Genomic DNA, 288358 nt, shown 5'->3' with positions numbered 1-288358 from the left:
ATACACCCATTTTGAGTTTATCAGGCCTGTGTACCCCTGTGTGCAGAAGAATATCTGGCCCAAATAATTTTAAGTTGAGATGTAGTCTGCTTTATATACCCATTTGGAGTTTATCAGGTCTGTGTACCCCTGTGTGGAGAAGAATATCTGGCCCAAACAATTTTAAGCTGAGATGTAGTCTGCTTTATTATACCCATTTGGAGTCTATCAGGTCTGTGTACCCCTGTGTGGAGAAGAATATCTGGCCCAAACAATTTTAAATTGAGATGTAGTCTGATTTATATACCCATTTTGAGTTTATCAGGTCTGTGTAGCCCCGTGTGGAGAAGAATAACTGGCCCAAACAATTTTAAGTTAAGATGTAGTCTGCTTTATATACCCATTTTGAGTTTATCAGGGTTATGTACCCCTGTGTGGAGAAGAATATCGGCATCAAACAATTTTAAATTGAGATGTAGTCTGCTTTATATACCAATTTTGAGTTTATCAGGTCTGTGTAGCCCTGTGTGGAGAAGAATATCTGCCCCAAACAATTTTAGGCTGAGATCTAGCCTGCTTTATATACCTATTTTGAGTTTATCAGGTCTGTGTAGCCCTATGTGGTGAAGAATATCTGCACCAAAAAATTAATTTCACTAGAGTATAACTATTGTAAAGGAGACCAAAACCTCTTCCACTACAGCCAACCCAGCACATGGAGACCCAATCAGGAGTGTGCACATTTACCTAAATTAGGGCCTAACACCACCGAAGTGCCATCAATTTCACTACAGTAGAAATAGTATAATTAGGACTGACACTTCTTCCCCTACAGCCAACCCAGTAGATGGAGACCAAATCAGGATTCCCCACATTTCCAAAAATTAATGGCAGACGCCAAAAAAGTGGCATCAATTTCAGTACAGTAGAAATTGTAGAATTAGAAACGACACCTCTTCCCCTACAGCCAACCCAGTAGATGGAGACCCAATCAGGAGTGTTCCCATTTGAAAACATTTGGACCTAAAACCACCAAAGTGGCATCGATGTCACTAGAGTATAAGTGGTATAATGGGGACCGATACCTCTTCCACTCCAGCCAACCCAATATATAGTGAACCAATCAGGATTCCCCACATTTCCAAAAATTAGTGGCAGACAAAGTGGCATCAATTTCAGTACAGTATAAATTGTAGAATTAGAAACTACACCTCTTCCACTACAGCCAACCCAATGGATTGAGAGACCAAATCTGTATTCTACACATTTCAAAAAATTAGGACCTAAAACCAGCAGCAGCAGCAAAAGCAGGCACACAAGCCATATCACAGACTGCAATTCCACAAGATCAATGCAGCACACTAAAAACGACAACATTGCCTAGTCTGTACAGTCTGCAATTGGGGTGCAAAAGTCCTTTGAGATCCATGACTTGTTCATTTTTCATGGGATAGCCGGCTGCGCTTATCCATCAGGACACAACCAGCAGTGCTAAAGACATGTTCTGAGAGAATGCTGGCTGCCAGGCATGATAAAACCTCCAAGGTGTGACAGGCAAGCTCAGGCCATTCATCCATTTTTGAAGACCAAAATGTAAAAGGGTCTAAATCTTCCCTGATGGTATTCATATTGAGCTCTAGATTCTCCTCCACCATCCCCTTCAGTCGTTCACCACGTGTCAGACTTGTACTCTGATGTGCTGGTGCACGAGCTGGTCTAAAAAATGTGTGAAAGGACTCACAGAAATTGCTTCTGCCACTTACTCTGCTGCTGCTGCTAATGTTTTGGCGTTGATGAACTGATGTGCCGGAGGTTGAAAGACTACAGCTGCGATGCACACAGTTTCCATACTTTCTGAAGCAGCTCATCCATGCCGGGATAGTGGCAGAGAAATCGGTGTATCACCAGGGTGAGGGCATGAGCCATGCAAGGCACGTATGTGACTTCACTTCAGCGTAGGGTCACCAACAGTTTCGCACCGTTATTGCACACCACCTTCCAGGTTCAGTGGAGATAGCCATTGCTCAAACTGAGCGTGTAGAGCTGTCCACAACTTTTCCGCTGTATGACTGCGATCTCCAAGGCATATTAATTTGATGACTGCCTGATTGCGGTGAGCCCTGGCTGCGCAGTATGGAGGTGGTGTGGATTTGCTCTGCACTGTTGGAATGTGTGTCTCATTAAGGCAGAGGTTGATTGTGCAGGTGGAGGCCCTAGAGGAGGTGGAGATTCAGAAACAGTGGAGGAAGTGTGAAATACAGAGGTTTGTTCTGCAAGCCTTGGGGATTCCAAGATTTGTGATTTGTGGAGCAGCCCCTTCCCCGCCTATCCCCACAGCCACCAGAGTCACTCAGTGCCAAGTCAGCGAGATTTAACGCCCTTGGCCATGCTTACTCATCCAGGTGTCTGTGGTGAAATGCAACCTGGCAGATATAGATTTAGTCAAGGAACCCTCTGTATCTACCAGGGGGAAAGGCCAACAGATTGGAGATTGTGGAGCTCAACCTCTTAGCTTTGTCATGTGTAGGATGAAACAATCTTTTACGTGACCACAACTGCAGGACCGAGGGTTGGCTGCATTGCTGAGAGAGGGTGGAGTTCGGTGAAATGGACAAACTGCTGGACAGTGAGTGAGGTGCAGATGGAGATGTTATGGTGGCTTGAGAAACATGTGGTGTGCTAGGTGAAACAAACACAGCAGGCATATCCACTTCCATTACAGCTGACGGGCTCTAGTTTTGGGAGACCTGCGTGCCAATACTTGGCACAGTAACAGAGGAGGAGGAAGAAGCAGTGGATGTGATTGATGGGGCAGCTGATGGTTGTTGAGGTCGACTTGTCCGCATTTCAGCGTGGTGAGATTCCCAGCGTAATGCATGTTGTTTGAGCATGTGAACATTCATGCATGTAGTAGTCAAATTAGGGCAGATTTTTCCTCTACTGAGTTTTTCAACGCAAAGTTTGCAGACATGAGTTGACTCATCCTTTGTGGTGACAAAAAAAGGCCCAGGCTAGGCAACCCTTGCCACCCCTGCGAGCTGCAAATCCACAACCGCTGCTGGCCACAGCCACAGTTGTGGCTAAGGATGCAGTGCTCCTCGTGCTTGCATCACTCCGTGTCTGCGCCGTGGGGTGAAAGTTAACCTCCTCGTCTTCCTTCTCCACCTCCTCAGATCAGCTACTCGGCTGCGTGACTCTGGATTCACACCAAGTAGGATCTTCAACCTCGTCATCATCTAATGTGTTATCTCATTCCTCGCTCCCAGAGTGACCCTTCTCCTCTTGTTGCCCTGACAGCACAATACAGTCCGCATGAGCCTCAGGTATCTGAGTCTCATCAGAATCACCTCCCTCAACGGTGGTTAACGTCTGATGATGAGGGTCAGGAATCTGCTTGGACCCTACTCCGTCCTGCCCCGAATCCAACCTAAAAAAAATTTTGGGCATCAGTGCAGATGCTTTCCTGCTCTTCTTGACTATGTGAATATTTGAAGTACACTTCTGATGCCCATGGTATAAAATGGGTGAACAGTTCTACAGACTCACCCATCTGTGGTTCGCTACACTTAGTTGGGCACTTGGATATATATAGTCTATAGTTTATATAGAGAGGACATGTGATTTCAGCAGCCAATTGCAGAAGCCCTCGTGTCTGGACAGTGTGGATGCTTCCTGCGCTCTGATTGGCTAGCCGTGCTTTCCTAACTTAAAGTTACCGCCTACAAGAAGAAAAGCAAATTACAAGTCCGCCGCTGATCTGACCTGTTCTAAACTATCACCAGCCCCCACACTCATCTACCGTATCCCCCGTTCATCAAACACAAGCACTATGCTAACAAAACAGTTAAACACGCTTTAGTTGCCCCACAATCACGTTCCCGCATTTATTCGCCGAACGTTGCAGATTTTTCCCAATTTTAAGAAATTTTGCTCGCATTTCCAGTTATGAGTCCGAAAGTGCCATATTCGTGTCGAATTTAAGTTGTAAGATTGGATTTCAAACAAATTCGCTCATCACTACTCCTGACGTTGGCCCTGGATACTGAGAGATTTGAGATAATTAGCTAGGTGGTTGCTAGTAAGTCAGATAGTTTAGATAGAATCCTGTGTGGCTGTGAAATAGACCTTCTAGCGGATCAATTGTTTTTGCTATTAGTGTGGTTCAGACAGAGACAGCAGGCCACATTTTAGCATAGAACTCTGTTGTCCACTGCTGATATTGTGCTCCATGCAGGAGTACATCTTTGAAACTCTAATTTTTTCTGTTATTACCATGCTACATACAGCAGTCCACATCTCAGCTTGTATTTTTTTAGGTGAAATTCAGCTGTATCCAGAGCTCGTCCTCAGTAAAAAAAAATCTAATTTTTTTCTGTTACTAACGTGATACAGCAGGCCACATCTCAGCTTGTAATTTTCTGGCAGTGAATTTCAGCTGTATTCAGATTTCATCCACAGTAAAAATATCTAATTTCTTCTGTTACTAACGTGATACAGCAGGTCACATCTCAGCTTGTAATTTTCTGGCTGTGACATTCAGCTGTATCCATAGCTTGTCCACAGTAAAAATATCTAATTTAATCTGTTACTAACGTGATACATACAGCAGGCCACATCTCAGCTTGAAATTTTTTGGCGCATATATTCTACTGTGTACAGGCCTCGTCCACAGTAAAAAATCTAATTTCTTCTGGTACTAATGTGATACAGCAGGCCACATCTCAGCTTCAAATTTTTTGGCACATATATTCTGGTGTATACAGGCCTCATCCACAGTAAAAAAAATCTAATTTTTTGGTGCTAAAAGCATGCTCCAATCACACTATCTGAACATGAGTGGGAAAAAGCAAGGTCGTGGTGGAAGGGGGAATAGGCTTGGTGTTCACGGTGTACGTGGAGAAGGTGGTAACACCGGACTGGGACAAAAAAGCAGTCCTGCCACACAAACCCCACCAGCCCACATATTATAACACTCCCCCCGATCAGTGAATTTTCCTATACTTTCTTGTGCCCCTTATCACTCTCTTAAAGTTGTTATTGGAAGAGCCACATGTTAATTGCATAGCAGTAGTGCATGATCCACCACAGCTCCATTTACATGGTGCTCTTCAGAGCTCCGGTTATCAAGATCAGGTTATCGAGATCATGGGGGTCACCGCGGTCGGACCCGCAGTGATTAGGAAAGTTCTTGGGATAGAGGATTACTTGAAATAATCTGTTTAAACGGGTTTTCCAATATTTATTTTTATTTTCCCATAGGAATATTGAAAATAATAAACCAATATTGACCATCCCAAAGTCTACTGTTGCCTCTCCAACAACAGGGCAGGAGAAGTGGTACTGGGCAGTGTATATACACATGACAGTAGAAATGGTACTGCGCAGTGTATATGTACACGACAGGAGAAGTGGTACTGTGCAGTGTATATATACAGGACAGGAGAAGTGGTACTGTGCAGTGTATATATACAGGACAGGAGAAGTGGTACTGTGCAGTGTATGTATACAGGACAGGAGAAGTGGTACTGTGCAGTGTATATATAGAGGACAGGATAAGTAGTACTGTGAAGCGTATTTATACAGGACAGGAGAAGTGGTAGTGTGCAGTGTATATATACAGGGCAGAAGAAGTGGTACTGTGCAGTGTGTATACACATTTGCACCGACAGGAGGCAAAAGTGGTACTGTGCAGTGTGTATATACATTTGCACTAACAGGCAGTATATATATATATATATATATATATATATATATATATATATGTATATATATATACACACATATATATATATATATATATATATGTGTATATATATTGTGGTAGAGCGGCTTGCTCGGCTGTACACGGAGATAGACACAGAACACTGTCTCTTTAAGGAGAGGATTGATTTATTAAAATGTAATAAACCAACTTAAAGTTCATAAAGTAAACACAGGCCATTCAGCATAATGGCAAAGCAAAAATAAAAGATACAGCACAGTCCGTGTGTCGGCCGGGGTCCGGCCACGAAGGGTACACAATATCCCAAGGGCTGTGTATACATTATATAGGTGATACTGCAGCTATACACATCAGTGCAGTATCACTTATATAATGTATATACAGCACTCTATATAGATTATATAGGGGATACTGTTGCATATACGTTACATCGGTGATACTGCAGCTATACACATCAATGTACTATCACTTATATAATGTATATACAGCTATATATATACATTATATAGGTGATACTGTGACTGCTGTATATACATTATATAGGTGATACTGCAATTATACACAGCAAACACAGTATCACATACATAATGTATACACAGCAGTCGCAGTATCACCTATATATTGCATATCGAGCAGTCGAAGTACCACCTACTGTATACAATGTATATAGACTGCTGTATATACATTATGTATGTTATACTGTGACTGCTGTATATGATCACAATATCATCACCTTCGTAATATATGTATATACAGCAGTTGCAGTATCATCTGTATAATGTATATAGACTACTGTATATACAATGTATAGGTGATACTGTGATTACATACAACAGTTGCAGTATCACCTACCTAATGTATATACAGAAGTCACAGTATCACCTATATATTTTAAATACAGCAGTCTATATACATTATACAGATGATACTGCAACTACTGTATATACATAACAATAGTTTCCATCTTGGGACTCCTCCTGATCCCTGAGATAGGGGGAGGATGAAGAGCGGCAGCAGGTCCAGTGTCAGATGTGCGGAGGAGCGGAATCGGATCCCTGGGATTAGTGAGTAGAGCTCCATGTTCTAAGAACCCTGTGCGCTATCACACTTGCATGCTCTGACAAGGGCCGCAGCCACACGCACGTGCTGACTAGGGAAATCAGAAAAATTAAAGCAACTAAATACAAAAAATAGAGACATAATTTGACTATTCAAGAACATTGCCGCGGCCCTTGTCAGCATGTGCAAGAAAGAGAGCACACACATACACAGGGTCTTCACTGAGAAGTTTTAAAGGGCCGTCGGCCCACTTTATAGTTTAGAGCTGTCGGCCCACCAGGCATCTGCCCGCCTTGACAGATTACCAGTCTGGGCCTGGATGGTCATGTTAGTGAATGCTTTACCGAGCCAACATCGTCACGTCTGATCCAAAGACAACTGACAATTTCTGTTACTGGATGGGCTACTTAACTTCTTTTTGGCAGCTGCACAGGGGTATGCCTTGTAGATGTGCTCCAGTGGATGGCAAGTGCTGCATCAAGTGGCCTCTCCTCCTCTTCCTCCACCTCAACATCACACGCAGTACAGTCCTCAGAGGTGGCACCCCAATTACTCTTGTTTCCCCCAGTGTCACAACTGTCTAACTGCCCAACTGACTGTAGGGAACCACAGATGGGCCTGCAGAGCTATAAACACATTCTATGCCATGGGCATCAGAAGTCTGCTCCAAAGATTCACAGACTCAAGAGGAGGAAATCATCTGCACCGATGCCCAAAATGTTTTTATGTTGGATCTGGGGGCAGGAAAAAATAGGGTCCGAGCAGAATCCTGACCCTCTCCACCAGATGTTAACCTCCGTGGAGGGAGTTGATCCTGATGAGACTCAGATACCTCAGGCGCATGCAGACTGTACTGTGCTGTCAGGACAGGAAGAGGAGGAGGGTGACTTTCAGGGTGAGGAATGGGAGAACAGAGAGGATAATGATGAGGTTGTAGATCCCACTTGGTGTGAACCCAAAGGCATGCAGCTGAGTAGCTCATATGAGGAGGTGGAGGAGGAGTAAGATGAGGAGGTTACGTTGCGGACTACTGCACGGACATGGAGTGATGCAACCACACCGAGCACTGCAACTGTGGCCAGCAGCAGTCACGGGTCTGCAGCTCCCAGCGGCAGCAAGGGTTTCCTAGCCTGGGCCATTTTTGAGACCGCAAAGGATGAGCCAGCTCACGTTATCTGCCAACTTTGTAAAAAAAAGTCTCAGTGGGAAAAATTGCAGTAATTTGACTACTACGCGCATGAACCATCACAAGCGGGATAAAACGAGGACCACCGGGCTTCAGCAACCATCGGCCGCCCAATCACCCGCATCTGCTGCTTCTTCCTCTGTGCCACTGTGTCACTGTGCCAAGTGTTGTCACACAGGTCTTCGGCCGCAGAACCTCCACTTGTTTACCCGCTCCAGTCAGGCTGAGAGCCTGTCAGCTGTAATGGAAGTGGATATGCCTGCTGTTTTTGCTTCACCGAGCACACCACATCTTTCTCAATCCACCGTAACATATCCCCCTGCAGCTCACTCACGGTCCAGCAGTTTGTCATGTTCACCCTACTCCACCCTCTCTCAGCACATCAGCTAGCCCTCGGTCCTGCATTTGCGGTCACGTAAAAGATTGTTTCATCCTACACATGACAAAGTTAAGAGGTTGAACTCCACCATCTTCAATCTCTTGGCCACAGAAATGCTGCCTTTCCACCTGGTGGATATGTGGCACCCCAAGGGTCTGGTTGCCACAGTGGTATTGCTTCCCTCAAAAGAGGTAATGCCATGTCTGGAAGCAAGCAGGGGTTTCCTGGTCAGGAACACTATACATGCAACACTTTCCTGGCTCCAGGCCAGCAAGGGGAGGACCCTCCCCTTGGCAACTGGATCTGGGGGCGGGGTTAGTTTAGTTCAGTGCAAGGAGTCGAGTTTAGGACATCGAAGAGAGAGGAGCTAGGAACTGGAGCTGAAGATAGCTCATCCTAGCTGTAACTACACAAGGAACCGGACACCGGAGTCCGAGGCTGTGGGACCCTTCAGGCCCAGCAGCAGATACCGCAGGGCAGGAGATTGCAGGTCTCCTGGCCCCCATCAGACGCCCGGAGGCTCAGCAGCACCGAGGGACCAGTACCGCCAAGGAGGAGCGAGGCATCCACAAGGCCCGAGCTGCCAGCCATACGGGTGAGCACAGCACGTTACACTTAGGGACGTGGGCTACAACACAGCTAAAACCAGAATAGCCAAAGAGAATAGTGAGCACGGCAGGCCTACAACTCCACCTGGCCAGGAGGACTCTATGCTTGCTCCCAGACGGACTCTTATCTCTAGCCAGTACTCCAGTCCAGACCTGTCTAATTGCCACCAGTAAAGACCCTGGGACTGCACCATACGGACTCTGTGGTTATTTCTGCACCACGACACCCTGCACAACCACCATCATCCACACACATTGCCCTGAAGCTACATTCTTCCTGTGGGGAGTTATACCACCCTTGCTGCCAACCCATCAGCTTCAGAGGACAGTTCCGCAGCGGCGGCCTCATTAGCCACACTCCACAGGTGGCATAGTCGGACATTATAAACCTATACATAAACTACCCTTGGATTGACCACCTGGGTCACGGACCGGGTAACCGCCACTGTGACTACAACCCCCAGCATCTACCGGCCCGGCTCCGAGTACCCCACGGCCCAGGGGGCGCGTCAACTTTGGCGTAGTCGGCAGGATTACGTGCCCGTTACCACCGGGTACTGTGCGCCTTCACGAACTGTGTCGCATACCGTGGTGAAGTTTTCCCGCCAATTACCGCTGTTTCCCGCCAATGGTAGCCATTTCCCCATCGCCGCGCGGGAAGAAGAGGGACGTAACCGCTGGAAGCGCGTGAAGTCCAAGCCCCACCTCATGCACTGACGCAGCGCCAGGTCCTGGAAGGAGCCTCAGCAAGCGCTGACGTCAGAATCAAGCGACGCCAGGTCCTCAAAGGAGACAATCGCCTGCGGAACTGCGGCCTACGGAAGCATGGTGAAAGAAGGTAGGCCACGGTCCACTAGGGGGGAGGAAGACGCCCAATATGGAGGGAACTTCAGCCGCAGGCGTGGCCGCTGCTGCAGTAATGCCATTCTCCATGCCATATATACCGGGGACGGCGTGGTTGCCCCAGTACTCAGGAGAGTCACACACCCTGAGTGACTTTAAAGAAAGACTGAGCAGCTTCTTCAAAGTGTATCCCCTGTCCGAGGAGCAGAAAGTGAGCATCCTCATAGGCCAGTTGATTGGTGCAGCCCAGAGAGAAGTGAAGTCCTGGTCAGCCAGAGACAAAGGGACTGTGAAAGAGATACTGGCCCACCTAAAGGACACTTTTGACACCCGTACTACAGCAGAGATTAAAATTAAGTTTTATGGGTGCAAACAACGGGCGCAGGACAGTGTACGGGACTATGCTTTAAACCTGCAGGAGGTGCTGAGGGCCATCAAACAGGTAGACCCCGACAGTGTGCATGATGAGAACAGACTGTTAACTGAGCAGTTTATTGAGGGGCTCCTGTCCAGCGCTCACTGGACACAGCTGCGCATAATGGCTTTGCAAAACCCTGATTTGGACTTTGCACAATTTAAAGACAGAGCCATCCAGGTGCTGCGGGAGTCAACACCAGGTGGCGCTACATCTCACCGGTGCCCAGCTATCACCTACCACCAGGAGGTGGCTCCCCAGAGCCTGTGGGAGCTGATTCACAGACTCTGGACAATGATCTGTCTACAGACCTGCACCTTCAGGTCCAAGAGCTGACTAAAAGTGTAGCTGCACTAACCAAAACTGTGCAGTCCTTGCAGGTGTCACCGACAGGGAAGATCCAGCTGGCTTCCATTCCGGAGAACGTCCCGTGGCAACAACAGGGGAGGATTCCACGAACCAGAGGGAGGAACAGTGACCGCTACGACCAGGACGGACAACCCATCTGCCGCCGCTGTCAAAAGCCAGGATATTATGCAAGGTACTGTAATTTAAACGAGCAAAACCTGGGGCAGAGGGCCAACCCCCAGGCGTAAGACCATCAGGCCCATGCAACTGGCGAGACAAGTATGTGGGGGGACGACCGGTCCTACCTGTCGTGCTTGACGGCATCTCGATGAGCGCGTTACTGGACACTGGATCCCAGGTGACCACTATCCCCTACATTCTCTACCAACGCTACTGGACTGATTCAGACATTACGTGCCGTCCAGATAAACATTTAAGCATTTATGTCAGCAATGGTCAGCCTGTACCTCAAGTAGGGTATAAAGAAGTGACCATAAAGGTTGGCAAAGTGGAATTGCCGGCGCAAGGAATGATAATTGTTGACATTGATCACCGAGAAAGTCATCCCATGATAACCTTAGGCACTAATGTCATTGAAAATTGTCTTGCAGAAATTATTGTCTTGTTACAGCAGGTTGCGGAGACCACCAGTTCCAGTCTGCAGAGAGAAATCAGAGCCCTGATGAGAAGACAACAGGTAGAACTGTCTGGTGGTGAAATTGGCAGTTTTAGGATGAGTGACCCATTCCCCATTGCCATGCCCCCAAGAAGTGAAATGTTGATATGTTGCTGGGCAGCAATCGGTCTCAGGGGTAGAGATTACCAGGCCCTGGTAGAGCCCGTATACTCTGACAATAGGCCCACTATCTTGACAGCCAGGGGGGTGGTTGATGTCCACCATGGGAGAGTGCCAGTCCGCATCCTAAATATTGGGGAGAAAGAAGTCCATTTGTCCCGGTATGCTACCCTTGCCAAATTATTCACCGTCAGCAACAATTCTATAAAAACAGTGGAACCCTTACCTCCATCCAAACCAGCGGAGGATAATGGCTCCAAGGGACAGATGGAGGACTGGTGTCAGAAGCTACATGTGGGCACTGAGTCCACGCCTCAGCACCAAAAACATGGAGTATACCAGGTGGTCCAGGAGTATGAAAGGGTCTTCAGCAAACACCCGCTCGACTTCGGGCAGGTGAAAGGGGTTCAACACCATATCCCCACGGGAGACCACCCATTAAAGAAAGGTACCGGCCTGTACCACCAGCACACTACCAAAATGCCAAAGGGATGTTACGAGAGATGAAGGAGGCTGGGGTGATAAGAGACAGTTGTAGCCCCTGGGCAGCTCCATTAGTTCTCATAAGGAAAAAAGATGGCACGATGAGAATGTGTGTAGACTACAGGCAAATCAACCGCTTTACACATAAAGATGCATACCCTTTACCCAGGATTGAGGAGTCACTAGCTGCATTAAGATCTGCTAATTATTTCTTTACTTTGGATCTCACTAGTGGGTATTGGCAGTTTCCTGTAGAGGAGTTGGATAAAGAAAAGACCGCATTCACAACCCCGATGGGCCTCAGCGAGTTCAACTGCATGCCATTCAGACTCTGCAACGCCCAAGGAACCTTCCAGCAGTTGATGGAGTGCTGTCTAGGACATAAGAACTTCGAGTCAGTCCTGCTGTACCTAGATGGCGTCATAGTATACTCCAAGTCCTATGAAGATCACCTGAAGCACCTGGCAGAGGTGTTTGAAGCCCTAGCTGGTTTTGGCCTAAAGGTGAAGCCGTCAAAATGCCACCTGTTGAAGCCCAAGGTACAGTACCTAGGTCATGTGGTAAAGGCTGAAGGTGTAGCACCAGACCCTGACAAGGTCACAGTAACCAAGGACTGGCCAAGACCCTCCACTATCAAGGAAGTGCGGCAGTTCCTCGGGTTGGTCGGCTACTACCGGAGATTTATCCAAGGCTTCACCAAGATGGCGGCACCCATGCAGGACCTCCTAGTAGGCCTGTCCAGGAAGGCCAAAAACCCGAAGCCTCCATTCAAATGGAATAAGCCAGAGGACGAATCCTTCAGCAAGCTGAAGATGGCTCTCACAGGAGACGAGATTCTGGCCTACCCTGACTATGGCCAACCCTTCATACTCCATACAGACCCAAGTAACGTGGGGCTAGGAGCGGTGCTGTCCGAGATACAGCAAGGCAGAGAAAGAGTGATTGCCTATGCAAGCAGGAAGCTCCGGCCCACAGAAAGGAACCCTGAAAACTACAGTTCCTTCAAGTTGGAGTTCCTCGCCATAGTCTGGGCTGTGACAGAACGCTTCAAGCATTATTTCACCTCCTTCAAATTCATCGTCTTCACGGATAATAACCCGCTGACGCACCTGGACACTGCGAAACTTGGTGCCCTGGAACAAAGATGGATGGCACCGGCTGTCTAATTATGAGTTCACCATCAAGTACCGGCCTGGGCGCAAGAATGCAAATGCCGATGCACTCTCCAGGATGCCTAACTTGCCAGATGGGGGAGAAGACCCGGAAGAGCTGGAGGAGATAGAGATCCCCGCTTTCCACCGTCATGGAGTAACCCAGTGCTCCCATTGTGTGAAGAACAGGTGCTCCGCCAACAGAGAGGCCACGTTCAATCCATTGCCCCACCATGGATGGGCAGAGACACAAGATAGTGACCCGGCTGTCCGCCTAGTCAAGGAGTTGCTGACACGAGCTGACTCGTACCCTGATCCAGATGCTCCAGAGGAGACCAAACAGCTGTGGAAAGAAAAGAGCAAGCTGTTCATCTATGAAGGGAAGCTGTGTCGAAGAACTGTCAACTCCCGGACACATGAGCTGGTCTGGCAGGTGGTAGTCCCGAGGGGTGCGTCAATGGTCTTGGAAGCGTACCACGATGGAGCGGGACACTTTGGCTGGAAGAAGTTGGAAGTCCTGCTACGTGAACGGTTCTACTGGGCTGGCATGAGGAAAGCAATTGAGAGGTGGTGTCGAGAATGCGGACCATGCAACCTGAGAAGAAAAGACCGTGACAGTCACAGGGCTCCCCTGCAGCCCATCATCACCAAACAGCCACTTGAACTGGTAGCCTTGGACCACGTGAAGCTAGCCCCAAGCAGGTCAGGCTATGTCTACGCTCTCACCATCGTAGACCACTACTCCCGGTTCCTGGTAGTAGTGCCAGTAAAGGACCAAATGGCTCAGACAGCAGCCAAAGCATTCCAACAGCACTTCTGTCGCCCGCACGGTTACCCAGAACGTGTGCTTACTGACCAAGGTCCAGCCTTTGAAGCGGAGGTGTTCCAGGAATTCTGCAACCTGTACGGCTGCAAGAAAATCAGGACAGCGCCTTATTACTCCCAGACGAATGGGTTGTGTGAGAAGATGAACCAGGTTGTGATAGACCTGCTGAAGACGTTGCCCCTGGAAGAACGCAGCCTGTGGCCAGAAAAGCTACCAGATCTGGTGGACCTATACAACCATATCCCAGTAAACTCTACCAACTGCACACCTGCTTACCTGATGAGAGCAAGACCTGGTAAGCTGCCCATCGACCTGGACATGGGATTCCTAACACCAGAGACAGCCTCACCAGATGCAGATTGGGACACTGAGCGGCAACAACAACACCGCAAAGTGCAAGAGAGTGTTGAAAGAAGTCTGTCCCAAGCAAGACAAAGATAAGAGAAGACTTACAATCAACACGCACCTGTTGTTCCATTGTCACCTGGAGAACAAGTCCTTAAGAGAAAGAGGCAACTCCATAAATTGGATGACCAGTGGGAGGAAGAGCCGTACACCATCCTACCCTCGAGTCATGATAACACCAAAGTGAGCCTCTTTAGTAAGGCTGGAGGAGAAACATCAGCAACAGTTTCAAGAGACCACTTGAAGAGATGTCCCGAGCAAAACAACACCCTAAAGAAGACCAATATAGCCCTCAACCCACAGAGGAAGTGGAAGAAATGGTCAAAACAGTATTCGGAGAATTTCCCCGGTCATGGACACAAGTAAACAATGCAATTGTTGTGCCAGTCCTTACCTTTCTCCAACCAGCCCCTCAGGAAGCTGCACAAGTCCCAGAAGAGTTGGAAGAACAATTAGCCCTGGAGGCAGAAGTTTCATCGACAGCAGACCAGGAGAATCTACCCTCTGCTAATAGTGAACCTGTCGTACCCACGGTGAGCCAAAGAATCCTTAGGAAGTTGCCCAACCTACCAGTGTCACCTCAAAATACTAGTAGTGCAGTTCACACTGAACCCACCACACCAGGGGTAGACACAAGGGACCAGGGTAGAGCACTGACAGATAGTGTACTCCGTAGATCTACCAGAATTACAAAAGGTCAGCCCCCTGCCCATTGGAGAATTTAAAATTCAAAATTTAAAGTATAAACGTATTTAAATGTTTTATATGTGTGCATTTAACCTGTTTATCCAGTTGCCCAAAAGGGGTACAAATACTTTTAGGTTATGGACAGTGAATAACCAAGAACTTTCACTTGTAAATAGTTGCACTTAGTAAAGTGCCCCCTTGTGACAGACCACTGAAGAAAAACCCGTTAGAGGTGGCCGAAGACGTGGTCCAACACCTGGATCATCTATGCCGTGCAGCCACCCCAGGGCCTCCGTGGAGGGTTTAGGACGGGTCCCTCAAATTACATCTTGCTCAGTGGAATGGACACCTGGTTGCAGATCATACTGTAACCTGTAAAAGACTATAATGCTTGTAAATATTCTAATGTACCTTGTTATTGCTATTGTTATTGTTACCTGTTATTTTGCAAAAATATGTTCAGTTCCGGGGTACTGAAATTAACTAGGGGGGAATGTGGCACCCCAAGGGTCTGGTTGCCACAGTGGCATTGCTTTCCTCTAAAGAAGTAATGCCATGTCTGGAAGCAAGCAAGGGTTTCTTGGTCAGGAACGCTATACATGCAACACTTTCCTGGCTCCAGGCCAGCAAGGGGAGGACCCTCCCCTTGGCAACTGGATCAGGGGGCGGGGTTAGTTTAGTTCAGTGCAAGGAGTCGAGTTTAGGACATCGAAGAGAGAGGAGCTAGAGACTGGAGCTGGAGATAGCTCGTCCTAGCTGGACTACACAAGGAACCGGACACCGGAGTCCGAAGCTGTGGAACCCTTCAGGCCCAGCAGCAGATACCTTAGGGCCAGAGATTGCAGGTCTCCTGGCCCCCATCAGACCCCCGGAGGCTCAGCAGCACCGAGGTACCAGTACCGCCAAGGAGGAGCGAGGCATCCACAATGCCCCAGCTGCCAGCCATACGAGTGAACACAGCACGTTACACTCAGGGACGTGGGCTACAACACAGCTAAAAGCAGAATAGCCAAATAGAATTGTGAGCACGGCAGGCCTACAACTCCACCTGGCCAGGAGGACTCTAGGCTTGCTCCCAGACTTACCGGACTCTTATCTCTAGCCAGTACTCCAGTCCAGACCTGTCTAATTGCCACCAGTAAAGACCCTGGGACTGCACCATATGGACTCTGTGGTTATTTCTGCACCGCGACACCCTGCACAACCACCATCATCCACACACATTGCCCTGAAGCTACACTCTTCCTGTGGGGAGTTATACCACCCTTGCTGCCAACCCATCAGCTTCAGAGGACTGTTCTGCAGCGGCGGCCTCATTAGCCGCACTCCACAGGTGGCGTAGTCGGACATTATAAACCTATACATAAACTACCCTTGGATTGACCACCTGGGTCACGGACCGGGTCACCGCCACTCTGAGTACAACCCCCAGCATCTACCGGCCCGGCTCCGGGTACCTCACGGCCCAGGGGGCGCGTCAGATACAGACGGTTTCCGAAAACTGACGGCCATTGCAGTCCCCCAGTACCAGTTGCCCAGTCGCCATTACTTGTCTAAGAAAGCTGTGCCTGCGCTACACCAACATGTCGCAGACAACATCACCTTGACTAAATCTATGTCTGCCAGGGTGCATTTCACCACAGACACCTGGACAAGCAAGCATGGCCAGGGGCATCACATTTCACTGACTGGGTGACTCTGGTGGCTGTGGGGGCAGGCAGGGAATGGGCTGCTCCACAAGTCTTGGAATTCCCAAGGCTTGCAGGACAAACCTCTGTATCGAACACTTCCTCCACTGCTTCTGCCTCCTCCACCTTCTCTAGGGCCTCCACTTGCACCCTTAACCTCTGCCTTAATGAGACATGGCTTCCAAGAGTGGAAAGCAGATCACCACCACCTCCGTACTGCGCAGCCAGGGCTCACCGCAATCAGGCAGTGTTTAAATGAATATGTCTTGGAGATGGCAGTCACACATGTCTTGTGGACAGCTATCCAGTCTGAGTATCAGAAATGGCTGTCTCCACTGAACCTGGAGCCAGGGAAGGCCGTATGCGATAACGATGGCAGCCCTACGCTGGGGCAGCCTCACACACGTGCCTTGCATGGCTCATGTCCACAACCTGGTGGTACAGCAATTTCTCCGCCATTATCCCGGCCTGGTTGCGCTGCTGCAGAAGGCACGGTTGCTGTGTGCGCACTTCTGCTGATTGCACCCCGCTGATCATCGACTTGCATCGTTACAAGTGTCTTTCTTCCTACTAGTTTACCGGTTGATATGCAATGTGCCAACACGGTGGAATTTTCCTCTGCACATGTTTCAGTGATTGTGGCAACAGCGATGAGCCCTGATGCAGTATCTCATATTGTATAGCCTGGGCTAATGCAGTACGGACGTGATGCAAATAACGTTTGCGGAGTGGGTACAGATTAAAGACCTCTGCACCCTTTTGCACAGTTTTGAAATGGCTACTAAGATGGTTAGCACTGATGAAGACATCATCAGCATCACTATTCCGGTCATCTACATCCTAGAGCAGACTTTGAATAGCCTGCGGGAGGAAGTGGTGGTCCCAGAGGAAGAGGAGAAAGCAGAGGAGGATATATAAGGAATAACAATGTCTCTAAGTTCCACAATGTCGTCACAAATACGGATGCCATAGGAGGGTAGATTACAGTGATCGAGGGGGCTCGTGTTTACCAGACAAACTCTTAGTGAAAGTGCAGGAGCCAAGGAACAAATGGAGGAGGATGAGGAAGAAGAGGTGATGGGAAAGCAACGGTCAGGAAATGAAGAGAATAATCATCCCCTTTCTGTTGTCCGTGGTTGGCGGGAGGGGACGGAGGAAACAAGCATCAGTGTTACCCAGCCACCAACACAATGTAGGCTTGGACCTCATGGAAGAGCCCGACACATGAATGCTTTCTTGCTGCACTATATGCAACATGATCCCTATATTGTTAGGATTCGAAATAGTGCTGACTAGTGATGAGCAAGCATGCTCTCCGAAAGGGTTAACAGAACATACTTGCTCATCACTAGTGCTGACTACTGGGTTGCCACTCTGTTAGATACATGGTACAAGAGTCAATTTTGCCAGATGCTTCCCGCCATGGAAAGAGACTCGCGGATGCTGGAGTATTGAAACACGCTTTTAGGCAACCTTAAGAGAGGTTTTCCTCAAGACAGCAGTGAGGCACACAGTGTGAATCACAGCTCTAGATTTCCAACCTCAGGAATGACAACTCAAAAACATTAGCAGCAGCAGCAGTGTAAGTGGCAGAGGCAATTTCTCTGAGTCGTTTCACACATTTTTTAGACATGCTCCATCAGCACAACAGAGTAGCAGTCTGACACGTGGTGAACGACTGGAGAGGATGGTGCAGAAGTATCTCAAGCTGAATAGGGAAGGTTTGGACCCTTTTACATTTTGGTCTTCAAAAATGGAAGAGTGGCCTGAGCTCGCCTGTCACGCCTTCGAGGTCTTGTCATGCTTGGCAGCCAGCGTTCTCTCAGGATGTGTCTTCAGTGCTGCTGGTGGTGTCCTGATGAATAAGCGCATCCAGCAGTCCCCTGAAAGTGTAGGCCGCCTAACTTTCATCAAGATGAACAAGCACCTTTTTCTCATGGCTCTCCAAGGACTTTTGCACCCTAATCGCAGACTTTGCAGACTAGACGATGGTGTTGTTTTTAGTGTGCTGCATTGATCTCAAATTATTGCAGTCTGTGATATATTTGTTGTGGCTTCTGTGCCTGCTGTTGCTGCTGATGTTAACACTATTTATTTGAAATAATTGGGTCTCCTGATTGGGTCTCCATCTGCTGGGTTGGCTGTAGTGGAAGGGGAGTCAGTGGCCCATTATACTAGTTCTGCTCTAGTATAATTGATGCCACTTTGGTGGTGTCTGGCCCTAATTTTTGGAAATGTGGCAAATCCCGATTGGGTCTCTATCTGCTAGGTTGGCTGCTGTGGAAGGGGTGTCAGTCCCCATTTTAAGATTTCAACTTTAGTGAAATTGATACTATTTTGGTGGTGTCTCGCTCTAATTTTTAGAAATGTGGAGACTCCTGATTTGGTCTCCTTCATGTGTGTTGCCTGTAGCAGTAGGTCTCCCAGACTGGCAGTCCTGCACTTACTTTCAGTCAACTACCTGTGTGACTATCCTTAAATTTCTAGCAATAGTAGTCTACAAAGCTGATATTTATGTCATCTGAGTGTGGCTGAGTAGAAAATCAGCTTGAGCTGTTTCATGTGGTATCAGGGCTCCCAGCACAGTACACCTACACTGATCCCTTACCCACCTTGTCTTAATTTGAAGTTAAATTCAAAGCTATAAATGCTGGCCCAGACCCTGATAGCTCATGCATGGCCCATGGCTAACTGCTGCTGTCCCATTATGAAATATTTGCACTGTGGGTCAATTTATGCCACTTTTCCTGGTGTCTGCCCCTAATTTGAGCTGTTTTGGCGTTGCTTTGAAGGTTTCGTGCATGCGTTTGTTTTTTTTATTTTCACTGCTCAACATTATAAACTTCTGTGAAGCACTTTGGATTTCAAGGTGCTCACCACACATCTAGATAAGTTCCTTGAGGGGTCTAGTTTCTAAAATAGGGTGACATGTGGGGGTTTCCACTGTTTAGGCAAATCAGGGGCTCTCCAAACGCGACATGTCGTACTTTAATTATTCCAGCAAATTTTGGCGCTCATTCCCTTCCAAAACTTGCCGTGCGCCCAATCAGTATTTTTCCTCCACATATTGGGTATCAGCGTACTCAGGAGAAATTGAAAAACAAACTCTATGGTGCACTTTCTCCTGTTACCCTTGTAAAAATAAATTGGTGCTAAAGGAGCATTTTTGTGTGAAAAATGGGATTTTTTTTATTTTCACAGCCCAACGTTATAAAATTCTGTGAAGCACCTGGGGTTTCAAAATACTCACCACATGCTCACCTCACAGGTAGATAAGTTCATTGAGAGGTGAATACAATTGAAACGAACTCTATGGTAAATCTTGAACACCATATTGTATGTTTAGGGTACTCCTACTTGAATGCATGACCTATAAGAATATGGAGTATAACCCCCATAAGGAAGTGTAAAGCAATTCTAGCTTGTATTAAAATAGAAAATTTTTATTGAATACAAATATTAAAATCAAAATACTATTGAAAATTAACAGGTCACTAGGGGTGAAAAACACAAAATCAGGGCGGCAATTAAATATAGAGATACACATGGGGTCCTCTGGCAACACTAAACAAAAGGTTACGCTATAGTGTGTGTATGACTAACCCCATAAAAGGGAAATGCATAAATAGTATATCAAAGTGGGAATATAAATAGTCAGTAAGACACAGATAGCAAAAAACCTACAAGTATACAAGTACAATAAAAATTCCAAACGTTCTGACAAGTATACAAAACAATCATGAATAGTATCTCCATGCAGTCGAATGGCTCACCCATGTGTCTTCTAAACCCTTATGCCGCGCTGAAGCCCCGATGCGCATTTCGCGTACTGCTTCCTCGGGGGGCTTTGGTTAAACACGTGGACCGCCATCATTATATACCCTACTCCACTGAAATACAGGTGTAAACGCCGATATACGAGGCGCATGCGCGATGACCTCCGTCCCCTCCGCTGCGTCATTTCCGGCTGGTTCCCAACGGAAGTGTGGGCGGGAACAATGCGTTCCATTGACGTCAATAGTCCGCAACTCCGCTGTACGGAAGCCTTATGGGACGCGGTCGGATGAGGACCGTCTCGTGCATGCGCCACACTGCGGCAGCCATATTTGATGAGGGACAGAGAAGGGGCAACCACTCGCAGAGACAAAATATGGAACAGGTAATATCGCAAAAAAGACAACAAGGAGAAAATCAGTTATAACACATTGCACGGATAGCAGCAGAATTTACAAATCACATATTTCATCACAATAGATTGAAAAGTAATTCCTTAGACAAGTGTTGCAGTTATAACTATGCAAATGAGGATATTTAAGAGGTCTTGCGATGTATATGAAGTTCACGGATATATACGAGGAAAAACTTGTCCCATACAGAATACGGAAGGGCTTGTCCAAAATAGGTCCAAGGGTCCTAGATGTACTCCGAGTATGTAACACAATGATGGCATAATACTAAAAAAGAACAATAAATTAAAATCCACATAATAAAAACAGAGGGAGAAGGACGTATGAATCTAGAGGTAGGAGGCAAAGCTGTTTTGTTCATTTAGACCCCTAGGGGTCATCGTGTCCAGTGTGGCTATCCAGCGACACTCCAGCTGCGCCAAAAACCGCTTGTGATTACCACCCCTAGTACAAAGATGTACTCTGTCAATGCCTCTAAATTTGAGGCATGAGGGGTCACAATTATGGCACAGTCTGAAGTGCCTCGGGATCGTCTTAAGTGACATTACATCAGAGACCTCTCGAGCCGCCTGCACATCTCTAATGTGTTCCCTGATCCGAATCCGAAACTCTCTCGATGTAAGTCCCACATAGCTAAAATTGCACGAACACGTGGCCATGTACACAATATATGTGGAGCTACAAGAAATATAGTGCGTAATTTTAAAGTTTTTTAACCCATCCGCAGAAGTGAATGATGTAGTACGAATTATATTCCTGCAGGCCAAGCACGACCCACAGGGATAACATCCCTATCTTTGTTTCCCAACCCCAAATAGGGTGGGAGTGGGGGCGACATATTGGCTTCTGACCAGTGAGTCCTTTAAACTTTTACCCCTCCTAGCCGTCATCAAGGGTTAGTCAGGTAAGATTTTATTTAGTGTAGGTTCGGTTTTGAGGATAGACCAATGTTTAGAGAGAATCTCTCGTATTTCACGCCAACGGCTATTGTAAGTTGATATAAATCTAATAGGGGGATCTCTCTCAGATTGTTTAGTGATGTTGGTTAAAAGAAGATCCCGTGGAGTTTTCTTTGCACGTTTATAGCCCCTTTTAATATTACGTGTACTATACCCACGCTCCCGGAACCTCTGTCCAAGGTCCCGGGCCTGAGCCTCAAAGACTGCGTCAGAAGAACAGATGCGTTTCATTCTCAGGTACTGTCCAACAGGAATGGCCCGAATTGTTGAAGGTGTATGAGCTGATGTTGCATGTAACAATGAATTAACCGATGTCTCCTTGCGAAAAACATCGGTCTCTACCATGCCATTCTGTTGGACAGTAATCCTAATGTCCAAAAAGTCAATCTGATGGCGATCAAATTTATAGGTGAGCCTAATTTTCCGATCGTTAGAATTTAGGGAAACAATAAACTCATGAAGATCAGACTCGGGACCCTGCCAGATGATGAAGACATCATCTATATATCTGTACCAGCACTGCGCATGGGAAGCGGCGCCCTCTCCATCCCCGAAAATCTCTCTCTCTCAGAAACCGAGAAAGAGATTAGCGTAGGACGGTGCGCACGCTGCGCCCATCGCAGTGCCGCGTTTTTGAAGAAAAAATATGTCTTTGAATGTGAAGAAGTTGTGGGTAAGTACAAATTGCAATAATTCCAAAATCAGTGTGTGAAGTGAGGCGTCTAAATCACTAGCTTCAAGAAAGAACTCCATGGCTTGTAGCCCATCCTCATGCCCTATACTCGTATAGATTGACTCCACATCAACCACCACCAAAATCATATCCGTGTCAAGATATAGACCATCAATCTTCCTAAGGACGTCCCCAGTGTCCCTGACATAGGAGGGCAGTGTTTCAACCAACGGATGGAGGTAATATTCGATAAATTTATAAATTGGATCGCACAGCCCTCCAATGCCAGAGACAATGGGACGTCCCGGGGGCTCTATGGGGTTCTTATGAATTTTGGGCAGCAGATAAAAAGTAGGAACTACTGGGCACTTGGTGAAAAGACCATCAAAGATTTTTTTGGGAATAATTCCCTGCTCATGTGCCCGCTCCAAGATGTCAAATAGTTCAACCGAAAAAGCTGCCAGAGGGTTACTGGATAAAGAAGTATAAGATGTCCGGTCCCGGAGCTGCCTGAAAGCCTCTCTCTCATATTTCATAACCGGCCAGACCACAACATTCCCTCCCTTGTCCACAGGTTTAAAAACCACATCTCTAATGGATTGTAGTTCCCTAAGTGCCTTTCGCTGTCCCGGGGTGAGGTTATCGTTCCTAGACCTCCCAGTTAAAGTCCTAAGACCTTGGACAGAGGTTCCGGGAGCGTGGGTATAGTACACGTAATATTAAAAGGGGCTATAAACGTGCAAAGAAAACTCCACGGGATCTTCTTTTAACCAACTTCACTAAACAATCTGAGAGAGATCCCCCTATTAGATTTATATCAACTTACAATAGCCGTTGGCGTGAAATACGAGAGATTCTCTCTAAACATTGGTCTATCCTCAAAACCGAACCTACACTAAATAAAATCTTACCTGACAAACCCTTGATGACGGCTAGGAGGGGTAAAAATTTAAAGGACTCACTGGTCAGAAGCCACTATGTCGCCCCCACCCCCACCTTATTTGGGGTTGGGAAATGAAGATGGGGATGTTATCCCTGTGGGTCGTGCTTGGCCTGCAGGAATATAATTTGTACTACATCATTCACTTCTGCAGATGGGTTAAAAAGCTTTAAAATTACGCACTATATTTCTTGTAGCTTCACATATATTGTGTACATGGCCACGTGTTCGTGCAATTTTAGCTATGTGGGACTTACATCGAGAGAGTTTCGGATTCGGGTCAGGGAACACATTAGAGATGTGCAGGCGGCTCGAGAGGTCTCTGATGTAATGTCACTTAAGACGATCCCGCGGCACTTCAGACTGTACCATAATTGTGACCCTTCATGCCTCAAATTTAGAGGCATTGACCGAGTACATCTTGGTACTAGGGGTGGTAATCACAAGCGGTTTTTGGCGCAGCTGGAGTGTCGCTGGATAGCCACACTGGACACGATGACCCCTAGGGGTCTAAATGAACAAAACAGCTTTGCCTCCTACCTCTAGATTCATACGTCCTTCTTCCTCTGTTTTTATTATGTGGATTTTAATTTATTGTTCTTTTTTAGTATTATGCCATCATTGTGTTACGTACTTGGAGTACATCTAGGACCCTTGGACCTATTTTGGACAAGCCCTTCCGTATTCTGTATGGGACAAGTTTTTCCGCGTATATATCCGTGAACATCATATACATCGCAAGACCTCTTAAATATCCTCATGTGCATAGTTATAACTGCAACACTTGTCTAAGGAATTACTTTTCTGTCTATTGTGATGAAATATGTGATTTGTAGATTCTGCTGCTATCCGTGCAATGTGTTATAACTGATTTTCTCCTTGTTGTCTTTTTTGCGATATTACCTGTTCCATATTTTGTCTCTGCGAGTGGTTGCCCATTCTCTGTCCCTCATCAAATATGACTGCCGCCGTGTGGCGCAGGCGCGAGACAGTCCTCATCCGACCGCGTCCCATAAGGCTTCCGTACAGAGGAGGTGCGGGCTATTGACGTCAATGGAGCGCATTGTTCCCGCCCACACTTCCATTGGGATCCAGCCGGAAATAACGCAGCGGAGGGGACAGAGGTCATCGCGCATGCGCCGCGTATATCGACGTTTACACCTGTATTTCAGTGGAGTAGGGTATATAATGATGGCAGTCCACGTGTTTAGCCACAGCCCCCCGAGGAAGCAGTATGCGAAAAGCGCGTCGGGCCTTCAGCGCGGCATAAGGGTTTACAAGACACATGGGTGAGCCATTTGACTGCATGGAGATACTATTCATGATTGCTGTAATGCACACACCCGGGCTGAGTGGTGTGTGCGTGTGTATGTAGTGATTCCACTGTGCCATGAATCGGAGAGTGCCTGGAGGGGCGTAACTAAGTATCTGTCCGATCCGACCAAGGTCGCACGACGGCATAAGACGCCAGTGCACCAGGGAGGAACCGGGCAGAGGGACCAGGTGCTACTCCAGGTCAGACCCCGGACACGGCTGTTGACCCACACAGGGGAATACTGGAACAGGCAGGTTAGGCTGGCACACCGACTGGTGAGTATAGGCAGACACGTGGAATACAGACAGGTGGATGCTGGTAAGCACGACTGGTATGCAGGCAGGGAGGTACTGGCAGGTACGACAGGTTGGAGCACCGAGTGGATAGGACCCAGTACAGACTGGGACTCAGGAACAGAACCGCAGACGCAGTGGACAAACAGCAGAGTGAGACCACCCAGAGCGGCGAGCAAGAGCACAACAAGACGAGACCGCCTGGAGCGGTGAGTGAGAGAAGAGCAGGACAAGGCTGCTTGGAGCGGTGAGCGAGAGAGGAGCAGGACGAGACTGCCGAAGCAGCGAGCAAAGGGTCGGAGCAGAGCGAGACTGCCAGAGCAGCGAGCAAAGGGTCAGAGAAGAGCGAGACTGCCGGAGCAGCGAGCAAAGGGTCAGAGCAGAGCGAGACTGCTGGAGCAGCGAGCAAAGGGTCAGAGCAGAGCGAGACTGCCGAAGCAGCGAGCAAAGGGTCAGAGCAGAGCGAGACTGCCGGAGCAGTGAGCAAAGGGACAGAGCGGAGCGAGACCGCCGGAGCAGCGAGCAAAGGGCCAGAGCAGAGCGAGACTGCCGGAGCAGCGAGCTAAGGGTCAGAGCGGAGCGAGACTGCCGGAGCAGTGAGCAAAGGGACAGAGCGGAGCGAGACCGCCGGAGCAGCGAGCAAAGGGCCAGAGCAGAGCGAGACTGCCGGAGCAGCGAGCTAAGGGTCAGAGCGGAGCGAGACTGCCGGAGCAGTGAGCAAAGGGTCAGAGCGGAGCGAGAGTGCCGGAGCAGTGAGCAAAGGGTCAGAGCGGAGCGAGACTGCCGAAGCAGCGAGCAAAGGGTCAGAGCAGAGCGAGACTGCCGGAGCGGTGAGCAAGGCAGAGCAGGGGGGACAGGGCTCTGTTCACACGGAACAGACAGGAAGGGAAAGGCAGAACCAGATACCCACAGGGTACTTGCAGTGAAGTAGCGAGTGGACCACAAACTCACAAACGGAAGTACAGTGAGAACGAGCAGGAGTTAGGTACGAGTTCAGACTCTGCAGAAAAAGGGAAGGTACGGACATAGAGAAAAACAGGAAACAGGCTAGGAGAGTATTCAGACAAGAACAGACACAGCAGCAAGATACAGGAGCTGGTCTAGGTATGCGGCCCCTAGAAGGCGGAACGAACAGGCTAGGAGCGTGTTCAGACAGGAACAGGCAAGATACAGGAACGGGTCTAGGTATGCGGCCCCTAGAAGGCGGAAAGAACAGGCTAGGAGTGTGTTCACACAGGCCTGGAAATACAGCCTCCAGGATAGGCAGAAGACAACAGGCTAGAAGATAATACAGACAGGACACAGTTCAGACACGGGAACTGATACCGAAGGCAGGAAACATAAACGGGACCTGGCATATCAGTGACCAGAAGCCAACTGACAGAACACAATGCTCAGGCAGGGTTTCCTGGGAGGAGCTGAGTTAAATACCAGGTGACAGACAGCAATAGGCTGAGGACACACAAGGGGTGTGCCCGCAGCAGGTACAAGAAACAGGAAGTGATCGGGCGCCGCCCTTAAGCAGAAGAAACAGAGGCAAGCAAACAGCATGGAGGGAAGCCAGGCTAGCAGACTGGACTGGAGATCAAGTGCGCGCTCTTGCACAGTGGGAGATGGACCACTATGCAAGGACGCCGCCAGGTATGTTACAATTGTTTTGTATACTTGTCAGAACGTTTGGAATTTTTATTGTACTTGTATACTTGTAGGTTTTTTGCTATCTGTGTCTTACTGACTATTTATATTCCCACTTTGATATACTATTTATGCATTCCCCTTTTATGGGGTTAGTCATACACACACTATAGCGTAACCTTTTGTTTAGTGTTGCCAGAGGACCCCATGTGTATCTCTATATTTAATTGCCACCCTTTTGTGTTTTTCACCCCTAGTGACCTGTTAATTTTCAATAGTATTTTGATTTTAATATTTGTATTCTATAAAAATTTTCTATTTTAATACAAGATAATGTTGCTTTACACTTCCTTATAGGGGTTAAGTTCCTTGAGAGGTCTAGTTTCCAAAATAGTGTCACTTGCAGGGGTTTCCAATGTTTAGGCACATCAGGGGCTCTCCAAACGTGACATAGCATCCACTAAATATTCCAGAAAATTTTGCATTTAAAAAGTCAAATAATGCTCGTTCTCTTCTGAGCCATGCTGCCAAATAGTAGTTTTCCTCCACATAAGGGGTATCGGCGTACTCAGGAGAAATTGCACAGCACATTGTATTTTCTCCTGTTACCCTTGTGCATAAATAGCTTTTATTGTGTAGAAGCGGCAAAACATGAAAAAAATTATATAAATGTGGTATTGCTGTAATCGTACTGACCTGAAGAATAAAGCTGTCTTATCACTTTTACCACATGGTGAACGATACAAAAAAAATGTAAAAATGTTATGTGTAGAGATGAGCGTTGTTCGACTCGAACTGTTCGCCAATCTCAAATTCGAGCTGTTTTGGGCGGTGTTCGAGCCGTTCGGCGAACACGAACGATTTGAGAAAAATTCGGCTGTTCGAGGTTATGTTCGATAACTGTTCATGCACCAAAATCATAACTGGATTTTTTCTCAGTAATGATGAAAATTAATGTTAATACGCAGTTTGAGTGTACAGCGGGGCGGGGGGAGGGGCAGGGGATGGATCTCTGCAGGAATAATGAAGATCTCCATTTTTTTTTCTCTTTCCCGCATTTACAGTGGGGAGGTGCAATCTGTCAGCCTATCAGCAGTGCACACACGGAGCTAAGTGCTTTTTTTCACACAAGCAAGGGCATGTGTCATTGGCAGTGTATGTCACATGTCCTTGCCCCATAAGACCAAGCCATTTTCCCCGTCGCCACCATTTTCTCACTGCTGCAGCTGCGTGTTAGACGGCACCGCTGTTGCTGTGTGCGCTATACCTTGTTAATTTCAAGCCAATTTTTCGCACAAATCTACAGATAGCTTGGGAGTAGGGAATAGTTGTGATTGCAGTCCTTTTAAGGACTAGGTTACAGCATTTCCTATGACTTTTATCAGGCAGGTCTGTGCTCTTAAATAGATAGGTTGTGGGAGTAAAGACTAATTGTAATTACAGTCCTTTTCAGGACTAGGTTACATCAGTTCCTATCAGTTTTTGCCAGGCAGGTCTGTGCCAGTGCTGTGCAAGTTTTTTTCACAGCATTTGGCTGAATCTAGCAAAGCTAATCCTTTTTGGCCTATTGCAGAGTGTGTTAGTCAGTGGAGTAGCCTATCTGTGTTGCAAGATATACCACCTGTGTATAGAATACCAATTTTTTTACTGCACCTAGTGAAGTAAAATCTTTTGGGCATAGCATCATTCTATTAATCAATCTATACTGACCTCCATCTGGTTGCAAACTGAATATAATTTTTTTCTGCATCTAACTCTGAAAAAATATTTGGGCTTCTAGCAGTGTGTGGGACTTGTTCTATTAGTCCATCTATACTGACCTCCATCAGGTTGCAAATTGAATATAATTTTTTTCTGCATCTAGCTCTGAAAAAATATTTGGCCTTCTAGCAGTGTGTGGGACTTGTTCTATTAGTCCATCTATACTGACCTCCATCACGTTGCAAATTCAAAATAATTTTTTGTCTGCATCTAGCTCTGAAAAAATATTTGGCCTTCTAGCAGTGTGTGGGACTTTCTCTATTAGTCCATCTATACTGACCTCCATCAGGTTGCAAACTGAATATATTTTTTTTCTGCATCTACCTCTGAAAAAATATTTGGGCTTCCAGCTGTGTGTGGGACTTGTTCTATTAGTCCATCTATACTGACCTCCATCAGGTTGCAAACTGAATATAATTTTTTTCTGCATCTACCTCTGAAAAAATATTTGGGCTTCTAGCTGTGTGTGGGACTTGTTCTATTAGTCCATCTATACTGACCTCCATCAGGTTGCAAACTGAATATATTTTTTTTCTGCATCTACCTCTGAAAAAATATTTGGGCTTCTAGCTGTGTGTGGGACTTGTTCTATTAGTCCACCTATACTGACCTCCATCAGGTTGCAAATTCAAAATATTTTTTTGTCTGCATCTAGCTCTGAAGAAATATTTGGCCTTCTAGCAGTGTGTGGGACTTTCTCTATTAGTCCATCTATACTGACCTCCATCAGGTTGCAAACCGAATATAATTTTTTTCTGCATCTACCTCTGAAAAAATATTTGGGCTTCTAGCAGTGTGTGGGACTTGTTCTATTAGTCCATCTTTACTGACCTCCATCAGGTTGCAAACTGAATATATTTTTTTTCTGCATCTATCTCTGAAAAAATATTTGGCCTTCTAGCAGTGTGTGGGACTTTTTCTATTAGTCCATCTATACTGACCTCCATCACGTTGCAAATTCAAAATAATTTTTTGTCTGCATCTAGCTCTGAAAAAATATTTGGCCTTATAGCAGTGTGTGGGACTTTCTCTATTAGTCCATCTATACTGACCTCCATCAGGTTGCAAATTAAAAATAATTTTTATCTGCATCTACCTCTGAAAAAATATTTGGGCTTCTAGCTGTGTGTGGGACTTGTTCTATTAGTTCATCTATACTGACCTCCATCAGGTTGCAAACTGAATATAATTTTTTTCTGCATCTAGCTGTGAAAACATATTTGGCCTTCTAGCAGTGTGTGGGACTTTCTCTATTAGTCCATCTATACTGACCTCCATCAGGTTGCAAATTAAAAATAATTTTTATCTGCATCTAGCTCTGAAAAAATATTTGGCCTTCTAGCAGTGTGTGGGACTTTCTCTATTAGTCCATCTATACTGACCTCCATCAGGTTGCAAATTAAAAATAATTTTTTGTCTGCATCTAGCTCTGAAAAAATATTTGGCCTTCTAGCAGTGTGTAGGACTTTCTCTATTAGTCCATCTATACTGACCTCCATCAGGTTGCAAACTGAATATATTTTTTTTCTGCATCTACCTCTGAAAAAATATTTGGGCTTCTAGCTGTGTGTGGGACTTGTTCTATTAGTCCATCTATACTGACCTCCATCAGGTTGCAAATTGAATATAATTTTTCTCTGCATCTAACCCAGCCAATAGTTTTGGCCTAATACCACAGTTTGGCCACTCAGCTCTGCTCGGTTCCCATCCATTGTTTTTTTGTGCAAACAACTCCAGAGTTGTGAATTAGTTAACCACCAAAATGAGTGGAAAAAGGCCTGCTGCTGGTGGAAAGGGGAATAGGCGTGTTGGGAAGGGGAAAAAAGGTTGTGTCCGTGGGGTAGGTGTTAAAGCAACAGTAACATCTGCAGAAGAAAGACCATCTTCCAGCCAAACTAAAATGTCTACTTCTTTTAGCGGACAATGTGATAAGATCCCTTTCTTAAGGCCACGCCAATCGCTACAAATTCCAAATGAGGCACAAAAACAGCAGGTGCTTCAACGGATATCAAGTGTTCCTTTAAGTGGGATCTCCTCCACATCAACTTCAACATCACAAATACTCCAGTCATCAAAGGTGTCACCCCAATCGCACTTGCTTCCTCACAGCTCCCAAATCTCCAGCTGCCCGTCCGAGGATTAGTAATTTAGAACAGATGGTTGAGTCTGCAGAGCTGTTTACTCATACTATAGCCTGGGAATCAGAGGTCGACTCCAGCGCTTCTGTGAATCCAGACGAGGAAATGATCTGCACTGATGCCCAGAATCTTTATGAGTCGAATCCAGGACCAGATGCAGAAGGTTCTGACCATAATGTAGACCCTCATTCCCAAACTGTAACTCCTGTTGGTGGAGACAATGAGGAAGACGATGATGAGACTCAAATACCTGATTGGAGCGACAACTTTAGTTTTTTGTCAGGGCAGGAACAGGTTGGCTCTGAGGACGATGGGTGTTATAACGCACAGGGTGATGATGATGAGGTTGGAGATCCCACTTACTGTCAACCCACAGTCAGCCAAGAGATGAGGTCAGCAGAGGAGGTGGAGGAGGATGCTAGTGACGACGAGGTCAGGTTGCGCCTTCCTGGACAGAGACGTAGTAGTGGAAGCACGTCAACAACTGCATCCTCAAACACAACACTGCCTCTCACCACAAGTCGTGGTGGCTCTTCAGGTCGCATGGGTGCTAAGCCTTGCATAGCCTGGGCACTTTTTCAGATCGATAAAGATGACCCAACTCGTGTTATCTGTAACATTTGTCAGCAAAAGCTAAGTAGAGGCCAAAAAATACATAGTTTGAGTACTTCATGCATGAACCGGCACATGGACATGAAGCAAAAGTTGCAGTGGGAAGCTCACTGTGCTACAATGCGGCCTAGCCGGCCGGGCCAACCACCATCTGCCATATCTTGTGCATCCGTGGCCTCTTCATCCTCTGTGACTGGGGGGACAGCAGTCACACCTGTTTTGGGGTGCAGACCTGCCACCTCTTTACCCGCAACAGCCAGCGTGATTGGCAGGTCATCATTTTCTTTGGAGGTGGTAACACCAGCTGGTGTTGAGCGCTGTCCGACATCAATAGCACCACCTTTGGATCAAGGCAACCTAACATGTCCGCCTGCATCTTCCTCACAGACCGGCAGTTTGCCGGGGACACCCTTATCAACCCCGTCTAAGCACAATAGCCAGCCCTCGGTCCCTCAGATGTGGACAAGTAAAAGACCATTTCCTCCTAGCCATGAGAAAGCTAAGAGGTTGAATTTCACCATCTGCAAGCTCTTGGCTACAGAAATGCTGCCTTTCCACCTGGTGGACACAGAGGATTTTCGAGACCTTATGTCCGTCGCAGTGCCCCAGTACCAGATGCCCAGTCGGCACTACTTCTCAAAGAAAGGTGTGCCTGCGCTCCACCAGCATGTCGCACACAACATCACCGCTTCTTTGAGAAACTCTGTGTGTGACAGGGTGCATTTCACCACAGACACTTGGATGAGTAGGCATGGACAGGGGCGTTACATGTCGCTGACTGGGCACTGGATAACTATGGTGACAGCAGGACAAGGGGCTGCTGTCCAAGTCTTGCCGTCCCCACGAGTTGTGCGTCAATCCTCTTTATCTCAAAGTTCCTCCACTGCTTCTGCCTCCTCAACCTCCTCTCGGTCCTCCACCTGCACCCAAAGCCTGTCTGGTCATGCAACAAGCTTTCTAACTGCGCAGAAGGGATCCTGCACACCTCCTTACTATGCTGGCAGTAGGGCTCAACGTCATCAGGCGGTTTTTACTTTGAAATGTCTGGGAAATGTGAGTCACACAGCTGAGGAGTTGTGGTCAGCTCTGGAGAACCAATTTCATGAATGGTTGTCTCCACTGGACCTGAAACCAGGGAAGGCCGTGTGCGACAATGCTGCAAACCTGGGGGCGGCCCTTCGCTGGGGCAATGTCACACACGTGCCTTGTATGGCTCACGTGTTGAACCTGGCTGTCCAGCAATTTTTAGCCCACTATCCCGGACTAGATGGCCTTCTGCAGAGGGCACGGTCGCTGTGTGCTCACTTCCGCCGTTCGCATCCCGCAGCTCAGCGACTTACATCTCTACAGAAGTCGTTGGGCCTGCCACTTCACCGGCTAAAATGCGATGTGCCTACCCAGTGGAATTCAACTCTGCACATGTTGCAGCGACTGTGGCAGCACCGACAAGCCCTGGTGCAATACGTTCTGACGTATAGCCTGGGCCAACGAGATCCAGAGGTGGGGCAAATCACACTGGAGGAGTGGTCTCAGATCAGGGACCTATGCACCCTTCTGCACAGTTTTGAAATGAGGACGAAGATGTTTAGTGCTGACGATGCCATTATCAGCATGACTATTCCGGTGATTTACATGCTGGAGCACATGTTAAACAGATTTCGGAGTCAGGTGGAGGCACAAGAGGAGATGGAGGAAGTAGAGGAGGAGGAGTTGTATGCGGAAAGGCTAACATCTGCAAGGTCCAGACGGTCGGCAGCACCAAGGCGGCAGGCATGTGAGGGTGGGGGAGATGGATTTACCAGGGCGCATGGTAGCAGCCAAACTAGTGAGGAAGGTGCAGGAGCCCAGGAAGAAGTGGAGGACGAACTGATGGAAGACTCATCAGATGAGGGAGACCTTGATCAAATTTTGTTGTGCGAGGTTGGGGGGAGAGGACAGAGGAAGGAAGCATGATTGTTACCTCGCCACCAACACAACAGGGCCTTGGTGCTCCTGGATGCGCAACACACATGGGTGCCTTCTTGCTGCACTACCTGCAACATGACCCTCGAATTGTGAGAATTAGAAATAATCCTGACTACTGGGTTGCCACACTGTTAGATCCCCGGTACAAAAGTAAATTTGCAGAAATTATTACTGCCATAGAAAGGGATGCACGCATGCTGGAGTATCAGCAGAGACTGTTGCAGAATCTTACATGTGCTTTTCCACAAAACACCAGTGGTGCACGTAGTGAATCTCACAGTTCCAACTTGCCAACCGTGGGACCATCGAGTGTTCAGCACTCAAACCGTAACAGAACCACAGTATCTGCTGGTAACATCAATTTTGCGGAATCATTTCACCACTTTTTTAGCCCATCCTTTGCAACCTTTGTCAACGCCTAGAGACGATGGTACAGGAGTATCTCCAAGAAAACATTGAAGCCATGACTGTGTCACTGGACCCTTGCTCTTTTTGCGCTTCCAATCTGGATAAATGGCCGGAGCTAGTCACTTACACCTTGGAGATCTTGTCATGCCCCGCAGCCAGCGTTCTGTCTGAACGTGTGTTCAGCGCTGCTGGTGGTGTGCTGACAGATAAGCGCACGCGGCTCTCCACTGATAATGTAGACAGACTCACGTTCATAAAGATGAACAAATCATGGATCCGAAACGACTTTTCTACCCCTGTGTCATCCTGGGGAGAGTAAAAGCTTGATGATTGGTTAAAATCACCTCACCAACCGTTTTAAGCTTTCAAATTACTAATCATGTTTATCTGTATCTTAACTGGAAAATAATTTGGGGTTTGTAGCAGTGTGCAGTACTGATTCTATTAGGCCATCTATACTAAGCTCCACCAGATTTAAAATTACTAATCATGTTTATCTGTACCTTGGCTGGAAAATAATTTGGGCTTTGTAGCAGTGTGCAGCACTGATTCTATTAGGCCATCTATACTAAGCTCCACCAGATTTAAAATTAATAATAATTTTTAGCTGCATCTAGCCCGGAAAATAATTTTGGGGCTCCGAGATGCGCAAGACACATAAGTGCCTTCTTGCTGCACTACCTGCAACATGACCCTCATATTGTCAGAATTCGAAGTAATCCTGACTACTGGGTTGCCACACTCTTAGATCCCCCAAACTTTTCGATCAACCTTTTCATTTTAATAAAGACCAAAAAAATGGTCATTTTTGAAATTATAAGCATTAGCAGGTTGTTAGAAACTGAAATCAAACAGTTTTCAACTCAAAACTTTATTCTAGGTGATGTTACATTTTCACATAGGACCCCTTGTTCGAAAGGAGCTTCTGAACTCTCTCGTCCATTGAATTTGTCAGGTTTTGGATGGTTTCTGCTTCAATTGTTTTGCATGAGGACAGAATACCCTCCCAGAGCTGTTGCTTTGATGTGAACTGCCTCCCGCCATCATAGACACTCCTTTTAATGATGCTCCAGAGGTTCTGAATGTTAGAACCTTGCTCTTAGGTTTTTTCCTTTGCTGGTCACATGACCTTGTTGGCCTATTTAATCCTGCTCCGCCCTTCTGGCTTTGCTGGACTTCATTGTATAACTACTTTCTAGCTAGCCTGTGCTCTGTATTTAACTCTGTTAGTTTGCTTGGTCTACGGACCTCTATGTTCTATATATTTTGTTTGTTCGTCTGTCTGCTACTATTTCTGTTAGGAGGTGTCCCGTTTTCCTCCCAGTCCTTAGTACTTGTAGGGATTCCTTCCCCACATCTATAGGTCTCCGTACAGACTAGCTTAGGACTTTAGCAGGTCTGATCGCAGGATCAGGTTCCCTGTTACATCGTAGGGATTCAGCTGAGTTCTATCGTAGGGACAGATCTCCTCTCTTTCCTTAGCTCTGGTAGCAGAACATAACACTGAATGGGGTAGAGGTCAGGGGAGCATGGGGGTCACACCATAAGTTTGTCCCCTTTTATGCCCATATCAGCCAGAGATGCAGATGTTTTATGTGCAGCATGAGATGGTGCATTATCATGCATAAAAATGATCTTGCTGTGGAATACACGGTTCTTCTTCTTGAACCATGGCAGGAAGTGCTGTTTGAGAAACTCCACATACATTATGGAGTTCATCTTTACCCCTTCAGGGATCCTAAAGGTGCCAACAATCTCTCTCCCCATGATTCCAGCCCAAAACATTACTCCACCTCCTCCTTGTTGGCGCTGTAGCCGTGTTTGCGTGGGATGTCCTTCAACCAGCCATCCTCCACTCCATCCATCTGGACCATCGAGCGTTGCACGGCACTCATCCGTGAACAAAACAGTTTTGAAATCAGTCTTCATGTAATGTTTGGCCCACTGGAGCCGTTTCTGCTTGTGTGAAGTGGATAGAGGAGGTCGACAGGATGGCGTATGCACAGCTGCAAACCTCTGAAGGACCCTGCATCTTGTTGTTCGGGGGACGTTGGAGGCACCAGCAGCTTCAAAAACTTGTTTGCTGCTATGACAAGGCTTTTTTGCCACTGCTCTTTTAACCTGACGTAATTGCCTGTAGGAAAGAGTCCTCAATTTGCCCTTATCAGCACGCACACGTGTGTACTGTGAATCAGCTACATACTTCTTGATTGCCAAGACACTTCATCCTGATCATCGCACAATGTTGATTGTAGTCATGCCTTGACCTAAACACTCCACAATTTGTTGCTTCTCAGCAGCCGACACATCCTTTTTCTTTCCCATTTTGGCAGAAAATGTAGGCTGCTTAATAATGTGGGACAGCCTTCTTAAGTAGTCTTGCCTTTCATTGGACACACCTGCCAAACTAATTAGCACAGGTGTCTGCAATTGCTTACAGTGATATAAAGAGCCCTGACACACATCACCATCAATGAGTTTAACTGACAAACAAAAAAATTCTTCCCTTATCACTCCCAAACACTTTTTGCATAATAATTTGGAACACAGTGTACATGTGCTTTTCCACAAAACACCAGTGGTTCACGTAGTGAATCTTACAGTTCTAACTTGCCAACCGTGGTCTGTATGGAGTTGTTCAATAAAGGGCCCAAAATTAAGATAACATAGATGGGAGAGGTCTCTATGAATAGGAATTCCTAAGTATTTGATACCCTGTGAGGGCCCGGCAAAGGGAAAGTTGGACTGGATGGAATCCTGTATGGATTTGGGGAGGGAGACATCGAGGGCCTCAGACTTCGCTGCATTGATTTTAAAATTTGACCATGTAACAAAGTGATCTATTTCAGCCATAACAGCATGGATGGATATATGTGATTGAGTGATATATACTAGGACATCATCAGCAAATAGAGAGCACTTGTACTCGGTGCCTCCCACCTCAATCCACCTAATATTGGGGTTATGGCGAATTGATGAGAGCTGGTGCTCCGTCACTAGGATGTATAAGAGAGGGGACAGAGGACATCCCTGCCTTGTCCCATTGGTGATTGTGAAAGGTGATGAAAATGTTCTGATGCACCCCCTGGGCCTTGGGACACCCGGAGCCGGACCCTTTTTGGTGGATGCTGGTGGTTGTAGTCTCCGTGGCGGCGACCCGGTTCCGTGGCTCAGGGCGGTCAAACCAGTGGCGGAACTATTTATGTGGTTTTGATGTTTAAATGTTTGACTACGCCACCCGTGGATTGCGGTCAGAGTGATCCGCCGCTGCAGGGCAGACTGCTGAGGCTGGTGTTGTGGGTGCAGCAGAGCGTAGCATAACTCCCCACGGGAAGAGTATAGCCTCAGGGCAGTGTATGCGGAGGATGGGGGTGATGGTGCAGGGCAGCAGCAGTAACGACACAGAGTCAGTGATGCAGTCCAGGGCCTTTACTCACAGTTCTTATTATCCAGACCACGTCCGCAAGTAACGGCTGCCCACGTCGTACTGTGCTCACCAGGTGAGGGGCTCAGACAACTCCCAGATAACTTTGCAGCGCTTCACAGGACCCCCTTTGTGTGTCCTTTGTCTGGCCTTTCTTACCAACCCTTCTGTCCGGCTGCCTCGGGCCTCCTCTTGGTAAACTTGGCGCCAGTTTCCCTGACCCCATGTGGTGCCTTCCTAGCGGGTGTAGCGAGGGGCTGCGGCACATAAAATGTCACAGCCTCCGGTTTCTAGCTGAGGGTCGTTTCCTGCCTCCACTAGTTTCGGGGACCCGTCTCCCCCTTTGGCCTGACCCCTCCACGCAGGTGGATTCGGGCGTGCGGTGGCGACTCGCCCATCCGCACCCCTGGGATCCCTTCATTCCTCGCTCCTGGAGCCTTCTCCGCTCCTCTTCCTTCCTTCTCCCTCTTCCAGGCCTGGGCCTCTGTTACTAGGCCCGCCTCCGGAGCAGAGCTCATGCAGAGCCCCTGCTCCCTGTCACTTCTGCTCAGACTTCTCTGCACTGAACTAAGATGGTGCCCACCTTTTATACTCCCTTCTCAATGCACCCAGGAACTGCTTCCTCCCTGCTCCTGCACTACAGGGTTCCCCTTCGTCAGTGTTCCCTCCCCCCACTCCAGCCAGGGACAGGGACTGTCGTGCCCATCTCAGGGGCATATTGGTCGCCCTGCCCCACGGCAATGTGGTGTAATGCATGCAGGTGTCGGGTCCTGATCCACACTCCATCCTTACCTGAGAGTGAGATATCACACCTCTGGGTGAGGTGCAATACCTCTGTAGCAACTGAGCCCTCAGGGTGCTACAGTTCCATTTATCTTCAGCCTAGGTGACGTATTGCGATACAGGGCCGTGATTTTGGCTATAAAAGGGTCCCCAAGACCCCTACCCCAAACTTTTTAAGAGAATCATATATGGCGTGCCAGGAGACTCTATGGAATGCTTTCTCAGCATCCAACGAGAGTATCTAATTACAAATTTTTAACTGCATCTAGCCCAGGAAATACTTTGTGCCTAGCAGCAGTGTCTGCTAGTCAGTGGATTATCCCGGCTGTTAAGCAAGCTACACCACCTGTAGTTTGGACACTTAATTTTTTCAAAGGAAATGCTTTGGGACCACGGGATACTCAGTGAAGAGCATTAGGAGGCACCCCAAGGCATAGGGGCTGGGACTGGCAGTAGGATGCCTTGTGGTGGACAGCCGAGCTCGATCCTTATATAAGCTTTTTAACTGCAGCAGCTTTAGTGGACGCTACTGGAGCTGGAATTACGCGGGTGCTGGCATGAGACTTGCCCTCCAATAGATCCTTGTAAATGGATTTAAAGTGTATTCATTCAAATTAGAGAGACAATTTAAATTAAAAAGCTTAGAGCTGCCTCCACCACAGGGGGTGCTCGCTCGACCCACCAGCGGACAGGCACCAGTATTGGGAGAGGGGGGCTGGCCGTCAGGGTTCACCGCGGCTCTGGCACAAACCCGGCGACACGCAGGTGGCACGAGCAGGAGCGGACTGGCCGTGTCGGCTTCGCACTTTTTGGATTTTAGAAGGGCATGACATGCCTATATCTGTGTCTCCCCCTCCTTTTACTCCTCCACCTCTTTTCTTTTCGCATGACTATATGTACTTGTCACTTTTCCATGTGTTAGTTGTGTCTTCTGAGCAGTTTGTCAGCTTTTGGACACCTTTGAAGGTGTTTTCTATGTGTTTCTATGTGTTTTTGTTTGCCTGCCATTGGTTTTAACGGTGTTCGAAGGTGTTCGACGAACAGTTCGGCGAACACACGGGTGTTCGATGAACCGAACCGAACTCGAACACTACGGGGGTGGCTCAACACTAGTTATGTGTCTGAAAATGGTACCAAGAAAAATGTCAACTCGTCAAGCCAAAATAACATGACAACATGACTTTGTTGACAGTAATATAGAAAAATTCTACCTCTCAAAATATAGCAATGCAAAAACTTTGTTTTGTAAAAAAAAAAAAGTTCTTTAGTGTGTGAAAATAGCAAAACCTAAAAAAAATTATATAAATCTGGTATTGCGTAATCACACCGACCCAAAGAATAAAGTTGTCTTATCATTTATACCACATGGTGAATCGAGTAACGAAAAAAAAATACAATTATCAACCTGCTGTTGAATTATTCATTCTGCCTCCCAAAAAATCGATGTTAGGTTATGTGTGCACGTTCAGTATTTGATTGCAAGGAAATTTCTGCAAGGTTTCAGCAGCTCTTGGCAGCAAAAACGCTGAGGAAAAAATGTGTGTTTTGCTGCGATTTGGTGCATTTTTTGATGCATTTTTTGAGTAAAAAGGTACTTGGAAGCCTGGGTGACCTCCTCGATAATCACCCAGTCTTAGGCATTTCCCGACTGCTTGTTGGCTTGAGGGCGAATCGAGCAGTCCTTGAGATAATGTCCAGTGCGACCACAGTAAAAAAAGAGTCCAAGATCGCGCTGACATTTCCTCTCCACGATCTGAGAGCTGGCTGCTCCAACCTCCCTAGGTTCTCTCTCAAGAAAAGGAACAGACTCAGGAAGAATGACAGAAAGAAACCCCTTGTCGCTCATCACGTCTCTCCCGAATTCTATGGTCCATATGAATGGCCTGAGTCATGGCATCCCCCAAAGAACAGGGTGGAGAATGCAAAGCCAGAGCATCCTTAAGAGTACCCGTAAGGCCACGGTGAAAGTGACACCTGAGAGCAGCATTTTTCCACAAAACCTCAGAGGACAATTGCCGTAACTATAATCCTCACTGGTGCGGCCTCCCTGCGACAGGTTCATGATCTTACCCTCTGCGATCTGGACCCTGTCAGGTTCATCATACATCATCAACAGAAGACAATTCCGGGGCTAGTGGGGACAAAGAGAATGCCCAAGTCTGAGGACCCCCACGCAATAGGGACATGACTATACCAAGAGAAAGTGTACCAAAGCCAAAGGATTAAACAAAGGGATAGTCAGAACGCGGTCCAAAGGGTCAGGCAGCAGAAGATCAGAACTCAGAACAACAGAATCAGGCTAACACTTTCCAGGAAGCACAAACTACGTCTGGCAGGGATCAGGGGCAGACAGCTCAGTTAAATTGCTTGGGAAATCTCCAGAACACAGAACACCTGAAGAAAATCCCGCACCTCCCAGACAGATTGGACAGCCGAGCTGTCAATCAAAGCACCGGCATCTCAGAATGCCCATCACAGAATTGGATTGCCAAGCTGTTAGTTGAAATACTGACAATTCAGAATGACCCAGTTTCCATAAGACAGAATAGCAATCACTCATTGAGCAGAGAAATCATGACACCCCCATGTTGTTATTGTACCTCAGTACACAGTGTGGTTTGCGGACATGTGTAGAGGTACCTCACACAGTGCTGGGGGTGCTGACATCCCCATATATGGTGGTCAAGAAAAAGACATCCCTCTTGTCCTTGTATTTGACCACTAGCAGGTTGTTGCTACATTGGGCTCTGCTCTCGCCCTTTCTGAGCAGCTGCCCAATAAGCCTCCTAGGGAGGCCTCTCTGATTCTTGCAGACAGTACAGACCAAAACATACTGAGTACTTCCAAGGTCAGGAAGGGGTTAAAAATATGTCGTTGAGATGTGTGAAGACAGGTGTGTCTTCTATAAAGGGGAAGTCTTTCCATGTCTTTCCATACCTGGACCTGTTGAAGCTTCAGTTACATGCGAAACGGCCGTTGTCAATGTGACTTGCTTCCCTGTGTCCATGTTTTAATGTGTTCAAATAAAGACATTTTAATGAGACAGAGTGCCTTTCATCCTTCTTGCAATTTTGTTAATGTGAAGTGTGATTTGCCAATAAAATAAGGACTTCAGATATCCACCATGCTACGGTCTACAGATGTGCTTTCCTCCTTGTAATGAAATTGCCAGAAACACTAGAAAAGGAATTTGCATTCCTAGATTTCCAAGAGTACAAAGGACGCAAATTCTATTTTCTCTTTTCTTGAAAATAAAAATGTGCAATGTTGGATGTACAGAGAAGAGAATTTTACATTTTTTTTCCTCATTGAAAAGAAAATGGAATGTTGAACAAACAAAGAACTTAAAGAAAATATTAATAAATAAAAGTGAGATGTGATTGAAAAATGTCTTTAAAGTTTTAAAATAGTTCAATTAACTCTAGTAATATACAGTGAATAAACTGTGTGAAGTAAACATAGCTACATATTTTACATACTAAACTTTTAGTATTTAATTAATTTTAGAAGTTAATTAGAATATACCAAATTCAGCACCTTTTTCTCAAGAATTTGATTTGCGGAAATTTTATTCACTGTGAATCACAGGTACTGCATTCAACCCCATATATATACAGGGTGGTCCAAAAGTAGGTGGCCAGAAAATAATAACATTTATTTTGATTTATATATAAAATTATATTTACTAACACAAGCATAACATTGACAATTAAATTTTATTCTGAACAATAATACAAAAGCCCTTAAATTTTATCAATGCAGCTGCTCAAACTATTTTCCATTACAATTTGCACAGCTTTGAAGTCTGCCTCTTACGCTTCGACAAACTTTTTTGCACAAGTCTCTTTGAGTATAAATTTCTTTAAATGCATCTCTTATGTAATTTTTCATATCACTGACACTTTTTGGTTTTCGACTATAAACTTTGTCCTTGAGTACTCCCCAAAAGAAAAAATCCATTGGGGTCAAGTCTGGTGAACGTGGCGGCCAATCAAGTGGGCCTCTTCGGCCAATCCATTTATTAGGAAATGTTTCATCAAGATACTCGCAGACTACTCTTGAATAATGTGGAGGGGCCCCATCTGGTTGCAAATAAAGGTCATTTGAACTAGGCTGCTGCTGTAACTGGGGAACAACTTAATTCATTAGAATTTCAAGATACTGTTCTCCTGTCACTGTTCCATCAAAAAATATTGGTCCTAAAACACCAAAACTTGAAATACCACCCCAAACATTGACACCAGGCTCATTTAGTTGTTGCTCTAATGTTAAATTCATGTTCTCATTATACCAGTAAATACAATTATGTCTGTTAATATGGCCGGATAATTTGAAAGAAACTTCATCACTCCACATAATGTTATCTAAAATTACTGGATTTTCTTCAATTTCGTTAAGCATAATCTCACTAAATTGCAGCCGCCTGTCTGGATCATCCTCCAATAAACCATGAATTAGACGTGGACGATAAGCTTTCCACCCAATAGATTTCAGGATTCGCATGATAGAAGCTCGTGAAATTCCCAATTCCAAAGAGGCTCTTCTGGTAGACTTTTTTGGACTCTGAACAAATGTTTCAGCAACAAGTTGTTTATTATCTTCTGTACAGACTGTTTTGGGTCAACCAGTTCTGGAGCATTAAGGATTGAGCCAGTGGCATTGAATTTGTCATGAATGCGGTAAATGGCTTGTCTCTTTGGGGCTTGAGTACCAAATGTTTCAACCCAATTTGCTCTAACGGTTCCAGCATTTTGAGATTTCCAATACTCTGTTAAAATCCATTTTCTTTGATCTGTATTTAAATTATTTGCCATTATGTGTTATCTGAATTATCTGAAAAGAAAACAGATTTGGGGGAGACCTATCTGTGAAAACTAGATCTGTGAAACTGGCTCAGTTGCGCTTAGCAACCAATCAGATTCCACCTTTCCAAACAGTCTCTGAGGAATGAAAAGTGGAATCTGATTGGTTGCTAAGGGCAACTGAGCCAGTTTCACTTTACACCATGTTTGATAAATCTCCCCATTCATAACCTTATTACACTTTCTGTCCACCTACTTTTGGACCACCCTGTATATACACTGCTCAAAAAAATAAAGGGAACACTCAAATAACACATCCTAGATCTGAATGAATGAAATATTCTCATTGAATACTTTGTTCTGTACAAAGTTGAATGTGCTGACAACAAAATCACACAAAAATACAAAAATCATCAATGGAAATCAAATTTATTAACCAATGGATGCCTGGATTTGGAGTCACCCCAAAACTTAAAGTGGAAAGACACACTACAGGCTGATCCAATTTTGATGTAATGTCCTTAAAACAAGTCAAATTGAGGCTTAGTATTGTGTGGCCTCCACGTGCCTGTATGACCTCCCTACAATGCCTGGGCATGCTCCTGATGAGGTTGCGGATGGTCTCCTGTGGGATCTCCTGCCAGACCAGGACTAAAGCATCTGCCAACTCCTGGACAGTCTGTGGTGCAACGTGACGTTGGTGGATGGAGCGAGACATGATGTCCCAGATGTGCTCAATCGGATTCAGGTCTGGGGAATGGGCGGGCCAGTCCATAGCTTCAATTCCTTCATCTTGCTGGAACTGCTGACACACTCCAGCCACATGAGGTCTGGCATTGTCCTGCATTAGGAGGAACCCAGGGCCAACCACACCAGCATATGGTCTCACAAGGGGTCTGAGGATCTCATCCCGGTACCTAATGGCAGTCAGGCTACCTCTGGTGAGCACATGGAGGGCTGTGCGGCCCTCCAAAGAAATGTCACCCCACACCATTACTGACCCACTGCCAAACAGGTCATGCTGAAGGATGTTGCAGGCAGCAGATAGCTCTCCATGGCATCTCCAGACTCTGTCACATCTGTCACATGTGCTCAGTGTGAACCTGCTTTCATCTGTGAAGAGCAGATGGCGCCAGTGGCGACTTTGCCAATCCTGGTGTTCTGTGGCAAATGCCAAGCGTCCTGCATGGTGTTGGGATGTGAGCACAACCCCCATCTGTGGACGTTGGGCCCTCATACCACCCTCATGGAGTCGGTTTCTAACCGTTTGTGCAGACACATGCACATTTGTGGCCTGCTGGAGGTCATTTTGCAGTGCTCTGACAGTGCTACTCCTGTTCCTCCTTGCACAAAGGTGGAGGTAGCGGTACTGCTTCTGGATTGTTGCCCTCCTACAGCCCCATCCACGTCTCCTGGTGCACTGGCCTGTCTACTGGTAACGCCTCCAGCCTCTGGACACTACGCTGACAGACACAGCAAACCTTCTTGCCACAGCTCACATTGATGTGCCATCCTGGATGAGCTGCACTACCTGAGCAACTTCTGTGGGTTGTAGAGTCCGTCACATGCTACCACGAGAGTGAAAGCACAACCAACATTCAAAAGTGACCAAAACATCAGCCGGAAAGCATTGGTACGGAGATGTGGTCTGTGGTCCCCACCTGCAGAACTACTCCTTTATTGAGTGTGTCTTGACAATTGCCAATAATTTCCATCTATTGTCTATTCCATTTGCACAACAGCATGTGAAATTGATTGGCAATCAGTGTTACTTCCTAAGTGGACAGTTTGATTTTCATAGAAGTTTGATCCACTTGGAGTTATATTCTGTTGTTTAAGTGTTCCCTTTATTTTTTTGAGCAGTGTATATATTTATATATATATATATATATATACACAGTATATATATATATATGCATATATATACAGTACAGACCAAAAGTTTGGACACACGTCATTTAAAGATTTTTCTGTATTTTCATGACTATGAAAATTGTACATTCACACTGAAGGCATCAAAACTATGAATTAACACATGTGGAATTATATACTTAACAAAAAAAGTGTGAAACAACTGAAAATATGTCTTATATTCTAGGTTCTTCAAAGTAGCCACCTTTTGCTTTGATGACTGCTTTGCACACTCTTGGCATTCTCTTGATGAGCTTCAAGAGGTAGACACCGGAAATGGTCTTCCAACAATCTTGAAGGAGTTCCCAGAGATGCTTAGCACTTGTTGGATCTTTTGGCTTCACTATGCGGTCCAGCTCACCCCAAACCATCTCGATTGGGTTCAGGTGTGGTGACTGTGGAAGCCAGGTCATCTGGCGTAGCACCCCATCACTCTCCCTCTTGGTCAAATAGCCCTTACGCAGCCTGGAGGTGTGTTTGGGGTCATTGTCCTGTTGAAAAATAAATGATGGTCCAACTAAACGCAAACCGGATGGAATAGCATGCCGCTGCAAGATGATGTGGTAGCCATGCTGGTTCAGTATGCCTTCAATTCTGAATAAATCCCGAACAGTGTCACCAGCAAAGCACCCCCACACCATCACAGCTCCTCCTCCATGCTTCACGGTGGGAACCAGGCATGTAGAGTCCATCCGTTCACCTTTTCTGCATCGCACAAAGACACGGTGGTTGGAACCAAAGATCTCAAATTTGGACTCACAGACCAAAGCGCAGATTTTCACTGGTCTAATGTCCATTCCTTGTGTTCTTTAGCCCAAACAAGTCTCTTCTGCTTGTTACCTGTCCTTAGCAGTGGTTTCCCAGCAGCTATTTTACCATGAAGGCCTGCTGCACAAAGTCTCCTCTTAACAGTTGTTGTAGAGGTGTGTCTGCTGCTAGAACTCTGTGTGGCATTGACCTGGTCTCTAATCTGAGCTGCTGTTAACCTGCAATTTCTGAGGCTGGTGACTCAGATAAACTTATCCTCAGAAGCAGAGGTGACTCTTGGTCTTCCTTTCCTGGGGCAGTCCTCATGTGAGCCAGTTTCTTTGTAGCGCTTGATGTCTTTTGCAACTGCACTTGGGGACACATTCAAAGTTTGCCCAATTTTTCGGACTGATTGACCTTCAATTCTTAAATTAATGATGGCCACTCGTTTTTCTTTACTTAGCTGCTTTTTTCTTGCCATAATACAAATTCTAACAGTCTATTCAGTAGGACTATCAGCTGTGTATCCACCAGACTTCTGCACAACACAACAGATGGTCCCAGCCCTATTTATAAAGCAAGAAATCCCACTTATTAAAGCTGACAGGGCACACCTGTGAAGTGAAAACCATTTCCGGTGACTACCTCTTGAAGCTCATCAAGAGAATGCCAAGAGTATGCAAAGCAGTCATCAAAGCAAAAGGTGGCTACTTTGAAGAACCTAGAATATAAGACATATTTTCAGTTGTTTCACACTTTTTTGTTAAGTATATAATTCCACATGTGCTAATTCATAGTTTTGATGCCTTCAGTGTGAATATACAATTTTCAAAGTCATGAAAATACAGAAAAATCTTTAAATGACAAGGTGTGTCCAAACTTTTGGTCTGTACTGTATATATATATATATATATATATATATTTATATATATATATGCAGTGGGTATGGAAAGTTTTCTGACTCCTTTAAATTTTTGACTCTTTGTTTCATTGCAGCCATTTGGTAAATTCTAAAAAGTTCATTTTTTTCCTCATAAAGTACACTCTGCACCCCATCTTGACTAAAAAAAACAGAAATGTAGAAATGGTTTCAAATTTATTAAAAAAGAAAAACTTAAATATCACATGGTCATAAGTATTCAGACTGTGTTTCTTTCTTTTGTGATTTTATGTGCAGACTGCTTGGTGTTTTTTACCTTTGTACAAAGAATTCAACAATAAATCTATGGATTTTATTCTAAGCCCTTCTGCTGGTCAAAATTTTTTGGACTTACTTATGCTGGCTTCTGAACCGTGCAGTAAAACACTTGAGCTGAAACACAAGCTCTTTCTGCATAAGTATTCAGACCCTTTGCTCAGTATTGAGTAGAAGCACCCTTTTCAGCTAGTACAGCCATGAGTCTTCTTAGGAATAATGCAACAAGTTTTTCACACCTGGATTTGGGGATCCTCTGCCATTCTTCCTTGAAGATCCTCTCTAGTTCCGTCAGGTTGGATGGTGAACGTTGGTGGACAGCCATTTTCAGGTCTCTCCAGAGATGCTCAATTGGGTTTAGGTCAGGGCTCTGGCTGGGCCAGTCAAGAATGGTCACAGAGTTGTTCTAAAGTCATTCTTTTGTTATTTTAGCTGTGTGCTTAGGGTCATTGTCTTGTTGGAAGGTGAACCTTCGGCCAAGTCTGAGATCCAGAGCACTCTGGAAGAGGATTTTATCCAGGATATCTCTGTACTTGGCCATATTCATGTTTCCTTCAATTGCAATCAGTCGTTCTGTCCCTGCAGCTGAAAAACACCCCCATAGCATGATGCTGCCACCACTATGCTTCACTGTTGGGATTGTATTGGGTAGGTGATGAGCAGTGCCTGGTTTTCTTCATACATACCACTTAGAATTATCACCAAAAATTTCTATCTTCGTCTCATCAGACCAGAGAATCAAATTTTTCATAGTCTGGGAGTCCTTCATGTGTTTTTGATCAAACTCTATGCCGGCTTTCATATCTCTTGCACTGAGGTGAGGCTTCCGTCTGGCCACTCTGCCATTAAGGCCCAACAGGTGGAGGGCTGCAGTGATAGTTGACTTTGTGGAACTTTCTCCCATCTCCCTACTTCATCTCTGGAGCTCAGCCGCAGTGATCTTTGGGTTCTTCTTTATCTCTCTCAACAAGGCTCTTCTCCCACGATTGCTCAGTTTGGCTGGACGGCCAGGTTAGGAAGACTTCTGGTGGTCCCAAACTTCTTCCATTTAAGGATTATGGAGGCCACTGTGCTCTTAGGAACCTTGAGTAATGCAGAAATTCTTTTGTATGCTTGGCCAGTTGTGTGCCTTGCCACAATTCTGTCTCTGAACTCCTTGGGCAGTTCCTTTGAGCTCATGATTCTCGTTTGGTCTGACATGCACTGTGAGCAGTGAGGTCTTATATAGACAGGTGTGTGCCTTTCCCAATCAAGTCCTATTAGTTTAATTAAACACAGCTGGACTCCAATGAAGGAGTAGAACCATCTCAAGGAGGATCACAAGGAAATGGACAGCATGTGACTTAAATATGAGTGTCTGAGCAAAGGGTCTGAATACTTATGACCTAGTGATATGTCAGTTTTTCTTTTTTAATAAATTTGCAAAAATGTCTATATTTCTGTTTTTTTCAGTCAAGATGGGGTGCAGAGTGTACTTTAATGAGAAAAAAATGAACTTTTTAGAATTTACCAAATGGCTGCAATGAAACAAAGAGTGAAACATTTAAAGGGGTCTGAATACTTTCCGTACCCATTGTATATATATATGCCAGTGATGCACTACTCTGCCGTAGGTCACACACATGTTGTGTGCGGGTATTACCACTTCACTAAGACAGGAATAAAAGTAAATGAAAATTTAGTTTGTGACGCCAGGGTGCACTGTACTAACTTCTGCTTCCTGGTGTGATGTTATGTTGTGCACCCGATAGTCCAGAAAAACAGAGCGGTCAATAGGCTATTGTTAAACTTTACTTGTTGCATACCAACACAGGTAAATCCAGACAAACAATGATTCAGCAGTGTTTCAGTTCCAATGCAGCAAGCACAGTTACTTTCCAGTATAGTAATGCAGATATATAAATGGTGCAGTGATTCCTAGGTACTATCTTCTGCTTATGTACACAGTCTTTATCATACAACTGTCTGCAGTTGAGGCTGTGGTATTCTCATACATAGGAGATCTGAGTCCCTTACCTGCTCCTTCCGCTTATCACTGGCAAGACCAGACACTATACACTAATGGCTCTGTCTCTCTCTCTCTTTGAGTACTAAGCTCAGTACCATGTGACCTTATTGCCATATATGGAAATCAGGACTAATTCATTAACTCTTAATGTCCTGATAGTAGAACATAATAAGTACATCACTTTATGCATATAGAAACCATTCTGTACATTATCTGCAAAGGGAATATGAACATAATGCAAACATAATGAGGTTGCTGCTGACTCTGCTACATCTTAAAGGTACATACACATACAACTTTGGGGCATTACATATATATATATATATATATATATATATATACAACGTGGCATGTAAAAGCTTGGGCACCTTTTGAGGTAGTCTATTGTGGATTTTGACTTGTGTTTAGGATCATTATCCATTTGTAGAAACCATCCTTTTTTCATCTTCAGCTTTTTTACAGATGGTGTTATGTTCGCATCAAGAATTTGTTGAAAATTCATTGAATCCATTCTTCCCTCTACCCGTGAAATGTTCCCTGTGCCGTTGGCTGCAACACAACCCCAAAGCATGATTGATCCACCTTCATGCTTATTGGTTGGTGAAATGTTCTTTTCCTGAAATTCTGTGCCCTTTTTTCTCCACACATACCTTTGATCATTGTAGCCAAAGAGTTCTATTTTAACTTCATCAGTCCACAGGACTTCTTTCCAAAGTGCATCAAGCTTGTTTAGATGTTCTTTTGCACACTTGTGATGCTGAATTTTATGGTAAGGATGCAGGAGAGGTTTTCTTTTGATGACTCTTCAATGTAGACCATATTTGTGCAGTTGTCTCTGTACAGTAGAACAATGTATCACAACTCCAGAGTCTGCTAAATATTTCTGAAGGTCTTTTGCAGTCAAGCAGGGGTTATCATTTGCCTCTCTAGCAATCCTACGAGCAGCTCTTACTGAAATTTTGTTTGATCTTCCAGACCTTATCTTGATCTCCACTGTTCCTGTTAACTGCCATATCTTAATTACATTTCGAACTGAGGAAATGTCAACTTGAAAACACTTTGCTATATTCTTATAGCCTTCTCCTGCTTTGTAGACCTCCATAATTTTCATTTTCAGAATGCTAGGCAGCTGCTTAGAAGAACCCATGGCTGCTCTTTTTTGGCACAAGGATAGAGGAGGCTGGGTTTTTATAAAGCTGGGAAGTTTACATCACCTTGCTTTTCCTACTGATGATTGTGAACAAGCTATGACTCTAACAGGCTAATTAAGGTCTGAAACCTTGGTCAAAGTTATCTGAGCACACAAGGGTGCCCAAACTTTTGCATCGACTCATTTTCCTTTTTGTCATTTTTAAAATGTAAAAAATGAAAATATATATATTTTTTCCTAAAATACAAAGGAAATGTGTCATTTTTAACTTTAGCCTTTTCAGAGATCATTTCATCTTCAACTTGCTTAACTGTTCACAATAACAGTAATTTTGACCAGGGGTGCCCAAACTTTTACATGCCACTGTATATACATTTATATTAAACATGAAATCTTGTCAAATTAAAAATTTTACTTTAATAGTTTTTGATCTCCATTTAAATATATTCACTTTTTTGGATTTCTTTAGACCACAAAAAAGGAAGTGAGAGAGAAAGAGAGAATGTAGGGAAATGTGAGTAATACATGGAAATTGATCTATCAAAGGCCAGGTGGGATCATCTACATTTTCACGTTTCATTTGACAACTTATCAACATTTGACTCAACCTCATTCAGGTGTCAGGTGCTTTTCTTTCTTTTTAATGTACTGTATAATTTGTTGCATTAGAATCTAGTATATCTTTAGTAATATTAACTGAAGAGCTAATGCAAAAAGGCACATTACATTTTAAATAAATTTAAATTGGCTTTGTAGAATGTTGCAAATGCTAATCATTAGAAAGGATTTTTTTAATCTATTTGTGGCTTGCTGTTTAGGAATGTTTAACCCTTTCACAGAGTAGGGCATAATGATACATTGTGTGTCATGTCCCCATGCATGCAGTGGGCTCAGGAACTAAGCTGGAACCATACCTGGCAGATGACCACTGTTTCATGCAGGTAGCATTTGCCTTTAACAGCATATTTGGTATTGCAGTGTTAAAAATCTGATCTATTAAAATATTAAACTAATTAACCTGTATGGTAAATGGCACAAAGGTAAAAAGTGGAATGCAAATTGAGATTTTTGGATCTCCACAGCGCCTTAAAAAATGATATAACAACGAGTGATCAAAATGTTTTATGCTCTGCCGACTTTTAAATATAAACTATACGGGTCTCCAAAAATGGTTAAAAAAAGCTAATTTTATTTTTTCTTTTTGCAAATTTCCAAGTTTAGGAGTTTTATTAATAATAACTAGAAAAGTTTAGCATCGCAATAAAAATAATGACCTAGAAAAATATTTTTTACAATTTCACTGAATTTGGGGTAAAGGGATTGGTGCCATTCAAAACTACAACTCTTCATGCAAAAAAACAAGCCTAGAAAGTTGTCAATGGAAAACTTTTGGAAGAAGGGGAGTAAAAAAACAAAAGTGCAATAACAAAAAATTACCATAACAAAAAGGGAAAGGGTTAAAAGTGATATAAACTAATCTTAAAGAAGCACTCCCATCAACATTTTTATCCTCTTAATATATTGCAGTCATTATATTGTATAGCACTGTGTGCTTACAATTGTTCATTTTGCCCTTCTATCCAGTGTATTCTTCTCTTTTCCATTAGGTCTATGACATCATGTGATTAAAAACTGACTAGCTGAATCCTTCTAAGCTCTATGTAGAAATGGGAAATCCATTTCCCGCTATGAGTTATGAGTCACTGTAAAAGTCACTGGCAGATTGAAGGAGGAAGCACCTGGGTCAGGAGTTGAAAAGGTGAATGATAAATACAGTAAAAAAAGACTTCCTCTTTTTACATAGAGCAAAGAGAATAATTAGCTTGGTAGAAGGGCAATATGAGCAAACGTAAGTAAGCAGTGCCACATAATGTGATGATTGCAATATATTAAGAGGGTTCTTCAACTCCTGACCCCGCTGATTTGCCCCTCCCCCCTGCCATTGGCTTTTGCAGTGACCTATGAGTCATACAGGGAAAATGACTTTCTGTTTCTATACAGAACTTAGAAGGATTTAGTTAGTCAGTTTTTAAATATGTGATGCCATAGACCTAATGGAAAGGAGAAGAATTAACTATGTGGCGAGCATATATTGCAGAGGGGAGTGGCCAACACTGAACAGCTGAGGCAATCCAGGATGGAGAACTCCAGGTGATCAACTGAACTGATTAACCTTTATTTGTAGGGTATTTATGTAGAAATATGCACTTTTAAGCCTGACCTATCTTTGTGTAGGATAATAGAATATAGAGATTAAGGATGAGCGAACTCGAACTGTAAAGTTCGGGGTTCGTACCGGACACCTAGTGAACGCTGAACACAGACTTTTTGTCGGAAGGACGGTTTACTGTTTGGGTTCGGTGCAGAATAAAGTTTGTTGAAAGGCTGTAGTGCAGTGAATCAACAAGCTTTTAGACTGTGGGTACTTCTGGAGCCAAGTATTGCTATGGCAGTGATTTTTCTACTCTACCCGTGTCCGTGGGAGTAGTGTGCCTTTAAGTTACTGTTTTTTTACTCTTCACCCGTGTGTTGGAGTACTGTGCTCAAAAACAAATTTTCCTGCTCTGCACTCGTGTCTGTGGGAGAGGTGTGCCTAAAAATGATTTTTCTACTCTGCACTCGTATCTATGGGAGTATTGTGCATAAAAAGAAATTGTTCGACTCTGCACCCATGTCTGGGGGAGTAGAGTGTGTAAAACACATTTTTCTACTTTTCACCCTTGTCTATGGGAGTACTGTGCATAAAAACACATTTTTCTTTTCCACACCCGTGTCTGTGGGAGTACTGTGTGTAGAAACACATTTTTCTACTTTGCACCCGTGCCTGTGGGAGTACTGTGCTTAAAAATTAATTTTTCCACTCTGCACCCATATCTGTGGGAGTAGTGTGCCTTTAAGACACATATTTTTATTCTCTACCAGTGTCTGTTGGAGTAGTGTGCTTTAAAGCCACTTTATTTTAACTCTGCACCCATGTCTGGGGCAAAAGTTTGCGTAAAAACAAATTTTTATACTCTGCACTCGTGTATGAGTATAAAGAGTAATATGCAGATGCATATTGGGCTCCTTTTCCATTCTGTTGCAGTGTGTTGGTCAAGCTATTCACACTAGGTGTCTGTGAAGATAAGTATTAGTAAATTACAGGCCTGCTATTTAAAACCGTGGTTCTCTGTCAGATATAACACCTATAAGAGTGTTCCAAAATCAGCCATTTCTTCCATTTTCATTCCGTTGCAGTTTGTCGGTCAAGCTATTCACACTAGGTGTCTGTAAAGGATAGTATTAGCAAATTACAGGCCTGCTATTTAAAACCGTGGTTCTCTGTCAGACATAACACCTATAAGAGTGTTCCAAAATCAGCCATTTCTCGTGAAGGTGGAAAATGTTTTCCTCCATTAAAAATGGGCAAGGTGCGTGGCAAGGGACGGGGAAGTGGACGTGATGGTGCATGCAGAGGCTGAGGACATGGCCGTGGGCAAGCTGAAATTGTGCCACAACAAACACCCACATCTTGACGCTAGACCTTCCTGTCCAAATTACTAGGGGACCGCAGAACACCACTATTGAACCCATAGCAGTGTCAAAAGCTTGTTGATTGGATAGCAGATAATGCTTCCAGTCACTTTGCCACCAACACCACCACCCTGTCTTCCACACGGTCAAGTCTCAGTAGCTGTGAGTCTGGACCGCATATTCCTCACCCTGATCCTCCTTCCTCCCACCATGCCGAGTGCCCAGAGACAACTGATCCCACACTTAGAAACTCAGAAGAGCTGTTTACTTTTCCATTTTTAGATTCAGGCCTCTCGCCCGGCAAGCTTCAAGCAAATCAAGAAGAGAAAGCGTGTAGCGATGCCCAAACATTGGAGCAGCCACGGTTACACAAAGGCGACGGTGGGAAAGTGCAATTACTGTCGCAAGAGGTGGATGATGATGATGATGAGATACAGTTGCCAGAATGTCAAGCAAAAGACCAGCATGCGGAAGTGGAAGACGAGGTGGTGGATGATATAGTAACTGACCCAACCTGGCAGGGGGACATACACAGCTAGGACAGCACACCAGCACACAGGGGGAGGGAATCGTAGCACTACAAAGGGCAGGAAGAAGCAGTATGGTGGCCGCAGACACAAGGCAGGAAAGGGTTCCTCGTAATGCCAACACGATGGAAGTTGCCAGTACAACTGTTAGGTCTTCCCGAGTCTGGTTATTTTTTAAAGACTCTGCAGATAACCCCAAAAAAGGCCATTTGCATCACCTGCCAGGCCATCATCAGCAGGGGTAGCAAAACTAGCAGCCTGACCACCACCAGCATGAGTACTCGACAAAGTGGGCTGAACCTCAGGGTCCAGCAAAAGTGTCTGCTGGTGACACCACTGCTTGTTCCGCTGTTGTTTGTGCACACCAATCCCCTGTCCATGGCGCATGCCAAGATTTCTCCTGCCTTGCACCTGTTGTTGAACACTCTCAACTAGCACCATCAGCAAGCACGTCTACATCCTTGTCCCAGCACAGCGTTCAGTTGTCCCTACCCCAGTCTTTGGAACGCAAGCGCTAATACGCAGCCAACGCCCCACAGCCCACACTACTAAATTCACACATTTCGCTAATGAAAAAGAAAAGGGAAATCCACCAGCACATCCAACAGGAAATAATTAAAAATTGTTCTATTGAAGAAAAAACTAAAACATGCTAAAATGAAACCTCAGAGACCTGACGCGTTTCTGGTGTATACAACCCCCTTATTCATAGGATGACAATTTTTAATTATTTCCTGTTGGATGTGCCGGAGGATTTCCCTTTTCTTTTTCATTTGCTTGTGATCACCAATGTGTGCGGCACCCTCAGGATGGATTCCGGCTGACATATGGTATTGAAATCAACAACGTGGTAAGCTTTCTACATTTCCCCTCCCCTCCTCCCTTCTACGACATTTTGCTAATGGTTGCGCTCAAAATGTTGCCTTTTAGGCTCGTGGAGATGGAAGCTTTCTGCAACCTGCAACCCTTAGTACTTGGTCCCCAGCTGCCACTATTTCTCCCAGTTAGCCGTCCCCGCATTATACGAGCATGTGTCCCACAACATTAGACGTGCCCTCAACAATGCAGTTACTGGGAAAGTCCACATAACCACGAACACGTAGACAAGTTCTTGTAGGTAGGGACAGTACATCTCGCTGAGGGCATACTGGGTTAATATAGTGGAAGCCGGGACCCAGCCGGATCTTGGTACGGAACACGTCCCCCCGATGCCGAGGATTGCGGGCCCTGGGTCAATCAGGGTTGCCCCCACATTCTACAGCTCCTGCACCTCCTCTTCCTCCTCTCCAGCCTCCATGTCAAAAATTACCACATTAGTCGCAAGCTGGAAGCACTGCAGCGCTGCCTTGGCCAAGCGGCAACAGGCTGTGCTGAAGCTAAGATGCTTAGGTGAAAAACCGCACAACGTTGAAGAGTTGTGGACAGCTCTGAAAGAGCAGGCAGATCGGAGGCTGACACCACTGACCCTACAGCCAGGCGTGGTCGGGTGTGACAATGGCCAGAACCCGGTGGAGTTTCTGAGGCGAGCTCACACATGTACCATGCCTGGCCCATGTGCTTAACCTTGTAATTCAGCGGTTTCTCAAAACCTACCTGGATCTGTCGGACCTGCTTGTCAAAGTAAGCCGCCTGTGTGCCCATTTTAGAAAGTCAGCTACAGCTTCCGCCACCCTTGCCGTGCTTCAGCAGCATTTGCAGCTTCCAGCTCAACGACTGATATGCGATGTCTCCCACGTTGGAACTTTACATTGCAGATGTTTGGAAGGATTTGTGAGCAGAAGAGGGCAGTTGTTGACTACTAGCATCACCAATGCCATCGGTATTCAGTTCAGACTCCACACACAAAATCTCAGGAGTGGACATGGATGTCAGACATATGTACCATCCTCCAAAACTTTGAGGACTCCATCTTTAGCATCACCATCCCACTTCTCTGTCTTCTGAAATGCTCTCTGCTCACAATTAAAGATGATGCATTGAAGGCAGAGCACGATGAGATGGAGCAAGGATGATTCCACAAAGCCCAGCCTCATCTCATCCTGATGTGGATTGGGTGACAATGAGGAAGAGGAGAAGGAAGAACAGGAGATAGTTTCCTGCGGTATAGATGGTACTACCTGTACAACTGTCATACCGTCTGTTCAGTGTGGATGGCCTGAGGACAGGGAGATGGAGGAGGAGGAGGAAGATGAGGAGGAGAGCATGGTCAGTCATCCTCTTGGTGAGGACACGGAAGTCTTGCCTGTTAGCAGTCTGGCACACATGGCTGAGTTTATGTTATGCTGCCTTTCCCGTGACGCTCACGTTGTCCAAATTTTGGGTGACAGTCATTATTGGTTGGTGATACTTCTAGACCCACGCTACAAGGAGAACTTTCTGTCTCTTATTCCCTTGCAGGGCAGGCCTAATAAAATGGTGCAATACAAGAAGGCCCTTGATGCATAATTATTAAAAAAATTCCCATCTGAAAACGCTGGCTGCAGAGGTCACAGTTCATTGGACAACCAAGGAGTACAGGCGAGAGAGACACAATCTATCAAGCAGAGGCAGAGAAACACTGTCTGGGACAGTTTTCTCAGACCCTTCCATCGCACAAGCCCTGATGTGCAGGGTACCCTCCCAAGGAAGGAAAAGTTGCGGAAGATGCTGAGGGAGTACCTTGCCGTCAGCACCAATATCCTCCATAATTCCTCTGTGCCTTATAATTATTGGGTATCCAAGCTGGACACGTGGCATGAACTGGCTCTCTACGCCTTGGAGGTCCTGGCCTGCCCTGCCGCTAGTTTTTTGTCAGAGCGGGTTTTTAGTGCCGCCGGTGGAATTATAACCGATAGGCGCATCCGGCTGTCAACTGAAAATGCTGACAGGCTGACTCTTATAAAAATGAACAAGGGCTGGATTGGGCCCGACTTCTCAACCCCACCGAATGATAGCAGCCTAACATAAACTCAAATACAGTGTCTTTTATTGGGAGGTCAAACTCTATTCCCATGTACCTCTGTCTTCACACTCAGACATGAGTATACGCTTCCTGATTTTGTCTATTTGCTCTTGTCCTCCTCCTTCTCCGCATCCTCATCCTCCACCACCATATCCACACCATATGTACCATATCAACATATCTATGTCTCTTGCAAGGGACATTGGAGTTCCTCCAAATTTTTGGCAGCTGTTGCTTCACTGCATAGGCAAACAGCATGGGAGAACCACTTCCTAATAATGGGAACATTGTTTTCAGGAGGCCCTTCGACCTCTACGTCTCTTGCAAGAGGTATTGGAGTGCCTCCAAATTTTTGAAAGCCATTGCAGTCACTGCATAGGCAAACAGTATGGGAGACCCTCTCCTTTCTAATGGGAATATGTTGTTACAGAGCCCCACCTCTATGTGTCTTTAAATTTCCAGTGGGATTTTTCCTAAATTTTGGCAGCTGTTGGACTCACTGCATACCCTATAACTGAATAGCAGACCCTTTCCTTTCTAAAGGGAACATGTTATTACTGTGGCCCAGCTCTATGTGTCTTTAAATTGTTAGTAGGGTTTTTCCTAAATTTTGGCAGCCGTTGAACTCACTGCATACCCTATAACTGAATAGCAGACCCTCTCCTTTCTAATGGGAACATGTTGTACTCGTTACTGTGGCTCAGCAATTTTGTCTTTAAATAGTTAGTGGAGTTTTTCCTAAATTTTGGCAACCGTTGGCTCACTGCATACCCTATAACTGTATAGCAGACCCTCTCCTTTCTAATGGGATCATGTCATTACTGTGGCCGAATTCTATGTGTCTTTAAATTGTTAGTAAGGTTTTTCCTAAATTTTGGCAGCCTTTGTACTCACTGCATACCCTATAACTGAATAGCCGACCCTCTCCTTTCTAATGGGAACATGTTGTTACTGTGGCCCAGCTCTATGTGTCTTTAAATTGTTAGTGGGGTTTTTCCCAAATTTTGGCAGTCCTTGCAGTCACAGCATGGGCATTACCACTATAGGAGACCGGCTCCTTTATAATGGGAACATTTTTTACTGAGACCCTCCTCTATGTCTTTTCAAAGGGGTATTGGGTTGCGTCCAAATAACAATATAGGAGAGCCACTCGTTAATAATGGTAACAACAAAGAATAGCCAGCTGATGGCTCTCTAACAATAGCGATGGCTGACTGCTGGCCCTTTAAGAATAGTAAGTCTGTAAAAATAGTGTTTGTGACTTTCAAAATCCCTCCTTCATAAATGAAACAGGATGTGTCTCATGATGTTTCACACACCACATGGCCAGTTAAGGTTGTAAAATATTAAAATGATATTTCTTGGTGAATGCATTTGCCTTGGTTGAAAGCAATGCAAAAGTGCAAAAACTCATCAAAAACGCTACGTGTGAACTTATCCCAAGGTGTAGAGGAGCATGTTTGGTTTTGGTTATTTATTTTGCCTTATATACAAGTCATTACCCTGGAAAGGATGTTCCTTAACATATTTCCAAGGAAAATCCATTTTGGTTTCGTTTTTGTGTTAAAAATTTGAAAATTTTATTTTCATGACTCAATGTTATAAACTTCTGTGAAGCATCTGAGGTTTCAAGGTGCTTGCTCACCACACATCAAGATAAGTTCCCTGAGGGGTCTAGTTTCCAAAATGGTGTTACTTGTGGGGGGTTTCCACTGTTTAGGCACATCACTGGCTCTCCAAATGCGACATGGCGTCCGCTAATTATTCCAAAAATTCCTGTGAAGCTCTTGAAGGGTTAATAAACTTCTTGAATGTTGCTTTGAGCACCTTGAGGGGTGCAGTTTTTAGAATGGGTGTCCCTTTTGGGTATTTTCTATCATAAAAGCCCCTCAGAGTCACTTCAAATGTAAAAAATGGTTTTGTAAATTTTGTTGGAAAAATTAGAAATCGCTCGTCAACTTTTAACTCTTATAACTTCCTAACAAAAAAAAAATTGTTTCAAAAATTGTGCTGATGTAAAGTAGACATGTGGGAAATGTTAATTTTTAACTTTTTTTGCGTGACATATCTCTCTGATTTAAGGGCATGAAAGTAACATTTTGAAAATTGATAAAGTTTCAAAATTTTTGCCAAATTTCCGATTTTTTTCACAAATAGATGCCAGTCATATCAAATAAATGCTAACAGTGTCATGAAGTACAATATGTCACCAATTTTTTTTCTCAAAATCAGTGTGATCCTTTGAAGCGTTCCAGAGTTATTACCTCATAAAGTGACACTGGTCAGAATTGTAAAAATTCTCCTGGTTCTAACTTGCAAACAGCCTTCGGGGGGAGAAAGGTTTAAGCTGTTTTTTTACTCTGCACCCGAGTCTGTGGGAGTAGTATGCGTAAAAACAAATATTTCTAATTTGCAGTCGTGTTAGTGGGAGTAGTGTGCTTAAAATCTAATTTTTATACCCTGCACCCGTGTCTGTGGGAGAACTGTGCCTAAAATCAAATTTTTCTAAACTACACCCATGTCTTTGGGAGTATTGTGCATAAAAACACATTTTTCTACTCTTCAACTGTGTTTGTGGGGGTAGTGAGCCTTTAAGTCACTTATTTTTACTCTGTACCCGTGCCTGTGGGAGTAGGGTGCATAAAAACAAATTGTTCTACTCTACAGCCATATCTGTGGGAGTATTGTGCTTAAAAACTAATTTTTCTATTCTGCACCCATGTCTGTGGGAGTACTATGTGAAAAAGCAAACTTTTCTACTCTTTAACAGTGTTTGTGGGAGTAGTGTGAGTAAAACTAAATTTTTCTACTCTGCACCCATGTCTGTGGGAGTAGTGTGCTTTTGAGCCACTATTTTACTCTGCACCCGCTTCTGTGGGAGTAGTGTGCGTAAAAACAATTTTTTCTATTCTGCACTTGTGTCTGTGGAGATAGTATGCTTGAAAAAATTTTTTCTTCTCTCCACCCTTATCTGTGGAAGTAGTGTGTGTAGAAACAAATTGTTCTACTCTGTACCCTGTCTGTGGGAGTATGGTGCATAAAAACACATTATTCTACTCTTTAACCGTGTTTGTAGGAGTAGTGTGAGTAAAAATACATTTTTCTACTCTGCACCAGTGTCTGTGGGAGTAGTGTGCCTTTAAGTCACTTTTTTACTCTGCACTCATGTCTATAGTAGTGTGTGTAAAAACAAATGTTTCTAATCTGCACCCTTGTCTAAGGGAGTAGTGTGCTTAAAAACTAATTTTTCTACTGTACACCCGTGTCAGTGGTAGCTGTGTGCATAAAAATAAAATGTTCTATTCTGAACCCATGTCTGTGGGAGTAGAGTGCCCTAAAGTCACTTTTATTTATTCTGCACCCATGTCTAGGGGAAAAATTTGCGTAAAAACTAATTTTTCTACTCTGCACCTATGTCTGAGGGAGTACTGTGCGTAAAAAGAAATTGCTCTACTCTGCACCTATGTCTGTGGGAGTAGTGTGCCTTAAAGCCACTTTTTTTAATCTGCACCCGTGTCTGTGGGATTACTGTGCGTAAACAAAAATTGTTATACTCTGCACCCATATTTGAGGGAGTAGTGTGCCTTAAAGCCACTTTTTTACTCTGCACATGTGTCTGTGGGAGAACTGTGAATAAAAACAAACTTTTCTACTCTGCAACCGCATCTGTGGGAGTAGTGTGCCTTTAAGCCACTTTTTTTACTCTGCACCCGTGTCTATGGGAGTAGTGTGCATAAAAACAAATTGTTCTACTCTGCACCCTTGTCTGTGGGAGCACTGTGTATAAAAACACACAGGATTTTTAGCAAAGTACTCCAACACACACGGGTGCAGAGTAAAAAAAAATGTTTTATGCACACTACTTCAACAGACATTGGTGCAGAGTAAAAAAAAGTGGCTTAAAGGCACACTACTCCCACAGACATGGGTTCAGAATAGAACAATTTCTTTTTACGCACACTACTACCACTGACACGGGTGCACTTAAGATCGAGCAACTTAAAACTGGCCCTCATTGAACTCCTTCTCACCCTCCTTGAATATGTGCTTAAACATAACATCTTCACTTTCAACAACACGTATTTACAGTTGCAGGGAACAGCGATGGGGGCATCATGTGCCCCCTTATACGCTAATCTCTTTTTGGGAGCATGGAAAAAGGACCTTTTCCAGGAAGATGCGCTATATTGACGACATATGGTTTGTGTGGGAAGGAACGACACAGGATTTAGAAATCCTGATGACAAAATTAAACAATAATCCCTTGAACATTAAATTGACTTATAAATTTGGGAGAGATTTAGATTTTATTGACCTTAAAATAGTGGTCTCTCCAGAAGGTCGGAATACTATGGATATTTATAGGAAGCCGACAGCCACAAATTCGTTCCTACCTGCCACGCCATCGCATCCTCCCTCTACCATCAGAGGAATACCTATGGGCCAGTTTCTGAGAGCTAAAAGAATCTGGAAAATTCCTTTGAAACACAAGCCATGAATCGTACTCATCGGTTTGTGGATATAATCTACAGCCAATTATCCATTAGAAGGGGATACAATATAGTCAGAGGGATTCCTAGGGAAAAATTGGTTTATGGTACCTATGAAAAAAATCGAACACAAACTGATGGCCAGATATGTTTCATCTCTACGTTTAGCAATAGATGGGATGATTTAAAACTAATTCTGGGGAAATATTGGAACGTTCTCCTTATGGATCCTATCCTAGGTAAAATAATTCTCCATCTGTCGTGGCAAGGCAAAGAAAAAACCTTAAAGATCTCCTGGTACATAGTCATTAAGACCCTGTTAAGACGTCTACAAAAATATCACTGAAACAAGGATGTTTTCCATGTGGCCTGTGTAAGGTCTGCCTTAATTTAACGAAGGCTAAAACATTTATGGATCCAAAAATTTTGAGATCAGGAAACATTTAACCTGTTCATCCAAGGGGATCATATACTACGCAAGGTGCCCCTGTTATTTTATCCATGTTGGTCTGACTACTCGTGAGCTGAAGGTAAGGGTTAGGGAACACATTAGAGACATTGAAAAGGCACAGACTATTGAGGATTGGTCTCTACTCAAAACTTTGCCTCGCCATTTTAAACAGCATAATGGCAGTAACCGCACAAGCCTTAAAATTATATGTATTGACCAAGAGGAAATGGGAATTAGAGGTAAGGATTTAGGGAGAACTCTTGTGCAATTTGAAATTAGATAGATTTCCCGCCTGGGCACCCTGACACCACAGGGACATCAATGAAAATTTTGGCTTTGAGTCCTTTTTGTAACTACATTTTTAGGGGTTTAAATAAGGGTTTTTGTTCTTTGTTAATTTCATTGTTTTATATATATTTTTAACCAACTTTATCTCTTTTTCTGATACTTAACATAGACGATCTGTCGTGTTTTCCTATGCTGAGAGTTGGACTCATCTTCTTTGCATGCTGTGTTTATGACTTGATTAAGAGTATGGACCATCATTTTCCCTGTAACCAGAGAGCATTAGCTAATCAACAATCATAAGAATATCTCATACCATTAAAGAGGAACATCCTGAAGTAATTAAGAATTATCTGAATCGGGAATAATATATACAGACTGATGAGACATCATGGGTACTATGGAGGATTTTATCTCCTTTCCCTCTTTTTTCTTATTTTTTACTTTTTTCCTGATTGCACGTAGCACTTTTTCGATATATGGACCCCTGTTTTTTGGCCCTTTCTATTTTTATATTGGATGCTGTATCTATAATTATAGAATCATAGAATCATAGAATCATAGAATGGTAGAGTTGGAAGGGACCTCCTGGGTCATCTGGTCCAACCCCCTGCTCAAAGCAGGATTCACTAGATCATCTCAGACAGATGTCTGTCCAGCCTCTGTTTGAAGACGTCCATTGAAGGGGAACTCACCACCTCTCGTGGCAGCCTGTTCCACTCATTAATCACCCTAACTGTCAAAAAGTTTTTTCTAATATCTAATCTGTGTCTCCTCCCATTTAGTTTCATCCCATTGCTTCTAGTCTTTCCTTGTGCAAATGAGAATAAAGATGATCCTTCTACAATGTGACAGCCCTTGACATATTTGTAGACAGCTATTAAGTCTCCTCTCAGTCTTCTTTTTTGCAAGCTAAACATTCCCAAATCCTGCAACCGTTCCTCATAGGACATGGTTTGCAGACCAGTCACCATTCTGGTCGCTCTTCTCTGAACTTGCTCCAGTTTGTCTATGTCTTTTTTAAAATGTGGTGCCCAAAACTGTACACAGTATTCCAGATGAGGTCTGACCAAAGAGGAGTAAAGACCGATAATGACTTCACGTGATCTAGACTGTATGCTTCTGTTAATACATCCCAGAATTGTATTTGCCTTTTTTGCTGCTGCATCACACTGTTGACTCATGTTCAGTCTATGATCTATTAGTATACCTAAGTCTTTTTCACATGTACTGTTGCTTAGCTCTTTTCCTCCCATTCTGTATATGCTTTTTTCATTTTTATTGCCCAGATGTAGTACTTTGCATTTTTCCCTGTTAAAAACCATTCTGTTGGTTGCTGCCCACTGCTCCAGTTTATTTAGGTCTTTTTGAATCCTCTCTCTCTCTTCTCTAGTATTAGCTATCCCTCCTAGCTTTGTGTCATCAGCAAATTTAATCAGTTTACCCTCAATTCCTTAATCTAAATCATTGATAAAGATGTTGAACAATACAGGTCCCAGGACGGAGCCCTGTGGTACCCCACTTGAGACATTCATCCAGCTGGATGTGAAGCCATTTACAACCACCCTTTGAGTCCGATCACTAAGCCAGTTATGAATCCACCTAACAGTTGCCTGGTCCATTGCATACTTGGTCATTTTTTCAATAAGGATGGTGTGAGATACTTTGTCAAATGCTTTGCTGAAGTCAAGATATACTATATCTACAGCATTTCCCTGATCCACCCAGTCAGTGATTCTGTCATAGAAGGAAATTAAGTTAGTCTGACATGACTTGTTAGTTACAAACCCATGCTGACTCTGGTTAATCACTTCATTCTTATCCATGTACTTACATACATGTTGTTTAATAATTTGTTCAAAGATCTTTCCTGGTATAGAAGTCAGACTCACCGGCCTATAGTTCCTGGGTCCACCTTCTTCCCCTTTTTGAAGATAGGAACAACATTTGCTCTTCTCCAGTCTTCTGGGACTTCTCCTGTTCTCCAAGAATTTTCAAAGATTATGGAGAGTGGTTCTAAAATTTCTTCTACGATCTCCTTCAGTACTCTGGGGTGTAATTCATCTGGACCTGGTGACTTGAACTCATTTATGTTAGCTAAATATTCCCTCACAATCTTTCTGTTTACAGATAACTTGGATTCCTCTATTCCTTTAAAAGGACAGTGAAGATCAGTTGATGTTACATTTTCTTTCTGAGAGAAAACAGATGCAAAATAGGAATTAAAAAGTTCGGCCTTCTCAACATCCTCTCTTACCATTTCTCCATTTTCATCCTGTAAAAATCCTATAGCATCTTTGACTTTTCTTTTACTTTTGACATACCCCCAAAATCCTTTTTTATTGCTTTTGACATCTCTTGCAAGCCTTAATTCATTGTCAGCTTTAGCTAACCTGATACGTGCCCTGCAGGATCTGCAGACTGCATTATAATCTTCTTTAGATATGCCTCCCTCTTTCCATTTAATAAACATTTCTTTCTTTCTTTTTAGCATGTGTTTAAGTTCTGTGTTCATCCATCCTGGTTTCCTTAAATGCTTCCCATTCTTCCTACTTTTCGGGATTGTTAACGATTGTGCTTTGAGAATCTCATTTTTAAAAATTTCCCATCCTTCCTGGACATTTTTGTCCTTAAGGACATCCAGCCATTGGATCCCTCCTATTCTCTTTCTGAGTCTCTTAAAATCTGCCTTTCTAAAATCTAACCTTGAAGTTTGAGTCTTCACATGTCTTCCTCCTCTAGTTATCCAAAATTCTATAATAGCATGATCGCTGCCTCCTAGGGTCCCAGCCACCTTTACCTCCTCAACCATTTCCTCCCTGTTTATAAGGATTAGATCCAAAGTAGCAGATCCCCTTGTTTTCTCCCCTACCTTTTGGAAGATAAAGTTGTCAGCAAGAGAGGATAAGAATTTGCTTGACCTGTTAGTTTTACTTGAGAGAGATTCCCAACAAATGTCTGGATAGTTGAAATCTCCCATGACCACTACGTCATATTTTTTGGAGAACTTGGTCATTTGATACATAAAGAGTTCATCCATATCTTCAGCTTGCCCAGGTGGCCTGTAGTAAATGCCTACAATGGTGTCCTTTCCGTTGTTCTCTCCTTGTATTCTTACCCAAACAGTTTCCACAGAACTCCCAGTCTCTGAAGCTTCCATCTCTGTGCAGATATACGCTTTTCTAACATACAATGCAACACCTCCTCCTCGTTTATCAAGTCTGTTTCTTGCAAATAAGTTGTATCCTTTTAGCCTTTTATTCCAATCATGTGTATCGTCCCACCAAGTTTCAGTGATTCCAATGACATCATATTCTTTTCCTGCATTAGTAGTTCCAATCCTCCTTGTTTGTTGCCCATGCTTTGGGCATTTGTATAAAAACATTTTAGTTTGTGATTGGTTTCTCTTCCTCCCATATTTTTATTATTTAAATTGTTTTGTCTTTGTTCTTCCTTTCCACTTCCAGTAGCAGAGATCTCAATAGTATTTGTCAGCTGTATGGCTTTTTCTGGCCTTTTGCTTCCCTTCCCACATTGTTCTAGTTTAAAGCTCTTCTGATGAGTGTAGCAAGGCGACTTCCAAATACATGTTTTCCAGTCTTCGTAAGGTGCACCCCATCTCTAGCAAGTAGTCCATCGTATAGGTAATTCATTCCGTGATCCAGAAATCCAAATCCTTGTTGACGGCACCATCGACGTAGCCAGTTGTTCACCTGTAGAATCTTATTCCACCTCATTGTTCCATGGCCATCCACTGGGAGGATGGATGAGAAGACCACCTGCGCTCCCAATTCTTTCACTTTCTTGCCTAAGTCTTCAAAGTCACTGCAGATGGTTTCCAGGTCCTTTCTTGCGGTGTCATTTGTCCCCACATGTATTAGCAGGAATGGGTAGTGATCTGTAGGTCTGAAGAGTCTTGATATCCTGTCAGACACATCTTTAATTTTTGCTCCTGGAAGACAGCACATTTCTCTTGAGGTTATGTCTGGTCTGCAGATAGCGGCCTCTGTTCCTCTTAACAGGGAATCCCCCATGACCACCACTCTCCGTTTTTTCTTCACAACATTCTTCTTTCTCCATCCAGGAGGATTCTGAGGGCTTACAAGGTTATTCATTGCTGGCAAAGTCTTATCTTGCTGTATTTCTTCATGGTGCTCCTGCGAGAGAGCCTGGTACTGGTTCCTGAGCAGTATGGGTGCTGACTGCCTCTCGATCCTCCTGCTTCGGTGGGTCACATGCTTCCATTCCTCTGTTTCGTCAGGTGCAGTTCGAATTTCTTCTCTTTCTGAATCATGAAGAGATAATTCTGCTCTGTCTAAGAACTCTTCACCTTCCTTAATGATTTTCAAGGTAGTTAACCTCTCTTCTAGATTTCGCAACTTTTCCTCCAACAGGGACACAAGCTTGCATTTCTGGCATGTGAAGTTTGGCTTTTCCACCGGCAAGTCTGTGAACATGTAGCAGGATATGCAGCTCACCAAATGGCTCCTGGACTCTTCTATGTTCTTATTGTTAATGTTCTGAAAACAGTGAAAAAAGCTTAAAAAAAAAGCTTCAAAATGCGCGCGCCGATGTCCTCTTTTCAGCTCCAACAGCCAAAATCCAGTGTTCTTTGAGCTCGCGGAGACTCTTCACTTACCCCAAAATGCAGTGGGAATATGCAAATTATCTCCTCAGGACTCCTCCCCTGGTATAGTATGCACTTGGCACTTTACGCTATGTACATTGACAACTCTTAATTTCTCCTCAATTAATTTATATGGCTTGCACTTTTTTCCGTTCTTGGTCTAACTCAGAACATAATCTGTCACAGGTTCATGTGATCTTTTTGCACATAATTGGTAAAATAACAGTAGCATGAACAGGGTTTATCACACTATAAAAACTGAGGTGCTTTGGACACTTGTCCACTGACCCATTTGTAATCACTATATATTTAGACATTTTCAACTTATACTTGAGGTATACAATTTGTTTTTTTTTTTGCATGGTTTAGATACACGTCTTTTAACCTTTGTCACCTTCACAGTTTTGCTCCTTTTTTACAAGGACTGGTATAAACACCAACATTATTATTCCTCTACATTACTTACTGGCAAGAATATTGGAGGGGAGATATGTTTCACTGAGGCTGTTAGCTTCAGTGATGTGAAACATGGAAGTCTTTTCCTGCATAGTAGGTACAGAAAGGGTTGATGAGTCAGATTTAAAAGGGCATGTTTTATAGGTGAATGGCCACCGTTCCGGCGGGACGCTATTCACCATATCTCCACCCCAGGGTATGGTCTGGGTTTTAAATAGCCAGCCTTGTGACTCAGGTGGGGTTCAGTATCTGGAGGCCAGCTCCAGAGAGACGAGCTAGTGTTTGTGTGCTAATCTGAACACTGTGGTTTTTGCTAATCCTGAGTGGCCTGACCCTGGCCGGTGGAAGGACTTTGCTGGACATTTTCTTATTTTGTTTTGCTGTTATGCCAGATGGGCTGTATTTATTTAATGAACTCTACATTGGTTTATGCCGTTTAATAAACCAACAAAAAATTTAAAGAGACAGTGTTCCTGTCTACCTCCATGTGCAGCCGAGTAAGTGGATCTACCGCACAATATATAGGTATAAATATGTAAAAGCAAAAATAAAACAAAAAAGTGCAAATATTTGGTATTGCCGCATCTGGAACAACCTGATCTATAGAGCTGTTACGCGATTTAACCCCTTAAGGGAACACTGAAAAAAGAATACATGGCAAAAAACTTTTCATCATACCGCAGGAAAAAAGTAGAATAGAACGTGACCAAAAAGTTGAATGTAAATAAAAATGGTATCCCTGAAAATGATATTGATTACATACAGGCAACATGCTGTGGCACATTAGCGCCACCCCCAGAAGAAGGACACTCCAAAACGTGCATTGGGGCTTTGGGGGTGGCATACTGGGCCATGGGTAAGACTATGAACATAATACTTTAATACTTCACTTCAAATCTGATCTTTCATAATCACCAATACTTACTTGATCTGCAAATTTCTTTCATTATATGTGAGTCCTGGTGTTCAGTCAGGTGACACTGGTCACATGATCAATTGAATCTACATTTATTCATAATTATTTTTCTTTGTGACCCTGACTTCACTTGGTCCCTCGATCAATGTATGTAATGTGATATGACACTGGGCCTTTGGCCTGCTGTGGGACAGATTGTTGTGATTGTATTACATTTCTAATGATATACCTTATGTATTTGGGCTTTGCCTTCCTGAAATGTTTTTCAGCTCATCCTGTTAGCCACAATTTATATATGGAAAGCAATATTTTGTTTGAGCAAATGCTACTTAGTATTGCTTCAGTTTTTATTATTTAATTTTTATTATTGAGAAATTTCTTTGCATTGTGGACATAACAAAAATTCTGGGATTTTTTATACAATTGTTGAGATATTGACTCAATTTCTTGTTTGTGATAGCATATGTTATCTTGGCCTGCAAGAAACAAGCTGCCATGCTGCTTTGTCGGTAGAGAAATAAAATATAGCTCTCAGAATAAAGTGATCTGAAAACAATTCTTCTTTCTATAAAATTGTATTTATTGTGTAAAAGCAGCAAAACATAAAAAATATATAAATGTAGTATCACTGTAATCGTACTGATCCGAAAGATAAAGCTGTCTTACCACATGGTGAACAATATAAAAAAAATCCCAAATTGCTGTTTTTTGTTCATTCTGCCACCCAAAAATCAGAATAGAAAGCAATCAAAAAATATTATGTGCCTGAAAATGGTGCCAATAAAAATGTAAACTCGTCCTGCAAAAAATATGCACTCCCACGATTGTCGGCAGAAATATGGAAAAATTCTAGCTTCTAAGATATGGCGATACAAAAACTTTCTTGTAAAAAAGAAAAACTTTTTTTACTGTGTGATAGTAGCAAAATATAAAAAACGCTATGAATGGGATATAGCTGTAATCACATGACCTGAATAATAAAGCCGTCTAATCACTAATACCACACGGTGAACGGTGAAAAAAATGAATATTTTTGACCTGCTGTTGATTCGTTCAATCTTTGTCACAAACATCGCAGTAAGGCTCAGCGCACATTTAACCTGAGCTCTAAGATGATCGCTTACACCGAGATTAGCGTGTATTTCTCAGAAATACATAATTCAGACAAAACCCTCGGCAGAAGATTCCCTATAATGAGGCATATAGAGACACTGTGGACTCTATCTGGCCTATGATCTGGCAATGTCCGTCTTTTTAAGAGTGCATAAAAGCGTGGTCGTCAACAATTTTGTGCACTTCTGAAAAGATGGAGACCCCAGAACAGAGGCCAGATGGAGTCCAGAGTATCTCTGCTGCCTCATGATAGTGAATGGATCCGTTGAGGGTTTCATCTGAATCGCGTTATTTGGAGATTTAGATGGAAACCCCGATGTAACTTCTCAGCATAGAGCACAGGATAAATGTGCTCCAAAATTTTATGTAAAATTTTCTCAATAAAAGCTTCAACTAAATCCACAAAAAGCAACTCCCCACTAAGGTCCGTCATCTGTCAATGGAAATATAGGGAGCTTCCATGTTACTGATAGAACAAAGGCTCTGGAAAAGCGCTATGCTTTCTTGCCCTCTAAAAAAAAATCCAGCGACTTCTGCACTCCCAAGTCAAAATGTCCCTTTCACTTCTAAGCCTCAGAGTGTGCCTAAACCACATTAAGCATTCACATTTTTGGCATAACTGTGACAATGAGAGCTCACCTAATTTATGGGTGCATGTCTCCAGAAGCACGAGCCGGGCACAATATACAGGCACTACAATTTACAGGCTCTGAGGCTAAAACAACATTTTTATGGTAAAAATTTAATTATTTTTTCTTCATCGCCCAATGGTATAAAATTCTGTAACACACCTGTGGTGTCAATATAATCATTGCACCTTTGGATGAATTTATTAAGAGGTGTAGTTTGTAAAATGGGATCACTTTGGGGGGTTCTACTGTTCTGGCACTTCAAGGGCTCTGCCAATGTGACATGTCACCCACAAACCATAAAAGCAAAATCTGCACTATAATATGGCGCTCCTTCCATTCTAAGCTTTCCACTGTGCCTGAAAATTAGTTTCCATACATGCACTCTCATTATAAAAATTACAAAACTTGGGGCCAAAACAACATTTTAGTGGTATAAGTTTAATTATTTGTTCTTCACCACTTAATGATATAAAATTCTGTGAGGCACATGTGTCAACATGCTGACTGTACCCCTAGATGTGTTCATTGAGGGGTGTAATATGTAGAGTGGGGTAACTCATGGGGGGTTCTGCTTTTCTAGCATGTCAAGGACTCTGCCAATGTGACATGGTCCCCTCAAACCATTCCAGCAAAATCTGCACTCCAATATGGTGCTTTTTCACTTCTGCGCTTTGCACTGTGTTTCAAAAGTAGTTTTTGACTAAAAATGGGGTGTTGGCATTCTTAGAGAAATTGTGTAACAAAGTGTTCTGTTCATTTTCTCCTATTACCCCTTTTGAAAATTACAAACTTGGGTCCAAGCAACATTTTATTGGAAAAATGGTAATTTTCAATTTGCTCAGCCCAATGTTATACAATTCTACGAATTGCCTGAGGGTTAAAAGTGCTCACTACTCCCCTAGATGATTTGTTTGAGAGGTGTAGTTTCAGAAATGGAGTAATTGTGGGGGTTTCTGTTGTTTTGGCATGCCAGGGGCTCTACAAATGTGAAATGGCATCCACAACCTATTCCAGCCAAAATTGCACTCCAAAAGTCAAATGGCGCTCCTTCCCTTCCGAGCTCTACTGTGCACCCAAACAGTAGTTTTCCACCACATATGGGGTATCGGCGTACTCAGGAGAAATTTCACAACAAATGGTAAGGTCCATTTTCTAATGGTATCATTGTGAAAATGAAAAATTTGAAGCTAAAGGTACATTTTTGTGGGAAAAATTAAAATTTTGATTTTTTTCCTTCCACAATACTTTAATTTCTTTAAAACACCTAAAGGGTTAATAAACCTTTTGAATGTGTTTTAAGAACTATGAGGGATACAGTTTTTAACATTGTGTCACTTTTGGCATTTTCTGTTACATGTGCCCCTCAAAGTCACTTCAAATAGGATGTGGTCCCTAAAAAAATTTGTTTTGCAAACTTTGTTACAAAAATGAGAACTTGCTGATAAACTTTTAACCCTTCTACCCTAAAAAATGATGTTTCAAAAATTATGTTGATGTAAATAGACATGTGGTAATTATTATTTATTAACTACTTTGTGTGATATAACTGATTTAAGGACATAAAAATTAAAAGTTTGAAAATTCTGAAATTTTCAATTTTTTTGTCAAATTCAGAATCACTGGGATATGTTGAAATGCCTGTATTTTTGTAATAGGGTTTAATTTTGCACCGTTTGCCTTCTACAGTCTCTATCAAGGATGGTCATGTCATGTCATTGGTGCAACCTGTGCAGCCATACAGGGTCCTAAGAGGTAAATGGGCACACTTCCATCTAAAAAACCAGTGAAATTGTGCATTATGATGAATTATTGGACTGCAAATGGCCCAACTATTATTCTTGCACACAGGTGCACTTTTACGGACTCACAGATTAGATATTAGAAAAAACTTTTTGACAGTTAGGGTGATTAATGAGTGGAACAGGCTGCCACGAGAGGTGGTGAGTTCCCCTTCAATGGACATCTTCAAACAGAGGCTGGACAGACATCTGTCTGAGATGATCTGGTGAATCCTGCTTTGAGCAGGGGGTTGGACCAGATGACCCAGGAGGTCCCTTCCAACTCTACCATTCTATGATTCTATGATTCAACAATAAAACATACAAAAACTAAACCAAAATGGATTTTCCTGGGAAATATGTTAAGGAACATCTTTTCCAGGGTAATGACTTGTATATAAGGTAAAATAAATAACCAAAAACAAAAATACTCCTCCACACCTTGGGCTATGTTCACACGTAGCGTTTTTGCACTTTTGCATTGCTTTCAACCAAGACAAATGCATTCACCGGGAAATGTCATTTTAACATTTTACAACCTTATCTGGCCATATGATGTGTGAGACATGATCAGACACATTCTGTTTCATTTATGAAGGAGGGACTCTGAAAGTCACAAAGTCTATTTTTATAGGGCTATCAGGTGGCCTTTACTATTCTTAAAGAGCCATTAGCCGGCTGTGCTTTGCTGTTCCCATTACTAAAGAGTGGGTCTCCTATACTGTTATTATGAATGCAGTGAGTGGCAGGGCTGCCCAAAATTTGGAAGCACCCCAATACCCCTTTGAAAATTTGGACGCACCCCAATACCCCTTTGAAGAAACTTAGAGGAGGGCCTCCTGAAAACAATGTTCCCATTATTAAGAAGTGGGTCTCCCATACTGTTTGCCTATGCAGTGAATGCAAGGGCTGCCAAAAATTTGGGCCTACTTCAATGCCCCTTGGAAGAGACAAAGAGGAGGCCTCCTGAAAAAAAATGTTCCCATTATTAGGAAGTGGATCCCCCATTGTGTTTGCCTATGCCGTGAATGCAAGGATTGCCAAAAATTTGGAGGCACTCCAATGCCCCTTGGAAGAGACGTGGAGGTCAGAGCTCCTCCTGAAAACAATGTTCCCATTATTAGGAAGTGGGTCTCACATTGTGTTTGCCTATGCAGTGAATGGAAGGGCTGCCAAAAATTTAGAGGCACTCCAATGCCCCTTGGTAGAGACGTGGAGGTCAGAGGGCCTCCTGAAAACAATGTTCCCATTATTAGGAAGTGGGTCTCCCATTGTGTTTGCCTATGCAGTGAATGCAAGGGTTGCCAAAAATTTGCAGGCACTCCAATGCCCCTTGGAAGAGACGTGGAGGTCAGAGGTCCTCCTGAAAACAATGTTCCCATTATTAGGAAGTGGGTCTCCCATTGTGTTTGTCTATGCAGTGAATGGAAGGGCTGCCAAAAATTTGGAGGCACTCCAATGCCCCTTGGTAGAGATGTGAAGGTCAGAGGGCCTCCTGAAAACAATGTTCCCATTATTAGGAAGTGGGTCTCCCATTGTGTTTGCCTCTGTCAATCTGTCACAAAGACCGGGATCGCCGAATGGTGTGCTGCCTCCCTGGCGCTCGAGTCCGGCACATCGCGGATCGGGTTGACAGATTACTGGGTGGGGCTGGCGAAGACCCAGCGGTCATGGTCCACATCGGCACCAATGACAAAGTGAGTGGTAGATGGAGGGTCCTTAAAAATGATTTCAGGGACCTAGGTAGAAAGCTTAGTGCAAGGACCTCCAAGGTAGTTTTCTCAGAAATACTGCCAATCCCGCGAGCCACACAGGAGCGCCAACGGGAAGTTAGGGAGGTGAATAAGTGGCTAAAGAGTTGGTGCAAGGCAGAAGGGTTTGGGTTCATGGAGAACTGGGCCGACTTCGCGGTCGGCTACAGGCTCTACCGTAGGGACGGGCTGCACCTCAATGGGGAGGGTGCAGAGGTGCTGGGGAAGAAGATGGCTAATAGGTTGGAGGAGTTTTTAAACTAGAGACGGGGGGGGTAAACCAAGGAAATAGGTGGGATGTGAGGCAAGCAAGGGGGAAGGGGAGAAGTGAATATAATGAGGGTGGAGAGGGGGGTGGGGATAGTACAGTTAGATCGTTAGAGAAGAATAGGATGCTAAATAACCCCAAAGTTTTATCTTGCATGCTGACCAACGCAAGAAGCCTGACCAATAAGGCGGATGAGCTGCAGGCGCTTATATCGGAGGAGAGGTATGACATCGTAGGTATAACAGAGACTTGGCTAGACGATAGCTACGACTGGGCGGTAAATTTATTAGATTATAGTTTATTTAGAAGGGACCGGAAACAGGGGAAAGGCGGAGGAGTCTGCTTATATGTAAAGTCATGTCTAAAACCCAGACTAAGGGAAGATATAGGAGAGGGAGAAGAGGGGGTCGAGTCCATGTGGGTAGAGATAGAGGGGGCAAAAAATAATAATAAAATATTACTGGGGTCTGCTATAAGCCACCAAATATAACAGAGGAGAATGAGAATCTGCTATTAGGACAAATAGACAAAGTAGCAAAACATAATGAAGTGATTGTAATGGGGGATTTCAACTACCCGGATATTGACTGGGAAACAGAAACCTGTAGATCTCAGAAAGGAAAAAGGTTCTTGACAAATATTAAGGATAATTATCTCTCCCAACTAGTGCAGGAACCAACGAGAGGGAAGGCCGTGTTGGACTTAATATTGACTAATAGGCCTGATAGAATAACTGAGGTACAGATAGGGGGGCACCTAGGTAATAGCGATCATAATATTGTTGACTTCAAAATGCCCTTCAGTAGGGTTATCAATAAGGGAACAACAAAAACATTAAACTTTAGGAGGGCAAAGTTTGATCAGCTGATAGAAAACCTTCAACTTATGGACTGGGACAAAGTACTTAATCAATGGAATACGAATAGTAAATGGGAAACCTTCAAAAGAATTCTGAATACTCAGTGCGAGAGGTATATACCGTATGGGAATAAAAGGGCCAGAAATAAGAGGAAACCAATATGGTTGAACAAGAACGCAAAAGGGGCGTTAAATAGCAAAAAAGAGGCATTCAAGAGATTAAAACAGGAAAACAGTAAGGAGGCACTAATGTGTTACAAGGAAAAAACGAGAACCTGTAAAAAACAAATAAAAATAGCGAAGGAGGAAACAGAGAAACGTATTGCTAGGGAAAGTAGATCAAATTCCAAACTGTTCTTTACGTATATAAATAGTAAAAGGATTAAATCGGATAATATTGGACCGATAAAAAGTGAGGAAGGCAAAATCATAGAGAAAGATGAGGATAAAGCTAATCTATTAAATAATTTTTTTTTCGACAACTTTCACAAAGGAAATAGAACTAACAGGAGAAATAAGAAGTGACAAGCTTAATCCTCCACTAAGTATGACAAATCTAACCCAAGTTGAGGTACAGAAACGCCTCAGTAACATTAAAATAAACAAATCACCAGGACCTGATGGCATACACCCACGGGTACTAAGGGAACTAAGTAATGTGATAGACAGACCGTTATATCTTATATTTAAGGACTCTGTTGAGACTGGGTCTGTGCCATTTGATTGGCGACAGGCGAATGTAGTGCCAATATTCAAAAAGGGAGCGAAAAGTGACGCCGGAAACTATCGGCCGGTGAGTCTGACGTCCGTTGTGGGCAAAATTTTTGAAAGCTTCATTAAAGAGGCAATTACGGAGCATCTTGATGTTAATAATCTTTTAATCCCGAACCAACATGGATTCATGAGGAATCGCTCCTGCCAAACAAACCTGATTGACTTCTATGAGGAGGTTAGCTCTCGAGTAGATCAGGGGGAACCAGTGGATGTCGTGTATCTCGACTTCTCAAAAGCGTTCGATAGCGTGCCACATAATAGGTTGGTATACAAAATGAGAATGATGGGGCTGGGGGAAAATGTCTGCAAGTGGGTAGCTAACTGGCTAAAGGATAGAAGGCAGAGGGTGGTTATAAATGAAATATACTCAGATTGGGTAAGCGTCACTAGTGGGGTACCACAGGGGTCTGTACTAGGCCCAATGTTATTTAACATCTTTATTAACGACATAGTCAACGGGATAAATAGTAAAATATCAATATTTGCAGATGACACAAAGTTATGTAAAACAATTAATACAAAAGAGGACAGTGCAGACCTACAGAGGGATTTGGATAAGCTGGGTAGGTGGAGCATTAAATGGCAAATGAGGTTTAACGAGGAGAAATGTAAGGTCATACATATGGGAAGGAAAAATGGAAGTCACCAGTACTCACTGAATGGGAAATCATTGGGGAATTCAGAGATGGAGAAGGACTTGGGCATCTTGATTGATAGCAAACTAAATTGGAGTGCCCAAAGTCAGGCCGCTGCTGTAAGGGCAAACAGGGTAATGGGATGTATCAGAAGAGGTATAGCTGCAAAGGATGAGAACATTGTTCTTCCACTGTACAAAGCACTGGTCAGACCACACTAGGAATACTGTGCTCAGTTATGGGCCCCAATATATAGAAAGGATATAAATGAGCTTGAAAAGGTACAAAGGAGGGCAACAAAATTAATAAAGGGAATGGAGGGACTGCAATACCCAGAGAGGTTGGCAAAACTAGGACTATTCAGCCTGGAAAAGAGAAGGTTGAGGGGGGACATAATAAATGTGTACAAATATGTTAGGGGACAGTATAGAGATCTTGCCCGGGATTTGTTCAAAAGGAGGGATATTACGGTAACAAGATGGCATTCACTAAGACTGGAAGAGAAAAGGTTTCAGCACCAGCATAGGAAGGGGTTCTTTACGGTAAGAGCAGTGAGAATATGGAATTCACTGAGTGAGGAGATGGTAATGTCAGATTCACTACACCAGTTCAAGCGGGGACTGGATGCATTTCTAGATACCAGGCAGATTTCAGCATATACTTAAAAATAAAATAAAATAGTAGGTTGATGCAGGGATTTATTCTGACTGCTGGTTTCAGAGTCGGGAGGGAATTTTTCCTCATTTGAAGATTGGCTAAATCATTTGGGGTTTTTGCCCTCCTCTGGATCAACTTTAGCAATTACATAACTAACAGGTCGAACTTGATGGACGCAAGTCTTTATTCGGCTTTACAAACTATGTTACTATGCAGTGAATGGAAGGGCTGACAAAAATTTGGAGGCACTCCAATGCCCCTTGGAAGAGACGTAGAGGGCCTCATGAAAAAAATGTTCCCATTATTAGGAAGTGGGTCTCCCATTGTGTTGGCCTATGCAGTGAATGCAAGGGCTGCCAAAAATTGGGAGACACTCCTATGCTCCTTGGAAGAGACGTAGAGGGCCTCATGAAAAAATGTTTCCATTATTAGGAAGTGGGTCTCCCATAGTGTTGGCCTATGTAGTGAATGCAAGGGCTGCCAAAAATTGGGAGGCACTCCAATGCCCCTTGGAAAAGACGTGGAGGAGGGCTTCATAAAACAATGTTCCCATTAGAAAGGAGTGGATCTCCTATACTTGTAATGCCTATGCACTAAATGTATGGGCTGACAAACATTTACCCCTGAGTGGTATGCTTGAATAGTGTTGAGCGAATTTGTTCGGCGAATGTTCGAAAGTTTCAAATTCGGCACGAATGTGGCACATTTGGATATTTGGATTCGTGATCGCAAAGGCGAGCAAATTTTGTTAAAATCTGAAAAGTTTTACAAATTTGCGCGAATACAGGACAACCACGGTGTTTTGAACAGTTTTGTTAGCATAGTGCAAGTGTATGATGAGCGGTGACATGTGCCAGGTGAGTGTGGGGGCTGTGGAGAGCTTAGAACAGGTCAGATCAGCGGCACACTGTTTTTTTTTTCCTGTGGGCGGTAACTTTAACTGAGGAAAGCGCGGCCAGCCAATCATAGCGCAGGAAGCATCTACACTGTCCAGACATAAAGACTTCTGCAATTGGCTGCAGAAATCACATGTTCTCTCAATATAAAAAGCGACCATGTTCCCTCAGCGCCATTATATCCATGTCACTGTTAGAGACAGACGCAGCTCAGTGTTCTCCTGTGTAATGAGAGATATTAGCTAGATAGATGGGCGCTTGTGTGGTAGTCAGATAGTGTAGATATTTCCTGGCCTGTGTACCTCTGCAACCGCTGGTGCAGCATATTTTTGGTGTTCTTGTGCAAGTACTGAGATTCTGACAGAAACAGAGGGCCCATGCCATACAATAGTGCTGTGCATCGCTGGTATAGAGCTCAATGTCTCAGTATACCTTGAATCTTTTTTTGCATTTGCTAATGTGATCAAGCAAGCGTAGTGCACGTTTTCATTTAGTGGGGTTGAAATTGTGCTCTGCAGAGTCTGCAGAGCTTCTTATTGCAGAGCTCAAAATCTGTTTTTTTTCTTTTGCTATTGTGATATTGAAAGCTGTGTGCACTAAAGTTTTTTTTAGTGTCAGATACTATTTTAGCAGAGATGAACTTCAGGTGGTTTCAGAGTTAAAAAAATGCATTTTTTCTCTTGCTACGCCCAGTTCAAAATTTTTTTTTTCCTGTGCCAAAAGTCATACAGTGCTATAAGTCAGCTACTATGTCAGTGGCGGTCAAATTCAGTTTGTACGCACAGTAAAAGCTACTGTATATATATTTTTGGTTATCAGGCAGAGTCCACCAAAGGTTTTTTACTGTGGCAAAGTTGATCCAGTCTGCTAAAAGGCAGATACTATTTTAGTGGTGTTGAACTTGACCTGGTTTCACAGTAAAAAAAAAAAAAAACTTCTCTTACTAGGCCCAGTCCAAAAATTTTTTTTTCCTGTGCCAAAAGTCATACAGTGCTATACAGTGGTGGCCAAAAGTATTGGCACCCCTGCAATTCTGTCAGATAATACTCAGTTTCTTCCTGAAAATGATTGCAATCACAAATTCTTTGGTATTATTATTTTCATTTAATTTGCTTGCAAGGAAAAACACAAAAGAGAATGAAGCAAAAATCAAATCATTGATCATTTCACGCAAAACTCCAAAAATGGGCCAGACAAAAGTAATGGCACCCTCAGCCTAATACTTGGTTGCACAACCTTTAGCCAAAATAACTGCGAACAACCGCTTCTCGTAACCATCAATGAGTTTCTTACAATGCTCTGCTGGAATTGTAGACCATTCTTCTTTGGCAAACTGCTCCAGGTCCATGATATTTGAAGGGTGCCTTCTCCAAACTGCCATTTTGAGATCTCTCCACAGGTGTTCTATGGGATTCAGGTCTGGACTCTCTCTCAAACCATTTTATAGTGCTTTTGGAAGTGTGTTTTGGGTCATTGTCCTGCTGGAAGACCCATGACCTCTGAGGAAGACACAGTTTTCTCACATTGGGCCCTACATTATGCTGCAAAATTTGTTGGTAGTCTTCAGACTTCATAATGCCATGCACACGGTTAAGCAGTCCAGTGCCAGAGGCAGCAAAGCAACCCCAAAACATCAGGGAACCTCTGCCATGTTTGACTGTAGGGACCGTGTTCTTTTCTTTGAATGCCTCTTTTTTTTCCTGTACACTCTATGTTGATGCTTTTTCCCAAAAAGCTCTACTTTTGTCTCATCTGACCAGAGAACATTCTTCCAAAACGTTTTAGGCTTTCTCAGGTAAGTTTTGGCAAACTCCAGCCCGGATTTTTTATGTCTCGGGGTAAGAAGTGGGGTCTTCCTGGGTATCCTACCATACAGTCCCTTTTCATTCAGACGCCGACGGAAAGTACGGGTTGACACTGTTGTACCCTCGGACTGCAGGGCAGCTTGAACTTGTTTGGATGTTAGTCGAGGTGCTTTATCCACCATCCACACAATCTTGCATTGAAATCTCTCGTCAATTTTTCTTTTCCGTCCACATCTAGGGAGGTTAGCCACAGTGCCATGGGCTTTAAACTTCTTGATGACACTGCGCACGGAAGACACAGGAACATTCAAGTCTTTGGAGATGGACTCGTAGCCTTGAGATTGCTCTTGCTTCCTCACAATTTGGTTTCTCAAGTCCTCAGACAATTCTTTGGTCTTCTTTCTTTTCTCCATGGTCAATGTGGTACACACAAGGACACAGGACAGAGGTTGAGTCAACTTTAATCCATGTTAACTGGCTGCAAGTGTGATTTAGTTATTGCCAACACCTGTTAGGTGCCACAGGTAAGTTACAGGTGCTGTTAATTACACGAATTAGAGAATCATCACATGATTTTTCAAACAGTGCCAATACTTTTGTGCACCCCCTTTTATAGGTTTGGTGTGGAATTATATCCAGTTTGGCTTTAGGACAATTCTTTTTGTGTTTTTTTATTGAAGACAAATTAAATGAGGATAATAATACCAAAGAATTTGTGATAGCAATCATTTTCAGGAAGAAACTGAATATTATCTGACAGAATTGCAGGGGTGCCAATACTTTTTGCCACCACTGTAAGGCAGCTACTACGTCAGTGGCGGTCAAAGTCAGCTGGACGCAGAGCTTATGCAGAGTAACCTAAACATATTTTTTGCTCTGAGTAAAGTGATGCAGCTGGCTAGATCTGAGTTTGAAATATTTTGGAGCATATATTCTATGTCATACTGGCCTCATCCACTTTCAAAAAAAAATTTCTTCTGTTCCTAAAGTAATACAGCAGGGGACATCTCAGTTTGAAATTGGAGAATATCTCGTAGGTTTTATCGGCCTCATGCACACTAACAAATTTCTTTTGTCTGTTAGTAACGTTATAAGGCAGGTCATATCTTACCTTGCCATTTAATGTCGCTTAAATTCAGGTGCGTTCTGAGCTATTGCACAGAAAAAACCATATATTTCTTTAGTTAATTGTGTGCTCCTACCACTGTATCTCACCAACATGAGTGGGGGAAAGAGAGGGTGTGGTGGAAGGGGGAATAGGCTTGGTGTTCAAGGTGTACGTGGGGTACGTGGTATTGTTAGTGAAAGCACTAGTGAACCAACACAAACAGGTCCTATCCAAAGACAACTGACAACTTATGTTAGTGGACGGCCTACTGCACTCCCTTCCTTTGGCAGCAGCACAGCGATACGCCTTGTTGATAAGGCCAAGAAAGAGCATGTGCTTCAGTGGATGGCAACCTCTGCTTCCAGTGGCCTCTCCTCTTCTTCCTCCACCTCAACATCACATGCAGTACAGTCCACATAGGAGGCACCCCAATTACCCATGCTTCCCCCCGCGTCACAACTGGCCTACTGACTGTAGCGAACCAGAGATGGGCGAGTCTGTAGAACTCTTCAACCATTCTACACCATGGGCATCAGAAGTGTACTCCAAACAGTCATAGAGTCAAGGGGAGGAAAGCATCTGCACCGATGCCCAAATTTTTTTTAGCTTGGATTCGGGGCAGGACGAAGTAGGGTCCGAACAGGTTCCTGGCCATCGTCACCAGACATTAACCGTAGCGGAGGGAGGTGATCCCGATGAAACTCAGATACCTGAGGCTCATGTAGATGGTACTGTGCTGTCAGGGCAACAAGAGGAGAGGGGTCACTCTGAGGGCGAGGAATGGGATAACACATTGAATGTGTTAGAACCCTCCTGTTAGTTTTTGCTATCTTGTGTTTTGCGGTCACGTGACCATCTGCCTATATATTCCAGCTCCGCACTTCTGGCTTTGCTGGACTTCAGTGCTGTTTGACTGTCTTTCTAGCCAGGTGCTTCGGTGCCTATCTCTGTCAGTTCGCTTGGTCCTCTGGGACCTCTAGTACTTTTTGTCAGTTTGTCTTTTTGTGCTCTGCAACAACTTCTGTTTAGGAGGTGTCCCATTTTTGTCCCAGTCCTTAGTTCATTTAGGGACCCCTCCCTTAATTCTATAGGTCTTCGTTCAGACTAGCCGAGGACTAAGGCGGGTCTGTTCACAAGGAACAGGCAGCTCGCTACATCGTAGGGATTCAGCTTAGTCTTACTGTAGGGACAGCTTTCCCCTATCTTTCTTTAGTTCATGTTGCAGATCATAACAGTAAGTCCAGCCCAAAAAAAACTAAAAGGAAAGAAATTCGGGGATCAGTATGGTTTCCATCCAGGAGTTGGCTCAACGCCTGCAAGGATTGTCTCTGGAGGTGGCCGAGCTTCAGCAACACGTGAGTAGCTGTCCTGGAGCGCATTTTGTCGAACCCAAGGTATGACTGCCTGATGTTTTTTATGGTAAACAGCAAGATTTTTTTTCCTTTAAAAATGCTTGTTTTTTATATTTTCGTTTGAGACCAAGATCCTCTGGGAATTAATCACAGCGCATTGGTTTTATTATGTCATTTTTGTGCAAAGAACCACAGGGGTGGGCCTTTTCTTTCCAACCTAATGATCCGTGTTTAAGTTCTGTTGAAGAATTTTTTTATGCTATGGGGCTATTATATGATGATCCTGATTGAATCTCATCTGCTGAATCAGAACTTAGACGTTTGAATCAGGGGTCAGATGATGTTGAAAACTATTGCACACACTTCAGGAGATGGGCCTCAGAAGTTAAATGGAATGATTCTGCGCTGAGATGTTTATTTTTTGCTGGTCTGAGTGAAAGGGTTTGCTAATTGCAGTTAGCTGTTCGTGTGGACAGGAGACTGAGATCCAGGGTTAATGATGTGAAAACTCCTGTAACTTCAGGTCCTAGTTCCCAGAAAATCTGCTCTGACAGCGGAGAACCAATGGAGGTTGGGGCGATGTCACTCCGCTCTCAGGAAAGAGATCGGAGATTCGCCGAGGGTTTGTGTCTTTATTGTGGTAAAGTATTGATTAAGTATTGTGAGCGTCGTTTAAGTAAAGAAAAAAAAAAGGTCAGTTACGCCCGTATAGCTTGTTTACGCTCTGCAGGAGTGTTTCTTTCTGGGAGTACTACTCTGCAGGGAGATTTGATTGAATTTCAGGTATTTGTGGATTGTGGTTCAACACTTAATGTGATTGATAAAGGGTTATTGGAAAACCTTAAATTGAAATCCAAACCTTTGTCATCACCTATTTCTGTGGTTGCAATTGATAACACTCTTTTGAAATGTATTACTCACAAGACTGCTGCTTTTCCTCTCACTATCAATGGAGGTCACCAAGAAATTTTGGACTTGGTTGTTTTGGATAATTTGCCCTCTCCAGTTGTTCTAGGATTGCCTTGGTTCAGACTGCACAATCCTATATTGGACTGGTCTACTAATGTGATTAAGTCCTGGAGTCCGAAGTGTTATGATAAATGTTGTAATGGTCACATTGCGGCTGTGGAAAAAGGGGAATTACTGGTACCTATTTAAGATTTTTGGAGGGTTTTTTCGGAGGAGGAGTCGCAAGTTTTACCTCCTCATAGGGATTATGATTGCGCCATTGAGTTTGTTCCGGGTGCTACTCTTCCCAAAAGTCCAGGCAATGTGAACTGAGGTCTAAGATGGTAGACATGCAAGAAATAGGAGCATGTTCACACTAGCAAAAAAGAAACAAAACCTACAAAAGACAAAAGACAAAAATATATCTCATACCCTACCATCATTATATATAAATGTAAAGCAAAGTTGCATAATAAATATAGGGTACTTAGTGAACTATTTTTGATCAAAAAAAGTATACAAGCCGTCCCACCAGCGGCAAGGTGACCCTAAATTGGGACGGTACCTATACTGCCTATATTAAAAACCTTACTGTATATCAAAGTTGAAGTAATGCATATAAAAGGGTAGACAAATAGGACCGGGTCCCAACTCCAGACCACCCAGGCCCGTGGTAAGCTACATATATACCAGTCAGCTCAACAAAGGGGATGCCACACCCTTAAATTGCACAGAATGCAAACAAGACAAAAAAACAGGCAATGTGAACTGAGGTCTAAGATGGTAGACATGCAAGAAATAGGAGCATGTTCACACTAGCAAAAAAGAAACAAAACCTACAAAAGACAAAAGACAAAAATATATCTCATACCCTACCATCATTATATATAAATGTAAAGCAAAGTTGCATAATAAATATAGGGTACTTAGTGAACTATTTTTGATCAAAAAAAGTATACAAGCCGTCCCACCAGCGGCAAGGTGACCCTAAATTGGGACGGTACCTATACTGCCTATATTAAAAACCTTACTGTATATCAAAGTTGAAGTAATGCATATAAAAGGGTAGACAAATAGGACCGGGTCCCAACTCCAGACCACCCAGGCCCGTGGTAAGCTACATATATACCAGTCAGCTCAACAAAGGGGATGCCACACCCTTAAATTGCACAGAATGCAAACAAGACAAAAAAACAGGCAATGTGAACTGAGGTCTAAGATGGTAGACATGCAAGAAATAGGAGCATGTTCACACTAGCAAAAAAGAAACAAAACCTACAAAAGACAAAAGACAAAAATATATCTCATACCCTACCATCATTATATATAAATGTAAAGCAAAGTTGCATAATAAATATAGGGTACTTAGTGAACTATTTTTGATCAAAAAAAGTATACAAGCCGTCCCACCAGCGGCAAGGTGACCCTAAATTGGGACGGTACCTATACTGCCTATATTAAAAACCTTACTGTATATCAAAGTTGAAGTAATGCATATAAAAGGGTAGACAAATAGGACCGGGTCCCAACTCCAGACCACCCAGGCCCGTGGTAAGCTACATATATACCAGTCAGCTCAACAAAGGGGATGCCACACCCTTAAATTGCACAGAATGCAAACAAGACAAAAAAACAGGCAATGTGAACTGAGGTCTAAGATGGTAGACATGCAAGAAATAGGAGCATGTTCACACTAGCAAAAAAGAAACAAAACCTACAAAAGACAAAAGACAAAAATATATCTCATACCCTACCATAATTATATATAAATGTAAAGCAAAGTTGCATAATAAATATAGGGTACTTAGTGAACTATTTTTGATCAAAAAAAGTATACAAGCCGTCCCACCAGCGGCAAGGTGACCCTAAATTGGGACGGTACCTATACTGCCTATATTAAAAACCTTACTGTATATCAAAGTTGAAGTAATGCATATAAAAGGGTAGACAAATAGGACCGGGTCCCAACTCCAGACCACCCAGGCCCGTGGTAAGCTACATATATACCAGTCAGCTCAACAAAGGGGATGCCACACCCTTAAATTGCACAGAATGCAAACAAGACAAAAAAACAGGCAATGTGAACTGAGGTCTAAGATGGTAGACATGCAAGAAATAGGAGCATGTTCACACTAGCAAAAAAGAAACAAAACCTACAAAAGACAAAAGACAAAAATATATCTCATACCCTACCATCATTATATATAAATGTAAAGCAAAGTTGCATAATAAATATAGGGTACTTAGTGAACTATTTTTGATCAAAAAAAGTATACAAGCCGTCCCACCAGCGGCAAGGTGACCCTAAATTGGGACGGTACCTATACTGCCTATATTAAAAACCTTACTGTATATCAAAGTTGAAGTAATGCATATAAAAGGGTAGACAAATAGGACCGGGTCCCAACTCCAGACCACCCAGGCCCGTGGTAAGCTACATATATACCAGTCAGCTCAACAAAGGGGATGCCACACCCTTAAATTGCACAGAATGCAAACAAGACAAAAAAACAGGCAATGTGAACTGAGGTCTAAGATGGTAGACATGCAAGAAATAGGAGCATGTTCACACTAGCAAAAAAGAAACAAAACCTACAAAAGACAAAAATATATCTCATACCCTACCATCATTATATATAAATGTAAAGCAAAGTTGCATAATAAATATAGGGTACTTAGTGAACTATTTTTGATCAAAAAAAGTATACAAGCCGTCCCACCAGCGGCAAGGTGACCCTAAATTGGGACGGTACCTATACTGCCTATATTAAAAACCTTAATGTATATCAAAGTTGAAGTAATGCATATAAAAGGGTAGACAAATAGGACCGGGTCCCAACTCCAGACCACCCAGGCCCGTGGTAAGCTACATATATACCAGTCAGCTCAACAAAGGGGATGCCACACCCTTAAATTGCACAGAATGCAAACAAGACAAAAAAACAGGCAATGTGAACTGAGGTCTAAGATGGTAGACATGCAAGAAATAAGAGCATGTTCACACTAGCAAAAAAGAAACAAAACCTACAAAAGACAAAAAAGACGCTAGTGGGACGGCTTGTATACTCTTTTTGATCAAAAATAGTTCACTAAGTACCCTATATTTATTATGCAACTTTGCTTTACATTTATATATAATGATGGTAGGGTATGAGATATATTTTTGTCTTTTGTCTTTTGTAGGTTTTGTTTCTTTTTTGCTAGTGTGAACATGCTCCTATTTCTTGCATGTCTACCATCTTAGACCTCAGTTCACATTGCCTGTTTTTTTGTCTTGTTTGCATTCTGTGCAATTTAAGGGTGTGGCATCCCCTTTGTTGAGCTGACTGGTATATATGTAGCTTACCACGGGCCTGGGTGGTCTGGAGTTGGGACCTGGTCCTATTTGTCTACCCTTTTATATGCATTACTTCAACTTTGATATACAGTAAGGTTTTTAATATAGGCAGTATAGGTACCGTCCCAATTTAGGGTCACCTTGCCGCTGGTGGGACGGCTTGTATACTTTTTTTGATCAAAAATAGTTCACTAAGTACCCTATATTTATTATGCAACTTTGCTTTACATTTATATATAATGATGGTAGGGTATGAGATATATTTTTGTCTTTTGTCTTTTGTAGGTTTTCTTCCCAAAAGTCGCTTGTTTAATCTGACTATCCCTGAAAGAAAGGCCTTGGAGGAGTACATACAGACTAGCCTGGCTGCTGGTCACATTAGACCTTCTAAGTCACCAGTGGCAGTTGGATTCTTATTTGTTAAAAAAAAGGACGGCGGTTTACGTCCATGTCTGGATTTTCGTTAAATTAATAAGATTACCGTACGCAATTCCTACCCATTGCTGTTAATTTCAGACTTGTTTAACCAGTTAGTGGGAGCCAAGTGGTTCTCCAAAATTGATCTCCGGGGGGCATACAATTTGTTACGTGTGAAGGAGGGTGATGAATGGAAAACTGCTTTTAACACTCCGGTAGGTCATTTTGAGAATCTGGTGATGCCTTTTGGTCTTACCAATGCATCTGCATTTTTTCAGAACTTTATTAATGACATCCTGAGACCTTTGCTTGGTAAGAATGTGGTTGTGTATTTGGTTGACATTTTGATTTATTCACCTGATCTCGAGTCCCATTGGCAGAGTGTATGTGAAGTTTTGCAGTTATTGAGTGATAATTAGAGATGAGCGTTGTTCTACTCGAACTGTTCGCCAATCTCAAATTCGAGCTGTTTTGGGCGGTGTTCGAGCCGGTCGGCGAACACGAACAATTTGAGAAAAATTCGGCTGTTCGAGGTTATGTTCGATAACTGTTCGTGCACCAAAATCATAACTGGATTTTTTCTCAGTAATGATGAAAATTAATGTTAATACGCAGTTTGAGTGTACAGCGGGGCGGGGGGAGGGGCAGGGGATGGATCTCTGCAGGAACAATGAAGATCTCCATTTTTTTTTCTCTTTCCCGCATTTGCAGTGGGGAGGTGCAATCTGTCAGCCTATCAGCAGCGCACACACGGAGCGAAGTGCATTTTTTCACACAAGCAAGGGCATGTGTGATTGGCAGTATATGTCACATGTCCTTGCCCTATAAGACCAAGCCATTTTCCCCGTCGCCACCATTTTCTCACTGCTGCAGCTGCGTGTTAGACGGCACCGCTGTTGCTGTGTGTGCTATACCTTGTTAATTTCAAGCCAATTTTCGCACAAATATACAGATAGCTTGGGAGTAGGGAATAGTTGTGATTGCAGTCCTTTTAAGGACTAGGTTACAGCATTTCCTACGACTTTTATCAGGGAAGTCTGTGCTCTTAAATAGATAGGTTGTGGGAGTAAAGACTAATTGTAATTGGAGTCCTTTTCAGGACTAGGTTACATGAGTTCCTATCAGTTTTTGCCAGGCAGGTCTGTGCCAGTGCTGTGCAAGTTTTTTTCACAGCATTTGGCTGAATCTAGCAAAGCTAATCCTTTTTGGCCTATTGCAGAGTGTGTTAGTCAGTGGAGTAGCCTATCTGTGTTGCAAGATATAACACCTGTGTATAGAATACCAATTTTTTTACTGCACCTAGTGAAGTAAAATCTTTTGGGCATAGCATCATTCTATTAGTCCATCTATACTGACCTCCATCAGGTTGCAAACTGAATATAATTTTTTTCTGCATCTAGCTCTGAAAAAATATTTGGGCTTCTAGCGGTGTGTGGGACTTGGTCTATTAGTCCATCTATACTGACCTCCATCAGGTTGCAAATTAAAAATAATTTTTTTCTGCATCTAGCTCTGAAAAAATATTTGGGCTTCTAGCAGTGTGTGGGACTTGGTCTATTAGTCCATCTATACTGACCTACATCAGGTTGCAAATTAAAAATAATTTTTTTCTGCATCTAGCTCTGAAAAAATATTTGGGCTTCTAGCGGTGTGTGGGACTTGGTCTATTAGTCCATCTATACTGACCTCCATCAGGTTGCAAATTAAAAATAATTTTTTTCTGCATCTAGCTCTGAAAAAATATTTGGGCTTCTAGCAGTGTGTGGGACTTGGTCTATTAGTCCATCTATACTGACCTCCATCAGGTTGCAAATTAAAAATAATTTTTTTCTGCATCTAGCTCTGAAAAAATATTTGGGCTTCTAGCAGTGTGTGGGACTTGGTCTATTAGTCCATCTATACTGACCTCCATCAGGTTGCAAATTAAAAATAATTTTTTTCTGCATCTAGCTCTGAAAAAATATTTGGGCTTCTAGCGGTGTGTGGGACTTGGTCTATTAGTCCATCTATACTGACCTCCATCAGGTTGCAAATTAAAAATAATTTTTTTCTGCATCTAGCTCTGAAAAAATATTTGGGCTTCTAGCAGTGTGTGGGACTTGGTCTATTAGTCCATCTGTACTGACCTACATCAGGTTGCAAATTAAAAATAATTTTTTTCTGCATCTAGCTCTGAAAAAATATTTGGGCTTCTAGTGGTGTGTGGGACTTGGTCTATTAGTCCATCTATACTGACCTCCATCAGGTTGCAAATTAAAAATAATTTTTTTCTGCATCTAGCTCTGAAAAAATATTTGGGCTTCTAGCAGTGTGTGGGACTTGGTCTATTAGTCCATCTATACTGACCTCCATCAGGTTGCAAATTAAAAATAATTTTTTTCTGCATCTAGCTCTGAAAAAATATTTGGGCTTCTAGCGGTGTGTGGGACTTGGTCTATTAGTCCATCTATACTGACCTCCATCAGGTTGCAAATTAAAAATAATTTTTTTCTGCATCTAGCTCTGAAAAAATATTTGGGCTTCTAGCAGTGTGTGGGACTTGGTCTATTAGTCCATCTATACTGACCTCCATCAGGTTGCAAATTAAAAATAATTTTTTTCTGCATCTAGCTCTGAAAAAATATTTGGGCTTCTAGCGGTGTGTGGGACTTGGTCTATTAGTCCATCTATACTGACCTCCATCAGGTTGCAAATTAAAAATAATTTTTTTCTGCATCTAGCTCTGAAAAAATATTTGGGCTTCTAGCAGTGTGTGGGACTTGGTCTATTAGTCCATCTATACTGACCTCCATCAGGTTGCAAATTAAAAATAATTTTTTTCTGCATCTAGCTCTGAAAAACTATTTGGGCTTCTAGCAGTGTGTGGGACTTGGTCTATTAGTCCATCTATACTGACCTCCATCAGGTTGCAAATTAAAAATAATTTTTTTCTGCATCTAGCTCTGAAAAAATATTTTGGGCTTCTAGCGGTGTGTGTGACTTGGTCTATTAGTCCATCTATACTGACCTCCATCAGGTTGCAAATTAAAAATAATTTTTTTCTGCATCTAGCTCTGAAAAAATATTTGGGCTTCTAGCAGTGTGTGGGACTTGGTCTATTAGTCCATCTGTACTGACCTACATCAGGTTGCAAATTAAAAATATTTTTTTTCTGCATCTAGCTCTGAAAAAATATTTGGGCTTCTAGTGGTGTGTGGGACTTGGTCTATTAGTCCATCTATACTGACCTCCATCAGGTTGCAAATTAAAAATAATTTTTTTCTGCATCTAGCTCTGAAAAAATATTTGGGCTTCTAGCAGTGTGTGGGACTTGGTCTATTAGTCCATCTATACTGACCTCCATCAGGTTGCAAATTAAAAATAATTTTTTTCTGCATCTAGCTCTGAAAAAATATTTGGGCTTCTAGCGGTGTGTGGGACTTGGTCTATTAGTCCATCTATACTGACCTCCATCAGGTTGCAAATTAAAAATAATTTTTTTCTGCATCTAGCTCTGAAAAAATATTTGGGCTTCTAGCAGTGTGTGGGACTTGGTCTATTAGTCCATCTATACTGACCTCCATCAGGTTGCAAATTAAAAATAATTTTTTTCTGCATCTAGCTCTGAAAAAATATTTGGGCTTCTAGCGGTGTGTGGGACTTGGTCTATTAGTCCATCTATACTGACCTCCATCAGGTTGCAAATTAAAAATAATTTTTTTCTGCATCTAGCTCTGAAAAAATATTTGGGCTTCTAGCAGTGTGTGGGACTTGGTCTATTAGTCCATCTATACTGACCTCCATCAGGTTGCAAATTAAAAATAATTTTTTTCTTCATTTAGCTCTGAAAAAATATTTGGGCTTCTAGCAGTGTGTGGGACTTGTTCTATTAGTCCTTCTATACTGACCTCCAGCAGGTTGCAAATTGAATATAATTTTTTTCTGCATCTAGCTCTGAAAAAATAGTTGGGCTTCTAGCGGTGTGTGGGACTTGGTCTATTAGTCCATCTATACTGACCTCCATCAGGTTGCAAATTAAAAATAATTTTTTTCTGCATCTAGCTCTGAAAAAATATTTGGGCTTCTAGCAGTGTGTGGGACTTGGTCTATTAGTCCATCTATACTGACCTCCATCAGGTTGCAAATTAAAAATAATTTTTTTCTTCATTTATCTCTGAAAAAATATTTGGGCTTCTAGCAGCGTGTGGGACTTGTTCTATTAGTCCATCTATACTGACCTCCATCAGGTTGCAAATTAAAAATAATTTTTTTCTGCATCTAGCTCTGAAAAAATATTTGGGCTTCTATCAGTGTGTGGGACTTGGTCTATTAGTCCATCTATACTGACCTCCATCAGGTTGCAAATTAAAAATAATTTTTTTCTTCATTTATCTCTGAAAAAATATTTGGGCTTCTAGCAGTGTGTGGGACTTGGTCTATTAGTCCATCTATACTGACCTCCATCAGGTTGCAAATTAAAAATAATTTTTTTCTGCATCTAGCTCTGAAAAAATATTTGGGCTTCTAGCGGTGTGTGGGACTTGGTCTATTAGTCCATCTATACTGACCTCCATCAGGTTGCAAATTAAAAATAATTTTTTTCTGCATCTAGCTCTGAAAAAATATTTGGGCTTCTAGCGGTGTGTGGGACTTGGTCTATTAGTCCATCTATACTGACCTCCATCAGGTTGCAAATTAAAAATAATTTTTTTCTGCATCTAACCCAGCCAATAGTTTTGGCCTAATACCACAGTTTGGCCACTCAGCTCTGCTCGGTTACCATCCATTGTTTTTTTGTGCAAACAACTCCAGAGTTGTGAATTAGTTAACCACCAAAATGAGTGGAAAAAGGCCTGCTGCTGGTGGAAAGGGGAATAGGCGTGTTGGGAAGGGGAAAAAAGGTTGTGTCCGTGGGGTAGGTGCAGAAGAAAGACCATCTTCCAGCCAAACTAAAATGTCTACTTCTTTTAGCGGACAATGTGATAAGATCCCTTTCTTACGGCCACGCCAATCGCTACAAATTCCAGATGAGGCACAAAAACAGCAGGTGCTTCAACGGATATCAAGTGCTCCTTTAAGTGGGCTCTCCTCCACATCAACTTCAACATCACAAATACTCCAGTCCTCAAAGGTGTCACCCAAATCGCACTTGCTTCCTCACAGCTCCCAAATCTCCAGCTGCCCGTCTGAGTATGAGGTAGAACAGATGGTTGAGTCTGCAGAGCTGTTTACTCATACTATAGCCTGGGAATCAGAGGTCGACTCCAGCGCTTCTGTGAATCCAGACGAGGAAATGATCTGCACTGATGCCCAGAATCTTTATGAGTCGGATCCAGGACCAGACGCAGAAGGTTCTGACCATAATGTAGACCCTCATTCCCAAACTGTAACTCCTGTTGGTGGAGACAATGAGGAAGACGATGATAAGACTCAAATACCTGATTGGAGCGACAACTTTAGTTTTTTGTCAGGGCAGGAACAGGTTGGCTCTGAGGACGACGGGTGTGATAACGCACAGGGTGATGATGATGAGGTCGGAGATCCCACTTACTGTCAACCCACAGTCAGCCAAGAGATGAGGTCAGCAGAGGAGGTGGAGGAAGATGCTAGTGACGACGAGGTCAGGTTGCGCCTTCCTGGACAGAGACGTAGTATTGGAAGCACGTCAACAACTGCATCCTCAAACACAACTCTGCCTCTCACCACAAGTCGTGGTGGCTCTTCAGGTCGCATGGGTGCTAAGCCTTGCATAGCCTGGGCATTTTTTCAGATCGATAAAGATGACCCAACTCGTGTTATCTGTAACATTTGTCAGCAAAAGCTAAGTAGAGGCCAAAAAATACATAGTTTGAGTACTTCATGCATGAACCGGCACATGGACATGAAGCATAAGTTGCAGTGGGAAGCTCAGTGTGCTACAATGCGGTCTAGCCGGCCGGGCCAACCACCGTCTGCCATATCTTGTGCATCCGCGGCCTCTTCATCCTCTGTGACTGGGGGGACAGCAGTCACACCTGTTTTGGGGCGCAGACCTGCCACCTCTTTACCCTCAACAGCCAGCGTGATTGGCAGGTCATCATTTTCTTTGGAGGTGGTAACACCAGCTGGTCTTGAGCGCTGTCCGACATCGATAGCACCACCTTTGGATCAAGGCAACCTAACATGTCCGCCTGCATCTTCCTCACAGACCGGCAGTTTGCCGGGGACACCCTTATCAACCCCGTCTAAGCACAATAGCCAGCCCTCGGTCCCTCAGATGTGGACAAGTAAAAGACCATTTCCTCCTAGCCATGAGAAAGCTAAGAGGTTGAATTTCACCATCTGCAAGCTCTTGGCTACAGAAATGCTGCCTTTCCGCCTGGTGGACACAGAGGATTTTCGAGACCTTATGTCCGTCGCAGTGCCCCAGTACCAGATGCCCAGTCGGCACTACTTCTCAAAGAAAGGTGTGCCTGCGCTCCACCAGCATGTCGCACACAACATCACCGCTTCTTTGAGAAACTCTGTGTGTGACAGGGTGCATTTCACCACAGACACTTGGACGAGTAGGCATGGACAGGGGCGTTACATGTCGCTGACTGGGCACTGGGTAACTATGGTGACAGCAGGACAAGGGGCTGCTGTCCAAGTCTTGCCGTCCCCACGAGTTGTGCGTCAATCCTCTTTATGTCAAAGTTCCACCACTGCTTCTGCCTCCTCAACCTCCTCTCGGTCTTCCACCTGCACCCAAAGCCTGTCTGGTCATGCCACAAGCTTTCTAACTGCGCAGAAGGGATCCTGCACACCTCCTTACTATGCTGGCAGTAGGGCTCAACGTCATCAGGCGGTTTTTACATTGAAATGTCTGGGAAATGTGAGTCACACAGCTGAGGAGTTGTGGTCAGCTCTGGAGAACCAATTTCATGAATGGTTGTCTCCACTGGACCTGAAACCAGGGAAGGCCGTGTGCGACAATGCTGCAAACCTGGGTGCGGCCCTTCGCCGGGGCAATGTCACACACGTGCCTTGTATGGCTCACGTGTTGAACCTGGTTGTCCAGCAATTTTTAGCCCACTATCCCAGACTAGATGGCCTTCTGCAGAGGGCACGGTCGCTGTGTGCTCACCTCCGCCGTTCGCATCCCGCAGCTCAGCGACTTACATCTCTACAGAAGTCGTTGGGCCTGCCACTTCACCGGCTAAAATGCGATGTGCCTACCCGGTGGAATTCAACTCTGCACATGTTGCAGCGACTGTGGCAGCACCGACAAGCCCTGGTGCAATACGTTCTGACGTATAGCCTGGGCCAACGAGATTCAGAGGTGGGGCAAATCACGCTGGAGGAGTGGTCTCAGATCAGGGACCTATGCACCCTTCTGCACAGTTTTGAAATGGCGACGAAGATGTTTAGTGCTGACGATGCCATTATCAGCATGACTATTCCGGTGATTTACATGCTGGAGCACATGTTAAACAGAATTCGGAGTCAGGTGGTGGCACAAGAGGAGGTGGAGGAAGTAGAGGAGGAGGAGTTGTATGCGGAAGGGCTAACATCTGCAAGGTCCAGACGGTCGGCAGCACCAAGGCGGCAGGCATGTGAGGGTGGGGGAGATGGTTTTACCAGGGCGCATGGTAGCAGCCAAACTAGTGAAGAAGGTGCAGGAGCCCAGGAAGAAGTGGAGGACGAACTGATGGAAGACTCATCAGATGAGGGAGACCTTGATCACATTTCTGTTGTGCGAGGTTGGGGGGAGAGGACAGAGGAAGGAAGCATGATTGTTACCTCGCCACCAACACAACAGGGACTTGGTGCTCCTGGATGCGCAACACACATGAGTGCCTTCTTGCTGCACTACCTGCAACATGACCCTCGAATTGTGAGAATTAGAAATAATCCTGACTACTGGGTTGCCACACTGTTAGATCCCCGGTACAAAAGTAAATTTGCAGAAATTATTCCTGCCATAGAAAGGGATGCACGCATGCAGGAGTATCAGCAGAGACTGTTGCAGAATCTTACATGTGCTTTTCCACAAAATACCAGTGGTGCACGTAGTGAATCTCACAGTTCCAACTTGCCAACCGTGGGACCGTCAAATGTTCAGCACTCAAACCGTGACAGAACCACAGTATCTGCTGGTAACATCAATTTTGCGGAATCATTTCACCACTTTTTTAGCCCATCCTTTGCAAGGCCACAGGAGACAAGAAGTCTGACACATAGTCAACGCCTAGAGACGATGGTACAGGAGTATCTCCAAGTAAACATTGAAGCCACGACTGTGTCACTGGACCCTTGCTCTTTTTGGGCTTCCAATCTGGATAAATGGCCGGAGCTAGCCACTTACGCCTTGGAGATCTTGTCATGCCCCGCAGGCAGCGTTCTGTCTGAACGTGTGTTCAGCGCTGCTGGTGGTGTGCTGACAGATAAGCGCACGCGGCTCTCCACTGATAATGTAGACAGACTCACGTTCATAAAGATGAACAAATCATGGATCCGAAACGACTTTTCTACCCCTGTGTCATCCTGGGGAGAGTAAAAGCTTGATGATTGGTTAAAATCACCCTACCAACCGTTTTAAGCTTTCAAATTACTAATCATGTTTATCTGTATCTTGACTGGAAAATAATTTGGGCTTTGTAGCAGTGTGCAGCACTGATCCTATTAGGCCATCTATACTAAAGCTTCACCAGATTTAAAATTAAAAATAATTTTTAGCTGCATCTAACCCGGAAAATAATTTTGGGGCTCCGAGATGCGCAAGGCACATAAGTGCCTTCTTGCTGCACTACCTGCAGCATGACCCTCATATTGTCAGAATTCGAAGTAATCATGACTACTGGGTTGCCACACTCTTAGATCCCCCAAACTTTTCGATCAACCTTTTCATTTTAATAAAGACCAAAAAAATGGTCATTTTTGAAATTATAAGCATTAGCAGGTTGTTAGAAACTGAAATCAAACAGTTTTCAACTCAAAACTTTATTCTAGGTGATGTTACATTTTCACATAGGACCCCTTGTTCGAAAGGAGCTTCTGAACTCTCTCGTCCATTGAATTTGTCAGGTTTTGGATGGTTTCTGCTTCAATTGTTTTGCATGAGGACAGAATACCCTCCCAGAGCTGTTGCTTAGATGTGAACTGCCTCCCGCCATCATAGACACTCCTTTTAATGATGCTCCAAAGGTTCTGAATGGGGTAGAGGTCAGGGGAGCATGGGGGTCACACCATAAGTTTGTCCCCTTTTATGCCCATATCAGCCAGAGATGCAGATGTTTTATGTGCAGCATGAGATGGTGCATTATCATGCAGAAAAATGATCTTGCTGTGAAATACACGGTTCTTCTTCTTGAACCATGGCAGGAAGTGCTGTTTGAGAAAATCCACATACATTATGGAGTTCATCTTTAGCGCCTTCAGGGATCCTAAAGGGGCCGACAATCTCTCTCCCCATGATTCCAGCCCAAAACATTACTCCACCTCCTCCTTGTTGGCGCTGTAGCCGTGTTTGCGTGGGGTGTCCATCAACCAGCCATCCTCCACTCCATCCATCTGGACCATCGAGCGCTGCACGGCACTCATCCGTGAACAAAACAGTTTTGAAATCAGTCTTCATGTAATGTTTGGCCCACTGGAGCCGTTTCTGCTTGTGTGAAGTGGATAGAGGAGGTCGACAGGATGGCGCATGCACAGCTGCAAACCTCTGAAGGACCCTGCATCTTGTTGTTCGGGCGACGTTGGAGGCACAAGCAGCTTCAAAAACTTGTCTGCTGCTATGACAAGGCTTTTTTGCCGCTGCTCTTTCAACCTGACGTAATTGCCTGTAGGAAAGAGTCCTCAATTTGCCCTTATCAGCACGCACACGTGTGTACTGTGAATCAGCTACATACTTCTTGATTGCCAAGACACTTCATCCTGATCATCGCACAATGTTGATTGTAGTCATGCCTTGACCTAAACACTCCACAATTTGTTGCTTCTCAGCAGCCGACACATCCTTTTTCTTTCCCATTTTGGCAGAAAATGTAGGCTGCTTAATAATGTGAGAGAGCCTTCTTAAGTATTCTTGCCTTTCATTGGACACACCTGCCAAACTAATTAGCACAGGTGTCTGCAATTGCTTACAGTGATATAAAGAGCCCTGACACACATCACCATCAATGAGTTTAACTGACAAACAAACAAATTCTTCCCTTATCACTCCTAAACACTTTTTGTATAATAATTTGGAACGCAGTGTACATGTGCTTTTCCACAAAACACCAGTGGTTCACGTAGTGAATCTTACAGTTCTAACTTGCCAACCGTGGTCTGTATGGAGTTGTTCAATAAAGGGCCCAAAATTAAGATAACATAGATGGGAGAGGTCTCTATGAATAGGAATTCCTAAGTATTTGATACCCTGTGAGGGCCAGGCAAAGGGAAAGTTGGACTGAATGGAATCCTATATGGATTTGGGGAGGGAGACATCGAGGGCCTCAGACTTCGCTGCATTGATTTTAAAATTTTACCATGTAACAAAGTGATCTATTTCAGCCATAACAGCATGGATGGATATATGTGATTGAGTGATATATACTAGGACATCATCAGCAAATAGAGAGCACTTGTACTCGGTGCCTCCCACCTCAATCCACCTAATATTGGGGTTATGGCGAATTGATGAGAGCAGGTGCTCCGTCACTAGGATGTATAAGAGAGGGGACAGAGGACATCACTGCCTTGTCCCATTGGTGATTGTGAAAGGTGATGAAAATGTTCTGACGCACCCCCTGGGCCTTGGGACACCCGGAGCCGGACCCTTTTTGGTGGATGCTGGTGGTTGTAGTCTTCGTGGCGGCGACCCAGTTCCGTGGCTCAGGGCGGTCAAACCAGTGGCGGAACTATTTATGTGGTTTTCATGTTTAAATGTCCGACTACGCCACCCGTGGATTGCGGTCAGAGTGAACCGCCGCTACAGGGCAGACCACTGAGGCTGGTGTTGTGGGTGCAGCAGAGCGTAGCATAACTCCCCACGGGAGGAGTATAGCCTCAGGGCAGTGTATGCGGAGGATGGGGGTGATGGTGCAGGGCAGCAGCAGTAACGACACGGAGTCAGTGATGCAGTTCAGGGCCTTTACTCACAGTTCTTATTATCCAGACCACGTCTGCAGGTAACGGCTGCCCACGTCGTACTGTGCTCACCAGGTGAGGGGCTCAGACAACTCCCAGATAACTTTGGAGCACTTCACAGGACCCCCTTTGTGTGTCCTTTGTCTGGCCTTTCTTACCAACACTTCTGTCCGGCTGCCTCGGGCCTCCTCTTGGTAAACTTGGCGCCAGTTTCCCTGACCCTATGTGGTGCCTTCCTAGCGGGTGTAGCGAGGGGCTGCGCCACATAAAATGTCAGAGCCTCCGGTTTCTAGCTGAGGGTCGTTTCCTGCCTCCACTAGTTCGGGGACCGGTCTCCCCCTTTGGCCTGACCCCTCCACGCAGGTGGATTCGGGCGTGCGGTGGCGACTCGCCCGTCCGCACCCCTGGGATCCCTTCATTCCTCGTTCCTGGAGCCTTCTCCGCTCCTCTTCCTTCCTTCTCCCTCTTCCAGGCCTGGGCCTCTGTTACTAGGCCCGCCTCCGGAGCAGAGCTCATGCAGAGCCCCTGCTCCCTGCCACTTCTGCTCAGACTTCTCTGCACTGAACTAAGATGGTGCCCACCTTTTATACTCCCTTCTCAATGCACCCAGGAACTGCTTCCTCCCTGCTCCTGCACTACAGGGTTCCCCTTCCTCAGTGTTCCCTCCCCCCACTCCAGCCAGGGACAGGGACTGTCGTGCCCATCTCAGGGGCATATTGGTCGCCCTGCCCCATGGCAATGTGGTGTAATGCATGCAGGTGTCGGGTCCTGATCCACACTCCATCCTTACCTGAGAGTGAGATATCACACCTCTGGGTGAGGTGCAATACGTCTTTAGCAACCGAGCCCTCAGGGTGCTACAGTTCCATTTATCTTCAGCCTAGGTGACGTATTGCGATACAGGGCCGTGATTTTGGCTATAAAAGGGTCCCCTAGACCCCTACCCCAAGCTTTTTAAGAGAATCATATATGGCGTGCCAGGAGACTCTATGGAATGCTTTCTCAGCATCCAACGAGAGTATCTAATTACAAATTTTTAACTGCATCTAGCCCAGGAAATACTTTGTGCCTAGTAGCAGTGTCTGCTAGTAAGCGGATTATCCCGGCTGTTAAGCAAGCTGCACCACCTGTAGTTTAGACACTTAATTTTTTCAAAGGAAATGCTTCGGGACCATGGGATACTTAGTGAAGAGCATCAGGAGGCACCCCAAGGCATAGGGGCTGGGACTGGCAGTAGGATGCCTTGCGGTGGACAGCCGAGCTCGATCCTTATAAAAGCTTTTTAACTGCAGCAGCTTTAGTGGACGCTACTGGAGCTGGAATTACCGCGGCTGCTGGCATGAGACTTGCCCTCCAATAGATCCTTGTAAATGGATTTAAAGTGTATTCATTCAAATTAGAGAGACAATTTAAATTAAAAAGCTTAGAGCTGCCTCCACCACAGGGGGGCTCGCTCGACCCACCAGCGGACAGGCACCAGTATTGGGAGAGGGGGGCTGGCCGTCAGGGTTCACCGCGGCTCTGGCACAAACCCGGCGACACGGAGGTGGCACGGGCAGGAGCGGACTGGCCGTGTCGGCTTCTCACTTTTTGGATTTTAGAAGGGCATGACATGCCTATATCTGTGTCTCCCCCTCCTTTTACTCCTCCACCTCTTTTATTTTCGCATGACTATATGTACTTGTCACTTTTCCATGTGTTAGTTATGTCTTCTGAGCAGTTTGTCAGCTTTTGGACACCTTTGAAGGTGTTTTCTATGTGTTTCTATGTGTTTTTGTTTGCCTGCCATTGGTTTTAACGGTGTTCGAAGGTGTTCGACGAACAGTTCGACGAACAGTTCGGCGAACACACGGGTGTTCGACGAACCGAACCGAACTCGAACACTACGGGGGTGGCTCAACACTAGTGATAATTCACTCTTTGCTAAGCTGGAGAAATGTGAGTTCGCTGTGCAGAAAATTAGTTTTTTTTGCTACATTGTCTCCAGCGAGGGCTTTGAGATGGACCATGTGAAGGTTCAGGCTGTGCAGGAATGGCCTAGGCCTATTGGTTTGAAATCTATACAGAGATTTTTGGGTTTTGCCAATTATTACAGGAAATTCATTAAGAATTTTTCTGTAATTGTTAAACCTCTAACCGATCTCACCAGGAAAGATGCAAATACGGCCCAGTGGACTACTGAGGCCATTGAAGCGTTTGAGTATCTCAAAGAGAGGTTCATTACTGCCCCTATCCTTATGCAGCCTGATGAGACCAAGCCTTTTTTGGTCGAGGTCGATGCTTCATCAGTGGGGGTCGGAGCTGTTTTATCTCAAGAGAACAAGGGTGGAGTACATCCTTGTGCCTTCTTTTCAAAAAAATTTTCAGAAACCGAATTGAATTATGATGTTGGAAATCAGGAGTTGCTGGCTATTAAACTTGTGTTTGAACACTGGCATCATTTTTTGGAAGGCGCTAGATTTCCTATTCAGGTTTTCACAGATCATAAGAATTTGATCTGTCTGGATGCAGCCAAGCGCTTGAATGCCCGTCAAGCTAGGTAGGCACTTTTTTTTCTCGGTTTCATTTTTCTGTTACCTATATCCCTGGTACTAAGAGTGTTAAAGCCGATGCTTTATCTCGCAGCTTCTCTCCTACGGTCGGTGCCGAGGAGGAGGAGAGCATTTTGCAGAAAGGAGTTGTGGTGGCGGCTTTGGACTCCGTTTTGGAGAATGGGATTCTGAATGCTCAAGATGATGCTCCATCTAACACTCCCCATGGGAGGTTGTTCGTGCCTAGAGCCTTTAGGAGAGATATCTTTGTGGAGTGTCATGAGTCTCGGTTGGCAAGTCATCCAGCAGTTTCGGAGACTAAGAGACTTTTCAATCGCAGTTTTTGGTGGCCTGGATGGCAGAAGGAAGTCATCAAGTGGGTGCATCAGTGTACTGTGTGTGCTAGGTCAAAGGCTTCACATACTCCTGCTGCGGGGTTGCTTTGCCCTCTGGAGGTTCCTAGTGCGCCTTGGACGCATCTCACTATGGATTTTATTATTGATCTTCCTGTGTACGAGGGTTTTACTGTCATCAGGGTGGTCGTGGACCATTTTAGTAAGATGTGTCATTTGGTTCCATTCATTATGTTGCCCTGCGCCAAGACAGTCGCTAAGGCGTTTGTTAAGGAGATTGTCAAGCTCCATGGCGTTCCCACGGATATTGTTTCTGATAGAGGACCTCAGTTTGTGGCTTGCTTTTGGCGTGCTTTTTGTGACAGGTTGGGAGTCCATTTGTCATTTTCGCCTGGTTATCATCCGGAGTCGAATGGACAGACTGAAAGAAAGAACCAGGATGTTGATCAGCTTTTGCGTTGTTTTGTGGCAGACAATCAAGAGGTGTGGTCTATGTTTCTGCCTCTCGCAGAATTTTCTCTTAACAATCATACATTCTCCACTGCTGGGTGTTCTCCTTTTTTTAGTTGTACTGGGAGACATCCGTCTTTTGGTTCGTTCTCCAAATTGGGGTCGGCGCTGCCGGAGGAGGAGAATTTTTCCGGTGATTTGGAGAGAGTTTGGACTAATGTACGTTGTAACCTGCAAGAGGCTAACAAGAAGTCCAAGAAGTATTTTGACAGGAAACGTAAAGAGGTTTTGTTTATTGTGGGTGACATAGTTAGGTTGTCCTCGAAGAACCTGCGGTTGAGGATTCCCTCTAAAAAACTGGGTCCCAAGTTTGTGGGTCCATTTAAAGTGCTTCAGGTTGTTAACCCGTCTGCTGTTAGGTTGGATGTCCCTACTTCCTGAAAGATTAATCCTGTGTTTCATGTTTCCTTGTTGAAAAAGGCTGACGTATCTAATAGGGACGCCACTGTCACAGTTCCTCCTGTGGTGGAAGACGGCGAATATGAAATTTTTCGTATTTTGAATTCTAGATGGCATAGAGGGAAATTACAGTATCTTGTGTCCTGGAAGGGTTTCGGTCCCGAAGACAACTCCTGGGTAAGGACGGATGATGTCTCTTCTCCTAGGCTTGTTAAAGCTTTCCACAGGAGGTTTCCTGATAGGCCTGGAGGATCCGGAGGATCCTCATAGAAGAGGGGGTACTGTTAGAACCCTCCTGTTAGTTTTTGCTATCTTGTGTTTTGCGGTCACGTGACCATCTGCCTATATATTCCAGCTCCGCGCTTCTGGCTTTGCTGGACTTCAGTGTTGTTTGACTGTCTTTCTAGCCAGGTGCTTCGGTGCCTATCTCTGTCAGTTCGCTTGGTCCTCTGGGACCTCTAGTACATTCAGTTTGTCTTTTTGTGCTCTGCAACAACTTCTGTTTAGGAGGTGTCCCATTTTTGTCCCAGTCCTTAGTTCATTTAGGGACCCCTCCCTTAATTCTATAGGTCTTCGTTCAGACTAGCCGAGGACTAAGGCGGGTCTGTTCACAAGCAACAGGCAGCCCGCTACATCGTAGGGATTCAGCTTAGTCTTACTGTAGGGACAGCTTTCCCCTATATTTCCTTAGTTCATGTTGCACATCATAACAGGATGATGACGAGGTTGAAGATCCTACTTGGTGTGAACCCAGAGTCATGCAGCCGAGTAGCTCATCTGAGGAGGTGGAGGAGGAAGACGAGAAGGTTACATTTCACCTACGGCACAGACACGGAGTGTAGCAAGCATGAGGAGCACTGCATCCTTAGCAACAACAGTGGCTGTGGCCTGCAGCGGTCACGGGTCTGCAGCAAAGGTTGCCTAGCATGGGCCTTTTTTGTCACTGCAAAGGATGAGCCAACTCACCTTATCAGCAAACTTTGTGATAAAAAACTCAGTAGAGGTAAAAACTGCAATAATTTGACTACTACATGCCTGAACGTTCACATGCTCAAACAACATTCTTTACGCTGGGAATCTTACCGCGCTGAAATGCGGACCAGCACACCTCAACAACCATCAGCTGCCCCATCAAAGGCATCTTCCTCCCCCTCTGTTACCATGACAAGTATTGTCACGTAGGTCTCCCATAGCAGAAACTCTGGTTCTTTACCCGCTCCAGTCAGGCTGAGTGACACCCCGTCAGCTGTAATGGAAGCGGACACGCCTGCTGTGTTTGTTTCACCGAGCACACTGCATGTTTCTCAATCCACTGTAACATCTGCACCTCACTGATGCTCCACCATATTTTCCGGTTCACCATACTCTGCCCTCTCTCGGCACCTTAGCCAGCCCTCGGTCCCGCAGCAGTTGTGGTCACGTAAAAGATTGTTTCATCTTACGCAAGACCAAGCTAAGTGGTTGAACTCCACTATCTCCAATCTGTTGGCCATGGAAATGCTGCCTTTCCGCCTAGTAGATACAGACGGTTTCCAAAAACTGATGGCCGTCGCAGTCCCCCAGTACCAGTTGCCCAGTCGCCATTACTTCTCTAAGAAAGCTGTGCCTGCACTATACCAGCATGTCGCAGACAACATCACCCTTTCCTTGTATAAATCTAAGTGTACCAGGGTGCATTTCACCACAGACACCTGGATGAGTAAGCATGGCAAAGGGCTTTACATCTCGCTGACTGGGCACTTGGTGACTCTGGTGGCTGTGGGGGCAGGTGGGGAAGGGGCTGCTCCACAAGTCTTGGAATCTCCAAGGCTTGCAGAAGAAACCTCTGTATTTCCCACTTCCTCCACTGTTTCTGCCTCCTCCACCTCCTCTAGGGCCTCCATCCCCTGCCTTAACGAGACACGCGTTTCAAGGAGCGAATACACACCACCTCCATACTGCGCAGTCAGGGCTCACCCTATTCAGGCAGTGTTCAAATTAATACGCCTTGGAGATCGCAGTCATGCAGGTGAAGAGTTGTTCGCAGCTCTCCAGGCACAGTTTGAGCAATGGCTGTCTCCGCTGAACCTAGAGTCAGGGAAGGCCGTGTGCGATAATGGTGCGAACATGTTAGCGGCCCTAGGCCGAGGCATGCTTGCACACGTGCCTTGCATGGCTCACGTCCTCAACCTGGTGGTACAGTGATTTCTCAGCCACTATCCTGGCCTGGATGAGCTGCTTCACAAAGTACAGAAGCAATGTGCTCACTTCCGCCGTTCGCACCCCGCATGTCGTCGACTGGCATCGATACAGAGGTCTTTGTGCCAGTTAACATTGATCTGCAATGTGCCGACGACGTGGAATTCCACTCTGCACATGTTGCAGCACCTGTGCCAGCAGCAACAAGCTCTGATGCAGTATGTCATGACGTATAGCTTGGGGCAACGCAGTACGGACTTGGGGCATATCACGTTTGCGGAGTGGGAACAGATTAAGGACCTCTGCACCCTTCTGCATGGTTTTGAAATGGCTACTATACTGGTTAGCGCTGACGATGCCGTCATCAGCATCACTATTCTAGTCATATACATGCTGGAGCAAACTTTGAATAACCTGCGGCAGGAGGTAGTGTCCCCAGAAGAAGAGGAGGATGTGGAAGGGATACCAATGTCTCAAATTTCCAGACTGTCATCACACAGGTGGATGCCATGTGACAGTGGATTACAGTGATCGAGGGGGTTTGGTGATACCAGGCAAACTGTTAGTGAAGGTGCAAGAGCCAAGGAACTAATGGAGGCGGAAGAGGTGATGGGCGAGCAGCTGTCAGAGGATGAAGAGGATAATTATCCCCTCTCGTTTGAACGTGGTGGGCAGGAGGGGACAGAGGAAACAAGCATCAGTGTTACGCAACCCACAATACAGCCTGGCTTTGGACCTCCTGGAAGAGCCCGACATATGAGTGCCTTCTTGATGCACTGACTTCTTGATCTGCAACATGATCCCTATATAGCTAGGATTCAAAATAATGCTGACTACTGGGTTGCCACTCTGTTAGATCCACGTTATAAGAGTCAATTTTGCCAGATGCTTCCCTCCCTGGAAAGGGACCCACTTATGTTGGAGTATCGAAACAAGCTTTTAAGCAACCTTAATAACATAGTAACATAGTAACATAGTTTTTAAGGTTGAAGGAAGACTAAGTCCATGTAGTTCAACCCATAGCCTAACATGTTGATCCAGAGAAAGGCAAAAAACCCCATGTGGCAAACACTAAGCTCCACATTGGGGAAAAAAATCCTTCCCGACTCCATACGACAATCAGACTAGTTCCCTGGATCAACGCCCTATCAAGGAATCTAGTATATATAACCTGTAATATTATACTTTTCAAGAAAGGCATCCATGCCCTTCTTAAATTTTAATAGTGAATCACTCATTACAACATAATGCAGCAGAGAGTTCCATAGTCTCACTGCTCTTACAGTAAAGAATCTGCGTCTGTGATTATGATTAAGCCTTCTTTCCTCCAGACGTAGACGATGCCCCCTTGTCCCCGTCTCTGGCCTCAGAGTAAAAAGATCAGTAGAAAGGTCTTTGTACTGTCCCCTCATATACTTGTACATAGTAATAAGATCACCCCTAAGCCTTCTTTTCTCCACAGTAAATAACCCCAAGTGTAATTACCTGTCTTGGTATTGCAGACCCGCCAGTCCTCTAATAACCTTGGTCGCTCTTCTCTGCACCCTCTCTAGTTCAGTTATGTCTTTCTTATACACCGGAGACCAAAACTGTACACAGTATTCTAAGTGTGGTCGCACTAATGACTTGTATAGAGGTAAAATTATGTTCTCCTCATGAGCATCTATGCCTCTTTTAATGCATCCCATTATTTTATTTGCCTTTGCAGCAGCGGCCTGACACTGGCCACTAAACGTGAGCTTGTCATCCACCAATACACCCAGGTCTTTTTCAGTGACAGTTTTGCCCAGTGTTTTACAATTAAGCATATAATTATACATTTTATTTCCTCTGCCCAATTGCATTACCTTACATTTATCCCCATTAAAGCTCATTTGCCATTTATCAGCCAAAGCTTCTAGTTTACATAGATCCTGCTGTAATATAAAATTGTCCTCCTCTGTATTGATTACCCTTCAGAGTTTAGTGTCATCTGCAAATATTGAAATATTACTCTGTATGCCCCCTACAAGGTCATTAATAAATATGTTAAAAAGAAGGGGGCCCAATACTGACCCCTGTGGTACCCCACTGTTAACTGAGAACCAGTCTGAGTGTTTTCCATTAATAACCACCCTTTGTTTCCTTTCACTGAGCCAATTCTTAACCCACATGCATATATTTTCCCCTATCCCCATTGTTCTCATTTTATGTATCAACCTTTTGTGTGGAACCGTATCAAAAGCTTTTGAAAAGTCCATATACACGACATCCACTGCATTTCCTTGGTCCAGTCCAGAACTTGTCTCCTCATAAAAACTGATCAGATTAGTTTGACAGGAAAGGTCCCTCTTAAACCCATGTTAATATTGGGTCATGAGGTTATTTTTCTTCAGATACTCTATTATAGCATCTCTTAGGAAACCCTCCAGGATTTTACCCACAGTAGAGGTTAAGCTTACTGGCCTATAATTTCCAAGTTCAGTTTTTGTCCCCTTTTTGAATATTGACACCACATTTGCTATGCGCCAGTCGTGTGGTACCGACCCTGTTATTATGGAATCTTTAAAGATTAAAAATAATGGTCTATCTATGACGTTACTTAATTCCTGCAGTACTCGCGGGTGTATCTCATCTGGGCCCGGGGATTTGTCAACTTTAGTGATTTTTAGACGCTGCCATACTACCTGCTTGTTTAAACAAGTGACATTTAATGGAGAATTTTTGTTATCACTAATCATGTTTTCGGTCATGCGATTTTCTTGTGTAAATACGGTTGAAAAAAAATCATTTAGCATATTGGCTTTTTCCTCATCCTCATCCACCATTTCACCCAGACTATTTTTAAGGGGGCCAACACTATCATTTTTTAGATTTTTACTATTTATGTAGTTAAAGAATATTTTGGGGTTATTTTTACTTTCTCTGGCAATGATTCTCTCTGTCTCAATCTTTGCCGCCTTGATTTGTTTTTTACATAATTTATTTAATTTTCTATATTTATTTAATGCCTCATCACTACCTACTTGCTTTAGTTCTCTAAATGCTTTCTTTTTGTCGCTTATTGCGCCCCTTACAGCTCTATTTAGCCATAGTGGTTTCCTCCTATTTCTAGCATGTTTATTCCCAAAGGGTATATATTGTGCACAGGTCCTATTCAGGATGTTAATAAATGTCTCCCATTTGCTTTGTGTAGCTTTATGTCTCAGGATATCGTCCCAGTTTATTGCACTAAGATCATCTCTCAACCGTTGGAAATTTGCCTTCCTGAAGTTTATTGTCCTTTTAACCCCTCTACTACACATCTTATTAAAGGATACATGAAAACGTATTATTTTGTGATCACTATTACCCAAGTGACCCCCAACTCGTATATTTGATATGCGGTCTGGCCTATTGGTTAATATTAGGTCTAGCAGTGCCCCCCTTCTTGTTGGGTCCTGAACCAGTTGTGAAAGGTAATTGTCTCTCATAGTTGTCAAAAACCTATTACCTTTGCTTGAACTACATGTTTCTGTCCCCCAATGTATTTCAGGGTAGTTGAAGTCTCCCATAATAATGACTTCTCCTTGAGTCGCTGCTTCATCTATTTGCTTTACGAGGATATTCTCCGCTATTTCCATTATTTTTGGAGACTTATAACAAACCCCTATCAGTAATTTATTATTTTTTCCCCCTCCCCTTATTTCCACCCACAGGGACTCTACATTTTCATTAGATTCACATATATCTCCCCTCAAGATGGGTTTTAAGGATGATTTTACATATAAACACACACCCCCCCTCGCTTGTTTGTACGGTCATTTCTGAACAGACTATAGCCCTGTAAATTAACTGCCCAGTCATGGCTCTCGTCCAGCCACGTCTCAGATATCCCTACCATGTCATAATTATTTTCCAACAAAATTAATTCTAATTCCTCCATTTTGTTGGTGAGGCTTCTGGCATTAGTGTACATGCATTTTATGTATCTCTCTGTACCTCTATTCCTTCCTACTTTATTGACTGTTCTAACCCCACCCCCAATTTCTTTATTTGTGCCCAGGTCACTATCTGCACTATCTTCCCCACTTATAAAATGAATACCCTCCCCCCAATCCCTAGTTTAAACACTCCTCCAACCTTCTAGCCATTTTCTCCCCCAGCACAGCTGCACCCTCCCCATTGAGGTGCAGCCGGTCCCTAGCGTAGAGTCTGTAGCCAACTGAGAAGTCGGCCCAGTTCTCTAGGAACCCAAATCCCTCCTTCCTACACCAGTTTTTGAGCCACTTATTTATCTCCCTAATCTCCCGTTGCCTCTCTGGCGTGGCACGTGGTACTGGTAGTATTTCCGAGAATACCACCTTGGAGGTCCTTGCTTTCTGCTTGCAGCCTAATTCCCTGAAATCATCTTTAAGGACCTTCCACCTACCTCAAACTTTGTCATTTGTGCCAATGTGCACCATGACCGCTGTGTCCTCACCAGCCCCTCCCAGTAATCTGTCAACCCAATCAGCGATGTGCTGGACTCGAGCGCCAGGTAGGCAGCAGACTGTTCGACGATCCCTGTCTTTGTGACAGATTGCCCAATCTGTTCCCCTAATAATTGAGTCCCCCACTACCAGCACCTGCCTGGCCTGCCCTGCTCTCCTATTTCCCTCTTTACTGGAGCTGACACTCCTCCGGCTTTCAGGGGACATGCCTTGCTGCAGCAGTGCTACCACTGTACCGTCACTCCCCTCATCTGCCAACTTTGCAAACTTATTGGGGTGTGCCAGATCAGGACTAGCCTCCCTGGCACTCTTCCCTTTTCCCCAAGATAACAGTGAGGCACACAGTGTGCATCGCAGCTGTAGTCTTTCAACCTCTGGCACGTCGGTTCGTCAACACCAAAACATTAGCTGCAACAGCAGAGTAAGTGGCAGAAGCAATTTCTGGGAGTCCTTTCACACATTTTTTGCACCAGCTCATGCACAAGCATAACAGAGTACAAGTCTAACACGTGGTGAACGACTGGAGAGGATGGTGGAGGAGTATCTAGAGCTTAATATGAAGACCATCAGGGAGGATTTTGACCCTTTTACATTTTGGTCTTCAAAAATGGATGAATGCCCTGAGCTTGCCTCTAACTCCTTGAAGGTTTTATCATGCCCGGCAGCCAGGTTTCTCTCTGAACGTGGCTTCAGCGCTGCTGGTAGTGTCTTGGCTAGTGTTGAGCGAGCACTAAAATGCTCGGTTGCTCGAAGCTCGGGCCGAGCTCACTGTGATACTCGGGTGCTCGACCCGAGCAGCGAGCCCAATGTTAGTCTATGGGAGACCCGAGCATTTTTGTGGCGGTACCCCCGGCAGTATTTTAAAAGCCTAACAAGTGCCCAAAACGATAGTGACAGTGCTCAAATGACACGGGGACAGCATGGGGATCGCCCCAGGAAGCATTTCTGACCCCCAGGTCACTGCTGTCAACAATGTGGTCAGAGGTATTAAGCCACTTTTAAGGGCTCACAATAAAACATTCAAAAACGAAAGTGAAACTGTTTTACTGTGAAATATGTTAAGGAAGTTCTTTCCAGGGTAAAGACTTGTGTATAAGGTAAAATAAATAACCCCTAAACAAATACTCCTCCACACCTTGGACTATGTTCACAAGTAGCATTTTTTATGCGTTTTTGCACTTTTGTATTGCTTTCAACCGTGACAAATGCATTCACCGGGAAATGTCATTTTAACATTTTACAACTTTATCTGGCCATGTGCTGTGTGACACATGCATACAGTGCTGAAAAGACATGGGAACAGCATGGGGAAGACCCCTGGAAGCATCTCTGACACCCAGGTCACTGCCTAAAAGTGTGCCCATCAGAAGTGATCCTTGCCGCATCAGAAGATGCAGACTTGCAACTATCCCCGTGCAAGTTCTTGTCCCAGGGCAGTGTTGAATTGTACCTCCCCCATTCCTTGCAATGAAAGCGCAAGTATGCAGCCAACCACCCACCCACCCCCAGGCTGCAATACCATACTGCAGGCTTGCAATTGAAATCGGGCCTTTTAGGCATGTGGAGGCGGAGTCTGGCCACCACATCATGGCTGCATTGGCGGCCTGGTATCCATACTCAGTCCCCAGCCGCCCGGCAGCCGGGTGTCCACACTCGGTCCCCAGCCGCCAGGGGACGGCCGGGTGTCCATACTCGGTCCCCAGCTGCCCCGCGGTCGGGTGTCCACACACGGTCCCCAGCCGCCTGGGGGCAGCCGGGTGTCCATAAACGGGCACCAGGAGTCCCTATTTCTCCTGTCAACTTCCCCCCACACACTTTTCTTAGCCCTTCCTGCTTTAGGGCAGCATTGGACGAGCCCACCAGAGAACCAGAATCCTCCGGTGGGCCCTGGCTTCTCCATCAGGGAAGTTGAGAGTGCCAAGGTGAGGAGCATGATGATGATGATAGAAGTTAGCATCTGCTTTGTTTTCTTGGAATGCAAGCGCATGTATGTAGTAGCGGCTAGGCCTGAGGTAGTCAGCGTTTTGGCGCATATCCTACCTCACCCGAGGATTGCTGGACGTTTTCCTGCTACTATCCCAGTTCTATGACTCCCGTTAAAACAAAGCTTCAGGTGATAAATGATGGATGAGGTGGTGGCAAAGGAGAAAGAGCAGGAGGAACAGGGACCATTCACATCAATATCAGGCCAGTCAACCACATATGTCTTGTAGGATATGTTTCTGTAACAAAAGGAGCGGTTCGGCTACACAGTTTAGGGCATACAGTGAGTGTAATGCCTACCAAAAATTTTGAGGCACTCCAATGCCCCTTGGAAATGACATGGAGGTCAGAGGGCCTTAACTAAACCATTTTTTTCCATTTGTAGCAACTGGGTTTCCTGTACACTGTTGGCCTAAGCAGTGAATGGAAGGCTTTCCAAAAATTATGAGGAACTGCACTGCCCCTTGAAACAGACGTGGATTACAGCGTACTAAAAACCTTCTACCCATTATTGGGGAGTGGGTCTCCCTTAGTTTTCACCTTTGCATTGAAAAGCAAAAGCTGACTTAAATTAGGAGGAAATGCAATGCCCGTTGTAAGAGTCGTGTGTTATGTTCTGCTACCAGAGCTAAGGAAAGAGAGGAGATCTGTCCCTACGATAGAACTCAGCTTTATCCCTACGATGTAACAGGGAACCTGATCCTGCGATCAGACCTGCTAAAGTCCTAAGCTAGTCTGTACGGAGACCTATAGATGTGGGGAAGGAATCCCTACAAGTACTAAGGACTGGGAGGAAAATGGGACACCTCCTAACAGAAATAGTAGCAGACAGACAAACAAGCAAAATAAATAGAACAAAGAGGTCCGTAGACCAAGCAAACTAACAGAGTTAGATACAGAGCACAGGCTAGCTAGAAAGTAGTTATACAATGAAGTCCAGCAAAGCCAGAAGGGCGGAGCAGGATTAAATAGGCCAACAAGGTCATGTGACCAGCAAAGGAAAAAACCTAAGAGCAAGGTTCTAACAGTGCCCCCCCTTCTAAGAGGATCCTCCGGATCCCCTAGGACCAGGCTTATCAGGAAATCTCCTGTGAAACGCTCTGATAAGTCTGGACGCGGAAACATCATCTGACCTCACCCAAGAGTTATCCTCGGGTCCGAAACCTTTCCAGGCCACAAGATACTGCAAACTACCTCTATACCGTCTAGAGTTAAGGATGCGAGAAATTTCATATTCCCCGTCCTCCACCACCGGAGGAACAGAGGCAGAGGCGTCACCATCCGACACAACAGCTTTTTTTAACAGAGAGACATGAAATACCGGATTAATTCTCCAGGAGGTAGGAACCTCCAACCTAACAGCAGATTGGTTGACAACCTGAAGCACCTTAAAGGGCCCTACAAACTTGGGACCCAATTTCTTAGAAGGAATCCTCAACCGCAGATTCCTAGAGGACAACCAAACCATGTCACCAACAGCGAACAAAACCTCCTGTCGTTTCCTATCAAAGTAGTCTTTAGATTTTCTGTTGGCCTCCTGAAGATTACCACGCACATCCGTCCAAACTCTCTCCAAATCACCGGAAAAATTCTCCTCCTCAGGCACGGCAGATCCCAACTTGGAGAACGACCCAAACGACGGATGTCTCCCAGAACAACAAAAAAAAGGCGAACAACCAGCAGAAGAAGATGTATGATTGTTCAGAGCAAATTCAGCAAGTGGCAGAAACTCAGACCACCCCTCTTGATTGTCTGCCACAAAACAACGCAAGAACTGCTCAACATCCTGGTTTTTCCTTTCTGTCTGGCCATTAGATTCAGGATGATATCCGGACGAGAACGACAAATGAACTCCCAACCTGTCACAAAAGGCACGCCAAAAACGAGCCACGAACTGAGGACCCCTATCAGAAACAATGTCAGTAGGAACGCCATGAAGTCTGACAATTTCCTTGACAAAGGCCTTAGCGAGAGTTTTAGCGCAGGGCAGTTTGACGAAGGGAACCAAGTGACACATCTTGCTAAAACGGTCCACGACCACCCAGATGACAGTAAAACCCTCAGAGGGGGGAAGGTCAGTTATAAAGTCCATAGCCAAATGTGTCCAAGGAGCACTGGGAACCTCCAAAGGACAAAGCAACCCCGCAGCAGGAGTATGTGAGGACTTAGATCTAGCACATATAGTACATTGACGCACCCACTTAATGACTTCCTTCTGCCATCCAGGCCACCAAAAACTGCGACCCACCAGTCTCTTTGTCTCAGAGATTCCGGGATGACCTGCCAACCGAGACTTGTGACACTCAACAAACAAATCTCTCCTAAAGGTCCCAGGCACAAACAACCTCCCATGAGGAGTGTTAGATGGAGCATTCTCCTGTGCTTTAAGAATCTCATCTTCCAAAACGGAGTCCAAAGCAGCTATCACAACACCTTCTTGTAAAATGTTCTCCTCTTTCTCAGCACCGACTATGGGAGAAAAACTGCGAGACAAGGCATCCGCCTTAACATTCTTAGTACCAGGGATGTAAGTAACGGAGAAATTAAACCGCGAGAAAAACAGTGCCCACCTAGCCTGACGGGCATTCAGGCGCTTGGCAGCATCAAGATATATCAGATTTTTATGATCCGTAAGAACCTGAACGGGAAATTCCGCACCTTCCAAGAAGTGGCGCCAGTGTTCAAATGCGAGTTTAATAGCCAATAATTCCCGATTACCAATATCGTAATTCAGTTCAGTCTCCGAAAATTTTTTTGAAAAAAAGGCACAGGGATGTAATCCATCCCCGTTATCCTGAGACAATACTGCGCCAACCCCCACAGAGGAAGCATCAACCTCAACCAAAAACGGCTTAGTCACATCAGGCTGCATAAGGATGGGAGCAGAGGTGAACCTCTCCTTGAGATACACAAAAGCTTCAATAGCCTCAGAAGACCACTGAACCGCATCAGCACCTTTCCTGGTGAGATCGGTCAGAGGTTTGACAATACTAGAAAAAATTTTTATGAATTTTCTGTAATAATTGGCGAAACCTAAAAACCTCTGTATCGATTTCAAACCAATAGGCCTAGGCCATTCCTGTACAGCTTGAACTTTAACCGGGTCCATCTCAAAGCCTTCGCTGGAGATAATGTAGCCCAAAAAACTAATTCTCTGTACAGCGAACTCACAATTCTCCAGCTTAGCAAAAAGCGAATTGTCCATTAACAACTGTAATACCTCACGTACGCTCCGCCAATGAGACTCCAGATCCGGCGAATAAATCAAAATGTCATCCAAATACACAACCACATTTTTGCCGATCAAAGGTCTAAGGATGTCATTAATAAGATTCTGAAAAAATGCAGGAGCATTAGTAAGACCAAAAGGCATAACCAGATTCTCAAAATGACCCACAGGAGTGTTAAAAGCAGTCTTCCATTCGTCACCCTCCTTCATGCGCAACAGATTGTATGCCCCCTTAAGGTCAATTTTAGAGAACCACTTGGCCCCCATTAACTGGTTAAACAGATCAGGAATCAATGGCAGTGGGTAAGGATTGCGTACAGTAATTTTGTTAATCTCACGAAAATCCAGACAAGGACGTAAACCGCCGTCCTTTTTTTTTACAAAAAAAAATCCAACCGCCACAGGAGACTTAGAGGGCCTAATGTGACCGGCGGCCAAACTTGTCTGTATGTATTCCTCCAAAGCCTTCCTCTCAGGAATAGTAAGGTTAAATAAACGACTTTTAGGAAGAGTCGCTCCAGGGACAAATTCAATTGAACAATCATAGGCTCTATGGGGAGGCAAAACCTGCGATTCCTTCTCAGAAAAAAACTCTCCAAAAATCCTGAATAGGAACAGGCAATTCTCCCCTATCCAAAGCTGCAATACACCCGTTGCAACACTTGTCATAACATTTATGGCTCCAGGATTTAATTTCACTGGTAGACCAATCCAGTACAGGATTGTGAAATTTTAACCAGGGCAATCCCAATATTACTGGAGAAGGCAAGTTATTCAAAACTACCAAATCCAATTTCTCATGGTGAACACCATTAATAGTGAGAGGAAATTCACAGACCTTGAGAGTAATATTCTTCAAAGGGGAACCATCCACAGAAACCACAGCAATGGGGGATGATAAAGGTTCGGGTTTTAAATTGAGTCTTTCCAAGAATCCCCCATCAATTACATTCAGAGTAGACCCACAATCGACAAACACCCGAAATTCCATTAATTTTTCCTGAGCAATCGTGGAAGCAGCTAAAAATACACCCTTGGAATTTAAACAGGCAATACGGGCATGACTGACCATTTTTTTTTCTTTCTTCATACGAAGCTCACAGCCTTTAATCAAATGACCAGATTTTCCGCAATAGAAACACAAGCCTTCAGAAAATCTGCGATCTTTTTCTTGAGAGCGAGGTGCCACCGATCCAATCTCCATCGGTTCACCACTGTTAGTACACACATTCTCATAACCAGAAACTGACATAGCAGAGGATTTGCTCTCATTAACCCTTGCACGCAGTCTCCTATCCACCCGTATAGCTAATTGCATAGCCTGTTGCAAATCCTCAGGTGTAGGATAAGCAATTAGCAGGTCTTTAACCCTTTCATTGAGCCCAGAAAGAAATAGACTTTTCAGAGCAGAATCGTTCCACCCTGTTTGAGTAGACCAACGACGGAAATGAGTACAATATTTTTCCACATTACCTGATCCCTGTCTCAAACGTCTCAACTCAGTCTCAGCTGATGCGACACGGTCAGGATCATCATATAATAGCCCCAAAGCAGAAAAAAAACTATCCACTGATCTGAAGCATGTATCACTAGATTGCAAAGAAAAGGCCCACTCCTGAGGCTCTTTGCGCAAAAGTGACATTATGAACCCTATGCGCTGGGATTCATCCCCAGAGGACTTGGGTCTCAAACGAAAATACAATAAGCAAGCATTTTTAAATGAAAAAAATTCTCGGTGTTCACCAAAAAATAAATCCGGCAAACATACCTTAGGCTCCAAGAAATGTGCTCCAGGACAGTTACTCACGTGCTGACGGAGCTTGGCCACCTCCAGAGAGAGTCCCTGCAGGCGATGAGCCAAATCCTGAACCGACACCATGATGGAACAGAAAAATCTTTCCTTAGAGAATTTGCAGGCTGGACTTACTGTTATGTTCTGCTACCAGAGCTAAGGAAAGAGAGGAGATCTGTCCCTACGATAGAACTCAGCTTTATCCCTACGATGTAACAGGGAACCTGATCCTGCGATCAGACCTGCTAAAGTCCTAAGCTAGTCTGTACGGAGACCTATAGATGTGGGGAAGGAATCCCTACAAGTACTAAGGACTGGGAGGAAAATGGGACACCTCCTAACAGAAATAGTAGCAGACAGACAAACAAACAAAATAAATAGAACAAAGAGGTCCGTAGACCAAGCAAACTAACAGAGTTAGATACAGAGCACAGGCTAGCTAGAAAGTAGTTATACAATGAAGTCCAGCAAAGCCAGAAGGGCGGAGCAGGATTAAATAGGCCAACAAGGTCATGTGACCAGCAAAGGAAAAAACCTAAGAGCAAGGTTCTAACATCGTGGAGGTTAGAGGTAATTAAAAACAACATTTCAATGCCCCTTGGAAGAGCTGTGGAGTTCAGAGTGGCTTAAGATGCTTTTAATGCCCCTTTGAAGAGATGTGGAGGTCACAGTTGCTTAACAAGACGGTTTTAATGTCCCTCGAAAGAGACGTGGAAGTTCCATTAGCTTAACAAGACGGTTTTAATGCCCCTCGGAAAAGTGGTGGAGGCCGCAGTAGCTTAACAAGACGGTTTTAATGCCCCTCGGAAAAGTGGTGGAGGTTGCAGTAGCTTAACAAGATGGTTTGAATGCCCCTTGGAAAAGTGGTGGAGGTCGCAGTAGCTTAACAAGATGGTTTGAATGCCCCTTGGAAGAGCTGTGGAGCTCAGAGTGGTTTAACAAGACGCTTTTAATGCCCCTCGAAAGAGATGTGGAGGTCCCAGTAGCTTAACAAGACGGTTTTAATGACCCTTGGAAAAGCTGTGGAGTTCAGAGTGGTTTAACAAGACACTTTTAATGCCCCTCGGACGAGATGTGGAGGTCGCAGTAGCTTATCAAGATTGTTTTAATGCCCCTTGGAAGAGCTGTGCAGTTCAGAGTGGTTTAACAAGACGCATTTAATGCCCCTCGGAAGAGATGGCGAGATCCCAGTATCTTAACAAGACGGTTTTAATGCCCCTTGGAAAAGTGGTGGAGGTCACAGTAGCTTAACAAGACAGTTTTAATGCCCCTTGGAAAAGTGGTGGAGGTCACAGTAGCTTAACAAGACGGTTTTAATGCCCCATGGAAGAGCTGTGGAGTTCAGAGTGGTTTAACAAGACGCTTTAAATGCCCCTCGGAAGAGATGTGGAGGTCCCAGTAGCTTAACAAGACGGTTTTAATGCCCCTTGGAAAAGTTGTGGAGGTCACAGTAGCTTAGCAAGATCATTTTAATGCCCCTCGGAAAAGTGGTGGATGTCACAGTAGCTTAACAAGACGGTTTTAATGCCCCTTAGAAAAGTGGTGGATGTCACAGTAGCTTAACAAGATGGTTTTAATGCCCCTTGAAAAAGTGGTGGAGGTCACAGTAGCTTAACAAGACGGTTTTAATGCCCGTTACAAGAGCCATACAGTACAGCATCTTAAAAATATTATTCCCATTATTGGGGAGTTGGTCTCCCACAGTCTTTGCTTATGCCTTCCAAGCTAAAGCTGACAAAAATAAGGACGGAGGAACTTTCAATAATGACAACATGGACCACGGTCACCCTGGTGGTATAGTGGTGGTGGAGGCTGAGGATAAGGAGAAGAACATAAAACAGCTGAAATGAGGAAGCGTATACCCATGTGTGGGTGTGAAGTGGTGCATATGAATACACCTCCCGAAATAACACAGTGGATTTAACTTTATGTTACTCTGCTGTCATTTGGTGTTGATGAGAAGTCTGGCCCAATCCAGCCCTTGTTCATTTTGATAAGGGTCAGCTTGTCAGCATTGTCAGTTGACAGGCGAGTGCGCTTATCAGTTATAATTCCCCCAGCGGCACTAAAAACACGCTCCGATAACACGCTAGCGGCAGGGCAGGCCAGGATCTCCAAGGCATACAGAGAGAGTTCATTCCAAGTGTCCAGCTTGGATACCCAATAAATAAAAGGCACAGAGGAATCACGGAGGACGCTGGTACGGTCGGCAAGGTACTCCCTCACCATCTTTTGAAACTTTTCACTCCTTGTGAGAGTACCCCGCGCATCAGAGTCTGTCCGAAGGGAGGGTCTGAGAAAACTGTCCCAGAACGTTGACAGTGTTCCCCTGCATCTGCTGGATTGGAGTTGCGTCTCTCTTGCATGTACACCTTGATCCATCTCATCATACTCTGGCTGCAATGCCTCCTCTTTACTTCTCTGCAGAGTGCATTGCAAAAGACAGGCAAGTGGATTGCTGATGCTAATGATGGCATCGTCGCCACTCACCATCTTGGTGGACCCCTCAAAGTTTGTCAAGATGGTGTCAGACATCCAGGTCCACTCCTGAGGTCTTATGTGTGGAGTCTGACCTGAATATCAAAGGCCTTGTTTCAGCTGGTCCTCCACAACTTCTCTCTTCTGCTCACAAATCCTTTGCAACATGTGGAGGGTAGAGTTCCAACATGTGGGGACATCACACACCAGTCGGTATAACGGAAGCTGCAAACGCTGCTGCAACACAGCAAGGGCGGCGGAAGCTGTAGCCGACTTGCGAAAATGAGCTGACAGGCGGCGTACTTTCACGAGCAGATCTGGCAACTCGGGGTACGATTTATGAAACTGCTGAACCACGAGGTTAAGCACATGAGCCAGCCATGGTACGTGTGTGATCACGCCTCGCCTCAGAGCCGCCACCAGGTTATGGCCATTGTCACACACGACCATGCCTGGATGTAGGTTCAGCGGTCTCAGCCACAGATCTGCCTGCTTTTTCACAGCTGTCCACGACTCACAAGCAGTGTGAGGTTTCTCACCTAAGCACAGCCTGTTGCCGCTTGGCGGAGGCAGTACTGCAGTGCTTCCAGCTTGTAACTGATGTGGTGATATCTGAGATGGAGGCTGAACATGAGGAGGAGGAGGAGGATGATGCGCAGGAGCTACACTGTGGGGGCACCTCTGACTGACATAGGGCCCGCAATCCTCGGTGTGGGGAGGATGTGTTCCGTCCCAAGGTCCGACTTGGTCCCGGCTTCCACTATGTTTACCCATTGTGCTATCAGGGAGATGTACCATTCCTGGCCACAAGCACTTGTCCATGTGTCCATTGTCAGGTGGACTCTCCCAGTAACTGCATTGTTGAGGGCACGGCAGATGTTTTGGGACACGTGCTTGTGTAGTGCGGGGATGGCACACCAGGCAAAATAGTGTCGGCTGGGGACCGAGTACCCAGGGACGGCCACCGCCATAAAGTTGCGGAAGGATTCCGTCTCCACCAGCCTAAAAGGCAGCATTACCAACACAAGCAGTCATGAAATGTGCAAATTTAGGACTGTGGCCTGTGGGGCGTTAGCTGCGAATTTCCGCTTTTGTTCAAAGGTCTGGGATATGGACAATTGAACGCTGCAGTGGGACGTGGACGTGGACTTTGATGCTGTTTCTTGAGAAACTGCCATAACAAGTGAAGACTGAGAGGAGGGAGCATCTTTGCATGCAGTATGGACAGGGGATTGCCTTGCACCCACAACAGGGTGTTCTATTGCAACAGTGGAAAAAGCAGTGGTGACACCCGCTGACACTGGTCGTGGATCCTGGGGTTCACCCCACAAAGTCGGGTGCTTTACTGCCATGTGCCTGATCATGCTGGTGGTGGTCAGGCTGGTAGCTTTGTCACCCCTGCTGATGCTGGCATGGCAGGTGGTACAAAAGGCCTTTTTGGGGTTATCAGCAGAGTCTTTAAAAAAATTCCAGACTCTGGAAGACCTACATGTTGTACTGGCAACGTCCCTCGTATTGGTGTTACGGGGAACTGTTGCCTGCCTTCTGTGTGCGACCACCACACTGCTTCTTCCTGCCTGTTGGGGTACTTTGCCTCCTTCACCCTATGTGCTGCTGGCCTCGCTCTGCAAGTCCTCCTGCCACGTTGGGTCAGTTACTAGATCATCCACCACCTCCTCCTCTTCCACTTGCGCACCACGATCCTCCTCCTCACTTCCTGGCAATTGTGTCTCGTCATCGTCCACCTCTTGTGACAAATTGCCAGCGTCGCCTTCCTGTGGCCGTGGCTGTTCAAATATTTGGGCATCGCTACATGGGATCTCCTCTTCCACCACTTCAAGCGGAGCAGGCGAGGGGCACAAATCTGGAAATGGACCAGTGAACAGCTGTTCAGAGTGTCCAAGTGTGGGATCAGTTGCTGTCTGACGACACTCGGCATGGTGGGAGGAAGGAGCATCAAGATGAGGAGGAGTATTCGGTCGAGACTCACGGCTACTAAGATTTGACCGTGTGGAAGACAGATCGGAGGTGGTGGTGCCGGGTAACTGGAAGTATTATCTGCTATCCAATTAATAACCTGTTCACACGGATCAGTTCGCAATACTGGTGTTGTTCTGTGCTTCCCTAGTAATTCGGTCAAGAAGTGGGAGTGAGAAGATGTGACTGTTGGTTGTGGCACATTTTCACCTTGGCCACGGCCCCGTCCTCTGTACGCACCATCACCAGAACGTCCAGTTCCACGTCCTTTGCCACGCACCTTGCCCATTGTAAATGAAGTAAAATAGCTTACACTCGCACTATCATTGGAAAAAGGGTAATAAAAAGTAGATTAGAACCGTGGAAGAGGAAAACCACAGTTCTATTTCTCTGGCCTACACCAGACTCTTTTAAACAATCTGAACAATCAGGGAGAAACTATTACTGTTTTTCTTTATGGAAAAAATACCAAAAGCTGGATATTAGAGATTTTTTACCGTGGAACAGCAAAACCACAGATATAATGTACTGGTGTATACCAGACTTTTTAAAATATATATATTTGCGGCTGAACAGTGAGCGACACACTCAAACTGTTATTTTTAGATAAAAATGGCCCAAAAGTGGATAATACAGAGGTTTGAACCGTGGAACTGCAAAACCACACTTCTGTCTCTCTGGCCTACACCAGACTATTTTCAACAGATATATTTGTGTCTGAAAAATCAGGGAGACACTATTAGTTTTTTTTTACGGCAAAAAATGCCAAAAGCAGGATAATAGAGATTTTTTAGCGTGGAACAGCAAAACCACACTTCTGTCTCTCTGGCCTACACCAGACTAATTTCAACAGATATATTTGTGTCTGAAAAATCAGGGAGACACTATTAGTTTTTTTTTTACTCCAAAAAATGCCAAAAGCAGGATAATAGAGATTTTTTAACCATGGAACACCAAAACCACAGTTACAATTTACTGGTGTATACCAGACTTTTTTAAATATATATATTTGCGGCTGAACAGTGAACGACACACTCAAACTGTTATTTTTAGATACAAATGGCCCAAAAGTGGATAATACAGAGGTTTGAACCGTGGAACTGCAAAACCACACTTCTGTCTCTCTGGCCTACACCAGACTATTTTCAACAGATATATTTGTGTCTGAAAAATCAGGGAGACACTATTAGTTTATTTTTTACGGCAAAAAATGCCAAAAGCAGGATAATAGAGATTTTTTAGCGTGGAACAGCAAAACCACACTTCTGTCTCTCTGGCCTACACCAGACTATTTTCAACAGATACAGTATATTTGTGTCTGAAAAATCAGGGAGACACTATTAGGTTTTTTTTTACGGCAAAAAATGCCAAAAGCAGGATAATAGAGATTTTTTAACCATGGAACACCAAAACCACAGTTACAATTTACTGGTGTATACCAGACTTTTTTAAATATATATATTTGCGGCTGAACAGTGAGCGACACACTCAAACTGTTATTTTTAGATACAAATGGCCCAAAAGTGGATTATACAGAGGTTTGAACCGTGGAACAGCAAAACCACACTTCTGTCTCTCTGGCCTACATCAGACTATTTTCAACAGATATATTTGTGTCTGAAAAATCAGGGATACTATTAGATTTTTTTCGGCAAAAGCAGGATAATAGAGATTTTTTTAGCGTGGAACAGCAAAACCACACTTCTGTCTCTCAGGCCTACACCAGACTATTTTCAACAGATATATTTGTGTCTGAAAAATCAGGGAGACACTATTAGTTTTTTTTTACGGCAAAAAATGCCAAAAGCAGGATAATAGAGATTTTTTAGCATGGAACAGCAAAACCACACTTCTGTCTCTCTGGCCTACACCAGACTATTTTCAACAGATATATTTGTGTCTGAAAAATCAGGGAGACACTATTAGTTTTTTTTTTACAGCAAAAAATGACAAAAGCAGGATAATAGAGATTTTTTAGCGTGGAAAAGCAAAACCACGCTTCTGTCTCTCTGGCCTACACCAGACTATATTCAACAGATATATTTGTGTCTTAAAAATCAGGGAGACACTATTAGTTTTTTTTTTACGGCAAAAAATGCCAAAAGCAGGATAATAGAGATTTTTTTACCGTGGAACAGCAAAACCACACTTCTGTCTCTCTGGCCTACACCAAACTATTTTCAACAGATATATTTGTGTCTGAAAAATCATAGACACACTTTTTTTTTTTGGGGGGGGTGGACACCAAAAGGTTAATAAGACGGGTATTTGTACAGTGTGAAGGAGGAAAAAAAAAGAGGATTTAGATGAAGAAAAAAAAAGGATTTTTCCTGGCCCCCGAGACCTGGAGCTAAGTCCAGCAATTTTAGCAACAGGAGCACACAGGACTGTAATGCAGCGTTTGCTGGTATAACCACTGCGTCTCCTATACAGCCTGCCTGCCTGCCTGACTGATATCTGGGATGGATATTAGTCCTGAGAAGGACTGTTTGTTTGATCTGGCAGCCTTTACAGACCCTACACTAACTATTTCGCAGTATATATCTCTCCCTAAATCAGCAGCGCTGTCCCTACACTGTCTGATCCCAGGCGTCTGTGTCCATGATGGCGGCGCCCGGTTTTAAATGCTCGAGGTGACGCTGTGCGGCCAGCCAATCAATGTAATGCCCACAACCAACATGGCTGCGGCATTACAATGACTGGCTGGCAATCCCTGCATGTTCATTGGCTCTGTAAAGAGTGCCAAACATGCAGGGCGGAGACCCGAGCTCCTGCCCGAGTAACCCGGAAATGCTCAGTGCTCGCCGAACATCCCGAGTAGCGTGATGCTCGAGCGAGTACCGAGCAGTGTAGAGCATGTTCGCTCAACACTAGTCTTGACAGATAAGCGCATCCTGTCCCCTGAAAGTGTAGACCGCCTAACTTTTATCAAGATGAACAAGTCGTGAATCTCAAAGGACTTTTGTACCCCAATTGCAGACTGTACAGAGCAGGCGATTTTGTCGTTTTGAGTGTGCTGCATTGATCTCTTGAAATTGCAGTCTGTGATATGGCTTCTGTGCCTGCTCTTGCTGCTGTTGATGCAGGTTTTAGGCCCTAATTTTGGGAAATGTGTAGAATTCTGATTGTGTCTCCATCCATTGGGTTGGCTGTAGTGGGACAGGTTTGGGTCTGCATTAAACTACTTGTAGTCTGATGAAATTGATGCCACTTCGGTGGTGTTAGGCCCTCATTTAGGGCAATGTGAACACTCCTGGTAAGGTCTCCATCTCCTGGGTTGGCTGTACTGAAAGAGGTGTGGGTCTTATTTACACTATTTCTACTGTAGTGAAATTGATTAGACATTGCTAGTGTCTGCCACTAATTTTTTGAAATGTGGAGAATCATGATTGGGTCTCCATCTATTGGGCTGGCTGTAGTGGAACTGGTTTAGGCCTCCTTTGCAATACTTATACTCTAGTGAAATTGATGCCACTTCAGTGGTGTTAGGCCCTCATTTAGGGCAATGTGAACACTCCTGGTTAAGTCTCCATCTATTGGGTTGTCTGTACTGGAAGAGATGTGAGTCTTATTTACACTATTTCTACTGTAGTGAAATTGATTAGACATTGCTAGTGTCTGCCACTAATTTTTTGAAATATGGAGAATCATGATTGTGTCTCCATCTATTGGGCTGGCTGTAGTGGAACTGGTTTAGGCCTCCTTTGCAATACTTATACTCTAGTGAAATTGATGCCACTTCAGTGGTGTTAGGCCCTCATTTAGGGCAATGTGAACACTCCTGGTTAAGTCTCCATCCATTGGGTTGGCTGTAGTGGGACAGGTTTGGGTCTGCATTAAACTACTTGTAGTCTGATGAAATTGATGCCACTTCGGTGGTGTTAGGCCCTCATTTAGGGCAATGTGAACACTCCTGGTAAGGTCTCCATCTCCTGGGTTGGCTGTACTGGAAGAGGTGTGGGTCTTATTTACACTATTTCTACTGTAGTGAAATTGATTAGACATTGCTAGTGTCTGCCACTAATTTTTTGAAATGTGGAGAATCATGATTGGGTCTCCATCTATTGGGCTGGCTGTAGTGGAACTGGTTTAGGCCTCCTTTGCAATACTTATACTCTAGTGAAATTGATGCCATTACGGTGGTGTTAGGCCCTCATTTAGGGCAATGTGAACACTCCTGGTTAGGACTCCATCTCCTGAGTTGGCTGTACTGGAAGAGGTGTGGGACTTCTTTACACTATTTCTACTGTAGTGAAATTGATTAGACATTGCTAGTGTCTGCCACTAATTTTTTGAAATGTGGAGAATCATGATTGTGTCTCCATCTATTGGGCTGGCTGTAGTGGAACTGGTTTAGGCCTCCTTTGCAATACTTATACTCTAGTGAAATTGATGCCACTTCAGTGGTGTTAGGCCCTCATTTAGGGCAATGTGAACACTCCTGGTTAAGTCTCCATCTATTGGGTTGTCTGTACTGGAAGAGATGTGGGTCTTATTTACACTATTTCTACTGTAGTGAAATTGATTACACTTCACTGACGTCTGCCACTAATTTTTGGAAATGTGGGGAATCCTGAATGGGTCTCCATCCATTGGGTTGACTGTAGTGGAAGAGGTTTTGGTCTCCATGCATTTCTATAGTTATACTGTAGTGAAATTGAGAATTTGGTGCAGATATTGTTCTCCCCAAACGGGTACGCAAAAGTAATAAAGTCTAAATTGATTTTCAATAAACAACCATCAGCATCCCCATCAAACATCTCTGCTGCTCCTTCCTCCTCTGTTACCCTGCCTAGTTGTGTCACGCAGGAGTCCGACAGAACCAGCTGTATACCCGCTGCAGTTAGGCTGAGTGACAACCCGTCAGCTGTAAGTGAAGCGGACATGCCTGCTGTTTTTGTTTCTCTCAGCACACCACACGTTTATCGATCCACAGTAACATCTCCACCTGCACCTCACTCAAGGTCTATCAGTTTGTCCGATTCACAATACTCTGCCCTCTCTCAGCGCTGCAGCCAGCCCTAAATCCCGCTGTTGTGGTTACGTAAAAGATTGTTTCATCCTACACATGACAAAGCTAAGAGGTTGAACTCCACCATCTCCAATCTGTTGGCCACGGAAATGGTGGTCTTAGGCTCTATTTTTTTTAAATATAATCACTTCCAATTGAGTCTGCATCTCCTGGGTTGGCTGTAGTGGGACTGGTATGGGTCTGCATTAAACTACTTGTAGTCTGATGACATTGATGCCACTTCGGTATGTGTTAGGCCCTCATTTAGTTCAATGTGAACGCTCTTGGTTAGGTCTCCATCTCCTGGGTTGGCTGTACTGGAAGATGTGTGGGTCTTATTTACACTACTTTTACAGTAGTGAAATTGATGCCACTTTGTTGATGTCTGCCACAAATTTTTTTAAATGTGGGGAATCCTGAATGGGTCTCCATCTACTGGATTGGCTGTAGTGGAACCTTCCTGTTCTGCAGTCTAAGTTGTGTAAGGTTGCTTACCAGTCCTTGCAGCACTCCTTATACAGACTCTGCCTGCTGCACTCCTGATACAGACTCTGCCTGCTGCACTCTGATACAGACTCTGCCTGCTGCACTCCTGATACAGACTCTGCCTGCTACACTCCTGATACAGACTCTGCCTGCTGCACTCCTGATAAAGACTCTGCCTGCTGCACTCCTGATACAGACTCTGCCTGCTGCATCTGTCCTACTGGGTCCAGCTGCTGCGCTTCTGTTGGTCTGTCCTGGAGTGGCACCTGGCATTCATCGGGAGCCAAGTCTAACCTCACCATCAGAGGCTCTAGTGAACAGTCCGGTGCTCACTTAGTCATGCCCCTCCGGGGTCTGTAGCACAGTGGTTCCACAAACCACATTCGTGACAGTTCTCCCTCGCAGGCAGAGTTCTCTCTCCTGTTGTACCAGTCGGTGACCACTTTTGACATGTAAAGCGCAACTCAATAAATGTCACTGTCACAGTAATAATAATTATAGTACTTGTACTCTGGGTCAATGATGGCACTTCCCTGGTGTCTACACCTATTTTGATGTGTTTTGGCAGCTTTTGGTCCCGTTTCTAGGTGTTCTCTATGCATTTTTTTGGTCCCCCCATTGACTCCTATGGGATTCGGAAATGTTCGATGAATATTCAATGAATAAATTCGGTGAATATCAATTTGTTTGGCGAACTTTTCCAAACTGAACATTGAAATATTCGCTCATGCCTATACATGAACATACTGTAAAAATTTTTTTTTTTTACGGGCATCATGAACACCCTTTAAAAAAATGATGTGGGTGTTGCATCACAGACCACGGTCACCCTGGTGATGTTGTGGTCGAGGATGAGGATGAGGAGAAGGAGGTGGACAAGAGCAAATAGCCAAAATCAGGAAGCGTATACCCATGTGTGGGTGTGAAGAGATGCTTAGGAATACACCTCCCAAGTTCCGGCCATTGTCACACATGACCATGCCTGGCTGTAGGTTCAGCGTTGTCAGTCACAGATCTGCCTGCTCTTTCAGAGCTGTCCACAACTTTTCAGCATTGTGCGGTTTGTCAACTAAGCATATTAGCTTCAGCATAGCCTCTTGCCACTTGGCTGAGGCAGTGCTGGAGTGCTTCCAGCTTGTGACTAATCTGGTCATGTCGGAGATGGAGGTTGAAAAGGAGGAGGAGGCTGAGGAGGATGAGGTGCAGGAGCTGTTGACTGTGGGGGCAACCCTGATTGACCTAAGGCCCGCAATCCTCAGCGTCTGAAGGATGTGTTCCGTCCCAAAGTCCGACTGGGTCCCGGCTTCCACTGTGTTAACCCAGTGTGCCGTCAGCGAGATGTACCGTCCCTGCCCACAAGCACTTGTTCACATGTCCGTGGTTAGGCGGACTTTCCCCTTAACTGCATTGTTGAGGGCACGGCTAATGTTGTGGTGGTGGTCAGGCTGGTAGTTTTGTTACCCCTGCTGATGCTGACCTGGCAGGTGGTGCAAATGGCCTTTTTGGGGTTATCTGCAGAGTCTTTAAAAAACAAACAGATTCGGGAACACCTAACAGTTGTACTGGCAACTTCCATCATGTCATGGTGGTGTTACAGGGAACGGTTGCCCGCCTTCTGTCTGCGGCCACCACGCTGCTTCTTCCTGCCTGTTTGGGTGCTCTGCCTCCCTCTACCTGTGTGCTTCTCTCCTTGCTCTGCATGTCCTCCTGCCTGGTTGGGTCAGTTGCTATATCATCCACCACCTCGTCTTCCACTTCATCACCCTGGTCCTCCTCCTGACTTTCTGGCAATTGTGTCTCATCATCGTCCACCTCTTGTGACACTTTCCCACCATCGCCTTCGAATGACCGTGGCTGCTCAAATATTTGGGCATCGCTACATGCAATCTCCTCTTACTCCGCTTCAAGTGGACCAGGCGAGAGGCCCAAATCTATAAAAGAAAAGTGAACAGCTCATCTGAGTGTCCAAGTGTGGGATCAGTTGTCTCCGGGCACTCGTCATGGTGGGAGGAAGGAGGATCAGGGTGAGGAATATGCGGTTCAGACTCACAGCAACTGAGACTTGACCATGTGGAAGATGGGTGGTGGTGGTTACAAAGAGACTGGAAGCATTATGCGCTATCCAACCAACAACCTTTTGACACTGTTCTGGGTTCAATAGTGGTGTATTGCGGTCCCCTAGTAATTGGGGCAGGAAGGTCGGGCGAGAAGATGTGGGTGTTTGTTGTGGAACAATTTCAACTTGCTCACGGCCTCAGCCTCTGCATGCCCCATCACCATCATCATCACGTCCAGTTCCTTGTCCCTTGCCACGCACCTTGCCCATTTTAAATGGAAGACAATATCTTCCACGCTCACTACAAATGGCGAACATATGTGATCCGTGTGACGACAAACCACAGTTTTAAGTAGCTGGCCTGTAGGTAACTTTTTTTAACAGCAAACTGGTTTCCATAACTTTGCTGACACACTGAAACAAAATTTTAATGTAGGCCAGAAATGGCAGAATTTTCAGCGAACTTATATGTGATCTGTGTGACGGACAAACCACAGTTTTAAATACCTGGCCTGTAGGTAACTATTTTTAACAGTGACCTCGTGTCAATAACTTTGCTGACACACTGCAACAAAATTTCAATAGAGGCCAGAAATGGCAGAATTTTCAGCGCAATTATATGTGATCCGTGTGACGGGCAAACCACAAAAACAACTGGATTTTTAGCGCTGTAATATGGAAAGGACCTGGCTGTATTCTGCAGTGCTAACAAGCAAATGGTGCAGAAAAACAGTGTTCTCTGGATTGCTTTTTAAGCAAATAATGAAGATTAAGATAAAAAAAAATTATTCCTGGCTCCTGATACCTGGGGCTATTTCTACTAATATCTGTGAAAGCACCAGCAGACAGAACTGGAATGGACCCTCTTGCTATACGCACTGCAGTCTGCTATATACCCTGCCTGTCTGCCTAGCACTGATATCTCTGCAGCTGGATTAGTCCTCAGAACGACTGTGAGTTGAGATGGATATGTAGAGAATCTTGTGGAATACCTACACTAACTAATAAACAACCAAATTTCTCCCTAACTCAGCAGCACCTCTCCCTACACTGCCTGATTGCAGAGTAGACTGTGATGAGCATGGTCTGATATAGACCTGATGATGCTGTGCGGCCAGCCAATCACTGTAATGCCATAACCAACATGGCTTCAGCATTACAGTGTGTGGCAGACAATCCCTGCATGTTAATTGGCGCCAAACATGCAGGGAGGGGACCCGAGCATCCGCCCAAGCATCTCGGAAGTACTCGGTGAGATCCGAGCATCTCAAGTACTGAGATGCTTGGGCAAGTACCGAGTACTTGCAGGTATGCTCACTCATCACTACTGCTGATTAAAAAAAGGATTGCTAAGTGGTTTTTAGCTCCGAAAACATGCATATAAGCAAAATTGTTCCCAGAGGTGTACAACCACTTTAATCAAACACCTCTGTAAGGAAATTCTCTTGATTCTAAAATAATGACATAATGTATTGATGTAGGCTCATATATGTATGGTTGTTTTACTGACTGATCTGGGCATTTAATTTAAGATGATTTATACTGTTAAGTTTTAGCCTTGTGAGTGAATAAAATCTGTAAGCATAACAAGAAAAAAATGCATCTTGGCTGACTTTCAAAAGATAAGTTTAGTGTTTTTATCATAGTGTGTTAGACACTGAGTACACTATGTCAATGACTTTCCCAAATGCCCATTTCATTATTGTTAAATACAATGACATTGATGTATTGCTTTCATTGTCCAAATTAGTGTATATCTAAATTTCCTAACATTATGCCATAAGTATTGCTAGAACTAGATATGTAATTGATTTTTCAGCTAATAAGAATATACCGCTCTTGTCATAACGGGTTCTGGAAAGCAGTCAAAAATTTTGAAATTTGCTAAATAATAAAGCGTTTCAAATGTTGTAGCTTAAGTAGTGTATTGAGAATTCATTATGCTGCCTTAAATATCAAACCAGTTAATGTGGAAAATCTGTAATCTTCTCACAATTTTAAACATATGCTTTTATCTTTTCTTACTTTCATTGAGATTTTAACAAACAGATTCAATTCTACTGCGCCAAATCATTGGAAAAATTAACTCTTTCACAATTATATACTATGATAAAAGAAAGTAGGTTGCCAAGGCATGGCCGTAACATACAGAATATCTATATGTGGCATTAATTTACTGAGTGGGACAGATACAGTAGCTTGTAGAAATATTCACCCCCTTTGGCATTTTTCGTGTTTTGCTACCTCATGACATGGGACTGTTTTTTGAAGGTTTGGATCAGTTCATGCTAAGAACATGCCTACAACTGAGAACATTTTGTTTTCTTTTTATTGTGAAGAAGACAACAAATAGGACAAAATAACTGAAAACTTCAGTGTGCATAACTATTCACCACCCTGAAGTCAGTACTTTGTAGAGCCTCCTTTTGCGGCAACTACAGCTGCAAGTCGCTTTGCATAAGTCTTTATGAGCTTTCCACATCTTGCCACTTGGATTTTTGCACACTCCTTAAGACAAAACTGCTCCAGAGATGGTTTCCTCTATTGAACAGCAATCTTCAAGTCTGACCACAAATTCTAAATTGGATTAAGGTCTGGGCTTTGACTAGAACACTCAAAAACATTTACACGTTTCCCCTTAAACTACTCGAGTGTTGCTTTAGCAGTATGCTTTCGGTCATTGTCTTGTTGGAAGGTGAACCTCTGCCCCAGTCTCAAATCACTGACAGACTGAATCAGGTTTTGCTCAAGCATATCCCTGCTTTTTGCACCATCCATCTTCACCTCAACTCATATGTTTTTCCCTGTCCCTGCTGCCAAAAAACATCCCCACAGCATGACATTGCTGCCACCATGTTTCATTGTGGGGATGGTATTCTTGGGGTGATAAGCTGTGTGAGCTGTGTTGGTTTGGCGCCAGACATAGCGTTTACCTTGGTGGCCAAATAGTTCAATTTTGATCTCATCTCACCATAGCACCTTCCTCTATACATTTGGGGAGTCTTCCACATGTCTTTTGGCAAACTCAAAATGAGCCTTACAATTTTTGTGTGTAAGTAAAGGCTTTTTTCTGCCCACTTTTCCATAAAGGCCACCTCTATGAAGTGTATGGCTTATTGTGGTCGTATGGACAGATACTCCAGTCTCTGCTTGGGAACTCTGCAGCAACTTCAGTGTTACCTTTGGTCTCTATGTTACCTCTCTAATTAATGCCCTCCTTGCCCAGGCTGAGAATTTTGATGGGTGGCTCTCTCTTGGCAGGTTTGTTGTGGTACCATGTTCTTTCCATTTGATGATAATGGATGTGATGGTGCTCCGGGGGTTCATCAGAGATCTAGATACTTTTTTTATACCCCAACCCTGACTTGTACTTCTCAACAAAATTTGTAACTGACTTGTTTGGAGATCTCCATGATCTTCATTGTGTTGTTTGGTTATTGGTGCCTCTTGTTCAATGGTGTTGTAGCCTCTTTATGAAAAATGCACATACTTCTGTGAAAGGATGAAATATATAAATCCATGGCATTCACCAATATTTAGTCAGGTTCCATATGTCAACTCTTACAATCGGGTCAGTCACCATAACTCCAGTTGACTGTCAGGTCTCTCCCTATGTTTATGTATAGGAAGTGACCTGTCAGAAAGATCAGGGTGGGGAAAATCTATGTCTTCCATGCTGGTATTTATGTTCCCCATCTTGGTATATACTGTATGTACCCCACCCTGGTATATATGTCCCCACCCTGGTATATATGTCCCCCATCTTGGGCCTATCCTAGTATATATGTCCCCCATCCTGGTATATATGTCTCCCGTCCTGGTATATATATGTCCCCCATCCTGATATAGAGTATATGTCTCGCTCCCTGGTATATATATGACCCCTAATCTGTTGCTGTTCATTAACGCATAGCATTTTTTTAACAATTTTACTCACCTTCTCTTGCCCCCACACTGTGTAATATCCACTTCTGCCAATGACTTGCATGCCGACGTCAGCTGCAGGTTTCTGTTTGAACAGCAGTTTGTATTGCAGTGCAGAAACACAGCGGGTCTCTGTGTCGCATTGTATTTCAGCAGAATGTGTGTCCTTGAATGCACATCCAACTGAAATATTCACTGGCATCGGCGGGCCCTCTTCCCATATGATCGCGCCCTCTGTGACTGCTATCGTTGCTCCCCTTAAACCAAGCCTACCAAAACAGTATGCAGTGTAAAACTTTTTGAGCTGCAATGATCACCTTAAATTCTGGTGCAGAGCACAAGCAATTTTCCCTTCTGATTAGTACCTTAACACACCAATGAGCATTCTTTGCGAGCACATATTAGTCCATGCAAAATATTTATTGAGGACTACTATGAGTAAGTTATTTATATACAGTGAAGGAAATAATTTGATCCCTTGCTGTTTTTGTAAGTTTGCGTACTGACAAAGACATGAACAGTCTATGATTTTAAGGGTAGGTTAATTTTAAAATTGAGAGATAGAATATCCAAAAAAGTCAAGAAAATCACATTGTATAAATTAGATAAATGTATTTGCATTTTGCAGTGTGAAATAAGTATTTGATTCCTCTGGCAAACAACACTTAATACTTGGTGGCAAAAATCTTGTTGGCAAGCAAAGCAGTCAGACGTTCTTTGTAGTTGATAATGAGGGTTGTGCACATGTCAGGAGTAGAGATGAGCGGTGTTCGACTCGAACTGTTCGCCAATCTCAAATTTGAGCTGTTTTGGTCGATGTTCGAGCCGTTTGGCGAACACGAACAATTTGAAAAAAAATCGGCTGTTCGAGGTTATGTTCGATAACTGTTCATGCACCAAAATCATAACTGGATTTTTTCTCAGTAATGCTGAAAATTAATGTTAATAAGCAGTTTGAGTGTACAGCGGGGCGAGGGGAGGGGCAGGGGATGGATCTGCAGAAATAATGAAGATCTCCATTTTTTTTTCTCTTTCCCGCATTTACAGTGGGGAGGTGCAATCTGTCAGCCTATCAGCAGCGCACACACGGAGCGAAGTGCTTTTTTTCACACAAGCAAGGGCATGTGTCATTGGCAGTGTATGTCACATGTCCTTGCCCTATAAAACGCAGCCATTTTCCCTGTCGCCACCATTTTCTCACTGCTGCAGCTGCGTGTTAGACGGCACCACTGTTGCTGTGTGCGCTTTACTTTCAGTGTTAATTTCAAGCCAATTTTCGCAAAAATCTACAGATAGCTTGGGAGTAGGGAATAGTTGTGATTGCAGTCCTTTTAAGGACTAGGTTACATCATTCCCTACGACTTTTATCAGGCAGGTCTGTGCTCTTAAATAAATAGGTTGGGAGTAAAGACTAATTGTAATGGCAGTCCTTTTCAGGGCTAGGTTACATCAGTTCCTATTACTTTTATCAGGCAGGTCTGTGCTCTTAAATAGATAGGTTGGGAGTAAAGACTAATTGTAATTGCAGTACTTTTGAGGGCTAGGTTAAATCAGTTCCTATCACTTTTTGCCAGGCAGGTCTGTGCCAGTGCTGTGCAAGTTTTTTTCACAGCATTTGGCTAAATCTAGCAAAGCAAATCCTTTTTGGCCTCTTGCAGTGTGTGTTAGTCAGTGGAGTAGCCTATCTGTGTTGCAAGCTATACCACCTGTGTATAGAATACCAATTTTTTTAACTGCACCTAGTGAAGTAAAACCTTTTGGGCATAGCATCATTCTATTAGTCCATCTATACTAACCTCCACCAGGTTGCAAATTCAAAATAATTTTTATCTGCATCTAGCTCTGAAAAAATATTTGGACTTGGGCTTGTAGCAGTGTGTGGGACTTGTTCTATTAGTCCATCTATACTAACCTCCACCAGGTTGCAAATTCAAAATAATTTTTATCTGCATCTAGCTCTGAAAAAATATTTTGGCTTGTAGCAGTGTGTGGGACTTGTTCTATTAGTCCATCTATACTAACCTCCACCAGGTTGCAAATTCAAAATAATTTTTATCTGCATCTAGCTCTGAAGAAATATTTCGGCTTGTAGCAGTGTGTGGGACTTGTTCTATTAGCCCATCTATACTAACCTCCACCAGGTTGCAAATTCAATATAATTTTTTTCTGCATCTAGCTCTGAAAAAATATTTCGGCTTGTAGCAGTGTGTGGGACTTGTTCTATTAGTCCATCTATACTAACCTCCATCAGGTTGCAAATTCAAAATAATTTTTATCTGCATCTAGCTCTGAAAAAATATTTCGGCTTGTAGCGGTGTGTGGGACTTGTTCTATTAGGCCATCTATACTAACCTCCACCATGTTGCAAATTCAAAGTAATTTTTATCTGCATCTAGCTCTGAAAAAATATTTCGGCTTGTAGCAGTGTGTGGGACTTGTTCTATTAGTCCATCTATACTAACTTCCACTAGGTTGCAAATTCAAAATAATTTTTATCTGCATTTAGCTCTGAAAAAATATTTTGGCTTGTAGCAGTGTGTGGGACTTGTTCTATTAGTCCATCTATACTAACCTCCACCAGGTTGCAAATTCAAAATAATTTTTATCTGCATCTAGCTCTGAAAAAATATTTCGGCTTGTAGCAGAGTGTGGGACTTGTTCTATTAGTCCATCTATACTAACCTCCACCAGGTTGCAAATTCAATATAATTTTTTTCTGCATCTAGCTCTGAACAAATATTTCGGCTTGTAGCAGTGTGTGGGACTTGTTCTATTAGTTCATCTATACTAACCTCCAACAGGTTGCAAATTCAAAATAATTTTTATCTGCATCTAACCCAGCCAATACTTTTGGGCTAATACCACAGTTTGGCCACTCAGTTCTGCTCGGTTCCCATCCATTGTTTTTTGTGCAAACAACTCCAGAGTTGTGAATTAGTTAACCACCAAAATGAGTGGAAAAAGGCCTGCTGCTGGTGGAAAGGGGAATAGGCATGTGGGGAAGGGAAAAAAAGGTTGTGTCCGTGGGGTAGGTGTTAAAGCACCAGTAACATCTGCAGAAGAAAGACCATCTTCCAGCCAAACTAAGATGTCTACTTCTTTTAGCGGACAATCCCTTTCTTACGGCCATGCCAATCGCTACAAATTCCAGATGAGGCACAAAAACAGCAGGTGCTTCAACGGATATCAAGTGCTCCTTTAAGTGGGCTCTCCTCCACCTCAACTTCAACATCACAAATACTCCAGTCCTCAGAGGTGACACCCCAATCGCACTTGCTTCCTCACAGATCCCAAGTCTCCAGCTGCCCGTCTGAGTATGGGGTAGAACAGATGGTTGAGTCTGCAGAGCTGTTTACTAGTGTTGAGCGAGCACTAAAATGCTCGGGTGCTCGAAGCTCGGGCCGAGCTCACTGTGATACTCGGGTGCTCGACCCAAGCAACAAGCCCAATGTTAGTCTATGGGAGACCCGAATATTTTTGCGGCGGCTCCCCCGGCAGTCTGTAGAAAGCCTAAAAAGTGCCCAAAACAATAGTGACAGTGCTCAAATGACATGGGGACAGCATGGGGATCGCCCCTGGAAGCATTTCTGACCCCCAGGTCACTGCTGTCAACAACGTGGTCAGAGGTATTAAGCCACTTTTACAGGCTCACAATAAAATGTTCAAAAACGAAAGTGAAAGTGCTTTCCTGTGAAATATGTTAACCCCTTAACGACCATGGGTCTTTCTGTTTTTGTGTTTTCCTTTTTTGCTCCCCTTCTTCCCAGAGCCAGAACTTTTTTAATTTTCGTTCAATATGGCCATGTTAGGGCTTATTTTTTGCGGGACGAGTTGTACTTTTAAACACCATCACTGGTTTTATCATATCGTGTGCTGGAAAATGGGAAAAAAATTCCAAGTGCAGTGAAACTGCAAAAAAAATGCAATTCCACAGTTGTTTTTTGGGTCCTTTTTTTATCACGTTCACAGATTGCTAAAACTGACCTGCCATCATTATTTTCCAGGTCGTTACGAGTTCATAGACACCAAACATGTATAGGTTCTTTTTTATTTAAGTGGTGAAAAAAAAATCCGAAGCTTGCTGAAAAAACAAAAAAAAATGACGCCATTTTCCGAGACCCTTAGCTTCTCCATTTTTCGGGATCTGGGGCCAGGTGATGGCTTATTTTTTGTGTGCCCGGCTGACATTTTTATTGATACCATTTTGGGGTAGATCCGATGTTTTGATCGCACATTATTGCATTTTATTGCAAAGTTGTAGCGACCAAAAAAACTTAATTCTGGCGTTTAAAATTTTTTTCTCGTTACGCCGTTATATATATATATTTTTTTTATTTTTTTAAAAACTTTTATTTTACACTTTCTGCTTGCTTCTATAGTCTCCAGAGGAGACTATAGAAGCAGCAGTTGTCTGATTGCTTCTACTGCATACAAGCGATGAGCAGATCGCTTGTATGCAGGAGAAATGCTCACTTGCTATGAGCGCTGACCACTAGGTGGCGCTCATAGCAATTGAGACATGACAACCACAGGTGTCTGCTGCCTACCCTGAGTTGTCATGCCCACCCATTGGTGACCCGCGATCACGTGACGGGGTCACTGATGGGCGGGGCTTAGGACTCCCGGAAGCGCGAGTTAAATGCCACTGTCAGAGATTTAACATGTTAACAGCCGCGGGTGGATTGCGATTCCAATAATCAGCTGACATGTGCTCGCTTCAGTGCGGGCTCACCGCCGGAGCCCCCGCTGAACCGGCCTTCCCGACCTGGTGCGTACTATTACTTACCAGGTCGGAAAGGGGTTAAGGAACATCATTTCCAGGGTAAAGACTTGTGTATAAGGTAAAATAAATAACCAAAAACAAAAATACTCCTCCACACCTTGGGCTATGTTCACAAGTAGCATTTTTTATGCGTTTTTGCACGTTTGTATTGCTTTCAACCTTGACAAATGCATTCACCGGGAAATGTCATTTTAACATTTTACAACCTTATCTGGCCATGTGCTGTGTGACACATGCATACAGTGCTAAAAAGACATGGGAACAGCATGGGGAAGACCCCTGGAAGCATCTCTGACACCCAGGTCACTGCCTAAAAGTGTGCCCATCAGAAGTGATCCTTGCCGCATCAGAAGATGCAGACATGCAACTATCCCCGTGCAAGTCCTTGTCCCAGGGCAGTGTTCAATTGTACCTCCCCCATAACTTACATTACAAGCGCAAGTATGCAGCCTGCCACCCACCCACCCCCAGGCTGCAATACCATACTGCTAGCTTGCTTGCACTTGAAATTGGGCCTTTTAGGCATGTGGAGGTGGAATCTGGCCACCACGTCATGGCTGCGTCGGTAGCCTGGTATTCATACTCAGTCCCCAGCCGCCCGGCGGCCGGGTGTCCATGCTTGGTCCCCAGCCGCCAGGGGGCGGCTGGGTTTCCATACTCAGTCCCCAGCCGCCCCGCGGCTGGGTGCCTACACACAGTCCCCAGCCATGTGGGGGTGGCCGGGTGTCCATAAACGGTCCCCAGCCACCCCTATTTGTCCCAGTGCACCTTATACACAAGCGCGCATACCAAAACATTACCTGTGCCCTCCCCAGTGCAGTTAGTGGGAAGGACAGCCTAACCACAAACACTTGGACAAGTGAATGTGGCCAGGAATGGTCCATCTCACTGACGCCTTCACACTGGGTTAATATTGTGGAAGCCGGGACACAGTTGGACACTGGGATGCAACACGTCCTCCAGACATAGAGGATTGCGGGTCCTGGGTCAATCAGGCTTCAACACAAAGTTCAGAAGGTAGACAGCAGCAGTGGTCAGCCTCCTACACAACGAGTAAATTATTCATGATCATGAGGCCATCCACCTCCTTAGCTTTCTGTTCCTTGAAATGCAAGCGCATGTATGTAGTAGCAGCTAGGCCTGAGGTGGTCAGCGTTTTGGCGCATATTCTACCTCCTTCGAGGATTGCTGGATGTTTTCCTGCTACTATCCCAGTTCTATGACTCCTGTTAAAACAAAGCTTCAGGTGATGAATGATGGATGAGGTGGTGGCAAAGGAGAAAGAGCAGGAGGAACAGGGACCATTCACATCAATATCAGGCCAGCCAACCACACATGTCTTGTAGGATATGTTTCTGTACCAAAAGGAGCGGTTCAGCTACACAGTTATAAGGAATACAGTGAATGCAATGCCTACCAAAAATTTCGAGGCACTCCAATGCCCCTTGGAAGTGACATGGAGGTCAGAGGGCCTTAACTAAACCGTTTTTTTCCATTTATAGCAACTGGGTCTCCTGTACACTGTTGGCCTAAGCAGGGAATGGAAGGCTTTCCAAAAATTATTAGGCACTGCAATGCCCCTTGAAACAGACGTGGATTACAGCGTATTAAAAACCTTCTACCCATTATTGGGGAGTGGGTCTCCCTTAGTGTTCGCCTATGCATTGAAAAGCAAAAGCTGACAAAAATTAGGAGGAAATGCAATGCCCGTTGCAAGAGTCGTGGAGGTTAGAGGTAATTAAAAACAACATGTCAATGCCCCTTGGAAGAGCTGTGGAGTTCAGAGTGGTTTAACAAGACAGTTTTAATGCCCCTTAGAAGAAACGTGGAGTTCAGAGTGGTTTAACAAGACAGTTTTAATGCCCCTTGGAAGAGATGTGGAGGTCACAGTAGCTTAACAAGATGGTTTTAATGCCCCTTGGAAGAGACGTGGAGTTCAGAGTGGTTTAACAAGACAGTTTTAATGCCCCTTGGAAGAGTGGTGGAGGTTACAGTAGAATAAAAAGACAATATCAATGCCCCGTGGAAGAGACGTGGAGGTCACAGTAGCTTAAGACGGTTTTAATGCCCCTTGGAAGAGTGGTGGAGGTCGCAGTGGAATAAAAAGACAATATCAATGCCCCTTGGAAGAGTGGTGGAGGTTACAGTGGAATAAAAAGACAATATCAACGCCCTGTGGAAGAGACGTGGAGGTCACAGTAGCTTAACAAGACACTTTTAATGCCCATTGGAAGAGTGGTGGAGGTCGCAGTGGAATAAAAAGACAATATTAACGACCCTTGGAAGAGACGTGGAGGTCACAGTAGCTTATCAAGATGATTTTAATGCCCCTTACAAGAGCCATGCAGTACAGCATATTAAAAACATTATTCCCATTATTGGGGAGTGGGTCTCCCATAGTCTTTGCCTATGCCTTCCAAGCAAAAGCTGCCAAAAATTAGGAAGGGGGAACTTGTAACGTCCCTTACAAGAGCCATGCAGTACAGCATATTACAAACATTATTCCCATTATTAGGGAGTGGGTCTCCCATAGTCTTTGCCTATGCCTTTCAAGCAAAAGCTGCCAAAAATTAGGAAAGAGGAACTTGCAATGCTGGCAACATGGACCACGGTCACCCTGGTGGTATAGTGGTCGTGGAGGCTGAGGATAAGGAGAAGAGCAAAAAACAGCCGAAATGAGGAAGCGTATACCCATGTGTGGGTGTGAAGCGGTGCATGGGAATACACCTCCCGAAATAACATAGTGGATTTGACTTTATGTTACTCTGCTGTCATTTAGTGGTGATGAGAAGTCTGGCCCAATCCAGCCCTTGTTCATTTTGATAAGGGTCAGCTTGTCAGCATTGTCAGTTGACAGGCGAGTGCGCTTATCAGTTATAATTCCCCCAGCGGCACTAAAAACACACTCCGATAACACGCTAGCGGCAGGGCAGGCCAGGACCTCCAAGTCGTACAGAGCGAGTTCATTCCAAGTGTCCAGCTTGGATACCCAATAATTAAAAGGCACAGAGGAATCACGGAGGACGCTGGTACGATCGGCAAGGTACTCCCTCACCATCTTTTGAAACTTTCCACTCCTTGTGAGAGTACCCCGCGCCTCAGGGCCTGTAAGCTGGGCAGGTGTCAGAAAACTGTCCCAGAACGTTGTCAGTGTTCCCCTGCCTCTGCTGGATTGGAGTTGCATCTCTCTCACCTGTACGCTTGGTTGGGCAATGAACTGTGACCTCTGCCGCTAGCGTGTTCAGATGGGAATTTTTTTAAGAGTTCTGCAGCAAGGGCCTTCTGGTATTGTCCCATATTTGTAGACCTCTCCACCTCAGGAATAAGAGAGTGAAAGTTCTCCTTGTAGCGGGGGTCTACAAGTGTCACCAACCAGTAATGACTGTCACCCAACATTTTGACAACGCGAGGGTCACGGTTAAGGGAGCGTAACATAAAGTCAGCCATGCGTGCCAGACTGGTAACGGGCAAGATTTCCGTGTCCTCACCAAGATGACGACTGACCATGCTCTCCTCCTCCTCTTCCTCTTCCTCCTCCCCCCTGTCCTCAGGCCACCCACGCTGAACCGACGGTATGACACTTGTACAGGTACTACCGTCTACAACGCATGATAGCAGCTCCTGTTCTTCTTCCTCCTCCTCCTCCTCCTCCTCTCCCTCATTGTCCCCCAATGCACGTTGGGATGAGATGAGGCTGGGCTGTGTGTAATCGCCCGCTACGGCTTCTTGATCCATCTCATCATACTCTGGCTGCAATGCCTCCTCTTTAATTCTCTGCAGAGAGCGTTGCAAAAGACAGACAAGTGGGATGCTGACACTAATGATGGCGTCATCGCCACTCACCATCTTGGTGGCCTCCTCAAAGTTTGTCAGGATGGTACATATGTCAGACATCCATGTCCACTCCTGAGGTCTTATGTGTGGAGTCTGACCTGAATATCGACGGCCTTGTTGCAGCTGGTACTCCACAACTGCTCTCTTCTGCTCACAAATCCTTTGCAACATGTGAAGGGTAGAGTTCCAACGTGTGGGGACATCACACACCAGTCGGTGTGCCGGAAGCTGCAAACGCTGCTGCAACACAGCAAGGGCGGCGGAAGCTGTAGCCGACTTGCGAAAATGAGCTGACAGGCGGCGTACTTTCACGAGCAGTTCTGGCAACTCGGGGTACGATTTAAGAAACCGCTGAACCATGAGGTTAAGCACATGAGCCAGGCATGGTACGTGTGTGATCTCACCTCGCCTCAGAGCCGCCACCAGGTTACGGCCATTTTCACACACGACCATGCCGGGATGTAGGTTCAGCGGTCTCAGCCACAGATCTGCCTGCTCTTTCACAGCTGTCCACAACTCACAAGCAGTGTGAGGTTTATCACCTAAGCTTATGAGTTTCAGCACAGCCTGTTGCCGCTTGGCGGAGGCAGTACTGCAATGCTTCCAGCTTGTAACTGATGTGGTGATATCTGAGATGGAGGCTGAACATGAGGAGGAGGAGGAGGATGCTGTACACTGTGGGGGCAACTCTGACTGACATAGGGCCCGCAATCCTCGGTGTGGGGAGGATGTGTTCCGTCCCAAGGTCCGACTGGGTCCCGGCTTCCACTATGTTTACCCAGTGTGACGAGAGATGTACCGTCCCTGGCCACAAGCACTTGTCCACGTGTCCGTTGTCAGGTGGACTCTCCCAGTAACTGCGTTGCTGAGGGCACGGCAGATGCTTTGGGACACGTGCTTGTGTAGTGCGGGGATGGCACACCGGGCAAAATAGTGTCGGCTGGGGACCGAGTACCGAGGGACGGCCACCGCCATAAGATTGCGGAAGGATTCCGTCTCCACCAGCCTAAGAGGCAGCATTTCCAATGCAAGCAGTCGTGAAATGTGCGAATTTAGGACTGTGGCCTGTGGGGCGTTAGCTGCAAATTTCCGCTTTCGTTCAAAGGTCTGGGATATGGACAATTGAACGCTGCGGTGGGACGTGGACGTGGACGTTGATGCTGTTTCTTGAGAAACTGCCATAACAAGTGAAGACTGAGAGGAGGGGGCATCTTAACATGCAGTATGGACAGGGGATTGCCTTGCACACACAACAGGGGATTCTATTGCACGCACAACAGTGGAAGAAGCAGTGGTGACAACTGCTGACACTGGTCGTGGACCCTGGGTTTCATCCCACAAAGTTGGGTGCTTTGCTGCCATGTGCCTGATCATGCTGGTGGTGGTCAGGCTGGTAGTTTTGTCACCCCTGCTGATGCTGGCATGGCAGGTGGAACATATGGCCTTTTTGGGGTTATCAGCAGAGTCTTTAAAAAAATTCCAGACTCTGGAAGACCTACAGCTTGTACTGGCAACATCCCTCGTGTTGGTGTTACGGGGAACGGTTGCCTGCCTTCTGTCGGCGGCCACCACACTGCTTCTTCCTGCCTGTTGGGGTACTCTGCCTCCCTCCCGCTGTGTGCTGCTGGCCTCACTCTGCATGTCCTCCTTCCACATTGGGTCAGTTACTAGATCATCCACCACCTCCTCCTCTTCCACTTGTGCACCACGATCCTCCACCTCACTTCCTGGCAATTGTGTCTCATCATCGTCCACCTCTTGTGACAGATTGCCAACGTCGACTTCCTGTGGCCGTGGCTGTTCAAATATTTGGGCATCGCAACATGGGATGTCCTCTTCCACCACTTCAAGCGTATCAGGCGAGGGGCCCAAATATGGAAATGGACCAGTGAACAGCTCTTCAGAGTGTCCAAGTGTGGGATCACTTGCTGTCTGACGACACTCGGCATGGTGGGAGGAAGGAGCATCAGGGTGAGGAGGAGTATGTGGTCGAGACTCACGGCTACTAAGAGTTGACCGTGTGGAAGACAGACAGGAGGTGGTGGTGCCCAGGTAACTGGAAGTATTGTCTGCTATCCAATTAATAACCTGTTCACATTGATCAGTTCTCAATACTGGTGTTGTTCTGTGCTTCCATAGTAATTCGGTCAAGAAGTGGGAGCGAGAAGATGTGGCTGTTGGTTGTGGCACATTTTCACCTTGGCCACGGCCCCGTCCTCTGCACGAACCATCACCAGAACGTCCACTTCCACGTCCCTTGCCACGCGCCTTGCCCATTGTAAATGAAGTAAAATAGCTTACACTTGCACTATCAATGGAAATATGGTAATAAAGAGTAGATTAGAACCGTGGAAGAGGAAAACCACAGTTATTTTTTACTGGGGTATACCACACTTTTTTAAATAGAGATATTTGCGGCTGAACAGTGAGCGACACACTTAAACTGCTTTTTTTTTAGATACCAAAGGCCCAAAACTGGATAGTACAGCGATTTGACCCGTGGAACTGCGAAACCACACTGGGATGTCGGGCCTACACAAGACTATTTTCAACAGATATATTTTTGTGTCACAACAGTCAGGAGACACTACTGTTTTTCTTTACGGAAAAAACTAAAAAAACCTGAATAATAGAGATTTTTTACCGTGGGATGGCAAAACCACAGTTATTGTTTACTGGGGTATACCACACTTTTTTAAATAGAGATATTTGCGGCTGAACAATGAGCGACAAACTCAAACTGCTTTTTTTTTAGATACCAAAGGCCCAAAACTGGATAGTACAGCGATTTGACCCGTGGAACTGCGAAACCACACTGGGATGTCGGGCCTACACAAGACTATTTTCAACAGATATATTTTTGTGTCACAACAGTCAGGAGACACTACTGTTTTTCTTTACGGAAAAAGCTACCAAAAGCTGAATAATAGAGATTTTTTACCGTGGGATGGCAAAACCACAGTTATTGTTTACTGGGGTATACCACACTTTTTTAAATAGAGATATTTGCGGCTGAACAGTGAGCGACACACTCAAACTGCTGTTTTTTTAGATACCAAAGGCCCAAAACTGGATAGTACAGCGATTTGACCCGTGGAACTGCGAAACCACACTGGGATGTCGGTCCTACACAAGACTATTTTCAACAGATATATTTTTGTGTCACAACAGTCAGGAGACACTACTGTTTTTCTTTACGGAAAAAACTACCAAAAGCTGAATAAAAGAGATTTTTTACCGTGGGATGGCAAAACCACAGTTATTGTTTACTGGGGTATACCACACTTTTTTAAATAGAGATATTTGCGGCTGAACAGTGAGCGACACACTCAAACTGCTTTTTTTTTAGATACCAAAGGCCCAAAACTGGATAGTACAGCGATTTGACCCGTGGAACTGCGAAACCACACTGGGATGTCGGGCCTACACAAGACTATTTTCAACAGATATATTTTTGTGTCACAACAGTCAGGAGACACTACTGTTTTTCTTTACGGAAAAAACTACCAAAACCTGAATAAAAGAGATTTTTTACCGTGGGATGGCAAAACCACAGTTATTGTTTACTGGGGTATACCACACTTTTTTAAATAGAGATATTTGCGGCTGAACAGTGAGCAACACACTCAAACTGTTTTTTTTTTTAGATACAAATGGCCGAAAATGGATAATACAGAGGTTTGAACCTTGGAAGTGCAAAACAACACTTCTGTTTCTCTAGCCTACACCAGACTATTTTCAACAGTTATATTTGTGTCTGAAAAATCAGAGACACGCTTTTTTTGGGGTGGGGGGAGGGTGGACTCACCAAAAGGTTAATAAGACGGGTATTTGTACAGTGTGAAGGAGGAAAAAAAAAGGAGGATTTAGAAGGAAAAAAAAGATTTTTCCTGGCCCCCGACACCTGGTGCTAAGTCCAGCAATTTGAGCAACAGGAGCACACAGGACTGTAATGCAGCGTTTGCTGGTATAACCACTGTGTCTCCTATACAGCCTGCCTGCCTGGTATCTGGGATGGATATTAGTCCTGAAAAGGACTGTTTGTTTGTTCTGGCTGCCTTTACAGACCCTACACTAACTATTTTGCAGTTTATATCTCTCCCTAAATCAGCAGCGCTGTCCCTACACTGTCTAATCCGGAGCGACTGTGTCCATGATGGCGGCGCCCGGTTTTAAATACTCGAGGTGACGCTGTGCGGCCAGCCAATCACTGTAATGCCCGCAACCAACATGGCTGCAGCATTACAGTGACTGGCTGGCAATCCCTGCATGTTCATTGGCTCTGTAAAGAGCGCCAAACATGCAGGGCGGAGACCCGAGCTCCCGACCGAGTAACCCGGAAATGCTCGGTGCTCGCCGAACATCCCGAGTAGCGTGATGCTCGGGCGAGTACCGAGCAGTGTCGAGCATGTTCGCTCAACACTACTGTTTACTCATACTATAGCCTGGGAATCAGAGGTCGGCTCCAGAGCTTCTGTGAATCCAGACGAGGTAATGATCTGCACTGATGCCCAGAATCTTTATGAGTCGGATCCAGGACCAGACGCAGAAGGTTCTGACCATAATGTAGACCCTCGTTCCCAAACTGTAACTCCTGTTGGTGGAGACAATGAGGAAGACGATGATGAGACTCAAATACCTGATTGGAGCGACAACTTTAGTTTTTTCTCAGGGCAGGAAGAGATTGGCTCGGAGGACGACGGGTGTGATAACACACAGGGTGATGATGACGAGGTTGGAGATCCCACTAACTGTCAACACACAGTCAGCCAAGAGATGAGGTCAGCAGAGGAGGTGGAGGAGGATGCTAGAGACGATGAGGTCAGGTTGCGCCTTCCTGGACAGAGACGTAGTACTGGAAGCACGTTAACAACTGCATCCTCAAACACAACTCTGCCTCTGACCACAAGTCGTGGTGGCTCTTCAGGTCGCATGGGTGCTAAGCCTTGCATAGCCTGGGCATTTTTTCAGATCGATAAAGATGACCCAACTCGTGTTATCTGTAACATTTGTCAGCAAAAGCTAAGTAGAGGCCAAAAAATACATAGTTTGAGTACTTCATGCATGAACCGGCACATGGATATGAAGCATAAGTTGCAGTGGGAAGCTCACTGTGCTCCAATGCAGCTTGGCCGGCCGGGCCAACCACCGTCTGCCACATCTTGTTCATCCGCGGCCTCTTCATCCTCTGTGACTGGGGGGACAGCAGTCACACCTGTTTTGGGACGCAGACCTGCCACCTCTTTACCCCCAACAGCCAGCGTGATTGGCAGGTCATCATTTTCTTTGGAGGTGGAAACACCAGCTAGTGTTCAGCGCTGTCTGACATCGATAGCACCACCTTTGGATCAAGGCAACCTAACATGTCCGCCTGCATCTTCCTCACAGACCGGCAGTTTGCCGGGGACACCCTTATCAACCCCGTCTAAGCACAACAGCTAGCCCTCGGTCCCTCAGATGTGGAAAAGTAAAAGACCATTTCCTCCAAGCCATGAGAAAGCTAAGAGGATGAATTTCACCATCTGCAAGCTCTTGGTTACAGAAATGCTGCCTTTCCGCCTGGTGGACACAGAGGATTTTCGAGACCTTTTGTCCGTTTCAGTGCCCCAGTACCAGATTCCCAGTCGGCACTACTTCTCAAAGACAGGTGTGCCTGCGCTCCACCAGCATGTCGCACACAACATCACCGCTTCTTTGAGAAACTCTGTGTGTGACAGGGTGCATTTCACCACAGACACTTGGACGAGTAGGCATGGACAGGGGCGTTACATGTCGCTGACTGGGCACTGGGTAACTATGGTGACAGCAGGACAAGGGGCTGCTGTCCAAGTCTTGCCGTCCCCACGAGTTGTGCGTCAATCCTCTTTATCTCGAAGTTCCTCCACTGCTTCTGCCTCCTCAACCTCCTCTCGGTCCTCCACCTGCACCCAAAGCCTGTCTGGTCATGCCACAAGCTTTCTAACTGCGCAGAAGGGATCCTGCACACCACCTTACTATGCTGGCAGCAGGGCTCAACGTCATCAGGCAGTTTTTACTTTGAAATGTCTGGGAAATGTGAGTCACACAGCTGAGGAGTTGTGGTCAGCTCTGGAGAACCAATTTCATGAATGGTTGTGTCCACTGGACCTGAAACCAGGGAAGGCCGTGTGCGACAATGCTGCAAACCTGGGTGCGGCCCTTCGCCGGGGCAATGTCACACACGTGCCTTGTATGGCTCACGTGTTGAACCTGGTTGTCCAGCAATTTTTAGCCCACTATCCCGGACTAGATGGCCTTCTGCAGAGGGCACGGTCGCTGTGTGCTCACTTCCGCCGTTCGCATCCCACTGCTCAGCGACTTACATCTCTACAGAAGTCGTTTGGCCTGCCACTTCACCGGCTAAAATGCGATGTGCCTACCCGGTGGAATTCAACTCTGCACATGTTGCAGCGACTGTGGCAGCACCGACAAGCCCTGGTGCAATACGTTCTGACGTATGGCCTGGGCCAACGAGATCCAGAGGTGGGGCAAATCACGCTGGAGGAGTGGTCTCAGATCAGGGACCTATGCACCCTTCTGCACAGTTTTGAAATGGCGATGGAGATGTTTAGTGCTGACAATGCCATTATCAGCATGACTATTCTGGTGATTTAGATGCTGGAGCACATGTTAAACAGAATTCGGAGTCAGGTGGTGGCACACGAGGAGGTGGAGGAAGTAGAGGAGGAGGAGTTGTATGCGGAAAGGCTAACATCTGCAAGGTCCAGATGGTCGGCAGCACCAAGGCGGCAGGCATGTGAGGGAGGGGGAGATGGTTTTACCAGAGTGCATGGTAGCAGCCAAACTAGTGAGGAAGGTGCAGGAGCCCAGGAAGAAGTGGAGGACGAACTGATGGAAGACTCATCAGATGAGGGAGACCTTGATCACATTTCTGTTGTGCGAGGTTGGGGGGAGAGGGCAGAGGAAGGAAGCATGATTGTTACCTCGCCACCAACACAACAGGGACTTGGTGCTCCTGGATGCGCAAGACACATGAGTGCCTTCTTGCTGCACTACCTGCAACATGACCCTCGAATTGTGAGAATTAGAAATAATCCTGACTACTGGGTTGCCACACTGTTAGATCCCCGGTACAAAAGTAAATTTGCAGAAATTATTCCTGCCATAGAAAGAGATGCACGCATGCAGGAGTATCAGCAGGGACTGTTGCAGAATCTTACATGTGCTTTTCCACAAAACACTAGTGGTGCACGTAGTGAATCTCACAGTTCCAACTTGCCAACCGTGGGACCGTCAAGGGTTCAGCACTCAAAACGTAACAGAAACACAGTATCTGCTGGTAACATCAATTTTGCGGAATCATTTCACCACTTTTTTAGCCCATCCTTTGCAATGACACAGGGGACAAGAAGTCTGACACATAGTCAACGCCTAGAGACGATGGTACAGGAGTATCTTCAAGTAAACATTGAAGCCATGACTGTGTCACTGGAACCTTGCTCTTTTTGGGCTTCCAATCTGGATAAATGGCCGGAGCTCGCCACTTACGCCTTGGAGATCTTGTCATGCCTCGTAGCCAGCGTTCTGTCTGAATGTGTGTTCAGCGCTGCTAGTGGTGTGCTGACAGATAAGTGCACGCGGCTCTCCACTGATAATGTAGACAAACTCACGTTCATAAAGATGAACAAATCATGGATCCGAAACCACTTTTCTACCCCTGTGTCATCCTGGGGAGAGTAAAAGCTTGATGATTTGTTAAAATCACCTCACCAACCGTTTTAAGCTTTCAAATTACTAATCATGTTTATCTGTATCTTGGCTGGAAAATAATTTGGGCCTTGTAGCAGTTTGCAGTACTGATTCTATTAGGCCATCTATACTAAGCTCCACCAGCTTTCAAATTAATAATAATTTTTAGCTGCATCTAGCCCGGAAAATAATTTTGGGGCTCCTAGATGCGCAAGACACATGAGTGCCTTCTTGCTGCACTACCTGCAGCATGACCCTCAGATTGTCAGAATTCGAAATAATCCTGACTACTGGGTTGCCACACTCTTAGATCCCCCACACTCTTCGATCAACCTTTTCATTTTAATAAAGAACCAAAAAATGGTCATTTTTGAAATTATAAGCATTAGCAGGTTATTAGAAACTGAAATCAAACAGTTTTCAACTCAAAACTTTATTCTAGGTGATGTTACATTTGCACATAGGACCCCTTGTTCGAAAGGAGATTGTGAACTCTCTCGTCCATTGAATTTGTCAGGTTTTGGATGGTTTCTGCTTCAATTGTTTTGCATGAGGACAGAATACCCTCCCAGAGCTGTTTCTTAGATGTGAACTGCCTCCTGCCATAATAGACACTCCTTTTGATGATGCTCCAGAGGTTCTCAATGGGGTTGAGGTTATGGGAGCATGGGGGTCACACCATAAGTTTGTCCCCTTTTATGCCCATATCAGCCAGAGATGCAGATGTGTTATGTGCAGCATGAGACGGTGCATTATCATGCATGAAAATTATCTTGCTGCGGAATACACGGTTCTTCTTCTTGAACCATGGCAGGAAGTGCTGTTTGAGAAACTCCACATACATTATGGAGTTCATCTTTACCCCTTCAGGGATCCCAGAGGGGCCGACAATCTCTCTCCCCATGATTCCAGCCCAAAACATTACTCCACCTCCTCCTTGTTGGCGCCGTAGCCGTGTTTGCATGGGGTGTCCATCAACCGGCCATCCTCCACTCCATCCTTCTGGACTATCGAGCGTTGCACGGCACTCATCGGTGAACAAAACAGTTTTGAAGTCAGTCTTCATGTATTGTTTGGCCCACTGGAGCCATTTCTGCTTGTGTACAGTGGATAGAGGAGGTCAACAGGATGGCTTACGCACAGCTGCAAACCTCTGAAGGACCCTGCATCTTGTTGTTCGGGGGACGTTGGAGGCACCAGCAGCTGTAAAAACTTGTCTGCTGCTATAACAAGGCTTTTTTGCCACTGCTCTTTTAACCTGACGTAATTGCCTGTAGGAAAGAGTCCTCATTTTTCCCTTATCAGCACGCACACGTGTGTACTTTTAATCAGCTACATACTTCTTGATTGTGCGATGATCAGGATGAAGTGTCTTGGCAATGTTGATTGTAGTCATGCCTTGACCTAAACATTCCACAATTTGTTGCTTCTCAGCAGCCGACACATCTTTTTTCTTTCCCATTTTGGCAGAAAATGTAGGCTGCTTAATAATGTGGGACAGCTTTCTTAAGTAGTCTTGCCTTTCATTGGACACACCTGCCAAACTAATTAGCACAGGTGTCTGCAATTGCTTACTGTGATTATAAAGAGCCCTGACACACATCACCATCAATGAGTTTAACTGACAAACAAAAAAATTCATACCTTATCACTCCTAAACATTTTTTGCATAATAATTTGGAACACAGTGTACATGTGCTTTTCCACAAAACACCAGTGGTTCACGTAGTGAATCTTACAGTTCTAACTTGCCAACCGTGGTCTGTATGGAGTTGTTCAATAAAGGGCCCAAAATTAAGATAACATAGATGGGAGAGGTCTCTATGAATACGAATTCCTAAGTATTTGATACCCTGTGAGGGCCAGGCAAAGGGAAAGTTGGACTGGATGGAATCCTGTATGGATTTGGGGAGGGAGACATCGAGGGCCTCAGACTTCGCTGCATTGATTTTAAAATTTGACCATGTAACAAAGTGATCTATTTCAGCCATAACAGCAGGGATGGATATATGTGATTGAGTGATATATACTAGGACATCATCAGCAAATGCAGAACACTTGTACTCGGTGCCTCCCACCTCAATCCACCTAATATTGGGGTTATGGCGAATTGATGAGAGCAGGTGCTCCGTCACTAGGATGTATAAGAGAGGGGACAGAGGACATCCCTGCCTTGTCCCATTGGTGATTATGAAAGGTGATGAAAATGTTCCATTTATCTTCAGCCTAGGTGACGTATTGCGATAAAGGGCCGTGATTTTGCCTATAAAAGGGTCCCCTAGACCCCTACCCCAAGCTTTTTAAGAGAATAATATATGGCGTGCCAGGAGACTCTATGGAATGCTTTCTCAGCATCCAACAAGAGTATCTAAATACAAATTTTTAACTGCATCTAGCCCAGGAAATACTTTGTGCCTAGTAGCAGTGTCTGCTAGTCAGCGGATTATCCCAGCTGTTAAGCTAGCTACACCACTTGTAGTTTGGACACTTAATTTTTTCAAAGGAAATGGTTCGGGCCCCCGGGACACTCAGTGAAGAGCATCGGGGAGGCACCCCAAGGCACAGGGGCTTGGACTGGCGGTAGGACGCCTTGCGGTGGCCCGCCAAGCTCGATCCCTATAAAAGCTTTTTAACTGCAGCAGCTTTAGTGGACGCTACTGGAGCTGGAATTACCGTGGCAGCTGGCATGAGACTTGCCCTCCAATAGATCCTTGTAAAAGGATTTAAAGTGTACTCATTCAAATTAGAGAGACAATTTAAATTAAAAAGATTAGACCTGCCTCCACCGCAGGGGGGCTCGCTCGAACCACCAGTGGACAGGCACCAGTATTGGGAAAGGGGGGCTGGCCGTCAGGGTCCACCGCGGCTCTGGCACAAACCCGGCGACATGGAGGTCGCACGGGCAGGAATGGACTGGCCGTGTCGGCTTCGCACTTTTTTGGTTTTAGAAGGGCATGACATGCCTATATCTGTGTCTCCCCCTCCTTTTACTCCTCCACCTCTTTTCTTTTCGCATGACTATATGTACTTGTCACTTTTCCATGTGTTAGTTGTGTCTTCTGAGCAGTTTGTCAGCTTTTGGACACCTTTGAAGGTGTTTTCTATGTGTTTCTGTGTGTTTTTGTTTGCCTGCCATTGGTTTTAACGGTGTTCGAAGGTGTTCGACGAACAGTTCGATGAACAGTTCGGCGAACACACGGGTGTTCGACGAACCGAAGCGAACTCGAACACTACGGGGGTGGCTCAACACTAGTCAGGAGGAAATTTGGTCCACTCCTCTTTGCATTTCATCTCTAAATCATTCAGATTTTGAGGCTGTCGCTTGGCAGCTCAGAACTTCAACTCTCTCCATTAGTTTTCTATGGGATTACAGTCTGGAGACTGGCTAGGCCACTCGATGACCTTAATGTGCTTCTTTTTGAGACACTCTTTTGTTACCTTGGCTGTATGTTTTGGGTCATTGTCTTGCTGGAAGACCCAGCCACGACCCATTTTTAATGTCCTGGCGGAGGGAAGGAGGTTGTCACTCAGGATTTTACGGTACATGACTCCATCCATTCTCCCATTGAGGCGGTAAAGGAGTCCTGTGCCCTTAGCAGAGAAACGCCCCCAAAACATAATGTTTCTGTCTCCATGCTTGACAGTGGGGTCAGTGATTTTTGGGTCATAGGCAGCATTTCTCTTCCTCCAAACACGGCGAGTTGAGTTAATGCAAAAGAGCTCAATTTTTGTCTCATCTGACCACAGCACTTTCTCCCAATAACTCACAGAATCATCCAGGTGTTCATTGGCAAACTTCAGATGGGCCTGCACATGTGCCTTCTTGAGCAGGGGTCCTTGCGGGCACTGCAAGATTTTAAACCTTTAAGGCGTAATGTGTTACCAATGGTTTTTTGGTGACTGTGCTCCCAGCTGCCTTGAGATCATTAACAAGTTTCCACCGTGTAGTTTTCAGCTGATCTCTCACCTTCCTCATGATCAAGGATACCCCATGAGGTGAGATTTTGCATGGCGCCCCAGATCGATGTCGATTGACAGTCATTTTGTATTTCTTCCATTTTCTTACTATTGCACCAACAGTTGTCTCCTTCTCACCCAGTGTCATACTTATGGTTTTGTATCCCATTCCAGCTTTGTGCAGGTCTATGATCTTGTCCCTGTCATCCTTAGAAAGCTCTTTGCTCTTGCCCATGTTGTAGAGGTTACAGTCTGACTGATTAATTGAGTCTGTGGACAGGAATCTTTTATACAGGTGACTATGTAAGACAGCTGTCTTTAATGCAGTTAACGAGTTGATTATAAGCATCTAACTGGTCTGTAGGCGCCAGAACTCATAATGGCTTGTAGGGGATCAAATACTTATTTCTCACTGCAAAATGCAAATAAATTTATTCAGTTTATACAATGTGATTTTCTTAATTTTTTTTAGGATATTCTATCTCTCAATGTTAAAATTAACCTACCCTTAAAATTATAGACTGTTCATGTCTTTGTCAGTGGGAAAACTTATAAAAATTGCAAGGGATAAAATAATTATTTCCTTCACTGTATATACGGCCATAGTCAACAACCTAACTTTTGGCTATTGCTTATACCAAGGGCATAGCTGTAGAGGTTGCAGATAAAACATCTACTTAAAGGTTCCCTTCAACATTAGAAGATAAATGTATTATAATTAGCACATGGTAGGTGGTGATGGAGGTGGTGTGTGTGTGTTGGGGTAAGGGTTTGTTAAGGCTTTATAGATCTTCAGTTTACACCTAGAGCTTCTACTATGATCCCACAACATGCAAACATTTCCATGACTGGACTCAATATTCAGTTGTAGGTGTTGTATATATCATAAATTCATGTACCAGCAAATAGATATATAAACATTAAAAAATAAAATGGAAGCTGTTGTGTGCGTAAACAAAAAAAATGCATTACTGAAGTGACTAGATAAACACATATTAAAGTTCTTGTTTTGTTGCACAGAAATAACTTAATAAAAGTCTAAAGCCATTTATTTTTCAGATTTTCAGTAGTAGTACTTACGAATGTAATTAGAAACTCAGATTAGTAAGATACATACTATTAATTAGCATTTGTTCTTTAGGCTTTTCAAATACACATTTTCTCAAGTTAATTAATTTTATCTATTAGTGAAAGATAAATTTTATGTAAACTTGAAATATGCAAGTTTGCAAAAACTCATTAATGGATATACTAATTGCTTCTTTTCATATAAAACAACAAAATTATTTTTTATTTTAAAGATATTCATTACAATTAATGATGAGCGAGCACTAAAAACTAAAATGCTTGGATACTCATTGTTCGAGTAGAGCAAATTGGAATGCTCGAGTGCTCGGACCGAGTAACGAGCCCAATGTAACTCTATGGGAAACTTTTTCAGGCGGCTCCCCCAAGCGATCTGCAGAGGGCCTAAAAATTGCCCAAATCCATGGGAACAGTGCTCAAATGACATGGGAAAAGCATTAGGAAGACCCCTGGAAGCATTTCTGACTCCCAGGTCACTGCTGTCAACAATGTTGTCAGAGGAATTACGCCACCTTTACGGACTCAAAACAAAACATACTAAAACAAAACCAAAATGGATTTTCCTGGGAAATATGTTAAAGAACATCCTATCCAGGGTAATGACTTGTATATAAGGCAAAATAAATAACCAAAAACAAAAATACTCCTTCACACCTTGGGCTATCTTCACACATAGCGTTTTTGATGCATTTTTTGCACTTTTACATTGCTTTCAATCAAAACAAATGCATTCAGCAGGAAATGACATTTTAACATTTTACAACCTAATCTGGCCATGTAGTGTGTGACACATCATCAGACACATCCTGTTTCATTTATGATGGAGGGACTCTGAAAGTCACAAAGCCTATCTTTATAGGGCCATCAGGCGGCCCTTACTCTTCTTAAAGGGCAAGCAGTTGGCCCTCACTTTTGTTAGAGAGCCATCAGCTGGCTATGCTTTGTTGTTCCCATTATTAATGAGTGGGTCTCCTATACTGTTATTGTGTATGCAGTGACTGCAATGGCTGCCAAAAATTTGGAGGCACTCCAATGCCCCTTGCAAGAGACGTAGAGGTCGGAGGGCCTCCTGCAAAAAAGCTCCCATTATTAGGAAGTGTTTCTCCCATACTGTTTGCCTACACATTGAAGCAACGGCTGCCAAAAATTTGGAGGAACTCCAATGCCCCTTGCAAGAGACGTAGAGGTCGGAGGGCCTCCTGCAAAAAAGCTCCCATTATTAGGAAGTGTTTCTCCCATACTGTTTGCCTACACATTGAAGCAACGGCTGCCAAAAATTTGGAGGAACTCCAATGCCCCTTGCAAGAGACGTAGATATGTTGATATGGTACATATGATGGTGATATGGTGGTTGAGGATGAGGATGCGGAGAAGGAGGAGGACAAAAGCAAATAGACAAAATCAGGAAGCGTATAACCATGTCTGGGTGTGAAGACAGAGATAGACCTCCCAAAAAAAAGACGCTGTATTTGAGTTTATGTTAGGCTGCTATCATTCGGTGGTGTTGAGAAGTCTGGCCCAATCCAGCCCTTGTTCATTTTTATAAGAGTCAGCCTGTCAGCATTTTCAGTTGACAGGCGGAGGGGCCTATCAGTTGTAATTCCACCAGCGGACCTAAAATCCCGCTCTGACAAAACGCTAGCGGCAGGGCAGGGCAGGCCAGGACCTCCAAGGCATAGAGAGCGAGTTCATGCCACGTGTCCAGCTTGGATACCCAATAATTATAAGGCACAGAGGAATCACGGATGACGTTGGCAAGGTACTATCTCACCATCTTCCAAAACTTTTCCTTTCATGAGAGAGTACCCCACGCATCAGGGCTTGTGCGAGGGGAGGGTCTGAGAAAACTGTCCCAGAACTTTGACAGTGTTCCTCTGCCTCTGCTCGATTGCATTTGTGTCTCTCTCGTCAGTACTCCTTGGTTGTCCAATGAACTGTGACCTCTCCCGCCAGCGTTTTCAGAAGGGATTTTTTTTAATAATTCCGCAACAAGAGCCTTTTTCACTGCACCATTTTATTAGGCCTGTCCTGCAAGGGAATAAGAGACAAAACGTTCTCCTTGTAGCGTGGGTCTAGAAGTGTCACCAATCAATAATGACTGTCACCCAAAATTTGGACAACGCGAGGGTCACAGGAAAGGCAGCGTAACAAACTCAGCCATGTGTGCCAGACTGCAAAGAGGCAAGACTTCCGTGTCGTCACCAAGAGGACTACTGATCATGCTCTCCTCCTCATCCTGCTCTTCTTACTCCTCCTCCCTGTCCTCAGGCCACCCACGATGAACAGACGGTATGACAGTTGTGCAGGTAGTGCCGTATATAGCACAGGAAAATAGCTCCTGTTCTTCCTCCTCCTTCTCCTCTTCCTCATTGTCACCCAATCCACATTGGGGTAAGATGAGGCTGGGCTGTGTGGAATCACCCTGTATGGTTCCTTGCTCCATATCATCGTGCTTCATCTGCAATGCATCCTCTTTAACTGTGAGCAGAGAGCATTTCAGAAAACAGAGAAGCGGGATGGTGACGCTAATTATGGCGTCATCGCCGCTCACCATCTTGGTGGAGTCCTCAAAGTTTTGGAGGATTGTACATATGTCTGACATCTGTGTCCCCTCCTGAAGTCTTATGTGTGGAGTCTGACCTGAATACCAACGGCCTTGTTGAGGTTGGTAGTCAACAACTGCCCTCTTCTGCTCACAAATCCTTCCCAACATCTGCAATGTAGAGTTCCAACGCATGGTGACATCGCAGATCAGTCAGTGAGCTGGAAGCTGCAAACGCTGCAGAAGCACGGAAAGGGCGGCGGAAGCTGTAGCTGACTTTCTAAAATGGTCACACAGGCGGCGTACTTTGTCAAGCAGATCTGACAGATCCGGGTAGGTTTTGAGAAACCGCTGAACCATGAGGTTAAGCACATGGGCCAGTTATGGTATGTGTGTGAGCTCGCCTCAGAGCCCCCACAAGGTTCCGGCCATTGTCACACACGACCATGCCTGGCTGTAGGTTCAGCGGTGTCAGCCACAGATCTGCCTGCTCTTTCAGAGCTGTCCACAGCTCTTCAGCATTGTGCGATTTGTCACCTAAGCATATGAGCTTCAGCACAGCCTGTTGCCATTTGGCCGAGGCAGTGCTACAGTGCTTCCAGCTTGCAACTGATGTGGTGATTTCAGAGATGGAGGCTGAAGAGGAGGAGGAGGTGCAGGAGCTTTAGAATGTGGGGGCAATCCTGATTGACCCAGGGCCCACAATCCTGGACGTTGGAAGGACGCGTTCCTTCCCAAGGTCTGACTGGGTCCTGGCTTCCACTATCTTAACCTGTAAAGGACATATTGATACTCATGCCAGAGCAACTCCATTTTGTCTGCTTGCTTTAAAATCATGTTATTATTAGTGTTGATCGAGCACTAAAATGCTCGGGTGCTCGAACCTCTGGTCGAGCTCGCCGTGATACTCGGGTGCTCGACCCAAGCAACGAGCCCAATGTTAGTCTATGGGAGACCCGAGCATTTTTGGCGCGGCACCCCAGGCAGTCTTTTAAAAGCCTAACAAGTGCCCAAAACGATAGTGACAGTGCTCAAGTGACATGGGGACAGCATGGGGCTCGTCCCAGGAGCATTTCTGATGCCCAGGTCACTGCTGTCAAGAACGTGGCCAGAGGTCAGAGGTATTAAGCCACTTTTAAGGGCTGACAATAAAACGTTCAAAAACGAAACTGAAACTGCTTTCCTGTGAAATATGTTAAGGAACTTCCTTTCCAGGGTAAAGACTTGTGTATAAGGTAAAATAAATAACCCCCCCAAAAAATACTCCTCCACACCTTGGGCTATGTTAACAAGTAGCATTTTTTATGCATTTTTGCACTTTTGTATTGCTTTCAACCGTGACAAATGCATTCACCGGGAAATGTCATTTTAACATTTTACAACCTTATCTGGCCATGTGCTGTGTGACACATGCATACAGTGCTGAAAAGACATGGGAACAGCTTGGGGAAGACCCCTGGAAGCATCTCTGACACCCAGGTCACTGCCTAAAAGTGTGCCCATCAGAAGTCATCCTTGCCGCATCAGAAGATGCAGACATGCAACTATCCCCATGCAAATTCCCAGGGCACTGTTCAATTGTACCTCCCCCATTCCTTGCAATGCAAGCGCAAGTATGCAGCCTGCCACCCACCAACCCCCAGGCTGCAATACCATACTGCTTGCTTGCTTGCACTTGAAATTGGGCCTTTTAGGCATGTGGAGGTGGAATCTGGCCACCACGTCATGGCTGCGTTGGCGGCCTGGAATCCATACTCAGTCCCCAGCCGCCCAGCGGCCGGGTGTCCACACTCGGTCCCCAGCCGCCAAAGGGCGGCCGGGTGTCCATACTCGGTCCCCAGCCACCCCACAGCCGGGTGTCCACACACGGTCCCCAGCCGCCTGGGGGCAGGCGGGTGTCCATAAACGGTCCCCAGCCGCCCCTATTTCTCCTGTCAACTTCCCCCCACACACTTTTCTTAGCCCGACCTGCTTTAGGGCAGCATTGGACGAGACCACCAGAGAACCAGACTCCTCTGGTGGGCCCTGGCTTCTCCATCAGGGGAGTTGAGAGTGCCAAGGTGAGGAGCATGATGATGATGATAGAAGTTAGCATCTGCTTTGTTTTCTTTCAATGCAAGCATAAGTGTGCAGCCTGCCACCCACCCACCCCCAGGCTGCAATGCCATACTGCTAGCTTGCACTTGAAATGGGGCCTTTTAGTTTGGAAGACGCCGAAGCTGGCCACTACCTCATGGCTGCTTCGGCAGCGAGGTATCCATACTCAGTCCCCAGCCGCCCCTATTTGTCCCGGTGTGCCTTATACATAAGATTAAGCGCGTATACCAAAACATTACATGTGCCCTCCCCAGTGCATTAAGTTCGAAGGACAGCCTATTCCGCTATAGTGTTTGCATGCCAAACCCCTGTTCATGGTACATGCGAAGATGCCTCCCACCCTGCACCTGTCGTTGCAGACTTGCAACTATCCCCGTTCAAGTCCTTGTCCCAGGGCAGTGTTCAATTGTACCTCTCCCATTCCTTGCAATGCAAGTGCAAGTATGCAGCCTGCCACCCTCCCACCCCAAGGCTGCCATACCATACTGCTTGCTTGCACTTGAAATTGGGCCTTTTAGGCATGTGGAGGCGGAATCTGGCCACCACGTCATGGCTGTGTTGGCGGCCTGGAATCCATACTCAGTCCCCAGCCGCCCAGCAGCCGGGTGTCCATACTCGGTCCCCAGCCGCCTGGGGGCAGCCGGGTGTCGATAAACGGTCCCCAGCTGCCCCTATTTCTCCTGTCAACTTCCCTCCACACACTTTTCTTAGCCCTGCCTGCTTTAGGGCAGCATTGGATGAGACCACCAGAGAACCAGACTCCTCTGGTGGGCCCTGGCTTCTCCATCAGGGGAGTTGAGAGTGCCAAGGTGAGGACCATGATGATGATGATACAAGTTAGCATCTGCTTTGTTTTCTTGGAATGCAAGCGCATGTATGTAGTAGCGGCTAGGCCTGAGGTGGTCAGCGTTTTGGCGCATATCCTACCTCCTCCGAGGATTGCTGGATGTTTTCCTGCTACTATCCCAGTTCTATGACTCCCGTTAAAACAAAGCTTCAGGTGATAAATGATGGATGAGGTAGTGGCAAAGGAGAAAGAGCAGGAGGAACAGGGACCATTCACATCAATATCAAGCCAGTCAACCACATATGTCTTGTAGGATATGTTTCTGTAACAAAAAGAGCGGTTCGGCTACACAGTTATAGGGCATAGAGTGAGTGCAATGCCTACCAAAAATTTTGAGGCACTCCAATGCCCCTTGGAAATGACTTGGAGGTCAGAGGGCCTTAACTAAACCTTTTTTTCCATTTATACCAACTGGGTCTCCTGCACACTGTTAGCCTAAGCAGTGAATGGAAGGCTTTCCAAAAATTATGAGGAACTTGCAACGCCCCTTACAAGAGCCATGCAGTACAGCATATTGCACACATAAGTCCCATTATTGGGGAGTGGGTCTCCCATAGTATTTGATTATGCCTTCCAAGCAAAAGCTTCCAAAAATTAGGATGGACCAACTTGCAATGCCCCATACAAGAGCCATGCAGTACAGCATATTACAAACATAAGTCCCACTATTGGGGAGTGGGTCTCCCATAGTATTTGCTTATGCCTTCCAAGTAAAAGCTTCAAAAAATTAGGAGGAAATGCAATGCCCATTCGAAGACTCGTGGAGGTTCCAGCAGCTTAACAAGACGGTTTTAATGTCCCTTACAAGAGACGTGGAGGTTAGAGTGGTATAACAAGACGCCTTTAATGCCCCTCAGAAGAGACGTGGAAGTCAGAGTGGTATAATAAGACGCTTTTAATGCCCCTTACAAGAGACGTGGAGGTCAGAGTGGTATAGCAAGACGCTTTTAATGCCCCTCAGAAGAGACGTGGAGGTCAGAGTGGTATAACAAGATGCTTTTAATGCCCCTCAGAAGAGACGTGGAGTTCAGAGTGGTATAACAAGACGCTTTTAATGCCCCTCAGAAGAGACGTGGAGGTCAGAGTGGTATAACAAGACGCTTTTAATGCCCGTCAGAAGAGACATGGAGGTCAAAGTGGTATAACAAGACACTTTTAATGTCCCTTACAAGAGACGTGGAGGTCAGAGTTGTTTAACAAGACGCTTTTAATGCCTCTCAGAAGAGAAGTGGAGGTCAGAGTGGTATAACAAGACTCTTTTAATGCCCCTTACAAGAGCCATACAGTACAGCATCTTAAAAATATTATTCCCATTATTGGAGAGTGGGTCTCCCATAGTCTTTGCTTATGCCTTCCAAGCAAAAGCTGACAAAAATAAGGACGGAGGAACTTTCAATAATGGCAACACGGACCACGGTCACCCTTGTGGTATAGTGGTGGTGGAGACTGAGGATAAGGAGAAGAACATAAAGCAGCCAAAATGAGGAAGCGGATACCCATGTGTGGGTGTGAAGCGGTGCATGGGAATACACCTCCCGAAAAAACACAGTGGATTTAACTTTATGTTACTCTGCTGTCATTTGGTGGTGATGAGAAGTCTGGCCCAATCCTGCCCTTGTTCATTTTGATAAGAGTCTGCTTGTCAGCATTGTCAGTTGACAGGCGAGTGCGCTTATCAGTTATAATTCCCCCAAGGGCACTAAAAACACGCTCCGATAACACGCTAGCGGCAGGGCAGGCCAGGACCTCCAAGGCGTACAGAGCGAGTTCATTCCAAGTGCCCAGCTGGGATACCCAATAATTAAAAGACACAGTGGAATCACGGAGGACGCTGGTACGGTCGGCAAGGTACTCTCTCACCATCTTTTGAAACCTTCCACTCCTTGTGAGAGTACCCCGCGCCTCAGGGTCTGTCCGAAGGGAGGGTCTGAGAAAACTCCCAGAACATTGACCGTGTTACCCTGCCTCTGCTGGATTGGAGTTGCCTCTCTCTCGCTTGTACGCTTTGGTTGGTCAACGAACTGTGACCTCTGCAGCTAGCGTGTTCAGATGGGAATTTTTTTAACAGTTCTGCAGCAAGGGCCTTCTGGTAATGGCCCATTTTTGTAGACCTCTCCACCTCAGGAATAAGAGAGTGAAAGTTCTCATTGTAGTGGGGGTCTACAAGTGTCACCAACCAGTAATGACTGTCACCCAACATTTTGACAACGCAAGGGTCACGGTTAAGGCAGCGCAACATAAAGTCAGCCATGCGTGCTAGACTGGTAACGGGCAAGATTTCCATGTCCTCACCAAGATGACGACTGACCATGCTCTCCTCCTCCTCCTCCCCCCTGTCCTCAGGCCACACATGCTGAACTAACGGTATGACACTTGTACAGGTACTACCGTCTACAGCGCATGATAACAGCTCCTGTTCTTCCTCCTCCTCCTCCTCTCCCTCATTGTCCCCCAATGCACTGGGATGAGATGAGGCTGGGCTGTGTGTAATCGCCCATTACGGCTTCTTCATCCATCTCATCATACTGTGGCTGCAATGCCTCCTCTTTAATTCTCTGCAGAGAGCGTAGCAAAATACAGACAAGTGGGATGCTGACACTATTGATGGCGTCATCGCCACTCACCATCTTGGTTGCCTCCTCAAAGTTTGTCAGGATGGTACATTTGTCAGACATCCAGGTCCACTCATGAGGTCTTATGTGTGGAGTCTGACCTGAATATCGATGGCCTTGTTGCAGCTGGTACTCCACAACTGCTCTCTTCTGCTCACAAATCCTTTGCAACATGTGGAGGGTAGAGTTCCAACGTGTGGGGACATCACACACCAGTCGGTGTGCCGGAAGCTGCAAACGCTGCTGCAACACAGCAAGGGCGGTGGAAGCTGTAGCTGACTTGCGAAAATGAGCTGACAGGCGGTGTACTTTCATGAGCAGATCTGGCAACTCGGGGTACTATTTAAGAAACCGCTGAACCACGAGGTTAAGCACATGAGCCAGGCATGGTACGTGTGTGATCTCGCCTCGCCTCAGAGCCGCCACCAGGTTACGGCCATTGTCACACACGACCATGCCTGGATGTAGGTTCAGCGGTCTCAGCCACAGATCTGCCTGCTCTTTCAAAGCTGTCACAACTCACAAGCAGTGTGAGGTTTATCACCTAAGCTTATGAGTTTCAGCACAGCCTGTTGCCGCTTGGCGGAGGCAGTACTGCAGTGCTTCCAGCTTGTAACTGATGTGCTGATATCTGAGATGGAGGCTGAACATGAGGAGGAGGAGAAGGAGGATGATGTGCAGGAGCTGTACACTGTGGGGGCACCTCTGACTGACATAGGGCCCACAATCCTCGGTGTGGGGAGGATGTGTTCCGTCCCAAGGTGCGACTCGGTCCCGGCTTCCACTATGTTTACCCAGTGTGCCATCAGGGAGATGTACCGTCCCTTGCCACAAGCACTTGTCCACGTGTCCGTTGTCAGGTGGACTCTCCCGGTAACTGCGCTGTTGAGGGTACGGCAGATGTTTTGGGACAAGTGCTTGTGTAGTGCGGGGATGGCACACCGGGCAAAATAGTGTCGGCTGGGGACCGAGTACCCAGGGACGGCCACCGCCATACGGTTGCGTAAGGATTCCGTCTCCACCAGCCAAAAAGGCAGCATTTCCAACGCAAGCAGTCGTGAAATGTGCGAATTTAGGACTGTGGCCTGTGGGGCGTTAGCTGCGAATTTCCGCTTTCGTTCAAAGGTCTGGGATATGGACATTTGAACGCTGCGGTGGGACGTGGACGTGGACGTTGATGCTGTTTCTTGAGAAACTGCCATAACAAGTGAAGACTGAGAGGAGGGGGCATCTTTACATGCTGTATGGACAGGGGATTGCCTTGCACACACAACAGGGGGTTCTATTGCACGCACAACAGCGTAAGAAGCAGTGGTGACAACCGCTGACACTGGTCGTGGACCCTGGGGTTCGTCTCACAAAGTCGGGTGCTTTGCTGCCATGTGCCTGATCATGCTGGTGGTGGTCAGGCTGGTAGTTTTGTCACCCCTGCTGATGCTGGTACAAATGGCCTTTTTTGGGTTATCAGCAGAGTCTTGAAAAAAATTCCAGACTCTGGAAGACCTTCCGCTTGTACTGGCAACGTCCCTCGTGTTGGTGTTACGGGGAACTGTTGCCCGCCTTCTGTCTGCGGCCAACACACTGCTTCTTCCTGCCTGTTGGGGTACTCTGCCTCCCTCCCCCTGTGTGCAGCTGGCCTCACTCTGCATGTTCTCCTGCCACGTTGGGTCAGTTACTAGATCATCCACCACCCCCTCCACTTCCACTTGCACACCACGATGCTCCTCCTCACTTCCTGGCAATTGTGTCTCCTCATCGTCCACCGCTTGTGACAAATTGCCAGCGTCGACTTCCTGTGGACGTGGCTGTTCAAATATTTGGGCATCGCTGCATGTGATCTCCTCTTCCACCACTTCAAGCGTAGCAGGCGAAGGGCACAAATATGGAAATGGACTAGTGAACAGCTCTTCAGAGTGTCCAAGTGTGGGATTAATTGCTGTCTGACGACACTCTGCATGGTGGGAGGAAGGAGCATCAGGGTGAGGAGGAGTATACGGTCGAGATTCACGGCTACTAAGAGTTGACCGTGTGGAAGACAGACCGGAGGTGGTGGTGCCCAGGTAACTGGAAGTATTATCTGCTATCCAATTAATAACCTGTTCACACTGATCAGTTCGCAATACTGGTGTTGTTCTGTGCTTCCCTAGTAATTCGGTCAAGAAGTGGGAGCGAGAAGATGTGGCTGTTGGTTGTGGCACATTTTCACCTTGGCCACTGCCCCGTCCTCTGCTCGCACCATCACCAGAACGTCCAGTTCCACGTCCCTTGCCACGCGCCTTGCCCATTGTAAACGAAGTAAATTAGCTTACACTCACACTATCCATGGAAAAAGGGTAATAAAAAGTAGATTAGAACCGTGGAAGAGGAAAACCACAGTTTTATTTCTCTGGCCTACACCCGACTCTTTTAAACTATCAGAACAATCAGGGAGAAACTATTACTGTTTTTCCTTACTGAAAAAATACCAAAACCTGAATAATAGAGATTTTTTACCGTGGAATGGCAAAACCACAGTTTTAATTTACTGGTGTATACCACACTTTTTAAAATATATAGATTTGCGGCTGAACAGTGAGCGACCCACTCAAACTGTTTTTTTTTTAGATACCAAAGACCCAAAACTGGATACTACACAGATTTTACCCGTTGAACTGCAAAACCACACTGGGATTTGTCAGGCGTACACCGGACTATTTTCAACCGATATATTTTTGTGTCAGAACACTCAGGAGACACTACTGTTTTTTTTTACTGCAAAAAATGCAAAAAGCAGGATGATAGAGATTTTTTACCGTGGAACAGCAAAACCACAGTTTTAATTTATTGGTGTATACCAGACTTTTTAAAATATATAGATTTGCGGCTGAACAGTGAGCGACACACTCAAATTTTTTTTTTTTTAGATACCAAAGGCCCAAAACTGGATACTACACAGATTTTACCCGTTGAGCTGCAAAACCACACTGGGATTTGTCAGGCATACACCAGACTATTTTCAACAGATATATTTTTGTGTCAGAACACTCAGGAGGCACTACTGTTTTTTTTTACTGCAAAAAATGCAAAAAGCAGGATAATAGAGATTTTTTACCGTGGAACAGCAAAACCACAGTTTTAATTTACTCGTGTATACCAGACTTTTTAAAATATATAGATTTGCGGCTGAACAGTGAGCGACACACTCAAACAGTTTTTTTTTTAGATACCAAAGGCCCAAAACTTTACCCATTGAACTGCAAAACCACACTTCTGTTTCTGTGGCCTATACCAGACTCTTTTCAACAGATATATTTGTGTCTGAAAAATCAGAGACATGCTTTTTTTTTTGGGGGGGGGGGCACACCAGTAGGTTAATAAGACGGGTATTTGTACAGTGTGTAGGAGGAAAAAAAAAAAGAGGATTTAGATGAAAAAAAGGGATTTTTACTGGCCCCTGAGACCTGCAGCTAAGTCCAGCAATTTCAGAAACAGGAGCACACAGGACTGTAATGCAGCGTTTGCTGGTATAACCACTGCGTCTCCTATACAGCCTGCCTGCCTGCCTGATATCTGGGATGGATATTAGTCCTGAGAAGGACTGTTTGTTTGTTCTGGCAGCCTTTACAGACCCTACACTAACTATTTCGCAGCAAAAATCTCTCCCTAGCTCAGCAGCGCTGTCCCTACACTGTCTGATCCAGAGCGTCTGTGTCCAAGATGGCGGCACCAGGTTTTAAATACTCGAGGTGACGCTGTGCGGCCAGCCAATCACTGTAATGACCACAAACAACATTGCTGCGGCATTACAGTGACTGGCTTGCAATCCCTGCATGTTCATTGGCTCTGTAAAGAGTGACAAACATGAAGGGCGGAGACCCGAGCTCCCTCACGAGTAACCCGGAAATGCTCGGTGCTCACCGAACATCCCGAGTAGCGTGATGCTCGGGCGAGTACCGAGCAGTGTCGAGCATGCTCGCTGAACACTAGTTATTATCACTCCTTGCATAACATACATTCTTTCTTTCTCTTACCTCCTCTCTCTCTCTCACCTCCTGTCTCTCTCTCTCACCTCCTGTCTCTCTCTCTCTCTCCTCCTGTCTCTCTCTCACCTCCTGTCTCTCTTTCTCACCTCCTCTCTCTCTCACCTCCTGTGTCTCTCTCTCTCACCTCCGGTCTCTCTTTCTCTCACCTCCTGTATCTCTCTCTCACCTCCTGTATCTCTCTCTCACCTCCTGTCTCTCCCCGGGTCAACTGCTTGGAAGGCAGCTATGCTCACCACTATACCACCAACTATGTCCTTTACAAACCCAGTGTGCTATCAGCGAGATATACTGTCCCTTTTCCACGTGTCCGTGATTAGGTGGACTTTCCCAGTAATTGCGTTGTTGAGGGCATGTCTAATGTTGTGGGATACGTGCTCGTGTAATGCGGGGACGGCACACCGGGAGAAATAGTAGCGGCTGGGGACCGAGTACCAATGGACGACCGCTGCCATCAGGTTGTGGAAACCTTCCATCTCCACGAGCCTAAAAGGCAACATTTCGAGCGCAAGCATTGGTGAAATGTGTGAATTTAGTAGTCTGGCCTGTGGGGCGTTGGCTGCGTATTTGCGCTTTCATTCCAAAGACTGGGGTAGGGACAACTGAACGCTGCGCTGAGACAAGGACGTGCTTGCTGATCGTGCTAGTTGAGAGTGTGCAATGACAGGTACAGGGCAGGAGGCATCTTCGCATGCGCCATGGACAGAGGAGTGGCGTGCACGCACAACAGCGGAACAAGCATTGGTGTCACCTGCAGACACTGTTGCTTTACTGCTGTGTGCCTGATCATGCTGGTGGTGGTCAGGCTGCTAGCTTTACTACTTCTGCTGATGCTGGCCTGGCAAGTGGTGCAAATGGTCTTTTTGGGGTTATCTGCAGAGTCTTTAAAAAATAGTTGTACTGGCAACTTCCGTCGTGTTGGCGTTACGAGGAATGCTTTCCCACCTTGCATCTGCGGCCACCATGCTGCTTCTTCCAGACTGTTGTGGTGCTATGCCTCCCTCTCCCTGTGTGCTGCTGTCCTCGCTCTCTATGTCCCCCTGCCAGTTTGGGTCAGTTACTATATCATCCACCACCTTGTCTTCTACTTCCGCACCCTGGTCCTCCTTCTGACTTTCTGGAAATTGTGTCTCATTATCATCCACCTCTTGCAACAGTAATTGCACTTTCCCACCGTCGCCTTCGTGTGACCGTGGCTACTCCAATATTTGGCATCGATACACTTGTTCTCCTCTTAACTCGCTTGAAGCTGGCTGGGTGAGAGGCCAGAATCTACAAATGGAAAAGTGAACAGCTCTTCTGAGTGTCCAAGTGTGGGATCAGTTGTCTCGGGGCACTCGGCATGGTGGGAGGAAGTAGGATCAAGGTGAGGAATATGCAGTCCAGACTCATGGCTACTGAGACTTGACCGTGTGGAAGACAGGTTGGTGGTGGTGGTGGCTAAGTGACTGGAAGCATTATCTGCTATCCAACCAATAAACTTTTGACAATGCTCTGTGTTCAATAGTGGTGTTCTGCGGTCCCCTATTAATTGGGACAGGAAGGTCGAGCGACAAGATGTTGTGGCACCATTTCAGCTTGCCCTTGGCCACGTACTTGGCCTTGGCCTCTGCATGCACCATCACCATCACAGCCACTTCCCTGTCCATTACCACGCACCTTGCCCATTTTTAATGGAGGACAATATTTTCCACGTTCACGAGAAATGGCTGATTTTGGAACACTGTTATAGGTGATAAGTCTGACAGAGAACCACGGTTTTAAATGCAGGCATGTAATTTGCTAATACTATCCTTCACAGACACCTAGTGTGAACAACTTGATCGACACACTGCAACGGAATGAAAATGGAAGAAATGTCCGATTTTGGAACACTCTTATAGGTGTTATGTCTGACAGAGAACCACGGTTTTAAATAACAGGCCTGTAATTTGCTAATACTATCCTTCACAGACACCTAGTGTGAATAGCTTGACAGACACACTGCAATGGAATGAAAATGGAAGAAATGTCTGATTTTGGAACACTCTTATAGGTGTTATGTCTGACAGAGAACCACGGTTTTAAATAGCAGGCCTGTAGTTTGCTAATACTATCCTTCACAGACACCTAGTGTGAATAGCTTGACCGACACACTGCATCGGAATGAAAATGGAAGAAATGTCTGATTTTGGAACACTCTTATAGGTGTTATGTCTGACAGAGAACCACGGTTTTAAATAGCAGGCCTGTAATTTGCTAATACTATCCTTCCCAGACACCTAGTGTGAATAGCTTGACCGACACATTGCAACAGAATGGAAAAGGAGGCCAATATTTTCCACATTCAGTTTAAATTTCTGGATTTTTATTGCTGAAATATGGAACAGATCTGGCTTTATTCTGCAGTGAGAACAAACGAATGGAGCAGAAAAATAGTGTACTCTGGATTGCTTTTTAAGCAAATAACCAGAATTAAGATCAAAAAATTTTTCCCCTGGCCCCTGATATCTGGGGCTATGTGTACAAATATCTGTAAGAACAGCAGCAGCAGGAACGTTCAATGGACCCTCTTGCATTATATGCACTGCAGTCTGCCACATACACTGCCTGCTTGCCTAATTCCTGCTATCACCACTGAATATATGCAGCTGGATTAGTCCTCAGAAGGACTGTTAGTTAAGATGGATATATATATATATATGTTGTGGAACACCTATACTAACAGGATGTTCAATGGACCCTCTTGTGCTGTATGATGCACTGCAGTCTGCCACATACACTGCCTGCCTGCCTAAATCCTGCTATCACCACAGAATATATGCAGCTGGATAAGTCCTCAGAAGGACTGTTAGTTCAGTTGTATATATATATATATATATATATATATATATATATATATATATATATTTTGTGTAATACCTATACTAACTATGAAGAAGCAAATCTCTCCCTGATGTAGCAGCAGTTCTCCCTACTCTGCCTGATTCCGGGGTAAACTGTGACAAGCATGGCGGCGCCTGGTCTTATATACACCTGATGATGCTGTGCGGCCAGCCAATCACTGTGATGCCCACAACCAACATGGCTAAGTCATTACAGTGCATGGTAGGCAATCCCTGCATGTTCATTGGCTCTCTAAAGAGCGCCAAACATGCAGGGAAGGGACCCGAGTTCCTGCCCGAGCAACCCGGAAATACTCTCCGAGCGCCGAGCTTGTCGAGCACAGTGATGCTCGGGCGAGTACTGAGCGGTGGAAAGCACGTTCGGTCATCACTAATTACAATTCTTGATGCCAGGCATTTATTATACATTCAATGCTGGAAGTAAGGAGATACTTCAGTTCATATTTTATTTGAGTTTAGACATAATAAGGTTGATCTACAGTATGTTTGGTGAGAACCATGGGAAGTCCAGGTGTCATGACCATAATATGAACATAAAAATATGCCTACATTATAGCCTCCTTAGATTGGCCTGAAACTACAAAGAAAGATAAGACAAGCCCAGATGAAAGGTTCAGATATGCAATGGTTAGAAAGATAGTGAACACGCTTGCCTGTTTAATGAAAAGCAATTTCTATACTGTGTTTGTGCAAATAAAAAAAATTGTAGACAGTATCTATAATAGGAATTCAATAATAACGCAACTTTATTTTGATTTAATTATTGACCAGCCTTTGCAAAGTTAGGAATTTTTGTATTATACTTTACTAAAAAGTATTCATTACTAAGTCCATGTCAGCCTCAATTTGTCAGTACAGGCACCTCATGTCACCTAATAATGCAATAAAGGGACACAAACTGGGCATGCCCATATAAAAGGATTACATCTATAAATCCCTGGCACTCTTCAATATTTAGTCAGGTTCCATATGTCAACTCTCACAAACATCCACCATTGCTCCAGTTGACTGTCAACTCTCTTCCTATGTTTATGCATATGGAGTGACCTGTCAGTCAGAGAGATCAGGTTGGGAAAATCCAGTTGGGAATCTGTGTTTGACTAATCAGATGAGCCAACACTGTTCAGCCAGAGACAGCGTAGGGGCAATTTAACTCATTAACATATTGCCTGTTGGCAAATAGAACCCCCAACTAAAGCTCTATAAAACTTAACTTTTAATAATTAAATCCTTATTATAGTAGTAATTTATAATAAAATTCCAATATAGGCGCAGGTAGTGAGGACTATCAGAATTATTCAATTGGCATAACTGTGTATCCAATAGCCATCCTATCTATTTCCATTATCATATGCTTGTGGCCGCGGACCACTTATTGCACTATTCCCTACCTGTCCTATTGTAAACTAAAATTATAGCCTTCCCGACATGTTTCGCCTAACCAGCGTCATCAGGGGATAGAGGCTAAATGACACCCAAAATGGCCGCCAGGTAGCTTTTATCTCCTCTGTTTGGGCTCTAAGCCAATGTGTATTGTTGTAGCCATGTGCCAATAGAATAGACTCCCTTATTTCCAATCATGAAGATCATATCATTATAATGTTAGCTACCATTTAAATGATTGGAGGATAAAGCTGTCATTCAGGCCAGAAGGAACCACATTGGTAGAGATTGAAGCGATATATCAGCATTCTCATAATAGCCTGAATGCCTCAGTTTCAGGAACCAATCTGCATTAACTTACCTACATCCAATTCATTTGTGGAAGGTAGTGTTAAACGATTGCTGCACTTGCATGATCAGCTGACTCAAAATAGGAGGGATTCATGTCATGGCCGTCACATGCTCCAATCAAAACACACCACATAAGCAAGGTCCTTTTCTTGATACGTATCATTTACTACGCGCATATGATAATGGAAATAGATAGGATGGCTATTGGATACACAGTTATGCCAATTGAATAATCCTGATAGTCCTCACTACCTGCGCCTATATTGGAATTTTAATATAAATTACTACTATAATAAGGATTTAATTATTAAAAGTTAAGTTTTATAGAGGTTTAGTTGGGGGTTCTATTTGCCAACAGGCAATATGTTAATGACTAATCAGATGAGACTAGTGTTGAGCGAGCACTAAAATGCTCGGGTGCTCGAAGCTCGGGCCGAGCTCACTGTGATACTCGGGTGCTCGACCCGAGCAACGAGCCCAATGTTAGTCTATGGGAGACCCGAACATTTTTGCGGCGGCTCCCCCGGCAGTCTGTAGAAAGCCTAAAAAGTGCCCAAAACGATAGTGACAGTGCTCAAATGACATGGGGACAGCATGGGGATCGCCCCTGGAAGCATTTCTGACCCCCAGGTCACTGCTGTCAACAACGTGGTCAGAGGTATTAAGCCACTTTTACAGGCTCACAATAAAACGTTCAAAAACGAAAGTGAAAGTGCTTTCCTGTGAAATATGTTAACCCCTTAACGACCATGGGTCTTTCTGTTTTTATGTTTTCCTTTTTTGCTCCCCTTCTTCCCAGAGCAAGAACTTTTTTAATTTTCGTTCAATATGGCCATGTGAGGGTTTATTTTTTGCGGGATGAGTTGTACTTTTAAACACCATCACTGGTTTTACCATATCGTGTGCTGGAAAATGGGAAAAAAATTCCAAGTGCAGTGAAACTGCAAAAAAAATGCAATTCCCAGTTGTTTTTCGGGTCCTTTTTTTACCACGTTCACAGATTGCTAAAACTGACCTGCCATCATTATTTTCCAGGTCGTTACGAGTTCATAGACACCAAACATGTATAGGTTCTTTTTTATTTAAGTGGTAAAAAAAAAATCCAATGCTTGCTAAAAAAACCAAAAAAAATGACGCCATTTTCCGAGACCCTTAGCTTCTTCATTTTTCGGGATCTGGGGGCAGTTGAGGGCTTATTTTTTGCGTGCCGGGCTGACGTTTTTATTGATACCATTTTGGGGTAGATCCGATGTTTTGATCGCCCGTTATTGCATTTTATTGCAAAGTTGTAGCGACCAAAAAAACGTAATTCTGGTGTTTAAAATTTTTTTCTCGTTACGCCGTTTACTGATTGTATTAATTCTTCTTTTATATTGATAGATCAGGCGATTCTGAACGCGGCGATACCAAATATGTGTATGTGTTTTTTTTTTTTTATATATATATATATATATTTTATTTTGAATGGGGCGAAAGGGGGGTGACTTAAACTTTAATATATTTTTTATTTTTTTTATTTTTTTAAAAACTTTTTTTTTACACTTTCTGCTTATTTCTATAGTCTCCAGAGTAGACTAGAAGCAGCAGTTGTCTGATTGCTTCTACTGCATACAAGCAATGAGCAGATCGCTTGTATGCAGGAGAAATGCTCACTTGCTATGAGCGCTGACCACTAGGTGGCGCTCATAGCAATTGAGACATGACAACCACAGGCGTCTGCTGCAGACCCTGAGTTGTCATGCCCACCCATTGGTGACCCGCGATCACGTGACGGGGTCACTGATGGGCGGGGCTTAGGACTCCCGGAAGTGCGAGTTAAATGCCACTGTCAGAGATTTAAAATGTTAACAGCCGCGGGTGGATTGCGATTCCAATAATCAGCTGACATGTGCTCGCTTCAGTGCGGGCTCACCGCCGGAGCCCCTGCTGAACCGGCCTTCCCGACCTGGTGCATACTATTACGGACCAGGTCGGAAAGGGGTTAAGGAACATCCTTTCCAGGGTAAAGACTTGTGCATAAGGTAAAATAAATAACCAAAAACAAAAATACTCCTCCACACCTTGGGCTATGTTCACAAGTAGCATTTTTTATGCGTTTTTGCACGTTTGTATTGCTTTCAACCGTGACAAATGCATTCACCGGGAAATGTCATTTTAACATTTTACAACCTTATCTGGCCATGTGCTGTGTGACACATGAATACAGTGCTAAAAAGACATGGGAACAGCATGGGGAAGACCCCTGGAAGCATCTCTGACACCCAGGTCACTGCCTAAAAGTGTGCCCATCAGAAGTGATCCTTGCCGCATCAGAAGATGCAGACTTGCAGCTATCCCCGTGCAAGTCCTTGTCCCAGGGCAGTTTTCAATTGTACCTCCCCCATAACTTGCAATACAAGCGCAAGTATGCAGCCTGCCACCCACCCACCCCCAGGCTGCAATACCATACTGCTAGCTTGCTTGCACTTGAAATTGGGCCTTTTAGGCATGTGGAGGAGGAACCTGGCCACCACGTCATGGCTGCGTCGGTAGCCTGGTATTCATACTCAGTCCCCAGCCGCCCCACGGCTGGGTGCCCACACACAGTCCCCAGCCGTGTGGGGGTGGCCGGATGTCCATAAACGGTCCCCAGCTGCCCCTATTTGTCCCGGTGCGCCTTATACACAAGCGCGCATACCAAAACATTAACTGTGCCCTCCCCAGTGCATTTAGTGGGAAGGACAGCATAACCACAAACACGTGGACAAGTGAATGTGGCCAGGAATGGTCCATCTCACTGACGCCTTCACACTGGGTTAATATTGTGGAAGCCGGGACACAGTTGGACACTGGGATGCAACACGTCCTCCAGACATAGAGGATTGCGGGTCCTGGGTCAATCAGGCTTCAACACAAAGTTCAGAAGGTAGACAGCAGCAGTGGTCGGCCTCCTACACAACGAGTAAATTATTCATGATCATGAGGCCATCCACTTCCTTAGCTTTCTGTTCCTTGGAATGCAAGCGCATGTATGTAGTAGCGGCTAGGCCTGAGGTGGTCAGCGTTTTGGCGCATATTCTACCTCCTTCCAGGATTGCTGGATGTTTTCCTGCTACTATCCCAGTTCTATGACTCCCGTTAAAACAAAGCTTCAGGTGATGAATGATGGATGAGGTGGTGGCAAAGGAGAAAGAGCAGGAGGAACAGGGACCATTCACATCAATATCAGGCCAGCCAATCACACATGTCTTGTAGGATATGTTTCTGTACCAAAAGGAGCGGTTCAGCCACACAGTTATAAGGCATACAGAGAATGCAATGCCTACCAAAAATTTCAAGGCACTCCAATGCCCCTTGGAAGTAACATGGAGGTCAGAGGGCCTAAACTAAACCATTTTATCCATTTATAGCAACTAGGTCTCCTGTACACTGTTGGCCTAAGCAGGGAATGGAAGGCTTTCCAAAAATTATTAGCACTGCAATGCCCCTTGAAACAGACGTGGATTACAGCGTATTAAAAACCTTCTACCCATTATTGGGGAGTGGGTCTCCCTTAGTGTTCGCCTATGCATTGAAAAGCAAAAGCTGACAAAAATTAGGAGGAAATGGAATGCCCGTTGCAAGAGTCGTGGAGGTTAGAGGTAATTAAAAACAACATGTCAATGCCCCTTGGAAGAGCTGTGGAGTTCAGAGTGGTTTAACAAGACGGATTTAATGCCCCTTAGAAGAGACGTGGAGTTCAGAGTGGTTTAACAAGACAGTTTTAATGCCCCTTGGAAGAGATGTGGAGGTCACAGTAGCTTAACAAGATGGTTTTAATGCCCCTTGGAAGAGACGTGGAGTTCAGAGTGGTTTAACAAGACAGTTTTAATGCCCCTTGGAAGAGTGGTGGAGGTTACAGTGGAATAAAAAGACAAAATCAATGCCCCGTGGAAGAGACGTGGAGGTCACAGTAGCTTAACAAGACGGTTTTAATGCCCCTTGGAAGAGTGGTGGAGGTCGCAGTGGAATAAAAAGACAATATCAATTCCCCTTGGAAGAGTGGTGGAGGTTACAGTGGAATAAAAAGACAATATCAACGCCCTGTGGAAGAGACGTGGAGGTCACAGGAGCTTAACAAGATGCTTTTAATGCCCCTTGGAAGAGTGGTGGAGGTCGCAGTGGAATAAAAAGACAATATTAACGACCCTTGGAAGAGACGTGGAGGTCACAGTAGCTTAACAAGACGGTTTTAATGCCCCTTGGAAGAGTGGTGGAGGTCGCAGTGGAATAAAAAGACAATATCAATGCCCCTTGGAAGAGTGGTGGAGGTTACAGTGGAATAAAAAGACTATATCAACGCCCTGTGGAAGAGACGTGGAGGTCACAGTAGCTTAACAAGATGCTTTTAATGCCCCTTGGAAGAGTGGTGGAGGTTGCAGTGGAATAAAAAGACAATATTAACGACCCTTGGAAGAGACGTGGAGGTCACAGTAGCTTAACAAGATGATTTTAATGCCCCTTACAAGAGCCATGCAGTACAGCATATTAAAAACATTATTCTCATTATTGGGGAGTGGGTCTCCCATAGTCTTTGCCTATGCCTTCCAAGCAAAAGCTGCCAAAAATTAGGACAGAGTAACTTGCAATGCTGGCAACATGGACCACGGTCACCCTGGTGGTATAGTGGTCGTGGTGGCTGAGGATAAGGAGAAGAGCAAAAAACAGCCAAAATGAGGAAGCGTATACCCATGTGTGGGTGTGAAGCGATGCATGGGAATACACCTCCCGAAATAACACAGTGGATTTGACTTTATGTTACTCTGCTGTCATTTGGTGGTGATGAGAAGTCTGGCCCAATCCAGCCCTTGTTCATTTTGATAAGGGTCAGCTTCTCAGCATTGTCAGTTGACAGGCGAGTGCGCTGATCAGTTATACTTCCCCCAGCGGCACTAAAAACACGCTCCGATAACACGCTAGCGGCAGGGCAGGCCAGGACCTCCAAGGCATACAGAGTGAGTTCATTCCAAGTGTCCAGCTTGGATACTCAATAATTAAAAGGCACAGAGGAATCACGGAGGACGCTGGTACTCCCTCACCATCTTTTGAAACTTTCCACTCCTTGTGAGAGTACCCTGCGCCTCAGGGCCTGTAAGCTGGGCAGGTCTCAGAAAACTGTCCTAGAACATTGACAGTGTTCCCCTGCCTCTGCTGGATTGGAGTTGCGTCTCTCTCGCCTGTATGCCTTAGTTGGGCAGCGAACTGTGACCTCTGCCGCTACCGTGTTCAGATGGGAATTTTTTTAATAGTTCTGCAGCAAGGGCCTTCTGGTACTGCCCCATTTTTGTAGACCTCTCCAACTCAGGAATAAGAGAGTGAAAGTTCTCCTTGTAGAGGGGGTCTAAAAGTGTCATCAACCAGTAATGACTGTCACCCAACATTTTGACAATGCGAGGGTCACGGTTAAGGCAGCGTAACATAAAGTCAGCCATGGGTGCCAGACTGGTAACGGGCAAGACTTCCGTGTCCTCACCAAGATGGCGACTGATAGTGTTGAGCGATCACTAAAATGCTCGGGTGCTCGAAGCTCGGGCCGAGCTTACCGTGATACTCGGGTGCTCGACCCGAGCAACGAGCCCAATGTTAGTCTATGAGAGACCCGAGCATTTTTGCGGCAGCACCCCCGGCAGTCTGTAGAAAGCCTAAAAAGTGCCCAAAACGATAGAGCTTTAGTTGGGGGTTCTATTTGCCAACAGGCAATATGTTAATGACTAATCAGATGAGACTAGTGTTGAGCGAGCACTAAAATGCTCGGGTGCTCGAAGCTCGGGCCGAGCTCACTGTGATACTCGGGTGCTCGACCCGAGCAACGAGCCCAATGTTAGTCTATGGGAGACCCGAACATTTTTGCGGCGGCTCCCCCGGCAGTCTGTAGAAAGCCTAAAAAGTGCCCAAAACGATAGTGACAGTGCTCAAATGACATGGGGACAGCATGGGGATCGCCCCTGGAAGCATTTCTGACCCCCAGGTCACTGCTGTCAACAACGTGGTCAGAGGTATTAAGCCACTTTTACAGGCTCACAATAAAACGTTCAAAAACGAAAGTGAAAGTGCTTTCCTGTGAAATATGTTAACCCCTTAACGACCATGGGTCTTTCTGTTTTTGTGTTTTCCTTTTTTGCTCCCCTTCTTCCCAGAGCAAGAACTTTTTTAATTTTCGTTCAATATGGCCATGTGAGGGTTTATTTTTTGCGGGATGAGTTGTACTTTTAAACACCATCACTGGTTTTACCATATCGTGTGCTGGAAAATGGGAAAAAAATTCCAAGTGCAGTGAAACTGCAAAAAAAATGCAATTCCCAGTTGTTTTTCGGGTCCTTTTTTTACCACGTTCACAGATTGCTAAAACTGACCTGCCATCATTATTTTCCAGGTCGTTACGAGTTCATAGACACCAAACATGTATAGGTTCTTTTTTATTTAAGTGGTAAAAAAAAAATCCAATGCTTGCTAAAAAAAACAAAAAAAATGACGCCATTTTCCGAGACCCTTAGCTTCTTCATTTTTCGGGATCTGGGGGCAGTTGAGGGCTTATTTTTTGCGTGCCGGGCTGATGTTTTTATTGATACCATTTTGGGGTAGATCCGATGTTTTGATCGCCCGTTATTGCATTTTATTGCAAAGTTGTAGCGACCAAAAAAACGTAATTCTGGCGTTTAAAATTTTTTTCTCGTTACGCCGTTTACTGATTGTATTAATTCTTCTTTTATATTGATAGATCGGGCGATTCTGAACGCGGCGATACCAAATATGTGTATGTGGTTTTTTTTTTTTTTATATATATATATATATATTTTATTTTGAATGGGGCGAAAGGGGGGTGACTTAAACTTTAATATATTTTTTATTTTTTTAAAAACTTTTTTTTTACACTTTCTGCTTATTTCTATAGTCTTCAGAGGAGACTAGAAGCAGCAGTTGTCTGATTGCTTCTACTGCATACAAGCAATGAGCAGATCGCTTGTATGCAGGAGAAATGCTCACTTGCTATGAGCGCTGACCACTAGGTGGCGCTCATAGCAATTGAGACATGACAACCACAGGCGTCTGCTGCAGACCCTGAGTTGTCATGCCCACCCATTGGTGACCCGCGATCACGTGACGGGGTCACTGATGGGCGGGGCTTAGGACTCCCGGAAGCGCGAGTTAAATGCCACTGTCAGAGATTTAAAATGTTAACAGCCGCGGGTGGATTGCGATTCCAATAATCAGCTGACATGTGCTCGCTTCAGTGCGGGCTCACCGCCGGAGCCCCCGCTGAACCGGCCTTCCCTAAGCTTATGAGTTTCAGCATAGCCTGTTGCCGCTTGGCGGAGTCAGTACTGCAATGCTTCCAGCTTGTAACTGATGTGGTGATATCTGAGATGGAGGCTGAACATGAGGAGGAGGAGGAGGAGGATGCGCAGGAGCTGTGCACTGTGGGGGCAACTCTGACTGACATAGGGCCCGCAATCCTCGGTGTGGGGAGGATGTGTTCCGTCCCAAGGTCCGACTGGGTCCCGGCTTCCGCTATGTTTACCCAGTGTGCCGTCAGAGAGATGTACCATCCCTGGCCACAAGCACTTGTCCACGTGTCCGTTGTCAGGTGGACTCTCCCAGTAACTGCGTTGTTGAGGGCACGGCAGATGCTTTGGGACTCGTGCTTTTGTAGTGCGGGGATGGCACACCGGGCAAAATAGTGTCGGCTGGGGGCCGAGTACCGAGGGACGGCCACCGCCTTAAGATTGCGGAAGGATTCCGTCTCCACCAGCCTAAAAGGCAGCATTTCCAATGCAAGCAGTCGTGAAATGTGTGAATTTAGGACTGTGACCTGTGGGGCGTTAGCTGCGAATTTCCGCTTTCGTTCAAAGGTCTGGGATATGGACAATTGAACGCTGCGGTGGGACGTGGACGTGGACGTTGATGCTGTTTCTTTAGAAACTGCCATAACAAGTGAAGACTGAGAGGAGGGGGCATCTTTACATGCAGTATGGACAGGGGATTGGCTTGCACACACAACAGGGGGTTCTATTGCACGCACAACAGTGGAAGAAGCAGTGGTGACACCCGCTGACACTGGTCGTGGACCCTGGGTTTCGCCCCACAAAGTCGGGTGCTTTGCTGCCATGTGCCTGATCATGCTGGTGGTGGTCAGGCTGGTAGTTTTGTCACCCCTGCTGATGCTGGCATGGCAGGTGGAACATATGGCCTTTTTGGGGTTATCAGCAGAGTCTTTAAAAAAATTCCAGACTCTGGAAGACCTACCGCTTGTACTGGCAACGTCCCTCGTGTTGGTGTTACGGGGAACGGTTGCCTGCCTTCTGTCTGCGGCCACCGCACTGCTTCTTCCTGCCTGTTGGGGCACTCTGCCTCCCTCCCCCTGTGTGCTGCTGGCCTCACTCTGCATGTCCTCCTTCCACGTTGGGTCAATTACTAGATCATCCACCACCTCCTCCTCTTCCACTTGCGCACAACGATCCTCCTCCTCACTTCCTGGCAATTGTGTCTCGTCATCGTCCACCTCTTGTGGCAGATTTCCAACGTCGACTTCCTGTGGCCGTGGCTGTTCAAATATTTGGGCATCGCAACATGGGATCTCCTCTTCCACCACTTCAAGCGTATCAGGCGAGGGGCCCAAATATGGAAATGGACCAGTGAACAGCTCTTCAGAGTGTCCAAGTGTGGGATCACTTGCTGTCTGACGACACTCGACATGGTGTGAGGAAGGAGCATCAGGGTGAGGAGGAGTATACGGTCGAGACTCACAGCTACTAAGAGTTGACCGTGTGAAAGACAGACCGGAGGTGGTGGTGCCCAGGTAACTGGAAGTGTTGTCTGCCATGCAATTAATAACCTGTTCACACTGATCAGTTCTCAATACTGGTGTTGTTCTGTGCTTCCCTAGTAATTCGGTCAAGAAGTGGGAGCGAGAAGATGTGGCTGTTGGTTGTGGCACATTTTCACCTTGGCCACGGCCCCGTCCTCTGCACGAACCATCACCAGAACGTCCACTTCCACGTCCCTTGCCACGCGCCTTGCCCATTGTAAATGAAGTAAAATAGTTTACACTTGCACTATCAATGGAAAAAGGGTAATAAAGAGTAGATTAGAACTGTGGAAGAGGAAAACCACAGTTATTGTTTACTGGGGTATACCACACTTTTTTAAATAGAGATATTTGCGGCTGAACAGTGAGCGACACACTCAAACTGCTTTTTTTTTAGATACCAAAGGCCCAAAACTGGATAGTACAGTGATTTGACCCGTGGAACTGCGAAACCACACTGGGATGTCGGGCCTACACAAGACTATTTTCAACAGATATATTTTTGTGTCACAACAGTCAGGAGACACTACTGTTTCTCTTTACGGAAAAAACTACCAAAACCTGAATAATAGAGATTTTTTACCGTGGGATGGCAAAACCACAGTTATTGTTTACTGGGGTATACCACACTTTTTTAAATAGAGATATTTGCGGCTGAACAGTGAGCGACACACTCAAACTGTTTTTTTTAGATACAAATGACCCAAAAGTGGATAATATAGAGGTTTGAACCGTGAAACTGCAAAGCCACACTTGTATTTCTCGGGCCTACACCAGACTATTTTCAACAGATATATTTGTGTCTGAACAATCAGGAGACACTATTTATTTTTTACGGCAAAAAATGCCAAAAGCAAGATAATAGAGATGTTTTACCGTGGAACAGCAAAACCACAGTTATAATTTACTGGTGTATACCAGACTTTTTTGAATATATATATATTTGCGGCTGAACAGTGAGCGACACACTCAAACTGTTTTTTTTTAGATACAAATGGCCCAAAAGTGGATAATACAGAGGTTTGAACCGTGGAACTGCAAAACCACACTTGTATTTCTCGGGCCTACACCAGACTATTTTCAACAGATATATTTGTGTCTGAACAATCAGGAGACACTATTTATTTTTTACAGCAAAAAATGCCAAAAGCAGGATAATAGAGATTTTTTACTGTGGAACAGCAAAACCACAGTTATAATTTACTGGTGTATAGCCGGCTTTTTAAAATATATATATATTTGCGGCTGAACAGTGAGCGACACACTCAAACAGTTTTTTTTAGATACAAAAGGCCCAAAAGTGGATAATACAGAGGTTTGTACTGTAGAACTGCAAAACCACACTTGTATTTCTCGGGCCTACACCAGACTATTTTCAACAGATATATTTGTGTCTGAACAATCAGGAGACACTATTTATTTTTTACGGCAAAAAATGCCAAAAGCAGGATAATAGAGATGTTTTACTGTGGAACAGCAAAACCACAGTTATAATTTACTGGTGTATACCAGGCTTTTTAAAATATATATATATTTGCGGCTGAACAGTGAGCGACACACTCAAACTGTTTTTTTTAGATACAAATGTCCCAAAAGTGGATAATACAGAGGTTTGTACCGTGGAACTGCAAAACCACACTTGCATTTCTCGGGCCTACACCAGACTATTTTCAACACATATATTTGTGTCTGAAAAATCAGGGAGACACTATTATTTTTTTTTTTACAGCAAAAAATGCAAAAAGCAGGATAATAGAGATTTTTTACCGTGGAACAGCAAAAGCACACTTCTGTCTCTCTGGCCTACACCAGACTATTTTCAACAGATATATTTGTGTCTGAAAAATCAGGGAGACACTATTATTATTTTTATACAGCAAAAAATGCCAAAAACAGGATAATAGAGATGTTTTACCGTGGAACATCAAAACCACAGTAATAATTTACTGGTGTATACCAGACTTTTTTAAATATATATATTTGCGGCTGAACAGTGAGCAACACACTCAAACTGTTTTTTTTTAGATACAAATGGCCCATAGAACTGCAAAACCACACTTCTATTTCTCTGGCCTACACCAGACTACTTTCAACAGATATATTTTTGTGTCACAACAGTCAGGAGACACTACTGTTTTTCTTTACGGAAAAAACTACCAAAACCTGAATAATAGAGATTTTTTACCGTGGGATGGCAAAACCACAGTTATTGTTTACTGGGGTATACCACACTTTTTTAAATAGAGATATTTGCGGCTGAACAGTGAGCGACACACTCAAACTGCTTTTTTTTTAGATACCAAAGGCCCAAAACTGGATAGTACATCGATTTGACCCGTGGAACAGCGAAACCACACTGGGATATCGGGCCTACACAAGACTATTTTCAACAGATATATTTTTGTGTCACAACAGTCAGGAGACACTACTGTTTTTCTTTACGGAAAAAACGACCAAAACCTGAATAATAGAGATTTTTTACCGTGGGATGGCAAAACCACAGTTATTGTTTACTGGGGTATACCACACTTTTTTAAATAGAGATATTTGCGGCTGAACAGTGAGCGACACACTCAAACTGTTTTTTTTAGATACAAATGGCCCAAAAGTGGATAATACAGAGGTTTGAACCGTGAAACTGCAAAGCCACGCTTGTATTTCTCGGGCCTACACCAGACTATTTTCAACAGATATATTTGTGTCTGAACAATCGGGAGACACTACTTATTTTTTACGGCAAAAAATGCCAAAAGCAGGATAATAGAGATGTTTTACCGTGGAACAGCAAAACCACAGTTATAATTTACTGGTGTATACCAGACTTTTTTGAATATATATATATTTGCGGCTGAACAGTGAGCGACACACTCAAACTGTTTTTTTTAGATACAAATGTCCCAAAAGTGGATAATACAGAGGTTTGTACCGTGGAACTGCAAAACCACACTTGTATTTCTCGGGCCTACACCAGACTATTTTCAACAGATATATTTGTGTCTGAAAAATCAGGGAGACACTATTATTTTTTTTTTTACAGCAAAAAATGCAAAAAACAGGATAATAGAGATTTTTTACCGTGGACCAGCAAAAGCACACTTCTGTCTCTCTGGCCTACACCAGACTATTTTCAACAGATATATTTGTGTCTGAAAAATCAGGGAGACACTATTATTATTTTTATACAGCAAAAAATGCCAAAAACAGGATAATAGAGATGTTTTACCGTGGAACATCAAAACCACAGTAATAATTTACTGGTGTATACCAGACTTTTTAAATATATATATTTGCGGCTGAACAGTGAGCGACACACTCAAACTGTTTTTTTTAGATACAAATGGCCCATAGAACTGCAAAACCACACTTCTATTTCTCTGGCCTACACCAGACTATTTTCAACAGATATATTTGTGTCTGAAAAATCAGAGGCACACTTTTTTTTTTTTGGGGGGGGGGACACCAAAAGGTTAATGAGATGGGTATTTGTATATTGTGAAGGAGGAAAAAAAAAGAGGATTTAGATAAAAAAAAAGAATTTTTCCTGGCCCCCGAGACCTGGAGCTAAGTCCAGCAATTTCAGCAACAGGAGCAGCACACAGGACTGTAATGCAGCGTTTTCTGGTATAACCACTGCGTCTCCTATACAGCCTTCCTGCCTGCCTGATATACCTGGGATGGATATTAGTCCTGAGAAGGACTGTTTGTTTGATCTGGCAGCCTTTACAGACCCTACACTAACTATTTTGCAGGTTATATCTCTCCCTAAATCAGCAGCGCTGTCCCTACACTGTCTGATCCGGAGCGACTGTGTCCAAGATGGCGGCGCCCGGTTTTAAATACTCGAGGTGACGCTGTGCGGCCAGCCAATCACTGTAATGCCCACAAACAACATGGCTGCGGCATTACAGTGACTGGCTGGCAATCCCTGCATGTTCATTGGCTCTGTAAAGAGCGCCAAACATGCAGGGCAGAGACCCGAGCTCCCGCCCGAGTAAACCGGAAATGCTCGGTGCTCGCCGAACATCTCGAGTATCGTGATGCTCGGTCGAGTACCGAGCAGTGTCGAGCATGTTCGCTCAACACTAGATGAGACACATACTATGCAGCAGATTTTAAAAGTATATTTCTCTGAAAGGCTTCAGAATGTCAATATAAAACATATCTGGCTCTAATGAACAAACAAGAGGGATGATCGACACTCCGACAGGTAAAAATAAATATTTTATTGGGTCATTGACTATGATTAAGGGTACATCCCCAGTGCCAGAAACGCGTCAGACTGTTTTTTAATATTTTTATTTTAAGATGACCCAATAAAATTTTTATTTTTACCTGTCGGAGTGCCGATCATCTCTCCTCTTCATTCATTGCACTTGCTCTGCTCACCAGCCTGACCGGCACCCTTAGGGGAAGCATATTCTCCTCGTCCGTGGATCCATTGTTGAAGCTGCCTGATCCTCCCCTCTTTCATATCTGTCTCTAATTGTGCAGCCAATGTCTGATTCGTGCTTCCCATGGTTTGGGCAACATGAATTCTATGGCAGGTTCCCTTTATGGTTCTTAAATTTGCGTGTCATTTGCATGTCATTAACTGACAAGTCTTTTCTTAAGTTTATACAGAGTGAGTGACCTGTGAGTTAAAGGGATTGTGGTGAGCAGAAGCAAGCCAAGGACTTTTCTCGGACTAGTATGTCGAGATACACAGTCCATGGCAAGCTTTTTAAAGTATGTTTCTCTGAAACACCTTAGGGTGTTCAGAGTCAAATATATCTTTCTGCAATTGCACAGTTAGGCTTTGATTCATGCTTCCCATAATTTGGGAAGCAAGAATCTGATGACAGGTTCAATTTATATCTATCCTATTAACATCTGAATACAGTTTTATGTCACTTGTACAACCCCTGGCAAAAATTATGGAATCACCGGGCTCGGAGACATGACACAAAACTAAAGTCATTTCAAATGGCAACTTTAGGGCTTTAAGAAACACTAAAAGAAATCAAGATAAAAAAATGTGGTACTCAGTAAGGGTAATTTTTGTCAGACCAAGCAGAGGGAAAAAATTATGGAATCACTCATTTCTGAGGAAAAAATTATGGAATCATGAAAAACAAACACACAAAAGAACACTCCAATACATCACTAGTAGTGTTGAGCATTCTGATACTGAAATATCGGGTATCGGCCGATATTCACGGTATCGGAATTCCGATACTTAATTCCGATACTTTTGCAATATCGTATACCGGAATCGGAAGTTCCCATAATGCAATGAGCCATTTTCATTTTATTCAGCCAATGAGGATCCTAAGAAGTGTGGGCACATCCTGTTAGGCATGTAGGCATCTTAACTAATGGCATGGCTGTGATTGGCTGCTGAAATGATGTCATGATGCACTATAAAAGCCGCCGCCGCCATTTTGAGCTCACTCTGCTGTGAATTCAGTTAGGGATAGGATGCTGTTGTTCTGAGGGACAGTTTTAGCTACCTATTTGGTCTATTCTGCTTTAGCCAAGCTACTTTATAAATCGCTGTGCCTTGCAGTGCTAGTGCACAGTTCTCTGTGCTGTTCAGCGCTTTCTGCAAGGTCTCTGTGTGTGAGTGCAGCTCACCCTGTAGTGTGTGCTTCAACCACGTCTGGTTGTAGTGCACTCAGTGTGTGTCACTGCCTCATACATTGTCCTTTTTTGCCAATTCATAATTTTTCCTGATATCTCCTATTAGTGTGGTGGTTCCATCCGTATTCAGCTAAATTGGTTCCAAACACACTATATAGGAGTAGATAGAGAAATTTTTTTGGTCTTGCAGCGCTAGTGCACAGTGCTCTGCATCTGTACAGTTCACCGCTGTCTGCAAGGTCTGGTGTGTGAGTGCAGCTCACCCTGTAGTGTGTGCTTCAACCTCGTCTGGTTGTAGTGCACTCAGTGTGTGTCACTGCCTCATACATTGTCCTTTTTTGCCAATTCATAATTTTTCCTGATTTCTCCTATTAGTGTGGTGGTTCCATCCGTATTCAGCTAAATTGGTTCCAAACACACTATATAGGAGTAGTTAGAGGAGCCTTTCTGCAGCATTGGGCCCTGCAGCCCCAGCCAGATTAGTATTAGCCTATTTTTTGTAGCCTCATCTATTGCATTGTAGGTTACCTTCCTACATTGTAATAGCTACAAAAAGTTTGTGATACTATCGTTATTACATCTTTAGGCACATCCAGTGTCTTTTTGTGACAAAAAAAACCTAAATAAAGTTCACCAAACACTCCACTTTACAGTTGTGTAGGCCACATTAGCTCATATTAAAGTCTAGTCCACACTTTATAAAATTAGTGTTTCTTATACCAGTTTTACCAGGGAACAGTCCTTTATGCGCAGCTTTGTAGGAGCTAGCCGTACCCCACTGCTGCGGGCGGACCAAATTGAAGCCGTTGTCGGATGGATGGCAGCTAACGCATCGACTTCAATTAGTTCCAGATCCTCTCAGGTCCTGAGCACTGAAGAGCACCCATCTGTCTCTTCACCACCTGCCAAATTGCCCAGGCAATCAGAGAGCCCTGGACAGGAGCCATCTCTACTTCTGTTCTCTGAATCTCTTGGCTTGGAAAGAGGGGGCCAGCCAAGCAGAATTCGAGAATTTGAAGAAGAGGTAGTATGCAGTGATGCGCAACCATTTTGTCTCTCTGAATCTGAAGAGGCGGGTGGGCCAGTGCCTATGGTCAGCAGCACACTTCAGTACGCATCTGATGATGAGACTCAGGTGCCACTTTCTGGTGCGTACTGTGCTGTCGAGACTACCCAGGAGAAGCAGTTGTTTGAAGAGGGTGGTGTAGATGATGAGGTCCTTGACCCATCATGGCGTGAGGGACAGGAAGGTGGTGGGTGCAGCTCTGAGGAAGAGATTCCCCGAACAGCCCAAAAAGGAGGGAGAGGGAGGGGGCAGACTTGGATGCCTGTAGCCTCCACTTCGGCACCCATTAGGAGCATGGCTCTTCCAAAATCCAAAGCGGGCGCTCCCAAGACTTGCAGTGCCTGGTCCTTTTTTGACACAGTTGCAGATGACATTTGCTTTGTCAAATGCAAGCTGTGTAATCAGAAGGTGAAAAGAGGGAAAAGTGTCAGCAACCTCAATACCACAAATATGTGGAAACATGTGCGGACCAAGCACATGGTGGAGTTACAAAAACACACTGAAGACCTAGGCCAACCTACAGCGCCACCTACCACCTCTTCAGCTCGTGTTGTAGCCTCTTCCTCCAGCTCACACACAGCTGGTTCGGCTTCCTCACAGGATCGCCATGGAAGAATCTCTGGCACTGTTGTACAGAGACACAGTGTAATTCCACCCACAGCACCACTTTCCAGTCATCCTCACACTCCCAGGCCAGTCTACAGCCATCGTTAGCACAGGCATGGGAGAAAAGGCGCCCATACTCGGCAAACCACCCCCGAGCACAGGCTCTGAATGCTGGCATTGCTAAACTACTGGCCCTTGAAATGCTATCATTCAGGCTGGTGGAGACTGACACATTCTGTAACTTTATGGCATTGGCAGTCCCACAATACAACGTGCCCAGCCGCTTTTATTTCAGCAGGCAAGCCGTCCCTGCCCTGCAACATCATGTGGAGGGAAAAATTAAACATGCGCTACAAAACGCCGTCAGTAGCAAGGTCCACCTGACCACCGATGCGTGGACCAGTAAGCATGGACAGGGACGATACCTTTCCCTCACTGCTCATTGGGTAAATGTTGTGGAGCCGGGTACAGATCTTGAGAGTGGGCTGTACGTGTTCTGCCAACTCCAAGGATTGCAGGAATCCAGTCTGTACACAGTGACTCCTCCTCATACTCCAGTTCCTCTGAATCAGTGCTGCAGGAGCCGTCACGGTCTACCTCCACATCGACCCGTGAACGGTTACCTGTTATGGTGACCAATATGAGCACAGCCGTGGCCAAACGTCAACAGGCCGTATTAAAATTAATTTCTTTGGGGAATCGAAGCCACACAGCGCAGGAGTTCTGGAATGCCATCAAGCAGCAGAGCGACGTGTGGTTTGTGCCAGTGAATCTCCAGCCAGGCATGGTAGTGTGTGACAATGGCCGAAATCTGGTGGCAGCTCTGGGCCTAGGCAACCTCACTCACATCCCATGTCTGGCACATGTGCTCAACTTGGTCGTGCAGAGTTTTTTGAGGGACTATCCGGATCTTGATGCACTGCTTCACAAGGTCCGCATAGAGTGCGCTCACTTGCGGAGTTCCAGCAATGCAAGATCATGCATTGCAGCTCTGCAGCGCCGATTACGTCTTCCGGAACATCGCATCATATGTGACTTACTCACCAGGTGGAATTCAACGTTACATATGTTGGAGAGGTTGTGTGAGCAGCAGGCAGCAGTAATGGAGTACCAGCTGCAGCAGGCGCAAACAAGTCGCAGTGCGCACCGTTCACACTTCACCACCACTGAGTGGGCCTCTATGAAGGACATTTGCCACGTTTTGCGTGCCTTCGATTATTCCACGCAGATGGCGAGTGCAGATGATGCACTAGTCAGCATGACTATCCCCCTTATCTGCCTGCTTGAAAAAACACTGCAAGCACTAAGGGACAAGATTTTGGAAGAGGTGGAGGATGAGGAGTCACAAATGCCATCTGCTTCTCTACAGTCTGCGCAACGTGGTTCCTGACAAAGGCCTAGGCAGGGGACACTTTGTGAGGAGGATGAGGAGGAGTCAATGGATGAGGAAGACATCTGTCCAGAGGAGGGAGGTAAACAATGCTCTAGTAGTCAGTATCTAGAGCGAGGGTGGGGTGATGCAGAGAAGGCAGAGATCACGCCTCAAGCAGGGGACAGCGTTTCTTGGCCTGTTGGCAGTCTGCAGCACATGGTTGATTTCATGCTGCAGTGCCTGAGAAACGACCGCCGCATCGCCCACATTCTCAACACGGCTGATTATTGGGTGTCCACCCTCCTAGATTCTCGCTACCGGGACAACTCACAAAGCCTCATAACACCGTTGAACCGGGAGCGTAAAATGCGGGAGTACCAAGACGCACTGGTGCATTCCATCATGTTCTCCATTCCAACCGAGAGCAGTGCTGCTAGTGCTTTACAAAGCAGCTCAGTGCGTCGAGGCAGTGGAGGAAGCTCTGCACAAAGAGGGAGCAGAAGCAGTGCCTCAGCACAAGGCAAGACCAGTATGGCCGAAATGTGGCAAAGTTTTGTGTCCCCGCCGCCACAAATGTCTACACCATCACAGACGGCTCCAGTCAGCAGGAGGCAACGTTTCCGTCAGATGGTGACAGACTACATGTCTTGCCCTCGTAGTGTACTCCCAGACGGCTCTTCTCCCTTCAAGTTTTGGGTCTGTAAGCTGGATACATGGCCAGAGCTTAGTCAGTATGCATTGGAGGTGCTAGCTTGCCCTGCTGCTAGTGTATTATCGGAACGCGTCTTTAGTGCCGCAGGTGGTGTACTAACAGACCGTCGCATGCGACTATCCTACGATAACGTTGACCGGCTTACTTTTCTCAAAATGAACAAGGCCTGGATCTCTCATGAATTTGCCAGTCCTCTTCCAGAATAAATAATTGGTTGGCAACAGTATCCAGGTCTCCTGTTCAGTTCATGTTTCTACCACCTGAACTGTAATCCCTGAGCTCCAACACCGCCAGTTGGCGCTCGAAAGTGCCGTCTGCACAGTCAACACTTGCTGCCGTGTCATTGGGGTTCAGTAACATCAGCAGTTCCCCGGCTGTGCGGACGGCAATTTCTCCTGCTCTGTCCACATTCTCACTACTACAGATTTTAAAGTTGCTCCAATTACACCTCTGGCTCCTCTGTTTTCAGTATTATCCCTGAGCTCCAACACCGCCAGTTGGCGCTCGGAAGTGCCGTCTGCACAGTCAACACTTGCTGCCGTGTTATTGGGGTTCAGTAACGTCAGCTGTTCCCCTACTGTGCGGATGGCAATTTCTCCTGCTCTGTCCACATCCACTGTACTACTGATTTAAAACCTCCTCCAAATACACCTCTGGCTCCTCTGTTTTCAGTATTATCCCTGAGCTCCAACACCGCCAGTTGGCGCTCGGAAGTGCCGTCTGCACAGTCAACACTTGTTGCCATGTTATTGGGTTCAGTAATGTCAGCTGTTCCCCTGCTGTGCGGACGGCAATTTCTCCTGCTCTGTCCACATTCTCACTACTACAGATTTTAAAGTTGCACCAATTACACCTCTGGCTCCTCTATTTTCAGTATTATCCCTGAGCTCCAACACCGCCAGTTGGCGCTCGGAAGTGCCATCTGCACAGTCAACACTTGCTGCCGTGTTATTGGGGTTCAGTAACGTCAGCTGTTCCCCTACTGTGCGGACGGCAATTTCTCCTGCTCTGTCCACATCCACTGTACTACTGATTTAAAACCTCCTCCAAATACACCTCTGGCTCCTCTATTTTCAGTATTATCCCTGAGCTCCAACACCGCCAGTTGGCGCTCGGAAGTGCCATCTGCACAGTCAACACTTGCTGCCATGTTATTGGGGTTCATTAACGTCAGCTGTTCCCCTGCTGTGCGGACGGCAATTTCTCCTGCTCTGTCCACATTCTCACTACTACAGATTTTAAAGTTGCTCCAATTACACCTCTGGCTCCTCTGTTTTCAGTATTATCCCTGAGCTCCAACATCGCCAGTTGGCGCTCGGAAGTGCCGTCTGCACAGTCAACACTTGCTGCCGTGTTATTGGGGTTCAGTAACGTCAGCTGTTCCCCTGCTGTGCGGACGGCAATTTCTCCTGCTCTGTCCACATTCTCACTACTACAGATTTTAAAGTTGCTCCAATTACACCTCTGGCTCCTCTCTTTTCAGTATTATCCCTGAGCTCCAACACCGCCAGTTGGCGCTCGGAAGTGCCGTCTGCACAGTCAACACTTGCTGCCGTGTTATTGGGGTTCGGTAACGTCAGCTGTTCCCCTGCTTTGCGGACGGCAATTTCTCCTGCTCTGTCCACATCCACTGTACTACTGATTTAAAATCTCCTCCAAATACACCTCTGGCTCCTCTGTTTTCAGTATTATCCCTGAGCTTCAACACCGCCAGTTGGCGCTCGGAAGTGCCGTCTGCACAGTCAACACTTGCTGCCGTGTTATTGGGGTTCGGTAACGTCAGCTGTTCCCCTGCTGTGCGGACGGCAATTTCTCCTGCTTTGTCCACATCCACTGTACTACTGATTTAAAACCTCCTCCAAATACACCTCTGGCTCCTCTGTTTTTAGTATTTACCCTGGGCTCCAATACCGCTAGTTGCTGCTCAGAAGTGCCGTTTGCACAGTCAACGCTTGCTCTAGTGTTATTGGGGTTTAGTAACGTCAGCTGTTCCCCTGCTGTGTGTCCGGCAAATTCTCCTACTTTGTCCACATCCACTGTACTACTGATTTAAAACTTGCTCCAATTACACCTCTGGCTCCACTCTGTTTTTAGTATTTACCCTGGGTTCAAGCACCGCCAGCTGGTTCTCGGTAGTTCAATTTGCTCTTGTACCTTCTACTACCCATCCGGGTTCCAGTACCGTCAGCTGGTTCTCGGCAGTGCCTTTGGATTAGGTGCCTCCTTCTCAGTATCCAAGTTCCACCAACGTCTGCTGGTTCTTGGTAGTGCTTTCTGGCACAGGTACCTCCTGCTTAGTAACCAAGTTCCAGTACCGTCAGCTGGTCTTCGGCAGTTCCATTGGCTCTTGTACCTTCTGCTACCCATCCGGGTTCCAGTACCGTCAGCTGGTCCTCGGTAGTTCCATTTGCTCTTGTACCTTCTACTACCCATCCGGGTTCCAGTACCGTCAGCTGGTTCTCGGCAGTGACTTTGGCACGGGTACTCTCTCCTGCCCAGCCTGGTTCCAGCACGCCAGCTGTTTCCGGGTAGTGTCAACGTCACTTTGCCTCCAATGCGTTGTCCTGTCGTGTGGCGGTCGGGTTAGCCGACTCTATGGTGCCTGCAGTTTAGGTGACTCCTATGTGGGGTGCGGGATCTGGCAATGAAGGCTGGTTCCATAGTGCCAATAGGACAAGCACCCCTTGTAGGACTGTGGGTTTTGGTAACTGCGGCCGGCTCGCGGCCTTGAACTTTTTTTTACATGGGTACCTTCTGCTACCCATCCGGGTTCCAGTACCGTCAGCTGGTTCTCGGCAGTGCCTTTGGATTATGTGCCTCCTTCTCGGTATCCAAGTTCCACCAACGTCTGCTGGTCCTTGGTAGTGCTTTCTGGCACAGGTACCTCCTGCTTAGTAACCGAGTTCCAGTACCGTCAGCTGGTCTTCGGCAGTTCCATTGGCTCTTGTACCTTCTGCTACCCATCCGGGTTCCAGTACCGTCAGCTGGTCCTCGGTAGTTCCATTTGCTCTTGTACCTTCTACTACCCATCCGGGTTCCAGTACCGTCAGGTGGTTCTCGGCAGTGACTTTGGCACGGGTACTCCCTCCTGCCCAGCCTGGTTCCAGCACGCCAGCTGTTTCTAGGTAGTGTCAATGTCACTTTGCCTCCAATGCGTTGTCCTGTCGTGTTGCGGTCGGGTTAGCCGACTCTATGGTGCCTGCAGTTTAGGTGACTCCTATGTGGTGGGCTGCGGGATCTGGCAATGAAGGCTGGTTCCATAGTGCCAATAGGACAAGCACCCCCTGTAGGACTGTGGGTTTTGGTAACTGCGGCCGGCTCGCGGCCTTGAACTTTTTTTTACATGGGTACCTTCTGCTACCCATCCGGGTTCCAGTACCGTCAGCTGGTTCTCGGCAGTGCCTTTGGATTAGGTGCCTCCTTCTCGGTATTCAAGTTCCACCAAAGTCTGCTGGTCCTTGGTAGTGCTTTCTGGCACAGGTACCTCCTGCTTAGTAACCGAGTTCCAGTACCGTCAGCTGGTCTTCGGCAGTTCCATTGGCTCTTGTACCTTCTGCTACATTTCCAAGTTCAAGCTTTTTGAAATGGTTCTTGGTAATCACTCTGGATCTCCCTGACGAGGACCCTGAAGACGAGGACCCTGAAGACCAACCCTAAGAAGACGAGGACCCCGAAGACGACGACCCTGAAGACGAGGACCCTGAAGACCACCCCGAAGAAGACGAGGACCCTGAAGACCACCCCGAAGAAGACGAGGACCCTGAAGACCACCCCGAAGAAGACGAGGACCCTGAAAACCACCCCGAAGAAGACGAGGACCCCGAAGACGAGGACCCAGAAGACCAACCCGAAGAAGACGAGGACCCCGAAGACGAGGACCCCCGAAGACAACGACCCTGAAGACCACCCCGAAGAAGACCAAGAAGATGACCCTGAAGAAGTTGACCAAGAGGACAAAGAAGAGAAGACAAGCACCAAGATATAGAAGAACAAGAGACAGAAAACCAAGAAGCAGAAATACAAGAAGCTGCAGAACAAAAAGCGGAAGAACATTAAGCATAAGACTAAAAATCAGAGCAAAAGATAATATCTAAATTATAAGCAGAAGATGACTAAGCAGTGTATGGGGGTGAGTCCGTTCCTCCTCGTGGTGCCCCTGGAAAAGACCTGCTGTTGCAGGCCAAACTGAACGCGGACAAATCCTGTTGTAAATCTTTTGTGACGGGCAGAACGAAAGGTGTAATGTCCAACCTTTTATAGATAACAACTACAGGAATGCCTGTCACAAATAAGAATATGATGAAGAAGAAGAATATGAAGAAGATGAAGAAGTAGAATATGAAGAATGTAAAAAAAAAGAATAATACGAAGAAGGTGAAGAAGAAGATGAAGAAGGTGAAGAAGAAGTGGATGAAAAAGATGCTGAGGATGATGAAGGAGAAAGTATGGGAGAAGTAAAAAAAGAAGGTGAAGAGCATGGAAGTAGTGAAACAAAAATATCTGACAAAATATAAAAATACTTAACATAGTCAATATTTCCGTAACTCAGAACGTCTTAAAAAAAATATTAATTCCTGCTATTCTATTTGTTTGGGCTAAACCTCTATGCCTTTATTGTCTCCCCCACCTCCCCCAATACATTCTACATTATTCTTAGCTGTTTTCCTTCATGTAGAATTAACCTACAAGGAAAGAAAGGGTTTATTTTTATTCCGATATTTCTGTCCCATTGACTTGCATTGGTTTCCGGTATCGGAATCGGCGATATCCGATACTTTTTCGGTATCGGTCCGATCCAATCCGATCCGATATTTCCCGATATCGGAAGGTATCGCTCAACACTAATCACTAGTATTTTGTTGCACCATCTCTGGCTTTAATAACAGTTTGCAGTCTCTGAGGCATGGACTTAATGAGTGACAAACAGTACTATTCATCAATCTGGCTCCAACTTTCTCTGATTGCTGTTGCCAGATCAGCTTTGCAGGTTGGAGCCTAGTCATGGACCATTTCCCAGTCTGGGATAAAGACTACAATGTCGTCAAGATAGGCTGCGGCATACTTCTTATGTGGGGCTTGGATCCGATCCATAGCCCTCAGGAAGTTGGCTGGGGCCCCCTGTAGTCCAAACGACATCCGAGTATATTGAAAGCACCAATCAGGTGTCGAGAAAGCAGTCTTCTCCTTGGCTGTCTGGGACATGGGGATCTGCCAGTAGCCCTTCGTCAGGTCAAGAGTGGTGATGTACCTCGCCGGTCTAAGCCTCTCGATGAGCTCGTCGACGCGGGGCATGGGGTACGCATCACACTTGGATACCTCATTCAACCAGCGGTAGTCATTACAAAACCTCCATTCTCCTTTGGGTTTTGGCACGAGGACGATTGTGCTTGACCACCCACTCTTTGACTCCTCTATTACTCCGAGGTCTAACATCCTCTTTACCTCGTCAGAGATCACCTTCCGGCGTGCTTCCGGACTCTGATACAGCTTTAGATTCACTCTTACATGTGGCTCTGTAATAACACAATAGTCAGAAAAAACGGGTAGGATATATATTAAAACCCATTTGGCAATACTCAGATAAAGGACATATAGGTAATTTATATGGACTAATTGAAGCAAAAAAAGTGCAGAAGCACTAGAGAAAGAGACTTCAAAACACAGTCCTATAGAATAGTGAAAAATAGTCTATTTTTATTGAACATGATTTATATTAAATACATACAATTGAGAATCAAAACAACAAGGACAATACAAGATAAAAACAAGGAGGAGCACCAATGAGGAGCATGGAAAGATTGCCATTTTAATATTAATACATGATTAGGCTGCCTAAACAAAACAAAAAAGATAACCTCACAAATTGATGATAGATATCAAAAAAGTGCAAGTGCATTCAAATAGGGCTATCAATTGAAAAGTTTATATAGGACCTAAAAGTGGTCTGATAGCTCCTTCAACACACAATGATCCCCCATACCAAGTACAATAACATTTCTATTAGCAGTAATGACAAGGAGGGGTATATATCATTGCACCTATGCCATCCATGTGGAACTCACAATCTAAGATTGGCTGTTCCGGCGACAGCGATAGAACCAGTGCAGCATAAGTTTTACAAAATACTTACAATCACAGTGATAGTAGCCACACTCCTCACTGGTGCTCTCCCCCTTCATCAGGGGGCTCTGTAAGTACGTCATGCTCTTTCACCTGATTATGCTCAGGCAACTCTGGGAACACCTCCCGATTTTGCTGTAGTAGTTCTCGACATTGTTGCTTCTGGGTAGGCGATAGAGTCTCTGCTATAATGACAACTTCCACTTTGCCTTCAGGAGCGGCTCCCAGGCAAGGAGTTTCCACCGGTTCCCGGTCCCGCCATGGCTTGAGCAAGTTCACATGGTATATTTGGTGCAGCTTTCTTCGGCCAGGCTGGAGGACTCAGTAGTTCACTTCACTGAGTTTCTCCACCACCTCATACGAGCCTTGTCACTTGGCCAAGAATTTACTTTCGACAGTGGGAATGAGAACCAGAATGCCATGAACAGGCTGGAACTGTCTTAGACTTGCCGACCGGTTATACAGCCTCGCCTGGGCTTCCTGCGCCCGGAGGAGATGTTCCTTCACGATGGGCATTACTTTCACCATTATCTCCTGTAACTGGGTGACATGTTCGATGATGCTCCGGTGGGGGGTGACCTCGGCCTCCCAGGTTTCCTTGGCTATATCTAGGAGACCCCTTTGATGCTGGTCATACAGAGCTCAAACGGAGAGAAGCCAGTAGAGGCTTGAGGAACTTCCCTGACGGAAAACAGTAGCAACGGAAGCAGGTAGTCCCAGTCTCGACCATCCTTCTTGATAACCTTTTTGAGCATTGCTCTCAGAGTCTTATTAAAGTGCTCCACCAGGCCATCGGTCTGTGAATGGTAAACGGAGGTTAGCAGCTGGATAATTCAAAGCACTTTGCACAGCTCCTTCATCACCTTGCTCATGAATGAGGTTCCTTGGTCCATCAGGATTTCCTTTGGCAGACCGGTCCTGGCAAAGCTGTGGATAAGTTCCCGACCTATGCTCCTACTGGACGAGTTCTTTAAGGGTACCGCTTCAGGGTACCGGGTCGCATAGTCCATGATGACCAAGATATATTTATGGCCCCGGGCCGATTTAACTAAGGGGCCCACGAGGTCCATGGCAATCCTCTCAAAGGGAACTTCTATCACAGGTAGGGGAACTAAGGGGCTACGGAAGTGGGAGGTGGGCGCGGTTATCTGTTTGGTGGGGCAGGACCTACAATAGTTTAAGATCTCCTGGTAACATCCTGGCCAATAAAACATCCTCACTAATCTCTCCTGAGTTTTTTCCACCCCTAGGTGTTCCCCCAGAATATGTGAGTGTGGCATATCCAGTACCCTCCGTCGGTACGGTCCCGGCACTAACAGCTGTTCCACTGTCTCACCTGCCTTTAGTTTAGCCACCCGATATAGAAAGTCCCCCTGAACTGCAAAGTGGGGGAACCTGGTATCGGCCCCCGGCTCTTGGGCAACCCCATTACATACAGTACCCTGGTCAAACGCCCCTTTTAAGATCAGGTCCCGAACCTGCGCAGTCCCAAAGTTTTCTCTAGACACATCTAACTCAGGGAGGTCGGCCTCCTCGATCACAGTCTCGCCCTTATCGCCAGCAAGAACGCACAGTGGGAACTCATCCACTTGAGACTTCGTAATGGGTTTTTCACCAGGGACCTGGCTTTTCCCCATGCTACTTAGTCTGGTTCCCTTCCCCCACAAATCCCAAAATAAAGAAAAATCATGGCCCAGTATGACGGGATCTATCAGGTCCTTAACCACCACAACCTCCTGGGACTGGGCATCACAGTCTGTTCCCACTGTCACTGCGGCCACGGGATATTGCTTGGTGTCGCCATGGATGCACCGAATGCCCACAGTTTTGGAAGGGATCAGCTGGTGGGGAAGGGTAGCTCTGATTTAGGTCACCAGACTCCCAGAGTCCAACAGTCCAAGCACCTTTACTCCATTAATGGATACAGCACATGCCTGCGGCCCCTCGCTGGGTTAACAGTCCACACTGCAGGGTGGATATTCATAATAGGAACCCCATCTTCCTAGGCTGCAGTCCAAGGGCTCAGGGGACATATGACACTGGGCGGCTACGTGTCCATGGTTGTGACACCACCAACAGACTATATCTTTAACAACAGTTCTTGTGGCACCTTCAGAGGGAGTGGGATGCTCCCAGTGGTGGCTCAAGACCCCTTCCATGGTGAACCCGCCTCCTTTTGGGTATCCCAGTATGGAGAATTGACTATATATGGTTTCCCGAGGGATTTCTCAACCACCTGATACCTCTCAACCAGGCCAATGAAGTCATCTGCATTCTGGGGATCGCCCTGGGCAACCCAAGTCTGTATCGACTTGGGAAGGGAGTGCACGAATCTATCAATCACCACCCGCTCAACCATTTGGGCCGGAATGGAGGACTCTGGCTGCAACCACTTCTAAACGAGATGCAGTAGGTCAAACATCTGCGAGCGAGGGGGTTTGTCGCTGGCATATGCCCAGTGGTGGACTTGTTGGGCTCTGACCGCCAAATTCACTCCCAGGAGTGCTAAGATCTCTCTCTTTAGCTTGGCCTTGTAGCATCTGCGTCTCTGCCCCCTGACAGACAGAGTCGCCGTCCCCCTTACCACCGCGCTCCTAGCCCAGCGTCTTCCAGCCCTCCTGCTGCTGCCGGCGCGTGCAGCTTCCCGATCACTGTGCTTAGGGCGCGCGCGCTCCCTCCCTCTTAAAGGGGCCGCACGCGCCGTCCTAAGGAGTCCCCGGCCATTGGCCGGAGGACCTCTCATATAATAGGCACCTCCTCCAAAATGGAGGTGCCCGTGCAAGGTTGTAGCTCTGTGTTCTAACTCTGATTCAGCCCTCAGGTCCCGCTGCTAGTCTCACTATCAGTCCAGTCCGCCAGCCTGACTATCAGTCCAGTCCGCCAGCCTGACTACCAGTCCAGTCCGCAAGCCTGACTACCAGTCCAGTCCGCCAGCCTGACTACCAGTCCAGTCCGCCAGCCTGACTACCAGTCCAGTCTGCCAGCCTGACTACCTGTTTCTGCCAGCCAAGTACACTCTCCAGCCTTATGGTCTGCCTACTGTCCAAACCCGCCAGTCTGTCTATGGGCCATGCTTGCCTGCCTACTCGGAGAACGTACCAGTTACCTGTGGTGCCTACCAGCCAGCCTACCTGGAGGCTCCTATCAGTTACCCATGGTGTCTGCCAGTCCGTCTACCCAGATCACCCATCAGCCTGCCTGCCGTGCTCATATGCTGTACCGGTCAGTCCCTGCCTTCTGACCCGTGGGAGTCACCTGCTCTCATACAAGGACTGGTCCAGAGTAGCACCTGATCCCTCTGCTCGGTCCTTCCCTGGTTCACGGAGTCAATTGAGCCGCCGTGCGACCTTGGTCAGTCCGAGTTGATACCTAGTTACGCCCCTCTGGTCCCTCCTTGCATCGCAACACAGAGGTTCCACCACCCGGATCCGTAACAGTTTGCATGGGCCATGGAACCCGGTGGCCCCCAGGCTCCTTCGCTTGCTGACCTGTACCAAGAGGTTTCTCATCCGAGATCCCAACAGGAAACCATCCTGACCTACCTGCGGTCTATCAACTCTTGCCTGGACACGCTGTCCGTCCCACCTGTGTCCGCCTCGAGCTGAGCGGCATCCGCTCCCACGGCGCCTCAGCCTACTGGTGCCATGGCATCTAGCTCTGGACCCCGGCTCTCTGTGCCTCCTCATTTTGGGGGTGACTCCGTCTTATGTCGGGGTTTTCTGAACCAGTGCACGCTGCACTTTGAACTACTGGCACATCAGTTTCCCTCCGACCGGGCCAAGGTGGCGTTCATCGTGTCTCACCTCACCGGGGAAGCATTGGCATGGCTAAACCCTCTATGGGAGAGAGGGGATCCCCTGGTGTCCGATCTTCCAGATTTCCTCATTGCCTTCTGGAAGGTCTTCGATGAGCCCGGACGAAGGACTTCCACTGCCTCCTCATTGCTCCATCTCCGCCAAGGGAGTCTCACCGTGGGCCAGTATGCCATATGGTTCCGTACCCTCGCATCTGAACTTGCCTGGAACAGCGAGGCCCTGGTGTCCACCTTCTGGGAGGGTCTTTCCGGGAAGATCAAGGACGAGCTAGCCAGCTGGGACATTCCTATCACCCTGGATGACCTGGTGTCACTAGCTACCCAGATTGACATCCGTTTCCTGGAACGAGATAAGGAGACAACCCGGGAGAGTAGATTTCCTCATCTTGCTCCTGTTTTCCAGAAACCTGCCTCCTAATCAGCAACTCTCCGGGCACGCTCGCCCGAACCCATGCAGATCGACCAGACCAAAATGGTCAAGTCTCGACAAGAAACACGCCGAGCCGAGGGGAGCTGTTTCTACTGTGGTAGTAAGGAGCATCTGATCCGTTCCTGTCCGGTGAAGCCAGGAAACTCCAGTGTCTAGGACTGCTCGGAGAGGTCATCCTAGGCAAGAGTAAATCCTCTCCGTCCTTGACTCTATCCGTTTCTATTTCCTGTGGAGAGACCCGCTTCTTTGAAACCGCCCACCTGGATTCCGGAGCCGCTGGGAATCTCATTTCTCAGTCCCTTGTGGAGAAGTATCAGATTCCCACCAAACCTCGGGCTGAACCATTGGCAGTCGCTTCCGTGGATGGAAGACTCCTTCCGGTGACCATCTTGCTCGTCACAGAGCCTGTAACTAGAGATGAGCGTTGTTCTACTCGAACTGTTCGCCAATCTCAAATTCGAGCTGTTTTGGGCGGTGTTCGAGCCGTTCGGCGAACACGAACAATTTGAGAAAAATTCGGCTGTTCGAGGTTATGTTCGATAACTGTTCGTGCACCAAAATCATAACTGGATTTTTTCTCAGTAATGATGAAAATTAATGTTAATACGCAGTTTGAGTGTACAGCGGGGTGGGGGGAGGGGCAGGGGATGGATCTCTGCAGGAACAATGAAGATCTCCATTTTTTTTTTTCTTTCCCGCATTTACAGTGGGGAGGTGCAATCTGTCAGCCTATCAGCAGCGCACACACGGAGCGAAGTGCTTTTTTTCACACAAGCAAGGGCATGTGTCATTGGCAGTGTATGTCACATGTCCTTGCCCTATAAGACCAAGCCATTTTCCCCGTCGCCACCATTTTCTCACTGCTGCAGCTGCGTGTTAGACGGCACCGCTGTTGCTGTGTGCGCTATACCTTGTTAATTTCAAGCCAATTTTCGCACAAATATACAGATAGCTTGGGAGTAGGGAATAGTTGTGATTGCAGTCCTTTTAAGGACTAGGTTACAGCATTTCCTACGACTTTTATCAGGCAGGTCTGTGCTCTTAAATAGATAGGTTGTGGGAGTAAAGACTAATTGTAATTGGAGTCCTTTTCAGGACTAGGTTACATCAGTTCCTATCAGTTTTTGCCAGGCAGGTCTGTGCCAGTGCTGTGCAAGTTTTTTTCACAGCATTTGGCTGAATCTAGCAAAGCTAATCCTTTTTGGCCCATTGCAGAGTGTGTTAGTCAGTGGAGTAGCCTATCTGTGTTGCAAGATATACCACCTGTGTATAGAATACCAATTTTTTTACTGCACCTAGTGAAGTAAAATCTTTTGGGCATAGCATCATTCTATTAGTCCATCTATACTGACCTCCATCAGGTTGCAAACTGAATCTAATTTTTTTCTGCATCTAGCTCTGAAAAAATATTTGGCCTTCTAGCAGTGTGTCGGACTTTCTCTATTAGTCCATCTATACTGAACTCCATCAGGTTGCAAATTCAAAATAATTTTTATCTGCATCTACAGTACCTCTGAAAAAATATTTGGGCTTCTAGCTGTGTGTGGGACTTGTTGTATTAGTCCATCTATACTGACCTCCATCAGGTTGCAAACTGAATATATTTTTTTCTGCATCTACCTCTGAAAAAATATTGGGCTTCTAGCTGTGTGTGGGACTTGTTGTATTAATCCATCTATACTGACCTCCATCAGGTTGCAAACTGAATATATTTTTTTCTGCATCTACCTCTGAATAAATATTGGGCTTCTAGCTGTGTGTGGGACTTGTTGTATTAGTCCATCTATACTGACCTCCATCAGGTTGCAAACTGAATATAATTTTTTTCTGCATCTAGCTCTGAAAAAATATTTGGCCTTCTAGTAGTATGTCGGACTTTCTCTATTAGTCCATCTATACTGACCTCCATCAGGTTGCAAATTAAAAATAATTTTTATCTGCATCTACAGTACCTCTGAAAAAATATTTGGCCTTCTAGCAGTGTGTCGGACTTTCTCTATTAGTCCATCTATACTGACATCCATCAGGTTGCAAATTCAAAATAATTTTTATCTGCATCTACAGTACCTCTGAAAAAATATTTGGCCTTCTAGCTGTGTGTGGGACTTGTTGTATTAGTCCATCTATACTGACCTCCATCAGGTTGCAAACTGAATATATTTTTTTCTGCATCTACCTCTGAAAAAATATTGGGCTTCTAGCTGTGTGTGGGTCTTGTTCTATTAATCCATCTATACAGACCTCCATCAGGTTGCAAACTGAATATAATTTTTTTCTGCATCTAGCTTTGAAAAAATATTTGGCCTTCTAGCAGTGTGTCGGACTTTCTCTATTAGTCCATCTATACTGACCTCCATCAGGTTGCAAATTCAAAATAATTTTTATCTGCATCTACAGTACCTCTGAAAAAATATTTGGGCTTCTAGCTGTGTGTGGGACTTGTTGTATTAGTCCATCTATACTGACCTCCATCAGGTTGCAAACTGAATATATTTTTTTCTGCATCTACCTCTGAAAAAATATTGGGCTTCTAGCTGTGTGTGGGACTTGTTGTATTAGTCCATCTATACTGACCTCCATCAGGTTGCAAACTGAATATATTTTTTTCTGCATCTACCTCTGAAAAAATATTGGGCTTCTAGCTGTGTGTGGGACTTGTTGTATTAGTCCATCTATACTGACCTCCATCAGGTTGCAAACTGAATATATTTTTTTCTGCATCTACCTCTGAAAAAATATTGGGCTTCTAGCTGTGTGTGGGACTTGTTGTATTAGTCCATCTATACTGACCTCCATCAGGTTGCAAATTGAATATAATTTTTTTCTGCATCTAACCCAGCCAATAGTTTTGGCCTAATACCACAGTTTGGCCACTCAGCTCTGCTCGGTTACCATCCATTGTTTTTTTGTGCAAACAACTCCAGAGTTGTGAATTAGTTAACCACCAAAATGAGTGGAAAAAGGCCTGCTGCTGGTGGAAAGGGGAATAGGCGTGTTGGGAAGGGGAAAAAAGGTTGTGTCCGTGGGGTAGGTGTTAAAGCAACAGTAACATCTGCAGAAGAAAGACCATCTTCCAGCCAAACTAAAATGTCTACTTCTTTTAGCGGACAATGTGATAAGATCCCTTTCTTACGGCCACGCCAATCGCTACAAATTCCAGATGAGGCACAAAAACAGCAGGTGCTTCAACGGATATCAAGTGCTCCTTTAAGTGGGCTCTCCTCCACATCAACTTCAACATCACAAATACTCCAGTCCTCAAAGGTGTCACCCAAATCGCACTTGCTTCCTCACAGCTCCCAAATCTCCAGCTGCCCGTCTGAGTATGAGGTAGAACAGATGGTTGAGTCTGCAGAGCTGTTTACTCATACTATAGCCTGGGAATCAGAGGTCGACTCCAGCGCTTCTGTAAATCCAGACGAGGAAATGATCTGCACTGATGCCCAGAATCTTTATGAGTCGGATCCAGGACCAGACGCAGAAGGTTCTGACCATAATGTAGACCCTCATTCCCAAACTGTAACTCCTGTTGGTGGAGACAATGAGGAAGACGATGATAAGACTCAAATACCTGATTGGAGCGACAACTTTAGTTTTTTGTCAGGCCAGGAACAGGTTGGCTCTGAGGGCGACGGGTGTGATAACACACAGGGTGATGATGATGAGGTTGGAGATCCCACTTACTGTCAACCCACAGTCAGCCAAGAGATGAGGTCAGCAGAGGAGGTGGAGGAAGATGCTAGTGACGACGAGGTCAGGTTGTGCCTTCCTGGACAGAGACGTAGTACTGGAAGCACGTCAACAACTGCATCCTCAAACACAACTCTGCCTCTCACCACAAGTCGTTGTGGCTCTTCAGGTCGCATGGGTGCTAAGCCTTGCATAGCCTGGGCATTTTTTCAGATCGATAAAGATGACCCAACTCGTGTTATCTGTAACATTTGTCAGCAAAAGCTAAGTAGAGGCCAAAAAATACATAGTTTGAGTACTTCATGCATGAACCGGCACATGGACATGAAGCATAAGTTGCAGTGGGAAGCTCAGTGTGCTACAATGCGGCCTAGCCGGCCGGGCCAACCACCGTCTGCCATATCTTGTGCATCCGCGGCCTCTTCATCCTCTGTGACTGGGGGGACAGCAGTCACACCTGTTTTGGGGCGCAGACCTGCCACCTCTTTACCCGCAACAGCCAGCGTGATTGGCAGGTCATCATTTTCTTTGGAGGTGGTAACACCAGCTGGTGTTGAGCGCTGTCCGACATCGATAGCACCACCTTTGGATCAAGGCAACCTAACATGTCCGCCTGCATCTTCCTCACAGACCGGCAGTTTGCCGGGGACACCCTTATCAACCCCGTCTAAGCACAATAGCCAGCCCTCGGTCCCTCAGATGTGGACAAGTAAAAGACCATTTCCTCCTAGCCATGAGAAAGCTAAGAGGTTGAATTTCACCATCTGCAAGCTCTTGGCTACAGAAATGCTGCCTTTCCGCCTGGTGGACACAGAGGATTTTCGAGACCTTATGTCCGTCGCAGTGCCCCAGTACCAGATGCCCAGTCGGCACTACTTCTCAAAGAAAGGTGTGCCTGCGCTCCACCAGCATGTCGCACACAACATCACCGCTTCTTTGAGAAACTCTGTGTGTGACAGGGTGCATTTCACCACAGACACTTGGACGAGTAGGCATGGACAGGGGCGTTACATGTCGCTGACTGGGCACTGGGTAACTATGGTGACAGCAGGACAAGGGGCTGCTGTCCAAGTCTTGCCGTCCCCACGAGTTGTGCGTCAATCCTCTTTATCTCAAAGTTCCTCCACTGCTTCTGCCTCCTCAACCTCCTCTCGGTCTTGCACCTGCACCCAAAGCCTGTCTGGTCATGCCACAAGCTTTCTAACTGCGCAGAAGGGATACTGCACACCTCCTTACTATGCTGGCAGTAGGGCTCAATGTCATCAGGCGGTTTTTACTTTGAAATGTCTGGGAAATGTGAGTCACACAGCTGAGGAGTTGTGGTCAGCTCTGGAGAACCAATTTCATGAATGGTTGTCTCCACTGGACCTGAAACCAGGGAAGGCCGTGTGCGACAATGCTGCAAACCTGGGTGCGGCCCTTCGCCGGGGCAATGTCACACACGTGCCTTGTATGGCTCACGTGTTGAACCTGGTTGTCCAGCAATTTTTAGCCCACTATCCCAGACTAGATGGCCTTCTGCAGAGGGCACGGTCGCTGTGTGCTCACTTCCGCCGTTCGCATCCCGCAGCTCAGCGACTTACATCTCTACAGAAGTCGTTGGGCCTGCCACTTCACCGGCTAAAATGCGATGTGCCTACCCGGTGGAATTCAACTCTGCACATGTTGCAGCGACTGTGGCAGCACCGACAAGCCCTGGTGCAATACGTTCTGACGTATAGCCTGGGCCAACGAGATTCAGAGGTGGGGCAAATCACGCTGGAGGAGTGGTCTCAGATCAGGGACCTATGCACCCTTCTGCACAGTTTTGAAATGGCGACGAAGATGTTTAGTGCTGACGATGCCATTATCAGCATGACTATTCCGGTGATTTACATGCTGGAGCACATGTTAAACAGAATTCGGAGTCAGGTGGTGGCACAAGAGGAGGTGGAGGAAGTAGAGGAGGAGGAGTTGTATGCGGAAGGGCTAACATCTGCAAGGTCCAGACGGTCGGCAGCACCAAGGCGGCAGGCATGTGAGGGTGGGGGAGATGGCTTTACCAGGGTGCATGGTAGCAGCCAAACTAGTGAGGAAGGTGCAGGAGCCCAGGAAGAAGTGGAGGACGAACTGATGGAAGACTCATCAGATGAGGGAGACCTTGATCACATTTCTGTTGTGCGAGGTTGGGGGGAGAGGACAGAGGAAGGAAGCATGATTGTTACCTCCCAACCAACACAACAGGGACTTGGTGCTCCTGGATGCGCAACACACATGAGTGCCTTCTTGCTGCACTACCTGCAACATGACCCTCGAATTGTGAGAATTAGAAATAATCCTGACTACTGGGTTGCCACACTGTTAGATCCCCGGTACAAAAGTAAATTTGCAGAAATTATTCCTGCCATAGAAAGGGATGCACGCATGCAGGAGTATCAGCAGAGACTGTTGCAGAATCTTACTTGTGCTTTTCCACAAAATACCAGTGGTGCACGTAGTGAATCTCACAGTTCCAACTTGCCAACCGTGGGACCGTCAAGTGTTCAGCACTCAAACCGTAACAGAACCACAGTATCTGCTGGTAACATCAATTTTGCGGAATCATTTCACCACTTTTTTAGCCCATCCTTTGCAAGGCCACAGGAGACAAGAAGTCTGACACATAGTCAACGCCTAGAGACGATGGTACAGGAGTATCTCCAAGTAAACATTGAAGCCACGACTGTGTCACTGGACCCTTGCTCTTTTTGGGCTTCCAATCTGGATAAATGGCCGGAGCTAGCCACTTACGCCTTGGAGATCTTGTCATGCCCCGCAGCCAGCGTTCTGTCTGAACGTGTGTTCAGCACTGCTGGTGGTGTGCTGACAGATAAGCGCACGCGGCTCTCCACTGATAATGTAGACAGACTCACGTTCATAAAGATGAACAAATCATGGATCCGAAACGACTTTTCTACCCCTGTGTCATCCTGGGGAGAGTAAAAGCTTGATGATTGGTTAAAATCACCCTACCAACCGTTTTAAGCTTTCAAATTACTAATCATGTTTATCTGTATCTTGACTGGAAAATAATTTGGGCTTTGTAGCAGTGTGCAGCACTGATCCTATTAGGCCATCTATAATAAGCTCCACCAGATTTAAAATTAACAATAATTTTTAGCTGCATCTAGCCCGGAAAATAATTTTGGGGCTCCGAGATGCGCAAGACACATAAGTGCCTTCTTGCTGCACTACCTGCAGCATGACCCTCATATTGTTAGAATTCGAAGTAATCATGACTACTGGGTTGCCACACTCTTAGATCCCCCAAACTTTTCGATCAACCTTTTCATTTTAATAAAGACCAAAAAAATGGTCATTTTTGAAATTATAAGCATTAGCAGGTTGTTAGAAACTGAAATCAAACAGTTTTCAACTCAAAACTTTATTGTAGGTGATGTTACATTTTCACATAGGACCCCTTGTTCGAAAGGAGCTTCTGAACTCTCTCGTCCATTGAATTTGTCAGGTTTTGGATGGTTTCTGCTTCAATTGTTTTGCATGAGGACAGAATACCCTCCCAGAGCTGTTGCTTAGATGTGAACTGCCTCCCGCCATCATAGACACTCCTTTTAATGATGCTCCAAAGGTTCTGAATGGGGTAGAGGTCAGGGGAGCATGGGGGTCACACTATAAGTTTGTCCCCTTTTATGCCCATATCAGCCAGAGATGCAGATGTTTTATGTGCAGCATGAGATGGTGCATTATCATGCAGAAAAATGATCTTGCTGTGAAATACACGGTTCTTCTTCTTGAACCATGGCAGGAAGTGCTGTTTGAGAAAATCCACATACATTATGGAGTTCATCTTTAGCGCCTTCAGGGATCCTAAAGGGGCCGACAATCTCTCTCCCCATGATTCCAGCCCAAAACATTACTCCACCTCCTCCTTGTTGGCGCTGTAGCCGTGTTTGCGTGGGGTGTCCATCAACCAGCCATCCTCCACTCCATCCATCTGGACCATCGAGCGCTGCACGGCACTCATCCGTGAACAAAACAGTTTTGAAATCAGTCTTCATGTAATGTTTGGCCCACTGGAGCCGTTTCTGCTTGTGTGAAGTGGATAGAGGAGGTCGACAGGATGGCGTATGCACAGCTGCAAACCTCTGAAGGACCCTGCATCTTGTTGTTCGGGGGACGTTGGAGGCACCAGCAGCTTCAAAAACTTGTCTGCTGCTATGACAAGGCTTTCTTGCCGCTGCTCTTTTAACCTGACGTAATTGCCTGTAGGAAAGAGTCCTCAATTTGCCCTTATCAGCACGCACACGTGTGTACTGTGAATCAGCTACATACTTCTTGATTGCCAAGACACTTCATCCTGATCATCGCACAATGTTGATTGTAGTCATGCCTTGACCTAAACACTCCACAATTTGTTGCTTCTCAGCAGCCGACACATCCTTTTTCTTTCCCATTTTGGCAGAAAATGTAGGCTGCTTAATAATGTGAGAGAGCCTTCTTAAGTAGTCTTGCCTTTCATTGGACACACCTGCCAAACTAATTAGCACAGGTGTCTGCAATTGCTTACAGTGATATAAAGAGCCCTGACACACATCAGCATCAATGAGTTTAACTGACAAACAAACAAATTCTTCCCTTATCACTCCTAAACACTTTTTGCATAATAATTTGGAACGCAGTGTACATGTGCTTTTCCACAAAACACCAGTGGTTCACGTAGTGAATCTTACAGTTCTAACTTGCCAACCGTGGTCTGTATGGAATTGTTCAATAAAGGGCCCAAAATTAAGATAACATAGATGGGAGAGGTCTCTATGAATAGGAATTCCTAAGTATTTGATACCCTGTGAGGGCCAGGCAAAGGGAAAGTTGGACTGGATGGAATCCTATATGGATTTGGGGAGGGAGACATCGAGGGCCTCAGACTTCGCTGCATTGATTTTAAAATTTTACCATGTAACAAAGTGATCTATTTCAGCCATAACAGCAGGGATGGATATATGTGATTGAGTGATATATACTAGGACATCATCAGCAAATAGAGAGCACTTGTACTCGGTGCCTCCCACCTCAATCCACCTAATATTGGGGTTATGGCGAATTGATGAGAGCAGGTGCTCCGTCACTAGGATGTATAAGAGAGGGGACAGAGGACATCCCTGCCTTGTCCCATTGGTGATTGTGAAAGGTGATGAAAATGTTCTGACGCACCCCCTGGGCCTTGGGACACCCGGAGCCGGACCCTTTTTGGTGGATGCTGGTGGTTGTAGTCTTCGTGGCGGCGACCCGGTTCCGTGGCTCAGGGCGGTCAAACCAGTGGCGGAACTATTTATGTGGTTTTGATGTTTAAATGTCCGACTACGCCACCCGTGGATTGCGGTCAGAGTGAACCGCCGCTACAGGGCAGACCGCTGAGGCTGGTGTTGTGGGTGCAGCAGAGCGTAGCATAACTCCCCACGGGAGGAGTATAGCCTCAGGGCAGTGTATGCGGAGGATGGGGGTGATGGTGCAGGGCAGCAGCAGTAACGACACGGAGTCAGTGATGCAGTCCAGGGCCTTTACTCACAGTTCTTATTATCCAGACCACGTCTGCAGGTAACGGCTGCCCACGTCGTACTGTGCTCACCAGGTGAGGGGCTCAGACAACTCCCAGATAACTTTGGAGCACTTCACAGGACCCCCTTTGTGTGTCCTTTGTCTGGCCTTTCTTACCAACACTTCTGTCCGGCTGCCTCGGGCCTCCTCTTGGTAAACTTGGCGCCAGTTTCCCTGACCCTATGTGGTGCCTTCCTAGCGGGTGTAGCGAGGGGCTGCGCCACATAAAATGTCAGAGCCTCTGGTTTCTAGCTGAGGGTCGTTTCCTGCCTCCACTAGTTCGGGGACCGGTCTCCCCCTTTGGCCTGACCCCTCCACGCAGGTGGATTCGGGCGTGCGGTGGCGACTCGCCCGTCCGCACCCCTGGGATCCCTTCATTCCTCGTTCCTGGAGCCTTCTCCGCTCCTCTTCCTTCCTTCTCCCTCTTCCAGGCCTGGGCCTCTGTTACTAGGCCCGCCTCCGGAGCACAGCTCATGCAGAGCCCCTGCTCCCTGCCACTTCTGCTCAGACTTCTCTGCACTGAAATAAGATGGTGCCCACCTTTTATACTCCCTTCTCAATGCACCCAGGAACTGCTTCCTCCCTGCTCCTGCACTACAGGGTTCCCCTTCCTCAGTGTTCCCTCCCCCCACTCCAGCCAGGGACAGGGACTGTCGTGCCCATCTCAGGGGCATATTGGTCGCCCTGCCCCACGGCAATGTGGTGTAATGCATGCAGGTGTCGGGTCCTGATCCACACTCCATCCTTACCTGAGAGTGAGATATCACACCTCTGGGTGAGGTGCAATACGTCTGTAGCAACCGAGCCCTCAGGGTGCTACAGTTCCATTTATCTTCAGCCTAGGTGACGTATTGCGATTAGAGATGAGCGGTGTTCAACTAGAACTGTTCGCCAATCTCAAATTCGAGCTGTTTTGGGCGGTGTTCGAGTTGTTCGACGAACCCGAACGATTTGCAAAAAATTCGGCTGTTCGAGGTTATGTTCGATAACTGTTCGTGCACCAAAAGCGTGTCCTGCATGTCTGGCGCTATTTAGAGCACCAATCATGCAGGGATTGTCTGCCACTCACTGTAATGCCACAGCCATGGTGGTTGTGGCATTACAGTGATTGCCCAAATCGATGGGAACAGTGCCAACAGTGAAACATGAAAAGCCGGCAATTCAGCAGCGGCATACACCTGTACCCGACAATTTAGAACCGAAAGAATAGAGCTTCACACATAGATTAGATAGATATAAACATGTCAGCCACATATATACGAAGTACAGTGAAAGTGCTGCTTACTGTACTTGTCATTTAGCGTAAAGGATTTATCAAAAAAAATAATAGTGTTTTCATGCACCGTCTCTTTAAAAAAGCCGGCCGGCAATTCAGCAGCGGTACCCGACAATTTATAACAGACAGAATAGAGCTTCACACATAGATTAGATAGATAGAAACATGTCAGTCACATATATATGAAGTACAGTGATAGTGTTGGTTACTGTACTTGTCATTTAGTATTAAAATAAAGGATTTATTATTAAAAAAATTGGCGTGGGGTTCCCCTTAATTTTAGGCTCTAGCGGAGGTTAAGCAGACGGCTGGGGCAGATGTTTGAAGCCTGGGAAGGGGGTAATACCCACGGAGCTTCCCAGGCTACTAATATCAGCCCCCAGCTGAATACATAGCCTTTACTAGCTATTAAAATGGGGGACCCCCCCAAAAAAATGACGTGGGGTCCCCCCTAATTTAATAGCTAGCAAAGGCTAGGCAGACAGCTGGGGGCTGATATTAATAGCCCAGGAAGGGAGCCATGAATATTGGCCCCCTCCCAGGCTAGAAACACCAGCCGTCAGCCGCCCCAGAAATGGCGCATTCATAGGATGCGCCAATTCTGGCACTTAGCCTCGCTCTTCCACGCTGCCCTGGTGCGGTGGCAGTGGGGTAATAGGTTTGGGGTTGATGTCAGCTTATAATGCCAGCTGACATCAAGCCCAGGTTAGTAATGGAGAGGCGTCTATAAGACACCCCCATTACTAACCCCATAGTCAAAGTTAAAAAAAACACAAACACCCAGAATAAAGTCCTTTAATTGAAATAAAGACACAATCCTTTATTGTTCTAAATTAAACCATACTTACCGTCACGCCCATTCCAGCTGAAGCCAACGATCTCCTGCAATAAAAGAAAAATAATAAAGCAACCTCATCCTTACCTTTCCATGGTTCCCACGACAGCTTCAGCTCTGCTACATCGAGATGACAGGCTGGACCGCAGCAGAACGCTGCCATCCAGCCTCTCATCCCGCAGACACTGAGAAGCGCAGGCTTGCTTGCGCTGCTCAGCGTCTCTCTGTGACGACATCCAGATGAGCCTAAATACTAAATGACAAGTACAGTAACCAACACTATCACTGTACTTCATATATATGTGACTGACATGTTTCTATCTATCTAATCTATGTGTGATGCTCTATTCTTTCTGTTCTAAATTGTCGGGTACAGATGCTGAATTGCCGGCCGGCTTTTTTAAAGAGACGGTGCATGAAAACACTAATATTTTTTTTAATAAATCCTTTACACTAAATGACAAGTGCAGTAACCAACACTGTCACTGTGCTTCTTATATGTGTGACTGACATGTTTCTATCTATCTAATCTATGTGTGATGCTCTATTCCTTCTTGTCTAAATTGTCGGGTACCGGTGTATGCCGCTGCTGAATTTGCGGCCGGCTTTTTTAAAGAGAGTGTCTTCTGAGCAGTTTGTCAGCTTTTGGACACCTTTGCAGGTGTTTTCTATGTGTTTCTATGTGTTTTTGTTTGCCTGCCATTGGTTTTAACGGTGTTCGATGGTGTTCTAAGGTGTTCGACGAACAGTTCGACGAACAGTTCCTCGAACATCCCGGTGTTCGACGAACCGAACCGAACCCGAACACTACGGGGGTGGCTCAACACTAATTGCGATACAGGGCCGTGATTTTGGCTATAAAAGGGTCCCCTAGACCAGAGGTCCCCAACCGCCGGTCCGCGGACCAGGACCGGGCCGTTGGGGTTTTTCAGCCGGTCCGCGGGGAGAGGGGGCCCCTCCAGCCTCCAGCAGGGCCGCCATCAGGGCATGACTGCCCTGACTCCAGTATGGGGCCCGGCCGGTAGGAGCCCCCTCGGAGCCCCCCTCTTGTGCGTCTCTCTCCTCATGGGGCCCCCGGCCGCATGCTAAGCGCCGGGTCCGGGACATCTTAGCGCTGCGCTGCTGCGGCAGCACCTTCACGGCGCCGTCACATGGCCGGAAGTCAGGAGAACCTGGTGTCAGCGATTTGGACGAGCGCCAGGATTCTGCAGGGATTGCATGTGGGTAAGTATAACAAGTTTTATTTTTTTTTAAATACAATTAACTAGGAGTGGGGGGAATGGGAGATGCACATGGGGGGAGGGGAGAGATGAGAGATGCACATGGGGGAGGGGAGAGATGAGAGATCCACATGGGGGGGAGGGGAGAGATGAGAGATGCACATGGGGGAGGGGAGAGATGAGAGATCCACATGGGGGGAGGGGAGAGATGAGAGATGCACATGGGGGAGGGGAGAGATGAGAGATCCACATGGGGGGGAGGGGAGAGATGAGAGATGCACATGGGGGGAGGGGAGAGATGAGAGATGCACATGGGGGGAGGGGAGAGATGAGAGATGCACATGGGAGGGAGGGGAGAGATGAGAGATGCACGGGGGGGTGAGAGATGCACGGGGGGGTGAGAGATGCACGGGGGGGATGACAGATGCACGGGGGGTGGATGAGAGATGCACGGGGGGGTGAGAGATGCACGGGGGGGATGAGAGATGCACGGGGGGTGGATGAGAGATGCACGGGGGGGTGAGAGATGCACGGGGGGGATGAGAGATGCACGGGGGGTGGATGAGAGATGCACGGGGGGGTGAGAGATGCATGGGGGGGATGAGAGATGCACGGAGGGGATGAGAGATGCACGGGGGGTGGATGAGAGATGCACGGGGGGTGGATGAGAGATGCACGGAGGGGGATGAGAGATGCACGGAGGGGGATGAGAGATGCACGGGGGTGAGCTGCACATGGGGGGGTGAGAGATGCACATGGGGGGGTTATGTTTACATAACTTTGTTGCCTTATGAAGGGCGGGGGGGGGCCCCAAAAATTTCTTGCACAGGGGCCCACTACAGTCTGTGTCCGCCCCTGGGATGAAGTAAATGCAGCTGAACAGCAGCTGTCAGGACAGCTGCCCTGTCCTGCTGCAGGGCGTGATGGGGCCTCAGTGATGCGGCTCCTGGCACAGCACATTATGTGGGGCTCCTGGCGGGGACCTGGTCTACACTATATGATAAATATGCACTAAACTCCAAATCCCTCCATTACCCCGCCCCCATATGACCAAAGCACCGCCCACCCCACCCCCTCCTTGCTGGGCCATGGAAAAATGATCTTGCTTCAAGCCGGTCCCTGGTGCAAAAAAGGTTGGGGACCACTGCCCTAGACCCCTACCCCAAGCTTTTTAAGAGAATCATATATGGCGTGCCAGGAGACTCTATGGAATGCTTTCTCAGCATCCAACGAGAGTATCTAATTACAAATTTTTAACTGCATCTAGCCCAGGAAATACTTTGTGCCTAGTAGCAGTGTCTGCTAGTCAGTGGATTATCCCGGCTATTAAGCAAGCTACACCACCTGTAGTTTAGACACTTAATTTTTTCAAAGGAAATGCTTCGGGACCATGGGATACTTAGTGAAGAGCATCAGGAGGCACCCCAAGGCATAGGGGCTAGGACTGGCAGTAGGATGCCTTGCGGTGGACAGCCGAGCTCGATCCTTATAAAAGCTTTTTAACTGCAGCAGCTTTAGTGGACGCTACTGGAGCTGGAATTACCACGGCGGCTGGCATGAGACTTGCCTTCCAATAGATCCTTGTAAATGGATTTAAAGTGTATTCATTCAAATTAGAGAGACAATTTAAATTAAAAAGCTTAGCGCTGCCTCCACCACAGGGGGGCTCGCTCGACCCACCAGCGGACAGGCACCAGTATTGGGAGAGGGGGGCTGGCCGTCAGGGTTCACCGCGGCTCTGGCACAAACCCGGCGACACGGAGGTGGCACGGGCAGGAGCGGACTGGCCGTGTCGGCTTCTCACTTTTTGGATTTTAGAAGGGCATGACATGCCTATATCTGTGTCTCCCCCTCCTTTTACTCCTCCACCTCTTTTATTTTCGCATGACTATATGTACTTGTCACTTTTCCATGTGTTAGTTATGTCTTCTGAGCAGTTTGTCAGCTTTTGGACACCTTTGAAGGTGTTTTCTATGTGTTTCTATGTGTTTTTGTTTGCCTGCCATTGGTTTTAACGGTGTTCGAAGGTGTTCGACGAATAGTTCGACGAACAGTTCGGCGAACACACGGGTGTTCGACGAACCGAACCGAACTCGAACACTACGGGGGTGGCTCAACACTACCTGTAACCCTTCAGGTGGGAATGCTGCACACGGAGAGGATCTCCTTCCTTGTGCTATCCGGACTTTCTCACTCCCTTTTGCTAAGCCTACCCTGGCTACAGAGACATGAACCCGTTCTGAATTGGCGATCTGTTGAGGTGCTCCGTTGGGGGCAGGATTGCCATGAGACCTGCCTGGTTCTGGTTCGCCTGGCTCGACCTCCGTCTACTCCGGCTAATTTACCTGGTCTACCGGCACCTTACTGGTCCTATGCAGATGTCTTTGACAAGAAGGAAGCCACCTCATAGGCCATATGATTGCCCTATCATACCCGGTGCCTCTCCACCCCATGGGCGTATCTACCCCTTGGCATTGGCCAAAACCCGGGCCATGTCTGAATATATCGAAGAAAATCTGGCTAGGGGGTTCATCCAGAAATCTACCTCCCCGGTTGGAGCAGGATTCTTCTTCGAAAAAAAGAAAGACGGTTCACTACGCCCCTGTATCGATTATAGGGGACTCAACCAGATTACTATCAAAAACAAATACCCCCTGCCGCTCATCTCAGAGCTGTTCGACCACCTTAAAGGCGCGAAGATCTTCACCAAGCTCGATCTTCATGGGGCGTATAACTTGGTCCGGATCCGCCAAGGAGATGAGTGGAAGACGGCATTCAATACCCGGGACGGCCACTATGAATACCGTATGATCCCCTTCGGCCTCTGTAATGCTCCAGCCGTCTTCCAAGAACTAGTTAATGACATCTTCTGTTGTAAAGGACATATTGATAGCCATGCTATGGCAACTCCATTTTGTCTGCTTGCTTCAAAATCATGTTATTATACTCTTTGCATAACATACATTCTTTCCTTCTTTCCTCTTGATTCACAAGCAACTTTTCCACACTAACCTTTTCTCTCAGGAACATTCTATGAGACACCCTGCTCCAGTTATCTAGCTAGTCTGAGCCGGGATGTACAACCTTGTAACTTTCCACCATGCACCGAACTAATGATAATATGACCATATGTGTATTTCCGTAATAATTGTACTAACATTGGTTCAAGGCTGTAGTATGGCTGTAGGTGATTGGCCATTGATAAACTCAAAACAATATAAAATGCTAAGTAGAAATAAATGGGGTTAGAGATTCTCTGAATCCTCCCATATAGAGCACTGTCTCCGTGGCGAGAGCTCTCCTCCCTTCACCTAGACCCGTTCGCGGCAGGTGATCGAAGATTTGGTAGGACACGCACACAGATATACATATATCCGGAGGGCTGAAGATGTGAGCCCTCCTCCTTTCACCTAGACCGTATGTGTGACTCCCCCGATGGGAGGGGTGAAGTCAGTGGAACAGCAGCTGAGGTCCGGACTCGTGCTGTGCACAAATCAAGGATCTTTTCTCAGTTGTAGTGATTAATCAATGTTTCCGTGGAGCAGAAAGACAGTGTCTCCCCCACAGGAGGGAGAGGATGTGATCACTATCATGATCAGTCGAGAGGGGAAAAGATCATTTAAGAATGCACCAAAAGTATTTAAGTTGTTAAATTTTCCCGTGGAGGGGAGACTTCAGCCTGCGTTGTGGGACGAAGGCATCCGGCAGAAAAGGGGTAGACTAGTTGACTGTGGATTGTTGGAAGATGCTGAAAAGTTTAGGAAAGTTGCACATGAGATTTGTGATGAAGGAAATGTTGAAATAGAGGAGGAGATGAAGCCTGGTTATTTCAATTATCTTTATGTAAAGAAGGGAAAATTATCTAGCGCTGTAACAAAGATTGTCTGTTTTGTGCTACAAAATGAAGCTGATGTGGAAAAAAGGCTGCGCTGAGTTTATCGAAAGAAGGGAAAAAGTATGTGCAGAAACTTAAACAGTTAACTAAAATATGCGCGCTACCAGATAAGGGCCGGTTAATTATGAAGAAGAAAAAGGGCAAGCTAGAAGAAAAAGGATTGATACAAATAGCTTTGGCTTGGTATAGAACAGCAGAGAATTTGTCAAAGAAGGGTGGGTGGAGGAATAAAATACAGACAATAAGGGAAAGATGCCATGTTATGTGTATTACAAAGATACTGTAATACAAAGATACAGCCTTGAACATTGGTTCAAGGCAGTAGTATGGCTGTAGGTGATTGGCCATTGATAAACTCAAAACAATATAAATTGCTAAGTAGAAATAAACGGGGTTAGAGATTCTCTGAATCCTCCCATACAGAGCACTGTCTCCGTTTGGTCTTCTGTGGATTGCAATCAACCTTATAACATAATAATTTGACACTCACTTGGTCAACTGTGAAGGGCCATTGCCCTCCCTCAACAGCGTGACCTCTTATATTCATGCGTGGTGGTGTACCTGGACGACATCGTGGTCTTCTCTCCAGATCTACCCACACACCGGAGGGATGTTCGTCAAGTCCTGCTTAGGCTCAGGCAGAATCACCTATACGCAAAATTTGAGAAATGCCTCTTCGAGCAGACCTCTCTTCCATTCCTGGACTATATTATCTCTAAGACTGGACTACGGATGGACCCCGAGAAGGTCTCTGCCGTCTTAAAGTGGCCCCGACCGGAGGGGTTGAAGGCGATTCAGCGATTCCTGGGCTTCGCAAACTATTACCGCCACTTCATCCCGCATTTCTTTTCACAGACTGCACCCATCTCTGCGCTCACCCGTAAGGGAGCTAATCCTAAGGAATGGACGTCCGAAGCGGAGGAGGCCTTCCTCTCCTTAAAACAAGCCATCTCTTCTGCCCCGGTGCTGCAAAGTCCGGATTGCAGCAAACAGTTCTTTCTGGAGGATGATGCTTTCTCTTCCGGAGCCGGAGCGGTGCTCACTAGTGTTGAGCGAGCACTAAAATGCTGGGGTGCCCGAAGCTCGGGCCGAGCTCACCGTGCAACGAGCCCAATGTTAGTCTATGGGAAACCCAAGCATTTTTGCGGTGGCACCCTCGGCAGTCTGTAGAAAGCCTAAAAAGTTCCCAAAACGATAGTGACAGTGTTCAAATGACATGGGGACAGCATGGGGATTGCCCCAGGAAGCATTTCTGATGCCCAGGTCACTGCTGTCAACAACGTGGTCAGAGCTATTAAGCCACTTCAACGTTCAAAAACGAAACTGAAACAGTTTTCCTGTGAAATATGTTAAGGAACTTCCTTTCCAGGGTAAAGACTTGTGTATAAGGTAAAATACTTAACCAAAAACAAAACTACTCCTCCACACCTTGGGCTATGTTAACAAGTAGCATTTTTTATGCTTTTTTGCACTTTTGTATTGCTTTCAACCGTGACAAATGCATTCACCGGGAAATGTCATTTTAACATTTTACAACCTTATCTGGCCATGTGCTGTGTGACACATGCATACAGTGCTGAAAAGACATGGGAACAGCTTGGGGAAGACCCCTGGAAGCATCTCTGACACCCAGGTCACTGCCTAAAAGTGTGCCCATCAGAAGAGATCCTTGCCACATCAGAAGATGCAGACTTGCAACTATCTACGTGCAAGTCCTTGTCCCAGGGCAGTGTTTAATTGTATCTCCCCCATTCCTTGCAATGCAAGCACAAGTATGCAGCCTGCCACCCACCCACCCCCAGGCTGCAATACCATACTGCTTGCCGGGTGTCCACGCTCCGGGTGTCCATACTCGGTCCCCAGCCGCCTGGCGGCCGGGTGTCCATGCTGCGGTGGGCCCTGGCTTCTCCATCAGGGTAGTTGAGAGTGCCAAGGTGAGGAGTATGATGATGATGATAGAAGTTAGCATCTGCTTTGTTTTCTTGGAATGCAAGCATAAGTGTGCTTGCTTGCACTTGAAATTGGGCCTTTTAGGCATGTGGAGGCTGACGCCGGCCACCATGTCATGGCTGCGTCGGTGGCCTGGTATCCATACTCAGTCCCGAGCCGCCCGGCGGCCGGGTGTCCACGCTTGGTTCCCAGCCACCAGGGAGCGGCAGGGTGTCCATAGTCGGTCCCCAGCCGCCCGGCGGCTGGGTGTCCACGCTCGGTCCCCAGCCACCAGGGGGCGGCCGGGTGTCCATACTCAGTCACCAGCCGCCCCGTGGCCGGGTGCCCACACACGGTCTCCAGCTGCCTGGGGGCGGCCGGGTGTCCATAAACAGTCCCCAGCTGCCCCTATTTGAAGGACAGCCAAACCACAAACACGTGGACAAGTGAATGTGGCCAGGGATGGTCCATCTAACTGATGCCTTCACACTGGGTTAATATTTTGGAAGCAGGGACACAGTTAGACAGTGGGATGCAACACGTCCTCCAGACATAGAGGATTGCGAGTCCTGGGTCAATCAGGCTTCAACACAAAGTTCAGTAGTTAGACAGCTGCAGTGGTCGGCCTCCTACACAACGAGTAAATTATTCATGATCATGAGGCCATCCATCTCCTTAACTTTCTGTTCCTTGGAATGCAAGCGCATGTATGTAGTAGCGGCTAGGCCTGAGGTGGTCAGCGTTTTGGCGCATATCCTACCTCCTCTGAGGATTGCTGGATGTTTTCCTGCTACTATCCCAGTTCTATGACTCCTGTTAAAACAAAGCCTCAGGTGATGAATGATGGATGAGGTGGTGGCAAAGGAGAAAGAGCAGGAGGAACAGGGACCATTCACATCAATATCAGGTCAGTCAACCACACATGTCTTGTAGGATATGTTTCAGTACCAAAAGGAGCAGTTCGGCTACACAGTTAAAGGGCATACAGTGAGAGCAATGCCTACCAAAAATTTTGAGTCACTCCAATGCCTTAACTAAACCATTTTTTCCATTTATAGCAACTGGGTCTTCAGTACACTGTTGGCCTAAGCATGAATGGAAGGCTTTCCAAAAATTATGAGGAACTGCAATGCCCCTTGAAACAGACGTGGATTACAGCATACTAAAAACCTTCTACCCATTATTGGGGAGGGGGTCTCCCATAGTGTTCGCCTATGCATTGAAAAGCAAAAGCTGACTAAAATTAGGAGGAAATGCAATGTAAGACTCATGGAGGTTAGAGGTAATTAAAAACAACATTTCAATGCCCCTTGGAAGAGCTGTGGAGTTCAGAGTGGTTTAACAAAATGGTTTTAATGCACCTTGGAAAAGTGGTCGAGGTCGCAGTAGCTTAACAAGACGGTTTTAATGCCCCTTGGAAGAGACGAGGAGGTCGCAGTAGCTTAAAAAGACGGCTTTAATGCCCCTTGGAAAAGTGGTGGATGTCACAGTAGGTTAACAAGACGGTTTTAATGGCCCTTGGAAAAGTGGTGGAGGTCGCAGTAGCTTAACAAGACGGTTTAATGCCCCTTGGAGAAGTGTTGGATGTCGCAGTAGCTTAACAAGATGGTTTTAATGCCCCTTGGAAGAATGGTGGAGATCGCAGTGGAATAAAAATACAATATCAATGCCCCTTGGAAAAGTGGTGGAGGTCGCAGTAGCTTAACAAGACGGTTTTAATGCCCCTTGGAAGAGACGTGGAGGTCACAGTAACTTAACAAGACGGTTTTAATGCCCATTGGAAGAGACGTGGAGGTCGCAGTAGCTTAACAAGACGGTTTTAATGCCCCTTGGGAGAGTGGTGGAGGTCGCAGTGGAATAAAAAGACAATATCAATGCCCCGTGGAAGAGACGTGGAGGTTACAGTAGCTTAACAAGACGGTTTTAATGCCCCTTGGAAGAGACGTGGAGGTCGCAGTAGCTTAACAAGACAGTTTTAATGCCCCTTGGAAAAGTGGTAGAGGTCACAGTAGCTTAACAAGACGGTTTTAATGTCCCTTGGAAGAGACGTGGAGGTCGCAGTAGCTTAACAAGACTGTTTTAATGCCCTTTGGAAGTGACGTGGAGATCGCAGTAGCTTAACAAGATGGTTTTAATGCCCCTTGGAAAAGTGGTGGAGGTCACAGTAGCATAATAAGACGGTTTTAATGCCCCTTGGAATAGTGGTAGAGGTCGCAGTGTAATAAAAAGACAATATCAATGCCCCGTGGAAGAGACGTGGAGGTCGCAGTAGCTTATCAAGATGGTTTTAATGCCCCTTGGAAGAATGGTGGAGATCGCTGTGGAATAAAAGGACAATATCAATGCCCCTTGGAAAAGTGGTGGAGGTCGCAGTAGCTTAACAAGATGGTTTTAATGCCCCTTGGAAGAGACGTGGAGGTCACAGTAGCTTAACAAGATGGTTTTAATGCCCCTTGGAAGAGACGTGGAGGTTGCAGTAGCTTAACAGGACGGTTTTAATGCCCCTTGGGAGAGTGGTGAAGGTCGCAGTGGAATAAAAAGACAATATCAATGCCCCGTGGAAGAGACGAGGATGTTACAGTAGCTTAACAAGATGGTTTTAATGCCCCATGGAAGAGACATGGAGGTCGCAGTAGCTTAACAAGACGGTTTTAATGCCCCTTGGAAGAGAAGTGGAGGTCGCAGTAGCTAAACAAGATGGTTTAATGCCCCTTGGAAGAGACGTGGAGGTCGCAGTAGCTTAACAAGACTGTTTTAATGCCCGTTGGAAGAGACGTGGAGGTCGCAGTAGCTTAACAAGATGGTTTTAATGCCCCTTGGAAAAGTGGTGGAGGTCACAGTAGCTTAATAAGACGGTTTTAATGCCCCTTGGAATAGTGGTAGAGGTCGCAGTGTAATTAAAAGACAATATCAATGCCCCGTGGAAGAGACGTGAAGGTCACAGTAGCTTAACAAGACAGTTTTAATGCCCCTTGGCAGAGACGTGGAGGTAGCAGTAGCTTAACAAGATGGTTTTAATGCCCCTTGGTAGTGACATGGAGGTCAGAGTGGTTTAGCAAGACGGTTTTAATGCCCCTTGGAAAAGTGGTGGAGATCGCAGTAGCTTAGCAAGATGGTTTTAATGCCCCTTGGAAGAGACTTGGAGGTCGCAGTAGTTTAACAAGACGGTTTTAATGCCCCTTGGAAGAGACGTGGAGGTCGCAGTAGCTTAATAAGACGGTTTTAATGCCCCTTGGAAAAGTGGTGGAGGTCGCAGTAGCTTAACAAGACGGTATTAATACCCCTTGGAAGAGACGTGGAGGTCGCAGTAGCTTAACAACATGGTTTCAATGCCCCTTGGAAAAGTGATAGAGGTCGCAGTAGCTTAACAAGATGGTTTTAATGCTCCTTGGAAGAGACGTGGAGGTCGCAGTAGCTTAACAAGACGCTTTTAATTCCCCTTGGAAAAGTGGTGGAGGTCGCAGTAGCTTAACAAGATGGTTTTAATGCCCCTTGGAAAAGTGGTGGAGGTCGCAGTAGCTTAACAAGATGGTTTTAATGCCCCTTGGAAGAGTGGTAGGGGTCGCAGTGAAATAAAAAGACAATATCAATGCCCCGTGGAAGAGACGTGGAGGTCACAGTAGCTAAACAAGACGGTTTTAATGCCCCTTGGAAGAAACGTGGAGGTCGCAGTATCTTAACAAGATGGTTTTAATGCCCCTTGGAAGAGACGTGGAGGTCAGAGTGGTTTAACAAGACGGTTTTAATGCCCCTTGGAAAAGTGGTGGAAGTCGCAGTAGCTTAACAAGATGGTTTTAATTCCCCTCGGAAAAGTGGTGGAGGTCACAGTAGCTTAACAAGGCGAATTTAATGCCCTTTGGAAGAGACGTGGAAGTCGCAGTAGCTTAACAAGACGGTTTTAATGCCCCTTGGAAAAGTGGTGGAGTTTGCAATAGCTTAACAAGACGGTTTTAATGCCCCTTGGAAAAGTGGTGGAGGTCGCAGTAGCTTAACAAGACTCTTTTAATGCCCCTTGGAGAAGTGTTGGAGGTCGCAGTAGCTTAAAAAGACAGTTTTAATGCCCCTTGGAAGAATGGTGGAGGTCGCAGTGGAATAAAAAGACAATATCAATGCCCCTTGGAAAAGTGGTGGGAGTCGCAGTAGCTTAACAAGATGGTTTTAATGCTCCTTGGAAAAATGGTGGAGGACGCAGTAGCTTAACAAGACAGTTAATACCCCTTGGAAGAGACGTGGAGGTCGCAATAGCTTAACAAGACGGTTTTAATGCCCCTTGGAAAAGTAGTGGAGGTCGCAGTAGCTTAACAAGACGGTTTTAATGCCCCTTGGAGAAGTGTTGGAGGTCGCAGTAGCTTTACAAGACGGTTTAAATGCCCCTTGGAAGAATGGTGGAGGTCGCAGTGGAATAAAAAGACAATATCAATGCTCCTTGGAAAAGTGGTGGAGGTTGCAGTAGCTTAACAAGATGGTTTTAATGCCCCTTGGAAGAGACGTGGAGGTAACAGTAGCTTAACCAGACGATTTTAATGCCCCTTACAAGAGCCATGCAGTGCAGCATATTAAAAACATTATTCCCATTATTGGGGAGTGGGTCTCCCATAGTCTTTGCTTATGCCTTCCAAGCAAAAGCTGACAAAAATTAGGATGGAGGAACTTGCAATGCTGGCAACACGGACCATGGTCACCCTGATGGTATAGTGGTGGTGGAGGCTGAGGATAAGGAGAAGAGCAAAAAACAGCTGAAATGAGGAAGCGTATACCCATGTGTGGGTGTGAAGGTGTGCATGGGAAAACACCTCCCGAAATAACACAGTGGATTTGACTTTATGTCACTTTGCTGTCATTTGGTGGTGATGAGAAGTCTGGCCCAATCCAGCCCTTGTTCATTTTGATAAGGGTCAGCTTGTCAGCATTGTCAGTTGACAGGCGAGTGTGCTTATCAGTTATAATTCCCCCGGCGGCACTAAAACACGCTCCGATAACACGCTAGCAACAGGGCAGGCCAGAACCTCCAAGGAGTACAGAGCGTGTTCATTCCAAGTGTCCAGCTTGAATACCCAATAATTAAAAGGCACAAAGGAATCACGGAGGACGCTGGTGCAATCGGCATAGTACTCCCACACCATCTTTTGAAACTTTCCACTCCTTGTGAGAGTACCCCGCACCTCAAGGCCTGTAAGCTGGGCGGGTCTCAGAAAACTATCCCAGAATGTTGACAGTGTTCCCCTGCCTCTGCTGGATTGGAGTTGCGTCTCTCTCACCTGTATGCCTTGGTTGGTCAACAAGCTGTGACCTCTGCCGCTAGCGTGTTCAGATGGGAATTTTTTTAACAGTTCTGCAGCAAGAGACTTCTGGTACTGCCCAATTTTTGTAGACCTCTCCACCTCAGGAATAAGAGAGTGAAAGTTCTCCTTGTAGCGGGGGTCTGAAAGTGTCACCAACCAGAAATGACTGTCACACAACTTTTTGACAATGCGAGTGTCACGGTTAAGGCAGCGTAACATAAAGTCAGCCATGCGTGCCAGACTGGTAACGGGCAAGACATCCGTGTCCTCACCAAGATGACGACTGACCATACTCTCCTCCTCCTCATCCTCCTCCCCCATGTCCTCAGGCCACCCACGCTGAACCGACTGTAGGACAGTTGTACAGGTACTACCGTCTACAGCGCATGATACCAGCTCCTGTTCTTCCTCCTCCTCCTCCTCCTCTCCCTCATTGTCCCCCAATGCACATTGGGATGAGATGAGGCTGGGCTGTGTATTATTGCCCATTACGGCTTCTTGATCCATCTCATCATATTCTGGCTGCAATGCCTCCTCTTTAATTCTCTGCAGAGAGCGTTGCAAAAGACAGATAAGTGGGATGCTGACGCTAATGATGGCATCATCGCCACTCACCATCTTGGTGGACTCCTCAAAGTTTGTCAGGATGGTACATATGTCAGACATCCAGGTCCACTCCTGAGGTCTTATGTGTGGAGTCTGACCTGAATATCGACGGCCTTGTTGCAGCTGTTACTCCACAACTGCTCTCTTCTGCTCACAAATCCTTTGCAACATGTGGAGGGGAGAGTTCCAATGTGTGGGGACATCACGCACCAGTCGGTGTGCCAGAAGCTGCAAACGCTGCTGCAATACAGCAAGGGCGGTGGAAGCTGTAGCTGACTTCCGAAAATGAGCTGACAGGCGGTGTACTTTGAGGAGCAGATCTGGCAACTCGGGGTACGATTTAAGAAACCGCTGAACCACAAGGTTAAGCACATGAGCCAGGCATGGTACGTGTGTGATCTCGCCTCACCTCAGAGCCGCCACCAGGTTACGGCCATTGTCACACACGACCATGCCTGGATGTAGGTTCAGCGGTCTCAGCCACAGATCTGCCTGCTCTTTCACAGCTGTCCACAACGCACAAACAGTGTGAGGTTTATCACCTAAACTTATGAGTTTCAGCACAGCCTGTTGCCACTTGGCTGACGCAGTACTGCAGTGTTTCCAGCTTGTAACTGATGTGGTGATATCTGAGATGGAGGCTGAACATGAGGAGGAGGAGGATGATGATGTGCAGGAGCTGTACACTGTGGTGACAACTCTGACTGACATAGGGCCCGCAATCCTCGGTGTGGGGAGGAGGTGTTCCGTCCCAAGGTCCGACTGGGTCCACTATGTTTACCCAGTGTGCCGTCAGGGAGATGTACCATCCCTGGCCACAAGCACTTGTCCACGTGTCCGTTGTCAGGTGGACTCTCCCAGTAACTGCGTTGTTGAGGGCACGGCAGATGTTTTGGGACACGTGCTTGTGTAGTGCGGGGATGGCACACCGGGCAAAATAGTGTTGGCTGGGTACCGAGTACCGAGGGACGGCCACCGCCATAAGGTTGCGGAGGGATTCCATCTCCACCAGGATAAAAGGCAGCATTTCCAATGCAAGCAGTCGTGAAATGTGCGAATTTAGGACTGTGGCCTGTGGGGCGTTGGCTGCGAATTTGCGCTTTCATTCAAAGCTCTGGGATATGGACAATTGAACACTGCGGTGGGACTTGGACGTGGACGTTGATGCTGTTTCTTGAGAAACTGCCATAACAAGTGAAGACTGAGAGGAGGGGGCATCTTTACATGCAATATGGACAGGGGATTGCCTTGCATGCACAACAGGGGGTTCTATTACACCCACAACAGTGGAAGAAGCAGTGGTGACACCAACTGACACTGGTCGTGGACCCTGGGGTTCGCCCCACAAAGTCGGGTGCTTTGCTGACATGTGCCTGATCATGCTGGTGGTGGTCAGGCTGGTAGTTTTGTCACCCCTGCTGATGCTGGCATGGCAGGTGGTACAAATGGCCTTTTTGGGGTTATCAGCAGAGTCTTTAAAAAAATTCCAGACTCTGGAAGACCTACCGGTTGTACTGGCAACGTCCCTCATGTTGGTGTTACGGGGAACTGTTGCCCGCCTTCTGTGTGCTGCCACCACACTGCTTCTTCCTGCCTGTTGGGGTACTCTGCCTCCCTCCCCCTGTGTGCTGCTGGCCTCGCTCTGCATGTCCTACTGCCACGTTGGGTCAGTTACTAGATCATGCACCACCTCCTCCTCTTCTACTTGCGCACCATGATCCTCCTCCTCACTTCGTGGCAATTGTGTCTCGTCATCGTCCACCTCTTGTGACAAATTGCCAGCGTCGACTTCCTCTAGCTGTGGCTGTTCAAATATTTGGGCATCGCTACATGGGATCTCCTCTTCCACCACTTCAAGCAGAGCAGGCGAGGGGCACAAATATGGAAATGGACCAGTGAATAGCTGTTCAGAGTGTCCAAGTGTGGGATCAGTTGCTGTCTGATGACACTCGGCATGGTGGGAGGAAGGAGCATCAGGGTGAGGAGGAGTATGCGGTCTAGACTCACGGCTACTAAAACCCAGGTAACTGGAATTATTATCTGCTATCCAATTAGTAACCTGTTCACACTGATCAGTTCGCAATACTGGTGTTGAAGTGTGCTTCCCTAGTAATTCGGTCAAGAAGTGGTAGCGAGAAGATGTGGCTGTTGGTTGTGGCACATTTTCACCTTGGCCACGGTCCCATCCTCTACACGCACCATCACCAGAACGTCCAGTTCCACGTCCCTTGCCATGCGCCTTGCCCATTGTAAATGAAGTAAAATAGCTTACACTCGCACTATCAATGGAAAAAGGGTAATAAAAAGTTTAGAACCGTGGAAGAGGAAAACCACAGTTCTATTTCTCTGGCCTACACCAGAATCTATTAAACAGATATTTTTGTGTCTGAACACTGAGCGAGACAATCAATTTTTTTATTTTTTATGTAAAAAAGGCAAAAAGGTGGATAATACAGAGATTTGAACCGCGGAACTGCAAAGCCACAGTTATATTTATGTGGCTTACACCAGACTCTTTTAAACAGATATATTTGTGTCTGAATAGTCAGGGAGACACTATTACTGTTTTTTTTTACGGAAAAAATGCCAAAAGCATGATAATACAGAGATTTGACCTGTCGAACTGCAAAACCACAGTTCTAATTATCTGGCCTACACCAGACTCTTTTAAACAGATATATTTGTGTCTGAACAGTCAGGGCAACACTATTTCTTTTTTTTTTATGGAAAAAATGCCAAAAGCAGGATAATACAGAGATTTGAACCTTGGAACTGCAAAACCACAGTTGTAGTTATCTGGCCTACACCAGACTCTCTTAAACAGATATATTTGTTTCTGACCAGTCAGGGAGACACTATTACTGTCTTTTTTACGGAAAAAATGCCAAAAGCAGGATAATACAGAGATTTGAACCGTGGAACTGCAAAACCACAGTTGTAGTTATCTGGCCTACACCAGACTCTTTTAAACAGATATATTTGTGTCTGAACAGTCAGGGAAACACTATTACTGTTTTTTTTACGGAAAAAATGCCAAAAGCAGGATAATACAGAGATTTATACCGTGGAACTGTAAAACCACAGTTCTAGTTATCTGGCCTACACCAAACTCTTTTAAACAGATATATTGGTGTCTGAACAGTCAGGGAGACACTATTACAGTTCTTTTTTACGTAAAAAATGCCAAAAGCAGGATAATACAAAGATTTGACCCGTGGAACTGCAAAACCACAGTTCTAGTTATCTGGCCTACACCAGACTCTTTTTAACAGATATATTGGATGAAAAAAAAAAGGATTTTTCCTGGCCACTAAGACCGGGGGACAAGTCTAGCAATTTGACCAACAGGAGCACACAGGACTGTAATGCAGCGTTTGCTGGTATAACCACTGCGTCTCCTATACAGCCTGCCTGCCTGCCTGATATCTGGGATGGATATTAGTCCTGAGAAGGACTGTTTGTTTGATTTGGCAGGCTTTAGAGACCCTACACTAACTATTTTGCAGTATTTCTCCCTAGCTCTGCAGCACTGACCCTACACTGTCTGATCCGGAGCGACTGTGTCTAAGATGGTGACGCCCGGTTTTAAATATTCGAGGTGACGCTGTGCGGCCAGCCAATCACTGTAATGCCCACAAACAACATGGCTGCGTCATTACAGTGACTGGCTGGCAATCCCTGCATGTTCATTGGCTCTGTAAAGAGCGCCAAATGTGCAGGGCGGAGACCCGAGCTCCCATCCGAGTAACCCGGAAATGCTCGGCGCTCGCCGAACATCCCGAGTAGTGAGATGCTCGGACGAGTACCGAGCAGTGTCGAGCATGCTCACCCAGAAATATCCGTCCGGGAGAATGGTAACCTGTGGCTTCTTCTCCAAGCTCTTCTCCTTGTCCAAGAGCAAATACTCCATAGGAGATCGAGAACTGCTAGCCATCAAATTGGCGCTGGAGGAGTGGCGTTACCTGCTAGAGGGGGCTCTGCACCCGGTGGTCATCTACACTGACCACAAAAACCTGGCATATCTACAAAATGCCCAAAGACTCAATCCGCGTCAGACCCGGTGATTTTGTTCTTCGCCCGTTTCAACTTTACCCTACATTACCGCCCTGTGGACAAGAACGTTAAAGCCGATGCCTTGTCTCGATCATTCCTGTCTTCCGATCAAGAGGAGGGGCCTATGAATGTCATCGATCCCTCCAAAGTGATGAATGTGGCTCCCTTGCACCTGTCTCGTCTCCCACCCGGTAACACGTTTGTAGCGGTTCTGGATCGTAAGAAGGTTCTTCACTGGGGTCATTCATCTAAACTAGCCGGCCATGCTGGCCAGAGGAAGACCTTCCTGCTCATTACCCGGCATTACTGGTGACCTTCCCTGTGCAAGGATGTTGTAGACTTCGTCACGGCCTGTTCATCCTGTGCCCGCAACAAGGTTCCCAGACATCTTCCAGCCGGCCGTCTCCTGCCTCTTCCTGTACCTGCTGCCTGATGGCAACACATTGCTATGGACTTTATTACTGATCTCCCTGTTTCTGCCAGTTGTAGTGTCATTTGGGTGGTCGCTGACCACTTTTCTAAAATGGCCCACTTTATCCCTCTGCCTGGTCTCCCGTCTGCATCTGTGCTGGCTAAGGACTTCATCCATCACATTTTTCATCTCCACGGCCCACCCCTCCACATTGTGTCTGCTCGAGGGATCCAGTTCACTTTGCGCTTCTGGAGAGCTACGTGTAAGCTGTTGGATGTCACCATGGATTTCTCCTCTGCTTATCATCCTCAGTCCAATGGCCAAGTGGAACGTATCAACCAGATCCTTACCAGCTTCCTCCGGCACTTAGTCAACGCTCACCATACCGATTGGGTAGAGCTCCTACCATGGGCCGAGTTCTCCTATAATAACCATGAGAGCGAATCTTCTTCCAAGTCCCCGTTCTTTGTGGTCTACGGTCAACACCCCCGGATTCCGTTTCCCGTCTCCGCTAGAGATGAGCGTTGTTCTACTCGAACTGTTCGCCAATCTCAAATTCGAGCTGTTTTGGGCGGTGTTCGAGCCGGTCGGCGAACACGAACAATTTGAGAAAAATTCGGCTGTTCGAGGTTATGTTCGATAACTGTTCGTGCACCAAAATCATAACTGGATTTTTTCTCAGTAATGATGAAAATTAATGTTAATACGCAGTTTGAGTGTACAGCGGGGCGGGGGGAGGGGCAGGGGATGGATCTCTGCAGGAACAATGAAGATCTCCATTTTTTTTTCTCTTTCCCGCATTTGCAGTGGGGAGGTGCAATCTGTCAGCCTATCAGCAGCGCACACACGGAGCGAAGTGCTTTTTTTCACACAAGCAAGGGCATGTGTGATTGGCAGTGTATGTCACATGTCCTTGCCCTATAAGACCAAGCCATTTTCCCCGTCGCCACCATTTTCTCACTGCTGCAGCTGCGTGTTAGACGGCACCGCTGTTGCTGTGTGCGCTATACCTTGTTAATTTCAAGCCAATTTTCGCACAAATATACAGATAGCTTGGGAGCAGGGAATAGTTGTGATTGCAGTCCTTTTAAGGACTAGGTTACAGCATTTCCTACGACTTTTATCAGGCAGGTCTGTGCTCTTAAATAGATAGATTGTGGGAGTAAAGACTAATTGTAATTGGAGTCCTTTTCAGGACTAGGTTACATCAGTTCCTATCAGTTTTTGCCAGGCAGGTCTGTGCCAGTGCTGTGCAAGTTTTTTTCACAGCATTTGGCTGAATCTAGCAAAGCTAATCCTTTTTGGCCTATTGCAGAGTGTGTTAGTCAGTGGAGTAGCCTATCTGTGTTGCAAGATATACCACCTGTGTATAGAATACCAATTTTTTTACTGCACCTAGTGAAGTAAAATCTTTTGGGCATAGCATCATTCTATTAGTCCATCTATACTGACCTCCATCAGGTTGCAAACTGAATATAATTTTTTTCTGCATCCAGCTCTGAAAAAATATTTGGGCTTCTAGCAGTGTGTGGGACTTGGTCTATTAGTCCATCTATACTGACCTCCATCAGGTTGCAAATTAAAAATAATTTTTTTCTGCATCTAGCTCTGAAAAAATATTTGGGCTTCTAGCAGTGTGTGGGACTTGGTCTATTAGTCTATCTATACTGACCTCCATCAGGTTGCAAATTAAAAATAATTTTTTTCTTCATTTAGCTCTGAAAAAATATTTGGGCTTCTAGCAGTGTGTGGGACTTGTTCTATTAGTCCTTCTATACTGACCTCCAGCAGGTTGCAAATTGAATATAATTTTTTTCTGCATCTAGCTCTGAAAAAATATTTGGGCTTCTAGCGGTGTGTGGGACTTGGTCTATTAGTCCATCTATACTGACCTCCATCAGGTTGCAAATTAAAAATAATTTTTTTCTGCATCTAGCTCTGAAAAAATATTTGGGCTTCTAGCGGTGTGTGGGACTTGGTCTATTAGTCCATCTATACTGACCTCCATCAGGTTGCAAATTAAAAATAATTTTTTTCTGCATCTAGCTCTGAAAAAATATTTGGGCTTCTAGCAGTGTGTGGGACTTGGTCTATTAGTCCATCTATACTGACCTCCATCAGGTTGCAAATTGAATAAAAAAATTTTCTGCATCTAGCTCTGAAAAAATATTTGGGCTTCTAGCGGTGTGTGGGACTTGGTCTATTAGTCCATCTATACTGACCTCCATCAGGTTGCAAATTAAAAATAATTTTTTTCTGCATCTAGCTCTGAAAAAATATTTGGGCTTCTAGCGGTGTGTGGGACTTGGTCTATTAGTCCATCTATACTGACCTCCATCAGGTTGCAAATTAAAAATAATTTTTTTCTGCATCTAGCTCTGAAAAAATATTTGGGCTTCTAGCAGTGTGTGGGACTTGGTCTATTAGTCCATCTATACTGACCTCCATCAGGTTGCAAATTGAATAAAAAAATTTTCTGCATCTAGCTCTGAAAAAATATTTGGGCTTCTAGCGGTGTGTGGGACTTGGTCTATTAGTCCATCTATACTGACCTCCATCAGGTTGCAAATTAAAAATAATTTTTTTCTGCATCTAACCCAGCCAATAGTTTTGGCCTAATACCACAGTTTGGCCACTCAGCTCTGCTCGGTTACCATCCATTGTTTTTTTGTGCAAACAACTCCAGAGTTGTGAATTAGTTAACCACCAAAATGAGTGGAAAAAGGCCTGCTGCTGGTGGAAAGGGGAATAGGCATGTTGGGAAGGGGAAAAAAGGTTGTGTCCGTGGGGTAGGTGCAGAAGAAAGACCATCTTCCAGCCAAACTAAAATGTCTACTTCTTTTAGCGGACAATGTGATAAGATCCCTTTCTTACGGCCACGCCAATCGCTACAAATTCCAGATGAGGCACAAAAACAGCAGGTGCTTCAACGGATATCAAGTGCTCCTTTAAGTGGGCTCTCCTCCACATCAACTTCAACATCACAAATACTCCAGTCCTCAAAGGTGTCACCCAAATCGCACTTGCTTCCTCACAGCTCCCAAATCTCCAGCTGCCCGTCTGAGTATGAGGTAGAACAGATGGTTGAGTCTGCAGAGCTGTTTACTCATACTATAGCCTGGGAATCAGAGGTCGACTCCAGCGCTTCTGTGAATCCAGACGAGGAAATGATCTGCACTGATGCCCAGAATCTTTATGAGTCGGATCCAGGACCAGACGCAGAAGGTTCTGACCATAATGTAGACCCTCATTCCCAAACTGTAACTCCTGTTGGTGGAGACAATGAGGAAGACGATGATAAGACTCAAATACCTGATTGGAGCGACAACTTTAGTTTTTTGTCAGGGCAGGAACAGGTTGGCTCTGATGACGACGGGTGTGATAACGCACAGGGTGATGATGATGAGGTCGGAGATCCCACTTACTGTCAACCCACAGTCAGCCAAGAGATGAGGTCAGCAGAGGAGGTGGAGGAAGATGCTAGTGACGACGAGGTCAGGTTGCGCCTTCCTGGACAGAGACGTAGTACTGGAAGCACGTCAACAACTGCATCCTCAAACACAACTCTGCCTCTCACCACAAGTCGTGGTGGCTCTTCAGGTCGCATGGGTGCTAAGCTTTGCATAGCCTGGGCATTTTTTCAGATCGATAAAGATGACCCAACTCGTGTTATCTGTAACATTTGTCAGCAAAAGCTAAGTAGAGGCCAAAAAATACATAGTTTGAGTACTTCATGCATGAACCGGCACATGGACATGAAGCATAAGTTGCAGTGGGAAGCTCAGTGTGCTACAATGCGGTCTAGCCGGCCGGGCCAACCACCGTCTGCCATATCTTGTGCATCCGCAGCCTCTTCATCCTCTGTGACTGGGGGGACAGCAGTCACACCTGTTTTGGGGCGCAGACCTGCCACCTCTTTACCCGCAACAGCCAGCGTGATTGGCAGGTCATCATTTTCTTTGGAGGTGGTAACACCAGCTGGTCTTGAGCGCTGTCCGACATCGATAGCACCACCTTTGGATCAAGGCAACCTAACATGTCCGCCTGCATCTTCCTCACAGACCGGCAGTTTGCCGGGGACACCCTTATCAACCCCGTCTAAGCACAATAGCCAGCCCTCGGTCCCTCAGATGTGGACAAGTAAAAGACCATTTCCTCCTAGCCATGAGAAAGCTAAGAGGTTGAATTTCACCATATGCAAGCTCTTGGCTACAGAAATGCTGCCTTTCCGCCTGGTGGACACAGAGGATTTTCGAGACCTTATGTCCGTCGCAGTGCCCCAGTACCAGATGCCCAGTCGGCAATACTTCTCAAAGAAAGGTGTGCCTGCGCTCCACCAGCATGTCGCACACAACATCACCGCTTCTTTGAGAAACTCTGTGTGTGACAGGGTGCATTTCACCACAGACACTTGGACGAGTAGGCATGGACAGGGGCGTTACATGTCGCTGACTGGGCACTGGGTAACTATGGTGACAGCAGGACAAGGGGCTGCTGTCCAAGTCTTGCCGTCCCCACGAGTTGTGCGTCAATCCTCTTTATGTCATTTTTCCTCCACTGCTTCTGCCTCCTCAACCTCCTCTCGGTCTTCCACCTGCACCCAAAGCCTGTCTGGTCATGCCACAAGCTTTCTAACTGCGCAGAAGGGATCCTGCACACCTCCTTACTATGCTGGCAGTAGGGCTAAACGTCATCAGGCGGTTTTTACATTGAAATGTCTGGGAAATGTGAGTCACACAGCTGAGGAGTTGTGGTCAGCTCTGGAGAACCAATTTCATGAATGGTTGTCTCCACTGGACCTGAAACCAGGGAAGGCCGTGTGCGACAATGCTGCAAACCTGGGTGCGGCCCTTCGCCGGGGCAATGTCACACACGTGCCTTGTATGGCTCACGTGTTGAACCTGGTTGTCCAGCAATTTTTAGCCCACTATCCCAGACTAGATGGCCTTCTGCAGAGGGCACGGTCGCTGTGTGCTCACTTCCGCCGTTCGCATCCCACAGCTCAGCGACTTACATCTCTACAGAAGTCGTTGGGCCTGCCACTTCACCGGCTAAAATGCGATGTGCCTACCCGGTGGAATTCAACTCTGCACATGTTGCAGCGACTGTGGCAGCACCGACAAGCCCTGGTGCAATACGTTCTGACGTATAGCCTGGGCCAACGAGATTCAGAGGTGGGGCAAATCACGCTGGAGGAGTGGTCTCAGATCAGGGACCTATGCACCCTTCTGCACAGTTTTGAAATGGCGACGAAGATGTTTAGTGCTGACGATGCCATTATTAGCATGACTATTCCGGTGATTTACATGCTGGAGCACATGTTAAACAGAATTCGGAGTCAGGTGGTGGCACAAGAGGAGGTGGAGGAAGTAGAGGAGGAGGAGTTGTATGCGGAAGGGCTAACATCTGCAAGGTCCAGACGGTCGGCAGCACCAAGGCGGCAGGCATGTGAGGGTGGGGGAGATGGTTTTACCAGGGCGCATGGTAGCAGCCAAACTAGTGAGGAAGGTGCAGGAGCCCAGGAAGAAGTGGAGGACGAACTGATGGAAGACTCATCAGATGAGGGAGACCTTGATCACATTTCTGTTGTGCGAGGTTGGGGGGAGAGGACAGAGGAAGGAAGCATGATTGTTACCTCGCCACCAACACAACAGGGACTTGGTGCTCCTGGATGCGCAACACACATGAGTGCCTTCTTGCTGCACTACCTGCAACATGACCCTCGAATTGTGAGAATTAGAAATAATCCTGACCTCTGGGTTGCCACACTGTTAGATCCCCGGTACAAAAGTAAATTTGCAGAAATTATTCCTGCCATAGAAAGGGATGCACGCATGCAGGAGTATCAGCAGAGACTGTTGCAGAATCTTACATGTGCTTTTCCACAAAATACCAGTGGTGCACGTAGTGAATCTCACAGTTCCAACTTGCCAACCGTGGGACCGTCAAGTGTTCAGCACTCAAACCGTAACAGAACCACAGTATCTGCTGGTAACATCAATTTTGCGGAATCATTTCACCACTTTTTTAGCCCATCCTTTGCAAGGCCACAGGAGACAAGAAGTCTGACACATAGTCAACGCCTAGAGACGATGGTACAGGAGTATCTCCAAGTAAACATTGAAGCCACGACTGTGTCACTGGACCCTTGCTCTTTTTGGGCTTCCAATCTGGATAAATGGCCGGAGCTAGCCACTTACGCCTTGGAGATCTTGTCATGCCCCGCAGCCAGCGTTCTGTCTGAACGTGTGTTCAGCGCTGCTGGTGGTGTGCTGACAGATAAGCGCACGCGGCTCTCCACTGATAATGTAGACAGACTCACGTTCATAAAGATGAACAAATCATGGATCCGAAACGACTTTTCTACCCCTGTGTCATCCTGGGGAGAGTAAAAGCTTGATGATTGGTTAAAATCACCCTACCAACCATTTTAAGCTTTCAAATTACTAATCATGTTTATCTGTATCTTGACTGGAAAATAATTTGGGCTTTGTAGCAGTGTGCAGCACTGATCCTATTAGGCCATCTATAATAAGCTTCACCAGATTTAAAATTAAAAATAATTTTTAGCTGCATCTAGCCCGGAAAATAATTTTGGGGCTCCGAGATGCGCAAGACACATAAGTGCCTTCTTGCTGCACTACCTGCAGCATGACCCTCATATTGTCAGAATTCGAAGTAATCATGACTACTGGGTTGCCACACTCTTAGATCCCCCAAACTTTTCGATCAACCTTTTCATTTTAATAAAGACCAAAAAAATGGTCATTTTTGAAATTATAAGCATTAGCAGGTTGTTAGAAACTGAAATCAAACAGTTTTCAACTCAAAACTTTATTCTAGGTGATGTTACATTTTCACATAGGACCCCTTGTTCGAAAGGAGCTTCTGAACTCTCTCGTCCATTGAATTTGTCAGGTTTTGGATGGTTTCTGCTTCAATTGTTTTGCATGAGGACAGAATACCCTCCCAGAGCTGTTGCTTAGATGTGAACTGCCTCCCGCCATCATAGACACTCCTTTTAATGATGCTCCAAAGGTTCTGAATGGGGTAGAGGTCAGGGGAGCATGGGGGTCACACCATAAGTTTGTCCCCTTTTATGCCCATATCAGCCAGAGATGCAGATGTTTTATGTGCAGCATGAGATGGTGCATTATCATGCAGAAAAATGATCTTGCTGTGAAATACACGGTTCTTCTTCTTGAACCATGGCAGGAAGTGCTGTTTGAGAAAATCCACATACATTATGGAGTTCATCTTTAGCGCCTTCAGGGATCCTAAAGGGGCCGACAATCTCTCTCCCCATGATTCCAGCCCAAAACATTACTCCACCTCCTCCTTGTTGGCGCTGTAGCCGTGTTTGTGTGGGGTGTCCATCAACCAGCCATCCTCCACTCCATTCATCTGGACCATCGAGCGCTGCACGGCACTCATCCGTGAACAAAACAGTTTTGAAATCAGTCTTCATGTAATGTTTGGCCCACTGGAGCCGTTTCTGCTTGTGTGAAGTGGATAGAGGAGGTCGACAGGATGGCGTATGCACAGCTGCAAACCTCTGAAGGAACCTGCATCTTGTTGTTCGGGGGACGTTGGAGGCACAAGCAGCTTCAAAAACTTGTCTGCTGCTATGACAAGGCTTTTTTGCCGCTGCTCTTTCAACCTGACGTAATTGCCTGTAGGAAAGAGTCCTCAATTTGCCCTTATCAGCACGCACACGTGTGTACTGTGAATCAGCTACATACTTCTTGATTGCCAAGACACTTCATCCTGATCATCGCACAATGTTGATTGTAGTCATGCCTTGACCTAAACACTCCACAATTTGTTGCTTCTCAGCAGCCGACACATCCTTTTTCTTTCCCATTTTGGCAGAAAATGTAGGCTGCTTAATAATGTGAGAGAGCCTTCTTAAGTAGTCTTGCCTTTCATTGGACACACCTGCCAAACTAATTAGCACAGGTGTCTGCAATTGCTTACAGTGATATAAAGAGCCCTGACACACATCACCATCAATGAGTTTAACTGACAAACAAACAAATTCTTCCCTTATCACTCCTAAACACTTTTTGCATAATAATTTGGAACGCGGTGTACATGTGCTTTTCCACAAAACACCAGTGGTTCACGTAGTGAATCTTACAGTTCTAACTTGCCAACCGTGGTCTGTATGGAATTGTTCAATAAAGGGCCCAAAATTAAGATAACATAGATGGGAGAGGTCTCTATGAATAGGAATTCCTAAGTATTTGATACCCTGTGAGGGCCAGGCAAAGGGAAAGTTGGACTGGATGGAATCCTATATGGATTTAGGGAGGGAGACATCGAGGGCCTCAGACTTCGCTGCATTGATTTTAAAATTTTACCATGTAACAAAGTGATCTATTTCAGCCATAACAGCAGGGATGGATATATGTGATTGAGTGATATATACTAGGACATCATCAGCAAATAGAGAGCACTTGTACTCGGTGCCTCCCACCTCAATCCACCTAATATTGGGGTTATGGCGAATTGATGAGAGCAGGTGCTCCGTCACTAGGATGTATAAGAGAGGGGACAGAGGACATCCCTGCCTTGTCCCATTGGTGATTGTGAAAGGTGATGAAAATGTTCTGACGCACCCCCTGGGCCTTGGGACACCCGGAGCCGGACCCTTTTTGGTGGATGCTGGTGGTTGTAGTCTTCGTGGCGGCGATCCGGTTCCGTGGCTCAGGGCGGTCAAACCAGTGGCGGAACTATTTATGTGGTTTTGATGTTTAAATGTCCGACTACGCCACCCGTGGATTGCGGTCAGAGTGAACCGCCGCTACAGGGCAGACCGCTAAGGCTGGTGTTGTGGGTGCAGCAGAGCGTAGCATAACTCCCCACGGGAGGAGTATAGCCTCAGGGCAGTGTATGCGGAGGATGGGGGTGATGGTGCAGGGCAGCAGCAGTAACGACACGGAGTCAGTGATGCAGTTCAGGGCCTTTACTCACAGTTCTTATTATCCAGACCACGTCTGCAGGTAACGGCTGCCCACGTCGTACTGTGCTCACCAGGTGAGGGGCTCAGACAACTCCCAGATAACTTTGATGCGCTTCACAGGACCCCCTTTGTGTGTCCTTTGTCTGGCCTTTCTTACCAACACTTCTGTCCGGCTGCCTCGGGCCTCCTCTTGGTAAACTTGGCGCCAGTTTCCCTGACCCTATGTGGTGCCTTCCTAGCGGGTGGAGCAAGGGGCTGCGCCACATAAAATGTCAGAGCCTCCGGTTTCTAGCTGAGGGTCGTTTCCTGCCTCCACTAGTTCGGGGACCGGTCTCCCCCTTTGGCCTGACCCCTCCACGCAGGTGGATTCGGGCGTGCGGTGGCGACTCGCCCGTCCGCACCCCTGGGATCCCTTCATTCCTCGTTCCTGGAGCCTTCTCCGCTCCTCTTCCTTCCTTCTCCCTCTTGCAGGCCTGGGCCTCTGTTACTAGGCCCGCCTCCGGAGCAGAGCTCATGCAGAGCCCCTGCTCCCTGTCACTTCTGCTCAGACTTCTCTGCACTGAACTAAGATGGTGCCCACCTTTTATACTCCCTTCTCAATGCACCCAGGAACTGCTTCCTCCCTGCTCCTGCACTGCAGGGTTCCCCTTCCTCAGTGTTCCCTCCCCCCACTCCAGCCAGGGACAGGGACTGTCGTGCCCATCTCATGGGCATATTGGTCGCCCTGCCCCACGGCAATGTGGTGTAATGCATGCAGGTGTCGGGTCCTGATCCACACTCCATCCTTATCTGAGAGTGAGATATCACACCTCTGGGTGAGGTGCAATACGTCTGTAGCAACCGAGCCCTCGGTGCTACAGTTCCATTTATCTTCAGCCTAGGTGACGTATTGTGATACAGGGCCGTGATTTTGGCTATAAAAGGGTCCCCTAGACCCCTACCCCAAGCTTTTTAAGAGAATCGTATATGGCGTGCCAGGAGACTCTATGGAATGCTTTCTCAGCATCCAACGAGAGTATCTACTTACAAATTTTTAACTGCATCTAGCCCAGGAAATACTTTGTGCCTAGTAGCAGTGTCTGCTAGTCAGCGGATTATCCCGGCTGTTAAGCAAGCTACACCACCTGTAGTTTGGACACTTAATTTTTTCAAAGGAAATGCTTCGGGACCACGGGATACTTAGTGAAGAGCATCAGGAGGCACCCCAAGGCATAGGGGCTGGGACTGGCACTAGGATGCCTTGCGGTGGACAGCCGAGCTCGATCCTTATAAAAGCTTTTTAACTGCAGCAGCTTTAGTGGACGCTACTGGAGCTGGAATTACGCGGCTGCTGGCATGAGACTTGCCCTCCAATAGATCCTTGTAAATGGATTTAAAGTGTATTCATTCAAATTAGAGGGACAATTTAAATTAAAAAGCTTAGAGCTGCCTCCACCACAGGGGGGCTCTCTCGACCCACCAGCGGACAGGCACCAGTATTGGGAGAGGGGGGCTGGCCGTCAGGGTTCACCGCGGCTCTGGCACAAACCCGGCGACGCGGAGGTGGCACGGGCAGGAGCGGACTGGCCGTCTCGGCTTCTCACTTTTTGGATTTTAGAAGGGCATGACATGCCTATATCTGTGTCTCCCCCTCCTTTTACTCCTCCACCTCTTTTCTTTTCGCATGACTATATGTACTTGTCACTTTTCCATGTGTTAGTTGTGTCTTCTGAGCAGTTTGTCAGCTTTTGGACACCTTTGAAGGTGTTTTCTATGTGTTTCTATGTGTTTTTGTTTGCCTGCCATTGGTTTTAACGGTGTTCGAAGGTGTTCGACGTACAGTTCGACGAACAGTTCGGCGAACACACGGGTGTTCGACGAACCGAACCGAACTCGAACACTACGGGGGTGGCTCAACACTAGTCTCCGCTTCAGTGGACAATCCTGCCACGGAGTCTCTGGTCAGCAAATTTTCCACCATTTGGGAAGACACTAGATCCGCACTTCTTCAATCCTCCGAGCGGATGAAGAGACATGCTGATAAGAGACGTCTGGATCCACCTCAATTCCGTCCAGGAGACAAAGTTTGGCTCTCCTCCAAACATGTTTGTCTCAAAATACCCTCCTATAAGTTGGGTCCACAGTTCATTGGTCCATTTGAAGTCCTCAAGCAAATCAATCCAGTGGCCTACAAGTTAAAACTCCCGGCCACCTTACGGATTCGCAACTCCTTTCACGTATCTCTCCTCAAACCGGTTGTTCTTAATTCTTTTTCAGACGATCCAGGTACCTCCCCAGCTCCGGTCTCCACTGAGGACGTCTATGAGGTAGAGAACATTCTGGCCACCAAGAGGGTAAGAGGAAAAACCTTTTTTCTGGTGGATTGGAAGGGGTATGGCCCAGAGGAGAGAACTTGGGAACCCAGGGAGAACATCCACGCCCCGCTTCTACTTAAATTTTTTTTTCAGGCATAAAAAAGACGGGGCGTAAAGGGGGGGGTACTGTAGCATCGGCGTCTCTGCCCCCTGACAGGCAGAGACACCGTCCCCCTTACCGCCGTGCGCCTGGCCCGGCGTCTTCTGGCCCTCCTGCTGCTGCTGCCAGTGCTCGCAGCTTCCCGAGCACTTTGTTTAGGGCTCGCGCACTCCCTCCCTCTAAAAGGGGCCGCGCGCGCCATCCTAAGGAGTCCCCGGCCAATGGCTGGAGGACCTCTCATATAAAAGGCACCTCCTTCAAAATGGAGGTGCCCGTGCAAGGTTGTAGCTCTGTGTTCTAACTCTACTTCAGCCCTTAGGTCCCACTGCAAGTCTGACTATCAGTCCAGTCCGCCAGCCTGACTATCAGTCCTGTCTGCCAGCCTGACTACCAGTCCAGTCCGCCAGCCTGACTACGAGTCCAGTCCGTAAGCCTGGCTACCAGTCCAGTCCGCCAGCCTGACTACCTGTCTCCGCCAGCCAAGTACTCTCTCCAGCCTGATGGTCTGCCTACTGTCCAAACCTGCCAGTCTGTCTATGGGCCAGGCTTGATACCTAGTTACGCCCCTCTGGTCCCTCCTTGCACTGCAGCACAGAGGTTCCACCACCCGGATCCGTAACAGGCGTATTCCTTGCCATCCTGCAGTGCCAAGTCGTAATATGCCTTTTGGGGTTCACCCGACAAATATGGCGCCAGAAGCTCTGCCCACTGTTCTGGTGGAAGTCTCTCTCGATCAGCCACCCTCTCAAAGACAGTCAGAAATGCTTCTACATCATCCCCGGGGGTCATTTTCTGCATGGCCCGTCTTACTGCCTTCCTGACGTGGGAGTCATCAGTTGGCCCTGGGGTGGGGCGGTTGCTCTGCCCTGGATGGCGTCCGCCAAAAGCTGTATCTGCTGTTGCTGATCCTGCTGGTGCTTTTGTTGCTCCTGCTGGTACTGCTGCTGTGACTTTTGCTGCAACTGGATCTGTTGCATTAACAGTTTGGTTGTCTCCTGATTCTGCTGCTGGCTCTGCTGGCTCTGCAAGAGCTGCTGGTGCATGTGTTGTTGGCTCTGCACCAGGGGCTTAATGAGCTCCTCCATGCTCCCGGACTTCTCTGGTTGGCTGGCGACCTTCACCCAGGACATCCACAGGTCTCTGTGGCAGGTACACTTGTTCCTGGAATCTTGCCAGCACTCTCACTCCAACGGTGGTAGGACAAATCGCTCGGCCGCTTCCAAAAGTAGACTCAGGAACCCCGGGTTTTCATTGCAGGCTTTATTAATAGCATAACGCTTTGCACTCCAGCAAAAATAAACACAGCCTTACTTGGCAAAACAACAAACAAAAGATAAGCTGTAGCAGAGTCCATATATGTGTGTGCGGTTCGCCCACACAGGTTATGTCCAGCCTTCAGCTCCCTCCTGAGCTATGGCTGTCCAGTTGGAGACCTTGCCTCTCCAGACACAACACAGAGAGAAAAAAACAGGACTGAACATTTAAACGTTGCTCAGCCACACCCGAAGGTGGAGGTATGGGGAATGACATCCCTCCCATCACTATGTCATTCCCCTAAAACCACGCCCTTTAAATGAGTTAACCCACCAGCATATACCATGCTAGCAGAAAGTCCATTGGTTTCAGTTGAGACAGGCTAGTAACCTGTGCGACACATACCTCCCGCCATAAATCATACCAGTGCTTGAGATGCTTGTTAATAGGCGAGTATTTTTTTAAAGCTCGGGCAGAAGCTCGAGTTCCTGCCACGCATGTTTGGCGCTTTTAGACAGCCAATAAACATGCGGGGATTGCCTGCCAGTCACTGTTATGCGTAGCCATGTTAGTATTGGCTGGACGCACAGCGTCATCGGGTCTATATAAGACCCGGGACCCTATGCTCGCTACAGTCTTCTCTGGAAATAGGCAATTTAGGGAGAGCTGCTGACGAGTGAGGGGGAGAATTTTACTTGTGTATAGGCAGGGATTCCACGCCCCTTTTATTTCTGTAATCTGCAATAACAACCCTTATTAGCTCATTCTAATGAATATTAATACTGCTGTTAGTAGTAGTTAGGGAGAGATTGTGGAGGGATAGTGTAGGAAAGGATAGGGTTTATTTCTGCCACTGGAACTCATATCTAATTGCCCTTCTGAGGGCTACTAATAATCTTTTTGCTCTTTATCCTGAAAATTGTTGTGAAAAGACATATTACATGCCATTTACACTGCTCAAGTTGTGCCTTAAAAGCATACAGCCAGACTTGGTTGATTGGTATAGCATCGCTATATAGTGCAAACAGTGAAAAAGTCTATCTGAGGTGTGCTAAATTTGCTGCGATACAAATACAGCAAAGTGTTCTCAGCATCAAAATATTATACTCCATTTATAAAGCTCCATTTGTGCATTAAAAGCATAAAGGCACATTTGGTTTGTTGCAATAGCATCTCTATATTGTGCAAGCAGTGAAAAAATTCCATCTGAGGTGTTCTGCAATACAAATACGGCAACATTTTCTCAGCATCAAAAAATTCTACACTATTTAAACAGTGCCAATTGTGCGTTGAAAACATGCATCCAGACTTGGTCGATAACCAATAGCATCGCTATATTGCTATTGCAGTGTAACAAGTCCATCTGAGGTGGGCAAATTTTACTGCAATAAGAATCCTGCAAAGTTTTTTCAGCAGGGAAATATCATGCGTACTTTAAAATGGGAAAGGCACCTAGTAAGGGACGGTGAAGTGGATGTGAAGCTGATGGTGAGCTCAGAGGCCGTGCGCCAGGTGAAACTGTGCCTGCTGTGGGAGCACAACAAACACACATATGTCGACCTAGCCTCCTGTCCCACTTTTAGGGGGGCATGGAACACTACTCTTGAAGCCAAACCAGTGTGAAAATGATGTTTGTTGGATAGCAGATAATGCTACCAGTCAGTTTGCCAGCACCACACTGTCTTCCATATGGTCCAGTCTCAGTAACCATGAGTCTGGACCACATAATCCTCACCCTGATACTCCTTCCTCCCACCGTGCCGAGTGCCAAGTGATCACACATTTGGACACTCTGAAGAGCTGTTCACATTTTCATTTATAGATTATGGCCTCTCGCTCTGCCCATTCAAGCAGGACATGAGAAAATGGCATGTAGCGATGCTCAAATATTTGAGCAACCATGGTCAAAAGAAGGCGATGGTGGGAAAGTGCAATTACTGTCGGAAGAGGTGGATGATGATTAGACACAATTGCCAGCAAGTCAGAAGGAGGATCAGGGTGCGGAAGTGGAAGACGAGGTGGTGAACGATGAAGTCACTGATCCATCCTGGGAAGGTGACATGCAGAGCGAGGACAGCAGCACAGAGGGGAAGGGATCTGCAACACCACAAAAGGCAAGAAGCAGTGTGGTGGCCACAGACACAAGGCAGGCAACAGTTCCCCAGAATACCAACATGAGGGAAGTTGCCAGTCCAAGGGTTAGGTCTTGCATGGCTGGCATGATCAGCCAGTTTGGACGGATGACCCCAGAGTAAGACCCTCTTTCAATCCTGAGCCGCTACAAAGGTCTTACCAGGAGGTAGATGAGACAGGTCAAACGGAGCAACAGTCATTATTCTGGAGGGGTCGATGATGTGTAGAGGCTCCTCTTGGTCGGTAGACAGAAAAGAGCAGGATAGAGCATCAGCTTTAATATTCTTATCTGCCGGGCAGTAATGGAGAGTGAATCTAAAACGAGCAAAGAACAAAGACCATCTGGCCTGACGCGGATTTAGTCTTTGGGCGGTCTGCAAGTAAGCAAGGTTTTTATGGTCAGTGTAGATGACCACCGAGTGCAGAGCCCCCTCAAGCAAGTATCACCACTCCTCCAACGCTAATTTGATGGCCAGCAGTTCTCGATCTCCTATGGAGTAATTGCGCTCGGACGAAGAAAAGAGTTTGGAGAAGAAGCCCCAGGTCACCATTCGCCCGGACGAAGATTTCTGGGTGAGCACTGCTCCGGCCCTGGAGGAAGAGGCATCAACCTCCAGGAAGAACTGTTTATTGCAATCTGGACGCGGAGGAGAAGGCTTGCTTAATAGAGACAAAGGCACTTTCCACCTTGGAAGTCCATTCCCTGGGATTTGTTCCTTTACAGGTGAGAGCAGAGATGTGAGCAGTCAGGGAGGATAAAAGAGGATTGAAGAGGCGGTAATAGTTAGCGAATCCCAGAAACCGTTGAATAGCCTTCAACCCCTTAGGTAGGGGCCACTTTAAGATCGCAGACACCTTCTCGGGATCCATCCGCAGTCCAGTCTCAGAGATGATATACCCCAAAAATGGTAGGGAGGTCTGCTCAAAGAGGCATTTCTCATACTTAGCATACAATCGATTCTTCCGGAGCCTCAGCAATACCTGACTAACATCCCTCTGGTGAGAGGGCAGATCAGGGAAGAACACCAAGATATCGTCCAGGTACACCACCTCGCAGGAATACAGGAGATCTCGGAAGATGTCGTTCACTAACTCCTGGAAGACAGCTGGAGCATTACAGAGACCGAAGGGCATCCCGCGGTACTTGTAATGACCATCCCGAGTGTTGAATGCCGTCTTCCACTCGTCTCTCTGGCAAATCCAGACCAGATTGTACGCCCCACGAAGATCGAGCTTAGAGAAGATCTTCGCGCCTTTTTGGCGGTCAAACAGCTCCGAGATGAGAGGCAGGGGGTACTTATTTTTTATGGTAGTCTGGTTTGGCCCCTATAGTCGATACATGGATGAAGTGAGACGTCATTCTTTTTGACGAAGAAGGATCCTGCTCCAGCCAGAGAGGTGGATTTCTGGATAAATCCCCTAGCAAGATTCTCTTCTATGTACTCAGACATAGCATGGGTCTCGGCCAGCGACAAGGGGTAGATTCGCCCATTAGGAGGTGAAGCACCAGGTATTAGGTCGATGGGGCAATCATACGGCCTATGAGGTGGTAGTGTCTCTGCCTCCTTTTCATCAAAGACGTCGGCATATGACCAGTAGGGCGCCGACAGCCCAGGTAGGTTAGCTGCAGTGAACGGAGGTCTAGCAGGACAAACCGGAACCAGACAGGACTTATGACATTCCTGACCCCAATGGAGCACCTCACCCGAGCTCCAAATCAGGACGGGCTCATGTCTCTTTAACCAAGGCAGGCCAAGCAAGAGGGGATGAGAGAGACTGGACATCATGTAAAAGGAGATCCTCTCCAAATGTAGCATTCCCGCCTGAAGAGTTACAGGCTCAGTGACAAACAAGATGGTCTCAGAGAGAAGCTTTCCATCCACAGAGGAAACCGCTAAAGGATCAGCCAGACGTATGGCATTAATCTGATACAACGGCCTGTTGAATGAGGTTCCCAGCGGCTCTGGAATCCAGATAGGCAGTCTCGAAGAAGGGGGTCTCATCACTGGTAACTGAAATGAACAGAGTCAAGGGCGGAGAGGAAGAACTTTTGCTTAGGACAACCTCTCCGAGCGTTCCTAGACACTGGAGTTTCCCAGTCTCACCGGACAGGAGAGGATTAGATGCTCTATACTGCCACAGTAGAAGCAACTCCCCTCGGCGCAGCGGATCTCCTGACGAGACTTGACCATGTTAACTTGGTCTATTTGCATAGACTCTGGAGAAGACTCCGGAGGGGATGCTGGTTGCAAGACTGGCCTTTGGAAGGTTGGTGCGAGGTGCAGGGGCCTTGTCTCATGGGTCGCCTACTTAGAATGCTCCTGAAAACGGATGTCAATCTGTGTAGCTAATGACACCAGGTCGTCCAGAGAGGGAAATATGTCACAACCGGCTAGCTCATCCTTGATCCTTCATCCTTGAAAGGCCCTCCCAAAAGATTGACACCAGAGCCTCATTGTTCCAGGCAAGTTCATATGCGAGGATGTGGAAACGCACGGCATACTGTCCCACAGAGAGACTCCCTTGGTGGAGTCGGAGAAGATAGGAGGCAGTCGAAGATTTTCATCCGGGCTCATCGAACACCTTCGGGAAATCCGCGATGAAGGCCTGGAGGTCGGACACCAGAGGAACCCCTCTCTCCCACGCCAACACCTCTCTGGTGAGATGAGACATGATGAATGCCACCTTGGCCTGGTCGGAGGTGAACTGGTGTGCCAGGAGCTCAAAGTGCAGCGTGCACTGATTAATGAAGCCCCGACATAGGGCAGGGTCACCACTGAAACGTAGAGGAGCAGAAAGCTGGGGTCCTAAGTTGGATGCCACAGTGCCACTGGGTTGAGGTGCCGCCGGAGCGGGTGCCGCTTGGTTAGCGGCGGACACAGTCTTGATGGACAGCGTGTCCAGCGGGAGTTGACTGTCCGGAGATAGGACAAGATAGTATCCTGTTGGGATCTCCCGCGAGAGACCTCATGGTACAGGTCTGAGAGCGAAGGAGCCTGGGAGCCACTGGATTCCATGGCCTGTGCAAACTATTACAGATCCGGGTGGTGGAACCTCTGTGCTGTGATACAAGGAGGGACCAGAGGGGCGTAACTAAGTGTCTACCCGGACCGACCCTGGCCACACGGTGGCTTAGTCGACTCCGTGAACCAAGGAGGGACTGGGAAGGTGAACCAGGTGCCACTCTGGGACCGACCTTGTGTGAAAGCAAGCGACTCCCACGGGACTGATGGCTGCAGCCGACAGGCACAGCAGATGAGCACGGTTGGTAGACAGGCAGGTGATGCGGGTAGACAAGCAGGTGGGCACGGCAGATAGACAGGCAGGCGGGCACAGCTGATTGACAGGTAGGCGGGCTCGGCTGATAGGCTGGCGGGCACGGCTGATAGACAATCAGAAGGGCACAGCTGATAGGCAGGCTGGCATGGCTGATAGACAGGCAGGTGGGCACTGGAACCTGAGGGCTGAGGAGAGTGTTAGCACATAAACAACAACCTTGCCCAGGCACCTCCATTTTGGAGGAGGTGCTTAATATAGGAGCAATCCTCCGGCCATTGGCCGGGGACTCTTTAGGATGGCTCGCGTGGCCCCTTTAAGCGGAGGGAGCGCACATGCACGCGCCATAAGTACAGTGCCCGGGGAACTGCGTGTGGTGCGTGCACCCCGGGCAGATGCAGCAGGGGAGATGGAGGACGCCGGACAGGGACAGCGGCGGTGAGGGGAGGCAGAGACGCCGACGCTACACTGAGCGATTTGACATGGGGCAAGAAAAAACTATACAGGGTGATGCTACAAAACCCAGCCTCATCTCATCTTCTCAATGCGGATTGTATGATAATGAGGAGGATGAGGAGGTGGAGGAACAGGAGCTTGTTGCCTGCGCTGAAGACGGTACTACTCACACCACCTTCATCGCATCTGTTCAGCATGGATGGCCTGAAGTTGACGAGGAGAGGGAGGAAGAGGAGGAAGACAAGGAATAGGAAATAAATAATCATCCTCTTGATGGGGAAAGGAAAGTCTTGGTTGGTGACAGTCTGGCACACATGGCTGAGTTTATGTTCCGCTGTCTTTCTTGTGACCCTCACATTCTACGCATTTTGGCCAATGAAAATTTTGCAGTACCAGAAGGCCCTATTTGAAGATTTATTAAAAAATTCCCATCTACCAAAGCTGCCGGCAGAGGTCACAGTTCCTTGGACAACCAAGAAGTAGAGACGAGGGCCACACACCAGATGCAGCAGAGGCAGGGCAACACTATCAAAGGTCTGTGACAGCTTTCTCAGACCCTCCCACCACCCAGTCCCTGATGCGCGGGGTACTCTCACAAGGAGGGATACGTTCTGGAAGATGCTGTAGGAGTACCTTGCCGACCATACCAGCCTCCTCTGTGATTGCTCTGTGCCTTTAAATTATTGGGTTTCCAAGGTAGACACGTGGCATGTACTGTCTTGGAGGTCCTGGCCTGCCTTGCCGCTAGCGTTTTGTCAGAGCGGGTTTTTAGTGCCACTGGGGGTATTATAACTGCATCCGCCTGTCACCTGAAAATGCTGACAGGCTGACTCTTTTCAAAATGACAAGGACTGGATTGGCCCAGACATCTAAATGGATGACTGGATGGATGACAGCAGCGGAACATAAACATTTTTTTCTGGTCTATTCCCATGCACCCCTTCCCACCAAAATATGAGTATATGCTTCAGGATTTAATATTTTTTGTGTGGTCCTCCTCCCTCTCCTTCTCCTCCTTCACCACCATATCAACAGGGTGATCGTGCTACCCTCGCTATAATTTTTTTAGGGTGTTTATGATACCCATAGTAATAATTTTTAGAGGCCTACCTCTAACATTCTTTTATAGATATGTATACTCCTCAAGGGGTAAATGTTTTCCAGCCCATGCACTTAGTGCATGTGCATTACCAGTCTAGGATACCCACTCCTTAATAATGGGAAAAAATGTTTTCTGAGGCCCTCCACTACGTCTCTTCAAAGGGGTATTGGAGTGCCTCCTTCTAATTTTTGGCATCCCTTGCACTTAGTGCATACGCTATCCTAGTCTAGGATACCCAATGCTTGTTAATGTGAAAAAAAGCTTTTCTGGGGCCTTCTAGTTGAGGTAACATTTTTAGAAACCTAAAGAGACGGTGTGTTCTATTAGTATATGATCCAGTGCCTTGTTGTGGGCTATCAGTTGGTCATCACATAGGGAGTTATCACACTGCAGACAGAATTTCACAGCCAGGACAGGAGGCTTTGTACAGTAAGTACAGAAGATCCTGGTCTCTTCCATATCAGGCTGAGTAGATGCAAAACGCTCCACTATATTCCCCAGCAGGGTTGATGAAATATCTACTGTACATACAAAAAAAAATATTTCCAGGTCCGATTCAAATCTATTCTATATTCTACAATATTACTATATTACCTATCTTATCTACAATTCATGTATGGTGAACTGTTGCACTAGGGACAGCATATTACAGGTATCCAGTCAGGGATTATTGCTTTACAGTCCTTGCTGATGCAATGGAAAAAAAATGTTTATTCTATTCCCTATTAATACCGCTGTTAGCTGCATTTGGTATAGGAACAGGTGATAGGTATCATCTGCTGGAAATAAGTCTTCATTCTGGTCACACACATCTCTTCCACTGTCCATAACTTGATTGCTTTTTTCCAGACACTCATTGACAGATTCGTGATTTTTACGGTGATCTGTACTCAAAAGTTCATCAAAGCAGGCAGGGTTGCTTGTGTTCCTCCACATTTTGGTGCTACCACATACAAAAAAAAATCTTTTCCGGGCCGATTCTAATCCATACTATATTCTACAATATTACCGCTCTTATCTGCAATTCATGTATTGGTGAGCTGTCACAGTAGGGATAGCATATTACACGCATCTAGTCAAGGATTATTGCCTTATAGTCCTTACTGCTGAAACGGAAAAAAAAGTCTATTCTATTCCTTATTAATACTGCTGTTAGCTGCATTTAGTATAGGGACAGGTGCTAGGTATCATCTGCTGGAAATGAGTGTTTATTCTGGTGACATACATCTCTTCTACTGTCCATTAGTGTTGAGCGAATATGTTTGAAATCCAATCTCAAAAGTTAAATTCGGCACGAATGTGGTACATTCAGATTCGTGATCGGAAAGGAGAGCATTTTTACTTAAATTCGGGAAAATCAGCAACATTCAACAAATAAGTGCAGGAACATGATTGCGGGGCAACTACAGAGTTTTTAACAGTTTGGCTAGCATACTGTAGTGCTTGTGTATGATGAGCGGGGTAACATGGTAGATGAGTGGAGGGCCTGGTCAGAGCAGCGGGTCAATTGTAATTTTTTTTTTTCCTGTAACTTTAAGTGAAGAAAGCGCGGCTAGCCAATCAGAGCGCAGGAAGCATCCACACTGTCCAGACACAAGGGCTTCTGCCATTAGCTGCTGAAATCACATGTCCTCTGTATATAAAGAGCTGCCATGATCCCTCAGCGCCATTTTATACATGTCAGTCATGATAGCTGCTGCTCAGTGTGCTCCTGTTTAATGAGAGATATTAGCTAGATAGATGGGCACTTGTTTGGAAGTCAGATAGTGTAGATAAATCCTCTGCTGTGTACCTGTGAAATCGACCTTGCAGCACTTTTTTTTTCTTGTGCAATTACTAAGATTCAAACAGAAACAGCAGGGCCCATGGCATAGAACTGTGTTGTGCACTGCTTGTATTGTGCTGTATGCACAAGTCTCCCTTCAATCTATTTTTTCACTTGCTAATGTGATAAAGCAAACAAGCCCTTGTAGCCCACCTTTTGATTTTGTAAAGTTGAAATTCTGCTGTATGCAGACTCTACAGAGCTTCTCAGTGCAGAGCACAAAAAAATCTTTTTTTTTTCATTTGCTAATGTGATAGTGCAAGCTATAGTATCCCAGGTTGTCATTTTTTGGTGGGTAAAATTCAGCTGTATGCACAGTAAAAAAAATATATTTTTTCTGTTGCTAGGCAGAGTCCACAAAAGATTTTTTTGTGTCACAAATGTGATACACTCTGCTGTAAGCCACCTACTATTTTAGTGACGTTGAACTTCAGCTGTTTTCAGAGTAAAAAAATAGAATTTTTTCTGTTGCTAGGCAGAGTCCAAAAAATATTTTTTTCTGTGACAAACGTGATACACTCTGCTATAATCCAGCTCCTACTTTAGTGGCGATGAATTTCAGCTCTTTTCAGAGTAAAAAAATAGATTTTTTCTGTTGCTAGCCAGACTACAAAAAGTATTTATATCTGTTGCAAATGTGATACACTCTGCTAAAAGCCACCTACTACTTTAGTGTTGTTGAACTTCAGCTGCTTTCAGAGTAAAAGAAATAGATTTTTTCTGTTGCTAGCCAGAGTCCAAAAAATATTTTTTTCTCTCGCAAACGTGTTCCATTCTGCTATAAGCCACCTATTCCTTTAGTGCGGTGAAATTCCGCTGTATACAGAGTAAAAAAATCTATTTTTTGCTGTTCCTAACGTGATACAGCAGGCTAGATCTGAGTTTTAAATATATTGGAGCATATATTCTATGTTATACAGGCCTCATCCACAGTAAAAAAATACTTTCTTCTGTTCCTAACGTGATACAGCAGGGGACATCTCAGTTTGAAATTGTTCGTAGCATATCTCTTATGTTCTACAGGCCTCAAACACAGTAAAAAATACTTTCTTTGATTCCTAACATTATACAACAGGTGAAATCTCAGTTTGAAATAGTTTGGAGTATCTCGTATGATATATAGCCCTCATCCACAGTAAAAAAAATACTTTGTTCAGTTCCTAACTTTATACAGCAGGGGACATCTCAGTTTGAAATAGTTTGGAGAATATCTCGTATGTTATATACTGTAAGTCTCATACACACAAAAAAAATACTTTCTTCTGTTAGTAACTGTGAGGAGCTATCCACTTACTAAAGACTATGATAATTTTCCAGCAACGGACCACCATTTTTGTCAATATTATTATTGTGTTTTATTAGTGATTTACGTGTTATGTTTTATATAGTTCTGCTAACTTGTTAGTATGTGCACTAGATTCACTTGTAAAATTTCCTGCATTCCACTAATCTGTATCTCAGGATATCTGTATCTCAGGAATATCTAACCATTGTTCCAACAGCCTATAATCTCATTATGTGTGTGTAGATTGTAGACACAGTGGAGCTGTCACCACAGGGGGTCTTACATGCAGTCTCAGATGAAGGCTTCTAGAATATTTTTCATTGTTTTTAGCTAACAGTAAATGCTTAAGGGGGAGGGTGATCACTTCTGACCTGGGAGGGGACTGATCCCAGTGAAAGAAAGGAGAGTCATGTTTTAGGAAGAGTTAGTGGAAGGATGCCGGAGGGTTAGGATCTGTGGTTGTGGACCTGGAGCTGTTGGATGGATGACTTACAGAGTGTTGATGATCTGTTATCAACTAAAGTGGATAAACGTGCTTCAGTTGTGGATATGTCATTTGGATTTAAACTTTATTGAAGGACTGCTGCTACTGGATATCTGTCCTTTCATTGTTTTATCTGTAGTCTTGTGGATCATGGACTGTGGCTACAGACTAAACTGGCTGGAGATACGAAATCTGTGGGCAAACCAAAAATTGGGAGACAGTGGTTATCACCTGATACAAAGCCAATGAAATTACTGATCCCAGGTTGAGAACTTAAGGACTGAGAGAACTGTATTTTGGCCATTTACTTGGAATTTCTGCATTACCATGGAGGTGATTAATAAAATATTGCTGCATTGTTAACTTGTCTAGGTGATTACTTACAACTGACAACCTCAGATCTCTACAGTAACCTAATACAGCAAGCTACATCTTACCTTGTCATTTAGTGCCTCTGAAATTTAGGTGTGTGCACAGCTGTTGCAGAGGAAAAAAATCTAATTTTGTTTTGATAATAGTGTGCTCCTACCACAGTTTATGAGCAACATGAATGGGAAAAAGAGAGGTCGCGGTGGAAGGGGGAATAGGCTTGGTGTATGTGGAGTAGGTGGTAATGTTAGTGAAAGCACTAGTGAACCAACATCGTCTTGTCCTATCCGAAGACAACTGACAACTTCTGTTACTGGATGGGCTACTCCACTTCTTTTCTTTGGCAGCCGCACAGCAATATGCCTTGTTGATAAGGGCCAGAGAGAGAAGGTGCTCCAGTGGATGGCAAGCACTGCTTCAAGTGGCCTCTCCTCTTCTTCCTCCACCTCAACATCACAAACAGTACAGTCCACAGAGGTGGCACCCCAATTACCCTTGCTTCCCCTCGCATCACAACTGTCCAACTGCCCAACTGACAGTAGCAAACCGCAGAAGGGTGAGCCTGTAGAACTGTTCACCCATTCAATATCATAGGCATCAGAAGTGTACTCCAAACATTCACAGAGTCAAGAAGAGGAGGAAAGCATCTGCACTGATGCCCAAATTTTTTTTTAGATAGATTCGGGGTAGGACAAAGTAGTGTTCGAGCAGGTTCCTGACCATCATCACCAGATGTTAACCACTGGGGAGGGAGGTGATCCTGATGAGACTCAGATACCTGAGCCTCGAGCGGACTGTACTGTGCTGTCAGTGCAACAAGAGGAGAAGGGTCACTTTGAGGGCGAGGAATGGGATAACACATTGGATGATGACGAGGTTGAATCCTACTTGGTGTGAACCCAGAGTCAGCTGCAGCCAAGTAGCTCATCTGAGGAGGTGGAGGAGGAAGTCGAGGAGGCTACGTTTCGCCATACAATGCACACACGGAGTGATGCAAGCACGAGGAGCACTGCATCCTTAGCCACAACTGTAGCTGTGGCCAGTGGCTGTTGTAGGTCTGTAGCTCACAGGGGCAGCAAGGGTTGCCTAGCCTGGGCCTTTTTTGTCACCACAAAGGATGAGCCAACTCACGTTATCAACAAAAACTTTGCGATAAAAAACTCAGTAGAGGAAAAAAGGGCAATAATTTGACTACTACGTGCATGAACCTTCACATGCGCACACAACATGCGTTACGCTGGGAATCTCACTGCGCTGAAATGCGGACAAGCGGACCTCAACAACCATCAGCTGCCCCATCAACCGCATCCGCTACTTCTTCCTCCTCCTGTGTTACGTGCCAAGTATTGTCATGTAGGTCTCCCATCGCAGAGCCTCCGGTTCTCTACCCGCTCCAGTCAGGCTGAGTGAGAGCCCATCAGCTGTAACAGAAGTGGACATGCCTGCTGTGTTTGTTTCACCAAGCACACCACATGTTTCTCAATCCATCGTAACATCTCCACCTGCACCTCACTCGCGGTCCAGCAGTTTGTCCGGTTCACCATACTCCGCACTCTCTCGGCACTGCAGCCAGCCCTCGATCCCGCAGTTGTGGTCACGTAAAAGATTGTTTCCCCCTACACATGACAAACCTAAGAGGTTGAACTCCACCATCTCCAATCTTAAGCCCTAATTTTTTTAAATGTGTACAGTCCTTATTGTGTCTCCATCTGCAGGGTTGACTGTAGTGGAAGAGGTGTCGGTCCCCATTATACTATTTCTACTCTACTGAAATTGATGCCACTTTGGTGGTTTTAGGCCCTAATTTTTTAAAATGTGAACACTCATGGTTAGGTCTTCTTCTCTTGGTTGGCTGTAGTGGAAGAGGTGTCGTTCCTAATTCTACAATTTCGACTGTACTGAAATTGATGCCACTTTGCTGGTGTCTGCCACTAATTTTTTGAAATGTAAAGAATCCTGATTGGGTCTCCATCCATTGGGTTGGCTGTAGTGGAAGAGGTGTTGTTCCTAATTCTACATTTTCTACTGTACTAAAATTGATGTCACTTTGGGGGTTTTAAGCCCTATTTTTTGAAATGTGGAGAATCCTGATTGGGCCTCCATCTATTGGTTTGGCTTTAGTGAAAGAGGTTTTGGTCTCCATTAAACTACTTCTACTCTGGTAAAATTGATGCCACATTGGTGGTGTTAGGCCTTAATTTAGGGAAATGTGAACATTCCTCATTGAGTCTCCATCTCCTGGGCTGGCTGTAGTGGAATAGGTGTTGGTCCCCATTATAATAGTTATACTCTATTGAAATTAACTCTTTGGTGTAGATATTGTTCTCACAGGGGTAAACATGATAAAATAGAAATTGGTTTTCTTTCTAGTGTGGAATATAAAACAGGCTATATTTCATATTTTAATTCTTTGGTGCAGATATTGTTCTTCACACAGGGGTACACAGACATGATAAACTCAAAATTGGTATAGAATGCAGACTACATCTGAGCTTAAAATTCTTTGGGGCAAATATTGTTCTCCATACAGGGAAAAAAAGGTTGGGTCCGAGTAGCTTCCTGACCATTGTCCCCAAGACATTAATACCTGGGTGGTGGGAGGTGATCCTGAAGAGACTCAGATACCTGAGGGTCACGTGGACTGTACTGTGCAATCAGGGCAACAAGAGGTTGACTGTCAGGGCGAGGAATGGTATAACACATTCGATGATGTTGAGGTTGTGGATCCCACTTGGTGTGAATCCAGAGGCACGCAGCTAAATAGCTCATGTGAGGAGGTGGAGGAGGAGGAAGACGAGGAGGTTACGATACGTCCTACGGCGCACACACGGAGTGATGCAATCGCGATGAGCACTGCATCCTTAGCCACAACTGTGGCTGTGGCCAGCAGTGGTCGCGGGTCTGCAGCTCGCAGGGATGGCAAGGGTTGCCTACCCTGGGCCTTTTTTGAGACGGCAAAGGATGAGCCAACTCACGTTATCTGCAAACTTTGCAAGAAAAAACTCAGTAGAGGGAAAAAGTGCAATAATTTGACTTCTACATACATGAACCTTCACATGCACAATCAACATGTGTTACTTTGGCAATCTCATTGCGATAAAATGGGGACCTTAACAACCATCAGCCGTCCCATCAACCGCTTCTTCCTTCTCCTCAGTAACTGTGCCAAGTATTGTCATTCAGGTGTCCCACCACAGAACCTCCATTTTTTTACCCGCTCCGGTCAAGCTAAGTGAGAGCCCGTCAGCTGTAACGGAAGTGGACATGTCTGCTGTTTTTGACCAATCTCAGAAAACGAGCACACCACAACTTTATCAATCTATCGTAACATCTCCGCTTGCATCTCACTCACGGTCCAGCAGTTTGTCTGGTTCACTGTACTCCGCCCTCTCTCAGCACAGCAGCCAACCCTCAGTCCCGTAGTTGTGGTCATGTAAAGATTGTTTCCTCCTACACATGACAAAGCTAAGAGGTTGAACTCCACCATCTCCAATCTGTTGGCCACAGAAATGGTGGTGTCAGGCCCTAATTTTTTGAACTGTGAACACTCCTGTATGGCTGCTTTTTTACTGAGGAAGAAACAGGAGAACCTTTGGGAAACCCCCGCAAACATGGGGAGAACATACAAACTATTTGCAGATGTTGTCCTTGGTGGGATTTGAACCCAGGACTCCAGTGCTGCAAGGCTACAGGGCTAACCTCTTAGCCACTGTGCTGCTCTCTCTGTTCTCCCGGCTCTGATATCTAATATGCTGGAGAAACTTGCACCCACTGCCACTCAGTGTCTTCAGCTCCTTTGTGAGAAACTAATGTTTGGGCAGCCACTCAGTCTACCAAATAAAATTCCTGAGAAGGAAATTGTGGATGGCTTCGCTTCTCGTATTGGGTGCACTGCTTATACCATGGCGTTGTGCCATAATTCACTGGAAATATTCCAGGCTGGTTGGAGATGAGCTCATTCCCACAGAAAAAGTACCAGCAGCAAGCTAAGGAGATGGTGGCTTCTTTCATCATAAAGGAGGTAGCTCGTTCTATAGGAGAACGACGACCGCTGCTGTCTACCTTGTGTTGAAGCTTGCAAGGTGTCATAGGCTTACTGTGACAGAGAGGAACCAGAAGACCGCAGCTTCTGATTTCTCCCACTGCTGCAGTCATTAGAAGCCTTTTACCTTCATATTAATCGGTGCAGGGGTTAATCTGCTCAGTTGTGAGCTCCTGGAAGCTTACCGTGATTTAGGCTCTCAGCAGATTTGTCCCGTGCTTCTCCCCTACTGTGTAACGCTGTACCCCAACACACCAGACTGTTGCCTACTGTGGTAACTTTGAAAAGGAAGCTGAAGACCCACTTCTTCTGACAAGCGTACAATCTGCGGTAACCCTTGCTCCAGCATACCGCTTCACAACTAGCTGTATCCTGACCTACTGTATCCTCACCCATCCCTTATAGATTGTTTGTGCACCCTTGCAGGCAAGGTCCTCTCTCTTCTTGTACCAGTCAGTGAGTTACCGCTGGTGACCCCTTTTCACATGTAAAGCACCACAGAATAAATGTCGCTGTAATAATAATAATTATAGTACTTGTACTCTGGGTCAATTGATGGCACTTTCCAGGTGTCTACCCCTAATATGATGTGTTTTGCCAGCTTTTTGGCCCATTTGTAGGTGTTGTATATGCGTTTTTTTTGCCCCCCATTGAATCCGCTCGGTAATGATCAACGAATGTTCGACGAATAAATCGGCGAATATTGCAGATTCGACTATTGTAATCCGAACGAATATTGAAACATTCGTTCATGCCTACTGTCCATGACTTGACTGCTTTTTTCCAAACACTCATTGACAGATTTGGGATTTTTATGGTGATCTGTACTCATAAATTCATCAAAGCAGGCAAAATTAAATGATTTAATATGTCCATTTGCAGTTTTTTCTGTTGCATCTGCATGTAAGAGGTACTGGTGAGAGGCTTTACGCTACTGGAGGTAGAATAACCACTTACTAACTCTCCAATGCTTTGTTTCCATACATTTCTGGGTGCTTCTTGGAATATGTTTGAGGTCATTGTCCTGCTGGAAGACCCATGACCTAGGATGCAAACCCAGCTTTCTGACACTAGGCACTACATTGCGACCCAAAATCCTTTGGGAATCTTCACATTTCATGATGCCTTGCACACAGTCAAGGCCCCCAGAACCAGAGACAGTAAAACAACCCATAAATATCTTTGAACCTCCACCATATTTGACTGTAAGCACTGAGTTCTTTTATTTGGTATTTATCTGTCCGTCAGTACCAGAAATGGTTTTGCAGGAAAGGCGTCAACTTAAATTTTGAGAAAAAAGAAAGTAATGGGGTCAATTTATTAGGGTGTTTATGCCAGAATTCTGATTTAAAACACCTTAATAAGTCACAATATGTTTGCATAACTGGGATATTACACAAAAATATTGTGACATTTGTCATTTACACGCCAGTCTTGGCCATTTATGCCAATATGGGAGTAGCATGGACGGACCATGGGTGGCCCGTCCATCAAAATTCATGGCTGGAGTAAATTTCTGGAATCTGTGCACACAAGTTAACACGTGGCATGAGCTGCTTAATGATTTAGGTGCATCATACTCCAGTTAGCCCTTTCATGTATAACAGCAGTTTTAATGAATAGTCCCATCATTTTCATCTCAAAATTGTAGACATTTGAAATTGAACAGAATGATAAATCCTTTTCGTCTTTCAGTTCAGTCAGAGTCAATATTTTAAAATAAATATTAACCATAATTGAAATTTTAAATTGTTATGCTCTTAAGAGACAAATATAGAGCAGCATTTTAACATTGCATTGCAATTTCTCTGCCTACAGTGTTTCTTAGGCTTTCGGATTAGAAACCTATTGTATTCGGAAATGTGTATGTCCGCTTAGTGTATTTGGCCTCACACTAACAGTTTCAGACATTCTGTCTACATATTGTAGGTAGCCATTACTGCAAGTAAGCTTAGCCAAGGCTGAAACTTACACGTCCTGTATGTAACCTATAAAGATGTAGAAACCACTGTAGAACCTAAAGACACTTAAGTTATTAATATTTTCTTATTAAATATTTCACTGCCTGCAATTCCCTGACAGTCTTGCCTATTGTCCTTGAAGGCTAAAGCAAATACTGAAGCACTTGATGATATTTTTAAGCAAACAACTAAATTAATCTTTGTTCAACTTTATTCTCTGGAACAAAAATAAATGAAGAGCTACTGTATATTTTCCAAATACCTTTCATGCCAAGTAATCTAGTATATAAAAAAACAATATTTTACGAAGTGGCATTCAAATGGCACTCGCAACAAATATGTGATTATGAAACATCTGTTTCCTAAAATCTTGCATAGCTCCCTTGACTATTTTGTATCCCAGGAGTCTAGAAATTGTGTTTTATTTGATTTGAACCCATTTGTTTTCTCCAGTGATTTATAGTGCATTTTTAGTTATATGTTCTCTGTACAATGCTATTACTAAATAGAGCAACATCAGAAAATGATAGTCATTTGTATAAATATTTAAAATTAAATCTGCCGACAGCCAACCAAAATGAGGTCAAACGTAATATATTTATCATTAGGTAACTGTATAAGTCTAGAAAGGCAATTTCTAAAGTGAAAACAACCCTCAAAATATTTGCTGAGCTCCAGTTAGCAAAGATTTTGGCTTGAGGAACAGGCATACTTAGCTGTTTATTTTTTGTCACTGTTGGAAAGATAGGTTATCTACTCAAATGCAAGCAATGCTGTCATTTAAAAGAAAGCAGGTTGCAGTTATGATAATTTCAAATTATATTCAAATAAATGACTATGTGATTGGCATATTATTTAATTACCTAACCCACAGCTATTTGTGCTAAGAGACTATAGTGCTTATTTCCAGGAAAGGCATCCAAAAATGATGTCCTTATTTAGTTTGCAAGAATGAACAGCGATGAGTTATAGTTCCCGTAAACTGGAATAAATTAGAATAATATATTTTGGATTATTTATCAATCATAAACACAGTTTATACCCAGTGCTGCTACATGGTATACAGATAGTTATAAATTCTACATGAAAGTGAAAAAAAAATGTTTCTCTGAAACTAGGATCCCCTCTGTGTCATGAAATAACATTGTATTGAAAGTAAGCAATAACTATTAAAATCTTAGTCTCCATTCACATCTACATCAGAGGCCCCATTCGGACATTATTTTGAAGATCATATTTGATGTGAGAGATAACGTTCAATAGTATTTTATTATTTTCAGTACGGTTCACTAGTGATGAACGAACGTGCTCGCCACTACTCGGTACTCGCCTGAGCATCACAGTGCTCGACAAGCTCCGTGCTCAGCGAGTATTTCTGGGTTGCTCGGGCGGGAGCTCGGGTCCCCGCTCTGTATGTTTAGCGCTCTGTAGAGAGCCAATGAACATGCAGGGATTGGTTGCCACGCACTGTAATGCCGTAGCAATGTTGGTTGTGGCATTACAGTGATTGGCTGGCCGCATAGAATCATCGGGTCTGTTTAAGACCTGGCGTCGCTATGCTCGTCACAGTCTACCCTGGAAACAGGCAGAGTAGGGAGAGGTGCTGCTGAGTCAGGGATAGATTTGCTTGTTTATAGTTAGTATAGGTATTTCACAGCATATCTATATATCCATCTGAACTAACAGTCCTTCTGAGGACTTATCCAGCTGCATATATTCAGTGATGAAATAAGGAATTAGGCAGGCAGGGTATGTGGTAGACTGCAGTGCATATAGCACAAGAGGGTCCATTGCACGTTCTGACTGATTCTGCTATTACAGATATTTGTAGACATAACTCCAGGCATCAGGGGCCATGGCTAATTTATTTTTAATCTTAATCCTTATTATTTGCTTAAAAAGCAATCCAGAGTACACCAATTTTCTGCTCCATTTGCTTGTTAGCAGCCAGATCTTTTCCATATTACAGAGATAAAAATCCGGAAATTTGAACTGAACTTGGAAAATATTGGCCTCCATTTCCATTTTGTGGCAGTGTGTCAGTGAAGCTATTCACATGAGGTCGCTGTGAAGAATAGTATTAGTAAACTACAGGCCCACTTTTTAAAACCGTGGTTCTCCTTCAGACATATCACATATAACTACTTTGCAAAATCTGCCACTTCTGGCTTCCATTTCCATTTTGTTGCAGTTTGTCGGTGAAGCTAACCCACAAGGTCACTGTGAACAATAGTATTAGTAAACTACAGGCCCGCTTTTTAAAACCGCTGTTCCCCGTCAGATGTATCACATATAACTGCGTTCCAAATTCAGCCATTTCTGGCCTTCATTTCCCTTTTGTTGCAGTGTGTTGGTGAAGCTATTCACACAAGGTCACTGTGAAGAATAGTATTAGTAAACTACAGGCCCACTTTTAAAAAACCGAGGTTCTCCGTCAGATGTATCACATATAACTGCTTTCCAAATTCAGCCATTTCTGGCCTCCATTTCCATGTAGTTACAGTGTGCTGGTGAAGCTATTCACACTAGTTTGCTGTGAAGAATAGTATTAATAAACTACAGGCCCGCTTTTTAAAACCGTGGTTCTCCGTCAGATGTATCACAAAAAACTGTGTTTCAAATGCAGCCATTTATGGTTTCCATTTCCATTTTGTTGCAGTGTGTCAGTGAAGCTATTCACACGAGGTCACTGTGAAGAATAGTATTAGCAAACTACAGGCCCGCTTTTTAAAACCGTGGTCCTCCGTCAGATGTATCACATATAACTGCGTTCCAAAATCAGCCATTTCTGGCTTCCATTTCCATTTTGTTGCAGTGTGTCAGTGAAGCTATTCACACAAGGTCACTGTGAAGAATAGTAACCTACAGGCCTGCTATTTAAAACCGTGGTTTTCCGTCAGACATATCACATATAACTGTGGTTCAAATCCAGCCATTTGTAGTGAACATGGAAAATATTGTCCTCCATTTAAAATGGGCAAGGTGCGTGGCAAGGGACGGGGAAGTGAACGTGATGGTGATGGTGCATGCAGAGACCGAGGCTGTGGGCAAGCTGAAATTGTGCCACAACAAACACCCAAATCTTATTGCTTGATCTTCCTTTCCCAATTACTAGTGGACCGCAGAACACCACTAATGAACACAGAGCAGTGTCAAAAGTTTGTTGGTTGGATAGCAGATAATGCTTCCAGTCACTTTGCCACCACCACCACCCTGTCTTCCACATGGTCAAGTCTCAGTGGACGTGAGTTTGGACCGCATATTCCTCACCCTGATCCTCCTTCCTCCCACCATGCTGAGTACTCAGAGACAACTGATCCCACAATTGGACATTCAGAAGAACTGTTCATTTTTCCATTTATAAATTTGGGCCTTTCGCCTGGCCAGCTTCAAGCGGGTGAAGAGGAGAACGCGTGTAGCGATGCCCAAATATTTGAGCTGCCAAGGTCACATGAAGGCAACGGTAGGAAAATGCAATTACTGTCGCAAGGGGTGGATGATGATGATGAGACACAATTCCCAGAAAGTCAGGAGGAGGACCAGGGTGTGGAAGTGGAAGATGAAGTGGTGGATGATATAGTAACTGACCCATCCTGGCAGGGGAACATGTAGAGCGAGGACAGCAGCACAAAGGGGGAAGGAGGTGTAGCCAAACAACAGGCAGGAAGAAGCAGTGTGGTGGCCACAGACACAAGGCAGGAAAGCGTTCCCCGTAACACCAACACAACGGAAGTTGCAAGTACAACTCTTACGTCTTCCCGAGTCTAGTTGTTTTTCAAAGACTCTGCAGATAACCCCAAAAAGGCCATTTGCACCACCTGCCAGGCCAGCATCAGCAGGGGTAGCAAAACTAGCAGTCTGACCACCACCAACATGATCAGGCACATGGCAGAAAAGCACCCGACTAAGTGGGCTGAACCACAGGGTCCAGAAACAGTGTCTGCGGGTGACACCACTGCTTTTTCCACTGTTGTGTGTGCACGCCAATCCCCTGTCCATGGCACATGCAAAGATGCCTCCCACCCTGCATGTGTCGTTGCACACTCTCAACTAGCACCATCAACAAGCACGTCCACGTCCTTGTCCCAGCGCAGCATTCAGTTGCCCCTATCTCAGTCCTTGGAACGCAAGAGCAAATACGCAGCCAATGCCCTACAGGCCACACTACTAAATTCACACATTTCGCAAATATTTGCACTCGAAACGTTGCCTTTTAGGGTTGTGGAGATGGAAGCTTTCCACAACCTGATGGCAGCGGCCGTCCCTCGGTACTCTGTCCCCAGCCGCCACTATTTCTCCTGGTGTGCTGTCCCCACATTACACGAGCACGTGTCCCACAACATTAGCCGTGCCCTCAACAACGCAGTTGCTGGGAAAGTCCACCCAACCACGGACATGTGGACAAGTGCTTGTGGGCAGGGACGGTACATCTCGCTGACGGCACATTGGGTTAATATAGTGGAAGCTGGTACCCAGTCGGACCTTGGGATTTAACACGTCCTTCCAATGCCGAGGATTGCGGGCCCTGGTTCAATCAGGGTTGCCCCCACATTCTACAACTCCTGCACCTCCTCCTCTATCTCCGAAATGATCACATCAGTCACAAGCTAGAAGCACTGCAGCACTGCCTTGGCCAAGCGACAACAGGCTGTGGGATGATAATATGCTTAGGTGACAAACAGCACACCGCTGAAGAGTTGTGGACAACTCTGAAAGAGTAGGCATATCTGTGGCTGACACTGGTCGTGTGTGACAATGGTCGGAACCTGGTGGTAGCTCTGAAGCGAGGTGAGCTCACACATATTCCATGACTGGCCCATGTGCTTAACCTCATGGTTCAGCAGTTTCTCAAAACCTGCCCAGATCTGCCAGATCTGCTTGTCAAAGTATACTATGTGCGTTCCCATTTTAGAAAGTCAGCTACAGATTCCGTTGCCCTTGTCGTGCTTCAGCAGCGTTTGCAGCTTCCAGCTCATCGACTGGTGTGCGATATACCCACGCATTGGAACGCTACATTGCCAGTGTTGGGAAGGATTTGTGAGCAGAAGAGGACAGTTGTTGACTACCAGCATCAACAAGGCCGTCGGTATTCAGGTCAGACTCCATACATAAGACCTCAGGAGTGGACATGGATGTCAGACATCTGTACCATTCTCCAAAACTTTGAGGACTCAAAGATGGTGAGCAGCGATGATGCCATAATTAGCATCACCATCCCACTTCTCTGTCTTCTGAAACGCTCTCTGCTCACAATTAAAGAGGATGCATTGCCGGTGGAGCACGATGAGATGGCGCAAGGAACTGTCACGAGTGTGTCAGAGGTGACAGACAGTTTCCCTGCAGTGGTTTGCAAGAGGTCTCCACGTTTGGCAATGCAGACAGCTGGAGGCTGTATTTAGGACCCAGCGACTACCTCCCTTTAGTCTGGGTGTATATATTCTTGGTGTGTCTAGGTGGGAGTCGCCGGTTACACTCATTTCTACTTGGAACTTGGCTGAAGCAGCATCACGTCCTCTTTGGAGTCTTGAGGCCGTGTGCCCTGTTGCAGTTCTTCTAAAGCTAAGTTATTATTTCTCTGTGTTGTCTTCCCCTTTTGTCTTTAGAGTGCTAGCGGAGGTTGACTAGTGCTCATCTCCTTCCACCCCCAGCTTTACCCTTACGCTAGGGATAGTAGGCCGAGACACGTGATCGGCGACAGCTGCGGAGGCTGTATAGGGACGTTAGTGGGAGACAGGGTGACGCTAGTCCAGATTAGGAGGTCACCTCTTCCCCCTTTCCCTAGTGTCTTGGCTCCCTTTCCATTTCCCCTCTGTGTTGCACTCTCACCTGGCGTGACTCTCCGTGTTCCACTCACACCTGGCGTGACAGGAACCATACAGGGTGATTCCACACAGCCCAGTCTCATTTCATCCCAATGTGCATTGGGTGACAATGAGGAAGAGGAGGAGTAAGAGGAAGAACAGGAGCTAGTTTCCTGCGCTATAGACGGTACTACCTGTACAACTGTCATACCGTCTGTTTAGCGTGGATGACCTGAGGACAGGGAGGAGGAGGAGGATGAGGAGGAGATCATAGTCAGTCATCCTCTTGGTGAGGACACGGAAGTCTTGCCTGTTAGCAGTCTGGCACGCATGGCTGAGTTTATGTTACGCTGCCTTTCTCGTAACTCTCGCGTTGTCCAAATTTTGAGTGACAGTCATTACTGGTTGGTGACACTTCTAGACCCACACTACAAGGAGAACTTTCTGTCTCTTATTCCTGCGCCAGACAGGCCTAATAAAATGGGGCAGTACCAGAAGGCCCTTGTTGCGGAATTATTACAAAAATTCCCATCTGAAAATGCTGGCGGCAGAGGTCACAGTTCGTTGGACAACCAAGGAGTACAGGCGAGAGAGACAAATCCAATCCAGCAAAGGCAGGGGAACACTGTCAAAGTTCTGGGACAGTTTTCTCAGACCCTCCCATCGCACAGGCCCTGAGACACAGGGTACTCTCACAAGGAGGGAAAGTTTGGGAAGATGCTGAGGGAGTACCTTGCCGACCGTACCAACGTTCTCCGTCCGCGATTCTTCTGTGCCTTACAATTATTGGGTATCCAAGCTGGACACGTGGCATGAACTGGCTCTCTACGCCTTGGAGGTCCTGGCCTGTCCTGCCACTAGTGTTTTGTCAGAGCGGGTTTTTAGTGCTGCTGGTGGAATTATAACCGATAGGCGCATTCGCCTGTCAACTCAAAATGCTGACAGGCTGATTCTTATAAAAATGAACAAGGGCTGGATTGAGCCAGACTTCTCAACACCACTGAATGATAGCAGCGTAACATAAACTCAAATACAGTGTCTTTATTTTGGGAGGTCTAACTCTATTCCCATGCACCTCTGTCTTCACACCCAGGCCCTCCTCCTTCTCCTCATCCTCATCCTCCACCACCATATCTACCATATCACCATATATACGTCTCTTGCAAGGGCCATTGGAGTTTCTCCAATTTTTTGGCAGCCATTGTATTTACTGCATAGGCAAACAGTATGGGAGACCCACTTCCTAATAATGGGAACATTTTTTCCAGGAGGCCCTCCTCTACGTCTTTTGCAAGGGGCATTGGTGTGCCTCCAAATTTTTGGCAGCCGTTAGAGTCACTGCATACGCAAGAACAGTATGGGAGACCCACTCCTTTTTAATGGGAACATGTCTTTCTCATTACTGAGGCCCACCTCTATGTGTCTTTAAAATGTTATTGGGGTTTTTCCTTAATTTTGGCAACCGTTGTATTCACTGCATACCCTCTAATTGGATAGCAGACCCGCTCCTTTCTTATGGGAACATGTTGTACTTGTTACTGTGGCCCACCTCTATGTGTCTTTAAATTGTTATTGGGGTTATTCCCAAATTTTGGCAGCTGTTGTACTCACTGCATACTCTATAACTGGTTAGCAGACCCACTCCTTTCTAATGGGAACATGTCATTACTGTGGCCCACCTCTATGTGTCTTTAAATTGTTATTGGGGTTTTTACCAAATTTTTGCAGCCCTTATACTCACTGCATACCCTATAACTGGATAGCAGACCCACTCCTTTCTAATGGGAACATGTCGTTACTGTGGCCCACCTCTATGTGCCTTTAAATTGTTATTGAGGTTTTTCCCAAATTTTGGAAGCCCTTGCAGTCACTGCATGTGCATTGCCACTTTAGGAGACCCACTCCTTTATAATGGAAACAGGCTCTCCTCTATGTCTCTTCAAAAGGGTATTGGGGTACATCCAAATTTTTGGCAGCCCTTGCAGTCACTGCATACGTAATAGCAGTATAGGAGACCCACTCTTTAATAATGGGAACAACAAAGCATAGCTGGCTGATGGCCCTCTAACAATTGTGAGGACTGACTGCTGGCCCTTTAAGAATAGTAAGGGCCGCCTGATGGCCCTATAAAAATAGGCTTTGTGACTTCCAGAGTCCCTCCTTCATAAATGAAACAGGATGTGTCTGATCATGTCTTGCACACCAAAATGCCAGATAAGGTAGTAAAATGTTAAAATGACATTTACCAGTGAATGCATTTTTCACCGTTGAAAACAATACAAAAGTGCAAAAAGCACATCAAAAATGCTACATGTGAACATAGCCCAAGGTGTGGAGGAGCATTTTTGTTTTTGGTTATTTATTTTACCTTATATACAAGTCATTACCCTGGAAAGGATGTTCCTTAACATTTTTACCAGGAAAATCCATTTTGGTTTCATTTTTGTATGTTTTATTGTGAGCCTGTAAAAGTGACATAATATTCTGACAACATTGTTGACAGCAGTGACCTGGGAGTCAGAGATGCTTCCAGGGGTCTTCCCCATGCTATTCCCATGACATTTGAGCACTGCTCCCATCGATTTTGGCAATTTTTAGGCCCTCTGTAGACCGCCAGGGGGAGCCGCTGGAAAAAATGCTCGAGTTTCCCATAGACTTACATTGGGCTCATTACTCGGACTGAGCACTCGAGCATTCCAATTTGCTTGACCCGAGCAACGAGTACCCGAGCATTTTAGTGCCCGCTCATAACTAAAGTTCACACATTGCTGATAATGTGAATCATAAAAGGCCTTACTTATTGCCATGAATCATCACAAATGATGGAATTCAGGTAGGGGAAACAATCCCATCCAAATTTTTATCCTTTTAACATATTGTAATCATATTTCTGCCCAGTAAATTCTTATATTTTATATTAGGTCTATGACATCACATGATTAAAACCTGACTAGCTGATTCCTTCTAAGCTTTATGTAGGAACAGGTAGTCAATTTTCCCTGTATGACTCTGGGAAGGAGGGAGCAGGAGAAGGAGAATGATAAATGCAGGGACAAGATATTTCCTGTTTATATAGAGAGCAGAGAAAAGAGAAGAATAAGCTGGGTAGAAAGGCAAAATGAGCAATATTAAGTACACAGTGACATATAATATTATGATTGCAATATATTAAGAGGATAAAAACTTTGATGTGTGTGCTTCTTTAAGCACATATGATCTCCGTTCTACAGATTCAGAGCAGCTCTGACTAATGAGTCAATAAGACTTCTATGTGTATATAATAATCTGGGCAACCACATTAAAGAGTTGACTATTTATGACTTTAGTGTTTCCTAATATTTTGAGTTGAAGCACATAAGTTGTCAACTTTCAGCTAACATGATGCTCAACTTTAGCCAACTGAAAATAAAACACTAGTTGTCATATCAATAATAAGTATTAGTGGGCTGATTCATCATAACTGATTTCTCTTATGCTGGTTTTAAAGAAAAGTCTGCGGGAGTAAGATGAGTCAAATTCAATATCTGGCACAATAGTGAAGGCTGAAACTGATTAGCAGTCAATAGTCAGCAGCCTTCACTTAACATCGTCTATGTCACTGCCATTGGACATAATGGGGAAAGCAGAGGAACTGTGATGGTCCGGGATGTAAGTATACAGTGTTTTTGTTTTATACTGCGGAAGGGAGCTATTGATAATGGTTTGTCCAGTCGTCTATAAGCTATCTGAAATACTGCTCTAGATTCTCAGCTCCACTAATTCAAGAAAAGGCTAGAAATGCTTTCATAAATGTCATATTGTTGGGAGAATAAAAAATGTACAAGTTAAATCACATTGTGCCACCTCCTCTAAAGTTGTTTGTTTGGCAATGAATTTTTTTATATATCGCTAGTGATGAGCGAGCATGCTCGCTACTGCTCGGTGCTCGCCCGACCATCTCACTGCTCGAGATGCTCGGCACTCGCCGAGTATTTCCGGGTTGCTCGGGCGGGAACTCGGGTCCTCTCCCTGCATGTTTGGCGCTCTTTAGAGAGCCAATGAACATGCAGGGATTGCCTGCCATGCACTGAAATGCCGTAGCCATGTTGGTTGTGGGCATTATAGTGATTGGCTGGCCGAAAGCGTCATCAGGTCTATATCAGACCTGGCGCCGCCATGCTTGTCACAGTCACTCCGGATCAGACAGTGCAGGGAGGGCTGCAGCTGCGTCAGGGAGAGATTTGCTTGTGTATTAGGTAGTGTAGGGAGAAAAACCGTACATTACACATATCCATCTTAACAAACAGTCCTTCTGAGGGCTAATCCATCGGCAGAGATATTAGGCAGGCAGGGTGTATAGTCAGGCAGTGTATATAACAGACTGCAGTGTATATAGCACAAGAGGCTCCATTCCAATTCTGCCTTCTGCTGCTGTTAGATATTTCTATACAAAGGCCCAGGTCTCAGGGGCCAGGAATACTTTTCTTTGGATTTTAATCCTCACTATTTGCTTAAAAAGCAATCCAGAAAACACAGTTTTTCTGCTCCATTTGCTTGTGTAGGGAGAGGTGCTGCTGCGTCAGGGAGAGATTTGCTTGTGTATTAGGTAATGTAGGGAGAAAAACCGTACATTACACATATCCATCTTAACAAACAGTCCATCTGAGGACTAATCCATCAACAGAGATATCAGGCAGGCAGGCTGTGTAGGCAGGCAGTGTATATAGCAGACTGCAGTGCATATAGCACAGGAGGCTCCATTCCAATTCTGCCTTCTGCTGCTGTTAGATATTTATATACAAAGGCCCAGGTCTCAGGGGACAGGAATACTTTTCTTTGGATCTTAATCCTCATTAATGGCTTAAAAAGCAATCCAGAGAACACCGTTTTTCTGCGCCATTTGCTTGTTGGCACTGCAGAATACAGCCAGTTCCTTTCCATATTACAGCGCTAGAAATTCAGCTATTTAAAACTCTGTTTTCTCCGTCAAATGGATCACATATACGTTGTCAGAAAATACTGCCATTTCTGGCCTCCATTAAAAATATCCTTTAGTGTGTCAGTGAAGCAATTCACAGCAGTTTGCTGTTCAAACTACTTACCTACAGGCCAGGTATTTAAAACTCTGTTTTCTCCATCACACGGATCACATATACGTTGTCAGAAAATACTGCCATTATTGGCCTCCATTAAAACTTTCCTTTAGTGTGTCAGTGAAGCAATTCACGGCAGTTTGCTGTTCAAGCTACTTATCTACAGGCCAGTTATTTAAAACTCTGCTTTGTCTGTCACACGGATCACATATAAGTTCGCTCCAAACTCAGTCATTTGTAGTGAGCTTGGAAGATACTGTCCTCCATTTAAAATGGGCAAGGCACATGGCAAGGGATGGGGAACTGGACGTGATGGTAATGGTGCATGCAGAGGCCGAGGACAAGGCCGTGGGCAAGCCGAAATTGTGCCACAACAAACACCCACATCTTCTCGCCTGTCCTTCCTGTCCCAATTTCTAGGGGACCGCAGCACACCACTATTGAACCCAGAGCAGTGTCAAAAGGTTGTTGGTTGGATAGCGGATAATGCTTCCAGTCACTTAGCCACCACCACCACCCTGTCTTCCACATGGTCAAGTCTCAGTAGCCGTGAGTCTGGACCGCATATTCCTCACCCTGATCCTCCTTCCTCCCACCATGCCGAGTACCCAGAGACAACTGATCCCACACTTGGACACTCTGAAGAGCTGTTCACTTTTCCATTTATAGATTCGGGCCTTTCGCCCGGTCCACTTGAAGCAGGGCAAGAGGAGATTGCATGTAGCGATGCCCAAATATTTGAGCAGCCACGGTCACACGAAGGCGACAGTGGGAAAGTGTCACAAGAGGTGGACAATGGTGAGACACAATTTCCAGAAAGTCAGGAGGATGACCAGGGTGCGGAAGTGGAAGACGAGGTGGTGGATGATATAGTAACTAGTGTTGAGCCACCCCCGTAGTATTCGAGTTCGGTTCGGTTCGTCGAACACCCGTGTGTTCGCCGAACTGTTCGTCGAACTGTTCGTCGAACACCTTCGAACACCGTTAAAACCAATGGCAGGCAAACAAAAACACATAGAAACACATAGAAAACACCTTCAAAGGTGTCCAAAAGCTGACAAACTGCTCAGAAGACATAACTAACACATGGAAAAGTGACAAGTACATATAGTCATGCGAAAAGAAAAGAGGTGGAGGAGTAAAAGGAGGGGGAGACACAGATATAGGCATGTCATGCCCTTCTAAAATCCAAAAAGTGAGAAGCCGACACGGCCAGTCCGCTCCTGCCTGTGCCACCTCCGTGTCGCCGGGTTTGTGCCAGAGCCGCGGTGAACCCTGACGGCCAGCCCCCCTCTCCCAATACTGGTGCCTGTCCGCTGGTGGGTCGAGCGAGCCCCCCTGTGGTGGAGGCAGCTCTAAGCTTTTTAATTTAAATTGTCTCTCTAATGTGAAAGAATACACTTTAAATCCATTTACAAGGATCTATTGGAGGGCAAGTCTCATGCCAGCAGCCGCGGTAATTCCAGCTCCAGTAGCGTCCACTAAAGCTGCTGCAGTTAAAAAGCTTTTATAAGGATCGAGCTCGGCTGTCCACCGCAAGGCATCCTACTGCCAGTCCCAGCCCCTATGCCTTGGGGTGCCTCCTGATGCTCTTCACTAAGTATCCCATGGTCCCGAAGCATTTCCTTTGAAAAAATTAAGTGTCTAAACTACAGGTGGTGCAGCTTGCTTCACAGCCGGGATAATCCGCTCACTAGCAGACACTGCTACTAGGCACAAAGTATTTCCTGGGCTAGATGCAGTTAAAAATTTGTAATTAGATACTCTCGTTGGATGCTGAGAAAGCATTCCATAGAGTCTCCTGGCACGCCATATATGATTCTCTTAAAAAGCTTGGGGTAGGGGTCTAGGGGACCCTTTTATAGCCAAAATCACGGCCCTGTATCGCAATACGTCACCTAGGCTGAAGATAAATGGAACTGTAGCACCCTGAGGGCTTGGTTGCTACAGACGTATTGCACCTCACCCAGAGGTGTGATATCTCACTCTCAGGTAAGGATGGAGTGTGGATCAGGACCCGACACCTGCATGCATTACACCACATTGCCGTGGGGCAGGGCGACCAATATGCCCCTGAGATGGGCACGACAGTCCCTGTCCCTGGCTGGAGTGGGGGGAGGGAACACTGAGGAAGGGGAACCCTGTAGTGCAGGAGCAGGGAGGAAGCAGTTCCTGGGTGCATTGAGAAGGGAGTATAAAAGGTGGGCACCATCTTAGTTCAGTGCAGAGAAGTCTGAGCAGAAGTGGCAGGGAGCAGGGGCTCTGCATGAGCTCTGCTCCGGAGGCGGGCCTAGTAACAGAGGCCCAGGCCTGGAAGAGGGAGAAGGAAGGAAGAGGAGCGGAGAAGGCTCCAGGAACGAGGAATGAAGGGATCCCAGGGGTGCGGACGGGCGAGTCGCCACCGCACGCCCGAATCCACCTGCGTGGAGGGGTCAGGCCAAAGGGGGAGACCGGTCCCCGAACTAGTGGAGGCAGGAAACGACCCTCAGCTAGAAACCGGAGGCTCTGACATTTTATGTGGCGCAGCCCCTCGCTACACCCGCTAGGAAGGCACCACATAGGGTCAGGGAAACTGGCGCCAAGTTTACCAAGAGGAGGCCCGAGGCAGCCGGACAGAAGTGTTGGTAAGAAAGGCCAGACAAAGGACACACAAAGGGGGTCCTGTGAAGTGCTCCAAAGTTATCTGGGAGTTGTCTGAGCCCCTCACCTGGTGAGCACAGTACGACGTGGGCAGCCGTTACCTGCAGACGTGGTCTGGATAATAAGAACTGTGAGTAAAGGCCCTGAACTGCATCACTGACTCCGTGTCGTTACTGCTGCTGCCCTGCACCATCACCCCCATCCTCCGCATACACTGCCCTGAGGCTATACTCCTCCCGTGGGGAGTTATGCTACGCTCTGCTGCACCCACAACACCAGCCTCAGTGGTCTGCCCTGTAGCGGCGGTTCACTCTGACCGCAATCCACGGGTGGCGTAGTCGGACATTTAAACATGAAAACCACATAAATAGTTCCGCCACTGGTTTGACCGCCCTGAGCCACGGAACTGGGTCGCCGCCACGAAGACTACAACCACCAGCATCCACCAAAAAGGGTCCGGCTCCGGGTGTCCCAAGGCCAAGGGGGTGCGTCAGAACATTTTCATCACCTTTCACAATCACCAATGGGACAAGGCAGTGATGTCCTCTGTCCCCTCTCTTATACATCCTAGTGACGGATGACCTGCTCTCATCAATTCGCCATAACCCCAATATTAGGTGGATTGAGGTGGGAGGCACCGAGTACAAGTGCTCTCTATTTGCTGATGATGTCCTAGTATATATCACTCAATCACATATATCCATCCATGCTGTTATGGCTGAAATAGATCACTTTGTTACATGGTAAAATTTTAAAATCAATGCAGCGAAGTCTGAGGCCCTCGATGTCTCCCTCCCCAAATCCATATAGGATTCCATCCAGTCCAACTTTCCCTTTGCCTGGCCCTCACAGGGTATCAAATACTTAGGAATTCCTATTCATAGAGACCTCTCCCATCTATGTTATCTTAATTTTGGGCCCTTTATTGAACAACTCCATACAGACCACGGTTGGCAAGTTAGAACTGTAAGATTCACTACGTGAACCACTGGTGTTTTGTGGAAAAGCACATGTACACTGCGTTCCAAATTATTATACAAAAAGTGTTTAGGAGTGATAAGGGAAGAATTTGTTTGTTTGTCAGTTAAACTCATTGATGGTGATGTGTGTCAGGGCTCTTTATATCACTGTAAGCAATTGCAGACACCTGTGCTAATTAGTTTGGCAGGTGTGTCCAATGAAAGGCAAGACTACTTAAGAAGGCTCTCTCACATTATTAAGCAGCCTACATTTTCTGCCAAAATGGGAAAGAAAAAGGATGTGTCGGCTGCTGAGAAGCAACAAATTGTGGAGTGTTTAGGTCAAGGCATGACTACAATCAACATTGTGCGATGATCAGGATGAAGTGTCTTGGCAATCAAGAAGTATGTAGCTGATTCACAGTACACACGTGTGCGTGCTGATAAGGGCAAATTGAGGACTCTTTCCTACAGGCAATTACGTCAGGTTGAAAGAGCAGCGGCAAAAAAGCCTTGTCATAGCAGCAGACAAGTTTTTGAAGCTGCTTGTGCCTCCAACGTCCCCCGAACAATAAGATGCAGGGTCCTTCAGAGGTTTGCAGCTGTGCATGCGCCATCCTGTCGACCTCCTCTATCCACTTCACACAAGCAGAAACGGCTCCAGTGGGCCAAACATTACATGAAGACTGATTTCAAAACTGTTTTGTTCACGGATGAGTGCCGTGCAGCGCTCGATGGTCCAGATGGATGGAGTGGAGGATGGCTGGTTGATGGACACCCCACGCAAACACGGCTACAGCGCCAACAAGGAGGAGGTGGAGTAATGTTTTGGGCTGGAATCATGGGGAGAGAGATTGTCGGCCCCTTTAGGATCCCTGAAGGCGCTAAAGATGAACTCCATAATGTATGTGGATTTTCTCAAACAGCACTTCCTGCCATGGTTCAAGAAGAAGAACCGTGTATTTCACAGCAAGATCATTTTTCTGCATGATAATGCACCATCTCATGCTGCACATAAAACATCTGCATCTCTGGCTGATATGGGCATAAAAGGGGACAAACTTATGGTGTGACCCCCATGCTCCCCTGACCTCTACCCCATTAAGAACCTTTGGAGCATCATTAAAAGGAGTGTCTATGATGGCGGGAGGCAGTTCACATCTAAGCAACAGCTCTGGGAGGGTATTCTGTCCTCATGCAAAACAATTGAAGCAGAAACCATCCAAAACCTGACAAATTCAATGGACGAGAGAGTTCAGAAGCTCCTTTCGAACAAGGGGTCCTATGTGAAAATGTAACATCACCTAGAATAAAGTTTTGAGTTGAAAACTGTTTGATTTCAGTTTCTAACAACCTGCTAATGCTTATAATTTCAAAAATGACCATTTTTTTGGTCTTTATTAAAATGAAAAGGTTGATCGAAAAGTTTGGGGGATCTAAGAGTGTGGCAACCCAGTAGTCATGATTACTTCGAATTCTGACAATATGAGGGTCATGCTGCAGGTAGTGCAGCAAGAAGGCACTTATGTGCCTTGCGCATCTCGGAGCCCCAAAATTATTTTCCGGGCTAGATGCAGCTAAAAATTATTTTTAATTTTAAATCTGGTGAAGCTTTAGTATAGATGGCCTAATAGGATCAGTGCTGCACACTGCTACAAAGCCCAAATTATTTTCCAGTCAAGATACAGATAAACATGATTAGTAATTTGAAAGCTTAAAACGGTTGGTAGGGTGATTTTAACCAATCATCAAGCTTTTACTCTCCCCAGGATGACACAGGGGTAGAAAAGTCGTTTCGGATCCATGATTTGTTCATCTTTATGAACGTGAGTCTGTCTACATTATCAGTGGAGAGCCGCGTGCGCTTATCTGTCAGCACACCACCAGCAGCGCTGAACACACGTTCAGACAGAACGCTGGCTGCGGGGCATGACAAGATCTCCAAGGCGTAAGTGGCTAGCTCCGGCCATTTATCCAGATTGGAAGCCCAAAAAGAGCAAGGGTCCAGTGACACAGTCGTGGCTTCAATGTTTACTTGGAGATACTCCTGTACCATCGTCTCTAGGCGTTGACTATGTGTCAGACTTCTTGTCTCCTGTGGCCTTGCAAAGGATGGGCTAAAAAAGTGGTGAAATGATTCCGCAAAATTGATGTTACCAGCAGATACTGTGGTTCTGTTACGGTTTGAGTGCTGAACACTTGACGGTCCCACTGTTGGCAAGTTGGAACTGTGAGATTCACTACGTGCACCACTGGTATTTTGTGGAAAAGCACATGTAAGATTCTGCAACAGTCTCTGCTGATACTCCTGCATGCGTGCATCCCTTTCTATGGCAGGAATAATTTCTGCATATTTACTTTTGTACCGGGGATCTAACAGTGTGGCAACCCAGTAGTCAGGATTATTTCTAATTCTCACAATTCGAGGGTCATGTTGCAGGTAGTGCAGCAAGAAGGCACTCATGTGTGTTGCGCATCCAGGAGCACCAAGTCCCTGTTGTGTTGGTGGCGAGGTAACAATCATGCTTCCTTCCTCTGTCCTCTCCCCCCAACCTCGCACAACAGAAATGTGATCAAGGTCTCCCTCATCTGATGAGTCTTCCATCAGTTCGTCCTCCACTTCTTCCTGGGCTCCTGCACCTTCCTCACTAGTTTAGCTGCTACCATGCGCCCTGGTAAAACCATCTCCCCCACCCTCACATGCCTGCCGCCTTGGTGCTGCCGACCGTCTGGACCTTGCAGATGTTAGCCCTTCCGCATACAACTCCTCCTCCTCTACTTCCTCCACCTCCTCTTGTGCCACCACCTGACTCCGAATTCTGTTTAACATGTGCTCCAGCATGTAAATCACCGGAATAGTCATGCTGATAATGGCATCGTCAGCACTAAACATCTTCGTCGCCATTTCAAAACTGTGCAGAAGGGTGCATAGGTCCCTGATCTGAGACCACTCCTCCAGCGTGATTTGCCCCACCTCTGAATCTCGTTGGCCCAGGCTATACGTCAGAACGTATTGCACCAGGGCTTGTCGGTGCTGCCACAGTCGCTGCAACATGTGCAGAGTTGAATTCCACCGGGTAGGCACATCGCATTTTAGCCGGTGAAGTGGCAGGCCCAACGACTTCTGTAGAGATGTAAGTCGCTGAGCTGCGGGATGCGAACGGCGGAAGTGAGCACACAGCGACCGTGCCCTCTGCAGAAGGCCATCTAGTCTGGGATAGTGGGATAAAAATTGCTGGACAACCAGGTTCAACACGTGAGCCATACAAGGCACGTGTGTGACATTGCCCCGGCGAAGGGCCGCACCCAGGTTTGCAGCATTGTCGCACACGGCCTTCCCTGGTTTCAGGTCCAGTGGAGACAACCATTCATGAAATTGGTTCTCCAGAGCTGACCACAACTCCTCAGCTGTGTGACTCACATTTCCCAGACATTTCAATGTAAAAACCGCCTGATGACGTTGAGCCCTACTGCCAGCATAGTAAGGAGGTGTGCAGGATCCCTTCTGCGCAGTTAGAAAGCTTGTGGCATGACCAGACAGGCTTTGGGTGCAGGTGGAAGACCGAGAGGAGGTTGAGGAGGCAGAAGCAGTGGAGGAACTTTGATATAAAGAGGATTGACGCACAACTCGTGGGGACGGCAAGACTTGGACAGCAGCCCCTTGTCCTGCTGTCACCATAGTTACCCAGTGCCCAGTCAGCGACATGTAACGCCCCTGTCCATGCCTACTCGTCCAAGTGTCTGTGGTGAAATGCACCCTGTCACACACAGAGTTTCTCAAAGAAGCGGTGATGTTGTGTGCGACATGCTGGTGGAGAGCAGGCACACCTTTCTTTGAGAAGTAGTGCCGACTGGGCATCTGGTACTGGGGCACTGCGACGGACATAAGGTCTCGAAAATCCTCTGTGTCCACCAGGCGGAAAGGCAGCATTTCTGTAGCCAAGAGCTTGCAGATGGTGAAATTCAACCTCTTAGCTTTCTCATGGCTAGGAGGAAATGGTCTTTTACTTGTCCACATTTAAGGGACCGAGGGCTGGCTATTGTGCTTAGACGGGGTTGATAAGGGTGTCCCCGGCAAACTGCCGGTCTGTGAGGAAGATGCAGGCGGACATGTTAGGTTGCCTTGATCCAAAGGTGGTGCTATCGATGTCGGACAGCGCTCAACACCAGCTGGTGTTACCACCTCCAAAGAAAATGATGACCTGCCAATCACGCTGGCTGTTGCGGGTAAAGAGGTGGCAGGTCTGCGCCCCAAAACAGGTGTGACTGCTGTCCCCCCAGTCACAGAGGATGAAGAGGCCGCGGATGCACAAGATATGGCAGACGGTGATTGGCCCGGCCGGCTATGCCGCATTGTAGCACACTGAGCTTCCCACTGCAACTTATGCTTCATGTCCATGTGCCGGTTCATGCATGAAGTACTCAAACTATGTATTTTTTGGCCTCTACTTAGCTTTTGCTGACAAATGTTACAGATAACACGAGTTGGGTCATCTTTATCGATCTGAAAAAATGCCCAGGCTATGCAAGGCTTAGCACCCATGCGACCTGAAGAGCCACCACGACTTGTGGTGAGAGGCAGAGTTGTGTTTGAGGATGCAGTTGTTGACGTGCTTCCAGTACTACGTCTCTGTCCAGGAAGGCGCAACCTGACCTCGTCGTCACTAGCATCTTCCTCCACCTCCTCTGCTGACCTCATCTCTTGGCTGACTGTGGGTTGACAGTAAGTGGGATCTCCGACCTCATCATCATCACCCTGTGCGTTATCACACCCGTCGTCCTCAGAGCCAACCTGTTCCTGCCCTGACAAAAAACTAAAGTTGTCGCTCCAATCAGGTATTTGAGTCTTATCATCGTCTTCCTCATTGTCTCCACCAACAGGAGTTACAGTTTGGGAATGAGGGTCTACATTATGGTCAGAACCTTCTGCGTCTGGTCCTGGATCCGACTCATAAAGATTCTGGGCATCAGTGCAGATCATTTCCTCGTCTGGATTCACAGAAGCGCTGGAGTCGACCTCTGATTCCCAGGCTATAGTATGAGTAAACAGCTCTGCAGACTCAACCATCTGTTCTACCTCATACTCAGACGGGCAGCTGGAGATTTGGGAGCTGTGAGGAAGCAAGTGCGATTTGGGTGACACCTTTGAGGACTGGAGTATTTGTGATGTTGAAGTTGATGTGGAGGAGAGCCCACTTAAAGGAGCACTTGATATCCGTTGAAGCACCTGCTGTTTTTGTGCCTCATCTGGAATTTGTAGCGATTGGCGTGGCCGTAAGAAAGGGATCTTATCACATTGTCCGCTAAAAGAAGTAGACATTTTAGTTTGGCTGGAAGATGGTCTTTCTTCTGCAGATGTTACTGTTGCTTTAACACCTACCCCACGGACACAACCTTTTTTCCCCTTCCCAACACGCCTATTCCCCTTTCCACCAGCAGCAGGCCTTTTTCCACTCATTTTGGTGGTTAACTAATTCACAACTCTGGAGTTGTTTGCACAAAAAAACAATGGATGGTAACCGAGCAGAGCTGAGTGGCCAAACTGTGGTATTAGGCCAAAACTATTGGCTGGGTTAGATGCAGAAAAAAATTATTTTGAATTTGCAACCTGATGGAGGTCAGTATAGATGGACTAATACAAATAGTCCCACACACTGCTAGAAGCCCAAATATTTTTTCAGAGGTACTGTAGATGCAGATAAAAATTATTTTTAATTTGCAACCTGATGGAGGTCAGTATAGATGGACTAATAGACCAAGTCCCACACACTGCTAGAAGCCCAAATATTTTTTCAGAGCTAGATGCAGAAAAAAATTATTTTTAATTTGCAACCTGATGGAGGTCAGTATAGATGGACTAATAGACCAAGTCCCACACACCGCTAGAAGCCCAACTATTTTTTCAGAGCTAGATGCAGAAAAAAATTATATTCAATTTGCAACCTGCTGGAGGTCAGTATAGAAGGACTAATAGAACAAGTCCCACACACTGCTAGAAGCCCAAATATTTTTTCAGAGCTAAATGAAGAAAAAAATTATTTTTAATTTGCAACCTGATGGAGGTCAGTATAGATGGACTAAAAGACCAAGTCCCACACACTGCTAGAAGCCCAAATATTTTTTCAGAGCTAGATGCAGAAAAAAATTATTTTTAATTTGCAACCTGATGGAGGTCAGTATAGATGGACTAATAGACCAAGTCCCACACACCGCTAGAAGCCCAAATATTTTTTCAGAGCTAGATGCAGAAAAAAATTATTTTTAATTTGCAACCTGATGGAGGTCAGTATAGATGGACTAATAGACCAAGTCCCACACACTGCTAGAAGCTCAAATATTTTTTCAGAGCTAGATGCAGAAAAAAATTATTTTTAATTTGCAACCTGATGGAGGTCAGTATAGATGGACTAATAGACCAAGTCCCACACACCGCTAGAAGCCCAAATATTTTTTCAGAGCTAGATGCAGAAAAAAATTATTTTTAATTTGCAACCTGATGGAGGTCAGTATAGATGGACTAATAGACCAAGTCCCACACACTGCTAGAAGCCCAAATATTTTTTCAGAGCTAGATGCAGAAAAAAATTATTTTTAATTTGCAACCTGATGGAGGTCAGTATAGATGGACTAATAGACCAAGTCCCACACACCGCTAGAAGCCCAACTATTTTTTCAGAGCTAGATGCAGAAAAAAATTATATTCAATTTGCAACCTGCTGGAGGTCAGTATAGAAGGACTAATAGAACAAGTCCCACACACTGCTAGAAGCCCAAATATTTTTTCAGAGCTAAATGAAGAAAAAAATTATTTTTAATTTGCAACCTGATGGAGGTCAGTATAGATGGACTAATAGACCAAGTCCCACACACTGCTAGAAGCCCAAATATTTTTTCAGAGCTAGATGCAGAAAAAAATTATTTTTAGTTTGCAACCTGATGGAGGTCAGTATAGATGGACTAATAGACCAAGTCCCACACACTGCTAGAAGCCCAAATATTTTTTCAGAGCTAGATGCAGAAAAAAAATATTTTTAATTTGCAACCTGATGGAGGTCAGTATAGATGGACTAATAGACCAAGTCCCACACACTGCTAGAAGCCCAAATATTTTTTCAGAGCTAGATGCAGAAAAAAATTATTTTTAATTTGCAACCTGATGGAGGTCAGTATAGATGGACTAATAGACCAAGTCCCACACACCGCTAGAAGCCCAAATATTTTTTCAGAGCTAGATGCAGAAAAAAATTATTTTTAATTTGCAACCTGATGGAGGTCAGTATAGATGGACTAATAGACCAAGTCCCACACACTGCTAGAAGCCCAAATATTTTTTCAGAGCTAGATGCAGAAAAAAATTATTTTTAATTTGCAACCTGATGGAGGTCAGTATAGATGGACTAATAGACCAAGTCCCACACACCGCTAGAAGCCCAAATATTTTTTCAGAGCTAGATGCAGAAAAAAATTATATTCAGTTTGCAACCTGATGGAGGTCAGTATAGATGGACTAATAGAATGATGCTATGCCCAAAAGATTTTACTTCACTAGGTGCAGTAAAAAAATTGGTATTCTATACACAGGTGTTATATCTTGCAACACAGATAGGCTACTCCACTGACTAACACACTCTGCAATAGGCCAAAAAGGATTAGCTTTGCTAGATTCAGCCAAATGCTGTGAAAAAAACTTGCACAGCACTGGCACAGACCTGCCTGGCAAAAACTGATAGGAACTCATGTAACCTAGTCCTGAAAAGGACTCCAATTACAATTAGTCTTTACTCCCACAACCTATCTATTTAAGAGCACAGACCTCCCTGATAAAAGTCGTAGGAAATGCTGTAACCTAGTCCTTAAAAGGACTGCAATCACAACTATTCCCTACTCCCAAGCTATCTGTATATTTGTGCGAAAATTGGCTTGAAATTAACAAGGTATAGCTCACACAGCAACAGCGGTGCCGTCTAACACGTAGCTGCAGCAGTGAGAAAATGGTGGCGACGGGGAAAATGGCTTGGTCTTATAGGGCAAGGATATGTGACATACACTGCCAATGACACATGCCCTTGCTTGTGTGAAAAAAAGCACTTCACTCCGTGTGTGCGCTGCTGATAGGCTGACAGATTGCACCTCCCCACTGCAAATGCGGGAAAGAGAAAAAAAAATGGAGATCTTCATTGTTCCTGCAGAGATCCATCCCCTGCCCCTCCCCCCACCCCGCTGTACACTCAAACTGCGTATTAACATTAATTTTCATCATTACTGAGAAAAAATCCAGTTATGATTTTGGTGCACGAACAGTTATCGAACATAACCTCGAACAGCCGAATTTTTCTCAAATTGTTCGTGTTCGCCGAACGGCTCGAACACCGCCCAAAACAGCTCGAATTTGAGATTGGCGAACAGTTCGAGTAGAACAACGCTCATCTCTAATAGTAACTGACATAACCTTGCAGGAGGGCATGCAGATCGAGGACAGCAGCACACAGGGGGAGGGAGGCAGAGCACCCCAACAGGCAGGAAGAAGCAGTGTGGTGGCCGCAGACAGAAGGCAGGCAAGTGTTTCCCGTAACACCAACACGAAGAAAGTTGCCAGTAAAACTGTTAGGTCTTCCCAAGTCTGGTTGTTTTTTAAGGACTCTGCCGATAACCCCAAAAAGGCCATTTGCACCACCTGCCAGGCCAGCATCAGCAGGGGTGGCAAAACGACCAGCCTGACCACCACCAACATGATCAGGCACATGGCAGCAAAGCGCCCGACTTTGTGGGCCGAACCCCAGGGTCCAGGAACAGTGTATGCGGGTGGCACCATTGCTTCTTCCGCTGTTGTGCATGCATGCCAATCCCCTGTCCATGGTGCATGCAAAGATGCCTCCTGCCTTGCACCTGTCGTTGCACACTCTCAAGTAGCAGCATCAGGAAGCACGTCCATATCCTTGTCCCAGCGCAGCGTTCAGTTGTCCATACCCCAGTCCTTGGAATGCAAGCGCAAATATGCAGCCAACGCCCACAGGCCACACTACTAAATTCTCACATTTCACGACTGCTTGCGCTCGAAATGTTGCCTTATAGGCTCGTGGAGATCGAAGCATTCCACAACCTGATGGCGGCGGCCGTCCCTCGGTACTCGATCCCACTATTTCTCCTGGTGTGCCATCCCCACATTACACAAACACGTGTCCCAAAACATTAGCCGTGCCCTCAACAACGCAGTTACCGGTAAAGTCCACCTAACCACGGACACGTGGACAAGTGCTTGTGGGCTGGGATGGTACATCTCGCTGATGGCACACTGGATTTACATAGTCGAAGCTGGGACCCAGTCGGACCTTGGGACGGAACCCATCCTCCCGACGCCAAGGATTGCGGGCCCTAGGTCAATCTCAGTTGCCCCACAGTCTACAACTCCTGTACCTCATCCTCCTCGGCCTCCTCCTCCTCTACAGCCTCCATCTCTGAAATGACCACATCAGTCACAAGCTGGAAGCACTGCAGCACTGCCTCGGCCAAGCGGCAACAGGCAGTGCTGAAGCTAATATGCTCAATGCTTAGTTGCCAAACCGCCCAGCGGTGAAAAAACGCACAATGCTGAAGAGTTGTGGACAGCTCTGAAAGAGCAGGCAGATCTGTGACTCAGACCGCTGAACTTACAGCCAGGCATGGTCGTGTTTGACAATGGCCGGAACCTGGTGGCGGCTCTTAGGCGAGGCAAGCTCACACATGTACCATGCCTGGCCCATGTGCTTAACCTCGTGGTTCAGCGGTTAATCAAATCCTACCCTGAGCTGCCGGATTTGCTTGTTAAAGTACGCTGCCTGTGTGCCCATTTTAGAAAGTCAGATACAGCTTCCGCCACCCTTGCAGTGTTTCAGCAGCATTTGCAGCTTACGGTTCACAGACTGGTGTGTGATGTTCCCACGCGTTGGAACTCTACACTGCAGATGTTGGGAAGGATTTGTGAGCAGAAGAGGGCAGTTGTTGAATACCAGCATCAAAAAGGCCATCGGCATTCAGTTCAGACTCCACACATAAGACCTCAGGAGTGGACATGGATGTCAGACATATGTACCATCCTCCAAAACTTTGAGGACTCCACCAAGATGGTGAGCGGCGATGACGCCATAATTACGTCACCATTCCGATTCTCTGTCTTCTGAAACGGTCTCTGCTCACAATAAAAGAGGGTGCATTGCAGGCGGAGCACGATGCATGCAGAGCACACAGCCCAGCCTCATCTCATCCCAACGTGGATTGGGTGACAATTAGGAAGAGGAGGAGGAAGGACAGGAGCTAATTTCATGCACTATAGATGGTACTACCTGCATAGCTGTCATACCGTCTGTTCAGCGTGGATGGCCAGAAGACAGAGAGGAGGAGGAGAGCATGGTCAGTCATCCTCTTGGTGAGGACACGGAAGTCTTGCCTGTTAGTAGTCTGGCACGCATGGCTGAGTTTATGTTACGCTGCCTTTCCCATGACCCTCGCATTCTCAAAATGGTTGGTGACACTTTTAGACCCATGGAGAACTTTATATCTCTAATTCCTGAGGCAGACAGGTCTACAAAAATGAGGCTGTACCAGAAAGCCCTTGTTGCGGAACTATTAAAAAAATTCCCATCTGAAAATGCTGGCGGCAGAGGGCACACTTTGTTGGACAACCAAGGAGTACAGGCGAGAGAGACACAACTCCAATCCAGCAGAGGCAGGGGAATACTGTCAAAGTTCTGGGAGAGTTTTCTCAGACCCTCCCATCGCACAAGCCCTGAGGCGTGGGGTACTCTCACAAGGAGTGCAAAGTTTTGGAAGATGCTGAGGGAGTACCTTGCCGACCGTACCAACGTCCTCCGTGATGCCTCTGTGCCTTATAATTATTGGGTATCCAAGCTGGGTACGTGGAATGAACTGGCTCTCTATGCCTTGGAGGTCCTGGCCTGCCGTGCCGCCAGCGTTTTATCAGAGCGGGTTTTTAGTGCCGCTGGTGGAATTATAACTGATAAGCGCATCCGCCTGTCAACTAAAAATGCTGACAGGCTGACTCTTATAAAAATGAACAAGGGCTGGATTGGGCCAGACTTCTCAACACCTCCGAACGATAGCAGCGTAACGTAAACTCAAATCCAGTGTCTTTTCTTGGGAGGTGTATTCCCATGCATCTTTTCACACTGAGACATGGGTATACGCTTCCTGATTTGGAAAATTTGCTCTTGCCCTCCTCCATCTCCTCATCCTCCACCACCATATCATCAGGGTGACCATGGTCCGTTATGCAACACCTACTTAATTTTTTTAAAGGGTGTTTATGACGCCCATAAAAAATTTCTTTATACATTATGTTCATGTATACTCCCCCAGTGTCTGTCAGCCCATACACTTAGTGCATGGACATTACAAGTATAGGAGGCCCGCTCGTTTCTAATGGGAACATATTTTTATGAGGCCCTCCTCCACGTCTCTTCCAAGGGGCATTGAAGTGCCTACAAATTTTTGGCAGCCCTTGCATTCACTGCATAGGCCAACACTATGGGAGACTCTCTCCTTTCTAATGGGAATTTGTCGTTACTGTGCCTATGCTCTATCTGTCTTTAAATTCTTAGTGGGGTTTTTCCTAAAATTGGTCAGCCGTTGGACTCACTGGATACCCTATAACTGTATAGCAGACTCTCTCCTTTCTAATGGGAGCATGTCATACTCATTACTGTGGCCCTGCTCTGTGTGTCTTTAAATTCTTAGTGGGTTTTTTCCTAAAATTGGTCAGCTGTTGGACTCACTGCATACCCTATAACTGTATAGCAGACTTTCTCCTTTCTAATGGGAACATGTGGTACTCGTTACTGTGGCCCTGCTCTGTGTGTCTTTAAATTCTTAGTGGGGTTTTTCCTAAAATTGGTCAGCCGTTGCACTCACAGCATAATCTACAACTGTATAGCAGACTCTCTCCTTTCTAATGGGAACATGTCGTACTCATTACTGTGGCCCTGCTCTGTGTGTCTTTAAATTCTTAGTGGGGTTTTCCTAAAATTAGTCAGCCATCGAACTCACTGCATACCCTATAACTGTATAGCAGACCCTCTCCTTTCTAATGGGAACATGTCGTAATCTTTACTGTGGCCCTGCTTTATGTGTCTTTAAATTCTTAGTGGAGTTTTTCCTAAAATTGGTCAGCCGTTGGACTCACTGCATACCCTATAACTGTATAGCAGACACTCTCCTTTCTAATGGGAATTTGTCATTACTGTGGCCCTGCTCTATGTGTCTTTAAATTTTTAGTGGGGTTTTTCCTAAAATTGGTCAGCCGTTGGACTCATTGCATACCCTATAACTGTATAGCAGACCCTCTCCTTTCTAATGGGAACATGTCGTACTTGTTACTGTGGCCCTGCTCTATGCGTCTTAAAATTCTTTGTGGGTTTTTTCCTAAAATTGGTCAGCCTTTGCACTCACTGCATACCCTATAACTATGTAGCAATCTCTCTCCTTTGTAATGGGAATTTGTCGTTACTGTGGCCCTGCTCTATGTGTCTTTAAATTCTTAGTGGTGTTTTTCCTAAAATTGGTCAGCCTTTGGACTCACTGCATACCCTATGACTGTATAGCAAACTCTCTCCTTTCTTATGGGAATTTGTCATTACTGTGACCCTGCTCTATGTGTCTTTAAATTCATAGTGGGGTTTTTCCTAAAATTGGTCAGCCGTTGGACTCACTGCATACCCTATAACTGTTTAGCAAACCATCTCCTTTCTAATGGGAACATGTCATGCTTGTTACTGTGGCCCTGCTCTATGTGTCTTTAAATTCTTAGTGGGGTGTTTCCTAAATTTGGTCAGCCGTTAGACTCACTGCATACCCTATAACTGTATAGAAGACTCTCTCCTTTCTAATGGGAACATGTACTTGTTACTGTGGCCCTGCTCTGTGTGTCTTTAAATTCTTAGTGGGGTTTTTCCCAAATTTTGGCAGCCCTTGCAGTCACAGCATGGGCATTACCACTATAGGAGACCCGCTCCTTTATAATGGGAACATTTTTTTTACTGAAACCCTCCTCTTTGTCTCTTCAAAGGGGTATTGGGTTGCGTCCAAATTTTTGGCAGCCCTTGCAGTCACTGGATATGCAATAACAGTATAGGAGACCCACTTGATAATAATGGGAACAACAAAGCATAGCCGGCTGATGGCTCTCTAACAATAGCGAGGGCCGACTGCTGGCCTTATAAGAATAATAATGGCCGTCTGATGTCCCTATAAAAATAGGCTTTATGACTTTCAGAGTCCCTCCATCATAAATAAAATAGGATGTGTCTCATGATGTGTCACACACCACATTGCCAGATAAAGTTGTAAAATGTTAAAATGACATTTGTTTTAAAAAATAACGTAAAAAAAACAAAACAATAGGATCTTTCTTTAGTATAAAAGACAGCATCACCAATTTAACCTCAATGTAATCACATTATTCAGCTCATGCACCTCTTCCTCCATTTCCGAAATGACCACATCTGTCACAAGCTGACAGCACTGCAGCACTGCCTTGGCCAAGCAGCAACAGGCTGTGCTGAAGATAACTTGCTTAATGCTTAATTGCCAAACCGCCCAGCGCTGCACAGTTGTTGAAAGCTGTAACACAGCAGCCTGGTCTGTGGCTCTCACCGCTGAACATACAGCCAGGCATGGTCGTGTGTGACAATGGGCGGAACCTGGTGACGGAGAAATGACATCCGGAGTAGATACGGTGTAACATCCCTGGTGGCGTGCTGGCATGACTTACCACCTCCCACCATGCAAGACCACCATCTTACCTATCAGGCTGCACGCTTTGCTCCAGTACCTGCTGTGTCTCTTGTCTGATTGCTTAGGGCGGCGGCGTGGCTACTGCCTGATTCTTATAGTTACTGTGTGCGTACTCCTAATGCCTTCCCAGCCTATTGCTGTGAGTCACTGGATACTTAAACCCCCTCCACCCAGTAGGGGGTGCCTGAGCAACACTTTCATTCAGTGTGTTCTGTGCAACTGAGTTGCCAGGTCCTGTCCTGTATCTTGTCTGTTTCCGCCCCTGGTGGCTGTATACCCAGGCCTGTTACCTGTATCTGTGACTTCTAGTCTGTCTCCGCCACCCTGGGGGCTGAGTTCCCAGGCTCGTTCCTGTATCTTATTCCTGGTTCAGTTCCTGTCTGAACTGTGTCCTAGCCCGCTACCTGTTTCTCTCTATGTCTGATGTCTGAACCTTCCCTTTTCCTGCAGTGTCTGAACCTGCACTTAACTCCAACTCCAACATTGTCTCTGAACTTCTGTTTGTGAGTTTTGTGTACACTCGCTACTTCATTGTAAGTACCTTGTGTGTATCTGGTTCTGCTTGTTCACCGCACCTGCGGGTTTTGCTCTACTCTGCTTGTCTACCGTATCTGCGGGTTTTGCTCTGCTCTGCTTGTCTACCGCACCTGTGGGTTTTGCTTTGCTCTGCTTATCTACCGCACCTGCGGGTTTTGCACTGCTCTGCTTGTCTACCGCACCTGTGGGTTTTGCTCTGCTCTGCTTGTCTACCGCACCTGCAGGTTTTGCTCTGCTCTGCTTGTCTACCGCATCTGCGGGTTTTGCTTTGCTCTGCTTGTCTACCGCATCTGTGGGTTTTTCTCTGCTCTGCTTGTCTACCGCACCTGCGGCTCCGTTCCTGTGTCCCAGTCTGTACTGTTCCCTATCCTGCCTGTGTTCCTACCTGCCAGTACCCACCTGTCTGCATGCCAGCCGTGGCTACCAGTGCCCACCTGTCTGCATACCAGCCGTGCCTGCCAATACCCACCTGTCTGTATGCCAGCCTAACCTGCCTGTTCCTGCATTCCCCGGTGTGGGTCAACAGCTGTGACCGGGGTTTGACCTGGAGTAGCACCTGGTCCCTCTGCTCAGTTCCTCCCTGGTTCACGGAGTCGACTGAGCCACTGTGTGACCTTGGTCGGACCGAGTTGATACTTAGTTACTCCCCTCCAGGCACTCCTCGGTTCATGGTGGGATCACTAATTATGCTCACGCCAGTCAGTCCAGGTGTGTGCGTAACATACGGCTTCCCTCTATGCCAGCTAAATACAACTAAATACCCAGCTAAATACAACTCTCAGCAAAAAAAGTTGTGGACTGGCTCTGTACCGTCCCTGGCCACATTCACCTGTCCACGTGTTTGTGGTTAGGCGGTCCTTCCCAGTAAGTTCACTGGGGAGGGCACGGGTAATTTTGTGGGACCCGTACTTGTGGAAGGCGGAGACGATACCGGGAGAAACAGTGACGGCTGGGGACCAAGTGTGGACACCCGGCCGCAGGCATGAGGTTGTGAAAAGCTTCCACCTCCACGAGCTTAAAAGGCCATATTTCAAGTGCAAGCAGCTGCCCAGAAATCTGGTAGTTTAGTGTTGCGGCCTGTGGGTGGGTGGGTGGCTGGCTGCATACTTGCACTTGCATTCCAAGTAACAGAAAACTAAGCAGATGGTGGCCTCTATCATCATCATGGCCTCACCTCGGCACTATGAACTCTCCTGAAGGAGAAGCCAGGGCCCGCCGGAGGAGTCTCCGCTTCTCTGGTGGGCCCGTCCAACCCTGCCGAGAAGCAGCCCTGGCTAAGAAAAGTGTAGGGGAAGGTTCCCAGACACTCTATGGCTGCTTTTTTAATGTGAATGGACGTGCTTATGCATGTTATTTCTCAAACCGCATTGCAGATCAGGACATTGCCCAACTTTGTAGTCATGAAATTAAATGCGCAAAGAAAGATGTGTGTGTGTCAAAGCACCACGGACAAGTACGAGTTGATGTTGGACGGGCTGCCATTGCTTCAGCAACAAGCTGCATTAGAGGACTTCCTGGGAGAAATGACACGCAGGGTAGATACGGTTTCCCTCTATGGCAGTCCTTTCACCGAGCTAAATACAACTCTCAGCAAAAAAAGTTGTGGACTGGCTCCGTACTGTCTCTGGCCACATTCACCTGTCCACATGTTTGTGGTTAGGCTTTCCTTCCAAGTAAGTGCACTGGGGAGGGCACGGGTAATGTTGTGGGACCCGTGCTTGAGAAAGGTGGAGGCGACACCGGGAGAAACAATGGCGGCTGGAGACCGAGTATGGACACCCGGCCGCTGCCGGTATGAGGTTATGAAAAGCTTCTGCCTCCACGAGCCTAAAAGACCACATTTAAAGTGCAAGCAGCTGTCAAAAATTTGGCAGTATAGTATTGCAGCCTGTGGGTGGGTGGCTGGCTGCATACTTGCACTTGCATTCCAATGAATGGGGTAGGGTAAACTGAACGCTGCACTGGGACAAGGACGTGGACGGTGATTGTTGCAAGTCTGCAATGACAGGTGCATGGCGGGAGTCATCTTCGCATGCGCCAAGGATCACTTATGATGGGCACACTTTTAGGCAGTGACCTGGGAGTCAGAAATGCTTCTAGAGGTCTTCCCCATTCTGTTCCCATGTTTTTTCAGCACTGTATGCATGTGTCTGATGATGTGTCACACACCACATGGCCAGATAAGGTTGTAAAATGTTAAAATTACATTTCACAGTGAATGCATTTGTCTTTGTTGAAAGCAATGCAAAAGTGCAAAAGCGCATCAAAAACGCTGCGTGTGAACATAGCCCAAGGTGTGGAGGAGTATTTTTGTTTTTGGTTATTTATTTTGCTTTATATACATTGTACATGTCATGGAAAGGATGTTCCTTAACATATTTCCCAGGAAAATCCATTTTGGTTTTGTTTTGGCATGTTTTATTGTGAGTCCGTAAAAGTGGCATAATACCTCTGACAACGTTGTTGACAGCAGTGACCTGGGAGTCAGAAGTGCTTCCAGGGGTCTTTCCCATGCTGTTCCCATGTCATTTGAGTACTGTTCCCATCGATTTGGGCAATTTTTAGGCTCTCTGCCGACCACCGGGGGGAGCTACATGAAAAATGCTTGAGTTTCCCATAGACTTACATTGGGCTCGTTGCTCGGGTCGAGCACCCGAGTATTTCAATTTGCTCGACCCGAGCAATGAGTACCAGAGCATTTTAGTGCTCGCTCATCACTATATATCGCCTTAGGCTATAGCACATGTAGGAGACACTTGTGTGTTTAGTACAGCAATCTCTATACATTATAGATCAGGATTTTACATCACATACACAAGCAAGGCTGATTTGTTGTTTGTACTTTATGTGTTACTCAGTTGTCCTGGCTCAGGCATCGGTTCTTGGTACCTTCTACTAGGGTCAGTTCCTATTTTGCAAGTCTGTGCTGGCTTACTGTGGCAACCACCTTTGATATCATCATCCAATGCCTTTTAAGGCAGACTTAGACAGCTGAGTTAGTTACCACATGTAATTCAGAACTTTTGCATCCATTTCATGCAGCTGGCTAATCATCTATTCAGCGAACTCTGTTTATAAACTATCTGTATTTACTTCCTAGCTCACACCTGAGAATAGCCATTTGTCTGCTGTAAGCATAATTAACTCTTCTTTTTAATACTGTTCACACAACTCTGATGCAAAAGTTTGCAATCTTCTCTGCAAGTAAATATCCAGTTTGTCTATTCCTCACTGCTGCCTTGCAGTTAACCATTTGTCTGCTGGTCACATATGTCAAATTAGCCATTTGTCTTTGAAAGTCCTGGATTGACTATGCATCTGCACTTTCAGAGTAAACACACTCCTGACTTTGTGTCTTCTGGTATTAGATGGCCAATTTGTCTGCCTGCTGACTTGGATACCCTGCTTTGTTTACTCTCATTGATCCGCATGCTATCCAGCAATTCCTTTGCCATTACTTTTGGTCCATGTTGCCCAATCTGACTTAGAGAATCCACCACACCGGATGAGCCATTGACAGTAAGGCAATTTGTAAAAACTACATATTGATGTGTCCACCGTTAGGTTTGCTCAAATGTTGTTAATGACTCCAATTTCTTACAAAACAACTTCAATTCAATATAGTGGCAAAACCACTGACATTCATATCACAACCACTAAGGGAGACACAGACCCATTGTACATGCCATGATACAATGTTGAAAAATCATGTTTTTCTTTAAAGTTAGTCAGCTTGTACCACAAATTTTGGGAAATATTAATCCAAGAGCAAAGCTAAGGAAGAACACAATTGTATGGCTACATGACTTTCTTGAGTTTAAAAGAAGAATACACTAAGTGCACTTTTAAGCTAACAATTACTGCATTTAATGCACAATTAACATATGCAAATTTATGGTCTCAAAAGGGGATGTTTAATTTCTTCACTTATTTAAAAAAAACATTTCATGAATCTATAACATTACTCTTCCAGGCTTGTATGCTAATTCTCTAAAGCATAAAACTGAAATTAGAAAAGAAAAGAAAATTAATTAATTTTCTAGCCAAGTCACTAG

Source organism: Phyllobates terribilis, unplaced genomic scaffold (genome assembly GCF_046119375.1).
Source record: "Phyllobates terribilis strain yellow unplaced genomic scaffold, ASM4611937v1 Scaffold_1__5_contigs__length_1240528914, whole genome shotgun sequence".
In the NCBI taxonomy this organism is placed as follows: Eukaryota; Metazoa; Chordata; class Amphibia; order Anura; family Dendrobatidae; genus Phyllobates; species Phyllobates terribilis.
This window is presented reverse-complemented; position numbering follows the sequence as displayed.